Below are 288,358 nucleotides of genomic sequence, written 5' to 3' on the forward strand. Positions count from 1 at the left end.
ATGGTTTGGACATGTGCAGAGGAGGGACATGAATTATATTGGTAGGAGAATGCTGAGGATGGAGCCACCAGGTAGGAGGAAAAGAGGAAGGCCAAGAAGGAGGTTCATGGATGTGGTAAGGGAAGACATGCAGGTAGTTGGTGTAAAAGAGGCAGATGTAGAGGACAGGGTGGTATGGAGACGGATGATCCGCTGTGGCGACCCCTAATGGGAGCAGCCGAAAGAAGAAGAAGAAGAAGAAGAAGAAGATTTTTTTCTCATATCTCCTCTTCTCATATATAGTATGGTGGGCCAAATGAGGGGTCATCTTTGGGAGCCCTTGTTTAGACATCTGTTGTGTACAGTATTTGGATAAGAAGGATGAAGGAAAGTATGTATTAATGCAGTGAAATCACGTGAAATTAAAAAGAATCAACATCAGGGTGTTTCTTTTACTTCGTTTTGAGGTCAGTATTGCTGAGACACAACTGAGCACAAATTAAGAACGGGGAAAAATTAGGGGGAATTTTAGTATTTGCATATGTTTTTATTTGCAGTATTTTAAAAGAAACTGAGGAAAGGATACTATACAGTAAAATCAAGCCATGGAAAAGGAATAAAATAGGTTTTGGGGTGGTGGTGGTGGTGGTGATGGTGGATGCAGTCCGTATAATGTCACGCGCATTAACGTGCGTATTGTATTACTCTTATTGATACTGTATGATTTAACTATTAACTGAATTAAATAGTCAATAAAGTGAACATTAAATAAACATTAAAAAGTTGTTATTCTTTCTGTGTTCTTTCTGTTCTGTGCCTCCCTCTGGTGTAAAAGCTGTGTAGGTGAAACATCCGGGCACTTTTTGACTCCAGGCTGAAGCTCGTGCGTGCAGGCGTGGCGGGCCCTCCAGGTGACGTCACGCTACGTCAGCACGATTCTAACGGGCGGACTTTTCAAAATGGAGGAAAGAAAAATATTTTGGAGCGGAGCGGAGCCACGAGCTTTATATGGATTTCTACACTCTGCAAAAGACAAAAGCACGCGTTCAATGAAATAAAAAAGGATTATCATTTAAAATATCCATCGTGCCTGAAGAATTTTTTCAAATAAGGAGTGTAATGAAGTAAAAATGAGCGTCTCTATCGGCGATAAAATCGAGGTAAGCTGCGGAGCTGCGCGGTCACGTTAGCTAGGCGGGTTCATGTGAGACTATCAAAATACTCAAAATTATGTGTTTTTATTTTTATTTTGTATCTCTAAATTAGTCAAACTGCGTTTTCAGTGCAGTTTAATAGGTGGAGCTACTGCAGCGGGAAACTAGCATTCGCGCTGGTTTGAGGTTAGCTAACTAGCCGCTTAAAGTGATTGACGGGAGGAGAGTCTGAGAGAACCTGAGTGTGTTTTGGGAGGGGGTGGGTTGGGGGTGGGTGGAGGATGTAGATGGATACAGGGGTGATTGAGGGCAAAGCCGCACAACTTCTCACTCGGGATTTTAAGCACCTGTGTTTACGGTTTGTATTTGGAGAATTGGGACGTGTTCTGTTGCTAGGAGACGTGCGATGGCGTCCAGTGGAGGTAAATAAGCGGGAACAGAGCCGGGATCAGTCTGAGTGTCGGTTTAATAAATGTCATTGTCAGATGCAGGTATCCAGGGACGCTATCAGAGCAGGACACACACACACAGAGACAGACACTCAGACAGACGGAGGTGACATCGGCAACACCGCTTACATCTTTTGCGACACAAAATTACATTTTTGAAAAGATGTTTGACGCGATTCGGTCTTTAATGCAGGATTTAACTCTTAGCCCTGCACGTGCGGTAAATAATCAGATCCTCACGTCATCGGAAGATCTGAACATCGAGGTAGAGAAACATACGCGCTGTGTTCTGAAGAGAGAGGAGAAACAGATTTCCTGCTCTTTTGTGTTATTAACCCTTCACACCCTGCAGGTCAGATCTGTGTCTCATTCACGTCTACCTTTGATTTGCAGGACTTCAAAGTTCTCACCTTGCTCGGAAAGGGCTCCTTTGCCTGCGTCTACAGAGCCAAGTCTGTCAACACGGGCTTGGAAGTAGCAATCAAAATGGTAAGACTGTCCCCTCTGCTTTTCCTTTTTGCATCTTTTTGTAAGGGCAGATGGGCGGTTGAGAGGGCGGCATATGCTCTGTGTAATTGTACTTGGTTCCCCTGTGTTACCACAGATTGATAAGAAGGCAATGCACAAAGCTGGCATGGTGCAACGTGTCATTAACGAGGTGGAGATCCAGTGTCGGTTAAAACACCCCTCAATCCTGGAGGTGAGTTACAGTTCCCCCTCAGGGACTCGTTAGTGTGGCGTCAGACTAGTGAGCTGTGATTTACCTGTCCGTACCTGACTGTGTATTTTTGCTTTAGTTATTTAATACATGTCCAAATTAATCTTGTGTGGGCTTTGCAAAATTGTTTGAAACGGTAAACATATAACTGTTGTGCTACTCTGGGTATAATAAAAGCGTTCCCTTGCTAGATTTTGGATAATTTTTTTTGGTAAGCGTCTGTTGACCCCTCCTCCTTTGTTCTCTTTTGTTGAAGCTGTACAATTACTTCGAAGACAGTAATTACGTGTATCTGGTCCTGGAGATGTGTCATAACGGAGAAATGAGCCGTTATCTGAAAGACAAGAAGAAGCCTTTCACAGAAGAAGAAGGTGAATTTTATTTTTGTAACGACAGCGAACCGGTAAAATGCATAATGTTTGGTGGTAATTGATTTTTAATTATTTTAAGCATTAAAATGCGATTTTGACAGAAATGCAACCCTAAGTCATTGTTCTGAATGCTTCTCTTCCAACAGTGAGACACTTCATGCACCAGATTGTGAAGGGCATGCTGTATCTGCACACTCATGGCATTATGCACAGAGACTTGACTCTGTCTAACCTGCTTCTCACCAGCAGCATGAACATTAAAATCGCAGACTTTGGCTTGGCCACACAGCTCAAGCTGCCTAGTGAGAAGCACTTCACCATGTGTGGCACTCCCAACTACATCTCTCCTGAGGTGGCCACCCGGAGTGCACATGGCTTGGAGTCGGACGTCTGGTCACTGGGTTGTATGTTCTATGCTTTTCTGACGGGAAGGCCCCCCTTCGACACAGACACTGTCAAACACACGCTCAGTAAGGTGGTTTTAGGGGAGTACCAGATGCCCACCTATGTGTCAGCTGAAGCTCAGGATCTTATTCGGCTGCTGTTACAGAAGAATCCTGCTCTGAGACCCAGCTTGTCAGCAGTGCTAGACCACCCTTTCATGACTCAGAATGGATCCACTGCAAACAAAGACTCCGGGGGTAGTGACGGAGGCTCCATGGACAGTGGCATAGCGACAATATCTACAGCATCGAATGTTACCAGCAACAGCAGCAGCAGTCGGCTCCAGAGGAAAACCAGACAGGTGATTGGGCAGGCCTTACCCAACCGCATGGTGCCACTGCCCAACCATTCACAGCAATCCACTAGTTCCAGCTTTAAAGGAGATCAGGAGTGGCAGCCACATGCACCAGGCAGTGTGAGGATAGCTGTGGATCCTGTCAGTGGAAGGCCTCATTCTCGCTACCTGAGAAGGGCACACTCCTCTGATCGCTCTGGTGCTGGCTATAGCCATGCTAGGCAGGAGGTGGAGCTTGAGCGATGCCACTCAGAGGAGACACTTCTGGGATCCGGTCGCATTTTCCCATCAACCTCCAATTATGCTGAACATGGACGTCTACCCTCTCCACCTGTCAAACAGCCTGCAAGGTCAGAGACTAGGTCTAGAGTCAGATGGTATTGGATAAACATTTTAATTGATGTTCCTATATATCATCCTTTCAGTATAAAAAAAAAATCTTTGTTGTTTGCTCCTATTGGAAATGCCATTATATGACTGATGTATAAGTATGTTTCTATTATTAAAGAATTACATTTCTATTACATCTCCTTCTACAGCTCTGGGTCCTCCTTTTCTGCTCCAGTACATCCTGTCAGATTACAGACAGCAGAATCCAGCGCACAGCCATGGTTCTGCACAGATGGTATTTTACTTGTTTGATAGGAGATTAAAAGAAAAATCTGCTATAGCTGACAAAGGGACTTCATCTAAATAAAAAAATAAGCAAAACAATAGTGATGAGCATTAAATGTAAGGTTGATCTATTTTTTTTCTGATGATGAACTATGATACATTTTTTTTTTTTTTTTTAAGGTTCTTTTAAGAGACCAGCAGATGTCAGCACTTACAGCAACAGTGGTAGTTTCCATTCTGGGCGAGAGACAGTTGGGGCTCTGCCTTCCTGCCCTGACCGACCAACAGTGAGAGCAACGAGTAGCCATCCTTCTCAGTTATACCACCAAGCCTCTTCTCACAGTGACCCCCTTCCCTGTAGGGAGGATGGGTTTGGAATGAGCCACTTTCCAACACCTCAAGGCTGTGTAGATCCCCAAACTGCTCCTCTGTCCAGGAGCAAAACTAATGAGGGAAAGGAAAGGAAAAGTCCTCTGTTTCCTCCTCTCTGTTCAGCCAGACTGAAGCCCATTCGACAAAAGACCAAAAATGCTGTGGTGAGTGAGATTACTTAAGGGCTGTTAACATATCCTGAAGGTTGTAGTTGTGAATGTGTTCATACACTATTTTTACTGTCTTTTACTGTGCATTGTTTTTTTTTTAGGATTACATGTGCAGAATATGTTTATACATTTTCTTTTTAGGTCAGTATCTTAGACACAGGAGAGGTGTGCATGGAGCTTCTAAAAGGCCAAGGAGCTCAGGAAAGGGTCAAGGAAGTACTGAGGATATCCTCTGATGGCTCCATGGTAAATAAATTACTTATTTGTTCACATCATAAATAGTAGAAGACAACAAAGTGACTAGAGAATTAATTTTTTTGTCTGTACAGGTAACCGTGTACCAACCCAATGACGGGAAAGGTTTTCCTGTGCTGGATCATCCGCCCTCTCCCCCAGAAGACATTTTTATATGCAGCTTTGATGATTTGCCAGGTACTATTTCAAAGAAATAACAGGATTTTTAATTTGTAATTATAGAAGTTCTATTTATTTTTCTTTTTTTGTTAAAGTGCATTTATTCTGCATTGTGGATATGCCTTTATGAACAGGGGACACATTTTTTTGTCATAAATTCAATGTTTTATTATTTAGAGAAGTACTGGAAGAAGTATCAGTATGCCACAAAGTTTGTTCAGTTGGTGAAATCAAAGACCCCAAAAGTAACCTTGTACACCAAGTTTGCCAAGTGCATGTTGATGGAAAACTCTCCCAGTGCAGACCTGGAAATGTGCTTCTATGATGGTGAGTATTACATGTTTGAGCTGTTAGTTAAAATTGTACTTTTTTTATTATACCAGAATTTTTTAATTATTATTATATGTACACATTAATAAATACCTTTATTTCTGACCTTTGCAATGCATGTGTAATATGGCCTTTATTATATTTTGTTGTTAAGAGTCTTCGTGTCCACTCATTATTTGTTCTGCTTTTTAGGTGCAAAAACCCATAAGACAAGCGATCAGGTGCGAGTGGTGGAGAAAAGCGGCAAGTCGTACACACTGAAAGGTGATATAGGTGTAAGCGGCGTAAGCCCTGAGTGCAGGCGCTACATGGAGCTCACAGATGAGGTAATGCTCTGCCCAGTACTTTTATCCTTAACGATCTTTAAGTCATGAAATGTTAATGATGTCTGTGAGTTCTGTGCACTCAGCTATTGTTGTGTCATCAAATTAAGATACTATTTAGCCATATACAACAAGGTAATTTTGTTTGTCCTTGTGTCAGGGGCACAGGATGTGTCTGTCTCTGGAGGCTGCCATCAGTGCTGAGGAACAGCATAGTGCTGGAGCCACTCCGTTCTTCCCCATAACTATTGGCAGGTCAGACTCTTCTTCTGAAATATGCCACTCCTCGGATCCCATTACATGCATTATGATAGTGATTGATTTCTATGTTTAACAGGACAGTGTCCATTCTGTTGTCTCAGCCTCAATCTTGCAATATCAATTACAAATTATGAAAATATTTATTTATAGCACATTGCAACAATGCACACGATAAAATTAATTACAATTTAAACTTAAATGTTTAACTTAAATTTGTTTCATGCGTCTTTACTAGAAGGCCCACTAACTCGGCCTACTCCTGCCCAGTGGCTCAGCCTGCATCTGATCGGGCTCCTACAGCTCCTGTTGAGGTTGCTCAGGTGTGCCTGAGTCCACCTCATCAACCCCACATAACCCCTTCTGTAAGACACACATTTCAAATATGTTTATGATGCATTAGTGTATACTATGTTACAAATGTCAGGTTGTAATATAATTGCCTTTTTTTTTTTATATATAACTAGATGATTTCCTACAGTGGATCTGATTTTACCACAGCCAGTATGGCTAAAGGTAACTCACCACAGTCAGCCAGAGATGGAGGTAGCGCCAGCGCAGGGAAAGTGCTCAAGTCCATCTTTGTACCCAACATCGGCTGGGCCTCTCAGGTAAACTATTCATTGCTCTCGCAACATCTCTTCAGAAAAGAAATAGTTGAATTAAAAAACATATATAAAGGGTACTGCAAAAAATAAACAAAACTTCATTTGAAATAAATTGATCCATAAATTAAAGCAATTAATTCTCAATGAAACGTTGGTGTTTTCATTTATTTGATTTTTTTAGTTAACAAGTGGAGAAGTATGGGTACAGTTTAATGATGGGTCCCAGTTGGTGGTCCAGGCAGGAGTCTCTTGCATCACATTCACCTCTCCTGAAGGACACATCACCCGGTAAAGCACTTTTATCAAAACAAAGGAATTAATGTTTTTTAAATTTCATTGTATAATTAAATAAGCTTTGCCTATTACTGAATTTCTCTTTACATTCTGTGATTAGCTATAAGGAGAATGAGAAGTTACCTGAGCTGGTTAAAGAGAAGCTGCATTGCTTATCATCCATTCTGAGCCTTTTGGCAAGTCCTGCTGCACGACGCTGAGCATTGACACGGTCACAGAAAACACAGAGCCCCATGCTGTGATCACCATGCAGGGTGAAAATCAGTCCAAAGCACTTCCTTTTTCTACTTTAAAAAAGCTTCATCCACTTGTACATTCTCTACATGAAAATGCATTAATTGTCTGTAAATACGTTTTAAACAGTTGTACAGATTGTTACAAAAATTATGAAAAGTATATATTTTTATGTTGTACAGTGTGTTTCTTGAACTCCTCATCTTGTACATTTGCATTTTTTAAATCTTGCAACAGTGAAGATTTAAGCCTCTGGGCTTAAGTGAAAAGTCAGATATACAAACATATCAACAATAAACATCTGTCTGCTGGCTAATGTGACTTTTAATCTCAGTATTTGTTTTATATAAAAAAACCCAACAACAAATAAATCTGCTCTGACCTCATTTAAGCATTTATAGACCATTTCAACGGCCATTCTTTCATATGAGGAAGTGACGTCTTTGGATGTTTCCGGTTAACCAACGCGCACATTCAAAACATTGGCGGGAGACGGCTTATACACAGTGATATTTCGAAAGTTTGTTTATTCTTGCTATTAAAAATGTCTAAAACTAGAACCATGTTGTACATGCTCTCTCAGACTTTTAACTAACTTGCTGTCAGAAGTGAAAGTGTTTAGATGTCACAAAGTGACGCTTGGATTACAGGAGTGAAGTCTGGATACTGACTAACAACTCGAGGATCTACTGTTATCTAAAAAAAATACACGTTAGTTATCATTGTATTACATTCACCTTCTTTATTCGTGACCACACACAGGGTTCAGATATCACATAAGGAGCAAAACGTATGAAATAATACAATTCAAGAGTTCAGTTAGCAATGTGAATCATTATGAGCATAGCCATACAGATTTAAACAGACATGCGCACTAATGACGTCCCAGGTTACCACAGCAACGAGCTAATCATAATCCACATTGTATGACCAAATGTTTTCGATTTTTTCCAAGAAAGACTTCGGATTAGTTTTTAACGATTCTCTCGCATAGCCGCACCCGGTCTCAAAAAGATAATAATACACGTCTGGACACGGTACTTCAGGTAAACGTTTAATACCATGAGTGAAACGTTGTCGCCTATGTTTAAAAGGGTCCGGTAATTCCACGTTATCATCTTTTTTTTCCCTTTCATAAATATCTTAACTATCCTGTTTTAGCTTAACTTAAAAAAAACGTGTTGGTCATTTTGTTTTGACAGCTCTGTGCTTTACAAAAATGGCGCCACCGGAAGTGTCGTGCATGTCTGATCCTGAAGCGTTTCTGCTGGCGCCATTTTTAAAGCACAGAGCTGTCAAAAACAAAATGACTAACACGTTTTTTTTAAGTTCAGCTAAAACAGAACAGGTAAGATATTTATAAAAGCTAAAAATGGATGATAACGTGGAATTACCGGACCGCTTTAATTAAGTTTAATTGGCATCTTTTTTTTTTGCACAGCCAAAACAAAACAAAACAAAACAAAACAACACAGCACTAAAAGAAGCTGCAGTATCAGTCCAAAGCAACTGGAAAAGCATCATAAAACTATCATTTTGATGCAAGGGATATGCAACTAAATATAATACAGGATTATTCAAAAAGAATCAACCGCTTTAAATACGCAATATTTTGTTAAGGAAAAGTATTATACTCACAATCAACATTTTTCCGAATGGTCACTGAAGCAATGCGTCATGATCATGTTCATATCGGTTTATTCTTCTTGAATAACTCTGTATAGCGCTATTTCCATTCATCCACTGAAAGTCTATCTGTTCATATAAACTTCTAACCTGCAAATAAGGTAAACGGCCGTCAAATGGTTCCCTGCTCTATATCTAGATATAAAATATTCATTTCAGACCCAAATGTCTTTAATGTATCACAAAATAATTCTCCAGTTCTGTTCATGTATTTATTTGCTGGATCATCCATAGTTGCAGTATATGTGTGATATTGTAGCCGTATGCGACAAAACTGCTGTCATTTAGAGATTAAAACAAACAATATATTACATCATATTATATCAGCATGCCTATTTCATGCCCCTAAATAATAAAAGTGTACTGAAATTCTAACTGAATTTGTCACACATATAAACATCACACTGTAAAAACACGCACCAAAAGCCTTTAACAACAGCTCTGTTACAAAAATAAAATAAAATCAAAAGGTTGATAAATAAAATAAATGAATAAGGAATACGATATAATTTTATATAATGGAATTGAATAGAAACATATCATAATTAATAGAATATAACAGATCTATAACTGACATATTACATATTAAAGTTATGACTAATATTTAGTACTAAATTCGAAATTTACAACCCCTTTATTTATGTATATTTTTAAAAGCGCTATACACACAACAAAAACGTACATTGAAAAATAATTGAGTTGCTGAATAGAAATTGACCTCTCATTGAGAGTCTGATTTCTGCTGAATCCGATGAAGACGAATCACATGAATGCAACTAGTACAATCGCGCCCCCTAAAGGAAACGCGGAGGTACAAACAGAAGTCAATGTGATGACCAGCTGGAGGCGCTGTGTGCGCACATACATACATACATACATACATATATATATATATATATATATATATATATATATATAGAGAGAGAGAGAGAGAGAGAGAGAGAGAGAGAGAGAAAATTTAAATATACAAATATATATTTATTTAATATTATTTATGTGTTCAAATTTATTTGTGTGTGCGTGAGTGTGTGTGCGCGCGCACGCACGCCTGCACGCACGCACGCACGCAAACGCCCCGGCGGTATGACTAAATGAGGCCGGCCTTACGTCACGAGGGTGTGATCAGTCCAGGGATTCAGTTCGCAATTTTCGCGCGATCAGACTTCATATTTCACTCCGTGCTTCGCCCCGGCGTGCCCCTGAGCTCGACTTTCACCCGGGGGGAGCTCATGGAGAATCACGGACAGCCCTCCAGCTAGCGAAAACCCCGGCAGCTTTATCCGACGGAACGGGAGATGTCCTCGCTAGCTAGCTCGGTAGGTACCTGATCAAGTTTGGCCGATTGATTTCAGTCCCAGAACCAGAGCTATGGCCCTGCACGAACCTGTCACGCCTCCGCGCAGCGATCTCTTCCCCAAACGATCCGATGTCACGCCGGGCGATGAACGGTTCCGGGGATCAACGACGTGCGCGCGCGCGTGTGCTGCTTCTGCTAACTAGCTCCGCTGTTTGTTTCTCGCCTCAAATACATGCAGAAAAACAAAACAAGTATGCAGGCCGACATTAGAGAGAACTCCCCCCGACACGAGACAGGATGTGTGCGGTGTTTAGCGCCTTCATTCGCGTGTCTGTATTTCCTCCTCACAGTCTCCTAGTGTAGCCATTACAGGTTAGCATTGCTGAACCCGGAGCAGCATCACCTTCTACTCAGCACTGTTCGGGGTTCTCTACGGGTGGATCTTTTCTAGACTTCCTTTTTGTAAACAGAACAGAAAAATAGCAGGTAACGCGTGTCTCTCCGCCGTGTATCCGCACAGCCGCCTAATCAGCCCTCATGTCTTGTCTTGTCCTGTCAGGGCTGTGCGTGTGAGTGAACGCTGTCCTGTAGTTTGTTCGTGTCGCGGCCACATCGGGGGACATGCAGACGTTTCTGCGGGGAAAACGCGTGGGCTACTGGCTCAGCGAGAAGAAGATGAAGAAGCTCAATTTCTTGGCTTTCGCCGACATGTGCAGGTAAGAGATGTACATCATTATCATCATTATCATCTTCATCATATCTACATTACATTTAACCCTTTACACACCCTGTTCACACACACGTACACACGAACTTGGTTCTCTATCTCTCTTATACACACACACACACACACACACACACACACACACACACACACGCACACATATGAAGTGCATACCACTGATTATCTCTTCATCATGGCACCTGTTAGTGGGTGAGATATATATATTTTTTTTTAGATACATTTTTTTTGCTCAAAGTTGAAGTGTTAGAAGCAGGAAAAATGGGCAAGCGTAAGGCGAGTTTGACAATTTGTGAAGGCTAGACGACTGGCTCAGAGCATCTCCAAAACTGCAGATTTTGTGGTTTGTTCCCGGTCTGTAGTGTTCAGTATCTATGTGGAAAGTGGTCCAAGGAAGGAACAGTGGTGAACCAGCGACAGGGTCACGAGCGGTCGTGGCTCATTGGTGCACGTGGGGCGCGAAGGCTGGTGCGTGTGGTCCGATCCAACAGATTGCTGAAAAAGTTCATGCTGTTAATGCTCAACAATACAATATTAGTCAGGTGGTCATAATGTTATGCCCGGTCCGCATGCCCACCTCCAGCCCTACAAATAAGGAGACATCTATATCTCAGATGTGCTATTTCAGTAGAATACTGAATTCATAGTGTTTATACCAGGAAATGTGTATATAAAAATAACAGTATCTCACAAAAAGTACTCAAATTTCAGCAAACATTTTAGTATCTTCTCAAGGGACAATACTATAGAAATTAATGCCATTATTGTCTAAATAACTGGCAACAAAAGTACACTCTAAGTAAACATGTCAAAACTGTCCAAAGTGTCTATTTTGTGTGAGCACCATTATTATGTAGCACTGCCTTAATCCTCCAGGGCATGGAATTCACCAGAGCTGCACAGGCTGTTGCTGGGATCCAGTTTCACTGCTCCATAATGACATCACAGAGCTGCTGGATGTTAGACACATGCCACTTCTTCACTTTCTGTTTGAGGTTGCCCCACAGGTGCTCAATAGGATTCAGGTCTGGAGACATACTTGTCCATTCCATCACCATCACCCTCAGCTTTCCCAGCAAGGCAGGTGTCATCTTGGCAGTGTATTTGGGGTTGTTATGATGTTGGAAAACATCCAGTTTCTGAAGAGAGGGCTTCATGTTCTGCTTCAGAATGTCACAGTACATGTTGGAATCCATGTTTCCCTCAATGAACCGCAGCACTCATGCAGCCCCAGACCATGATGCTACCACCACCATGCTTGGCTGTAGGCAAGACACAATTTTCTTGGTTCTCCTCACCAGGGTGTCCTCACACATGCTGGACACCATTTGAGCCAAACAAGTTTACCTTAGTCTCATCAGACCTCAGGACATGTTTCCAGTAATTCACGCTTTTGGACAGCTTGCCTTTAGCAAACTGTTTGTGGGCTTTCTTGTTAGACCAGCTTCGTAACCGGGCCTTCCGCTTCTCCAACCTCTAAATCAATGTTGGCAGCACTCGTGATTGTTGGTTTTTAAAGTCAGCTTCTGCACCTGAGGTACAGCACGAGGACTCAACTTCTTTGATAGACCCTTGCGAGGTCTGTTCAGAATGAAACCCATCTTGGAAAACCTCTATATGACCCTGACCACTGCACTGTAACTTGGTTTCAGGGTGTTACTGATCTTCTTATAGCCTACGCCATCTTTGTAGAGAGCAACAATTCTAATCCTCAAATCCTCAGAGAATCTTTACAATGAGGTGCCATGTTGAACATCCAGTGGTCAGTATAAGAGAATTGTACGCAAAGCACCACATTTGAACTGCTATGATACAAGATACACAAATTTGTAGGGTCTGTCAGGCAGAGTAAAACTGAATAGGACATGTGGCTTTGCATAGTTACATGACCTACAGCTGTTATCACTTAGGGTGTACTCACTTTTGTTGCCAGTTATTTGAACAATAATGGCTGCATATTGAGTTATTTTTAGAGGACAGTAAATCTATACTGCTTTACAATCTGCACTTCGACTACTCTAAAATATATTATATATATTATATAAGTATATAACATTTCAATTTCTGTAGTATTGTCTCTTGAGAGGCTGTACTAAAACGGTTGATGAAATGTGAGGGGTGTACTGATAATTTTTTAGATACTGTATACATGGCTGTCAATTAATAATATATTATATTATTGATATAATATTTAACTCGTGATTAATCGCGACCTAATCGCACATTTCGATCAGTTCTCTACTTTAAATGAATACTTTTCACATATACATTAACATAGGCGCGTACAAATATGAACGCTTAATACAAATGTGTGTTTATTATTAGTGAAAGCAAACTCTTCATAGAGCATGAAGACAAAATATACTTGTAAATGTTTTAAAGTAATTATGTTCTTTTGAATTACGTCAATTATCAGGACACCAAACGGAACCATTACTATGTTTTTCTACACGGACGGTATTAATTACCGGATGTGGGCGTCATTGAATATTTAAGTGCTTGATTTGAGACTTGGCGCAAGTTTAGTAAAACAAATGTGTAGTGATTAAAAAAGATTTTTCGATGTATTATAATTTTTTAAATATCCGAGTAAAGAAAGCACGTTGAAGAAATGTGTGTTGTGTTAAAGGTTTAAATACACATTCTCTGAAACGATGTTAAAGTGTAATAAAGTATTTATTATACACGTAATTAATTAGTTATGCATAAAGTTTTTTGAACAGTGCCACCAGTTAAGAAATGTTGATTATATATACAAATGTGTGCAAAAATTCAGGTACCCCAATGTCAAATTTTATATTTCTGAAACGTAACCAAATTATTGTTGATGATTCATGACTTTATATTTGATGGACATGAATTTAAAAAAGTCATTAAATAAACATACAATAGGCATGTGCAATACTTTTTGACACCCTACATTCAAAAACACAATACCGCTGTTGCAATAAAATGTCTGTAGCCAAGGTTTTCTAGGAGTCTGTAGTAGAGGCTTGTTTTAATAACTAACCAAAACAGACGCAATTCCTAGTTGTAAAATATTTGGACTCTCTGATATTCACAGAATATTTAAAATCTATTTAAAGTGAAATTTAAAGGCCTGCTTTTTTTTTTTTTTTTTTTTTTTTTTTTAAGTAGTACATAGTGGATTTTGAGGTGTATTAGAGTTCATTGACCTTTGGTAACATTTTCGCATTTATTTTTTCAATGACTAATTTGCAGCCAGACTTCACTGATATTTACTGTAATACATTTTTCAGTTCCCTATGAAATGTCTTTTGTACCACTGGCTGCCATACAACCGTAAAACATAATAAAACCACCCCAGGTTTAACAGTTGGCTTAACAGTTCATTTGATCAAAACTTTTTCATTAATTTTCATTTCATCCTTCTTTTCTCCAATTATACCTTTTGGCGTTTGTGTGCCGTAGAGTCCCATTTTTCTTTGACCTCGTCGATCCACGGCACTTGTTTTCAAAATGTCTCTGGCTTATCTAAATATTGTTTTGCATACATCAGATAATTCGCTTTTGCGATGAGGATGCAAGTAGGGTTTTCCTTCTGATGACTCTTTAATGCAGATCAGGTTAGTGCAAGCAATGCTGTAGAATAGAATGGTGCAACCATGACTCCTCCTGTCAGCTAAACCCTCCTGCAGGTACTTCCTGTCGTATGGGGGTTTTACTTTGCGTTTCAGCATGTGTAACAGTTTTATCCAGTCGTTCTTATTTGCCACAACTATCCAGTTTCATAATGACATTTCAGATAAGCTGTAATTGTGAGCTTGGTGCACTTATGAGGCATAAGTTAAATTCATTTTAAGATCCTTAATCTGCTCAGAGGCTCCTGTAGTTCTTAGGTGTTTGTACAAGGTCTGAAGTTTCAGATCTCTTCTCATTTCGAAAAGCAATCAAATGCGTTCTTTTATCAGGGGTGCCAAAACTTTATATATATATATATATATATATATATATATATATATATATATATATATATATATATATATATATATATATATAAATAAAGAAAGAAAGTTCTGCACTAGTAAAGGTTTTCACACTTTAATGGGTTACTGGTTGATGTTTAATAACCTTTGAGCCAAGTACTAAAATTCAACCTAATTACATTATACACCTTTAACAACCACATTCCGAAGCAGACACATTTTTGTTTTTTTTCTGCTAAATCGTCAGAGCAGACATGCAATAATAATAATAATAAATGCTCCTAGATCTGGTGACTAATGAAACGGTGCACTCCGTGTGACCTGCCCTAAAGGGAGACGGATTGCACAATCCAACCTCTAAAACTGTTAACTTCGTCACTTTTCTAAATCTGATTAGACTGTGTAATGCAGCCTTTTCAGCATGCGAGTTACTTATAAAATGACCAAGTCAAAAATGATCTACCTACTATAAAAATGCATAAATAAATCTCTTTTTTTTGTTTTTTTAATGTCATGCGATCTACCCACACTATCTTTGCGATTTCCCCCCATCTTCCTTTTTTCAGCTATGAAAAGTCTCAGCAGTTATCTTTCATCTTCTGTTTGTGTTACACATGATCAAGCTTTTTTCCATTTATGATGAAATGATGAACCTTTCGTTCACATGAATGTAGCCTGTGGGTGTATTAGAAATCTGGGGTGTACATGAGCTTGTGATTCTGCTTTCACATGCTTTTCTTCAGCTGCGATTTGATTTGATTTGATATTTTCTAGGCAAACCATCATCAGTAAGCATGCTTAGGAAAATAAATAATGATGTAAAATTGTAGTGCTGTAGTGCTACATTGTAGCAGACAATTAGGAATACATATTTTTTTTAAACACCATGCTTTGAGAATGTTGGAGAAGTATAGAGAAGGTCAGAAGGAGTTGCAGTGTGTGTTTGTGGATTTAAAGAAAGCGTGCCGAGAGAGGAGTTGTGGTATTGTATGAGAAGGTCAGGTGTGTCAGAGAAGTATGTGAGGGTGGTGCAGGACATGTATGTGGACAGTGTGACAGCAGTGAAGTGTGCAGTAGAAACGACAGACTGGTTCAAGGTGAAGGTGGGACTGCATCAAGGATCGGCTCTGAGCCCTTTCTTGTTTGCAGTGGTGATGGACTTGTTTCGGGGGCAGGAGCTCAGACATTTTTATTTATTTATTAATTAATTTATAATTTATTTTTTTCCTGTCTGGAATTAGTGTATTATATGTTTGTGTCTGGTGTTTGGGTCATTCACTGTAGAGAAGCCGGGTTATTTAGCATTCAGAGGATGAAAGCAAAGGAAACCTGAGTAAGCATAACAAGGCAGGTGAAGAGTAGGCTTTTGTGCTGAGGTGCTGTTTTTTTTTCCTTCTTCTTTTTTTTGTGGCCACTGAAACCTGAGCAAACAGAATTGTTGGCTCGACAAAAGGTCCTGGCTCTGTGTGTGTGTGTGTGTGTGTGTGTGTGTGTGTGTGAGAGAGAGAGAGAGAGAGAGAGAGAGAGAGAGAGAAAAAAAAAGAGCTCCTATAACCCACATTTGGACATTTGTGATAGTGAAACTAACCCTGTTTCACACTGCAAGCTGTATCCCACTGTACCAGTCTCCAACTGAATGAATAGTTATGCAATGGATGGATAGGCCAGACATGCCTCTGATTAACTGAGAAACAAAAAAGGAGCGTGTGAGAGGAAAGAGAGAGCGCGAGAAGGGGAAAACGAAGCGAAGAGATCAGAACAATGTGATCACTGTGAGCGCTGAGCTTTTAGCTGACTGTGTTGATTTGTACATCCATGTATTTACGACTAAATTGAGCACGAGAGTGGCGCTGCGATGGATTTCGAGCTTCGCACAAACCCTGTCGGTGCCCGTGTGTTTATCTCGAACCCATCGCCAGGAAACGTGTTTGCATGTGTTTATTATTTATGAGCATTCATTTGGCTGACGCATTTTTATCAAAGTCTGATCACACAGGTGAGGAGTCGGTGTGCAGTGAAGCCATGAGGAGTTGCAGATGTTGCAGATAACGTTCCTTTCAGCGAATAATTTCTTTTACAAAAATACCATACATACTTTATACATGATACTTAGTGACTGAATGCACTTATGATGCACTGATGCATTAGTTATTGCATTTTTTTGTCTTTCCAATTTTTTGTATTTTAAGTTTTTATGTTCTTTTTTTTTTTTCTTTTTAGAAAAAGTTCAGCGTCTTTGCGCTACTGTAATGTAGCTGATATGTTGGTAAAGGTTGTGTTATGTAGGAAAGCTGCTCTATCCCCCACCCCCTCCACCCTCATTGTCTACATGTGAGAACCAAACCTTAGAGACTGAAATCAAGTAAAAAATATTGCATCGGGGTTTATTTATTAAGTTATTGAGCTCATCCTACAGGTTTCGCCTACATTATTTGTTCTGATCATGCGACTTACTAATGATCCAGCACAACTTGGTCACAAGGCGAATATTTTTACATACCAAATAATTACTTCCTTTTACATCTTGGACATGCTTGGACCAAAGTTGATCCTGTTTTCACACCCTGAGATTGTATAGTGCTCCACAACTCAAGTTTTGCTCTATATGAAGTCTCTGTTCGAACTTTTTGTTCGAGGTTAGCAGGTTTATTGTGCAGGAGTTTGTTGAAAGGAGTATGGGAATCAATTTCCTGTAGTGTTTTTAGTTTTTTTTTTCCAGCGATACTTTATTGTGTCAAAGGCGGGCTTTTGTTTCTATTTAAGCTCTGGCAAGGCCTTTTGTGTTTAAAAGGGTATCTGATGAAGTTGGTGAGAAGGCTATGGTAGACTGACTATGAATGCAGTCTCTCTCTCTCTCTCTCTCTCTCTCTCTCTCTCTCTCTCTCACACACACACACATACATACACAGCACACATACACAACACACATAAGCTTAGCCCAATAGCTGTTTTAGACAGTTTCTTTGTAGCCAGGGCAACAAGGAATGCACGAAAACATTCTGAATGCCTGAGTGTGTTACACTCCTGTCTCACACAGCTGATGGTCGGGAATCCCTGCTGAAACCATAGAAAGCTAAGGCAGCAGTAAAAGTGCCTGTTCAGTAGTATGGACAAAAAGATGGACGTAGGCTTTAATAGAATTAAGGAATTAAATGTCTAACACTGAATTTCCACATTGCTTTGCGATAAAACATGATCATTAAATGGAAACCTTAAATAAAAAAGAGTTTTTGTGGAGTTTGTTATTTTGTGAAACATGCTTTACAGATATTAAGATCATAAATGGAATCTTTACATATATTTTATTTGCCAGCATTTCATAATAGATTGTTTTGCCGCCTACTCATCTTTGATTCATTGATTGATTGATACTTGGCTTCACTGGATTCATGATGAGTGCTGATAGTGTTCCCTAGTCAGACTCGATAAGTGGAATAATTCTGCTGGGGAATTTAGATAAAAAAAGGCTGGGAGTCATTAAACATTAGGTTTAATCAATAACATGGCAGAAAACGAGATCTGACAGCACACATTATCATGTTCAGTTTTTGTTCCTATTGAAAAAAGAAAAGCTATGCAATGAACATTAACGTGTTCTGAATGTCTTTGCGGCGTGGAGCTCTTGATCAGGTTTGCATTAGGAGATGCTACTGTATTAATGTGTGTTGCAATGTTGAGAGTTATTAATATTTATGGCATTTGGCAGATGCTCTTATCCAGAACGACTAACATTTCTCATTCATACAACTGAGCAGCTGGCAACCTTCAGAACCTTCAAGTCCGATGCCTTTAAACCACTAAGCTACCATCTCCTCAGTGGTTAAATCATATCCCGGCTAAACAGTAACATGCCTGGCTACAGGTATAAACTGAAGCCTTTACACAAAATGTAAAGAAATTGTATTTTTATGCACTGCCCATTCCTACTATGTGTGAGCAGACATCTTACGCAGTCACTTATTTTTAAAGAGGAAAAAAAACATCATCCTTGTAAACAAACAGTATGGAGTATTAATATGTATTATGGGATGTATTCTGTTTTTGCATGTTAGGCTCTTTTAATAGTATTTTAGGTCAAAGTATTGTACAGATTAGCGCCTTTGAACAACTGCCATGTAAATAACCTAAATCCCAGCTTGGCCTAGTCCTCTGGGGCAGCGTTAATACTGTGTTCAAGTTTCTGCACGAAACCCAATGTCAGAGTCCAGGCCTTCACCTGCTGTCTTCTCTTTGTTCTTACATTGTTTTCTGCCTCATCACTTGTCACTTTTGGATTTAAGTCCGTCCCATACGAATGCATAGAAGTAGTTTGAGATTAGGCTTATTTACACGGAAGCCCTGGTTTGCCGACTTGTAATGCGCATTAAAAGCGTGTACTGTATATGCAACAAAAAAATGACATACTTCTGAATGTGCAGGAAACGAGTATAGCAAGCTTACATACCCGAGCTTACATACACATTCTTTGGTTCCTCCTTCACGACAAAAGTTTTGATTTATTTGAAATATTTTCTTGAATAATTGAAATATGGCATAGACAATGAGGAACACCTCTGTCCTTCATCATTTTGAAATATCAAATTATTTAAATTTTTTTTTTAATGGAGGGGTACCAACAAATTTAGTCTACATCACTCCTTGCTGCATTTCAGGTTTTCTTCATTCATTATTTTATATAGAATTTATATACAGTATTATTTCATTTATCATTCATTTACACATCTGCGAATTACACCCTTTTGAAATAAGTGTGTCATACTTTGCAGGCCGAATTTGGCGAAGGTTTGGTCAATATTCTCTTAAAAAGTGTTCACATTCCACAAATCTACCAATAATTGGGACACAGTAATTCTACTATTTATGACTGATTATCTCGAGATGGGTCTACTGATTGCTTGTTTTTTTGGATAAAAATCTGAAAATCTGTAATTGGCAGTGCTGTTTGGTTTTAATGGATGGCACTTGTGATTGGTTCAGTCAGGAGCATCTGTGAGCTTATGTATGTGGATAGATAATGCTCTCCTCTGGTTGGTGTCACATGTTGCAGAGGAAACGCATAATAGCCTTCACCCTCTCCAGCTGAAAGACTGTGCCTTGGCTGACCTGCCACTTTATTTGGGATTACGTAATTTTGTAAGTGTAATAATGTCAGTAAAACTGACTTTAGTTTATCATCTCCTCATATAAACCTCTGATGATACCATCCTATGAAATTAATTGAAATAAGCTTGGACACTTGTCAGCTTGTCCTCCATGTATTCTTTCCCATATCCAGTAAGGATTCTTAGTGTTTTGTTTGCTGTTGGGTTACTAGGCGACAAACATTGGACATATTATTTATCTTTATATAAAAAGTAAGCTGTTGAAATATTTCAAGCTCGAATGTAGGACTCGAGTCTGTACGCTTTGATGAATGATACTTGGACAGGAAACTTAGTTTGTGGAATGAAATCTGTGCACTTTCAAAGTGGATTATAAGAAGTGCATCTAACTAGTGTTTCTCAAACAGCTCAAGTTTGAATGGTCCTAGTTGTTTTATTGCTTCATCTGGAATTCTAAACAGATACACTGTGTGGACAAAGTATTAGAATACCTGATATATTTCCGTCTATACAGTATGCGGAGAAACACAAAAGTATGGAATGTCTTTGGATGTGGTAGCATTCAAATTTTCCCTTTACGTGAACTAGAAGAGCCAAACCTGTTTCAGCATGACAATACCTTACAAAGTGATGATACGGTTTGCATGGTTGGAGTGGAAGCTCTTAAGTAGCGTGCTTTAGAGCTCTGACCTCCACCCTACTGAACACTAGGGGTGTGACCGTACACAAAATGCACAGTTCTTTATGTACCACCTTTTCACGGTTCACGGTTCAGTACAATTTCAGTACAGTTTTCAGGAGGGTCTTTTTATTAACTCAGTTTATTATTAATAACATTTGTGAACATCAACAGTTTAAATATTAAAAACGATTTGAAATCAAATGTCTGCTTGGTTTAATCATTTATAAAATAATATTTTATAAAAATAAAGTATCATAAATCAAATTAATGTAATACACTTTATTATTTTGATTACATTGGCACAAATTAAATAGATTTATGTAAAATTTAATTAATAAAAAATTCTACATTACGTTTGTTGGTTAATTCAGATGTGTGTGTGTGTGCGTGTGTTTTCAGCATTCTTTAACTAATGTCTTCATTTCTTCTATATTACATTAATTCACTCCCTCGATATGTGGAATTGTCAGGATTTTCTCCTTTTAAGAGAAATTCTTAAAGCTGTTATTGAGTTTAATAATAATAATAATAATGCTCTCAGACTGCAAGGCGGAGACTAAACAAACTTGCTGTCTGTCCCTTAATACGTTCCTGAGTGATCTCAGATTTTAACAAGGCTGTTCCTGACGTAAAAATAAATACATTTGCTACACGTTTGTACGAAACCGAAAGCCCTGTACTGAAAACGTTTGTTACCGTTACGATAGCATTACACCCCTATTGAACACCTTTGGGAACATCATCTCAGTAAAGTGGATGGAAGAGCAAATGGAACGGACTAAATGTGGAATAGGAATTTCAGAAAGCACATACCATTCTTCTGTCTACAAACCTTTCTCCATGTAGTGTAGATTGTCATAAGTGGGCATTGAATGTTGTTTAAATAGAATAAATGTGTGACCTTTCTGATTGGATATGTTATGTATTTTTGTTGATTATGAGATATAAACAATTGTCTGTGATTCAGGCAACAGTAGTTTTCATATCTCAGTTTCTATTTAAAAAAAGATAAAGTTGTTCTTGAATTTGTGTAAATATCAAGGAATATATTGTAATGTCTACGTTTGTGTTTTTCTCTTTCAGGAAACGAGGCATCGAAGTGGTTCAGGTAAGCACATTTTGTTTTTCAATAGGAAAGCATCATATCGGATCATTCAATCCGTCAATACCATTGTATAGAATCCAAAATTTTCAAACTAAACTTGGTTTGCTTATGGCAACATTTAAAACCTTGAGAATTAAAAGCGAGCAAATGTTAACCCTTGCATGCAGAGAGTTTTCCGGTTTTCCAAAGATAACTTGTTTGCTCAGGTAGTGTATATGTTTATGCGAAACTGGTTTCTAAAAGATCAGACTCCTCACCATGAAAACTTTTCCTGGCCAGATTGAAGGTCAGAGAGGAAAAGAAGAGGCATCATTGACTTCCACAGTGTGCATAATGTGAGCCGCTTTTTCTGAGGACACCTCGCTTGTAAGATTTATAGACTTGTGTGTATTCGAGTGGGGCTCCTTTTGTGCATGTTGATCCTAACAGCTTGTTTCTTCTTTTTTTTTTTTACGGTGAACCCTTCTGATGGTTTCTGCTTCGAAGCTTCAGTCTTCATATAAGAATCGAAAGCGAAAGCAGCTACATCTCTGAAATCTGTGGTCTTTTGGTCTTCACGTCCTCACCGCGCAGCAGGAGATAATCTTGATCATCTCCGAAAATCATGCAGCTGACTGTATTTCCTAAACATCTTTAGTTTATAATCTCCTGTACTGGCTAAAACCCAGACACTGCACAGACACATTCCTTTTCGAAGGTGTGCGCATTTCATCGGGGATTTCTCAGTAGACACTACACAGAGCCTGTCTTAGACAAGAAGCACCAATCATCCAGCCTTGGGTTTGTCTGTGTGCATAGAGATGAGTCAGTACACTTTGGCCACAGAAAGTGCCAGATATGAATAATTATTTTAGTTCAACAAGGACATCTGTATCACAGATCATCTCCGTAACTGTGGCTGTAGTTGTGTAACTAGTGTATGTCCTGCCGTACTGACTGTCTGCACATCTGCTTTGGATGTGCATAGCTGACATTTACTGAACCGGAGAGGTCAGTTTTCTGATGATGTCATTGCTTCAAATTGACCGTTCCCACAAGAAAACCGAGACGGATGCTTATTTTAATGTGGGAACAACAACAGGTATTTCCCATAAGGAATTCATTATCTGTGTTTGGATCGTTTTTTTTTTTTTTTTTTATTTAACCCTTTGAGTTTGTTTCCATTCTTTTTTTTTTTTGTTTTCTTTTTTTTAAGAACGATTACCAAAATAGCAGCAATGTAGTAAGTTCCCTTTAGTGTGAATTGCACCATTCTTCTCTTGGTGTATTTCCTTCCCTTTATCATTCGACTGCCACCTCAGAACAAGTCAGAGTTTTACAAACAGGGTTCTGATTTCATGGTTTATATACAGTGTTTGTGTGTGTGTGGGTGGGATGAGTATTTACTGTATTATATGCTATTTATTATATGAATAGTTAAAACTATTTTCAGTTTCCGTTACTTAGTATTTGGTTCATCCTCTTTTTTGGGTTAATGACACCGTGTTCTACACTGACCTCACAGGTTCATGTAAATCCTCATGATCCATTTTAGATCAAATAAATTCCAGCGTCATCCGAATACATGGTTTCAGTAAAAGATGAGATGTGAGGAAAATCGAACCTGGTGTACAAAACACTTAACATGGTCGATATCACAATTTTGCTTGCATTTATATAGAGACTAAGAAAATGAAACATTACCCATATGAATTATTTCCTTTCTTTGTTTTAAAGATTAAAAAGTTGTACGTTTTGTTTATTTTCTTTTCAAATGGAAAAAATATCACAGATTTTTTTTTTAAGTGGTCTCGGACCTCACTGTACATCTTCCTGGGGTTTTTTTTTTGTTATATTTTTATTATATTTTGAATATTAACATATTTCAATTTATGACTTTGCTGAAACTGGAACTCCACACCCTGCTGTTTGTGGCAGTTTAATTGAATATTGAACGCAGCCTAGAGTAAATAATTTGATCCCTCGCCCTTTTCAGTACGCTGTATCCAATTGTTCAGTCTATCTATCACATGACTGCATATTATTCTTATTTGCTAATATCGGCTCATGAAATATGAGCAGACTCCGTGTCAATATTTTATGAAGGAAAACATTAAAGAGCGGTGACTTTAGCACCGTAGCGCCATATTATTTATTAATTTTTATTTTTATTTTTAACCGCTCCTCCTACATGTTTTCTGTCTCTCTTATTTCGGACGTCAGCACAAACACCACCCTCTCGTGTTAAAACGGAGCGTTTTATTTATTAATTTTTATTTTTATTTTTTAACCCTTTGAGTTTGTTTCCATTCTTTTTTTTTTTGTTTTCTTTTTTAAGAACGATTACCAAAATAGCAGCAATGTAGTAAGTTCCCTTTAGTGTGAATTGCACCATTCTTCTCTTGGTGTATTTCCTTCCCTTTATCATTCGACTGCCACCTCAGAACAAGTCAGAGTTTTACAAACAGGGTTCTGATTTCATGGTTTATATACAGTGTTTGTGTGTGTGTGGGTGGGATGAGTATTTACTGTATTATATGCTATTTATTATATGAATAGTTAAAACTATTTTCAGTTTCCGTTACTTAGTATTTGGTTCATCCTCTTTTTTGGGTTAATGACACCGTGTTCTACACTGACCTCACAGGTTCATGTAAATCCTCATGATCCATTTTAGATCAAATAAATTCCAGCGTCATCCGAATACATGGTTTCAGTAAAAGATGAGACGTGAGGAAAATCGAACCTGGTGTACAAAACACTTAACATGGTCGATATCACAATTTTGCTTGCATTTATATAGAGACTAAGAAAATGAAACATTACCCATATGAATTATTTCCTTTCTTTGTTTTAAAGATTAAAAAGTTATACGTTTTGTTTATTTTCTTTTCAAATGGAAAAAATATCACAGATTTTTTTTTTAAGTGGTCTCAGACCTCACTGTACATCTTCCTGGGGTTTTTTTTTGTTATATTTTTATTATATTTTGAATATTAACATATTTCAATTTATGACTTTGCTGAAACTGGAACTCCACACCCTGCTGTTTGTGGCAGTTTAATTGAATATTGAACGCAGCCTAGAGTAAATAATTTGATCCCTCGCCCTTTTCAGTACGCTGTATCCAATTGTTCAGTCTATCTATCACATGACTGCATATTATTCTTATTTGCTAATATCGGCTCATGAAATATGAACGCAGACTCCGTGTCAATATTTTATGAAGGGAAAACATTAAAGAGCGGTGACTTTAGCACCGTAGCGGCCATATTATTTATTAATTTTTTATTTTTTATTTTTTAACCGCTCCTCCTACATGTTTTCTGTCTCTGTTATTTCGGACGTCAGCACAAACACCACCCTCTCGTGTTAAAACGGAGCGTTTTTATTTATTAATTTTTTTTTTTTTTGAGAAATGTAAGGTGCAAGGTAAAAGCAGTCTTTAATCAGATAGTGGTGCCATTCATAAAAAGTGTACAGTTGTTTAGTTTTTTTTTTTACTCTAAAAATGAAACGATTTGATTTGCATTTTAAGGACCTTAAGGCTGCACCCTGACTGTATTCAGATTTTCATATTTAACCAAAGTGATCTACGTCATCGTTCAGGTTTATTTTTTCCTCTTCAGTTTTCTCATTCGTTTATTATGCGCGCTCGGTGTGGTCAGTGTTTCCTCCACACCCTCTGTCTGAGAGGGCAAATGACTCATCACGTAACATGCACTTGCTCTTCATCTGCTTATAGAATTTCGTTTCTCCATGTGTAGTAATGTTACTGATCATTTCTTTTTTTTTATGGGATATCCCTGAAGAAGGAGAAGAAATGATCATGTAATAAAACAGCCATACTTCTTCCACTCAGATCAGTCAGCTTTCGTATGCCATGCTGGAAAATTGCATGTTGATAGAGAATAGGGTAAAGACCGATACTTAGCCCAGCCTGTGTATGTTCTCCTAATGATTGCGGGAGGACAGAGAATGAGGACAGATCGAGAGACTCGCCAGGTGACAGATATTGCTGTTTTGTGTTGCCTGGTGTGTCAGGTTGCCCTAAGTATCATCTGTTTCACAATTAAATTATCAGCTGTGTCTGCAAGACCTTTGCTGTTGACTTGTCATTACTGCAAACAAATTTAGAAAGATTAAATAGTAAAATTACACGAACGCGGTCAGTTCAAATCCACTTGTTCAGTAAAGACTTTGTGTTGGATATTGCATCGGCAAGGAGCACGGCTTAGATTGTGTGTTCAGATTGAACGTGTTGCGTACCATGCCTTCTTTGCATGGAAACAACTGTCAAAACAGAACTGTGTGTGTGTGGGTGAGTGGGTGGGTTTTTTTTTTATCTGGGCCTGGTCCTTCCGAGTGATGTGAGCAGGAGATTAGGAGAACACAGAGCCCAGTGAACAGCATAATGTCAGCACATCAGCATTAAAGTTGCAACAGTGGAAATGCTGGTGGGTATTTATGTGCTGTAATGGGTTTCGTTTCGTTTGTTAATTATCGTTAATCCTCCAGCAGTGTGTATTCACCTGAGCTCTCGGTGTGTTTTTTTTTTTTTTTTTTTTTTAAGAAAATTTTTTATTGAGTTAAAAAATTATAAATTTTTATTTATTATTATTTATTAGTATTAAAATTGTAAAAATTCTGTTCTTCTCAAATAGTTTGAGTAACTCAAAAAACTTTGAATATTGACTGTTTAAACTGAACGAGTCCCAACTTATCTGCTGTTTTTGGTCAATGAGTGACTAAACTTTATTACAGCAAGCTCAGGGGAATACGACTGCAATCTCACTTTTATACACACGTATTGCATCTCTCGTGTGTGTGTGTGTGTGTGTGTGTGTGTGAGACCCATTTTCCTCAGCAGCTCAGCACTGCCTAATTGACCCAGTGTGCAATACAGTTTTACAGCCCTCTTTGTCTCTGTTTCAGCCGTCCAGCTCCATCTGGACTAGTATTATTTATGTGTACACCTGAGTCAGAATGTTAGCACTTCCAAAATTAGGAAGCTTTCTATAGAAGTCTTTGTCGATAGATAATTTTTTTTTATATTAGTGGCATCCAACCAGAAACTGCAGCATAAGCAGTGGGGTTCATACAGAGCTCATCGTAAAATATCCGCCCACTCGAAAAGGCGTAAATGTCAAGGGATCAGCACACCCAGCTTCAGGCATAGTGCGAAATCCAGAGTTTTTTTTACCATATGAATATGCTGTAAGCTGCTCTCTTTTACTTTGCTATCTTTAGCTCGACCTGAGCCAGCCTCTGGAGGAGCAGGGCCCGTTAGACGTCATCATCCACAAGCTGACAGACCTGATCCTGGAGGCGGACCAGAACGACACGCAGGCTCTCTTACTGGTTCAACGTGTGCAGGTGAGAACTGGCCACGGTGCAACACGGTATAATGCTTCATTGGCTGGCAGCGAGTATTTAACCATATTAAGTGTGTCTGTAAGGAGTAAAAGGAAAGAGAAGGGAAGTTTAGTCTGGCTGGTGTAGGGATTGATATGTTATGTCATTGTGCTAAATGTTTTCCAAAAGACCAGCTAAACATGTGTTTCTCGGGTCAATGCTGTGTCTGTGAAACCGCATGTTAGTCAACACAACACACACATGCACAAGTGTTTTTTTTTTTTTTACTTCCCCACATTTTCCCTGCAGTTTTATCACCTGCTAATTTTCACCAGTCAGCTCTCTCTTATCATACAGCAGCTGAAGCAGTGAAGGGCTAAAGGCCGATTTGTACTTCTGTGTTAATGTGTCTTTGTGTCGTGCTGCACAGAGGGGGGTTGTGGGTAATCATGGCATGCAAAGGCTCCAAGCCGTTCTTTGGTCCTATTGATTGGGTGACAACTGATAGGTTGGCTGCGAGGCGTGTCTGATGACTTTTCGTTAATCAAATTAGAATAATATATTTTTTTTCAATTTAGAGTAATACTTTGAACATGTTCAAAATACAATAAAGCGAGGCTGCAGCTTTCTCCCCAGCACGTTACAGAACAAAATGATGTTCGTGTTGTCTTGTATTTTTTTATTCTACACTGAAGCCTCCTTCGCTGCATAAATGAGTCGATTCTTGTGTTGTTTATGCGATTAAGTTCAATTTACATCCTTTGTAAGAATCGGAATGCGTATCCCCACTTGTTAGAAACATCAGACCACAACACAGCTTCTTTAAAGCCGAAAGAGTTCTGACCTTCTGATCGCTATCTCAAAACGTTAAACATTGAGCTACCACTTCCCTATGAGTGTGATGCTATTGCACCTATTTAGATAGAAGAAGAAATATTTCTCTCTCTGCTCTTAGCCATTGATGTCTGTGGCATGATTGGGATTCGGGCTCAGATGATTTCTGGTGGCGCCATTTGGAATCTACATTGTTTTCACTTCCAGTTCATAAGAAGTGTGTAGTTTATTTTAAAGCCTTATAATCTACACCAATATTTTGATCTATTGAGCAGGCTGCAAAGCGCTGAACTTGTATAGTAACGATATGTATTCAACAAACATTGGAAATGTAGTGTATATGCACAGACGTGTCGCTTATGTCTGGCCTAGTTCTAGGTAACACTTAAGACCCATCTATCATGCATCACCCAACTGCATGGGGCTACATTTCTGAACATATAAGGAAGTTGATTCTTGCCCTGATTCCCCAAGCACTTTCTCAAAGTATAAATCTTTGCTTGAGAGAGTGCTTAAAAAAGAGAGAGAGAAAGAGAGAGACTGCATGGCACTGATCCTAACTGTTAGTGGACAATCAGAGTTTAGATCAGAAAGAGGAAAACTGGCATGAATGATGAATCATAATTAATCCCTATTTTATCCAGACCATGTTTTTTTTTTTTCTTCCCCAAAAGCATTAAGTAAAATTGAACAATCCATATGATATACATGATAAGGCTGTATAATGGTTCTTAATACATGAGTACATGAGCATGTGAGTACATTATAGACCGTTTACATTCCTAATTATCGCAGGCTATGTCATTTGAGGGCTTTTAGTCATATCTACTCGAAAAATGTAGTAAATATAATCACTGCACTGTTCTTCACATGGTTGCAATCGAGATTTCAGGGCTGTGTCCTGAGCTGCATAATTGGCTGATATCCTGTATAGTTTGGGGTGTGGTGTAATCATGGCTTACAGCATTATAGAAGTGGTACATGAAAAAATTAAAAAGCATCAATCCCACATTCACAATGACACAGCAAAAGCATATTTGCATCAATAGTTTGCCTATTAGTTTGTGACCATGTCGACTTGTGTATAACAAACCTGTTGGGGTGTGTGTGTGTGTGTGTGTGTGTGGAGGGGGGCGTTCTGTAATATCACACAATTTGCAAGCCACCAGTATGAAATATAGGAACTTGAGTTTAGCTGCACACCACAGTCTCAGTGCCGCGGCTTTCGTCAAGACCGTGCACATCTCCCGAGAATGTTTGACTAATCTGAAATGTAGAATCTAAATGCACTTTGTTCTCCAAAGGGCTGTATAACCTGCAAGCTTAAACAAAGATCAGATGATAAACGGTGAGCGATATCTAATCATTTCCTCTTGCCCAATTTAACTGAGCTTAAAAATACAAAAAAATACAGTAAAACTCATCAGTTGGGTTGTTTTAGAAACAAGTATGGTAGTATAATAACTACTCTGTAATCCAATGTGTGTGTGTGTGTGTGTGTGTGTGTGTGTGTGTGTGTGTGTGTGTGTGTGTGTGTGTGTTATAGAGAATAGAGACTTGTAAAGAAAATCCAGCATGCTTTTGCTTTAGTGTTTTTCAGACATACACTATATGGAGAAACCTTCATGGACACCTGAATTATAAGATTCGAAGGCACCTTTGGAACAACCCATTTCCACATATATGCTGTTATAATAATCTCCACTCTTCTGGGGAGTTCCATCAAATATTGGAGTGCGCTTGTGGAGATTTTTTGCTTAGTTACAAGGGTGTTAGTAAAATCAGTGTAGTCAGTGTTTCAATTCATACCAAGGGGTTAAGGGTCAGAGCTCTATGGTAGGTCATTTAGGATCTTCCACTCCAACCCATGTAAAGTATATCTTCACAGAGATGGCTTTGTTTGTACATGCTGGAACAGGTTTGGGTCTCGTAGCTCAAGTGAAGGGAAAAATCGAATGCTACGGCATCCAAAAACATCCCACACAATTGTGTGCCTCCAAGTTTGCAGTTACAGTTCGGGGGAAGAACCACATGACTGGAAAAGTCTCCCAATACGTTTGTTTATTTAGTGTACTTGCTTTCGAAATAATGAAAAAAAAGATTAAAGCTGCAATTTGCATTGCTTTTGATGAGAAAATATTAAACTTACCTTCGAGGTGACCTGAATACACAACTTTGTTATGTTGCCCAAGAGGTCAAACTTCCTTCCCCTTTTAGGTGATGACTTCCTGTGTGTGTGTGTGTGTGTGTGTGTGTGTGTGTGTGTGTGTGTGTGTGTGTGTGTGTGTGTGTGTGTGTGTGTGTGTGTGTGTGTGTGTGTGTGTGTGAATAGAGAAGTAACACAGTAGAAGAAGAACAGTGTTTTATAAAGAAGCATGATCCTACTTCGTATTATTTACTACAGGAAATCGAATGTCCCATGTAAAAAATGAATGGCTTCAATTTTACAAAGGAACCAACAAATAAACAAAACAAAACAGTGGATTATTTGTTTCTTTAATGTCAGGCTGTTTGCCTTACATAACACTTTTCTCGCTTCGGATCTGTGCTGGCTCGATCAGTGCTCTGCATTCCTGTGAACATGCTGATGCTCCTGCTGACAGCCGACGTGCATGAACAGCACACGTGCGTGCACGCTCAAAGCTTTTTTGTTAGATGGTGAAAAGAGATACGATTTCCTAAAATAGCAAGAACGAGAGAAAGCGAAGATGTTTTATGATTATTATAATCACCTAAGGTTCCTTTTTTTTTCTCCCTCCAGAGCTCAGGTTCTCTTTTGCAGCAAAAGGGCTTAAATGACTGTGTACTAAAGAAGTGATCAGTCTGAGTGATGTAACAGAGCCCAGGGTGTGTGTGAATGTGTGTATAGGTGTCTGCATTGCCAGGTGGTGCGGTGATGTGTGTTTTGGTGATTGCCATTGACTCCATATTGTGCAGGTGTGCTGTGAATTAATTCAGAAGGAGATAATAAACTGGACAGGCAGCTTGTATTTGTGTGTATTTTCCATTGTAATCTTTGTTCTCTGGATGTGCAGGACTATATTGATGCTCACCCTGAGACCATAGTCCTGGATCCACTCCCAGCCATCAGGACACTGCTTGACCGCTGCAAGTCTTACCAGCTGGTCCACCGAATAGAGGCCCGCATGCAAGGTATAACAAAACAACCCAATTTCTGTTAATTATATATTTCCTAATTTTTTTTAACCTCTTTTACTTTTCATTTCAGTTCATTTTAGTTGTTAGCTGTATATTAGATTCAATTCTCTAAAAGACAACTGAAGCCTTTTGAAAAGAGGTATGGACATGACAGATTTAAAAGGATGTAGATGTACATATGCGCTATAATCTAAATGAAATAAACACGGCTTTCTTATGCTCTGGTGGGGTGGGTTTTGTGAGCGTGATTTGAGTCCATGTGTCCTTTATGAGAGAAAAGTCAGTGTATTTTAGACTAAAGTTGATAGAAGTGGTCCCTCCTAGAATGATTCGTGACTCAGGATCATTCTATCCTTCACATCAGGGCACATAAAAAATATCCCTTACAGACCAATCCACATCTTAGAAGCCTTAATAAAGCTACAATTTGTTATATTATAGACGCCAAAAGACACAGCGCACCGAATACGACAAAGATCATCAAAGGTCATATCCTAATATCTCAACCAATTAAACAGATTTTGGACTGATGCTCTCATCAAAACTTTAACTGAATTTTTTTTGGGGGTTTATCCACTGGTCAGAAACACAGCCACAGAAGTTGCAGTTTAGTATCTCGTGCCGCCTGTGACCCAAAACACACGATGTATTGGATTCACTTCCTGAACTTGATGCGTGTGATTCGGGGTAAAATCTCTTTCCCACAGCAATCAAACTCTACTAGGGTTCGCTTCGAAACAGGTCAAATTCAGTGTGTTTGCTTTGTTCACACCTGCCTGAATGGGGAAAATTCAGTCGACTTTTGATTTATACATAGAAGCACATGTAGAATTTGTGTCATGGTGAACTGAAGTGGTTCTTGGTGGCTCACATCTTACACACTCAACATGCTTCATACAGGTTTTTCCTTTCATTAGTCATCTGTTTGTGTTTGTCTCTATTGTTGGTCTCAACACAAATATTTTCCACAAAACGGAATCCTGAACTGGAACAGACCTGCACACGCATGGTGTGTGTGTGTGTGTGTGTGTGTGTGTGTGTGTGTGTGTGTGTGTGTGTGTGTGTGTGTGTGTGTGTTTGTGTTCGTCTGTGAGCATTCTGTGAGTCCTTTACTTTGCAGTCACACTTGGCAGATGGTTATGTAACTAAATCATCTGTTAGCTTTCCAGTCTGTTTCTGTTGCTCTCCACTCCCACAGTTCATTGTCATGCATGCATTTTCTGCTCTGTAAGTATTTAAGGGGGAAAAGCTGTTCATTATTAGATTAGATTCAACTTTATTGCCATTGTGCAAGGTACATGTACAGATCCAATGAAATGCTGAATATTGTATGACAGTATATACAGGATAAATATGGGTGGAATATACAGTAGTGCAGTGATGTACAAGTTATAGATGGTGCAAAAATGAGAGAGAGCGCGAGAGAGAGAGAGAGAGAGAGATCTTCTTATCCACTCTTTGGATTCCAACACTTTGTGCTACTATTGTCAGTAGCACTTTTACCTTTAAATACAGTATTTGTAGAATCCTGTAACTGTCACTCTCTCAGGGCTTTACTTTATAGGTGATTTTATATATATATATATATATATATATATATATATATATATATATATATATATATATGTGTATAAGGGCCATACACCAGTGCAAACCATATTGATGAATGGTGTGTGTGTGTGTGTGTGTGTGTGTGTATTCGTGCACATGCTCTGTATTATTCCAGCTTTATAACAATATGTGGTCCAACAGTATGATTAGCGACTGTCTACAGAGAAAGTGAGTGACTCTGGACAGACTTTTTCTCCATATGGCTCAGTGCAACCGTGCTCTGCCTAAACATCGTCCACTCCTGTCTTATGTCCGATTTCTGGAGACACGACAGGACAAGAGCATAACTTATACTTTTGAAATCATTTCCCCTGGTTATGTTTATGTGAGCCCTGTTCAGGCCTCCTTTTGTTTGTGCTGATGGCAAAGAGCTTTGCACTTTAAAAGGCCAGACGTCTCCTTTGCACTGTCAAACACCGTCCTTACTTGATGTAGGCACAAAGAGAGTGTAAATATAGTTTACAAAGCAATTTATGGATACCGTTGTTCCTTCTTGTTTTTGCTGATGTTTAAACACACATTTTTTTGTGTTGAGGATCTAAAGAGAAACATGCTCATATTGAGCAGGTTTTTTTGATTTTTTATTATTTTTATAAATATGTAGGACAAAACTACAGATTCTGTTTTCCAGTGTTTCCATTGTTTTCCTTCAGCTCTTGTTATTATTACCGACTGTGTCATTTATTTGGAGATGAAGGACGTGCAGGGCTACAAAACAAGAATTTGCAAACAAGAGTGGAGGTGTTGGATTTATTTATTTATTTATTTTAAACAGAATGTGTTTTAGCGTAATAATTTATGTTGTAAATTCCTTATGTTGAATATCACTCACAGCTAAGGTTACCAAACCATCCTGTATAATCCTGTATTAATTTGGTTTTCTCATATTGTCTCATACGAAACAGGACTTAGAACATCTGTCCCATAAAACAACACTAGACACTAAAACAGAACACGGGCTGTTATCAGGTTTATCTGGCTTTTGTAACACTGTTAGAATTTCCAGACTTGTAAAATAGTTTTATGTTGTAATTTATATACACATTAGCATATTGTTTCCTGATTATAACATTTTTTTGTTGTTTGACACATCATATTATGGAAGAGCCCCTTTGGGTGGTAAAGGGGGTGGAGCTGGGGGTGTTTGGATGCTGTACAAGCATTAACAAGCAATGGAAAAAAGGAAGTCATTGACTGACACATTCCCCTTTAGTGTTTTTTTCTTTCTTTTTTTTTTTATCATTTTCAATATCGTCCATTATTACTGAAAACATATGGTTTATATTTTAGATTGCCCCCCCAAAGTAGCTTCCTTGTGCTTTGATGCAAGCTTTGCACATTTTTGGCATTCTCTCAGTCAGTCTCATGAGGTAGTTTTCCAACAATCTTGAGTTCCCAGAGATGTTGAGTGCTTGTTGGCTGCTTTTCCTTCACTCTTTCATCCAACTCATCCCAAACCATCTTACCTTGATCTGGTAAATGTGAAGGCCAGGTTATATGATGCAGCACTACATCATGTTCTTTCTTAGCTCTTACATAACCTAGAGGTATGTTGGGGGTCAATGTCCTGTTGGAAAATTATGGTCCCGCTGATTGCAAAACAGATGGGATGGAATGCTGCTGTCTTCAATTTTGATTAAATCGTCAACATTGTCACCAGAAAAGCACACCCACACCATCACACCTCCTCTATGGTTTACAGTGGGAACCACACATTCAGAAACTGTCTGGATACTCTCTCTACATTTAAAAAAGCAATAGTAGTTTGGACCAAAATAATCACAAATATGGACTCATCAGACGAAGACTCTTCTGCTTGTTGTTGTTCTTCCAAAATAATGGTTTCTTTGTCGCAATTTGACCATGAAGACCTGACTTACTCAGTCTCCTCTGAACAGTGGATGTTCAAAAATGTCTGCCACTACTCCAAGAAGCATTTGTGTAAATCAGAGGTTTCTGAGGCTACTAATTCTAATAACCTTATCCTTTGCAGCAGAGGTAGCTCTTTATCTTTTTTACTGGGACGGTCCTCATGAAGCCTGTTTTGTCATAGTTTTGGCGAATGCACTTCAGAATACATATTTTTCATGTATTTCAGATTGATTTATAATTTTTTAAAGTTATGATGGACTGTCTTTTCTATTTATTTAACTTGTACTATCATAATATGGATTTGTACAGTAGTTATAGTAGCACTAACTGGGCTATTGACTATGAACTCACCCTTACCTCTGCACAAGACAATTGATTGTATAAAGCAAATTAAGAAGGCAAGAAATGTCACGAATAAACTCTTAAAAAGGCAACCTGTGAAATGAAAAACATCCCAGATGACTACCTCGTGAATCTGAAGAGACAATGTTATGAGTTGTTATCAAAGTTAAGTAGCTCCTTTGGACAATTTGAAATATAAAACATATTCTGGGTTGTTTAACAGTTTTTTGCTTACTTCTTAATCCCATATGTGTTCTTTAATAGTTTGGATGGGTTCAGTATTAATGTACAATATTGGAAATAATACAAATAAAGAAAAATCACTGTAGGAGGAGGTGTGTCCAAACTTTTAACTGGTATTTTTAAGCTTCATATATAACACAGGTAACAACAGTACTGAATGTCTGGTTAAACTTGACTGTGCTTTCTGCCATGACTTAAACGCTGTAAAAAAAAAATGCAAAGAATGTAAGCAGAATGATTCATTGTTCTCAGGCTAAAGACGGATATGTCTAGAATTATCTTCGCCCAAAGGTGAGTCTGTGCATCCTCACACAAAGGGGAATGGAGAAATGTTTACAGTTTGCCTTTGGTATTTTTACAGTCTCATACAGAGTTTGAGGCAAGCTTCTTGACTTTAATGAAGACAGTGAGGAAAAGTGTATACTTCCGGAGTTTGTAACGATGTCAGAAGTTTAAAATGAAAATGTTGCAGAGATAACAGAATAGCTTTTTGAATAGCAAACCTGGTAGGTAAATTGCTCCCTGCACCAAGATCATTTGATTATAAAACTAAAACCCATTCGCCTGTTTGATGAGGACTGTTTCTCACATCTAGAGCTAGTAGTGATTCCTCTGAAAATGTATTTAACAGTGATTAAGGATCAACGCAGTGAAGAGTTCTGTGGGAGTAAGGAAAAATCTGGAGAAAGCCAAAACGGATGACTCAAAATCCCCCATGTTGGAAACTGAAATAAGGAAAGAGAACTTGACCATGTTTCTATGGCCAACATGCTAAAAATGCTCAGAAACATACCACCTCGTCTTTTGACAGTGGGATTCTAAGAGTTCCAGGTTTATTTTATTGTGAGGTCATGGTGGGTTCTAATAGATATAATATATGGACAAATATTTGTGGACACCTGACAGCACGATTTGTATGTGATTTTTACATCCCAGGCCACATTTAGTTCCTATTTGCTGTTAAAATAACTTTCAGACTTTTGGGAAGATGTTCCACTACGTTTTGTGGTGGTAGAGATTAGTGATTATTCAGCCACAAGGGTGTTACTAAAGTCAGGTACCGATTTAGGATCAGGCCTGGGGTGCCGTCAGTGTTCCAATTTTCCACAAACATGTTCAGAGTTGAGGTCAGAGCTCTATACCAGGCCACTTAAGATCTTCCACTTTAACCTATGTAAACCATATCTTCATTGAGCTAGTTTTGTGTACTGGGGCAGTAATCATTTAATTTAATTCAACCACATCCAAAGACATTCAATAGAGTTGTGTGCCTCCGACCTTGTGGTAACAGTTTGGGGAAGAACCGAATCTGGCTGGAAACATCAGAGCCACACTGCCTCACAATTTACTGTCATTGTGACTAAAATCAGCTGATGACAAAGTTCTGGCAGTATTAGAAATGTGCTAAATTTAAATCTGAGAATGTCATCACTGCTACAATCCTCCTCAAAAAGCCACCAGTTATGTCAAAGTCACAAGACAGCTTATTATATACGTTCATCAACATTAAGATTTGTGAAGATACACTAATGCTAATGACCAGAAAAATAAGCTTATTATCTGATGTTCGCACTGAAGAATGGAAAATGGACAACACAGAAATACAGAGTTCAGCTTCAGACAAAATGTCATTGGGATCATGTTATACAGTGTGACATGTAATTATTGTTTTAAAGAAATACATCATTCAAGGCATGGCAAGTTTTACCCAGACTTCATGGAAAGCAGAACATTTGTATGCTTAGTCTAAGACGTTTGTATAAATCTTGGGATATTCTGATTCAGACAGAAAGACTCTTACAGCACTTGCTGAAATTTTTTTAAGCCCTAATTTTAAACAAAAAAGAAATGACCAACTCCTAATTTGGTGCTGGATCATCATGCTGGATATCTTCACCTAGGATTCAGTGGAATGGACCTGATTTATATAAATACCTTTATATATACTGGAAGTCGATGAGATTTTGGCACCAGACAACTTTTTCCTGTCTGTTTTATGTTACACAAATGAGGTGTGTGTATGTATGTGTATGTATGTATGTGTGTATATATAATTTATCTGGAAGTTTGATGTGGAACAGCTTTAAATTGATCTTTCTGTATGTATATAATATAATGTACATGAAATTGTGCAGAATCATAAGTACATCCTTTATCCTATAATATTTTATGGCAATAATTAAATAAGTATATACTGTCAAATATAGTCTGTTTTTTTTTTTTTTTTTTGTTTAGTTTTTTTTTAATAATATTTTCACATAGGAAGCTTTCAGTAGGCTGGAACACCAGCTCAGGCAAGATTTGAGCCTTGGTGCATCTGGCCTTATTTTATTGCCAAAGAGCTTATGATCTGGTGTGTTGAGATTATGTATCATCATTTAATTCTTCTCCATTTTGCAATCAAGTTCTACTCTACGTATATGATCATACGATTGCTGTTTACAATGTAGTGCATTTCAGTTCACACTGCATGCTCAAGAAACTGAGTGTTGGCCAGCCAAGGAATGGAAAGTGTGGGAGTATTTTTTTTTAATGACATCCATTGGGAAGTGAGATACACAATGTTGATTTCAAACACAAAGTTTAGGTCTACTCAGTCACATTAGTCCAGCTCTGGGCCTTCCAGAATCAGGGCAGAACTCCACACATCAGCTTGCCTTCTCGAACATCCGGTAAACATTCTGCAAAGGTCTGCAGAGCCACCTTGGTGTTTAGATAAAGCTGAAGATTGATACTAAACCCTTCCAATCTTAGTTAGACCTTATCACATTAGTTCTCCAGATGTTGCTTTGACCAATTTCTAAAGTGTGTAATGGGGCTATATTTGGCTACAGTTCTGGCAAGTGTAAAATACAGAATTAAAAATTTTGTTTTAGAAATCACCGACTAGCGAAAAGTCACGTATGCTTGGCATGCTGCGTCTACAGAACCTATGTTAAAAAATGTACTATACTCGTTAGTGCATTTTGACACAGCAACACGTCTAGATCTTCACTGTTGATCAGAATAGCATTCCGTCTGTGCTTTTTAACTTTTTTTTTTTATTGCTTTTTTTTTTTTTTTTTTTTTGCTGGCTAGCCTGAAAAGTCTTACATAAGCTTCCTGAAGAGTAGCAGAACAAAAGCTCAAACTCAGTTGGTGGATGCATGTTTGTGCCCTGATAAGAAAACCACAGTGATTTTTCGCTTTCGATCCCTACAGAATTTCACAGAGGACAGTGATATTTATGACAGCACAGCAACTTGCTCAGCCAAACAGGAAGTGGAGTGCTGGCTTGTGTTCGATTGTGACATGCCAGGTTATATGCTGACCTTTGGCATCTTTATTGTTAAAGAGCATTTCTCAATATCGTAATGGAAACAATGTGTACAGTGTGACTTCAACTAGTGACTAATTACCAACACACTTAGCTGCATGGTTTGCTTTTAATATCAACCCAAGACTAATTTAAATTGTTGAGGTCATATTTATTTGGTTTTCACATCCTTTTTGCCTTTTAACTCCAAAGCAAATGTTTATAAATACTATATTAAGAGTAAGACTATATTTGCTTTATAAAACCTTTCCTTTAATTTTTTTTACTTTTTATACATATATTGTTGAATGTGCAGTCATTATAGCTGTTACACAGTCTGTATAGTGCATCATAAAGCCTTTAATGCTCTACAGGCCCATTAGAGTGCATGCTGATCTTATCAGATTGCTGTCATCAGTCTGATAAAGTTGATAGTCATGATTCTATAGTATCAGCACCTCCAAGATGCCCTTATCAGCAAAGATTTGAACACAAGCCCAGCTGTGGGATGGCAAGCGAGTACCTATTTACAAAGGCTGGTACACACTGCCAGGTCATAGTGTTACTTAATCGTGCAGTGCACACAATTATTTTGTTTAAAAAAAAAAGGAATAAATGGTTATTGAGTCAGAGGAGGAAATGAATAGGATGTTCCTGAGAAGCATGACGGGCACGATCGTTATTTACAGTCAGTGGAGTGTCAGAGATGTCAACTTGGAACCGATGGGAATTGTGTACAGATAGATCCTACACCAGCTCAGATATGTCAAACATCATGCCCCAGCTTCAGGCACGAAAGATGCCAGACTGCATGGTGACAAGCAGCCTGTCAGAGAAGAGAAACAATAAAGTGACTCTATTAATATAGTATATGCATTCAGAATTGATAGTTTTATTTATTTATTTATTTATTTTACGTCAGAGAACCACAGAGAGTGGTAGATACACTATACGGTCAAAGTATTGGGACATCCTAGGTCAATCATTACATGTTAAACAAGTGGCAAGAATACTAGAGTATGTATACGAACAACAAATGACATGGCATTCACATAAAAAAATGAAATCTAATACACTCTTAATCTTATTTAAAACAAGACTTGAACAAGTCTTGAACACCAGATGTGGCATCGACACTTGGCCAATTATAGGCCGCCATTCAAGACTTTCACACATTTCTGCCCAAAGGCAAAGAACAATCCCAACCCTATGTATGTTCTGCAAGACCCCCATTTCTATTAAACATATTTAATTGGACTGTCCTGTTTTTTAATATCAGTACATGTCAGAACATGTACTTGTACATGTTAAGCTCATTAAAGGGATTGTTTAGAAAATGTAGATGATTTAAACTACTACTGCTACTACTTTGGTTGTGGTTCTTTCCCAAACTGTTACCACAAAGCTGTAGGCACACAATTGTGTAGAATGTCTTTAGGATGTGGCAGCATTGAATCTTCTCCTCTCTTGAACTAGAAGAGCCAAACCTGTTCCAGCATGACAATTCAAAACCTGCTTCATGAAGATATGGTTTTTGGAGTGGAAGATCTTGAGCTTTGGGATGAATAGGAATGCTGACTGCACCCCAGGCCTCTTCACCCTACATCAGTACCTGCTTATACTGTTATTTCCAGAACAAATTTCCACAACCACTCTCCAAAATATAGTTTTTCCAGAAAATATTATTACATCAAATGGGGACTAAATGTGCAATGGGATGTTCAAAAAGCACAAACGACTTATATGATCAGTTGTCCAAAACACTATTGTATCTAGTGTGGGTTTGATTATCTTGTTCTATATTATAGCCAGCTAGTGATAAATAGTGTTCTGGCTCAATACCATTTGTGTGTAGCATTAGAGCAGTTTGATTATCTTTATCAGCATTATCAAATGCTTACATATTAAATACAGACATGTTCAAGGTTTCTGTAAATATCCATTCACTAGCCACTGAATAAGTGTATGTTATGCTTGTACTGCCATATTTCTTTTTTTTTTTTCCCTCAGTGAAACTGCTGTGTTGAATAAAAACACTCACAGATATTGATCTTTTCCTTTTATTCCCACCACAGTGTTTGCTAGCAAGCTGCAGAACAGTGAGAGTACAGTATTTTCAAACAAAGCCTTGAACTCGTGGCTCATCTTGCACTCGGCCTATTGGCTGACTCCTGTATTATGCAGCGGGAGTCAGGGCTCGGTGCTGTGTGGTCATTGTTCCTCTATCACCAGAGTAAACAGGGAAGAAACTGACCTGATGACTGAGGAGCTTTCAGAAAAGGCTGTTTAGAGTTGTTCCATGAGGGCGATTTAGGGAAACATTTTGCTCCTGACAAAATGCATGTTCATGATGAAGCAGAACATAGAATTAAATTTTTCTTAGATTTCTTTATTATTCTCGAAGAAAGTTATGTACTTTTATTTTTTATTTTTTTCGCCTTCACTAATTTTCTTTGCCATACTAATTGACCTTGTCTCTATATAGATGAGAGAATCTGCTCTCCTCCATTCATGGTGCTGAACAGTGAGTGCGGTCCAGACACACTGGAACAGATCAAACAACATGGTCTTACATTCCCTTTCAGTAAGTCATTAAAAAAAAAGTAACTTACAATTATTTCATTCATACAACTGATTAGGTGATGGTTAAGGGCCTTGCTTAAGGGCTCAGCAGTGGCAGCGGCAGCTTGCTGGGATTTGAACTCGCAACCTTCTGATCAGCTGTCCAACATCTTAACCAATGAGCTACCCTTTTCCCTATTACCCTTGTACTAATCATAAAAAGCAAGCAGCCGAGATGTAACACAAAAACATCTGTTGCATGCTGTCAACATTCACACAGAGCATTTGTGATAGTCATTCTATATAAACAGCTATATAAACGTATTGTCTACATTTTTTTTTTTTCCCCACAGTTTGCAAAACACGAGTAGCACACGGAACCAACTCCCATGAGGTGAGACGCCATCTTTTTCCACTTAACCTCACTAATCGGTAGAAGCCAACCACAGGTTATCAAATATTTACAGACTGAACACACACAATCCTTCATTGTTCAGCTTGGTTCTGCATCAGCACCAATACGGAGGGTTTTTTTTTTTTTTTGTTTCGTATTTTTGGTAACCTAGGTAACAGCCAACTTACCATGTCAGTCTGACTTTTGATTGAGGAAGCTAAAATCAATATGTGCACAATTTGGAGCTTTTCCACTGCATCATATTTCATGCACCATTCTTCCTGTGTCTTGGCAGATGGCCATTATCTTTAGTGATGAGGATCTAAAGGATGTGAAGCCGCCATGTGTTATTCAGAGCTTCATCAACCATAACGCTGTGCTCTATAAGGTGTTCGTGGTGGGCGAGTCTTACACCGTGGTGGAGCGACCCTCCCTGAAGAATTTCCCCTCTGGCCCTGCTGGTGAGTCTCAGCACTGCTTATGTCCCTGTATTATATTAATTTGTGGGTCCTCTGTACTATGACTGGCTTTTCTGTTAGACAGCCAGGCTGCACTGATAATGTAATGCTTAAAATTAATACAGTGGTATGATTCAATGTGTTCCTGAATGCAGCATGTTGTCCTGGCCCTTATACTGCAACTTATAACAAGTGGACTATTTACTTGGTAAATGTTCTGCTTCATGGTCATGCCCTAAGTTTTTCCTCCTTTCACCATATAATCTGCCTGAGTCAACATTTTGCCTGCTGCTCCATTTGCATTCAGTACTGTTCAAGCTAAATGCAAAGTATTCGTGACTTCATTTAAAAAGGCCTGTTAGCTGTATGCAAACATCTGGAAGTCAACCGTCCTCTAGGCAGATCCATATTCCTTCCTGTCTGGCCATGAGTCAGGTTCATTCGGGCTTTTTGCACTCAGCGCCTGGCCTCTGCTGCAGCCTAGTGGCCTGTACAGACACACACACACACACACACACACACACACACACACACACACACACACACACAAATTTTCACTTCAGACACATTTTGAAAAGTGTATTAAACTATCTACTTGTGTTTTTTTTTTTTTTTAGACCGAAAAGCTATTTTCTTCAACAGCCATAATGTGTCCAAGCCAGAGTCATCCTCAGACCTAACATCTGTAAGTCCCACTGAAATGGCTAGGATTTTTCTTAGTTTTTTTTTGTATCTAATGAAAGTTCTTTAAGGCAATTTTTCAGCCTATTTAAAATGTTTCTCTGTAGCGAGAGAATGTAGAAGGGGTGTCCCAGCCACCCAACGATGATGTCATCAGGGAACTGTCCAGATCTCTTCGACAGGCTTTGAGAGTGTCGCTCTTCGGCATCGACGTCATCATCGACAACCAGACAGGCCAACATGCGGTCATCGACATCAATGCTTTCCCCGGTGAGTGTTTCAGCACAGCATTTGGATGTGATGTATTGCAGATGTTGTCTCTGTTGTAGTACATAACGTACGCGTTTTTACGTCATGCATTAGTACAAACCTCCCCTGGGTTTTAGTAGCAGCTTGTCAAGCAGAACCACAGCAGAAATCAAGTGAATAAAATACGCTTTTATTTGTGTGGATTTGCTTATTGTATATCAAATTGGAAAGGTGATGCATATGTTTATGTTGTATGGATTTGATCATACTGGCTCGCCTCACTTCTAGAGCAATATACTTCTATTACTTTTATGGACATTTTGTCTTTTGACTTTTTCAACATTTCAAGCTTCTTAGGTATTCCTAAATGTAACTGTAAACTGTAAACTTTAATTAGACATAGATTGCAATATGTTGCTTTTGTGTCCCAGATTACTTTAGTGATCCGTCTATGACCAGGTCCTAATCTCATGGCAGAGGCAAGAAAGTTTTGAATTGGATCTTTACAAAATTAGTTTTTGACCAATTGGCTTCAACCATTGTATTTTATGGGCTTTTACCTATTTGTGTTTATAGCCAAACATTTTATTTGCTTTATTCTCTGAACACAGTAAAGGTCCTCTGTCCTGATAAACATTTTTTGGCTTTGGCACAAAGCTTGTTTGGCATAAATTCAGCTTTGCTCATCAATCTGAGAACACCATCACCACAGTGATAGGATAATGTTAGAATCATGTAATGGGGATTATAAACTGGTCAGGGTTGTGGGGCAAGATAAATGAATCCTAGAAGAAAACCTGTTCCTCTTTGCGAAAGATTTAAGACTGGAAAAGAGGTTCATCTATCAGCAAGCAAACAACTTTAAGCCTACTGGCAGAGTTTCACTGTGGTGTAGTTCAAAACCAAGAACCTGAATCTCTTCAATCTGCTCGGTCCAGATCTCAGCCCTAGTGAAAATCTATAGCAAGATATTGTCCATATCCAGTGGTGAAAATACCAATATAGTTCAGTAAATTGCAGGTTGTATCACTTCATGTTGTAAAATATTAAGTGAGGGATAAAACCTCTGGTAAATACTACCTGCATGTTTGAGTCCCTGTCTCCGTGTCTTTACAGGGTATGAGGGTGTTCCGGAGTTCTTCACTGACCTCCTCAACCACATCACCAGTGTGCTCCAGTCTTCCAGTGATCATTCTCCTCTGCCACTGGCTTCACCCCCCTCAGCCCCGTTAACAGCTCCGGTCTCAGAAGAGCGGAGCGGCACCCCCTCCCAGGGGTGCAGCAGCCTGTTGGGGCAAGAGTCAGAAAACAACAGCAGCAGCAGCAGCAGCAGCGCATGGATCTTGGAGGGTGACGAAGGACTGAAAAGTCAATGCCAGAGACTGGGCTGCAATTCAGCAGTGTCCCCCAATTTCCAACAGCACTGCGTGGCCACCATCGCCACCAAAGCCTCCTCACAGTGACCACCTTCTCTTCTCTTTGCTGAACAAAACAAGAACAGAGTGAATCACAATAATAATCTAATATAAATAATAAATAACAATTATAAATGATATCAAAGTAGTATCTGTAATCAACCCCCCAGCCCCCCTACACACACACACACACACACACACACACAAATGTAACACTCAGCACTGTAAAGTGAACCCGGTATTGATCAACAGATTTGTTTGTAGTGTTCATGTTTGAAAATGCACTGTGGAGAAAGAGGGAAGAGAAGACATTCTTGCTGTGCATCGTTGCTTTGCGGCACAATGAGGGTTTTTAATACCGATATATTCATTTGCCAGTGGACATGTACGTAGAAGTCAATTCTGTAACTTCGAACAGCTTTCTGCTCCATGTTAAGTGTCAATCGTACGTTGTAACGGACGCTGATGTGTTGGTGTACAAGTCTCCCCGTACAAGTCACCTCCAAACTAAAACAAGCAGATCTGATGAAATATTGGTTCTGTAAAGTAAGAAGATTAGAACACCGGTTTTGCGCTTGTTTTTTTTTTTTTTTTTTTTTTTTTTTTTATATTGTTTTTTTTCTTTCTTCAGACGCTGTATGCAGTTCCTTATCGTGAGGATCCGGTTTTGGGAATTGCAACGTCAGGTGTCATGTGTTTTTATTGTGTTACGAGACGACGCCTGTGTACGTGTGGTTTCTGTGTGCGGTGCGCGCGTGTGTGGGTGCGTGCGTCTGCGTCTGACCGGAAATTCTTGCATTCCAATATTTTGGGTGTGGTCTGGTGTAGTGATTATGAATTGTACATTATTGTAACCACTACCACCCCCAAGTCCCATTAAGTAGTTAATACGAATGGAGAGTTGGTATCTGATGACTGTATATATGGAGGTGTTTAGTGTGTTTAAGTAACACAAACACAAGCTATGTTTTGGGGAAAAATCTCACTTGAAGGAGATGCTTGATCTTGTAACCATTCCTGTGTAGGTGATAAAGAATTTAATTTATAGTCAGTATTTTTTTTTTTTTTTTTTGACTAACTAATGACTAACAAATCCAAATAATTTAGTCCTGGTAAAAAAAAACCTGTGTAATTAACTGAAGCGTGCATTCCGAAGAGCAGATCTGTGAGCTCTGATTCAGGCGAATTATGAGTATTTTTTTTTTTTTGTTTTAGGAAACATTTGCTTGCCTTTATTTAGAAAATGCACATCCAGTGCAGTTAGTTTACCTGGAATAAGGGCATTTCCTATATACGCACTACAGTCTTAAAAGACTTTGTTTTGTAAAAATGCACCAGCTTTAGCTGATGTACATTCACATGAACACATGCTTCATATGCGAATTTAGGTTTGTTTGTTTTTTGTTTGGTATCCATGTTTAGTAGTGCATGTTGCCATATCCGTTCTGTTCAGAGGAAATCGAAATCAGTTGAAATGTTTTTTTAATGCGGACAGTAGTTTCATAACCTGTTCAAATTCAATTTCATTGAACTATTTCACAGGGAAATCTCACAGTTTAGAGTGAAAATGGGCATTTTATGTTATTATTATTATCATTATTATCATTATTATTATTATTATTATTATGCTGTTATCCTAGGGTAATCAGCAACGTTTAATTGCGACAGTTACATGGGGGGTTTGTACGGATGCACATGGGCAAAATAATGACATTAAATTTATGCTTTGCTCAGTTGAACCCTATTCTTGTTTCATGAACTGATTTGGGTCACAGCTGTAAATTTGTCTTGAACAACTTTGGTACTTCCACTGAGCTATTTGGGGGGAAAGTTATTTGTAGTGCTTTGCTTCACCTCTAGAGGTCCATTCTTAAAAGTCAAAGATTTCATTTCTTTTAATCCGTGTGTATACCAAAATGCTAAGCACCTTTGCACAAAAAAAAAAAAAACCAGTTCAAGTGTCAGGCTTCATAGTTTTTTTTACTGGATTGCATTTCCTTTCTGCCAAGTGGAACATTTTAACTGCCTATCTAACCAACATATTGAACTTGGCCAGTTTGAACATGTGTAACCATGACACGAATGCAGTTTTGCTAAACCTGGAGTAAAACCTAGAAATGACTGGAGTTCCTTGCTTTCTAAAAGACCCACTTATTAGCCCTGTGAGACGGAGAGAATATGTAGAATATTTGTACACTGCTCTACTTTGTGTCTCTTAATTGTACACTTGCATTTATTGTGCTTTGACATGGAAAAAATAAACCACCCACACACAGAAAAATCAAGGTACAATTAAAATGTACCTCAGAAGTACATTGTTGTACCCTGCTAGGGTGCAGCTGGAGTGACAAAGCATTTGTACTCCTTTAGGTACATTCCTATACCTTAATTTTTCTGTGTGTACTCAGTACTTCACCTCATCATGTTCTCTTGAAATCCACTTGAATGTTTACTTAGAAATGTTCTATATATATATATATATATATATATATATTATAGGCAATGTATGTATACAGTGCACAAACCCTCCTACACCTGCGTACATACCTACATTCATACAGAACGTCACGTATAACATTGTGTTTTGTAAATTAAAAATCAGATTGACACTTTGTGATTCCTTTTAGATAAAAGATTTAAAAATGAACAGAGTCCTTTGTGGTTTTTGCAAGTTGTGACACTGCTTGTGTGTGTGTGTGTGTGTGTGTGTGTGTGTGTGTGTGTGTGTGTGTGTGTGTTTATATGTGTCAGCATGTTTTTATCTTAATTAGGAAGAAATGTACACACAAGGATTGAGCTTGTTGGGTTCTCCCTATTAATTTATTTCCTCAAAAGCTGCAAAAAAAACAAAAAACCTTAATAATGATTCAATTTGTATGCCGTCATAAGCATAGATAAGCTAAAAGAGATGAGGACAGGTTTATGAGCTCTTTAAAACCATTTGATTTCACATTTCTGCTTATATCCAGCGTCATTCATTGATTGCCAAATGAAATGTTATTTTACAATTTACAAAAAAATACTCCACCATCCACCACACTGATTGCTTCACAATGTACTGAAGGCCTCTGGTTCCTTCATTTAATAAACCGCAGTAAGGAGACTTGTTGACAATAATAATAATAATAATAATAATAAAAAAAAAAAATATATATATATATATATATATATATATATATATATATATATATATATATATATATATATAATTTAAACATTAAATCTGCAGTATATTTCTTGTATCTGTGAACAAACCAGAGGCGAGTCATTGACGCGGCCTTTCCGCTTAACGCTGTTGGTCAATCAGCTGTCACTCAAATTCGCACTGACCATTGCGCAGCACCTGATTGGTTGGCTTGAACATCCATCAGTGTTGTTGCGTGCGATGGGCGGTCCATGTGAAAGGGTATGCTAGAAAAAAAAACGATTATTTTCACAAGGAGAGAGAGAGAGAGAGAGAGAGAGGAAGGAAGGAAGGGAGGGAGGCAGGCAGGTGGGCTGCACACTTTGCCCCTGTGAAGAAGTGCGAGGTTTAATTCAAGCCATTGCAGAAATAAGGCCGCGTCCCGCGACAACATGCCAACCGAGCAAAGTTGAGAAGAGGCGAGGAGTTTGCGTGGTGTGAAGAAAATGTCGTCGGAAGTCTTTTCTCCTCTCAGGCGGACACGGTGCTTCTTCTCTGACAGCGCACTGACCGGAGGGCTGTTCTGAGCAGGACTTGGTGGTCGTGGAGGAAGGTGGTGGTGGTGGGGAGGGAGCGGGTGGAAATCGCATTTTCGGTGAGAAATAAGTGCGAACATGGCTGACAGAACAGCTCCAAACTGCCATCTGCGTCTGGAGTGGGTTTACGGCTACCGGGGCCACCAGTGCCGCAACAACCTGTACTACACCGCCGCCAAGGAGATCGTCTACTTCGTGGCAGGTGTAGGAGTTGTGTACAACACACGGGAACACAAGCAGAAATTTTACATCGGGCACAACGACGACATAATCAGGTAAAAAAAAATGCTGAAAGAAATATACTACTAATAATAAATAATAAGGAGCACACGGTAACCTATAAATTAGAGCCATTAGGAGATAACGGCCCAAATGATGTACCGAGCTTGTGGATGAAGGTCCTACTGGTGGGAAGCTTCAGTGCAACATGACCGTGAAATGTGTTGCCATTAGCGGCTCTGCAGATCGGGATTTCAGCCCCGATAACCTTCAGGAGTTGGTCGTGCTGGACAGCGACAGTGTAACGCGCGCGCGCGCTCTCTCTCTCACACACGCACGCACACACACGCACACACACGCACAGAGGTCCGACTGATACAATAGTGATTTAATCTGCGATGTATACAATTTTTTTTGCATGATGAAAGTATCAACTGTGCACAACTCCAATAATCTACATTCAGGTTGAAAGTCCCAGTGAACTGCGTTCAAGGACATGATGATGACGAGCTCCTTCATCTATTATAAGAACCATTAATCAGTGTCACACTGCAAAAAAAGAACAACACAAAAAATAAACAGTTTGGTCTGGTCACATGGCAGCTATCAGTCCACTGGTCAGTCTGGTGGAGCTGCAAGAGTTTTTGGCATGCTGCTAGTAGACATGGAGGAAAGACAGGAAATCTCAACCATGTATTGATTCGTCGTTCAAGGAATAAGTAAAAATGGTCTTTTAGCTGGACTGGTTGGTAACTATCCATACACAGCTGGCGAGTTTTTCATCCATGCCTACACATAACCTCGCAAAAACGTACAATCTGATGTCATTTCTCATATAAACGTTCACCAGTCTTGTAAAAACCAAATCCAGTTTCTCAAGAGGTGAATGCATTCCTAATGAACCCTGATGAAACCTTATGAACCTGTATTATAGTATTTAAACGTTTAACCTGGAAGACTTTATGGTGCAGGATGCAACCTTAATCTCTAATAGTCTCCACAGAAGACTGCTCCTAAACTTTGAGCTTTCTGACACAACATTTATCCAAGAGTTAATTAGATCCCCGAATTTTTTTAAATAAACCGCCAGCGAGAAGAACGTATTCTAGAAGAACGTATCTAAACCTCTCGTTTTTTTGTCTATGATTTCTAGTATGTCTCCTCCATTAGAGTGACATGGATGCGAATATGTTTTCCTAGCGATTGGGTGGGTGGAGACGTCCCCGCTAGTCAGCTGGCTCAGCCCTCCATTATTAATAAGAAACTGACCTTTTAAACTGTGCGTATGTGAACACACCTTTCTCCACACCCTATGCGCCTATATGTATATGCAAGCAAATACTATTTGTGAATTATTAAAATTCATTTACTATGCTCGCATGATTGCAGCGTTTCAGGCTTTGAATTATTTTGTTTTTTTCTTATTTATTTACTTTTTATTCTGCGCTTCATATAGGCGAGTGAACGTACATGGTGGAGCTCAGACACGTTTTGACTCACGAGTCAGTGTGTGTTACAGGATCCGTGGCGAAATCTACGTGGTGAGAAAGAGAGAGTAAGACAATAAAGCCGGTTGACCTGAAACACAGAACAGGCCTCAGGGACCGATTTATCATTATGGTGAAACATGGCACAAGATTGTGTAAAAGAACAGTGCGCCAAACCTCCGAAAGCAGAATATGGGGACAAATTCAGGTATCACATACGCCCTTTACTACGAAGGCCCGGACAGCCGCTTACTGATTTGCTTTGCATATCAGAAGTGTGTTTGCGTGTCACTTCAGTTGTTCCATAAGTGCTCGTGCTTCTCCGGTTACTCCAGCAGCAGAATGTGGCCTCGTGGTTGACCCACTGAGATAACTGTCATTCACTGTTCATGCATATCAAATGCCTCCGTATGGCACCAGTGTCATGTTAGTTTTCTACTTTGTGTTGTGTGAACCATTATAAAACCCTGTCTCTTTAAAGAGCCTCGTAATAAACATTTATTTAACAGTATGTACCACACTTCACTCGTTTACATCCCATTTGACTGATGGTCTCAGAATCAAGTGTTTCACCCACATCCACACGCTACTGTGACTGCGGACCTGCAAACACCATGTACATAAAGTAAATACATTTTGGGCCACAGTACGCTTTTTTGTATTTTGAGTAAAATATAGTCAGTGTTTAATGTTTTTAAAGGTTATAAGTGACTTTTGTTTGAAACAATGGCGAGTAAACAAGATACTGTTGGCTTGACATTTAATGGTTGAGGGTTTGAAATGTCAGTCACACCGCGTCTTTCTGTGAATGTCGCTGATTATTGGTCACGTTTCGTGACCAAAATGACCAAATTCTCTTGTGAAAGTGTGTGCGTGCATGTGTGTGTGTGTGTGTGTGTGTGTGTCAGTTCAAACACACGTTTTTGTTTTTAGCTCATCAGGGACAAGTTTCTGAGAGTCCAAAAATCCCACAATTTTCAGAACAAGACATATTTTTATAATTATTACACAAAAAACAATCAGGACGGTAACGAACTGATTTCAGGATATGTTCAGACAGGCAGCTCAAATCTAATCTTTGGCATATGTAAGTTTATTTAATAATAAACGTATAAAGTCTAATTTAAACAAGTCAAAATAGAATTTAATATTTGACGTGTAATATTAGGGATTTGCGAAATCGAAAAAAATAAAGATGAAAAAGAATAAAGTGAAGCTGGCTTGTTTATTTTTTCTTCTTTTATTTTTGTTTGAACAGTTTCTGGAGCAATTGTCTAAATATATTCCGATCCACGACCTGAGCTTGGCTTTATATAAGCCATAATCCACTGCAAGTTTTCCGCGTTGATTGCAAGCTAACTAGCCATCTGCTTCTTATTCCTCCTTATATGGTCGACCGTGTCGTTCCTATGACAACTACGTGTGTATATGGAAGCAAACAAAACAAAACAGACTCGCTCGCTTGTTGTTCGCAATGCCAACACTCGGAAACAGCGAGAAAATACGAATTTAAGGAATAAATCCGATTTTTCCAGTGCCGTGTGACAAAGGGTCACATTTGCATGTATATGTCAGTAAAACCCGAGGTTTATACAGTACTGTTCCGAATAAATCTTTCCAACGACCTATTTGATGTAGGCAACATGTGCAGGATGCAGAACCAGCGCATCGGCTGCATGTGGGTGTGTCAGCATGTTGTGCTTTTGTGGCTCTGTTTGTTTTTACGGTCGTTGCCCTGGAGTGAGATGCTCCGTGGGTGGTGGACGTTGGGATCGGCAGATGTTGAATACAGCTCGCTTCACAGCAAAAAGAAAAAAAAAGTCGACAAGCTCTTCCTCAGGCAGGAGTTTGCTGCCTGTCTTTGCCATCGTCACATGAAGAATTGGTCTTTTTGAGTGTGCATCATGCGGCTTGACTGAAAAATGCTCAACTTTCACTCTGGAAACTCACCGATGATTCACATTGTATGATAAAAAAGATAGAAAAACAGGTCTAATAGAGCAGTATAAGGTCTATGAAGTCGAAGGTTTTTTTTTCTCTTTGACATTTCACAGAGGGATGTTTTTTGCAGGTGTGTTTGTTATTCAGAAGTTTCTTTAATAAAATATAAATTTTTACATTGAATATACATTTTGACATTCAGTTTTAAATTATGTGGACCATTGAAAATGGCCATAATGGTTATTCCAGTCTGCAGTATGGAATCCTGCCCCAGCCTGAGCATGCAGACAGATGGCTGCATAGACATGGGATTCCTGTAGCTGATGTAGGTGGTGACATAAATACGGTTGGCAGGTAACCACTAGAACACGCGTCCCTGAGCTTCACTTCTAAATCTGAAATGCTCTCATGGAGACTTAATGTACACAAACCAGGTTCAGTAAAAAAAAATGATTCATGGGTCTCATGTAGAGATTATAACGAAGTCAATGATACTGTAATCCCTGAACACCACTGAGAACTGGTGATGGCGTTCGCTAGTATAATTTATGAGTAAGTGGATTGAAAACTAAACAAATTTGTTCTAACAAATTCAAAATGTGTGTGTTCAGCTAGTCCAGGAATATTTACCTTAAAAGTTCTCGATCCGAGTGAAATCAAATAAGAACGAATATCTGACACTTGCACAGATTCAACTAACACTCAGTGTTGTTTTTATTTTTATGTGTGGAAGCTGTAAATGTCCCATTGGGATGAATAAAGTATCTATCTATCTATCTATCTATCTATCTATCTATCTATCTATCTATCTATCTATCTATCTATCTATCTATCTGTCTGTCTGTCTGTCTGTCTCTGTCTGTCTGTCTGTCTGTCTGTCTGTCTGTCTGTCTGTCTGTCTGTCTGTCTGTCTGTATCTATTTGTCTGTCTGTCTGTTTATCTATCTGTCTATCTCTCTGTCTGTCTGTCTGTATCTATCTGTCTGTCTCTATGTCTATCTATCTATCTATCTATCTATCTATCTATCTATCTATCTATCTATCTATCTATCTAGCTAGCTAGCTAGCTGTCTATCTATCTATCTATCTATCTATCTATCTATCTATCTATCTATCTATCTATCTATCTATCTCTGTCTGTCTGTCTGTCTGTCTGTCTGTCTGTCTGTCTATCTATCTCTCTGTCTGTCTGTCTGTCTGTATCTATTTGTCTGTCTGTCTGTCTGTCTGTCTGTCTCTATCTATCTATCTATCTATCTATCTATCTATCTATCTATCTATCTATCTATCTATCTATCTATCTATCTATCTATCTATCTATCTATTTTTCTAAAGCATCGCAGCATTTATTGTACCAGCGCAGGTTGTTAGTACTGAACCCCTCCCGGATGTGTATTTGTGTTAGGTAAATGTTGATTAAATGGTCCCGGCTGCGTGAGCTCCTGATGTTGAATCGCTCTCACGATCGAATGTCTGTTTGTTTAAAACACTCAGCATGTAGAAAGACATAACCGAGGTTGCAGGGCGAACGAATGAGGCATACTGGATTAAAAAGACTGATTATTTGGCAGCCTGCTCTGCTTAACTGCCTTTTATATTTCTGCAGAGTATTCTGCTTAGAAAAAGTCACAGGCTGTACCAGTGCATCTCAAATTAGTGTGAAAACGCTGGGGAATGTGTTATGCCTGAGAAATAATTAGCATTTTCAAAGAATCCTGTTCAGAACTAACTAAAGATTTGTTGGAGCTCGGGTTAGTTGTGGTGTATGTGTGAAGACTTTACCAGAGACTTTTTTTTTTTAGAAATACTAATTATTTATAGTCATAGACCCGTTTATTTATTTATCAAGTTTCTCCATCCAGCACACAAAATTTCAAAACCAGCTCGCTCTGGACTTCTGCTAACTCACACTACAGTAACCATTACAATAAGAAGAGACTGTAACAGTATTCTGCTACTGTTACAGTGCTTCCTCTGGTGCCATATCTAGCATGTTCTTCATTTTAACATACACAACATATATCTGATGCACAGAAGAACATGGATTTGCTGGTCATGACTAAGCAACTAGCTGTTTGTTTTCTTTTTTGGCGATCCTTCTCACATCCGCTCTGTTATTTCAATGATAAACACTGATCGTGTAGGAAACTATGGAAAAGACATTCTAAAAAAAACAAGAACATTTGATCTATTTGTTGTTGTTTTTTTCATTTTTGTTTGTATCCCTGTTTTTTTTAGACCAGGATTACATCCCTCAAAAAAAACCCAAAAACAAACATACCCATAGTGAAGAAAACCATAAAAAATCTATGTATAGATTGTCATTGAGTGGCGTTGGTATGATGTGAATGTTTGTGTACTCAGGAGGAGGGGGAGGGCTGATTGCTGATCTCACCACGTGACCACCAGCTCAAGCTCTCTGACTCTCATTGTATCTCTCGCCGTGTCCCATTAAGTCATGCACGCAATCATTTCAGCATAATCCGTAATCTGTGTCCCTTCCTGCTGCAAGTGCTGTAATAGTATCAATACGCCAGCGTGGATGCGTTTTGGCAGTGTTTGTAGGGGCGTGCAATCAGGGGGAAAATCAGATCTTAACCTGGGTGTGATGAATGTGAACCCTTGTGGGTGAGACATTTGGAAGTGCTCAGTAGAGAGAGAACCTGCAGCCAAGGTGCTGGTAAATGGCCTGTAGTTCGCGGAGAAGATGTAAAAGAGAACGGTGGTGAACTCATTCAGGGGGTTTTTCATGTCCTTGAAAAAACGCAGCACGACGGAGCTGCAGCCTGCTCGGTTTGCAGTGTGTAAGTGTGTGTGACCGCACTCCCAGAGGCACAATGTCAGTAGACTTAAATGGAAGTTTATACACTACTGTCGAGTGTGTATATCTACCGCGTTACATATTCCAATTCATAGATTCTCTACACATCATTTGTTTTTTAGACATCATTCACAACATAATGTATGTGATTCTTTCAGGTTTATTTCGGCGGATTTACATGAAAATTACGAGAAGAGGACTGGGTGACTGAGGTGTGTGTGTGGGCGTGAGTACAGAACATGTGACCAGGCCCATGGAGCAGAGTGTGTGTGTGCTGATACGATGCACTCATGCATGTGTGAACCCATTACTGTGAGGTTAATGCTAAGAGACAGATCTCTCAGTGTCCTGGTCTATCCCTGCAGAAGGGAATCCTCTCTCTCTCTCTCTCTCTCTCTCTCTCTCTCTCTCTCTCTTTCTCTTTCATTTTTCCTACTCACTCCCCCCTTCCTCTCAGTGTCTCTGTCTTCCTCTCGCACTCCTTTCTCCATCCTCTTTCTGTCCTACTTGGCTGCTCTAGCCCTTAACACCAGTGCATATTGTTGCATCATTCATTTATCCATTGTGATCACAACAGACCCTAATTCCTTCCACCCCCTACGCAATTCATACACACAAACACAAACGCTGACATATAAAAACTCTTTAAGCGGCTGTGCCTGAAAAAGGCAGGAGCAGGCCAGGAGTGTAAGTTAAAGACCATCACTGCGTGGGAAGATTCGACTCTGATGCTGTGTAGGATAGCTGTGTTTCAAACAGAACCACTTTGCTTCTCGGTTTCAGATGTAGTACACTTGGACCAGTTTACATTAAGATTTCAGTAGAATTCAGTGTCTCTTATGAATCAGTGTGTACCCGACATGACATATTAGTTTTCTTGGGAAGAGCCTACACTTTTCAAAATGAAATAAATGAAGCCATTGTGCTGAAAAAATACAATATCCCCTAAATGAATTGGTCATCTAATGAGTCAAAATATAACATAACTGAATATAAATCATTATCATTTGTTGATTTCCCAAAGACACAATTGATGAGAGAAATTAAATATGCATTCCTGTATTTATTGTTGATTGCTTTTCTTTTTTACTTTTTTGGTTCAATTTCTAGCACATTGCAAGTTAAATATTTTCTTTATAGAAAGGAAAAGGTAAAAAAGCGGGTTATATTTGTCGCATGAACTTTACAGTGCAGTGAAAATCTTTTTCCACATATCCCAGAGATGTTAGGAAATTTCCCTTTTATATGGAAGGTGGTACGATCAAGAGGGGGCTTGTCTTATCTACACAGGAAATATCCGATGCACAAGATATGTCTGATTATTGCACTCTAGGAATTGTAATATTATATTATAAAAATAATCAATGTCATTGAGGGTGTAGCCGGATCAGTGTGTTTATCTACGGAAGCTCAGTTTATTACAGACTTTTTGTTGTCTATATATACCACAGAAATCTGTAGCATGCTCTATTAATGCTGTGGGATGACTAGAAATGAGTTCCAGTTTATTTCAAGATCATCATTCATACAAAAATGATAACGCCGGCAAATGGAATAAGTATAGAAGCTATAATATATACCTTTGTGGTGCGTTCTGCGGGATTAGTTACGCAACCCTTTCACGCCGTTTGTGTTTGTTTCCAGTCAAGCCAAATGTGTTCTGAACTGGAATAAATTCACCAGTGCTTGTACAGGTTTCGCAGTCGAGTGCTTTGTTCTAATGCTGTAGGATTACTAAACAGCGATTAATAATGCACTATAATGCTTCAGGCTTTAGGCTCTCTACCAAATCTGTTCAACCCCAAATTTGCACAAATAATTACTGTTCCTGTAGTTAAACTATAAAGCTTGTTGTTGGTAATCCCACAGCAGTAATAGAGCACTATACTGTATAATGATACAGATGTTCAGCATCATGGTACTGAGTTTTACATTTAGGACGGCTGCATAAAAAATTATACAAAGGCTTTGTGCATGCAGAGTGTGAATTAAGTGGGTTGCACTATTATTGAATTCCATAACAGCACATCTGGAGCAGAAATGGTTAAGGTTAAAAGGCCCAACAGTTGCACAGTAGCACACAGTGCTAAACCCCTGATCCCAGAGCTTTAATCATGGAGCTCCTACTTTCTCATTGGTTATGGTGAGATTTAAACTCGTGAACTGAATATCTTAGCAACTGAGTTGGCAGATAGATAGATAGATAGATAGATAGATAGATAGATAGATAGATAGATAGATAGATAGATAGATAGATAGATAGATAGATAGATAGATAGATAGATAGATAGATAGATAGATAGATAGATAGATAGATAGATAGATAGATAGATAGATAGATCAGGACTAAATGCTCTAAAAGCACATACCAAAATTATGACCAGGTGTCTGCAAAATTTTAGAAATAGGGTTTATGATGGATGGATGGATGGATGGATGGATAGAGGGAGGGAGGGAGGAGGGAGGAAGGGACGGACAGATAGATAGGTATAACTTTGATGTCACTGCATAGTACAGGTACTGTGCACAGAAGCAAAATGCAGTTAAGCATCTACCAGAGGGAAAAAATTGTGAAAATAAGATAATAAACAGAGAAATTGGGATGGAAAGATACAGCGTGTTATATTGTGTATTATGGGCTCGAGACTCTTAATTCAAAACCTATTCACACCAAACAATGCATTCAGCAGAGTGGTCTATTCATCCTCAAATACTGCTGATGCCTTTATGCTGTCCATAATCAGTAAACTCCAACTTTAATTAAGGCACCATGTTGTACTGTATTAGAAACATCTTCTAGTGTTGAAAACATTTTTCTTTTCATATCAGATCTTTAGTCTGATATTAAAAATAGATCAATTTCAAAGAAATTTTGTCTAAAATATTTTTTTTTCCTCTGGGTAACTGACTTAGTGTGTTGTTAGAAATATAAATAATGCACTTATTATTGCTAGATTGACCCTGGCAGAGTTAGTATGAAGTATATCTTGCTTAAAACAGATAACTGGTCATTTAAAAAAAAAAAAGCCAAAATATTGATAGGAAAATGTTTTCTTCTCTGTGTTAGGTTCAAGCAGAACTGTGGTATAAAACTGATAGTATGTGTGTGTGAGTCTATATGAGTGAAGACCACTCAGGCTTTCCTCCATCCCATTAGCTAATTGTCCATCAGGCTGACAGCAAACATCGGACACAGTCGCGCAATCCACCACCGCACCGCAATTCATTAGCTAAAAGGAGTGGAAAGAATGGTCTTGCAAAAAATGTGCTTCATTATTTCGCATGTTTCGAGATAGAGATCAAATGTAATACATTCAAGATTAGTTTTATATACAGCTTGCATTTGGTACGTGATTGTCAAAGTACCATCCTTTAAATATCCTTTAATGTAAAATGTTCTTTTATATAATACATTCCATCAATTGAGGGTGTTTTTATTATAGACATTTTTAACTGCCAAAAGCATTGATCTTGAGCTCTGAAGACATAAAGAATAAACCATAAACCCATTGCATTAGAGTCAATACTACTGCCCATGCAACATCACACACACACACACACTTTCAACTAAAGGGCAGTTTTGTTCTTAAGAGCACCATTATATATTCACCATGTTTTTTTTATATTCATTGTGTATCCTTTTTAGTGGCACATAGTTTACAAAGTGCTCCAATACCTTTTAATGTTTTTAATTAGTGGATTCACTGTAATGTTTTGGCACGTGGGATAAATCGCAGCTCACTTGTTTTACACTAGAGCCGATGTAGTTGTACTCCATCGAGATTTGCATTCATTTAAGTGAGTGCATGTGGCCATTACAATGTGCTGAATCTGCCAAATATACACTAAGAGCATAAACTAGGAGGGGGTGGGGCCTTTTTGATTTGCTCTATACAGTATATCACTGTGACTGGACTGAATGCATGCTTTCGGGTTGATCTTCTATCTTTCTCTGAAATCTGCACTGACTCAGAGTCCTTTAGGCTCCCACCATACAGGGATGTGTAGGGTTGCGCAAGCTCGTACTATAAGCGCTCAAAGACAAACTCAGCAACTTCTGCAGTGTACCAGAAGGGCAAAAATGTGAAATTGAAAGCAGCAGCCTTACATTTGTGGTCAATTTTGAATCCAATGAATTTTCATCAAAACCACATGAAAATTCAAAATCCTTACCTCACCTTATTCTTCATATCATTAGCAAATGCTTTTAGTACCGTTTATTACACTTGTATGTAAGACACATAAACAACTGAAGTGATTCTCAGACTTACCATGCATGCCAAAGAAATACCTTCTTATGTTTTAAACAAAAGGTGGCAGGAGAAATAAATGTAAACGGTTGTGCCAGTGCCCCAGAAAGCACAATGCCTTTGCTCTATTTTTAGTTTCACTGGAACTAATATAAAGACTAGAGATTGCCAGGTGATACGCAGGATTATTTGACACGATGGTTCGATGGAATAGTTAAGCTTGTTGCAAAATGTCCGAAGCACAAGCAAGGTGTCAGACTAGAAAATGTAATTTCTGGAGAAGTCTGACCAATTGATTACAGTCCTTCTAATCAACCTAATCAACCTTGTCTAAGACTGCAAGAGCAAGCAGAAGCCTCTAAGGAAACACACTAAAATAGATTGAAATAGAGTGTAACACAGGAAAAAGATCCACACAGTGTTGTTGGAATATTGCAGAGTGTTGCTGTCTGGTTGCAGTGTCATTTTCTAAAGTAAGCTTCAGCTATGTGGTATCTTGTGTCCTATTTCAATATGTAAGTCACTCAAATATGTGTGCTTTATTATCAGTTCCTTATTTTTATTAGTATTATGATGATAATAATAATAATATAATAATAATAATAATACGCCCTCATTCCATCTCTTAAAGTGACGTCTGTGTGGTTGGATTGAGAAAGCGAGCAGCTTTGATATAGACACTACGCTTCCACATTTTAGACCCCTTCAGTGGTATATATGAACAAAAAGAGACATGCGGTTGCATAAAGACTCAGGTAGCCATGGCAACCCGATGGTACTTTTATAATATGACTCAAGAATCTATCAAGAAATGACAGATTAAAAGTAGAATTATGCCACACTTAACTGTTTGCAGTGTGTGACCTTCACCAAGGAAACCCATATAATCTACAGAATCTAGTGGTTTTTGGTGAAAGTGGATGCCTTTACAGAAGACAAATGTCATGTTTTTGAGCTCACAGGCCACTCCTAGATCCAAGCCTGTGCCAGTACCCGATGACCACTAGAGTTTTTAAGCATGCCAGGCACCTCACAAAAAAGACCTGAATTAATAACAGAGTCCAGAAATGCAGGGTTCTTCTCCTCCTTGGCGTTTGAATTTAAAATGAGACCTTTACAACAAATGATGGCAAGTGGTTGCTCCATTAGATGATTATTACGCCAGTTGATGTTTTGGATGTTTAATTTTCTGTGTTTTGAGCTACAAATAGCGCCCGATCAGGAATAATAGAATAGCCTTTATTTGTCACATATACATTACAGCACAGTAAAATTTTGTTCTTCGCATATCCCAGCTTGCTCAGAAACTGGGGTCAGAGCGCAGGGTCAGCTATGATACGGCGCCCCTGGAGTGCGGAGGGTTAAGGGCCTTGTTTAAGGGCCCAATAGTGGCAGCTTAGCGATACCGGGGCTTGAACCCCCGACCTTCCGATCAGTAACCCGGTGCCTTAACCACTGGAGCTACCACGCTCCATAATAACAATATGACTACCTGCCTAATATTGTGTTACTCCCCATTTTACTGCCAAAACATTCCTGACTCTTCGAGCATTAACAGCTTTAACTTCTTCAGCAATTTAATGTTCAGCAGCTCGACCGTTGGATCAGACCACACGGACCAGCCTTTGCTCCCCTTCACTCCTTGACCCAGTCGTCTAGCCGTCACAATTTGGCTCTTGTCAAACTTATGCAAATTCTTACGCTTGGCCATTTTTTCTGCTTCTGAAACATTAACTTTGAGGACAAAATGTTCACTTGCTGTCTAATATATCTCACCCACTAACAGGTGCCATGATGAAGAGATAATCAGTGTTATGCACTTCGCCTGTTATAATCTTATAAGATCATCAGGTTTTTGTACTTATTTTCTGCACACAAACATTTTGTATACAAATAACATGGAGTCGTGTCGTTTTTTTTCTTCTTGTCTCTTGTCTGTGCACAGTTTAGCTTTGCACCCAGAGCATGTGTTAGTGGCCACGGGACAGGTGGGAAAGGAGCCATATATCTGTGTGTGGGACACCTACACCGTCCAGACCGTGTCCATCCTGAAGGACATTCACACTCATGGCATTGCCTGTCTTGCATTTGACCTCGACGGACAGGTAAGCACTAGCACTGTGGATATGTGATGTGAGTGCCAAACCAGAGATCACAGCGTCAATATACTGTCACGACAAAAGGCTTTGCCCCCATTTGCTACTTTAATAACCTTCTGGAAAGATGTTCCACTAGATTTTGGAGTGTTCTTGTTTAGGTTTGTGCTCCTTTAGCCACAAGGCTATTAGTATAGTCAGGTACTGATGTAGGGTGAGGAGGCCTGGGGTGCAGTCAGCATTACAATTCATCCCAAAGATATTTAGTAGGGTGGAGATTAGAGCTCTATAGCACTCTAACCCATGTACACTATATTCTCGGAGATCAGAATGTGTACAGCTACATTGTAATGCTGGAGCAGGTTTGGGTCTCCTACCTTAAGTGAAGAGAAAATGAAATGCTTCCACATCCTATACAAGTGTGTGCTTTTAACTTTGTGCTAAATGTTTTGGAACCACATCTGGCTGGAACACTCAGGTGTTCCGATACTTTTATTTGTCCTATAAAGAACTGAGACATTCATGCGAAAAGGATGTGCACAGTTACGTCACGCTCAATATATCAGTGGGAAACGGCTGTCAGGCTAATCACAGAGCTTTCAAGTGTCACATCTGTGAGCACTTGACTGGTGTGACTCTGACAGGCTGACTGACAGCAAGAGCACGCAAGGGTGAGAGAAGAAGAGAGAGATTGAGGGTGTGATGAAGTTTAGAAATTATGAGTCAGTGTGCTCCGTGCTCTCAGACTCTCAGTCTGATGCAGACAACAGAGCAACTACTTTCCTATCATACAAGCTAAAGGTTAGAGTAATGAGGTGTAAAATGGCTAAATATCAGTGCATGCATACTGTATATTGTTTGTGAAGGAAAAGATGACTTTTTGCTTGAAATGTCTTTGCTTGGTGCTCTTATAGTTTTTATGTCACTGATGGAATAACCATATCTACAGAGCCAAGCTGACAAAAGATAACAAAAAAAATACAAATAGCTCAGATGACTATTATTTACCTCATGAAACACTCCAGCACACACCTCAGGCTGCGTCCCCATCTAATAATAGTGAGAACAATAAATCGCTATTTTTATATCTGCCCCATTGTTCAACAAAACGGAGTTACGAGCTGGATATTCAATGGCGCTAAAGCGTTCTGTTTCACAAAGGCAGCCGAGTGGTGTCGGTGCTTAGCTGACTACAGGGATCCATAAAAGAGCGTATTGTATCCTATTGTAGTTGCCTATGGTTCACAGGAGAAAAATCACATTTATAACATCAATAACATTTTATAAAGAGAATCCTCCTTCCAGCCCCAGGAGGCTGGTCGATGCCAGCAGAGCAATGTTAGCGAGGTAGCATGTGTGGAGAGCAGGAAAAGCAAATTATTCTCACTTTTCTTTTTTTTTGGTCTAGACAGATGGAAGGAAAGTTTCTGTCTGCAAAACTGAAAGTGCCTGTAGCCAATATCGTCTTCATAACCGTATCAAAGGAGAACATGAAATGGTTTATTGAAAACATCATTCTTTTGTACCAATTCGACATAGAGCCGCTCTCAAAAGGCCGAGCTCTTGGCATAATGGTTTATGTAATTATAGCCCTATGTCTGAGTTTGAATATCAGATAAGGATATCAGTGGTGATTGGACAGAGATCTGAAATGACAGAGCGCTAAAATGTTCCTCTGCGAAAAAAAAAAAAAAAGAAAAACACTGCATCTTACAATATAAAAAAAAAATGACATTAGCGTCTGTTCTTCAAGTCACTTGCATGGTCAAGAAATCACAAAGCAGATTTGTCTGCATTTGCCACGGGAAATACGTTTATAGTTTACCGAAACTGTGTTTATTATGCTATTATATGTGACAATATCAAGATATCAAGAATATCAAGAATACACTGACATTCCATCTAGCATTTGGTAGGTTTGCACATGTTTTTGATATATTTCTAAACTTGATTTAGGAATAATATTAATAGAATTTTATTTTTTTTTTAGTCTAGGGCTTGGCTCAGACATTCACAACATCCACTGTGGAAAATGTAGCCACCAATGACTGCTACATTAATGTATGAAATAAAATAATATACGTTAATATACGTACAAAATTGGACAGAAACTTTTAAAATTAGCTGGCGTATCTCTAGCAAATCAACAAATCAAATCAAATCAACCTGCGAGACCTGAAGACATATTTGATATACTGAGTGACTCCACAGGCTTCCACTAGCTGATTTTGATTCATAAGGAGAATATTCTGATACAGCCTCCAAATTTATGGGTAAATCACCTTGCTAGTATTTATACATTTTTAAACAATATTCTTTTTTTTTTTTATGTCCCATTTTGATCAACAGTCTATTTGTTTCTAACATAATTCTAACTAATAATCTATTCATGATTAATGCTATTCAGAAATAATCAATTTAGGGTTGTTGCCAGATTTTAATTGATTGGTGGATCAATTAATGACTTTTAAATCGATAGATCCAAATCATCTGACCGTTGCACCCATGATACATACAGAGCATTATTTCAGATGGGCCAAGACAACTGAATGAGTCTCTCAGCGCTGGTTAAAACTGGATGTCAATACTCATGGTTTAGTTCACGATTGAGTTGTTTGTGAAAGATTCAACAGTAAATAAGTTTTTATGTCATTTGTAGTGCCTGGTGTCTGTTGGTCTTGACTCCAAGAACACAATCTGTATATGGGACTGGAGGAAAGGAAAAGTGTTGGCAGCTGCTCCTGGTCATACAGACAGGGTAAGAACACCAAAACGTACACACACAGTGCATCAGATATGGAAAGTGGACAGAGTAATGTCTCATCCTCTCTTTACATCAATGATTTCTCATGAGTCCCCAAGCAGACAACCATAAATAAATGAACACTGATTAATTCTTTGGGTCCAAAGTGCACTTAGGAAAATTGTTTAGTGATGTCACATTTTAAGTGAAGAACAGAGTGGCTAATTGTATTTCTACTCAGTATTGTGCCCCATTTCCAAAACGTATACACAAAGACACTGGTTCCCGTTTGTCACATTATTCTGTTTCTTCTAATGTGATGATGCAAATGCTCCCCGTTATAATAGGGAGTAAACATATCACTTTCGTTCCTGTAATACTGATCCACCTTCTTGTTTGTTTGTTTGTTTGTTTTTTAAGATATTTGACATATCATGGGACCTGTATCAGCAGAGCAAGTTGGTGAGCTGCGGAGTCAAGCATATTAAGGTACTGATAATTGGCATCAGAAACATTTTTTGTTCACTCACAGTTCTTTAATCAGCCAAAAAAACAACAACTGTGCAGTAAAAAGCTTCTGGTAATGTTTATGTCATGCATCAGAATGAAGACAAAACTTAATCTCTAAGAACTCATGTGGTGACAGTTAACAGCAGACCAGGTGATTTTTTTTTTTTCCTCACCAGTTATGGTGAATTGGTGTCCTTGACAGCCTGAGACTCTTGTTCTTGGCTGACAGGAGTGAAATCCAACGAGGTCTTTTGCTTTTGTAGTTGATCCGCCTCAAGGATTGATGCTTTGTGCATGCTGTTATGCTTGTCTGCTCTCTACACTTGTAACAAGTGATTATTTTATTTGCTATATTCTTCCTGGAAGCTTGAACCACTCTGGCCATTTACCTCTGACCTCTCTTATCAACACCCACGGAATTGTTACTCACTTAAATTTTTTTTTTCTCATTGCAAACTCTAAAGACTGTTTTTGTGAAATTCTCAGGAGATCAGATATTCATAAAATTATTAAAAAATAACCCATCTGGTTATAGGAAGCCACAGTCAAAATCACAGAAATCCCGATGTTTGATGTGAACATTAGCAGAAGATTGTGATCTGTATGTGCATTATTCTATGCACTGTGTTGCTTCCATGTGTTTGGTTGATTTGATCACTGCATGAATGTGCAGTTCTACAGGTTTACCTGGTAAAGTGGATGGTGATTGTAGGCTATCAGGAGGAAATAGTATAAAACTTCAAATTTAGCTTTTTTAGAGTTTAAAATAGATGAATCACATAAGCAGACAGCAAGGAACTAATCAGAAAGTAAATTTTGAGTGTTCCGGTGATGACGGTTTAATAATAAACTTTTTAGAAAATAAGATCGGGGTTATGTGATCATATTTTTTTGACCTTGTAAGAACTCTGGCTGCTGCATTCTGGACTAACTGAAGCTTGTTTATTAATGAAGCAGGACATCCACCTAGTAACGCATTACAGTAGTCTATTCTGGAGGTCATAAACGCATGGATGAGCTTCTCTGCATCGGATATAGACAACATATTTCTTAGCTTAGAAATATTTCTAAGGTGAAAGAAGGCTGTTTTTGTAACTTGATTGATGTGATTTTTGAAAGACAAGTCGCTGTCTAAAATAACACCCAGGTCTTTTACCGTTGAACTAGTGGTTACAGAACATCCGTCTAAATGCAGGTTGAGATGCTGGAGCGTCTGTATACCAGTTTTTGGGCCGATGAGCAAAATCTCAGTCTTATCAGAATTTAAAAGTAGAAAGTTATGGGTCATCCAATCTCTTAGTTCCTTAACACACTCAGTCATCCTCAGTCATAAACTTTTTAGAAAAACTGCAGTATCATTTCCCCCAGTTGTCACAAATCATTTAACTCCTATTTATTTGAAACCCTGCACCCACTGTGGATAAGCACAAAGCTGGAGTTGTGCTTGTGGGTGGATAGACAGGGCTAGAGTCCAACTCAGCATGGTGATTTTCCTGGTATAACACAACCCGATAATTAACTGGTGTGTTGAAGCAGGTGTTTAAAGCACAGAGTAGGAAGTACTACCAGGTTCTGTTTTTGAGTTTTTGTTTTATCGAGTTATTAGACCGCAGCTCTTCAGAACGTCTGTTGTGGGGTTTTTTTTTTACCTGGAGAAGTGCCAGTAAATTATCGGGGGGGGATATAACAAAAATTTTTGAAGTCCTTTGCTGATTCAGCTTTATGCTGGTCTGCTTAATGAAAGTCTCTGAATGCCTTTTTAAAGTTCTTTAAAGCGGCTGAACGATTTGAAATTTCATTCTTTGATTACATTAGTCACATGGTCAAGTAAAACATGTTTTACAGGCATTTCTATGATATGTACTATGTATCACGATGTATACAGTAGGTTCGCTCTCAAACTACAAGCAATAATCATTTTAGAATTGTGTAATCATGTTTTTATTAACTGTTAATATATAAATATTGAACACTGAAACTGAGAGAATGTCATTCCAAATTTGTAGGTTTTACACTGATTAGGTGCATCAGATCAACTGTGTCAAGTCAAGTCAAGTCAAGTCAAGTTTATTTGTATAGCGCTTTTCACAACAGACATTGTCTCAAAGCAGCTTTACACAAATCAACAGTGATGGTGAATGGTGTGCATTTGTCCCTGATGAGCAAGCCGTGGCGACTGTGGCAAGGAAAAACTCCCTTAGATGTTATGAGGAAGAAACCTTGAGAGGAACCAGACTCAAAAGGGGAACCCATCCTCATCTGGGTGACATCAAGAGTTTGATCATAAATCTTTCAACAATACAGAACACTGGAGAGTGAGAACTAACATGATTACTGGAGTATAAGATTATAAGTGATGTTCTTTCTGCAGTCTTATACAGTCTATATGGTTAGTAGCTCCGAGTTTTATAAGCTCAGCATTTGTGATCACCACAGATCCAGCATCAGCTTCTCCATGCCAGAGCCTTTAAACACTCCAGGAGGTCCAATGTCAAAACTCCACACATGTAGCGGGATCCAAATGGCACTGGTACGTCTCTAGATGGTTCAGGATGTTTGTGAGTTCGGCATCTACTTCTTCAAAGGTCCGTAATCATCACGAGGTGGGAGGTGACTGGAGCTGGAGCAACCTCAGGATGCCTCGGGATGGGGAGAGAAAGAGAAGCAGTGGAGAGGAATTAGCGTAGCTGCTGTTCATGATATTAACAGCACAAGTTGATAATGTGCATGTGATCAGATGTTCTGGAGCACAAGGTTATGATGTGATGTGTGTTATGTGTAGGCTTTGCTAAAAGATACGTTTTAATCTACACTTAAATTGGGTGAGTGTGTCTGAGCCCCGAACACCGTCAGGAAGACTATTCCAGAGTTTAGGAGCTAAATGTGAAAATGCTCTACCACCTTTAGTGGACTTTGCTATTCTAGGAACTACTAGAAGCCCAGAGTTTTGAGATCTCAGGAGCGTGGCGGATTGTAGCGTGTTAAAAGACTGGATAGATACAGGAGCCAAACCATTTAGTGCTTTATAAGTGAGAAGTAATAGTTTGTAGTCTATTCGAAACTTAACAGGAAGCCAATGTAGGGACGATAAGATCGGGGTTATGTGATCATATTTTTTTGACCTTGTAAGAACTCTGGCTGCTGCATTCTGGACTAACTGAAGCTTGTTTATTAATGAAGCAGGACATCCACCTAGTAACGCATTACAGTAGTCTATTCTGGAGGTCATAAACGCATGGACGAGCTTCTCTGCATCGGATATAGACAACATATTTCTTAGCTTAGAAATATTTCTAAGGTGAAAGAAGGCTGTTTTGTAACCTGATTGATGTGATTTTTGAAAGACAAGTCGCTGTCTAAAATAACACCCAGGTCTTTTACCGTTGAACTAGTGGTTACAGAACATCCGTCTAAATGCAGGTTGAGATGCTGGAGCGTCTGTATACCAGTTTTTGGGCCGATGAGCAAAATCTCAGTCTTATCAGAATTTAAAAGTAGAAAGTTATGGGTCATCCAATCTCTTAGTTCCTTAACACACTCAGTCATCCGGGTTAATTGAGCTGTATCGCCTGGTTTAGATGAAATATATAGCTGAGTATCATCAGCATAACAATGGAAGCTAATTCCATGCCTTCTAATAATATTTCCTAACGGAAGCATGTATATTGTGAAGAGCAGGGGTCCTAGAACTGAACCTTGCGGCACGCCATAATTTACTTGCATTAGCCTGGATAGCTCTCCATTCAAATCTACGAAATGGTAACGATCGGACAGGTAGGATTTTAACCAGCTTAATGCCTGTCCCTGAAACATTAATAATTTTATTGAAAAAGATATATTGACAGTGTCTGAGGAGAAGTGGGAGCTCAGCTTAGTGTAACAGTTACTGAGTGCTTAGTAAAATAGCAAAGCCTCTTATTTTCAACAAAGGTTTGTCTTTTTCTTTAAGCTCATCCACATGCCCAAGCAGGTATGGCTCTAAGACACTGTCTTTTTCCTTTACATCTCTCTCTCTCTCACACACACACACACACACATACAGACTCATACAGACAGTGCAGTGTAGCAGTTAGTTGCTACGAGCTTTTCCCTTCTGGACCATGTGACATCTGTTTCCAGGCCCACTGCTCTGTCAGCCATTATAACACTCAGTGCATGCACGAGATTTAGCCTGAAGTAATCCCCATCTCACTCTATCTTTCCCACAGCAAGGCAGCCACAGGGAAGCATGGCGGCATTGGGATACAGGATTTTCTACAGTCTTATAATTACTACCAGAGCAACTGAAATCCACACTTGGCATATTCAGTGTATGAAGAGGGCCTTGTTTTCGCTCGCCTTAATTCCTTAAAGGAAGGTGCCCCGTGTGTATGTTTGCACGTGTGAACATTTATGTGTTTGCTCTCTACTCTTAGCTCAGAGGTTTGTTAGGCTTCATTGAGCCTGTAGAGGAGAGCCTGCACAATAACATCCTGGAGTACAGCCTTCTAAAGCTCGATCACATCCTCACCCCATGCTCCCTGTTGTTCTGTAGTACAATTCAGTTATTCAGTAAGTTGAAGAACTGCAAATGTGATTATTATTTGATAAATGCATTTCAACTCGCTCTACATGTTTAAGGTAATCGCTTGAGAGATTTCATTTTGATTTACAGCTTCTTTTTTTCCCCCTCACACACTGTAGTGTTCGTTTTAATTTGCTGACACTTTTACGTTGAGATGAAATTAAGTGGCTAATTTTCTATACGGCAACAAGAAACCTCTTTTGTTTTCTTTGGCTGGATGTTAATATGACGGCTAAACCTGCCACAACACTTAACAGCTTTACTCCACCAAATAGGAAATTTAAATGTATGCCAAAAGGCTGACAAATCATAGAGACCAACGTGCCTTATGCATTAAATCATTCATTCATCTTGAATAGCTTCCTGGATAAGACAGCCCTGTTTTTGAAGAACACAATGTACTCACATGTTCACATTGGAGGACATGTTGGAAACACACAGAAACATGGAGAGAATATATGAAACATTACACAGATCGTAAGCTGAGCTTAGGATTTAGCTGGGGACCCTGGAGCTATCAGATGGCAGTGCTGATTGCTAATCCACTGTCTTCCCTGATCTCCTGTCCACACACACACACACACACACACACACAAGGTTTGCGTTACAGTAAAAACGTCTCCCTGATAGGCCACGATATAAACCAGCGTGACTGCACAATGAGTAGCACCTAAACAAGACACATGACCTGTAGGCTCAGTGTGGAAGTTCAGGATATGCGACGGCGTTAATGTGGTGATGTTTTTGCGTTTGTGGATAGCACTGACTCATTTTGATTACATTAAAAGCTTTTCTCAAGAGCAGCCATGCAAACCTGCACTCTGTGATTAGGCGCTGCTTGTTTCGCTGTGCTAGTATAATGCAATCCGTTTCCGACACACTTTCATCAGCGAGCCAAGCTCTAGCTTTTTCTTCCTCTCCACTTTTCCCTCATCTTCACCTTTTGTACTTTGGAGCTGTTTGGCCTTGAATGGTTTGGTTTTTGCCTCTCAGCATCCTGAATGCACACTGAATAAGACAGGACTACTCAGTGTGGGAAGAAAGCAATACTTAGCCTTGCAGTCTATATGATTTTTTTAAGACCTTTATATCGGAATCCATTAGTATTCCAGTGCAGACTTGCCTGAACTCAGAAGCATCTTGCCATTGAAAACATTGGCATGTATGTGTGTGTGTGTCTTCATGAGCACACCTTATTGAATAAAACATTAAATGCATAGTTTAAAGCGTTATACATTTTGGACCAAATGGTAAAAGTGTATGAGGATGAATATATATTACTGTTCTTGCTGTGATCAGTCACAGGCACCTTTATTTTTCAGGATGAGGTCACACTCAAGTGACCTTGTGGCTTTCATAGTGCTCTCTCAGACAGGTCTGCGTGACAGGAAAACATGGAATTCTGCATTGTTTCTCTCTCACACACACACACACACACACACACACACACACATGAACATAATGATACCTCGTCAGGTCGATGCGTGTCACCTGGTGAAATGGAGCAGCACAGTATGAGATGAAGGTTGTGCCCAGATCATAGCCTGTTTTACAGAAAACAGCTTAAAGTGCATGCGTATGCGCTGTTTAGTATGCAATAGGTGCAGATAATCAGCTAAGAAATAGTTTCCTTTCAAATAGTACCTATTATTTAAGATTTTTCAATGACTGTGTTTTAAAAATATTTAATGACAATATCTTATGATGACAATAACGATACAAAAAAATAAGTTGGGAATGCTGTATGGAACTCCCACCTTGTGAAATGCCTTGCTCTCGCCAGCAGTCTACAGAGTTCAGTTGTCTCGGTTCATAGCGTGAATTTTTTTTCTGTGTTTTTGGTACCTCATATTAGCTCCGTATCCAGGCCAGAGCGTATCCGGCTCCGCCTTCCACTCGCGCTCATGCACATGCCCGCTGCCACATAATATACTATATACTTCAAAGTTTATACATTATAGTAGTGTAAATGTCTCTGTTTTGCTAAATGATGTACTGTAATTTGTTACATTTTTAACAAATTACAGTATACTACCTCATACTGGTCACCATTCTTCAAGATTCCTGGGTAGGTTAGGCCATGCCTTGAATTACGATATTTTTCAAGTAATGCTGGGGTCATCTTCATCGTAAGCCGAGGACTTCCTGTATACTTAATCCATATAATGCATATCTGATATAACAGTTTATCTTTGAATATTTAAAGAATAACGTTTTTTTTTTTTGTTTTTTTCAGTTTTGGAGTTTGTGGGAACGCTCTGACCCCTAAACGTGGTATGTTTGGGAGGACAGGCGAGCTACAGACCATACTCTGTGTGGCATGTGCCAAGGATGAGATCACGTACTCCGGTGCCTTGAACGGGGACATCTATGTCTGGAAGGGAGTCACCTTGATACGAACCATACAGGGGGCACATGGGGTAAGCAGTGTACCAGCTGTGTGAATTTCCTTTCTTTTTACTTTTAAAGCCTATATAACTGAACCATGCTATTGAGGAGGAATAAAAAGTTGTTGTTTTTTACAAATTTACAAATAATTTAATAATATTTTATAATGGCTACAGAGTGACATAATAATGTTTGAAAGATTGACAATAGGATGATCGTATTTCAACCGTAATTCATTACTAGTTCATTACAACTATTCATATAGTTTTTAGATGCAAAGGCAGTTGGTTTGGAATAGAGAAGATTCATGCTAAAAAAGTTTTTTTGTTTGAGGATGTATCAATGATTTAGCTGTGTTTAATCCTCCTTTTTGTATGTGGTTTTGCAGTCAGGGATTTTCAGCATGAATGCATGTGAAGAGGGCTTCGCCACTGGTGGAAGGGATGGCTGCATCCGACTGTGGGACCTGAGCTTCAAGCCTATCACTGTCATCGACCTCAGGGAAACAGACCAGGGATATAAAGGTGATAAACAGTCTATTAGTTCCTTCTACTTGCCAGCTTTATTCTGTACCTTTTGGTACTGGGATTATTACATGTATCTTTAAATGTAATATATGAACCTTTTATCTCCTTACTAGAATAATTATTATGCAGTGTTTAATTGCTAATGGACTCTCTTTCTTTTTTTGCTCTTTCACTCAATTTCCTTTTGACTCAACAGTAGCTAGAGCTGAAAATTCTAGAGGTGGGTTAACTCGACCAGGTTACCATGTTCAAACAACCCCACTTTGAATTCAACCGTGTTATACCTAGTGTCAGCGTCTCTGCAGTTCTTTAGATGTCTACATTCATAAGCAAAGTCCTATAACCCTCCTTGTCTGCTCTCCAAATCTCCTAAGTCATGTCAACATTTGTCATTGTTTGCTGTTTCTCACATTAATTTAAGCTTTTGGCGGTGGGATTTTAAAAAATACCCCATTGCTAATTGTATGGTTTTAGGACTCTCAGTGCGCAGTGTGTGCTGGAGAGGGGACCACATCTTGGTGGGCACTCAGGACAGTGAGATTTTTGAGGTGGTGGTGCATGACCGCACAAAGCCTTTCCTCATCATGCAGGGCCATTGTGAAGGCGAGCTCTGGGCCCTGGCAGTTCACCCTACCAAACCCCTGGCCATGACTGGCAGTGATGACCGATCTGTCCGGTACAATGTTGACTTAGTCTTCAAATAACTGCAGACTCTTTAAAAAGCACTGCATCTTTCACGTGTTTTGACTTTTCCAATATTGTGTAGGATCTGGAGCCTGGTAGACCATGCTTTGATAGCACGTTGCAACATGGAGGAGCCCATCCGCTGTGCAGCGGTGAGCACTGATGGCATCCATTTGGCCTTGGGAATGAAGGACGGTTCCTTCACTGTGCTGAGAGTCAGGTGGGTTACAAGTCATGAGATGTAGATAACTAGACAAGAAGACGTAGAAATATACATTAAACAACAGAAAATGAACATCCCAGGGATCTTGTATTGCTAAGTAATGGGATAGTGTTAATTATTCCGATTTTCCGCCTTTACTAATAACAAATGCATAATACGTTGTAATATTAAATGTAAATGTAAGTGTTTTATGCATGATTGAGTAATAAAAGGGTAGACTAGTAAAATAAAATACAATCATTTTCACAGGGACATGACAGAGGTAGTGCATATCAAAGATCGCAAAGAAGCCATTCATGAGCTAAAGTACTCTCCTGATGGGGCTCACTTGGCTGTGGGCTCCAATGATAACTCGGTAGATATTTACGGCGTGGTGCAGCGCTATAAGAAGGTGGGAGAATGTGTGGGCTCCACCAGCTTCATCACGCACATGGACTGGTCCACTGACAGCAAATACCTGCAGACCAATGATGGCAGTGGCAAAAGGCTATTCTACAGAATGCCCAGTAAGATCATCAAAATTTCTATATATTAGCACTGTTATTTGTTTGTGGGTTATTGGGTTTAATCAGAAATCAGCTAATCATCACTGATTTGTAACATTGAGCTCATAGTAAACGCACACTCCTGTGGTTTTTTCTTTTCTTCGTTTAGCTGGGAAGGAGGTAACAAATCGGGAAGAGCTGAAGCTAGTCCAGTGGTCCTCTTGGACATGTGTTCTTGGTCCAGAAGTGAATGGAATATGGCCCAAATATTCTGACATCAGTGACATCAACTCTGTAGATGCCAACTTCTCAAATCAAATTTTAGCAACGGCTGATGATTACGGATTAGTTAAATTATTGCGCTATCCATGCATTAGGAAAGGTTTGTGTCCTTTAAAGGCTGTTTTTCTATGTGTGTTAGTGACGTTCGGTGTCTTTGTATCTAAATGTGCATTTTGTTGCTTTGTTCTAGGTGCAAAATTCAAAAAATACTTAGGGCACTCTGCACACATAACCAATGTTAGGTGGTCACATGATTATCAGTGGGTGATTACTATCGGTGGAGCTGACCATTCAGTGTTCCAGTGGAAATTTATATCTGAAAGGAAGTCAAAAGATACTCTCCATATTGCCCCACAAGGTACAGTTCAATAATTAAGTAGAAAAAAAGGTGTGGTATAATTAAATTAATATCTAAAGGGTTTGCTTGCCAAATGTAGAATGCTTAACTCATTAGAACCATTTATCATTCTCCTTATCACTTAGAAACATAAATGCTAGAGGGCTACTGCATTGCCCATTTTACATTACAGTATGGTGCATAGTAGTTCATTTTACTAATGGTTCCTTCACAACTCATCCTGGCAGTGCTGTTTCTTAGACATCAGCATTTCTCCCTGTCAGCTTGACGTGTGGGGCTGCTGCAAAGTGGGGCAGTGGAGTACAAATAAATGTATAGGTTATTCTGCATTCTATGCCTTCCGGCTAATTCTTTTGCCAAATTTACCTCACAGAGATGTTGATAGATTCAAATAGCGACGAGTCGGATTCTGACCAATCAGACGTGCCTGAGTTGGACTCGGAGATTGAGCAAGAAACACAGCTTACGTATCGACGACAGGTCTGCGAAGCCATTGTTATTTAAAGGAGTTTCGACATAGAAAGCGAGCTGTTCGCAGCAAATCGTTATTATTATTATATCTCTTTATTTATGTCAATAAGTGTGGAGAGGTTTTATGACCTGAATAACTTGTTACAGGTTTACAAAGAAGATCTACCTCAGCTTAAAGAGCAGTACAAAGTAAAGCATCGAGTGGCAGCTATGAAAAAAAGGGAGCGACCTCCTGCCAGCGGATTAAGATTGCACTTTATACATGGGTAAGCTTCCTCCCATTTATCTTCATACCATTAATGCCTTGTGGCAGACAAATGGTGGGCCCAATTCACCATTAGACACTGTCAGAGTAATGCATCACCACGCGCTAGTTTGTCTCTATATGCTTTATTTGGAGCTGTGGCTCACAGTCTTTTCAACGTGCCATCTGTCGGGCTGCATTTCAGTTACCGAGGCTATGACTGCAGGAGTAACCTGTTCTACACTCAGACCGGGGAGATCGTGTACCATGTCGCTGCAGTGGGGGTGGTGTATAACAGACAGCAGAACACACAACGTTTCTACCTAGGCCATGACGATGACATCCTTTGTCTGGCCATCCACCCCATCAAAGATTATGTAGCCACCGGCCAAGTATGCTCATGCAGCTTCATCTTTTCAAATCACCTAATTAAATCTTGAAATGATGCCACAATAAGATCTCCTGTGTCAAAGCTAATTATTTCTGTTCACATAAACCATCTGAGTTAAATTTTCCAGTTCAGTTTCCTTTTTTTTTTAGCCTTTGAACTTCATTTTCTTTTACATTTTTGAACAGGTGGGAAGAGACTCCTCCATACACATCTGGGAAACAGAGTTTTTGAAGCCTCTGTCTGTCCTCAAAGGATTCCACCAGTTTGGAGTGTGTGCACTTGACTTTTCAGGTACTGCGACAGTGAAGAGTATTAAATTTTAATACGAATCATGATTCAGGAATCATCTATTAATACCAGAGTTGCCTTTTAGGTTCTAATTCATGTACTTGAATACTTCATCCTATTTTGATTTCATTTGAAATATGACTTTTCAAGCTTCAGTGAGCTTTTTCAGCTTAAGGCTGTTACAAAAAAATATCAGACACACCACAGAGACTCTCAGTTGTACTGTTAGACTGTGAATTTTTCTGTCACCTGCCTGTGTGTGTCAGCTAGCTGGAAATAGCAGCAGACTCTGCATGGGAGAAGAACATGGGAGGTGAAGAAAATCTGGGCTGAAAAATGATTTAAGCATTATCTCCCTGCATCATTTTCATTAGTCATGTGCTTCATGCGTAATGCGCTGCACATTTTGATTATGCGTGTGAATAAATACAAAATGATGCAAATTCCCTTATGCCTTTATTTACTTTCATATAATGTATTTGTGGTGACATCTTGTTACGTTCAATACATGATAACGGGGCATAGATTATATAGTGAAATACACTGCTTTGTTACTGTTAGTGTCGCTGTCGATTTTGTATCTGTTTGTTCGTCTGTCTTTAGCGGATGGAAAGCGACTGGCCTCAGTGGGTCTGGATGACAATCACACCATTGTGCTTTGGGACTGGAGGAAAGGAGAGAAGCTCTCAGCTTTTCGGTTAGAGACCTTTCATGCATCTTGTGTGTGTACGTTAGTGCCAACATGTCCTGCAGGTTGCAGTAATTTCAACCCTTTCTTTGTTTGGTAACAGAATTGCATTTAGGCTTTATAATCTGCCTAAAATTTGTGGATTTTTCTTGAACCCTATTCTACTCTATTTCAGAGTAACATGCTATGACAATTTTACATCAGTGTTACATTCTCAGTAACATTTGTTTTAAACATTTGCTGCATAGCCTCTTCTCTCTTATGGCCCCTTCTGTCTCAGACATGCTGGATAGCCTGCTGCTCTATTTTGCATGATGAATGTGAAGAGCTGAGACTCAGTGCTTATTCATGAGCCATTAAACCAGGAAATAACCCTTCTAATCCTCCTGTCATAACACACTCAACAGTCACAGCTTAGTAATTATAGATCACTCAAAAGTATATTTAACTCATCAGGCTCTGCAGTCTTTTTCATCGCTCCTGAAAACAGCACCTATTCCAAGACTACACTTAGAATTGTTTTCAGTCTATTTATAGTAATTGTTTAACTGGGAATTGTATATTTTCCGAATGTGATGCGTGAATGTGATTACATGTACAATGTACTAAATAATGATCTCTTTTACCCCCTCCGCACCAACTCACGGATATTTTTTTCGAGCTCGGTAGGAAAGGAGCTCATGACTTGGCTGCACCACAGGGTTCTGGTAACGGTTGATATGCGGGTGGATTTAAATAGGCTCTGACAGTGTAGCCACTGCTCAGCGGTCTGCCCGCTCTGCGACAGGGTCTAATGTGGGGAATGAGACAGCAGTCTCTATTCTCTTAGCTCCACATGGCTGTCTTGGCGGCTGGGACTCAGGCAGTGAAAATGGCACAGCAGACAGCTCAATTACAGCCAGGCTATGGCTCCTATGAACTTTTACACTTCTCTGTTATGACAGGGAGAACCTTTTTTTTCTGTGACTTTTTTTCAAACTGACAGTTGAAGATATGTCACGAACATAATGAAAATGTCTTTTAGCATTTCTGTTCTCCATGTTTCTGTTTTCCATCTTTGTACAGGGGGAGCAAAGACAAGATATTTGTTGTTAAAATCAATCCACATATGCCTGATAAGCTCATTACTGCCGGGGTGAAGCACATGAAATTCTGGCATAAAGCTGGTAAGACTGAACATTTGCACCAAAGGCAAATGAAAAGTTTTGTTTTATTGCAATATTTACTATATATCAATATGTTATATATTATTATACACAAGATATTCTTAGCCTGCTTTTAAACTAATACAGGGGGAGGTTTGATTGGGAAGAAGGGCAGCATAGGGAAGACCGAGACCATGATGTGTGCCGTATATGGCTGGACAGAGGAGATGGTGTTCTCTGGGACATGCACTGGTGACATCTGCATTTGGAAGGACATGTTCTTAGTGAAGACAGTTAAAGCTCATGATGGACCAGTCTTCAGCATGCATGCTCTAGAAAAGGTACTCTAGAGAGTGTGAGAGAAATGACAGCATGAATGTTGGTAATCACACTTGAAGTGCAAATTTCATAAAGTTTGATTGAAAACAACACAAGCGCTGTCATGTTTTATTACTGGTTTAGCATCGAGTAATGGTTTTCCTTGTCTCTTCACATAGGGGTTTGTAACTGGTGGGAAAGATGGCATAGTTGCTCTCTGGGATGACACATTTGAGAGGTGCCTCAAGACATATGCAATTAAGCGATCTGTGCTTGCCCCAGGGTCCAAAGGTAAGTCTGTGAGATACTGTATGCAGCAACTCTTAGCAGGAATCTGCATATTTAAAATTCTTCTGTATCTGATAAAGAAACCTTTCTGTGTAGGATTATTATTGGAAGACAACCCCTCTATTCGTGCCATATCTCTTGGACATGGACACATACTTGTAGGAACAAAGAATGGAGAGATTCTGGAGGTGGACAAAACTGGGCCTATCACTCTATTAGTCCAGGTACATCTAATAATTTGTGCTAATTGTGCTTTAAAGATTTTTTTTTTATTGGATTTTAATTTTGTTAAATATTATTGAACTGTCAAGAGTATTTTATTTTATAACCATGTAACCTCAATGAATATCGGTGCTTCTGTGTAGATTATTAGTAAATCATTTTTGGAATTAGTACACATTTTCAGGACATCTCAATATATTCATTGTGTCATGCGTATTAGATACGGCCATTAGATAAAGTGATGAATGCGATGAATGCAAGATTTGTTTCAGCTCTACAGTGGAAAATAGTACACATCGAATAGTAAGATGGAACTAAATCAGGATGATAAATTGCATGCGCTGTTAGATCGTAAATGTGTGTCAGGGAACTAAATACTGTAGAGTACTATACATTGAACCAAGCTCATTGCATGCCAATTAAAGATGTATTATTGAATTCAAATTGAGTGTCAAATAGAAAACAGTTCCAGAAATAAAGAATTTTAAATAATTTGTAATTAAATAAAACCGTGTCTATATAAGGATGGCTTAGTTCTGTGGGTAAGCTTAACTTTACTAAATTCTCTATGATAAATTCCCTTTTATGCCAAATACATCCACTGAGTACTTAGAAATGACTTAGGAAGAAGGAATGGTGCAATAAAAAACATCCAGTGACTGGCAGTTCTGGGGATGGAAATGATTAGAAGGATCAGTGGAGAACGACTAGACTGGTTCGAGCTGACAGAAACACTGCAGTAACTAAAACAGGCACTCGGTACTGTTGTGGTGAACATGAAAGCCCTTTAGTATCGACAACATGAACCTTGAGGCAGATGAGTTACAACAGCAGAAGACCATGTTGAACTGAACTCCTGTCAGCCAAGAACAGAAAACTAAGGCTGCATTGGCGGCATATTCACTAAAAACAGTTAAAGACTGGAAAAATATAACCTGCTGGTGAATCTCAATTCTTCAATCTGCATAGGGTCAGAATTTGGTGGAACATCATGAATATCATTGAACAAAATACCCTTTTATCTACAGCCAAGGCTGTTTAAATTGCTGGAATTCCACAGCCTTATTAGTGGTGCTTAAAAAGCATCATTATTATTGAGTATTATTGCTGACCATGTGCATTCCCCAGTTTAACATCTTCTAATCTAATGGCTACTAAAAACTAAAACCGGTCGAAGTAAAAACTACTTTATACTTAAGTACATATAACAGCCCAAACTTCTTTACTTTAAGTGTATTCAGTACTTCAATCTGTGCTGCTACTTGAGTGAAGGATTTGTGTACTTTGCCACCTCTGCTTAGTTGTGTGTTGATACTATAATGTATGTCTAGATATGTTCTAACATTACTTTGGACCTGAATTCCCTAAAAGTGTCGTAAACCCAACTAGCCTAATAGGCTAAAGATTTTGTTATATTAGGACATTAATCATGGTGTGTAATAACTGAACTGAAGTGTGTTACCTGTTTTGGGTGGCCAGGGTCATATGGAGGGAGAAGTGTGGGGGTTGGCCACGCATCCTCACCTGCCACTGTGTGCCACTGTGAGTGATGACAAGACTCTGCGTATATGGGACCTCTCTCCAAGCCACTGCATGCTTGCAGTGCGCAAGCTCAAAAAAGGTAGGCTGGAGTTTCCTTTATTTAAAAAAAAGGTCCTTATGAAAGATGTATCTAACATCATTCATGAATGATAGTAACAACTATCTGTTGTTTGAATGTAACCTAAACTGTAATATGAGTGCATCAGAATATTCTTTTATAAATGCTAATTATTCTTAAACCTACCGTATATTGATTGCTTGAAGGCATAACGTTTCTGTCGCAAAAAGAAAAGTTCCTGAATAGTCAGTGACATTAATTGTATCCTTCACTATAGAGTCCTGCGAAAAAGCAATTTAATTAAATTATTTTGAGATGATAACTATCATCTACATGAATTAGATAAGGCTGAATTTATTTGTCATTTCCCTAACAGTTAATCCAGTCTCTTTACATTCAAAGCTTAGTACATTCAGGATGTTTTATTGTTACTGGCGCTCCAATAGTCTTAAGTAATTGAAAAATCAATTATCATTGTTAGTAGCTGAAGCCAGAAAGCGGTGATTAGAATGTATTGACTGTGTTTAAATTCAGGTGGCCGCTGCTGCTGTTTTTCTCCGGATGGCAAGGCTCTGGCGGTAGGGCTAAATGATGGCAGCTTCCTTATTGTCAATGCAGACACTCTGGAGGACCTAGTGTCATTCCATCATCGTAAAGACATCATCTCCGATATCCGCTTCTCTCCTGGTAAGTCGTCACGCTGGAGCCTACATTAAAGCCAGACACATAATACGGAGTCCCGGGTCTATTCTGAGTCGAGCCACAAATAGTGTCTGTCAGGGCTTGAATTTGAAAATAAAGGCCCTGTCAGACTATAAGACATTCAAAAGTAAGAAAAAGTTCAAAATAAGTCTAGCTCGGGTTTGCAAGGAAACAGGCTGCCTGAGAAAAGAGATATTTGACAGTCAGTTGGGTATTAGATTTTTAATGTGAGGTTGCAGTCGCCCGATCACATATAGCTATATTGCTAATTAGTGGTACAAATTAGCATGGAAATGTAAAATAATTTGAGCTAATAAATGGGTCTACCTGCTGCAGGTGCTGGGAAATATTTGGCAGTTGCCTCAGCTGACACCTTTGTGGATATATACAATGTGATGAGCAGCAAGAGAGTGGGTGTATGCAAAGGCTCCATGAACAACATCACTCACCTGGACTGGGACAAAAGAGGTAAAAAAATACTAGACATAAATACAGATTAGAATAATAAAACAATATACTATATACTGTACAGGTGTTACTGATTATAACAAACAAAGCAGACTATATATGAACTATATATTCCTTGTATGTGTGTATATATGTATATATATATATATATAGTAAAGCAGTACAGATTTACTGTCCTCTAAGATCAAGTCAAAATAACTGGCAACAAAAGTGAGTACACCCTAAGTTATAACAGCTGTATGTTGTGTAAACTTGTCCACGTGTCCTATTCATCATGCTCATATTTTTGTCTGTTTGACAAAACCATAAAAATGTTGTATAATCTTGTATCTTGCTTTGAGTACAGTTCTCTAATGCTGAACACTGGATGTTGACCATGGTACCTCATGGCAAAGACTCTCTGAGGATTTGGGAATTTTATTTGTTGCTCTCCACAAAGATGGCGTAAGCTATAAGAAGATTAGTATCACCTGAAACTGAGTTACAGTACAGTGGCCAGAATCATACAGATGTTTTTACATGACTTGGAAAACAGACCTCGCAAGGGTCGATCAAAGAAGTCGAGTCCTCGTGCTGTGCGTCAGGTGTAGAAGCTGGCTTCAAAAAACAGATGCGTGACATCTGCCAGCATGGTCGTCATCCAAAAAGGAATTCTCTTCTGAAGCTGGATCACAAGGAAGCCTGCAAACAGTTTGCTTAAGGCAACCTGTCCAAGAGCATAAAATACTGGAACCATGTCCTGAGGTCTGATGAGATTAAGATAAACTTGTTTGGCTCAGATGGTGTCCAGCATGTGTGGTGACACCCTGCTGAGGAGAAACAAGAAAATTGTGCCTTGCCTACAATCAAGCATGTTGGTGGTAGTGTCATGGTCTGGGGCTGCATGATTGCTGCTGGTACTGGGGTTCATTGAGGGAAACATGGATTCCAACATGTACTGTGATATTGATGAACATGATGCCCTGCCTTTTGAAACTGGGCTGAACAGCAGTTTTTCAACATTATAACAACCCCAAACACACCGCCTAAATGACAACTGCCTTGCTGAGGAAATTGAAGGTGACGGTGATGGAGTGGACAAGTATGTCTCCAGACCTGAACCTTATTTAGTACCTGTGGGGCATCCTCAAGCAGAAGGTGGAGAAGTGCCATGTGTCTAACATCCAAGCAGCTCTGTGAGGTCATTATGGTGGAGTGGAAGAGGATCCCAGCAATTCCATGCCCAGGAGGATTAAGGCAGTGCTAGATAATAATGGTGCTCACACAAAATATTGACACTTTGGACACAGATTTGAGGTGTTCACTTAGGGTGTATTCACTTTTGTTGCCAGTTATTTTGACAATAATGTATGTTGAGTTATTAGATTTTTTTAGTTTATTAGTTATTATTTTTAGAGAACAGTAAATCTATACTGTTATACAACTCTAAAATATATTCAAGTTTTATTTCTATAGTATCGTCCCTTTAGAAGATATACGAAAATAGTTGCTAAAATGTGAGGGGTATACTTACTTTTGTGAGATTGTATGTGTGATATCTATCTATCTATCTATATATCTATCTATCTATATATATCTATATATATATATATATATATATATATATATATATATATATATATATATATATATATATATTGCATTGCTTATTTTATGTAGGTATTTGTTTCAAGATGATTCTTTTGTGTTGAGTCTTTATACTGTTATCAGGAAAGCTTTTGCAGGTCAACACTGCAACTAAGGAGCAGCTATTTTTTGAAGCCCCTCGTGGGAAGAAGCAAACCATTCCTGCCGTAGAGGTGAGATACACTTAAAGTATTGTTGTGGTGACTGTAATCTTGGGTCTAAATTGAGTAAGGGCACTTATAAGGGCAAGAACATGGCCCACTTTTCTAAATTTGGAGACGAGGAATTGATTGCACTTATGATCACTAGTGTATCACCTTGCTGGCTTGTGATTGCGCAGGTGGACAAGATTGAATGGTGCACATGGACATGTGTGTTGGGGAGTTCCTGTGAGGGAATCTGGTCATTGGTTAGCAAGGTTACCGAGGTAACAACGACATGCCTCAGCAACGACAGGCAGTTGCTGGCAACGGGCGATGACCTTGGATATGTAAAGCTTTTCAGGTATCCGGTGAAGGTAAGAATGATTCATGCTAAATAAAATGCTGTGGATTTTCTAGATTATTTGATTCAACAAAAATTGGATCTGAATCAGATTGTCAAACACCAGTTTTGTTTGTTTTGTTTTGTTTTGTCGCCTTTGTGTTCGATGTTGTCAATCAGGGAAAATATGCGAAGTTCAAGCGATACGTGGCCCACAGTGCCCATGTGACCAGCGTGCGCTGGACACATGATGATGCTCAGCTGGTGACGGTTGGTGGAGCTGACACCTCTCTGATGATTTGGAGTCACAACACTGAGGGATGTCGGGAGGTGCAACAGTGTGACAGTGAGGAATCCGACATCGAGAGCGAGGATGATGGCGGTGAGAGAAAACACACTGAATTGTATATATTATAGTGAGATCTACAGATATATATATATATAAATGTAATTTGGATATTATCTTCTCAATTTGTGTTCAAAAAATATTTAATAGAAAGCTTGCACTGAGATTGAAAAGCTTTTTCAAGCTACTAAATTATTCTCTGATTTAAAGAAAGACTGTCTTTTGCTCTCTGTCTTTTGGCCTCTTGCAGGGTACGATAGTGATGTGACCCGAGAGAATGAGATCAGCTATGTAATCAAGGCCTTATCTACCAATATGAGACCTATGGCAGGGGTCAAACCTCACTTACAGCAAAAAGAACCGTCAGCAGATGAAAGGTATGTCTAAAGAGGCATTTTTAATTTAAGTTTGCTAATGTTAAAGTTCCTAAAAACTTCTGATACAATGGATATACTATTATATCACTAATCAACACCTCCTTGAATGAAGTTTTTCTCTTTACAATACAAATTTTTTATACACTCACTTTAACAACAACACCTGTACCCTTACTGCCTCATGTGACGGCAGTGAAATGTCAGTCTTCCTGTGTCTCGGGCTTTAATTTCTGGCTTCTCAGTTTCAGAAACCAGTGTGGTTGGTCTTTGTGCATTCTAAGATACTTTTCTGTTCACTATGGTTGTAAAGGTTGATTATGCCAATAACTATGGATTGACTGTCAGCTTGAACTAATTTGGCTCTTTTTGGTTTTTACCATTTACAAATGTACTGTTCAGTCTAAATTTAAATCTCATTAATTAAACTTGTAATATTATAACATATTCTTTTCTCTATTCTGATATTTGATATTAACATTCACTGCATTGCAATGACTGATACAGGGCTGGTACAGGGATAAGGATATGTATAGACTACTGATACATGCACCAGTTTAACAAACATTTAGTTTTTTTTGTAGCCCGGTAACACCGACAGCTGTGTAATAAACGCAGTTCTACTACATATTTGTCTCAAGAAAACATGATTTAAATGTGTACAATAATATTTTCCCTTTTTCAATTGATATTTACATCTTTTTCATTTCCAAACTTTCCTCTGACAAAGCACTGTATATTAGTTGAATAAATGTTTGTTGGGATTTAAAGAGATTTCTAACTAATAGCTATAAAAACTCAGTAAAATTATATTTATGGTTTCTGATTATGTCACTGTATCAAATTTGCAAAACTTTGAATGTATTTATTTTTTTTCCAATCACATACCCCACTTTAAAAGAAAAACGCCATAGCAAATCAATGCACCTTTGCATAGAAACCCTTATCCCAATTTTGCATAGGATTTAAATGTTATTCTGAAATAAATTATGTAACATAGGCCCTATATAAAAAAGTGATTGTTATTTATATTTAATCACTTTAAAGTCTTCGAATTTTTTTTTGTGTTGTACATTTAGCTCAAAGTTCACCACTGGTGTGTGTTAGAGAGAATATCCAACCAGCATCGTCAAACCTGACGACAGATTTCATACTGTATCATGATTAATATAATGAATATACAGAAAACCTTCAGTCATTATAGTTACATATTAGGAACTCGGGAGACACTGATTTATTATAAATAGTTTATGATTTCACCAAACAATGATGCTATCAAGTTCTTTACCAGCAGCTCAGTAAATGCTCTTCACTGACAGCAGTAATTCCTGTGGTCATCGTTTGATCTTTGACTAAGAACAGATAGTGTTTCACCTCTTCTCCCTCTTTTACAAAATAAGAAATTAGGGATTTTTGAAAGCTGAAAGTAGAGGCCACAATAAAGTATTGATCAGTCATTTAGTTGGCTAATGTTAATGGATGTTCTGTCATTGAAATTAATTTTAATGTCCAAAAGTAGTGTTTAATGGGGAGCACTTGAGTTATTAGTAATTTCGCATCCTGCTGTCTTTCTCTTCCTCTCATCCTTACTTCTACACCTGTCTCTACTTTGCACTCTTTCCTGTCACCACATGAAGGCAGGGGGTAGTCAGGTAAGAATAACTAAGTGCTGTTGTAAGAATATGTTTCAGTTGTGCTTTGTGAATATTGTTAACATCTGTGAATATATGCAGTTTTTTGGAAACTTTTCATTCTTTTCCGTTTTTTTTTTTTTTTATAAATAAGATGCAGACGTTTAGCTGGTTTTAGTTGCATTAGCATCAAGGGAGTTTAGTCCTATGGTTGAAATGGAAGACTCTGCATTGCTCATTCTTTCTTCTGGTTCTTTTTATACTTTTCACTTTTGATTGTCCCATTAAAAGCTTTGTGTTCTTTGGCCCTAATCCCAGACTTGCTTCACATGCTGCATAATCGTATTAGAAGTATATAAAAATAATTTCATTTGTTTAATTTTGTAGGTGCTTGGGCTCTGTGTTTTGTGTTCTCGGTGTCCCTGTGTTGTGTCCTTTCAATCTGGTGCTCTTACCTGACAGCTGAATAAGAGACAGTGGTTCTAACTTGTTCCTTTTCTCTGTCATTGCTTCCATGAAGGGGCTCAAGGTAAATCTAGATAATCTTTTTCTGCACCTCACATGAGTATTCAATCATTATTTGAAATGAGGAAAATGTCAGATTCTGTCCTCTGGTACATTTATGTTTAATTATTTAGAACTGCTGTCTTCTAGTCCTATATGTGACTCTTGTTTTGTGACAGACCCCCAGTAAGCAGGGCTTTACCAGTACCAGAGAAACTGCAAACCAACAACGTGGGCAAGAAGAAAAGGCCCATTGAGGTAAATAACATGTAAAGCAACATATATTTGCAAAATATACTAAAATGTAGAGGGTGGCTTAAGTATCTGAATATATACAGAGTGCAGAAATCAGTTAGCTGTCTTTTTCAGCTTATTATGCTAATACAGTTTAATATTAGTATAAGTCTTGGCGGTCATAATTCAGCTCTTTTATAGGAAGTCCTCCATTAAAAAGATTTACAGACATGGCTGCCAAAAGATGATGTCTGAGTGGGTGGCCTGTTTGTTGTGAGATGTGGTACCCAGATACACAGCCCTGGGGAAGAGGCGTTAGCTTCACTCATCTTGTTAAGATTTCTTAATTCGATTGTAGTACAGTTATTCTCCGCCTGTCCTCTCCCATCCTGCAAGTGGATTCTTTTAACCTCTCTGCCACGTCCATGGAGATGACCTCTGACTCTAACCGGTATTTGACTCTCAACGCAGGACCTGGTGCTAGAACTGGTATTTGGTTACCGGGGCAACGACTGCCGCAACAACGTGCATTACCTAAACGAGGGGGCGGATATCATCTACCACACGGCTTCAATTGGAATCGTCCTTAACTTAACGACAGGTACGCTCTTTAAAGGGGTCCCGTGTGTAACAAGCTCAGGGATACGAACATGGGATTTTTAGGTTCATGGACTGTGTGTGTGGGATCCGAACATGGGATTTTTAGGTTCATGGACTGTGTGTGTGGGATCCGAACATGGGATTTTTAGGTTCATGTGTTGTGTGTGTTTCCCTCAGCATGCCAGAGTTTTTATGTGGAACACAGTGATGACATTTTGTGCCTCACCATTAATCAGCACCCCAAGTTCCCCAACGTGGTGGCAACTGGCCAAGTAGGTATGTTTGTGAGATTATCCTTTATTTTACTTGGATAACTGACTGTACCATGGAAAGTTTATACATCACTGACACATCGAGCTCTCAGAAACCATTTCAGAATGGTTTTAAAATAACCAAATTGTAAAGACATTTATTTAGGTATCATTTGCTGAGTAGATTTGATTGTTTTAGTAATGCTTCAGTGTTTCTAACTATATTGTCTACAAATCAACAAGCTAGCTGTATTATTTTGTAAAAAAATATGCTTGCCTGTAAGGTTTACATCTGGTGCGGTCTATTACATGTGTAATTTATGCATTTGGAACTTTTGCAGGTGATGCTGGTGATATGTCAGGTAAGAGATTTTTATTCACTGTGGCTTTTTATGCATTGTGACTCTTCAAGCCGCTTGCCACAGCTGCTGTTTTGGTTTGGCACTGCGGAGTGAATCCGCATTATCACCTTCGTAATACTGTTACTGAACTGATAACCAGTAAACATTTCTTATGCTGTCAAATAGAACTTTTAGGGTGATAATAAAATATCAATACCCAATCTCATTGTGTTCACCTATGGAGTTGGATACTTGATATTTGGTGCTGTGATGCATGAATAGCAGATCATTTATCTAGCGCAAGAGTTGGATTGGTACAAGTTTCCGTCAGAGACTCTACTGCCCTCTACTGATCTTAAACAAATGTGCACTTTCACACACTCCAGACAAACTTGCTAGATTCCTGTATATTCATGTTTTTTCAAAATGTGTATTAAATAAATTATTAAAAGTTACATTATAATTAGGCATTATTTCATCACTAGCATATATTTAATGTTTTTAGTCTTATAAGGTTATATTTGACAATTTTCTTGAGTGATATAACCAACAAAATAATAGTAATCACAGCTTTCTGGTGGGTTTATGATTTTCATGTCACGTTTTTCTGTGTAAATCAAAATAATAATCATCATCATCAATTTTTGAAACCTGGGTAACTACAACAGTATCCAGTTGTCATTCAGGAGGAATACACAGCATAGGCAGCCATAGCCAATCAATATCTATGCTTTATTTACACTCTGTCAGAATGCTCTACGGATTTCATTTAAAAGGAAGTGTTCAGGCATATTAAAAAGACATCAGAAAAATCATATTGTAGTAAGTTGCTAATATTGGATTTCTGGTGTTAGGAACAACCCAAATTATTTGCATGTAATTTATTGCTTAAATTAGGATATGTGTTCATTGAAAAACATTCTTTATGTAAATAGATTGTTTGGTAAAAATATGTTATTTACAAACGGCTTTGCTCAAACGATTTTTCACCTAAATCTTATTTTATTAGTTTTTAAAGGACATTCAGTTTTTAAGTCTGTCTTTTGGTGATTATTTAATAGGTTATTCGAAATGTTGTGGTCTAAATGTTTCATAAATGTATAAATCTTAAACCAAATTTTGTACTTGCTCCTCAGCCACATCCCCTTCTATCCATGTGTGGGATGCCATGAACAAGCAGACTCTGTCTGTGCTGCGCAGTTATCACTCCCGGGGCATCTGCTCAGTCAGCTTCAGTGCCACTGGCAAGCTGCTCCTCTCTGTCGGCCTGGACCCTGAGCACACTGTCACCATCTGGAAGTGGCAGGAAGGTATGTGGACTCTGATTCTCTCTGTCCTGCTCGAAACTGTCTTTCTTTACACAGGGCACTCCTTGAATCATTTACTTACTGCATTATCTCTTATTATTGCTCGCAAGGTGCCAAAGTGGCCAGCCACCCTGGCCACACACGTCGGATCTTTGTGGCTGAGTTCCGGCCTGATTCAGACACTCAATTTGTGTCTGTGGGCATAAAGCATGTGCGCTTCTGGATGCTCGCCGGCCGGGCTCTGCTCAGCAAGAAAGGTGTGCTCAGCTCCATTGAGGATGCCCGCATGCAGACCATGCTCTCTGTGGCTTTCGGCGCTGTAAGTATATCTCTTTATACTTACACACATGCAGTACTCACGTCTGCGTACACGGCCGGGTTTGTGTGCCGTTACTGAAAGGAGATGCTTGTGCAGGAACCACACGCTGAAATAATACTTTATATCGTTGTAACCATGGTGTATTTCTGTATTACGACACTAAGATTGGTGTCTCTAACTTGCACTGTTCTCTCTTGCTTAGAGGCCACTAGATTAGTGCAGATTTGTTTTCTTTTCAGAATAACTTGACATTTACAGGTACCATTAGTGGAGATGTGTGTGTATGGAAGGAACACATTCTAGTACGAATTGTGGCCAAGGCACACACTGGTCCTGTCTTCACAATGTACACCACCTTGCGAGACGGCCTCATCGTCACAGGCGGAAAGGAGCGACCGTGAGTCATCTTTCTCTTTCACTTACAGTGCTTGGGCAATATAATATCACCTGTGTTTTTAGGTTTCGAGGCTATTATTATTTGATATCCTGGACATTTTGCGATTTGAAAAAATATGCACTGCCAACTACAGGTCTAAGGAGGGTGGTGCACTGAAATTGTGGGATCAGGAATTGAAGCGCTGCAGGGCTTTCAGACTGGAGACCGGCCAGATCATCGACTGTGTGCGCTCTGTCTGTAGAGGCAAGGTACTGATTTGTAGTAACATTAGAGCTCATTAAGTGCAAGAGCTTTTCCCTTATGATGCATTAATGTAAATCAGATCAGTGCAACCTATAAAGTGACCTGTCAGTGGGTCAAACGTTTTCTGGTCCCAAATTATTTTTAGAGGCTTCAAATATATGTTGGTGTTTTTGTAGGTATTTCTGAATGTTCATTATGAAATTATCATGTAAACACTTGTTGGTTAACTTGTTTAGGGTAAGATCCTTGTTGGCACACGGAATGCAGAGATCATTGAGGTTGGGGAGAAAAATGCAGCGTGCAACATCCTGGTGAATGGCCACATGGACGGCCCCATCTGGGGGCTGGGAGCTCACCCTACAAGAGATGTCTTTCTGTCTGCTGCAGAGGACGGCACAGTACGCCTCTGGGACATCGCTGAGAGGGTAACAGCTTTTCACACTTGCACTCATACACACACACACACACACTCTAAAAGCGTCTCCATAATTCAATGCAGTGCGAGCTCATTTTGTATACAGCACCAGATACTGAGCAGAATTTAGCAAAATTTCATTAACCGCATGTTAAACATCTGATAACACTAATAGTGCTGTACTCTTATGGACCAAAACAGAAAATGCTTAATAAGGTGAACCTGGGCCATCCTGCACGCACTGTCAACTATAGCCCTGAGGGTGATATGGTGGCGATCGGCATGAAGAATGGCGAGTTCATCATCCTCCTTGTAACCTCCCTGAAGATCTGGGGCAAAAAGAGAGATCGCCGCACTGCCATCCAGGATATCAGGTTGGACTTGAGCTCATTTAAGATCGTAGTTATATTATACAGTTCAAATAACATTATGTGAATTGTACGTGTGAGAACAGTGGTTGAAACACAAACTACTCAGAAACACAAACACAGAAATGGTCCAGGTAGATTGAGGTGAACAGATTTTCCTACTTGCCTCTTTCAAAGAAAGTAAAAAATTGTCCACCCCATGTAATACCTCAACAGGTTCAGCCCAGATTCACGATTCCTTGCTGTTGGCTCAAGTGAGAATGCTGTGGATTTCTACGACCTGACCTTAGGACCTCAACTGAACCGGATTAACTGCTGCAGAGACATCCCTAGCTTTGTCATTCAGATGGATTTTTCTGCAGATGGCTTTTATATACAGGTACAGCCTTATGTGTGTGAACTTATCATGTCTGCTATGATACACTATGTCGACAAAAGTATTGAGACACTCAAATTTTTAGCCATTTGTGGTTCTTCCCCGAACTGTTGCCACAAAGTTACACAATTGTATAGGACTTCACTTCTCTTGAACTAGGAGACCCAAACTTGTTCTGTCATAACAATATCTCCGTGCACTCAATGAGCTACATCAGTATCAGTATATAAACCTATGGCTGAATGAGTACAAATCTCCACAAGCACACTCCACAATATAGTAGAACATCTTCCCAGAAGAGTGGAAGTTATGATAACAGAAAATGTGGAATTAGATGTTCAAAATTAGATTAGATTAGATTCAACGTTATTGTCATTGTGCAAGGTACATGTACAGAGCCAATGAAATGCAGTTAGCATCTAACCAGAAGTGCATAAATAGCTTATATACAAGTGGCAGTGTAATAAATAAGGGTATGAGGTTATACAGAAGGTGTAGTAATATGAATCTGATGGTTGGGGTTCCACAAACGTTTGTTCTTATAGAGTGCATGCAGTCTTTTATCATAAACATTTTTCCTTTGGATTTTAATAATTCAATATGCCCAGTGGAACTTACATGACCTTCTATACTAATATATATATATATATATATATATATATATATATATATATATATATATATATATATATATATATATATATATATATATATATATATATATATATATATTTTTTTTTTTTATGTTGCTTTTTGTAGTTGTCCACTGGTGCTTATAAACGACTGGTTTATGAAGTGCCTTCCGGAAAACAGGTCACAGAGCAGACAGCCATAGACAGAATCACCTGGGCCACCTGGACGAGGTATCTCTCAGAGCACTGCACTGCTCTCATTTCAAATTACTGCTACATTATATTCAAAATGTGACCGTGGGCTTTTATTTAAGCTTCACAGTGATCAAGTATTCACACACCTTCTTTTGAGTCGTGTTGCATGCTGGTTGAACAAACATGACACGGTGTTACATCATGTCTCTTGCTTCTCTCTGTAATCCCTTTGAAATGCGTGGACTGGAATTATTATACATTTAAATCAGTTGAGATTTTTATAATATTTCAAATGTTTTAATTAGCAGCAAGTTTTCTATAATACACACAAAAAAAACGCATACACTTTCAGTTCACATCATAAGGATTTTTTTTTTTCTTTGCCTGTCTGTGATCAGTGTTCTGGGGGATGAGGTGGTGGGAATCTGGTCCCGCAACACGGATAAAGCCGATGTAACCTGCGCCTGCGTTTCCCATTCTGGCATCAACGTGGTCACCGGTGATGACTTTGGGATGGTAAAGCTGTTCGACTTTCCATGTCCAGAGAAATTTGTAAGTTTTTCTTCTTAATACATTGTATAACAATTGTCATCGAAGAGTTTAAATGCCTATGAAAATATTGGCCGCTATTTTGATTCGTCGTGTTCAACTGCAGTGTGTATCGATGCTTGATAAGAGTTCTTCACAATTGTTTCACTAAAGCAATAGACAATTGCAATTACATGTCATATAAATTCAGATAAATGAATGAAACAACACTGCAAAATCTACACAACAAGACAAGAATATATATATAAATAAAAATACTTCCCTTATGTTTGTTACTTTTTGTTATTTTGGAAAGTAGAGTATCTCAGATTTTTAATTGCAGCTTGCGTCACCTTTCTCCACACGCTGCACATTTCTGTGATTGTGTAATGGTTTTCCTTAACAGACTCGCCTGTTTTTCCTCAGGCCAAACACAAGCGCTTTCTAGGCCACTCTGCTCACGTGACCAACGTCCGCTTCACCAGTGGGGATCGGTTCGTCATCAGCGCTGGAGGTGACGATAGAAGGTACTTTAGCGACACTGAAATGGATTTCTTGTGGTTTAAGTTTCTGTTATCCACAGACATTTCACTTCTGCCTGTTCGACCAGGAGTCACGTGATGCTCAGGAAACAAAAGTACAAAGACACCCTTTGTTGTAGACGTGAGGTCAGATTAGAAATGATTCACAGATTCCGAACCTGTTTAATAGCCAGAACGACATAGAACGAAATTAAACTAAGCAAATGTGTGCATAATGTTTATTTTCTTGCAGAATGTCAAGATATTTATAGTTATATATGGCTGATTAACACTTCCTGCTGATCTGTACATATTCTACTCACATGAGAAGGTTCCATTTCTAACATGTCCTATATTGTGTTTCCTGCACAGTCTGTTTGTATGGAGGTGTGTCCATGTTCCTCACTGACAAACCCGATACCACTGTAGGCCCGGAGAAACGAGGCCCAGAGGCGGAAGGGTGCGGGACGGATGTTCTCGTCAGCGTTAGTCTGATGTTTCCAAAACCGGGTGCATGTATCTGAACACACCTCCAGTCCAAATTTTAGCCCCTGCCTGAACCACACTGTATTGTCTTTTTAGTCTGACTGATGCTGAAAAGGAGAATTCGGTTCTCTAATCTCATTAAGGCGATGTCTAAATTCTACTGTATGCATCCCCTGCCTTGTGTTTCACACTCGCCCCTGGTTTAAAGAGGATTTTTTTTTTATTTGTGGTACGTCTGCATCGTTGTTCCTTGAGGTGTGTAAGAGTTTCTTCCAATCAAAATGACTAACAAACGTGTAGCAAGCAAAACAGGATTAGCCTTAAAGCAAAGTCTTTTTATGATATGTTGGACCTCTTGGGTTGAACGTTTCCTTTTCACATGATCACACACTTGTCTTTATGTCCCTCATGTCTCTTTAGTCTGAAATGTTTTCATTAACTATCTTGTGGCCTTCTCCCAGAATGTAACACAACTGTTATGTTCTTGGATGTCAGCATGCCAAAGCGTACTATGCACTCTATACTTGACCTGCTCACTGTGGTTCTTCAGTGGTCTTTACCATCGTCCCTGCACATGGTATTCACTCATTAGACCTCAGATCCTCCTTGTACATTTAGGTGGCATTTCTAACCACAGCATCGTTAGCTTGAGCCGTAACCGTGATTTCTGTGTGTGTGTGTGTGTGTGTGTGTGTGTGTGTGTAGGTACGAAATGTAGGCTTTGTGTCTTGTGGCTGAAAACAAACTTATAGAAACAGATGATTCGTATTCAGTCTATAAAAAAAATATAATACAAGGGATGGCAGGATGTGTGTTGATGCTGTGTTGCATCATATAAAATCATTATTCATTGTGCTGCTAAAGCCTTTTAAGGTCTTATATCATGTTAGGAAAGAAGAAATAGTTTCTTTCAGGAACAGGTCGGATATCACTGAACTGGAATGTTCCAACTCGAGAAGAAAAAAAAACGTAAATGGAGAATATATAACATGCAAAAGTTCTTCTGTTGTCATACCGATAAATAGTGCAACGTGTTCAGTGCATATTTGGATTTTTTTTTCCTTCTGATATTTATGTAAATATCAATTGTAAAGGCATTCTTTTGTATATTTTTGTGAAATGTTTTCTTAAAAGTCAAATTTGATTAAAAAATGAGTGTATAATTAATGCGTGATACTGATATTTTGGTATATTCACATTATAATCAATATTTCAATGGATCTATCTGATCACTGGAATACCCGAGGGCTTAATCTTGTTAACGATGAGGTAAACGAAGCACAAGCGTGTTAAAGAGCTGCTGCAACTATGATCTAATCAGAAGGAAGAACGTCGCTCAGAGACCCTCAGTGGGGTTGAGTTCTGGACGTCGTTTACAATCCAAAGAATTTGCTAATGAGAGTAATTAAATCAGGGACGTGTCATCAGATTATAAACACAAACCTGTATATTGATCTCAGCCTACTGTGTCATCAAATGCAGCACACACACACACACACACACACATAACTCATGTACTTTGAGCTGTGTGTGTGTGTGTGTGTGTGCGCAGCATTAGCGATTAGATAGCTGAACACACAAGCATAAATATATTTCCTGTTCCGTGATATAAAAGATGCAAAGATATTATAAAAAACTTTACTTTATAGATTTATTTCATTACATCGTATTTACAACCTGTATGTACAACTTGCAGTGATATTTTCGTGATCTCCAATATCGCAGCCAAACTGACATGCATAGTGAATACTGGCTCAAATCCAAAAGGGACAATTTGTTACGTGTGTGTGTGCGTTATGTTCTACCACACTCGATTTAACTCCTCTTAGTTCCTCTATCACTGGATGTTCATAAACAAAATTGGGGAAGTGGGATTGAAAGCTGAACAACATTTGTGTCTGGTTTTAAACTTTGACGGAGAAAGAGCTGCCACACGAGCAGCCGTGTTCTGCCTGCGGGTTCCTCAGCACCTGGAAGGAGGAGCGAATGAGCTCCTGGCTGAAGTCAAGGGTTGCTCCTTTTACAAACTCCAGACTCTCCTCGTCTACGATCACGGCCACGCCGTTCTGCTCAAAAACCCTGCAGGAGTGCAAAGATGCAGAAGCTCGATTCATTCTTCATCTGGTCAAATGATTTATCCGAAATCAATTACTACCTGACTGATGTGCAGCACAAAACACGTGATCTTAACTGTTTTTTCCCCTAAAAGACATGCACACGTTCCCCAAAACAATTGCACACGTGTTAATTACACAGTGCTTTAATCAACCATAGTTCCTTTCTGAATAACAAAACAAATAAAAGAAGAACTCCAGCATTTCGCTAACTAATCTGTAAACAGTGTGTGTGTGAGAGAAAGATTACAAAAGTTTGCAGTCTTTTCTAAGTTTACTTGAAGCTCAGCTGCAGTTTAACTCTGAATGATTCATGATTTTTGTCATTGACCGTGAAAAATATCTCAAATCATTCAAAATACATTTTCCAACGGGTGAATATTTGAGGGTGATGTGTGTGTTATCGCTGGTCTAAATCTCTAGTCTCAGACAAAACCTAATATAAACCATTTTCGCTATGAGACTTTCACACCTGTTAGAGCTTCAAGTAAACTGGTTTCCTGTTTATTTCTCACTGGTGAGAAGTGTGTAGAAATGTAGTACACAACACCTACACAACAAAAACACACCACACTTTTCCTTTACTTATATCAGCGCACATTCCTGATATAAAACTGTGTTAATCGTCTTAGAGTCTGACAGCCGGCGTAGGATTGTGTTACCTGTCGTCTTCGTTTTTCACCGTGTCCACAGAAAACTTGTACTGGAACCCAGAGCAGCCTCCTCCCTCCACCAGTATCCTCAGATATTCTCCCTTCTGCATGATTTCACTCAGTCTCTGCACACAAAACGAGTTTCATAATAAAGATTCTACATGCGTGTAAATATACAGCATTTTCTCTCATGTCCTGAACCTGAGTCTCTTCCGGGTTATCTCATCATCACACCTATACACTTGAGGGTTAGGAGTCACGCTCAGTGGCCCGGCAGTGGCACCTGATGGGATTTTGAACTCACAACCTTCTGATAAGTTTAACATTTTAAAAAATAAACTACCACATGCAATTTTATCCACTTGGCTATTCATGATCATGACATGGTGTGTTCGTGTCTCCTAAACCTGATACGGTTTCAATCTTATAGACTGAAATTGAGGAATCAAACTGGACTGTTGAGGGAAGGCTCACTAAAATTTGAGATTATTAAACATCGATGTAACTTTGATGACAAAAATCTATTTCATGGCTGCCCTAAAGAGTCAATATTTTCCAGCTTTTCTTGCACAATTCATGTTTTAAATGACTTTAAGACACTTGTACAGCATGCTGTCTTTGACTTAGGCCCTATAAATGTAAAAATCTCACAAATAAATTGAAACCTTGCTGTTACACTTTATATAATGGTGTTGTTGAATGCAGCTAAAAAAAAGGTTCATCCTTACTGCATTTATTTCTGTATCAAATATATAAATAGACAGGAAGTATTTTCAAAAATTTGAGGGGAGAAAAACTGTGATTGTCACCTAAAAAGCTCCAGGATTGATCCTGAGTTTGTGTGACCTTTTGTTCATCCCATGTCTGTTTGGGATTCCTTTGGGTTCTCTGGTTTCCTTCCAAATATATATTAGTGAATGACCCTTGCACCACTCAAGTGTTCCAGATACAGGCTACTTACAGGATACTGAAGACCATTAAACAGTTAAAGACAGACGAGTTTGTCCACATTTAAGAGGGGACAAGCTGACAGTACAAACCTTGACACAAGCATCACTCAGATGTACTTTATGCTCGTTGGGACTCGAGACCTGCTGTTCCTGCGAGGAGCTGCTGCTGTAACACAGTGTGGAGACAAGATTGGACTCGTGACATGTCTTCAGAGGTCTCAGTCCAGTTGGGGACAAACTGCAACAACAAAGAACCAGAAGCTGTTAGTCAACTGTACAGTAATGTACTGAGATTCACTACAGGAGGAACCAGGAGGATCTTACAATGAAGGTTATTAAACACAAACACAAACACACACACACACAAACAACTAACATTAGAGATTATGTATGATATTAGTGAGCTACACCATCCTGTCCGGTTTATTGATACGAACGAACACGTGTCAGTCAGCATCGTATTAGCGACAGCTTTGCCCTTGACTCTGGTGTTGCTAATACATCTAGCATCCAGCAGCATGACTCGGCACATTAATTCAAACGGTAAGCAGTAAATCCTTAGTGCACCACTGCTGTTTAATCTCTATTTATTAATTAATTCCATATCACTGTAATTGAAGTAAAAACCTACTGTATAGCACTCCAGGCTCTGGCTTTAAACGCGCTTAGCAACAGTGCTCTAGCAAGTGACATCTTCCATAACACAACAACACCGGGTTGCCAGGTCTCTTACAAAACCACACTAGTTGGTAGAAAAGCCTTTCCCTTTAATTGTATTTCCCCACGTGAAGGAAATTGACAGTGAACTCATGGTTAATTATCTGTGACGTCAAAGTGCGTAATCTCTATCATCTCAACAGATCTATATCAACCACTGCAGAAAAAAACACACTCACTCACCTACATGCCACCATACTCACAAACATCTATACCTACCTAATAGCCCAAAGACGTGATCCCCATCAATGTAATCAACTAATCAATAATGTTCTATACAATCTGTCCTGTGTTCTGTATTTATTAATCAATAATGTTTATCTGTTTAGATCCCATCAAAACACCTTGATGTATATATAGTCACTAAAGTCATTGAAGTTTCCACCTGTATATTACAATCATTAAGTACTTAGAACAGTATATAAGTTTGTATTATTTTGCTTTTACAGCATTAAAGAACCTTACTTAATGTGCAGTTCTCTGATTCGCATCAGATCGCACTATTGTAAACAGTGTTTCATAGGTTCTAATCTACCGCCCTACGTATAGACACGTTTTAGAGGATCTGGCAACAAGGCGGAATATTTTCTTTCATATTTAGAGATCACATTGGTCGGAGAGTTTGAAAGAGACGCGTGTTATTGGCTGACAGATCTGTCAATCTAATCTCGAGCCAGAACACGTCACGAGCGTGTGGGTTGGGCATAAAAGAGCTCGGTGCAGTCTTGTGATTTAGGGAGTTGGGAGAGAGTGGATGTGTAGGAAGGCGCGTGCTGGTGAGTGACTGGTCTGTAAGAAATCTTTATAGCTATATATATTTGTTGATGTGTTTGTTTATTAGTTTGAGATGAAGAGTATGATTAGTGTTGAGCTGTACACAGCGGTGTGTGTGTGTGCTGGGAGTGTTTTAGGGCGGATTTGTGAAACTCGGTGAAACTTGAATGTAGTTGGATAGATGGGATTCGGCGTGTCAGTACAGTCACGTGACTGAGCGGTTCGGCGGTGTTTACGGAGCGCAGTTTGGGGCAGTTGGAGTTCATGTTGGCGGTTTGTGAAAAGGGGAAAAGTCCTACAGTTCAGGGATTTTGTTTTGTATCTGACAGGTAGTAAAGGACTCACCTGGACAATGGATTTCCGTGTTGTGTGTGTCTTCTGTCTCGCGCTGCTGCTGGGGCTCTCCCACTCTGAACAGGTGAAGTTTGCAGACTGCGGTGAGTAAATGAACTTCCACTTCCTCCTCTGTGTACAAACCTGGTGTACTGGAATCATAATAATAATGATTTATATCTATAATTGTTTTTGTAATGCTTTTATCGTATCATTGGAACAAACTTATATTAACATTGACCAACGATTTCAATAAAAATACACGTATAAACCTGTCATTAGAAAAACGAGTCTTGTGGAATTGTAATAGTTTTAAAAACTAAACATTGCAAAAATTATACTTTTATCATCACAGACCAGTTACCTGTTGATTATTGCTAATCAAACTTTTTTAATTTATTTTGCACAACTTTTTAATAATTCAAGAAGCACAATACCCCACAGTAGCAGTAAACTGTTTCCTTTGTTGCTGTGATATGAACACTTGAACTTTTGATTACATTTAAGACTTTTTTTTTTTTTTGCCTTTTAGTCATTGTGTGACTGTGAGTCACTCGTGCATCACGTCACTGCTGTTTCTTTTCCTCTCTCTGTTTATACTCTCTAGGCTCAACTGTTGGAGCTGTGACGATGGTGGAGGTTACTCCCTGCCCAAATCAGCCATGCCAGCTTCACAAAGGACAGTCCTACGCTGTGAACGTGACCTTCAACAGCTGTAATCAACGTCATTCTGTTTTTTCAAACTTAAGATAAATTGTGTGCAGTTTGTTCAACTTTATTTTTTTTTTTTACTCTAATCGGAAACATTTACTTCAGAAGGAACTGATGTGTCAATTGCACCCAGGTTTAAAAATACAAACCACATAGCCAGTCCTCCTCACACTGTTAGTGGAAGCACTGTAGCGTTAGTTTCCCTTCACTAACTCGACGAGGCGGAAATTTTCATGAAGACTCGGTTTGCTAGAATCTGAATCTGACTTTGTGCTGATTGGAGTGTCATGTAAAAACTGCTTGTATAGCAAAAAAAAAAGTTCAATTGCTAATTTAAATGATACAAAAAGAGCTACATTAAGACTGCCAGTGAATCAAGGGAAAGTTAAATTCTAGACCAGTCTTGATCTGTGCCTCCTTTGCATTTTGAGAGATCCTGGGAGCAGTGCTGGAGGATCAGAGGAAGTGGGGATGATAAATGCGTTAGTGGTTGGTCCGTGTTTGGCTTAGTAGGGAAACAACATTGAAGTTGCCTGTGTGGTGGTAAATGGGCAAATTATTTCTGGTTTTGTAAAGGAGAAATTGATGAGCGTATCAGATTAATTATGTGAGCGTGAAATGAAAGTTGATGTCCACGGTTACCGCGAGCTTGCACGCAGTGAGTGTAGACAAGTTCAGATGTTCCGGAAGGATCAGGAATTCCTTACATGGGGAAGAATCGCCTGGAACGATGAGCTTTTTTTTTAGTTTCTGCCAGCTCAACTTGACGTCAGTGTAGTATCAAAAAAGGGGAAGAGAAATCGAAATGTTCAGCAACACGTATGGGTATGTTTGATTGGGTGTATACACTGTGTGTGTGTGTGTGTGTGTGTGTGTGTAACATTTTGTGCTGGTAGCTGAGAGATGGCTGGACCCTTGGACACGGCTGTAAACTCTTAGTTAAAGCTGTATATCGACTAAATATTTGAATAATTGTACATGTTCACACTACTGGTTCAGTCGTGCATCATTATGGTAAGTTTGTCACTTTTTACAACCACGTGATCCTGTGACTAATTCCTATTTACTCGCGTCTACTTTTGCAGTGGTTGACAGTCAGACAAGCAAAGCAGTGGTCCATGGTGTGATTGCTGGAGTCCCTGTCCCCTTTTCAATCCCCATTGATGACGGCTGCAAGTCTGGAATCCAGTGCCCTATTCAGGCACAAAAATCCTACAGTTATGTCAACCAGCTTCCTGTAAAACCAGAGTATCCATCAGTAAGTTTCACTCTTTCATTTCCTTCTCCTGTGTGTTAAACAGAACCACTAGTTGTATACATCGACTATCAGAGCAGCAGTGTGTGTGATCTGGCTCTACTTTACTTGTATAATTCTTACTAATGTTTTCTTTAAAGATAAGACTGGTTGTGGAGTGGGAACTTCGAGACGACTCCAGTAAAGATTTGTTCTGTATCAAGTTCCCTGTCCAGATTGTCGCCTGATGGTCAACTCCAGCAAAGTAAAACCTCAAGTGGGATATTATGGGGTTTATTTTAAAAAAAGGAACTTTAATTTTAGAAATGAGAATCTTTTTACAATGTTTGTTTTTCCTAATTATTAATTAACTCATTTTAGTAATACTCTATCATCTCAGTAATTGTAAGAATGTTTTAAGTGATTGATGCTGCTCTGGTTACCCAGCGTAATCCCAATTTTCTATCTAAATATGAATTTTTTTAATATTGAACTTTAATCCAATATAAATCTGTCTGAAATAAAGAACTTTTTAAACTAAGCACTGGTTGGCCTTTTTAATTGTTCCTGAAAAATGCAACACATTTTAAATATCATTAATATGAACATTTAATGAGTAGCATTTTTGTAAATGTTGAGAACATCCACCTTCAGATACACTTTTCTTTATGAAAAATCTAATGCAAAAACACAGAAAATCAAAGTAATGTGTGCTTTTATTAAATCATTTCTGCCAGTCCAGTCCTTGGACACATTATTTTTAAGGGAGGTCTTTTGTATTTTATAATAAACTCCCAACATTCCACACTTCATTGTGTTTGAGGTTCTGATTTAGTGCAATCCTGATGGGCCTTATTTCCACAAAGCAGTGACATGAAAGCCTAAATCTACTAAAAACTGGTTTGGATTTCAACATGCTCATACAAACATGAGGAAAATTCTTCGGCTGATGGCCTCGTAGCAACACGGTGCTGTTCCTTCACTCTATGAATGGAAAAACTAAAGAACTGCTCCCTACTTTTAAGTAACCATTCAAATGCCATGTAAAATGACTCCTGCTTCGTTTGCTGTGAATTTCTGCAAAACAGACAGGACATTGTGTTCAACTCACATTCAAGTAGACCTTTTATCTTCAATATGTCTTTTAGCGCTAAAAGACTTTCCTTTAATTAAATAGCACAAAGTAAGATATTCCGTGTTTGCACAAAGCAATACCTTTTCCAATATACCCCAAATGATGGCAAGCAACAAATAAAGCCCAAAGAAAATCCATTGTTTAAAGCGAATACTGCAAAGAGAAAGGAAAACAGACGCACAGGATGAGTCTCGTGTCCAAACTCAAAGTATATTGGAAGCAAGTTGGACAGAACGTTTCAGACCATCACAATAAGGCATCATAGAAATCATTCGGTTTTATAAAAAAAACACAAGCAGCAGGTCCAGTTTCATCAAAATAGTAAAGCTTTAAATGGTAAAACGGCCCCAAAGCTGGCGTTTTTGTTTCTAGTCACATTATTGACTGACCAAGTGATACATTTTGTTATTCGTTGATCATGTGCAAAAGTATTTTTCATTATTTTGTTGACTCTTCCGCCAAACTGTACAGCGCACTCTGTTTTTGCCATTACTATAATACCACAATAAAAACGTTGCCACAAACTGTGAAGCTGACAAGAATCTGAGCGAGAAGTCTTTTTATAAAATCGAGGGCAGAACTAAAAAGAAGCTGGTGAGTATTTTCTGGTTTGGATGTTTGCCACGGATGCTTTATACTGACTCGTTGCACAGAACTTCAGCATAACCACAAGTTTGCGAAGAAGCAACTCCTGGGTCCTGCCTGATCTTGTCACTGTCCGTTTTGTTTGAGCCTCTCGAGTCGCTGGAGCAGGGCGTTTCCGAAGGCTTCTCTGTAACCCGGGCTGAGAGAGTCCAGGAGCGAGTAAACAGTCTCATGATACTGAGTGCTTAGGCCTGCATCCACCTGGTCAAAGGTGTGTCCCACTACCTGCAGGGAGGGCATTGAGAGAGGAATCAGTGAGGTGTTCAAAACATGGCAAAGAAGCCAGGAGTGGTTTTGTACTCACCCTGAGTCCTGCTTCACTGAGCTCTAAGCAGTAGCGCTTCCCTTCTCTGGTCTCCACGTTGATGAAAGCCAGATCCAGGCCGTTGGTGAGAGTTTTGGACACGAACATGTTGCTCACTGCAAAATGGACGTCGCTGACTATGGCTTCAGCCTCCAGCCGCATGTCTTTCACACCGTGCTCAATACTGCGCTCATCATATGAGGACATGGGCAGATCCTCAGGCTGATAGTCCACCTCCATCCCCTAAACACACCAGCGACTGTTACTGTACTGCGAGTCTCTGATCGAATCAAAGGCAACCGGAAACAATGACGTAATAGAGTATGCTAGTTCGCTAATTCACATGAACCAGCGCACCGACAACCTCAATACACCTACTTACAACAGGACATAAGTCAGATGATCGTAGTGACGTAGTGTGCTTGACAAACAGACAAACAAACAAAATTACCCCGACAACCATGCAAACATCATGCAGCTGGCTAATGACTACCAACGGAATTAGCTAACACTGGCTAGCTAGCACTAGTAGAGCTAATCAGTGCGATTAAACGACCACACGTCTCACACTCTGCAATATAATACACACTGCAGGTACAATAATAGAGTTTACGGTAAGGGTTCATGCGACTGAAAATGTGTTTAAAGAGTTACAATGATGTTAGCTACAGACCTCCTCCGGGGGCAGTTCACCTGTGCACTTCCGGCTCATGCCGGCAAATAAGGATGTGTTTAGGACCAACAACTATTGCGTACAATTTTTCCCTGAAGCGTGTTTTCAACACTTAAAAAAAAAGTTTATGTCGAGGTCATGAGGCGATTCAGACGTGATCACGAGAAAACAAGAAAGAAAATATATTATAATTTATATTGGGTATAATATTTACAGGGTGTTTATGTGCACACTAACCCTGTTTCACAGTGTACACTTCTAAACTCAGAGGTAACGCTCTTGTTCTCAAATTTCCAGCAACCAAGAACATATAAATACTAGGTGCAGACCAAATTGTACCATTTTTTCGCGGTTTTTTATGACTGTTTATCATTTCAATTTATTTTCTACCTAAAATGCAGCAGATATTCGTCTATCTGAGCATCTAAGCACAAAATAAAGTGAATTAGGGAGACGGTACATTTTTGCTGCGCAGATTGGTGTAGTGCGAACACACCCGGGCCGTTTGAGTGTGTAGTGAGCGTGCGGTAGTGAAGAGTGCACAGTCACCAGAGTGTTTGTAAACACCATTAGCTTCATCCACACACAAGGTGAGTGAGTAAGTGATGGATGCTGGTGTCTGGCTTTAGACCACTTGTATGGGTGTGTGTGCTCCATGGCCAGGTATCAGGCTAACTCCGGGTGTTTATGTGCACACAGTAACAGTGGAGCAGAGCAGTTTGATCTTTGTGCAGGAGGATTTTAGTTTGTACTGTTAGCTTCTCTAAAGCTGCTAGCCTGGAAGCTCAGATTGGCAAGTGCGCCAACTGTCTTGTGCACTTGGGGGGAAAAACAGACTGGTGGAGATCTGGAAGGTATTAGAGGAAGCATTCGAGTATTTTCTAAATGCTTAATATTTTGTCGGCATGAATAAAAGAAAGGCATGTCTTAGTGTAGCTTAGCCTGTTAGCAGGTCTGCTACCTGTCATGTGCTGGGAAGGTGCGCACACGCCGGTGGCTGCTTCTGGTGTTAAGGACTCTGGACCGGACATTTTTTTTATTGCTATTATTGTATTTAGCTTTTTTTCTTATTTACCGTTTTTTAGGTTAATCATTTCCTCCCAAAGACACCCAAGCAAATGATGAAGAAATTAATAGATATATTTTTGAACGATGTTAGAGATAAAACCTCAAAACACCACTAGGTGGTGTCAAAGTTTCGAGACTAGTTTTGTAGCACACTGACAGCTGCACGCACAGTCACAGGGAGCACCTAACTTCAGAAGTCATTGTGGCAAAAGACATTGTCCTGTGTACATGGGCACTGTGCAACCGGTGCTATTCTGTACACGTGTGGACTGGACTATTTTGAAGGTGATAGTGTTTAAACGTAGATAAATAAAGTACTTTCTTGTAATCAAGAGTTTGTCTCGAAACGTTTTGATACTACCTTTTATCATGAAGACTATGGAACGAGCGAAGAACAAAATCTTGCAATAGCGTTCATTGAAATCTTGGTTTTTCGGACTCCCAACAAGCCTATAAGCACAGTGGCGAGTAAGCTACACTGGAGCAGAGAATCTGAATGTGTTCGACTAAACCCGGTCTGAGCTCAGCCTTGTATAGCGCTGACATATTTAACGCAGCATGTCCGATACATGTTGTTTTGAAATGTGCACTTATTTGTACAGACTGCACTGATGCATGCCTTTAATTTAACAGTTAAGGAGAACGATGTGTATTTATCCCTGATGAGCAGCCACTATGACTGTGGCAAGGAAAAACTCCCTTAGATGTAATGAGGAAGAAACCTTGAGAGGAACCAGACTCAAAAGAGGAACCCATCCTCATTTGGGTGACATCAAGAGTGTGACCATAAATTTTTAAACACTACAGAACACTGGAGAGTGAGAACTAACATGAGCACTGGACTGTAAGATTGAGTAATGTTCTTTCTACAGTCTTTTACAGTCATTTGTGGCTATAAAACTAGGAGCTACTGAGCAACTCATAAAATAGCTCAACATTTGTGATCATCACAGATCCAACACCAGCTTCTCCATGCCAGAGCCTTTAAACAATCAAAGAGGTCCAATGTCCAAACTCCACATAAGGTGGAATCCAAATGGCGCTGGTAGGTCTCTAGATGGTTCGGGATGTTTGTGGGGTCAACATCTACTTCTTTAAAGGTCCATAATCTTTATAAGGTGGGATGTGACTGGGGTTGGAGCAACCTCAGGATGGGTAGAGAAAGAGAAGCAATGGAGTTAATGATATTAACAGTACATGTTGATAATGTGCATGTGATCAGATGTACTGGAGCACAGGGTTATGATGTGATGTGTGTTATGTGTAGGCTTTGCTTAAAAGAAAATTTTTTTATTTGCACTTAAACTGGGAGAGTGTGTCTGAGCCTCGAACACTGTCAGGTAGACTATTTCAAAGTTTAGGAGCTAAATGTGAGAATGATCTACCGCCTTTAGTGGACTTTGCTATCCTAGGAATTACTAGAAGTCTGGAGTTTTGAGATCTGAAGAAGCGAGACAGATTGTAGCGTGTTAGAAGACTGGATAGATACATGGGAGCCAAACCATTTAGTGTTTTGTAAATAAGTAGCAGTAGTTTGTAGTCGATTCGAAACTTTACAGGTAGCCAGTGTAGGGATGATCAGATTGGGGTTATATGGTCATTTTCTCGACCTTGTGAGAACTCCGGCTGCTGCATTGTGGACTAACTGTAGGTTGTTTATTAATGATGCAGAACAACCACCTAGTAATGCATTACAATAGTCCAGTCTGGAGGTCATGAATGTGTGGACGAGCTTCTCTGCATCAGATACAGACATGTTTTTTAGCTTAGAAATATTTAGCTTAGAAACTATTAGTTAAAGTACATCCTTCTAGATCCAGGTTGAAATCCTGGAGCTTCTGTGTACTGGTTTTTTGGCCGATAAGCAAGATCTGTCTTATCAAAATTGAATAACAGAAAGTTATCAGTCATCAAATCTTTTAATTCTTTGACACACTCGGTTATCCAAGCCAATTGAGCTATATCATATAGTTGGGTATCATGAGCATAACAGTGGAAGCTAATCCCATGCCTTCTAATAATATTTCCCAAGGAAAGCATTTATATTGTGAAAAGCCGGGGTTCTAGAACTGAACCTTGTGGCACCCCATAATTTACTTGCACTACCCTGGATAGCTCTCCATTTAAGTCTACAATGCCTGTCCCTGAATGCTGATGTAATTTCGCAAGCGATTTAGGAGATCATGATCTATAGTGTCAAATGCAGAACTTAGATCTAGCAAAACTAACAGAGAGATGTAGCCTCGGTCTGAAGCTAAAAACAGGTCATAAGTGATTTTAACTAGAGCAGTTTTTGTGCTATGATGGGGCCTAAAACCCGACTGAAACTTTTCAAAGATATTGTTCTCTTGTAAGTAGGAACAGAACTAGGCAGACACAATCTTTTCTAAAATCTTAGACATAAATAGGAGATTTGAAATAGGTCTGTAATTTGTTAGTGTGTTTGGATCTAAATTAGGTTTCTTAATGAGAAACCTTAAGACCTTATTATTAACTCCTCACTTCTAAAGATAGTGAGGAGTTAATATTCAGAAGAGCTTCACCAGCTGTATGTAACACTTCTTTCAGTAGTTTAGTTGGAATGAGATCAGACAGTGAATTCAGTGAAGAAAGTCCTCACTACTAAACTGTGATGGAATACGTTTTTCAGATACCTGATTTGTTGTACATTTAGCTACTGTACTGAATAGGAACCTGGGATTGTTTTTGTTGTTTTCTATGAGTTTGCTCAGATCTAGCAGCATTTAGCGCCTGTCTGTAGCTGAGCATACTGTCTTTATACACAATTCGAAATACCTCCAATTTAGTTTTCCTCCATTTTCTTTCCAGATTACGGGCTGTTCTCTTGAGGGCATGAGTATGACTATCATACCATGGTGCAGGTGTTTTCTCTCTAACCTTTTTTTTAAACAGGTGTGGGCAACGATGTCTGATGTGCTAGTGAGGATAGTGTCTATGTTGTTAGACATTTGATCAAGATTGTTAGCATTTAGGGGTTTAGTGAGAAATTGAGATAAATCAGGCAGGTTATTTATGAATCTGTCCTTAGTGGCCTGAACAGAACAATAGTCCTACCAAGTTGATAACGTGGTGAAACACGGCTAATCTGCTCTACCTGTAGTGTGTACAGTATGAGATAATGGTCTGTAAGGTCATCACTCTGAGGTAAAATATCTATATCAGTGACGTCTGCTCCGTGGGATATTATTAGGTCTAGTGTGTGTGATTAAAATGATGAGTCGGTCTGGTGACGTTTTGTTTAACCCCAAAAGAGTTTATTAAGTCCACAAATGATAGTCCTAGGGCATCATTTGCATCATCTACAAGAATATTAAAATGTCCTACAAGCAGCACTTTATCAAAATTGATCAAGAGATCTGAAAGAAAACGAGCAAACTCTTGGAGAAAATCATTGCAGGGCCCTGGGGGTCTGTACACGGTGGCCAGAGGGAGAGAAAGTAGGGGTTTTCTATGTATGTCTGAAAGTACAACTTTAAGAACGAGCACTTCAAATGATTTAAACCTGAATCCTAATATCTGACTAACATTAAGAAGGGCACTATAAATGGTAGCTACACCACCCCCACGACCAGTCTGACGGGGCTCATGTTTATAAGCATATTCTGACAGTGTAGACTCGTTTAGACCCATATAATCATTTGGTTTAATTTTGCGCTGGGCCTGTGCAGGGAAACACGCGGAGTTGAGGTGCTTGGAGCGTTGGGTTCAACCCGAGAATTTACCTGGGACTAGTGAGCGTCCGCCCGGGATGTTTCCAGCGCCGCTTTCCGCTCTCATAGCTGGGCATGCTTTGCATTTAGGTCGCGGATCTGTTTCTCCACAGCCTCCAGCTCAAACTCCACCGAGTCCTCACCTGTGCACAACCGACATAGTGCTTATAATAGCGAATAGAGTTAAGATAAAGTGTGTAATCTACACTAGTGGTAGTCGGTTAACGAGCTACAGGCACAAGTCAGGAAGACAAAAACAATTGTTCGGGATTAATAAAGGAGGAAAAAAAATTAATGTTAAGTTTGAAAACGCCAACGGAAATACAAACACGGAACTCGCGGCAAACAAGTCAAACACCGGAAGCTGTGTCACAGGAGAGAGATCCGAGTAAGTAGAGGGTCAAACACGGTCAACAGCTAATAAACAACATGACAGACAGGATGCAGAATTAAGTTTGGAAATAAAGCAGTAAGTAAAAGCCAGACATTTTTATTCTCAGACACGCACATTTGCCTGAGCAGGACTTTCCTGTCTGTTAGTTTATTAATGTTTGGGATTAGATGCTGTGCTCTAATGGAGTGAAGGTGTGCATCATCTTCAAAACAGAAAAGTTGCTCACATACATGCCAAACATGCAGAGCGTTCGAGCAGCCTGGAGATGGAAATGAGACATTGTCAGCAGTGTCCACAGAGTCAAACTTTCCCCGTTTTAATAGAGATATGATATTATAAGCAGGCATGGGCGTAAATCCCGGGGGGGACGGAGGGGACATGTCCCCCCCCATCCGAGGGTTGCCCCCATAAAAATATTTTAAAAATCGCACTCTATTATATGTATTCTCTAATATATAAAAAAATATATGTATGTATAACTAAAATAATTGTGTAAGTAGAAAAAAAAAACGCAAACATGCATTTAGAAACAGTTGAGTTCCCCCCTCCCCTTCCTCACAGTGGTGGAACCGTGGGCTGGAAGTGACCCCCGGGCTTTGAGTTTGACATGTCAGACATAGACAAAAGCTTTTTGGATAAGAGTGTTGCCCTGTGATATGGTCAGAAAGAGTCTGACTTGTGGCTTTATTTTCAAGAAATATATTTTGAGTTGCGTGCATTGTTCTCCAGCTTATTTTCACTAAACAAAAAACTTTCATTGATTGTCAGTAGGAGGTGTATTTTATTTCCCTCCTGGGGAACTGATTTGTTCACACTTACTCAGTATTTCTGCTTGGTGCTCGGGTTTCTATTGGTTGGCCGAAGGCACCACATTCCTATATATTTATATTTTTGCTGTTCAGTTTTATGTGAATTTTTATGAAATTCTGAAAGCTGAAACGTATTATTTATTTTTTAAACATTTCTTTGTGGTCATTGTCTAGGTGCTGTATTTTTACCCTTTGAATTTTTTCGCCACTAGGGTTGGGACTGTCATGCCACTTCGCCTCATTCTGAAGGACAACGTTAAACCACAAAAGCGATTGGACATTACAGTCTACAGAATGATCACTCACACAGCATTCTTAAAATCAATATCCGTGCGTCTCCTCTATGAAAACACCATCCTAGCATAAGGTTTTCTTAGGCTGTCCTCGGCTGAATTCACAAAGCAGACACAATGCCGTGGCCTTTTTCAGAGTCTATTAAAAAGCGGGCTTGCAGATATCTTCTGCATCGGTACCTGGGCAATTTTCTCCAAGAAAAGCTGAGTTTGGACCAGCTTAGTGTGGACCTCTATCAAGGCAAAGGTTCACTTGCACAAGTGCCACTGGACAAATGGGTAAGTGTGTGTGTGTGTGTGTGTGTGTGATAGGAGGTGTGTATCACCACTAGGTTCTATCATGCTGTAGCTTTTACCAGGAGGTTATATGTGCAGCAGTGTTTATGTGTATGATCACATACAAAATAAACTAGTATGACTCATGACCTTGTGTGGCATTCCTGCAGTCACTGAATGAGATTCTTGAATCTGTGGATGCTCCATTTGAAGTGACTGAGGGCTTCATCCAGGCCATTTCCCTCACTGTACCATGGTCCTCATTGCTCCAAGACAACTGTGCTCTGGTAGTCAAAGGCTTGGAAATGGTGTTCAGGCCAAGACCACGCATTGGTAAGTGACAAATGTACATATATTTTTTTAGGCAGGGTAACGTAAGCTTTGGTGTTTGTTTGTTTCACATTATAATCTTCATTTTTATCTGTGTGTAGCATCTGGAACAGAGCCCATGTACTGGTCTAGCTTTATGACAAGCAGTATGCAGCTGGCGAAGGAATGCCTGAGTCAGAGACTGACTGATGATCTGGGAGAGAGTTTCCAACCTCTAGAAGGTCTCGAAAAGTTTGCTGAGACAATAGAGACAGGTATTGAATTCTGCTACAAAGTATCTAATATATTATGTGTAATATCATGCTTTTATGTTTTGTAGAATGTGTAGATCTGATTATATATTATCTTGCATCACTGAGATTAATGTGTAAATAATAAACAAGATGGCAGGTGGCGCTGCAGCTTTTTAAGTTGCCGGCTGTTGAGTGAGTTAACATGTTAATTTTTGGTTCTTTAGTTTTGAGAAGAGTCAAGGTCACATTTTTGGATACAGTCCTCAAGATTGAACATGTTCCAGAAAATTCCAAAACAGGAATCGCCCTTGAAATCAGAATCAAAAGGTACATTTTTGGTAACAGCATAAAATACACACAATGATATACAGTCCCTGACAAAAGTCTTGTCGCTTATCCATTTTGTAGAAACACCTGCTATTAACCTGACGTTTAATTAATCAATTGGTGTTAGAAATAGCTCATATGAAAAGCTAAAACCCTCCCAAATGATGTTTAATGCACTGTATAAATTAATTGAGTGTCTTTTATTTAAAATATTTGTTAAAATATTGTTAAAATTAGCGTTCATGTACAGTCGGAGCTACTGCCTGGGGCATTCTGTTATAAGAAAATCCACATCTTCTGAACAATCTGATTTGAGCGTTCAAATAAAAAGCTGTGGTTTAATAAGTAATCGATGATCAAGCATGCAAAGTGCCAGGTAGTTTAGCAAACTGCTGTGCAAATTGACAAAGAATACAACTGGTCAGATAATGCTTCAATATTGAAGCTGGGTATTGGGTCACCTGGTCATAAGTATGGTATGGGATTTTTAAGCATTGCATTCCATATTACATACCAATTTGCTCTTAGAATTCCCTCCACTCTTCTGGGAAGAGGTTCTACTAGATTTTGGAGTGTGCCAATGGATATTTGTGTTCATCAGCCACAAGTGTATTATGAAAGGCAGGTACTGATGTAGGTGAGGAAGCCTGGGGTGCAGTCAGCGTTCACATTCATCCTAAAGGTGTTCAGCAGGGATGAGATCAGAGCGCTATAGCAGGCCACTCAAGATCTTACTCTCCAAAGCATGTAAAGCTTACTTTGTGCACAGAGGCATTCCCATGCTGGAACAGGTTTGTGTTTCCAAGTACAAGTGAATGCAAAATATAATTTTAGTGCATCTAAAGATGTCCTGTAAAATTGAGTGCCTCCACCTTTGTGGTAACAGTTTGGAAAAGAACCACATATACCAGGAAAGGCCAGGTGACCCAATACTTTTGGAAATATAGTGCATCAATGTAATTATATCACCTTATTATTTATAGCTACATTGTCCGTCTCTGAGTAGCTTTTAATAATTTCTTTTCTGAAGGTTAGCATGCTTCTTCGTAATATCCATTTAACATTATAACTAACGATAGTTGTATATTAAAAAAAAACCCTTTTGTTTCTTGGTATCCTTAGGATTGTTTACTGTGATGAAACTGCTGAAGAGGGCTCAAGTGTAAACATTCATCAACCCACCACATTTGCACACAAAAACCTGACATTGGAGGGTGCAAATGTTTTTTGGGATGAGTTTTCAGAGATCTCTCGTGCCAGTGTCAAATCGTCCCCCACTCAGTCGGTGAGTTTATTTCAACAGTGATTATACATTTAAACATTTATGAATGTATTAAGGTTTTGGGCTTGTTTATATCTTCATATATCTGCTTTCTTTGTTGGATTTACAGGAAACTGAGCCTAAGTTATCCCCAAGCTGGAATCCAAAAATTATTTGTGAGCCTCACCCACAGTTCACAGAACCTGTATGTGCCAGCACACCTTTTGAACCTGTGCAGGTGGGCTGCCTTAGTGGCAAACTGGAGCTGTCCCTGGTTCTGAAGCAGAATGAAGCCATGCCTGGAGCCAAGGTTTGGAACTGTACAGTAATATTTAACTTTGATTTTATTTGCTCTTTAAAAACATGTCTTGGTCTACCTAAGTACTCGTGTACACCTGTATAGAATATCTTATAGTGCAGACACTCTTCCTTCAGAATAATCTATTATCTGTAATGTGATAGCATCTTTTCAATATGGAATATAAACACTGTATGGACAAAAGTATGTGGACACCTGATGAGCAAACCCAGATTTTCTAAATCTTTCCAAAACTGTTGCCACAAAGTTGTACGCACACTTGTATGCTGTAGTATTAAAATTTCTGAATATAAAGATGGTATAAACCTGTTGTAAAGAGGTACAAACCCAGCATCACAGCCCCTGTTCTTAAAGCATAGTTCAAGTCAAGGTTTGAACTCAAGTGCCTGCACAGAGCTCTGACCTCAGCTGCACCAAACACCTTCGGGATGAACTGGAATGCCGACTAGCAGAATGTGCATCAGCCCTTAAGGCCTAACCTCAGTGATTAAATGAGCAAACCCTCCCCACCGTACTCCAAAATTTATTAAAAGTGTTCAGTAAAGTGGAGACTGTTTTAACAGCAAAGGTAGGACCGATTTCCTGTAAATGCTGATGGTTTGGAACTGAGCACATAGAGATGTGATGTTCATGTGTTCACATGCATTTGACCATATACTGTAGTGTATATGGTGTGACTGTGTAGTTCAGCAAATGTAATGCCATAGAGATTCCGCTTTGTTAATAATTACATTTGCCCTTTTGTCAGCTGGACATTGAAGGACAGATTGATTCATTAATCATGCTTCTGTCACCACGGCAAGTCCACCTGCTACTAGATATGTTTGGAGTATTCTCTTGCTCCGGTATGTCTTCAAGGATTGGGAATTTTATAAATGCACACACACATCGCGTTAGATCAGAATTTCCTACTTTTATTATATATTTTCAATCATTTTGATAGAATGTCTTTTGTGTATGTATTATGTAGCAGCACAGAAATGGTCTGGCTTGGCTAAGGACAGAAAAAGTCGTCCCATGCAGCAGGAAGATGAGTACCGTCTACAAATGGAGCTTAACCGCTGCTTAAAAAAGGAGCCAATGACTGCTGGGATGAACCAAGACTTGTTTGAGAGCCAGACCACCAGAACCATGTCAAGCAGAGGTAAATTCTTGCTTAAACATATCCACTACCTTAAGATTAAATATTGGCATCTTAAATATTATGTATTTTTCTATCATTCAAGCAGAAGATGTATTTTTCTCCATGGCTGACATGGACATGTCACACAGTCTATCATCTCTGCCCCCTCTTGGAGACCCACCCACTGTAGATCTGGATTTGTCTCTCAACAGCAACTACTCCACCTCTCTGGGGGAGTCAACCTCTGGCACTGCAACTGTGAGTCATCCGTTTTAAAAGGCATAACAAAATGATATAGGTATAACAGAAACAGCTGTGTTGAATGTTATGAAATGTCTTATAGACTGTATGGGATCAGTACTTGGATATGCCTAAACAAAGGAAAAACAAAGCCATGAAACACAGATGTTCTCCAGAGACCCTCAGTGCCCATATAACCTGCCAAGACAGACCAGTAAGTCTTTCGGACAGTAAATGTTTGCAGTACCTCTGTTACTTTTTCGTAATATTGTTTTATAAATTACTATGTTTTCCCCAAGAGGTTCAATCTTTAAAAGACTTTTAGCATTTTACCACATATTATCTACTCACCTTAGTTCTTGAACAAATATTTTATGCTATATAGTTTTACTATAGTAAAAGGGGTTATGATAATCACAAATTGAATTATTTGTTTTCCTTGATTCTAGCTTATTCGTCCAAGGGCCACTGCGATGAGTCCAGGCCTGAGCTGGTTTTCAGGCTGACGGTGGGCAATCTATGCTTGTCTGTCCTGCACATTGATCCTCTCCCACCCCCAGACTCAACTCTCAGCCCTCTTGCACCAATGACCTCTAAATTTTTCCACATGATGGCTAATGATCAGCTACATCTAAGAGGGTTCCTCAAAGCACGAGCTGTTTTTGACCAGGCCTGCCCACACGACCACCTTAGGTGGGGTTTATGCGCTTGTCAAACTTTAAAATTTTAAAGTATACAGCATTGTTGGTGAAGAAACAGTTCTACAGGATTGTCAGTGAATTTTCATGTTCGGAAATCCACATGTGAATGTTTGAACACAAGTTCTAACTGTAAACCACTGAACACCAAATGACTTTGATATGGGGTAGGATTAGTTAAAGCTTAAATCAACCTAGAAACTGAAAAAAAGTATGTGTATATTATGTGTAGTAAACAGAATCTCAAATAGTATTATATTAGTCATATACACTCACTGGCCACTTTAATAAGTACACCTTACTAGTACCGGGTTGGACCCCTTTTTGCCTTCAGAACTGCCTTAATCCTTTGTGGCATAGATTCAACAAGGTACTGGAAACATTCCTCAGAGATTTTGGTCCATATTGACATGATAGCATCACGCAGTTGCTGCAGATTTGTTGGCTGCACATCCATGATGCGAATCTCCCGTTCCACCACATCCCAAAGGTGCTCTATTGGATTGAGATCTGGTGACTGTGGAGGCCATTTGAGTACAGTGAACTCATTGTCATGTTCAAGAAACCAGTCTGAGATGATTCACACTTTATGACATGGCGCGTTATCCTGCTGGAAGTAGCCATCAGAAGATGTGGTCATAAAGGGATGGACATGGTCAGCAACAATACTCAGGTAGGCTGTGGCATTGACACGATGCTCAATTGGTACTAATGGGCCCAAAGTGTGCCAAGAAAATATCCCCCACACCATTACACCACCACCACCAGCCTGAACCGTTGATACAAGGCAGGATGGATCCATGCTTTCATGTTGCTGACGCCAAATTCTGACCCTACCATCTGAATGTCGCAGCAGAAATTGAGACTCATCAGACCAGGCAACGTTTTTCCAATCTTCTATTGTCCAATTTTGGTGAGCCTGTGTGAATTGTAGCCTCCGTTTCCTGTTCTTAGCTGTCAGGAGTGGCACCCGGTGTGGTCTTCTGCTGCTGTAGCCCATCCGCCTCAAGGTTCGATGTGTTGTGCGTTCAGAGATGCTCTTCTGCATACCTCGGTTGTAACGAGTGGTTATTTGAGTTACTGTTGCCTTTCTATCAGTTCGAACTAGTCTGGCCATTCTCCTCTGACCTCTGGCATCAACAAGGCATTTGCGCCCACAGAACTGCCGCTCACTGGATATTTTCTCTTTTTCAGACCATTCTCTGTAAACCCTAGAGATGGTTGTGTGTGAAAATCCCAGTAGATCAGCAGTTTCTGAAATACTCAGACCAGCCCATCTGGCACCAACAACCATGCCCCATTCTGACGCTCAGTTTAAACTGCAGCAGATCGTCTTGACCATGTCTACATGCCTAAATGCATTGAGTTGCTGCCATGTGATTGGCTGATTAGAAATTTGTGTTAACGAGCAGTTGGACAGGTGTACCTAATAAAGTGGCCGGTGAGTGTATAATGTACTCTGTTGTTGTGTATATATTCAGTTACTGTAGCATAAAACTATTAGAGTATATATGTGGTAAATAAAATGCCTGTCCGCATAAGAAATGATAATATAAATGCACATGCTAGGAGATTTGTATATCTAAAATTAAGCTGGATAGAGGGGAAGTGGTAGCAGAGCTGCTGTATCATGGCTGACCTTGTGCTCTGACCCCAGCTTTCTAACATTGTTGGTATATGATTGAAGAAAGCATTTCACTGTGCTGTAATGGACATGTGACAAGTACAAAGCACCTTTAACTTTTTATCTTAAAACATTAGCGTTTAAATAATTTTAAAACAGTTTTCTTTACAGTTTGTTCAAATTGGTTTTGATTGTTGTTTTTGTTTATTTGGCTGTAATGCCTGTCTCTCTTTCCCAGATTTATTGGTCAGGGATTAAAGGTAACATATGAGCATTGCCAAGGCTCCAGCTTACGTACTCTCAGCACAGACCTGTCCCTCAGGTGTATGGAGCTGCTGGAATGCCTCTACCCCACAGAGAATCGCAGAAGCACTGTGCAGAGTGGAGTGCATTACACAGAGGTTTCTTTCTTTTCTTTTTCATAAAGTCGAAATCGAAAGCTTGGTCAGTTACTGAATAAGATGTTGTTTTTCTTCTTCTTTGAAACACCAGCTCTTAACATTTGATGTTGATACCAGCTGTGATCCCCCTACACAAACCTGTTTTCATTTGTTCTACAAGTTAACCGAACGCAGAGGTCCGCAGGTAAACAAGCATGTAGTAAAGCAGTTACTGGCAGTCATTAGACATTAAGTGACTAATGAGATCCTGTGACATTATACATAGTGGTGTTTTACTTGTAATGATGTGTGACTTTATAATTTATGCATAAAAACATAATAGATATGTTGTTTTTTAGATTCTCATATTCCTTTCTTCTTCTCTGTGTGCATCACTACTCTAAGGGTGGGCAAGTGCGTCTGAGTGCTATGCCCTGTAAAGCAGAGTTTCAGGTGGAGCTGGGTAAGGCTCGCTCAGAGTGTGACATCAGCATTGTGGATCGTCTCCACTCCCTGCTTCAGCCCCAGAAACTGGCTACCACAGAAACCATGGCCTCTCACATGTACACATCCTATAACAAGCATGTTAGCCTTGTAAGACATCTTTGATCACTCCTTTCTTGCTCCAATAGGTCTGTTTGTATTCATGCTAATTATGCTAATATTTCTGCTAATTATGTGTCATTTTATTTCTGTTTCCCTTCAGCACAAGGCTTTTGCAGAGGTCTTTCTGGAGGATAGCCGCAGTCCTGCGCACTGTTTGTTTGCCGTGTCTGTAAATGCTCCTCAACTAGTGCTAGTGGTACGGTTTCCCATCCCCGACCTGCGCTCAGACCAGGAGAGGGGCCCTTGGTTTAAAAAATCTTTGCAAAAGGAGGTGCTGCGCTTAGAGCTGGAGGACGTCGAGCTCAAAACCGAGTTCAGTGGAAATAGTTCACCGGAGCAGACCAAGATAGAACTTACCTTTAAGGAGCTCAGTGGTACAACCTCAAAAATAAATTTAATACAACCAATCACTTAATAACATCTTATGTAGGTTTCTGTATATTTCTAGATACAAGATATTTTATATATCTAACAAAAACACATCTAGCTCAATTAGATCTGTAGATTGTACAGAAAATGTGTAACTTTAAACTTAACTGTGAATATATATATTATATATATAAATTATTATTGTTTTTTATTTTTATTTCAGGTACATTCCAGAATGACAAAGATCATGATGCATCCAGGTTCTTACGTGTGTCACATACTATGGAGGAAAACATGACCTCTTCTGACAATGGCAAATTTGATTGGCCTAGGTATAGTACTTCAAAAATTTACTGAGCAAAGCACATTAATTTTAGGTCAGTTGTCATGTGCATTTGGTTTCTTAAATTAATTTAGAAATGCTTCTTTGTCTTTCTCTTTGTAGAGTGGTCCTGAAGGTGAACCCCATGGTTGTACACTCCATATTGGAGCGGGTTACGACTGAAGAGGAGGAGGAAGGTGCTGAAGGATGTTCACAGGAGGAAGAGGAGGAAGAGGAAGGAGCTGCCCATTCTTTAAAGGACGTGTGCGATTTTGGTAAACCTGAGCCGTCGCCCTTCTCCTCACGACGTGTCATGTACGAGAATGAAGAAGTAAGTGAAAGCGGAATGTTACAAGATTATATGTACAGATGGTCCCCAAATTACGATGGTTCGACTTACGATTTTCCGATCTTACGATGACGATAGCGATAAAACAAAATTGTAAAAAATGTAACATTTTGTGCAACAGGCAGCTGGGATGAGCGTATATGTGAGATGCCCCACCTTTGCTAGCGGTCAGCAATTTTAGTGATGAAAGCATGTTTTCCAATTGCCCAAGTATTTCTCCTGCTGGTAGTGAAAAAAGAAGAGGAAAGCCATCAGTTTAGAGCAGAAAATGACAATTATAAATCAGCATGAAGCAGTAAAGACTATCACAGTCATAGTACCATCTTCGACTTACGATATTTTTGACTTACGGTGGTGTTTTTCTAAAATAATATTGTTCTAACTTGGGTTTCTTTAGTTACTGTGCATTTGTGTTCTTATCAGATGGTCATTCCAGGAGATGTAGTGGAGATGACTGAATTCCAAGAGAAAACCATGAGCAATTCCCGTTACATTCTTGAACTGTCTTTCCCAAATGTGCAAATATCACTACCTAATAAGGCCTTCTATGAGAAACTACACAACAGGTACTGGAATATAAAAAAAAAAATAACCTTGAGTCATTCTTATTTTTATATTCATTTCAATACCATTTATTCAGCTGGTGTGTTTTTTTAAAAATATAATTTGCTCTGTCAGGATTAACAATGACCTGCTGCTATGGGAGCCTACAGCCCCATCACCAGTGGAGACAGTGGAGAGCATGCCATATGGTGGTGGCCTCTCTGTAGCCAGCCAGCTAATAAGTACCTACAACAAGGATAACTTCAGTCAGTTCAGATCTCTTGGTCCTGAGGGTAAGCGCCACTTCCCTTCTATGGCAGTGTACAATTTAAGTCAAAGAAATGTATATTTGCTTTGATCCGTCCACCACATCTGATGCTACTCTAAGATGTGTACAGTCTATGTTTTGTTAACTTGACTTGTTTCTTAGGGTGAATTTATTTCACTTGTTTGCTGTAAGTTCTCAGATGTTCCTTGTGTTTGTAGAAGATGAAAGTGGTTCAGAAGAGGAGACTCTGCCATACTACACTCCAGCTGAGCTGGGCTATAGGAACATGAAGAAGAGGAAAAATAAGATGCAGTCAAAGAACTCACAGAGCCTGTTCTCTCTTCTGCTATCTGTAAATCACTGTCTTGTAGCAGTACATACAGAGGCTAAGGTAAATGAAACTGACCTTATTAGTAAATCTATTGTAATGTAACCTGGAAAAACTATCTGTATGGATTTCTGTCATTAGCAGATAGTTCCAGGAATCAACTATCTGTGCCAATTAATGAGCACAATCTCAATTAATCCGTTGACCTCTATTATTAATGTGGAATTTGTGTTGTTTTGAGACTCAGTCTGCCATTTATTTTGTGCTTGACTAGCAATCGGATAAAAGTGTGCTGGAAAATAAACATGGGGAGTTCTGGATGGAGTTGAAGAATGGAGTTGTTTTCAGTGTGACACAGTACGAGGGTTATAAAGACCAACACTATGTCTGTTTCCACACCTCAGCAATCTGCCTGTATCATCAAGGTAACCAGGTCCAAGACTGCAAACGGATGTCCGTGTGCTTTTCACCTGTCTATAAATTACTCAGTGGCGTTTAAGGATAACTTCATATTCTCATGCAAGGATAAGAGGCATATTATAAATATTTCTTCACGTTTGTATGTAACATGCGTTGTGTGTGGGATGCTTTTCAGGCACAGTGGAAGGAGATGTTTCTGTGTGGGACGTTAAGCTGCCCTGTAGGACACGCCCTCACTGGTTGGAACCTGTGCTATATGTGTGTGAGTCTGCAGCAGAAAGAGCATCTCCCTCAGAAGGACTAAATATGGAGCCTCACAGTATGCTTTCTCTTGCCCTCAAGATTTCTTCTCAGAGTGCTGAGCGCAATGTGAAGGTAAATGTTTTTCTTTCTCCGTGTAGTTTTTCTTATCCCAAAATGTATTAAATTCATTATTTCGTCGGAATTCTACAAACAAGACCCAATAATGACAACGTCTAAGAAGTTTGTTTGGAATCTTTGCAAATGTATTAAAAATAATAAACGAAATAAATCACATGTACATAAGTTTTCATAGCCTTTGCTCAATTGTTTGTTGAAGCACATTTGGCAACAATTTTCTTTTTAAAGATGATGCTACAAGCTTGGCACACTTATTTTTGGGCAGGTTCACCCATTCTTCTTTGAATCTCTCAAGCTCCATCAGGTTGGATGGGGAGCACAGCACAGCAATTTTCCGATCTCACCAGAGATCTACAATCGGCTTCAAGTCTGGGCTCTGTCTGGACCACTCAAGGACATTCATGGAGTTGCCTGTAGCCACTTATCTTGTCTGTGTGCTTAGAGTCGTTTTCCTGTTGGAAGATGAACCGTGGCCCCAGTTTGAGATTAAAAGCGATGTCTGTACATTGCTGCATTCATCTTTACCTCTATCCTTAACCAGTCTCCCAGCTCCTACCACTAAAAAACATCCCCACAGCATGATGCTGCCACCACCACCATGCTTCACCGTAGGGATGCTATTGGCCAGGTGATGAGTGGTGCCTGGTTTCCTCCAGATATGACACTTGGCATTCAGGCTAGAGTTGAATCTTTGTTTCTCATGGTCTGAGAGTCCTTCTGGTGCATTTTGGCAACTCCAGGTGGGCTGCCATGCGCCTTTTACTGAAAAGTGGCTTTCGTCTGGCCACTCTACCATGCAGGCTTGATTGGGGAGTTCTGCAGAAATGGTTGTTTTTCTGGAAGGTTCCTCTCTCTCCACAAAGAAGTGCTGGAGCTCTTTCAGAGTGACCATTGGGTTCTTGGTCACCTCCCTGACTAAGGCCTTTCTCCCCCGATCCGTCAGTTTGGCCAGGCAGCACGCTCTAGGAAGAGTCCTGGTGGTTCCAAACTTCTTTCATTTAATGATGATGGAGGCCACTGTGCACATTGGGACCTTCAATGCTGCAGAAATGTTTCTGTACCCTTCCACAGATCTGCACCTCAATACAATCCTGTCTTGGAGATCTACAGACAATTCACTGGGCTTCATGGCTTAGTTTATGCTCTGACATGCACTGTTAACTGTGGGACCTTCTATAGACCGATGAGTGTCTTTCCAAATCATGTCCAATCAAATGAATATACCACAGGTGGACTCCAGTCAAGTTGTAGAAACATCTCAAGGGTGATCAGTGGAAACAGGATGCAATTTTGTCATGGCAAAGGCTGTGAATACTTATGTACTTTTTTAAAATATATATACATTTTCATTTTTCAAACAAACTTCTTTCACGTTGTCATTATGGGGTCTTGTTTGTAGAATTGTGAGTGTAGATTCATATCTATGATTGTTTTCAGGAGTTTCTTATTGCTATTGGTGTGAGAGCAGCCACATTTCAGCACAGAGTTGTGCCTTCTACACTGGGTTGGTATGACCAGGTAATAGCTTTATTATTTATAATATTTTCGAATGTTAGGAATTAAATATAGTTAATTGTCGATACAGGGCACATGTTGCATAGTGGAATAGTGATTAAATTGTGATTATTTATTTACTCTTTAGATAGTAGACTTTCTAAATGTGACTGATGAACCTGTGCTTGGCTATACACCTCCATCCTATCTTACAACCCTCCACCTACACCTGTGGAGCTGCTCCCTGGATTACAGGTAAAGTGTGTGATTAAAAATCATTGTAAAACAAGGTGCAATCTTCATAGATTATATATTCTCCATGTATTAGTGTAAAAGTTGACATGTCCTCTCTGGATCTCACCAGACCATTGTATCTGCCTGTGAGGTCTCTGCTCACAGTGGAGACCTTCAGTATTTCCAGCAGTGTCTCTTTGGACCACTCCTCCTCCAGTCTTAGGTAGGCTTACTATGCATTTACTTTATATTCTTGATCTGCTCTGTTTACCACACCTCATACTATTGACTGCTAATGATTTTATTTGGTCTCATAGAATCATTCTTGATGAAGCAGCACTGTTTCTGAGTGACAAAAGTAACGCTGTGTCTGTCAACCTGGCCCGAGGTGAGGAATAGAGTTTAAACTAAGAAAGAGACTGCATATAATGTCTGCACTGATGTGAGTAGTCGTTTATGGTGTCTCGTTAATTAGACTACGTGCAGGTGGTGGATATGGGAACTTTGGAGCTCAGGATTACAGCAGTCAAACCAGGAACAGACGGGGAGAGAGTAAGACATGTCTTGCATAACAGTAACACTTATTGTCTCAGTGAAATGTACTTGAAAAATAATGTTTTTAACACTTAGCTGAAGTTCCAAGAAAAGCTGTGTGTGTGTTTTGCTCAGTTTTATCCTCTTTATCTTTTTCAGTATCCGTTTTTGCAGCTCGCATCTAAAATAAATCTTGCCTCTGACTTTAAATACATGCATGTTTTTACTTCCTGCTATTGGGTTGCCTAATAGTTTTGGTAACACAATGGAGTAAAAATCCTGTGGTCTCACTTTTCTTAACTAATTGCTGTGAGAATGCAAATGCGCCAAGGATAAATTCAAATTGACTGAACGAGCCTTAGTGAACCTAGGGCAGGTTTGTTTGTAGGTGAAAATATTGGAATATGAGAAGATGAAGCTCTTTAAAAATGGGTATAGAATAACAATAGCTCCCTTAAATTGTTAAATTATTAATTTACTAAACTTGTCTGAGATGCTGGATTGATTTCAGGTTAGACTGGACATTACCCAGTCCAATCTGCTGAGATATTTTAGAATGTTAAATGTTGTTGACCACAAGCATCTAGTCACTCCTTTTGCATATTTTGCTAACAGTTATATCAGTAATTATATACAGTCAGCAAGTCTCAAATCAGTATTGGGTATCAGCTAGTATTAAGAAAATAGTAGTATCTTAGTTTGTTCTGTTTTTAGTTTGAACTGTCTAATTTGACTGTCTAAGTATTTCCATACTGCTTAACCGCCCGCTTTTTTCTGTGTGACTTAGACAGAACCGAGGTTTGAGCTGCGCTGCTCGAGCGATGTCATTCACATTCGGACATGCTCGGACTCTTGTGCTGCACTTATGAATCTTATCCAGTACATTGCCAGCTATGGAGACCTGCTGCCTCCAACCAGGCTGGACAGCAAGGGTAGCGGCACCAAGCACAAATCCAAGGTTATTAAAATGTCATAAAATAAACCTTCGTCTTAGGCACAGTCTGAGGTCAAATTTGTCTTAATATTAGCGTTTGTTACATTACGTAAAATAAGTGGTTGTGTGACTTAGTTGCTTTTTCCTCACTGCAGCTGGACTTATTGAACAAGCCGCAGTCCCATGGCCCACTGCTTCCTGATGCTGAGCAGCAGATGCTGCAGGATCTGATGAGTGATGCTATGGAGGAAACCGACTCCCTGCAGAGTCACACCATGCAGTCCAATGGTAAGGAGCTGGTCTGATTTGTAATTTATTAGTTACATAGATACTTATAATGATGATAGTCTGCACTCTCTCATTTTCTGACAAATGTGTGAATGTATTTTGCAAATAAGACCATTGTGCCTTTCTTTGTGTAGGTGTACATGCGACTCAAACAAGTGATCAAGATCCACCACTTTCGGATCTTTTCCTCTTCCCCGATGAGAGTGGCACTGTGGGTCAGGATCCCTTCAAGCCTGCCCCATTCTGCATTCACCCCTAATCTCTCCCCCTGGCCCCAGCACCCACCATGACTCTGATGACTTCTGCATCCTGGACACTCCAGGCTCTAGAGCAGTGGTAAGACAGTCTAATGTGATTGGTAGGATGTGAAAAATTAATAACCTCCCCATCTAATACTTCCATAAGAAAATAATAGTTTTGAGGAATGGAGTATATATAGTACATTTTCCTACTCTAGCAAATAGCATTGAATTTTCAGGGAAAAGTGTATTATTATTATTTTTTGTTTTGTTTTGCTTTGCTTTTTTCTTCACTGTTTTGCCCAGTGTCTCACCCAATAACGAATGCTTGCATATCATAGTTAAGCTACGGGCTGGGGGTTATAGGGTAGAGAGTAATGCCATCTTTGTCTACTAGGAGAGCTTGAACTCTTGTCTACAGATGGTAATAGAGCAGATGGTATTATGTTGCATATTCAAGACATGTACAGTAAGTTCTAATGTACAGCATATTTGAGTGTGTCTGGCTTGTGTTGTACATCAGGGAAGGGATGAAGAGCCAGAGGTAAAGAAGCTGACCTCTGAGCCCATTTTGGTTCTGGACAACCATTTTAGTGAACCTCTAGAGGGCAGCACTTCTAGCAAGGGTCCTCTGAACTTCCCTGTGCCTGAAGTCAGGTACATGGTTAAGGATATTTCTGTGATCTGGCACCTTTATGGAGGAAAAGACTTTGGCAGTGGACTGCTCTCCTCCTCTCCAGCCCGCAGTCGAGGGTAAGGCTTTGGCTTGCACCATCACCATTCTACAATAACAACATTAACTTAGTGGTTTATTCCATTGATGTCTTGTTTGTCATGTTATTTGTATGTAGTGGGGGAAAAAAAAAAGATCACTCAGAAAGTATGCTATGATGTGATTGTGTATGTTTAGGTGTACACCTCACAGCTCGCCCTCTCAAACACCAGTAAGACAGACTCGCAGTGGCTCTCGCTCTGGGGGAGGTTGGAGTAGAAATCCAGATGTGTTGATGGAAATCCAGCTCAGCAAAGTCAGTTGGACCAGCTTTTAACCTGACATGACACATTTAAACCTAAGATGAAAAGACACAATGCTTAAAATTAATTTCATTACCTCTGTTTTTTGTCATTAAAAAAAAAAAAAAAAACAGTTTTAATCAATTATTGTCTTTAAAAGTATTAACAAGTTTACCAGTGAAGTAAAATAACCACTTGATATGTTGTCTCAGGTAAGGTTCCAACATGAAGTCTACCCCATGATGGGCCCAGAGACGAGCACCCTGGCTGAACAGCCGGTATCCAGGCAAATATTCTCAGTGCAGGACCTAGAGATACGAGACAGACTGGCCTCCTCCATGATGAACAAGTTTCTTTACTTGTATTCCAGTAAAGAGATGCCCCGGAAAGCCCACTCCAACATGGTGATTAGGATTTTGAGATAACCATAAATGTACATCATTGAATTTACAAGGATTTGTTTTCTACCTCATAACACGCCTGGGAAATTTTCCTTGCCACAGTCACCACTGGCTTGATGGCAAAAGTACACACGTCCTTCACTCAAATAGAAGTACAGATACTCATGTTCATAAAGACTCTGGTAAAAGTTAAAGTACAGACTATACTTTTTTACTCAAGTTAAAGTAAAGAAGTTTGGGCTCTTACATTAAGTAAAAAGTAGCCTTTACTTCTACTTGTTTTAGTGTCACGCTGGTAACTGGACCTCACATCATATTAATATATTAATACAAAAGAATTACAAATTTTGTTATCTAATGAATGTATGGTGGCTGAACAATCACCATATAGAACACAAGCAGAGAAAAGATGATGATCAGGTGATCAGAAATGTCTCTGTTCTGTCTCTGTTGCCTTCTGCCTGTTCACTGTTAGCATTGTACAGTATGTATGTGGTGTGTAAGAGCCAGGACATGATACACCAGTGGCAGGTTGAATAAGCCGTGCAATGATAAAAAATAGGTTGATGGTCTGAAAACGCAATGAGAGGAAAATATATTGATCATGTCACCAAATAGATTAAAACTAAAGTAACAAACTTGTTTTAAAAATGTAAGAAGTAGGAAGAACAGATATTTGTGTAAAAAAATTAAAAGTAAAAAGTTTTGATTTTTCAATAAATGAATAGTGAAGTAAAGTAAGCTTATAAGGGAGAAACGTATACACTAAACTTATACATTCTTGTTTTATAACCTCTTTATCTCTGTGAAGCTGCTTTGGAATAATGTCCATTGTTAAAAGCGCTATACAAATAAAAGTGAGTTGAATTATACACACAATACATTTTGGGTATAACAATAAAAATTAACCAAATAAAACAACAAATTACAACCAACCTGACTGTAAAATTTAGTCACTCTTACTCAGTTTCCTAGACATTTTTAATTTATTTTATTTTATTGTTATTTTTAAAAAAATGTATTGAATCTTTGAACGTCGGCAGTCCAGAATCAAAAGTGCTGAAACTAATAGAGGAAAAGGCATGGGCATATGTCAGGGTTTTTTTTCTGTGCCTCCTTGAGCGCCGACTGTTTATAATAAGACTAAAGGAACTTTATTTTGAATCCTGCCATGATGTTCAAAGGACATGCAAATTGCAAAGGATACAGATTTTAACTGCAATAAAAGATTACCGTCATAGCTCTTTCCAGTTCCGCTTTAGGACACGTGTTTCTGAACATCAGATTTTCAGAAACCAAACTGCATATTGTATGCATTTGTTCTTTTATTTTCATTTAAAAGACATGATACTTATGAATGTAATATTGTTTCATTGCAGCTAACAGTCAGAGTGTTTCACATGCGTCCCGAGGTGGGTCAGGCTCCACAAGAGTGCTGCTTGCGTGTTTCACTCATGCCACTTCGTCTCAACATTGACCAGGTGCAAACTCATAAAAACTTTTTTCACCCACCGACATTCATCAGTATGAGATTCTGAAGCCTGTTACCGGGTGATGTTTCAGCTGTACACAAATCATTGGTTTATTTTGTAAACACATGATTGGAATTTATGGATGTTATTTTATTTCTGCAGGATGCTCTGTTCTTTCTGAAAGATTTCTTTACATGCCTGGCCACAGAAGTAGAGCTCTTTTCCCCACCAGAACAGGAGGGTAGGCCCCAATATGCATAATATAAATACATTGAACTTTGTATTAGAAATAATCTTTTTGCCACTGATGTTTTTTGTTATCCCCCCTATAGCATTGTGTGTATCCATGAAAAAGCCTTCTGGCCCAGAGGTAGCATGCACATTTGCTAAATCCAGTGGTGGAGCAGGTCAGGGCTCTGCACCAATTATCTCTGTGCCCACCCAAACTGGTGCCAGTCAGAATGGCCTTGAGAATGAGTCTACGAACACATTATATTCTGACCAACCTATTTTCTTTAGGTACGTGTGTGTGCGCATCTGTTGTAAATTATATAATTATACTGTATAATAAAAAGTGCTTATATAACCTGGCAGTCAGTATATATGATGATATGATGGTTAGTTTATGCTTTTCTCTTTCAGAGAGTTCAGGTTCACTTCTGAAGTGCCAATCCGACTAGATTATCATGGGAAACACATGGCCATGGAGCAGGTGTGCTTTTTATGTATTTATCACTTTCGATCACTATCGTTATGAAAGTTCTTTAGATTGGACTACTCAATGCTTTATGATTTTACATATATGTATGTATAGATTGTTTGACTTCAAACCAATAAGTATGTTTTAATAAGATCTATTGTCATAAGCCACCGGAATAGCTTCAGTGCACTTTTTTTTTTATAGTTTCTACAAGTCATTTTTTCATCTATTGACTGCACAGAGCTGTACATTATAAGATTTATATAATTCTATGCTCATCATGCTATTAATTAACTTTGTACTGTTTCGCAGAGATTTGTCCCTCTAAGGGGAAAAAAAGGATGCAAATCATACCTTCAACTGCATTTAAATTAAGTAATGCAATTTTGTTTTTCAGGGAACTTTTGCTGGCATAGTAATTGGACTGACCCAGCTAAACTGCTCTGAGCTCAAACTGCGGAGACTTTGCTACAGACAGGGGTGCGTGGCTTTTAATGTTTTACTGCAGATTTAACTGTATACTATACAGAGGAGACTGAATTGAAACCAGCTTGCTTTCTCCACAGTCTGTTGGGTGTAGATAAGCTCTTTTCTTATACCATTAATGAATGGCTCAATGATATTAAAAAGAACCAGCTGCCCGGACTGCTTGGTGGGGTGGGACCCATACATTCCTTGGTACAACTTGGTAGGTGCATCTTTTTTTGTCCCGCATACATTCATATAATGGCTGACGCTACCCTTTGACGCCAGCTCCCTAAAAAGCGAAGGAAGAATTTTACTGTTGTAATGTATATGTGGCACCTAATAATGGCTCATGTTGTTAAAATATAAAGTGTAAAGTTTTTGCTAGGATTATTTTTTCATTAAGAGAGCAGTTATATCACTCGATTAGGATGAACGCTAGTTGCAGGATTTTTCAGGACCTTTTTTTCTTTTTAATTTTTACTTCAGTCTTTTGATAAATATAATAAACCCTTAGTGCCATGTTCTTTCTGACTGATGTGTAGTCCAGGGCATTCGGGATCTAGTGTGGCTGCCCATAGAGCAGTATCGAAAGGACGGTCGAATAGTGCGGGGCTTTCAGCGAGGCACTGCCTCATTTGGGACCTCCACTGCAATGGCAGCCCTGGAGCTTACCAATCGCATGGTGCGAACCATCCAGGTAAACTTCTTGCTCTGCTTTAATGACTTCTCACTTTATTTTGGTAGCTAAAAAGAAAAAAGTGCCAAGTATATGACCATGAAACGTTCTTTTGTGTGGTATAGGCAGCTGCAGAAACGGCGTATGATATGGTGTCGCCAGTAATAGATGAGAGAGAGTGCAAAAAAATGAAACGCTACTCACATTTTCGACTGGCTCATCAGCCTGTAGACCTCAGGGAAGGTGTGGCTAAAGCGTACTCTGTAGTGAAAGAGGTATGTGGCTGCCCAGCTCTTTACCCATCTTTAACTAGTTCTAGCCAGAACTATTTATTCCAAATCTTAAACATACTCGAAATCAAACAGTGTTCTGTGTACTCCTGTAGGGCATCGCAGATACGGCTTTAACGATTTACGATACAGCTACCCGTGAGCATGAGCAGAGGGGAATGACCGGCGCAGTGGGCGGAGTCTTACGCCAACTTCCTCCTGCTGTTGTTAAACCTCTGATCGTTGCTACAGAAGCCACCTCCAATGTGCTGGGAGGCATGAGGAACCAGATTCACCCAGATGCTCGCCAGGAGGAATCCCAGAAATGGCGTCTGGGAGAAGAGTAATCAAAGTGACTGTGTGATTTTTCTGTCTAAGGCTGATGCTGGTGCCAAACATGGTAATATAGCTAAGCCAACATTGCACTTCACTTTATATAATCAGCTTGGCTGACCGAGCTGTTAGCAACTCGTGTCCACATTTTGCTGCTTACAGTTTAATTAAAGTCCATGGTAATGTCTTACTGATATTCCTGCTTTACAAAGACCATGGCAGCAAAGCCCTAGCTGCACAAGGCTGAGCCTAACTGGATTAACAGGATTTTTCCTAAATATCAGCAGTCCTGGTCCCTTAGATTTAATGACCTGAAAACCGCAGCACTAGAGTAATGAATTGCTGTCTTTGCTGGAAAAGGTTAATTAGTTTTTTTCTGAAAACTTTCCGGTTTTGTATCGGCAAACATCTGTAAACTGGCCTCGTCCATGCTGCATTTTCGGTTCTGATTTGAGCTACACTAATATTTAGTATGGCAATCCAATGTGATAAAACAGCCCTTAGCCTGGAAATTGTGCAGCTTTTAAGTTTGTCCAACTCATCGTGATCCACCATTAAACAAAGTGGCATGTAACACTTGCAGGAAACAAGTAACTATTCCTTCTGCTTAGAAAATCTAGTTCAGGAAGAAAGCAGATAAAGGAAATGGAGAAATTAGAATGTTTTAAGAGGTGAGATTAATCATGTGTAATAAGATCAACTTTCTTTTCTTGTTTGTGATATTCAGGTCATATCTTTTAGCATTTCTATTATGTTAAAGTGCTTTTTTTTTGTAAATGCATGCTCAATTTTTGGAGCATTTGTTTGATAATTCAATCTGGCAAAGATCTTTTGCTTATTTATTTAAAAACTATATTTTGTTCTATTTTGTATCCAAATAAAGGTAACTATGATTTATATCACCTTTTAAATATTCCATTTCTCTTCATCAATGGTGTTAGTCATAAACGCCATTGTTTTGTTCACATGGGTTATTTTGGGCACTTAATCTAGTTAATAATAACTCTAAATGGTCTGAATGTCACCCAAAAGGCATGTAGTGCCTTAATGGATTTAAAATATATGGATATATAAAATTCTAATTAATTTTATTTAACACTGTATTAGGGTAGCTTTTCACTTTAGTTTTTGCCCAACATTAGAATTTTTTTATGGCATTTCCTCATGACTAAGAACAAAAAAGGGAAAAATTAAACAGAATGGACAGTTCCTGAAAGACTACTTGCATTAGGTTTTTTGTTTTTAAATCCTGTTTAGTTAGTTCAATTATATTCCCTAAGTATTTTTTTTTTCTATAAGACAACCTAACTAGTTAAAGATTACTAATAACAGAGTTTAACTACAATGTTTCCACCTGCTGTAAAAAAAAGAAAAAAAAAAAATGTTTTGTGTAAAAATGTGTTAAGCAATTTTAGTTCTGCAAAGAATTTGGTGTTTTTGTTTAACTGCTTAGGATGTGTTTGCTTTGGTGACATTCCCTAGAATCTGTATTAATACACGTCTTATGGATATTACTTTTAAGTCCAGGGCAGAGCCATATTCTCTGGAGCTTTTGCTCATACAAATTGTCATCACTGCAAGCAATTACACAAATATAACACTCATCCTTATGCATATCAAATGTGAATACATGTGTATAGATTGTTTAGTTGTGCATAATACAAATGCTCTTGGGATTTTGCTTTTTTGTGTATGACATTTGGAAACTCACACCTGCACACCTTTTCTTTACAGCTGAGAGAAACTGATATCCAAGCCCCTGGTTTAAATGGTAGTAGCAGATTTGTACATTAATGTAAATTGAATTTGTGCAGTTTACATAAAAGCATGTGTTATCTATAATAAACTGTTTAATGTCCAGTGGTTTCTATTATTTTATGTTGCTGTAATGTAGTAGCTGTTCTAGCAAGGCTGGGCTACAATGAGCTCTGGATTCAACTACAGACTAGATTATTAGTTATGATATACAGTATAGCACAGTTCATTTTAAATAGCTCAGCTAGGTTTAGAGAAGGAGATTGGATCACAAGTATCTGAGGAGCATGCATAGTGTGAGAGAGAGCGAGAAATACACAGGTTATCAGGCATGCTTATTGTCATGTAACAGTCAACAAACTTGAGTGAATGTGTGAATAACACATACCAAAATACTACATAATCGTGAATCTTCCAAATCTGCTCCTTTACCTAGGAAAGCCCTAGTAACAAAAGGCTTGATTAACCAAATATGGTAGTCCTCATTATTCAAGGTACCAACAAATAGCCTGCACCCTTTAATCAAAGTAGGTTTTTATGGTTCATAATGGACCAAAATAGTTTGTTTTTTTAGCCAGTGTAAAGTTAATAAGACTGGTTGATGCAGTCATATGGGTTATTTTGTGCGTTTTAAAGGACAGACTGAAGTAAATAATCACACTAAGGTGTTTGCAGCTGCACATGATGAATCAGAAAAGACCATCCATAGATACTATTTAATTAGAAATTTTACTCTTGTTTACTCTAAAGGCAATTTCATATGTATGAAAGATAAGTTAATAGGAAAGGTAAATAAATGTGTGAAAAGTAAGTTTGTATGTGTAAAAGGTGTGTGTAAAAGTTAGATTCATGCGTGTAAACAGTAAGTGAATGTGTAAAAAAAAAAAAAAAAAGTGTGTGAAATAATAAATTGTGTGGAAATAGGTTTGTGTGCACGAAAGCCAAGTTTGTATGTGTAAAATGTATGCGTGTGCGTATTAAATGTGTAATTATTTTGTGTGTTAAAAGGTGGGTTTGTATGTGTGAAATACTTGTGAAAAATAAGGTCGTGTGTGTGAGAAAGATAAATAGGCCGCTAGGTGGCGCGGAACTTTGGCGCTAAACCGAACACCTCACGATCACTTGAATGAGACCGGATACTTCACTCTCCGCTGTCTGTTCACATTACCGGACCGATCCGGATGTCTAAATGCTCCGTAGCAGCACTGAGGAGGTTACGGCCGGATACAGTTCAGAAACCGGCGCTATCAGTTCATCCGGGAGTGAGCGCAGCTTCAGCGCAGCTCTGCGCAGGCGGCAGGAGGATGGAGCAATGTACCGGTGTCCCCTGTCCCGCTCACACACACCACAAAGCGCTACCTCCTGCTCCGGTCCTGGATCAACCTCCGCCACTGTAGCTGGTGTCCAGACAACTCCGGCTCCAGCAGGTAGCGGCCCTCAGTATAAACCAGCTTTATCTTACACAGCTAACGTTACCACACAATAACCGCCTACGGGAACGTTCTGGGAATGTTTGTTTTAGGTTCCAGCTTGGTTTTCAAATAATTTTTAATTGTATTCCAAGTATGAAGTGTGTGTGTGTGTGTGTGTGTGTGTGTGTGTGCGTCGTTTCCTTATAATGAGTCAGAGGAAATTATAACTCAGCAGGTAAGTTGTGCTGGTACTGATCTTTAAGAATAAGGGAGATGTGCAGATCTGCAGTAACTACAGGGGAATAAAGATTATCAGTCACACCATGAAGTTATGAATCCAGGCTGAGAGAAGAGGTGACCATCTGTGAGCAACAGTATGGTTTCATGCCGAGGAAGAGCACCACAGACACATTATTTGCTTCGAGAATGTTGATGGAGAAGTATAGAGAAGGTCAGAAGGAGTTGCAGCGTGTGTTTGTGGATTTAGAGAAAGCGTACGACAGAGTGCTAAGAGAGGAGTTGTGGTATTGTAAGAGGAAGTAAGGTGTGTCAGAGAAGTATGTAAGGGTGGTGCAGGACATGTATGAGGACAGTGTGATGTTGTATGGTTTAGAGACAGTGGCATTGAGTAAAAGACAGGAGGTGGAGCTGGAGGTAGCAGAGCTGAAGATGTTGAGATTTTCTTGGTGAGTGACACCAATGGACAGGATTAGAAATGAGTTTATTAGAGGGACATCGCATGTAGGACGTTTTGGAGACAGTGTGAGGGAGGCGAGATTGAGATGGTTTGGACATGTGCAGAGGAGGAACATGGGGTATATCGGTAGGAGAATGCTGAGGATGGAGCCACCAGGAAGGAGGAAAAGAGGAAGGCCAAGGAGGAGATTTATGGATGTGGTGGGGGAAGACATGCAGGTAGTTGGGTTGAAAGAGGCAGATATAGAGGACAGGGGGTATGGAGACGGATGAGCCGCTGTGGCGACCCCTAATGGGAGAAGCCGAAAGAAGAAGAAGAAAAAGGTACGTTCTGGAAACCTTTGCATAATTTAAACCTATCGAGAAATCTATACGAAGGAATCATCCCTATACAGCCATACTACTAAACTGAGCTGAAATAATGTTCATACACAAACCTATTTACAATTTTATATATATATATATATATATATATACAGTACAGACCAAAAGTTTGGACACATTTTCTCATTCAAAGAGTTTTCTTTATTTTCATGACTATGAAAATTGTAGATTCACATTGAAGGCATCAAAACTATGAATTAACACATGTGGAATTATATATGGAATTATATACATAACAAAAAAGTGTGAAACAACTGAAAAATGTCATATTCTAGGTTCTTCAAAGTAGCCACCTTTTGCTTTGATTACTGCTTTGCACACTCTTGGCATTCTCTTGATGAGCTTCAAGAGGTAGTCACCTGAAATGGTCTTCCAACAGTCTTGAAGGAGTTCCCCGAGAGATGCTTGGCACTTGTTGGCCCTTTTGCCTTCACTCTGCGGTCCAGCTCACCCCTAAACCATCTCGATTGGGTTCAGGTGACTGTGGAGGCCAGGTCATCTGGCGTAGCACCCCATCACTCTCCTTCTTGGTCAAATAGCCCTTAATGCCTTCAGTGTGACTCTACAATTTTTATAGTCATGAAAATAAAGAAAACTCTTTGAATGAGAAGGTGTGTCCAAACTTTTGGTCTGTACTGTATATATAACATTTTAAATAACCTTTAGACAACTCCAGTATGAGAAAGTTACAGGGACAGGTTTTTAGTTTAAAAAAGTACCTAAGGGGTTTACTTTGCCAAGCATCCTCATTATTTGTTACATAACCATAATAAATCGTTTAAAGTGAGCTATGATTTCGAAATAGCTCTGACTTTGATAACCAGAATGGAATGTTCCCTGAATCTTACGAAATGGTTCCAAAAAACAGGGACATGAACGCTAACTAGTAGAGAAATATCTCCATAAAATGTTATTCTTTAGGCTTCATGGTTGTTCTGATTGCTCCTAAATAGGATTTTGGCCTTCAACACTAAAAAATTGCCTTAAATCAACATGAGATAGATGTGACTTATTAAATCTGCATGCTCTGGAATTAAAAAAACCTCTCAGAGTTGCAACGTCTGTGCCACGCTATGTGTCCACACAGCTGTGCTGAGCAAGCAGAATCTATATGTAACATATGAGGCTTGGCACAGAGCCCATTTCTTTAACTTTTCCGTATTTGCTTGTGTGTTCAGGTGTGAACAGGGTGAACTCGTCCAGCTCGTCATGGACCGGTGGTGGGATCTACAGCTCGTTGTGCAGGAGCTCGAGCACTCCTTGCCTCAGGAAGACACCAGGCTCAGCTTCACGCACCCTGCTGGGACCAGCTGCACAGAGGGAGCTCAACAGTGAGTGAACGAAAAAAGCTGTAGAAATGAAACCAGATTTGATACAGACATGTCACACTGTTTGATTATTTGAATGGTACAGATGAAAGTAGTCGGAAAAATGTCTCGCTGTTTGTTTTGTTACGAGGGTGCAGTTTTGATGAGAAAGAAACACAGCAGGATCTAGTCTACATATGACAATTTGACGTGTATGAATAAAGCACACCTACAGTTAAAGCTGTTGTAAAGACAAAGCAGGCAAGCATCTCCGCCTTACTGCTCCAGAGTTCTGTCACAGAGCTTTGCATGTTCTCTCTGTATCAGTGTAGGGTTCCTCTGGGTCCACCGGTTTCCTCCCACCACTCAAACAAAGTGAGAGTAGACCGCACTCATTTGTAAAGGAATGTGTGTTTTATCTCAGCCAGCATGCATTTCCATTTTATTTTTCCACAGAGATGAGATTCATATTTACCCTGACAAGGTGAATTTACATATGAATGAATGTTTGTGTAAATATAATTAGAATCACCTGTTCTTAGTTCAGAAGACACACTTAGATTTGTCTGATTTTAAAAGCAGTTTCTTAGTGGAGGAAAACACGCCTGCACAGTTTAAAATGTGAACTGAGTAGACCACTTTTATAGTGTAAAAGATGAATTAGTATTGATTGGTATTAACAGGCCCAATGTGTGCCAAGAAAATATTCCTCACACCATTACACCACCTCCACCAGCCTGAACTGTTAACACAAGGCAAGTCGGGTTTGTGGATTCATGGTGTTGGTGCCAAAGGCTGACCTTAAAATCTGTATGGCTCAGCAGAAATCAAGATTCATCAGGCCAGGCTAGATTTTCCCTCAGTTTTGGTGAGCCTGTGCCCACTGCAGTTACAGATTTATTTTTTCTTAGCTGACAGAAGTGAGATTTGATTTGGTCTTCTGGTCTGATTAGAAAAATGTATAAATGATTAGGTATACAGTTGTTCCAGTAAAGTGTTTAGTGTATACATTTTTAGCTTTTTGTGGGGGGAATACAATAGACTGTGGTTGTTTTGCCTCTGTGAGCTGTGATATTCAACATAAACAAAGTATTGTGTTGTTTGGTTTGTGTGGAAAAAGCAACAAGAGAGATGGCACAGGTTTTTCTTGGCTATGACCACGTCTCTGAATAGGTGATGCATGAAAATGAACCTCAAACCTGTTTTGTGTAAATGGTTGTTCGTCTAGTTTTGGTAGGTCAGGATCACCTTGCTCACAAACAGCACCCGGTGAAGGTAATGAAAGCTTGGCTATTTGAGCAGCCTGCATCATGTATTGACGTACAATGTTCTTTTAAATCCAGTGACATCGTCCTCATCTGCATCTGTGTCTCATGCTGCATCTGTGATTGTGGCTGTGGTGGAAGGCCGGGGTTTAGCCAGAGGAGAAATTGGCATGGCCAGCATCAACACAAAGTCCCCTGAGTTGGTACTCTCACAGTTTGCAGATACTGGGACTTATGCCAAGGTGAAACTTCAGTTAGGGCTGTTTTCTTCTTTTTTGACACAAATGACTCTCCAGGTTTCATAATTTAATTTTAGGTCATTGATTTTTGCATATATTTCGCTCAGGGCTTCCGGAACTAGATGTCGAAATGACAAATAGGGTGAAGAGAAATTACAATTAGAAAATCAATGAGAGATTTTGTTTGTACGCAAAGTCAGATGTCGAGTATAAACCCGTTTGATTTGTGTCAAGCTGCATCTCACCACCCTAGTGTTGGCAAAGGACTGCCAAGGCAAGCAAAGAATTTCCAGTCAAGGAATATTCCATTGGTTTTTGGTCACTTTATGTTACACATACATATGTTACTGACATAATAAAATGTTCAAATGTTACATTCTCTATTATACATCTTATATAAAAATGTAGGAAGGTCAAGGCTTTGTTAACCGGATTGTTAAAAAATGATGTCACTGTGGGTTATTTGACCAAAAAGTCTACTCCATACTCCATAGAGTAGCTAATCATTTATTTACACAAATCCTTGACTTATTTGGTTTGCCCATATTTAGTAAACAATTGCAGATTTATCATTAGGCTTTATTTAAACAACGAACCTGTATGTGACGCTGTAGATTCACATGTCGAAAACTCTTTGCAGGTCATTACCAAACTGCATATCTTGATGCCTCTTGAGATTCTGATGCCAGACACTGCAAGTGAGAAAGGCCACGGAACCAAGCTGTTCAATATCATCACGGAGAACTTTCCGGTACTCGTTTATAATTACTGTGCAGGCTTTTAACATCGAAAACTGTTCAGATGTTGCATGTACGAGGTACAAGTCAGCATTGTTTATGTAATGTTAAAAGAAGGTACACAAATTGAGCATGAAGTATGAACACTAACGACCATTTCCGATTAATTGATTTGGTATTATTATGATTTATATATTGTATTCTGCTCCTTACAGTCTGTAGGCTTCACAGCCATTCAGAGGAAGTACTTTAACGAAAAGAAAGGACTGGAGTACATCCAGCAGCTCTGTGCACCCGAGTTCAACACTGTTCTTATGGATGTACAAACTAAGTATGTACTATATTCATTTTGTGATCATTTTAATATCAGAAAAAAAAAATTGTACAACTAGTCCTTGAATGAACAGCATGGGTCAAATTTAATTTCGGTTAATGGTTTCCTTCCTTAATCACAATGTTACCTGATAGAGGCAATAGTGGAATTTTATGCCGTGTCTAATAAAGAAAATGGTGCAGCAGCGCTTTAGTCTGTTCAGATCTCTTACCTTTACATTTGTACACTTTGGGTTTGTTTCCCAACATAGTTTTGTAGTTTCATACTTTTTTTTATTTTTATGGCTTATATGGCCATCATCATCATCATCATCATCATCAGTAGTCGCATTGCATTCTGGAGTTTTGAGTCTAATGTTTAATCATTAAGTTATGGATTAATTTGGGCTGCTCAAGTTACTGGTTAGCGTGACGGTAACATAAAACAGCCGCCTGGCTGAGAAAAATGGCGCGAAATTGAGGCGAGAACAGGGTCAGCCGGCAGCAGGAAAAGGAAACACACTGGTGTGACGAGTGAAGGCGAAACATCAGCACGGTGAGCAAAAACTCATCATGGGAAAATGGTATAGTTTTGTGTAAACTGTTTGTAACTTCTGGACAGTCGCACTGAATCTGTGACTCACGAGCATCAGGTTGCGCAATCAGCTCACTCGTGACATAGTGATGGATTCAATTAACACGGTGCCAAAACGCACACTAAATCTGAAATGCAGCAAATAACAGCAGCAGTAAACGATTACATTTTTAGTCTCTGTTGTGGATTTTAGCCAATAATTATGCATTTGTACACCAATGCATATTTTTTTCTTTCTTTAATCAGGCCTGTTAGCTCGCTGCGTTTCTCCGCTTCGTTCTCTTTTTAGAGCATTTGTCTACCACAACAGTAACTTATCTGTTTTCAAACGTGATTTACTGCGACTTTACTACATACAAATGCTAGTTTTCAATGTTTGAATATTTAATTTATGCATATATGTTTTCATTATACAAAATTTAATTAATTATTTTCTAGATGCTCATATCTTCACAACTAAACAAAACGACTCTGGATGTTTTCTAAGCATGGTTGTCAACTTGCCATTTACAATTCTCATAAAAAAACAAAAAAAACAAATGTTGATTTACACAATTTGTACTTTGCATATTGAAATGCTCTTTTTTTTTACAGAAAGAAACAACCCAGCATGAGTGAATTTGTTCAAAGGAGAAATCCCCCATGCACTCAACAAGCAGCCACTAAGCTTTAAAATGGCAACGTGAAAGATAGTTTAACTCAATATGTTGCTTTTGCATTTTTTTTAAAGTACACTTTTATAAATAAATACCAGGAATTAGGGTTTTATGTAGTTATAATAAGTAAAACAGCTTTTTTCAATTAATCAATTAATGGAATAATAATAATTGTCCGATTATTTGTTTATCAAAAGAATCGTTAGTTGTGGCACTGGTTTAATGTATCTGTTACTGTGGCAGTCAGAGCATGGCCTAGCGTTGTTTTATTGATTTTTTTATTCAGACGAAGCCTGGGGAAGTGAGTGGAAGGATGAAACACCTATGCATAATTTCCATTAATTAATGTTTTTTGTTTCAATGAGCAGCAGAGAGGATGAAAGGGGAAGATACAAGAGCTGAGAGAGAGAGAGAGAGAGAGAGAAGGAAGGAAAATTTAAGTTACCTTGTTTGTGGCAAAAATAAAGGCCTCCTGTTTTCTTTTCCCTGAGCCTATGACCTGAAACCAAGGTACAGGAAATTACACACAGGTGTTTGACACTGACCACTCACTTCCTCTGGCTCCGCCCTCAGTTCACAAACGTGCGCTGCCACAGTCTATTTGACACAAATAAAAAATCAGAATCACTAAGCACATTGTAAATATTTTGGGGTCAGCATTTCAGTCAATAAATATGTTTCAGAGTAGATTAACTTTCATGTAATCTAAAGTCAATAATGCACAAGAATAGTTTGATGTAAATTTGAATTATAACGTTGGCTCTCTGCAGGTACTACTGTCTGGCGGCCGCAGCTGCGCTCCTTAAGTACTTTGAGTTCATTCAGAACTCAGTCTATGCTCCTAAATCTCTAAAAGTTAACTTCACTGGCAGTGAGCAGACTGCCATGATTGATGCAGTATCAGCCAGGAACTTGGAGCTGGTGATTAACAACAGGGACCACAGGTTAGAAAGCATTCTCCCTTCATTCTTTTCTATTATTTATACCGATTCTCTACATCTCATCTCACTGTTCATTTCACATGGTTTAACATCAGGAGTGAACACACTCTTCTTGAGGTCTTAAACTATACCAAGACACCTGGTGGTGAGAGGAGGCTTCGCTCTAACATTCTGGAGCCTCTGCTGGATGTCGACACCATTAACACACGACTGGACGCCATCCAGGTCGAATATCCACACCAAGTAGTTATAGAATAAGAAGTGGCTGTTTGTAGCAATTTATTCACCCAGCATTGTGTTGATCTGGTTATAGGAGCTGCTGCAGGGTGAGGAAATCTTCTTTGGTCTCAAGAGTGGTGAGGTGCTTTTCATTTTTCACATTGTGTTCACTGATGCTCATCTTTTATTCATTGTAACGGTCCTCAGAAGCAGAAGTTGACCGAGTGTAATGAGCATTGCTTTTCTATTTACAGCAATCACACAATTCTTGGATATAGATCAGCTGCTCTCTGCTCTTGTGCAGCTCCCTAAGCAAGAGACGGTACAGTAGATTTATGCATGGGTCAAACTGGGTAGAGATTGTAAAGAAATTGTAATAATTCTATACCATATAGGATCATGTAGCAGGTATGAAAGTTCTCACTGTAACCTATCTGTTGCAGTCCCTCTCTACCTGTCCTTCGATGAAAATGGATCACCCTCACAAATTATATAAATTGTCTAGTTGATTATTAATAGCATTAATAGATTTTTATTCCATATTGTCTGAGATTTTAGAATGATGCCATTTGTCTGTTACCAAAAAATATGTTTAAGAATGCATACGATCGTAATGTAGAGTGTGAGATTTCTATTTAGATACGTCATTCATGTATAGAAAAAAAAAAAGAAATGCGCTACAATTCTCTTCTTCTCTACCATGCAGGTTGAAGTGGCCGAGGCCAAGATAATGCACGTCATTCAGCTGAAACACACGCTAGAATTGATTGAACCACTCAAGGTCAGAACAGGTGTATACAGACATGGGATTACAGAGATGGAAATATATATACTGTATAGTGTGCAATATTTGTATGGTATGGTCAGTCAGCATTTTTCAGTCTTTGACAGATGGTGTTGAAGGACGCTAAGACAGCCTTACTGAAAGCTTATTACACTTCACTAGATGATAGCAGGTAATAAACACTTCGTGCAGCCTTATAAGACCTGTTGTATTTGTGTAGATTTGATTTGAAGCACATGAAGCCTATATTTGATGATTTAGTCTGAAAAAAAATGTACACAGATACAACATTGGTGCAACATTTAAGAGTAAAGTATATAAAAGAACCTTTGCTTTAGCCTTTCACTTGTTTTGATAGGTTTAACAGCATTCTGGACCAAATCAAAACAGTGATCAACAATGACACCAGCTATATGAAGGGCAGTCTGAATATGCGCACACAAAAGTGCTACGCTGTACGCCCCAATGTCAACGAATTGCTAGACATTGCACGTCGAGCCTACACTGAAGTAGTGGATGATGTAGCAGGTGAGCGGCTCATATTTCATATTTTAATGACCGTTATGCATTAAAGACAGTGGTGTTGTTATTATTATCAACATTGTACTCTACAGGTTTAGTAGATCAGCTCGGAGAGAAGTATGGCCTTCCACTGCGCACTAGTTTTAACACTGCTCGAGGTTTTTTCATCCAGATGAGGCTGGAAGGTTTTGGTCTGCCTGATGGACAACTCCCAGGAGAGTTTATCAAAGTGAGGCCTGATCACCTAAACAAATCAGTGCTGTATTTAATCATACACATTCATTTTATTTATTGCTTCTTAACATATTCAAACATTTTTAGTGGACAAATGTAATTTTATTCCCTGCAGGTAACTAGACAAAAAAACAACTACAGCTTTACTACGTTGGACCTGATGAAGATGAATGATCGCTGTGATGAAGCTTTGAAGGAGATATTTCACATGTCTTATATGTGAGCATTCAACACTTATACATATTTTAGACATTGCATTCACAGTACATTCCAGTCGTGTGTTAATGGTGTCGACATCCAGCAGAGGCTCCAGAATGTTAGAGCGAAGCCTCCTCTCACCACCAGGTGTCTTGGTATAGTTTAAGACCTCAAGAAGAGTGTGTTCACTCCTGATGTTCAAACATGTGAACACTAAGGTGCTAATGCTTTTACAGATTTGTTAATAAATATGAGTATATCAAAAATCAGATCAACAGTGAGGTGAGATTTAGAGAATAGGGATAAATAAATAAATAAAAAAACAGCATTCGAGTATGCAACGTGAGGCATTTTGTGTAAATCAAAATTCGTTTGAGTTTTTAATTATAATTGCAGATGGCAAGTTGACAACCATGCTTAAAAATTCAATATAAAATAAATACAAAATTGTTTTTTGACATTTTTTGTTTAAAAACAGGCATTTTGTTCAGTTTTGAAGATATAAGCATCTAGAATATTAGATTTAATGTTGTATAATAAATACAATAAAATAACTGTTGTAGTAGACAAATGCTATAAAAAGAGAATAGAACAGAGAAACGCAGCGAGCAACAGGCCTAATTAAAGAAAGAAAAAAATATACATTAGTGTACACGTGCATAAGCATTCTCATAAAACCACAACAGAGACTAAAAATGTAATCGTTTGCTGCTGCTGCTATTTGCTGCTTTTAGATTTAATGTTTGTTCGCACCGTTTTAATTGAATCCATCACTATGTCGCGAGTGAGCTGATTGCGCAACCTGATGCTCGCGAGTTACGACAGAACAGATCCAGTGCGACTGTCCAGAAGTTACAAACAGTTTACACAAGGGCACTTCATTAAACTAAACCATTTTCACATGATGAGGATTATAGAGTTTTTGCTCACCGTGCTGATGTTTCGCCTTCACCCGTGACACCACTTTGTTTTCTATACCTGTGCTCGTGCATGAATGTGGTATTTCAATGCCACACAAGCTCTGCTTTGCAATACCTTGCAGGTTGCAGTCTTCTTTGTTGCGTTTAATATAAAGTGCTCTAATGCCTTGGATGACTTGGGACGCACACTTGTTCCTGTTGCGGTTGACCCTGTGCACGCTCACATTTCATAAGCGGTCGTGTTATCTTTCCGTCACGCTAACCCGTAACTTGAGCAGCCCAACTATTCGATAAAGGCATTTGTTGACAACGAATCTCGTTATCTATGATTAGCGATTTTACCGATTAGTGGTTTCAGCCCTACTTATTGAAAAATGTTTTGTGTAATTCACATTGAAGCATTTGTTGGCATTCTGTTTAATTGCATTATGGAAATACAGATAATTTGATAAATGTAGTCTTCTGCTGCATCTCCACAGCGTGGTATGCAGGTTACTCAGCGAGGTGTATAAACATATTCACTGCTTGTATAAGCTGTCTGATGCCGTGTCCATGCTGGATATGCTGCTGTCCCTTGCCAATGTTTGCACTATTTCAGAGTACGGTAAGATTAGACTCCAGGTACAGACATATCTTAACATACTACAGTGTTTAATGTCTTATAGCTGCTAACATTTAAGTATTTTACACAGTTATATATTTTACTCTGTGTTTGTGCCCCAGTGCGCCCTGAATTCACCGATACACTGGCAATAAGACAAGGACGCCATCCGATTCTGGAACGCATTGCTGGCCAGCAGCCCATCCCCAACAACAGCCATATCACTGAGGGAAGCAACTTTGTTATAATCACAGGCCCAAACATGAGTGGCAAGTCCACTTACCTCAAACAGGTGGCCCTCAGCCAAATCATGGCTCAGATAGGTACATAGACTTGCAATTTTGAATTAGTCAGTATTTGGTTATGTTGATTTTTGTACTAAAAATATGACAAAGAGATTTAGCCCTTTCACCTGTTTGAACATTATTTGAATTTACAGCCCAATGCATTAATAGTACAAATGTTATTAACAAAGACTTTATTTTTTTCAACAACATAAAAAACTTCTAACAGTAAGGATCTGAGGACTAGGTGGAAATTGCTTTTTCCAAAGTGGTTTCTTATGTGGTCTGGAGCAATATATTAATAATTAATGGTAACTCATCTGCAAATGTGGTCAATTCTCTAAAGATATCTGGCATTGTTATACACCCCGGCCACCATTTACGTTTTCCTCTGTAAAAGTCATGTCTATATAAAAAAAAAAGATGAATTATTAAGAATATAACAATTAACTTGTGGGGGAAAAAAAGGTTTAAACTAGTGCAGGAATTATCACTTTATGTCTCCTATGCACATGTCCTCACTCTATTCGCATGGCTTTCTTTTTGGTGCTCTGATTTCCTGCCACTATCCAAAAACATGCAGGTAGAAGAATTGATTTCACTAATCATGTCCCCAGGTGTGAATTTGTTTGTGAGTGTGTGAGAGCGTGGCACAATGAAAAAGACATTTCATTCCGTATAAATTCTCACATTATGCCCAATGTTTCTAGTCTCTGGATCCCCATGGCTTTAACCAGCAGAAAGCAGTTACTGAAGATTAATAGTGCTGGAATTCAATCCCTGCTCTTAAGACTATAATTAACCTTTTTGGAATAAACAGGTTTCATTTGTTTTGTCAGTATGAGAAAAATTGGTCTTTGTGCACAAATGAAACACACTGTAACATTAATTTAAAGAATGACTATGTACATTATATATGATTCAAATTGAAATTTGTTCAGTTTACAAGTATCTCTGTTTTCCTATTTTTTTTGCCTTAGGATCATATGTGCCTGCCGAATTTGCCTCGTTCCGTGTTGCTGATCAGATATTCACACGGATAGGAGTAGATGATGATTTTGAGACCAACTCCTCAACATTTATGGTTGAGATGAAGGAGGTTAATATAAAGTGAGCATGTGCAGCAAAATTGTAGTGCATATACAATACCTATAATAGTGTTTTACTGCAATACCAGGTCTCCTACATAATACACAATGCGAGTAACAGGTCACTGATTATAATTGATGAGCTGGGACGTGGCACTAGTGCCGAGGAGGGCATCGGAATTTGTCATTCGGTTTGCGAGTTCCTCATCAATCTGAAGGTATAGTGAAATGGTAGTGATAATATTTTTTTTCATGTTGTGAACAGTCTAAAAACCACTAAAGAACAAGAAGCTTCAGCCAGAATGTTATTTCTGGTGTCTTGCAGGCCTTCACTCTGTTTGCCACCCACTTCCTGGAGCTGTGTCAGTTGGAGACTCTTTACCCTAACGTCGAGAATCAACACATGCAGGTCCAGCACATGTGTGGGACTGAGAACAGCACAGAGAGTGTGGTCTACACCTACCTGCTGACTCAAGGCTTTTCTGAGGAAAGCAACTACGGTAATCTTAATCAAACAAAGGGCAGGTCTCATGACATCTGACAACTACTTGATAAATTAGGATTGAAATGTTTCAGTGTTCAGTTTGTTAAACATAAAATGGCAATAATTAACCACTGATTGGACCTTTTTTACCCCCCTGACTTATTTTATCGTTTAAGGCATAAGAGCAGCAGAAAACACATCATTTCCACTATCCATCATCCAGGAGGCTAAGTCTATATCAGCCAAAGTTAGCCAAAAGTTATGGGTGAGGATGTAGTTTAATGTCACAGGGTGTGTGCTTACATTTGCCATGTTTATCAATCTTTTAATAATGTATGTGAATGTTTGTCTAAGCCAAACTGAACTACAGAAGCTTAAGTAAAACAGATTTTCTGATCACGCACCAAGTGCAAATCATGTTCCAGACACAGCTAATTTGCATTTAGTGACCCGCCCCAAAAAAACTACATGAATGTTAAGTGCATATAAAGCTGTGAGCATGAAATAAACATGTAGGGTAAGGGCTATAAAATAGAACTGAACATTATTTTTAACATGAAGGATAAAAGTAAATGCAGAAACTGAACAAACTGTTAAATGTTGATGTAATGTAAATGTAATACAAATTAGCAAATTCGACTCATCTAAATATTCCACATTAATAAATATAGTAATCTGTGCAAATGATATGATTTGAAGTCAGTCAAGTTGAGATGTACATTAGTTAGTCTTCTTATTTGTAAAATGATCACATGAACCTTAGAGGATTTAAACAAATTTCTTGTGAAACACTTGTTTAATTATGATAAAATTATTTGTTTAATTATGATCATAAAATTGGACTATTTCAAATAACTGCACTCCTTTGTCTTGAAGGCTAAGCATCATAGTGACCCAACCACACTGCGACAAGGGATAGTGTTTCGTCTGGCCACAAGATTGTTACAGACAGCCCGAAACTCCAGGCTGGATCCAGACAGTCTCCGTCTTTACCTAAAAGGCCTAAAGAGAAACTATGAAGTTGAGTTAAAGGACAGATTAGGGTCCATGGACACAGAAGAGTGATGCCCACTTCACCTAAACTAACAGAAATAAACTGGATTTTAAGATCTTAGCCACATTGTGTAAATCCAGTATCACAACTGGTGACTGACTTAGTTGTTTTAAAGGGGACCTGTTTAATCAGATTGCCCAGATATTGTTCTGATTTTGTTCTCTGATGCACAAAGACAATTAAAACTGCTTTGTTGGTTTATACTCTACAGCATGTTGAGCAGGAAACATATGTTTGGCTTTCCTATTAAAGAATTAACTAAATAAGATATATTACTTTTTCTTCACTAGGCCATCCACCATATACACACACACACACACACACACACACACACACACACACACACACACATTGTTTATAAGTATTTGAACAGGGACACAGGGGCTCCTCTGCACATGTCCAAACCATCTCATCTCATCCTGCCTCCCTCACCTTGACTTCAAAATGTCCTACATGCGCTGTTCCTCTAATAAACTCATTTCTAATCCTGTCCATCCTCGTCACTCCCAACGAAAACCTCAACATCTTCAGCTCTGCTACCTCCAGCTCCATCTCCTGTCTTTTACTCAATGCCACTGTCTCTAAACCATACAACATCGCAGGTCTCACCACAGTCCTATAAACTTTCCCTTTCACTCTGGTAGATACTCTTCTATCACAAATCACTCCTGCTATCACTCTTCTCCACCCACTCCACCCTGCCTGCACTCTTTTTTTCACTTCTCTAACACTCTTTCCATTACTTTGCACTGCTGACCCCAGGTACTTAAACTCGTCCACCTTCTCCACCTCTTCTCCCTGCAACTGCACCAGTCCACTGCCCTCCCTCTCATTCACACACGTGAACTCTGTCTTACTCCTACTGACTTTCATTCCCCTCCTCTCCAGCGCGTACTTCCACCTCTCCAGGCTCTTCTCTACCTGCTTCCTACTCTCACCACAAATAACAATATCATCCGCAAACATCAAATTCCATGGAGACTCCTGTCTGACCTCATCCGTCAACCTGTCCATCACCATTACAAACAGGAAAGGGCTCAGAGCCGATCCTTGATGCAGTCCCACCTCCACCTTGAACCAGTCTGATGTTCCTACTGCACACTTCACTGCTGTCACACTGTCCTCATACATGTCCTGCACCACCCTCACATACTTCTCTGACACACCTGACTTCCTCATACAATACCACAATTCCTCTCTCAGCACTCTGTCATACGCTTTCTCTAAATCCTCTACATCTAACTCACATCTAAAACCTACATCTAAAACCACTACATCTAACTTACTCTAGAATCGTTGGATGCCCTTCCTAACACAACCCTCCCCATTTATCCGGGCTTGGGGCCTGCACTAAGACTGCACTGGTTTATGCATTTTGATGTTATATGGCCATTAAATACACTATTCTTGCATGCAATTTTAGCAATAACGAATATAAATTTTTTTAAAATTAGACAAAATACTTATTGACAAAATACTTAAATTAATTGTTTTAAGAGACCTGTCATTTTCTTTTGTATATTCAGTATTTCTTCCTGCATTCTTACAGCAGTATGTATGTGTGTGTGTGTGTGTATATATATATATATATATATATATATATATATATATATATATATATATATATATATATATATATATATACACACACACGCACATACCAAAAGTTTGGACACACCTTCTCATTCAAAGAGTTTTCTTTATTTTCATGACTATGAAAATTGTAGATTCACACTGAAGGCATCAAAACTATGAATTAACACATGTGGAATTATATACATAACAAAAAAGTGTGAAACAACTGAAAATATGTCATATTCTAGGTTCTTCAAAGTAGCCACCTTTTGCTTTGATTACTGCTTTGCACACTCTTGGCATTCTCTTGATGAGCTTTAAGAGGTAGTCACCTGAAATGGTCTTCCAACAGTCTTGAAGGAGTTCCCTGAGAGATCCTTGGCACTTGTTGGCCCTTTTGCCTTCACTCTGCGGTCCAGCTCACCCCTAAACCATCTCGATTGGGTTCAGGTCCGGTGACTGTGGAGGCCAGGTCATCTGGCGCAGCACCCCATCACTCTCCTTCTTGGTCAAATAGCCCTTGATGCCTTCAGTGTGACTCTACAATTTTCATAGTCATGAAAATAAAGAAAACTCTTTGAATGAGAAGGTGTGTCCAAACTTTTGGTCTGTACTGTATATGTATATATATATATATATATATATATATATATATATATATATATATATATACAGTGAAGACATTTTTTTTTTTTTTAGATTATGTCTCTCACAGTGGACATGCACCTACGATGACAATTTCAGACCCCTCCATGATTTCTAAGTGGGAGAACTTGCAAAATAGCAGGGTGTTCAAATACTTATTTTCCTCACTGTATATAATACATACTGCTGTAGTGTTGAAAAACCTGCCTGACTTATCGCGAGATCTCCTCGTGTCTCCGCCTTCAACGTGATTAGCTGCGCCCTTTTAAAGCGTACAGCATCGTTTCTTCTTTCCCACGTCTACCACGACAAGCCCCGCCCTTTGCTTCAGGATTGGTGGGAACGAACAGCTCTTTTGTGGTATGATTGATCAATGATTTTTTTCCCGTTTTACATTGTCCAATCGCATGACTTGTTACTACTACAGCCAATCCAAGGTTGGGAGGTGCGGTTAGTCGGAATACGGGCGTTCGTGTCCGCCGTGGTATTGTGCGCAGCAGGGCAGGTGACCCGCCCCCACCCCCGCGCCTCGACACAGAGCAGAATTGCTGCTAACTACCGGCTCGGAGCTGCTCTCAATCGGGCTCTACAACCAGGAACACCAGTTCATTCCAGCCGTTAAAAGCTCTGTCAGAGACACCACAGCAGGTTTGTATGACTTCGCATTGTCACAGCAGTGTATTAGTCCCAGCGGGTGTGGTGGCGTAGGGCAGATTGGAGGGATTTCTCCCCCGGGCCAGGAGCTCAGTTAGCTCCCGTGATCGAGCTGCACGCGGGGCCTGCGCCTGCATCTGATACTCTTTCCTCATCTGCTGTGTCACAATGAGCAGCGACACGCTGATCATCACAACTCACTTTAGGACCCTGCTGGCTTTAAATCGGGCTTTACACCGTGGACAAAAAGTGTGTATCGGCGTAATAAGGCGTTGTAAGATCTGGAGTCGAAACCAAAGTGTCACGTTAAGTCTAGAGACGTGCACTGTGCTCACAGGCGCGAGCTCACTTTCATTATCGTTATCACGCGCCATTGGGCCACCGAGATGGACAGATCTCTAACCATGCTCTGCTTGTAGGTGTGCGTGTTCTGCGCGTGCGTGTCAAATGCAGTCTGATGCACTCTTTACCTCGCGTAGGAAAGGACTAAATGAGGAAGCGGCATCACTGCCCCCTTTTCTTAAGCCTTGGGGAGGTGATTATGTGAGATTACAGCAGCGTTGATCGTGACACTAGATTCGTGTGTGTGTGTGTGTGTGTGTGTGTGTACGCGTCTGTGATTTGCTCCAATGTAAATCAGTCACGTGATCAGCCTTCATCTGACGCTTCTATTTGTCATCTCACTTGGTGTAATAAGCAGGTCGTCGGAAAATCCGATTCTTCAGTCATCTGGTTTGTCGTAGATCAGAACACCTCAAACTTTTTATTTTTCACATCTAGTGATCTTGACTAAAATAAATAAATCTGTAGTGTGTGTGTGTGTGTTTTTTTATTCTGTATTGCGTTATTTTGAAACACAGTGACCCCGTGCATTTGACTTCCTGGATCTCACCATGGTTCTATATGCGTGTCAGGTTTTCTGTTATAAATAACTAACTCACTAACTGGGTGATTGGTGTCTTTTAATAGTGTCTGCATCTTGTGCACTTCTCCCAGTCTACATACTTGGAAAAGTCTCTGGAGTCAACGTCATAGCCATGTCTGTCCAGTTCAACTGAATATCATTTGTGTTTGTGTTGCATTGTGTAAAGGCCTGACCAAAAGGAATATATTACCTCATACCCTCTTCCTGTGTAGGTAAACTCCATCAAAAGGAAGTGTGTGTGTGTGTGTGTGTGTGTGTGTGTGTGTGTGTGTGTGTGTGTGTGTGTGTGTGTGTGTGTGTGTGTGAGTGGAGCTAAGAACTGCCACAAGTCTATGTTCCTGTTTTTTGTTTGCCTTCAGAGAAGTTTTACATGGTCTGCAACTTTGCACACTCTGATAGTAGTACATTTAAAATGTAACCAGCTCAAGCTTTGGTGTGTTTCAGCTCAATCTTGATTCTATCATCTTCTCATATACTGATTCCACTCATCTTAGCAAACCCCTTCTTAATAGGTTATAAAATATTTATTTATTCTCACGAGGCAGACGTATTGATACCCATTCATCGATATGGGAAAAGCTCATAAACCCCAGCACGTCTAAATATGATGCCAACTTGACCCCAATTTTGGGGTCCTGTGTTCTTTTGCCAGCAGTAGGATTCTTTTGCCTTCATACAGTATTTAATTTCAGGTTCTTATAGTAATGGAGTGAAATGGACCACCTCCTGTTCTCCGTCTGTGTTGTTGTAGGTGTTTATGTTTTGCCAGATCAGGCATGCCGTACTAAATTCTGTAATTCAAAGAGTAGTAGTCTGAGAACAGTGTTTTCCTGGCTTCATTTCCCTGCTGCAGGACTCCCTTGCAGTGAGTGTGCATCCTGCTCTCTGAAGCGTCACATGTAAATAAGGATTCAACCAGGTGATTGGCGGTCCAGAGCTCGAGCAGCCACTCATAGTGTTTTCACTACTTAGACCGTGTGCCAGGATTCAGAGTTCAGAGCAGAAAGTGCCACACCTATGCCTGTGGGAGATCACTGTACTTTGGACTGAGGCAGTGTGCTGCTCTCTTTGGTGCTTGAATGAATAAAAATCATACAATGTGCAAGACTGAAATGTCAGTCGAGTAGGTTAGTCAGGTTAATATATTTGTGTAGGCTCAGTATTTTGTACTAAATGTATGCAATATACTTTAAGTGTACACTAATTTACTCATCTTCACAACCTGATTGGTGGGGCTCAGAGAAAAATATCATAAAACAGCTGGTTAGATGCTGCAATAACAAACCCAAAGTAGTTTATCATCCAGGAACATCCTGAAGTGTATTTTCCTCTTTTTATTTTTTTCTTCACACTTTCAGTGTGTACATTTATTTGTACTTTATTGTAGTAGCAGTTTTTTTTTTCTTTCACTCCGTTTCTCTCCAAGTCAATGAGCCAAAATAATAGTTTGTCTTTTTACAACAGAATTAACATGTGCAAAGTCTTCTGTCCTGAAAACTCTCTTAGGGTGGAAAACTTACGGATGGTTACAAACTGCTGACACCTTCTGTAAATTATATTTTTCTCATTATAGAAAGTGTTTATTAAAATACAATTATTTTATTAGTAGTTTTATTAATATTTTATCAAACTTTTTTTTTTATTCGATTATCTGTCATTATTATAAGATCATGTCATATTAGTCGCTGTGATTGGTTAACATAGATAAGATGCCACATTAGCACTTGCACCTTAATATTTACTTGTGATGTACTTGAGAGCCGCTATTGACTGAACTCGGACCAGTCAGATTTAAGAAATTGATCGGGCTTTAATGTAACCTTCTGTATTCTACTTTGTGTTTTCTGGTCTTTAAATAGTTTTATTCGGTTATTGATGCTTGGTGGCTCTGCAGCTATGTGTGGAATTTACTTACATAACAGATAATTGACGTTGGTTTAACACCACACAGTTGAAAAAAGGTGGCGTTTACTCGCAACAAAAAGAGTAGGGGTTAACCAAGGATGTCCAGACTTCAGGTTCTGTAATAGAAAATAATTCCTGTTTCTAATAGGAACATTGTCCAGATTTAATATTTTTATCCAGATTTCCAGCATTGAGTAACTTGTCTGGGCTACACATGATGTACTTTCCCAGCTACACAACTTTGTCACCATACAATTACTAAACCAAAACATTTGTTACGGACATTGTCCTAAAGAATTGTGCTGTAAATGTATGGAGAACTGCAATAGTTATTAAAGATTTTAAAGTATTTTAAATCACTCTATGTACACGCTGAAGTCTTTAGGGCTGAACTCAATATAGTACTGATAAGTTAAACACTGATAAAACAAACACATCTGTTTTCGATTGCTTCTTAGGCGACAGGTCTGAAAGTGTTTGACAGGCCTTAGAGTTGGATTTTAAGTGCTTAAATGGAGCAACCTTTTGGATATTTCCTTTAAAACATTCCATGGTTAAACTGCAGTGTTGGGGGAGAGAACAAGACAAAATCTATGGCCTGTTTTTAGTTTGTTGTTCAGTCAGTGAGGTTTTCAAATAAAACTAATTCAGGAAGCTAAGAATACTTACCTATTCTAAAATGCTGATTTTTTTTTTCATTTGAGTGCTGCTGCTTTTTTTTTTTTTTTGTTTTTTTTTGTTTTTTGTCTCCATTCAGTACGAAATTGTAAATAGGATTTAAGTGAGCAACTTTTGATTGCTTTTCTTTTTTTGATTTATTTATTAACCAGTAAATATTAATAGAGGGTGTTCAAGACAGGTGCAATTATATTTCTCAGTGCTTTGGACTTCTCCATTATTATTCTAAGTATTTATTCGGCTTCTCTAAATCCCATCTGGTTGATTATTGATCAATGTTTACAACCACGTTTTGCCACAGATGCCTGACAAGCTTGCTTTTGCTCTAATGAAGTAGAAGATGACAGTGCAGCATGGGTCGACTAAGCAAATTAACCAGGATTCAGCATTTTTTTTTTTTTTTTTACTATTTTCTTGGCCAGCTGTGCTGTAGCCAGGGCATTCCAATAGAGTCAAAAATAGTGCTGATCACTGATTGTGCAACTGTAGACATTAATAAATCTTGAAATTAACTATTTTCTTTCAATGTTTATTAATCTTTCTCTTTTTAAATGCACTTTTGTACGCCATAGATTATTAATATATTGTACTTCATTTGTATTTTTATTTATTTACCCTCAGTGATGATTTCTTGTTGTTTTTTAACCTGATTTTCCGTTTCTGTGATCAAAGTACAATTTGCTGCCAGGTTGAATCCTGAATGGCTTTCTGTTATTTTCTGATTTGCATAGGTTAAAACATAATAGAAATGTACTCTCATTACTTTGCTGAAATGGGGAGCTCGTCCTCCTATAGTATGTTTGGGGAAACTGACGTGCATACTCTTCCAGGATCCGTGTTTGGATTTGTCTGTGAACTGTACATTTGTATGATTATTGTCTTCCTTCCTTTGCCTGTGCAGAATGGCGATCGACGTGACCGATTCACAGTACCTCCTTATTCTGGCCCCATCTCTGGTCATCATCCTCATGTTCCTCTTCTTCTGGCTGTTCATGAAGGAGACCTCCTACGATGAAGTCCTGGCTCGCCAGAAACGAGATCTGAAGTTGCCACCAGTGAAGACGGATACCCGCAAAAAGAGTGAGAAAAAAAAGAACAAGAAGAAGGAGGTTAGTGGAAGCGGAGGTGGTGGGGGTAAAGGGGGTGAATCTGAGGAAGACCTGCCAGATTTTGATCTGGTTGAGGCTACCAGCTCGACCTTAACTGACGAGCTCCCTGAGGTGGTGCCTGTGCCACAGCCACAGCCACCTTCTGTCCCTGTGCAATCGGAACCACCAACAGGAGTGAGGGAGAGGAAGAAAAAAGAGAAGAAGGCTAAAGCTGCAGCGTCTGCCTCGGTGGCAGCAGCTGCTCCTCCTCCTGCTCCTGTCAGCACCGGGAAACCGGAAATCAATGGCTCAAAGCCTGTTGTTCGTAAGGAGCAGCCCATCCCCCTTACCAAACAGCCCAGCCCACCACAGGCTCAAGCTACACCTCCAGCTCCAGCTGAGACTACTGGCAAGAAGAAATCTAAGAAACAGAAGTGTGAGGCTGGTAAGGACATTTTATTCTGAGTAATGCACAATTATATTCACTTGTTTTAAGAAGATAAAATACAGGCTTTCAGTCTATTATACTAAATAGTTGCATTTTGCACAAGGACATTAAGTACACTGTATAGGTCAACTATATTCAGATATGATGATGCTCAAATTGCATATATTTGATGATTGGATTTACTGTCACTAAATATAAATATCTTGTAGAATCATTGATTCAACTGCTGTTAAGAGATAGTTGAACAAGTGTCACCACCTGTTAATTGTAATAGTGTTCTATTGTAAGTACAGTAATGACAGAGCTTAGCAGTTTATTATTAATATAGTAATATAGTTTATTCAATAATATAGTAGTGGGTGGAGAAGAGTGGCAGGAGTGTTTTGTGATATAAGGGTATCTGCAAGAGTGAAAGGGAAAGTTTATAGGACTGTGGTGAGACCTGTGATGTTGTATGGTTTAGAGACAGTGGCATTGAGTAAAAAACAGGAGGTGGAGCTGGAGGTAGCAGAGCTGAAGATGTTGAGGTTTTTGTTGGGAGTGATAAGGATGGACAGGATTAGAAATGAGTTTATTAGTGGGACAGCGCGTGTAGGACGTTTTGGAGACAAGGTGAGGGAGGCGAGATTGAGATGGTTTGGACATGTGCAGAGGAGGGACATGGGGTATATCGGTAGGAGAATGCTGAGGATGGAGCCACCAGGAAGAAGGAAAAGAGGAAGACCAAGGAGGAGATTTATGGATGTGCTGAGGGAAGACATGCAGGTAGTTGGTTTGAAAGAGGCAGATGTAGAGGACAGGGGGTATGGAGACGGATGATCCGCTGTGGCGACCCCTAATGGGAGAAGCCAAAAAAAGAAGATACACGATGCATTTTTTAATCATCTCAGTAGAAATGGAGCATTTAAAAGCAATATGTCGTCCCACTCTAGGAGAGTTTTGACCTCGAATATACAGTATTACGCTAGTTACATTGATTCAGTATATGATCATCAGTTATCTGTCCTGCAATGCTCGTTACTCTGCTGTTTCATTTGAGAAGCAGTCATTTGGCAACCCCTGAGACTAAAGCAATACCAAAACTATATTGATCTTCCATTGGTACAGTGCATTTTAGCTGTGAGCGATATTTATTATAGATATAGCTGAGGTAGAGGAGTCCATCCGCATGTTTAACTTTTTTATTTAGAAGCTGTGAGAACAGCAAACTGGATCTTTTTTTGATAAACTGTCAGATATCTCATATTGACATTATATTATGGCATTATCACATGTCTATATAGCTTTTGGTCATACAGTATAGCTGTGAGCATGATGTTGGACAGAGCTGTCCTTCAGACTGGGGTTTTTTCTGAAGACTGTTATGGATGAAGTTAATGATTAACCTGTCATTTCATTTTATCGTGTTTTGTTTCATCCTCGTTAGAATTAGTTCTTTCTGTGATTGATTAACGAAGAAACGAAATGCGACATGCAGCTGGTTAGAAAGTCATACTTTTAGAAAGATCATAGATTCAGTGTTGGTGCGTGGCTTGTTCAGACATGTGTCTGGGTTTAGGGTGTGTGCAAAGTATAAGGGCCAAGTTTTTGATCATGTGCTGTTTAGATCTTGAGAATGTTTTCCCTTTTCACACTTTCTTACAGAATCCTTGAAAGTCAAGGTTTGGTTGCAGTGTATTTCAAGCTGCTACCAGTGTAATCATATCACAAAAATACATGACTTTAATTAGTGTCTATGGTCACCCATTCGGCCTCGTCTGCTTAATCAGATCATATCTTTATTTATAGCAGACTGAAGGGACAAGTCTTATCCCCAGACCCCTTATTAGCACAAACTTGCAAGTGCTGTCTTTCCTGATTGTAGCTATTTTTACCAAGCATAGTTTTATCAATTAGTGGCATATAAACACACCGAAAAGTGCTCATGGTTTTTGATATCTGTTAAAATCACTTTTTTTTTTTTTTTCTTCAGCTTGTCAAGTTTTAATAATGTGTAAAGTATAATTAGTGCAGGCCTGTGCCTAATTTAGTATTTGGCTATGGTGTGTAGCAGAAGAGCCTCTGGCTGAGGTGAAGCCTGACCAGTCTCCTGTTGTGGTGAAGAAGGTAGAACCTGTGCAGGCAGAGCTAAAACTGCAGGATGGTGCTGCTCCTGCCGTCGTTCCTTCTGCACCCGCTACATCTTCTGGCAGTGGCAGGAGAAAGAGCAAGAAACAAAAGACCGAGGCTGCTGTCATTGGTAAGACATGGGCCTCATTGACTGTTAATACCTTAGCCGGTCTAACAAACGTATTTTGTGAAAACATGCTCCTGTTTTAAGTGTAAACATTTGGACAAACGGGTGAAATAGAAAACTCCAAGGAAGTCCTTCCTTCACAGATGATTCTGTTAAAGTTTTTATGTATACCGTATTTTCCGGACTATAAGCCGCTACTTTTTTCCCACGCTTTAAGCCCCGCAGCTTAAACAACGAAGCGGCTAATTTATGGATTTTTTCTGGGCTTTTCTCGGTTTCACAAACTTCAAGCCAAAACACTGAGCCCTATAACATTAGACCAATGAAATTGCCGGTTCAGGTGACCAAAGAAATTCTTTATATTAAATCAGATGCGCTCCCACTGAATCGGGCCACATCATAAATATGGATGATGTTCCTCTGACATTTGACCTGCCGCTCACTCGGACTGTCTACAGGAAATGCGAATCATTCGTCACGCTGAAAACAACCGGGCATGAAAAAACGCACTTCACCTGTGTTCTGAGCTGCACGGCATCGGGAGAAAAGATTCATCGATGGCGGTTTTTAAACGCACAACGATGCCAAAAGAAAAACTCTCGAGAGAAATTGTTGTGAAAGGAAGGAGGAAGACAGTGAACAATTACTTTCTTGGTAGGCTACTGTTTAGATACAAGCCGTGTTACAGACACTGTCTTTCATTAAAGCCTGTGTAAAGTTCATTAGTTTCAGTGTAGAGACCTGCGGCTTATAGACAGGTGCAGCTTATTTATGTTCAAAATAAAAATCTGTCAAGTTCATTGGGTGCGGCTTATATTTGGGTGCGCTTAATAGTCCGGGAATTACGGTACATTGCATTGTCTTTAAAATCCAAATAGGCATTTTTTTTTTGTTTTCAATGTGTCATTCATAAGTATGTGTGTTTGTGTTTAGTCAAGGAGGCTCAGGTCCAGTCTTCTTCTCCAGTCAGCCAGACTGATGCTGTCCCTCCAGCAAACCACCAGAGCAGCAAGAAGGATGAGATTGCTGCTCCTTCCCCATCTCGGGCTTCCGCTAAACAGAGCAAGAAGCAGAAAAATGAAACTGACAAAGGTACAATACACTGAAATGATTAGATTGTATGGCTGTCTGCTCAAATTAGACCTAGTTTTATATATTGTTTTCCTCATTGTGCTTTTCATCTCCTTTATTACTAAACATTTTGACCTGGTTCAACTCATTATATTCACAACCGAATGTAAGCGTAATTGCTGACATGAACAGATTTAAGCACAAATCTTGTGACTTTGTGTGTGTACACAGAGAACTCCCGAGTAAAGTTGAAGGAGCTGCTAGCCAGTCTGGGCGGACTGGTGCTATCTGATGCTGATGTGGTTTCTGTGGTCTCTCTTCTTCGTGACAAAAGCCCTAACGTTTTGGATAACTGGTATAAAGTAAGACAAACGTCCATGATTATCAGCATATTTTGTATGCGTTCCATAAAAGATTTATAGTCCTTTTTGCATATTGTTCACGTTCTGTTATCAGTCTGCAGCCAAGTTTGAGCCGTCACCTCAGCAGTTGGCAGAGAAAGAGCGTCTTCTAACAACCCTAAAAGAAGAATCTTCCATCGCCAAGGACAAAGTCAAACAGCTTAGCCAGGTACTGCAATCAAAAATTCATTGCCTCAATTTCTGGAATTAAATCTAAAAGGTCCGTTTCTATTTTTTTCCTCTCATTTTAACGTTTTATCATTGTATTTATTATTTAGTTTAAAAGTAATTTATTATGTATTTTGTTTGTTGTATGTTGCGTGTAGGAGTTGCAGGCCGAGAAGCAGAAGAGCAACCGTGCAGAAGCCATGCTACGGGAGCAGCGGGTTGCCATGGAGAAGGAGGTGAGCGCCATGCAGGCCAAGGCTCAGGCCAGCTTCCAGGAGCTTCAGAGCATGCAGATGAAGGTAAGAAGTAGCAAATCAGTAGTAAAATAGAAAATCTGTAGCGGACAATAATATGACAGTTCTAGCAGGTTGTGGTGGAAGTTCTTGAGGCAGGAGGAGGGTAAGAGAATAGACTACAGTATTTGTCATAAGCAGACAAATGTACTGTTGTAAAAGGGGTGAAGTTCACCAGTGACAACAGTACCACGGTCCTGCATATCCCAATGCCTGAATTGAAACTTGTTTCAAGATCTTGTTGACCTTTACTGTTTCTTTAGTGAAAAAATATAAGCATGGCAGTGGTGAACAGTAACAAAGTAAATGTAATTCATTACTGTATTTAAGTCGCTTTTTCACGTATCTGGTCTTTTTCTAAAGTATTTCCCCAAATGGAAATACTTTAGAAAAAGACCAGATGCGTGAAAAAGTTCCTTTGTATTTATGAGTGGATAATAGAAGGCAGCAAGCCACCAAACAGGGTGAGTTTGAAGTTTGAACTTGAACTTGAGTGGCGCTTGGTGGTATCTATTTAGCACTATTTAACATACAGTTAAGCATCAGTACAACAGCAAGCAAATCATTTTAGGAGTAATAAATGATGGAAGAAACTATGGACTCTAAATTGCCACAACATTCGTGGCATGATTATTTTTAAGTTGTTGTCCCTGGTGGTCTAGTGGTTAGGATGCGGCGCTCTCACCGCTGCGGCCCGGGTTCGATCCCCGGTCAGGGAACCAACCCCAGCCATTAGGGTTGCACAAGCCTTAGTGCCAGTCCCAGGCCCGGATAAATGGCTAGGGTTGCGTTAGGAAGAGCATCCAGCGTAAAAACGTGCCGAATCAAACATGCGGATGATTCGCTATGGCGACCCCTAACGGGAGAAGCCAAAAGTAAGTTTTTATTTAAGTTGTTAAAAAGCTCATGATAATAGAAATAGAAAATATAAAATTATGCAAACTTTAATTTCTAGTATGCACACTTAAATTCTAGTGTGCATACTAGAAAAATTCAGTGCTGACTGATTTGATTCACCTCTCGATCTCAGAGGGGGGCATTATTTTTCTGGAACGTTACCAAGAGCTGTTTCTCAAAGTTTTTGTAATTTATTCTAGCTCTTTTTGGACTGCTACCAGTCAGGCTAGAGTGCACTCTTTTTTTTTTTTTTTTTTTTTTTACTTGTTTCGATTGCCGCTTAAGAGTATTGAATTAGAACCAACGTAAAATTCAGCATCAGTTCAACAGCAAGCAGAATATACAGAGAGTAACAAATGGTGGAAGAAACTCCTGACTCTAGAAACTCATTGCCACAACACCTACTTATTTGCGCCATTTATTTGAAGTTGTTGAAAAGAAGGTTTTGGGCTCATGATCATTTTAATAAATATCAGCGTATGATCATTAATATTCTTTTAATAGGTAAGTGTACTAAGAGTAGCAGAGTCTTTTTACATAAACTGAATTGTGAAGAACATTAAAGCCATAATCAATCAAAGTACATTGGATACTTAAGTACATTTGAAGGCAAATACTTTTGTACTTTTACTCAAGTGAAAGTTTACACTTTTACTTTTACTGGAGTCATATTTTACCCGGTGTATTTTTACTTTGTCATGTACATGGTTTGTGCACTTTGTCCACCACTGAAACATGGTATGTCCATCTGTTAAACCAGTTTGGTTGGGTGTGTTAGTGTGAACACCATAAGCTGTGCCTGGATGAATTGATTGACACGTAATAATCAGGTGATTCGACAGTGAATCATACCTACACCTGGGTATTGTGCAGCTTAGGGACTGGTTAAGATGAAATGTATTTTGTATGTATGTGCTTTATTTGTATTGCTAGAATGAAATTGTACGCATCTGTATCTGTTGCACTGTAAGACACACATTAAAACTGATTCGAAAAATTTGAAAAAAAGCTTTTCTCCATATAGCGTGAGTCAATCCTCATTATATAAATGACAAGTGTGTTTCAAATGACACTTATTAAAGGATAATATCATATTGTTCATTTGAAATATGATTTATGTATAGCATATTCAATACAATTTTCATCTTCAACACTTGCGATTGTCTCCAGTTCCAGAGTGTGAAAGAGCAACTAGAGGGGCAAATCAGCCGACTTCAGAAAGAGAACAACATCTTTCGTGATGCTGTCAGCTCAGCCGCCGCTCCAATAGACAACAAGTAAGTCTTAGAAGCCACATAAATACTGACTGATTCGGTTGCGGCTTTGGATTCCCAGTTTAACCGTTCTGTAGCATTGTTCTTACTTTTTCATATTATGTACACCTTCTGCTGCATGTGCTTTTGTGCTTTGTTTTCAGGCAAAACACCGAGCTGAACAATCTGCGCTCTGAGTGTTCGAGTCTGATGAAAGAGTTGACCGAGACCAAGAACAAACTACAGCAGGAAGAACTCCAGAGAAAGACCTTGGAGGTCAAATACAAGCAAAGCGTATCGCAGCTCGAGGTGCTATTTGAAGCTCACACACATGCTCTGATAAAAAGCAGATCGATATTTATTCATTTTTTTAGTGTCTTTCCCTGAAAATCATGTGTGGCTACTGTCAATCAGGCCCAGTTACAGGATGCTAAGCGGCGTTGGGATGAGCTGCAGAGCTTTTTGCACAGTGTGAACACAGAGAGAGAGAAACTGCAGGCTGCCAAACAAGGTAGATGGTGTTTTGCCGTTATGCAGTACGCTTTACACGTGCATGGCTCTTATCAGTATCCTTCCTTGTCAGAGCTGCAGAGTCAGTTGCTTGCGGTAGAGACCGAGATGAATAATAAAAACAAGGAGATCCAGACCCTTCACAGCAGTTTGACCGACACCATGGTTTCCAAGGAGCAGGTAGAGCAAAAGGTCATGCAGCTCTTGGAGGTTTCGCAGCACAACTTGCAGCCTGACAACTCACTACAGGCCCAAGTGCAGGTATCTTGCGCACCCTTCTTTTAATAATGAACGACATGCAAATGTTGTGGCTGATTTTCCTTTTTTTTCCCTGCAGGATCTTCTTTCTGAGAACAAATCACTCAAAGTTCAAATTGAGGGTCTTCAGCATCAGGTTACCTCTCAGGTAAAAACTGCATGGTTCCTGGACTGAGTAGAACAAGTTTGTGGATCAATGCATACTCATTGTTTTTCTTTTTTAGGCAAATGCAGTATCCCATTTTGAGGAGCTTCAAAAACTGTGAGTTAAAGCTTTAAAATAATTGGACACTGTTTTATTTTCAACCAACCAGTCTTTCATATTTTTCTGTGTGTCTTATGGGTAGTCTGGCTGAGAAGGAGCACCAAAGGAAGAGTCTGGAGGATTCCCTTAATGCAGAAAGAAGCAGTGGTGCCAGTCGGGAGACTAACCTGCAGGTGAACCGCACCTTCTTTAAACCTGTGTGCAAGTAGTCGTGTGAATTGTGGCCTGCAGCCTACTCTAGATAATTTGGGTAGTACCGTATTTTTCGGACTATAAGCCGCTACTTTTTTCCCACGTTTTGAACCCCGCGGCCTAAACAACGAAGCGGCTATTTATGGATTTTTCCTGGGTTTTTCCCGGTTTCACAAACTTAAAGCCAAAAAACTGAACCCCATAACATTAGACCAATGAAATTTCAGAACAGAAACGAAAAAACGCACCTCATCCGTGTTCTGAGCTGCACGTCATCGGGAGAAAAACTTTCACCGGTGTTGATTTTTAAACGCACGACGATGACAAAAGATAAACTCCCGAGAGAAATACTGTAGTTGTGAAAGGAAGGAGGAAGACAGTGAACAATGACTTTCTTGGTCAGCTACTGTTTAGATACAAGCCGTTGTAGAGTGTTGAGTCTGGGTGAAGGAAGAGCTCACTAACTCCAGTTGCAAATGAAATCATATAAGCACAGACAGGTTTTCAAAACTCGTGCTTTTTTATTTTTTTTGACAACAGCGTTACGGGTTAGTCAAAGAAACTTAGAAATGAGCATCAGATAATAATGAGCACATAATCCTCAGTCTCACACGCACACACGCAGTAATACCGGCAGAATGCAGTGACATGCTGTTCCCAAAATGTCGCTCTGCTCTTAAAGGAGCCACAAAATATTTCACCCGATACACTGTGTAACAGACACTCTCTTTCGGTAAAGCCTGTGTAAAGTTCATTAGTTTTAGTGTAGACACGGCTTATACACAGGTGCGGCTTTTTTATGTTACAAATAAAAATATTTGTAAAATTCACAAGGGTGCGCTTTATAGTCCGGAAATTACGGTATTTTTATTTTTTATTTAGTAGTTTGTACTTTTGTATACAGAAAAAGTTTTATTTCAGTGAAAGTCAGTGTGGGAGGTGCCTCACATTTCAAAGGTTAAAATAAACAAGTTCTAAATGCACTTGGATGATCTTTTATAGAGCAAAAAAGATTCTGCAATTATTTATAGCTGTCGATGAGAAGCTTATAATTTGGTTTGTAACAATTCATGAAAACCAATGATAAATGTGAGTGCAACATAAGATTGAAGCCAGGTGTTATTACTGCACTTATAAACTGAATGAATGTTTTCCCTACAAGAGGTACAATTCTGTTGCACTGTTGATGGTGATGTTCAACTGCATATTAAAGAAAACAGCAGGAAACCTTAAGTACATCTCATGTATTTTGAATTGGTGGTTAAAATGAAAGTGTGACTATTCAGTTTGAGGCAGGTCTTCAGTAACACTTGAATAACCTGCCTAATGCTAATTGATTTTAAACACTTATTCCTAGTTATGCAGCTTTTTTTGAGATTTTTAGTGTATGGTATGTCCAGCCATTGCCACTAATGGATTTAAGTTACAAATAAAATACAATAGCAAACAGAAACATGGTTTAGAACAGTTTGTAGATAGGCCATTTCTCATTTATTAAACATTAATTCATATTTGATATTGAAAATTGGATTGTTTTTAGCGCCCAATGTCTGAAAAACTACTTTACCTGTAAAGTACAAGTTACAAGTTTTTTCAACAGACCTATTTTTCAGCTCTTGGTGTGTTATGTATACAACAGCACTGACAAGAGATTGGAATTGTGAGGTACTTAGAGTCCTTTGTCTTTCATTTATAGGCCTTTCACAGTGAAAACGTATGCCTGACAGCAGAGGTCCATTGTCTAAAAAATCAGATTTCTGAGCAGGTCAGTCACAAATTAAAGTTTTATATCTTGCTTTTTTTCTTTTTTTTCTTTTTCATCTATTTTATCATCTAATACTTTTTTCCTCAGACCTCCTCCCTGTTGGCAATGGATCAACTAAAGCTGAGGTGTGTGAATATACAAGTGTTTAATTAGCTCTACTTCTGAGGTTCAAAAACACCTTCCAATATGTCACAACACATTAAATATTTTCTTCATGGAACACAATCCAGTCTTAATCCACTCTTATGTAACAGAACCTATAGAAGATCTATGTATTGGGAAGAAACGGGACCACAGCCAAAATATTCACGCTCCATCTTGTTATAACAGTATACTGATTCCAACACTGCAAACGCTTATATTTGATTAGTATCAGGGTGGGTTCTGCTATTATTTAGTTTGTGTAGAAATATACAAATGACTAAACAGTTTGTTCGTTTTGACAGCCTTCAAGAAAAGGAGGAGAAGATTAAGACTGTGGAGGTGCTGCTGGAGACTGCACTTATTCAGGTGGCCAATAAGGAAGAGGAACTTAAGGTGAGCATTGCACAAGCAACTAAACAACGTATACTGTTCACATGATGAATATTGGCTAAAATGCCCCATTCAGATTAATTAGAAAATCAGGATTAAATTTTACACTATTGTCCTTTTTGGAATCACGGTAAAGATATATTTAATTATTTATGTGCCCTATTTTTTTTCAACCGCTTCCAGTGTGAATTTACAAATGTGGATTTTCTTATGCTACTTATTTTGCATAACGTAGTGCTGTACACAACATTTTCCAGGTGACGGAAATGCCACAACTATTAACAGAGAAAATTTTTAAAACCCAAATATCATTTGCAGTGTATAGATTTCATGGACAGGTAAAAGGAGCAGTCAGACCAAATGCAGAAAAGGTTTTCACGAATGTGAATAAGAGAAAACATGCTTCCTTCTTTCCACATGCGTCTGTGGCACCCTGGAATAAATCGCATATTGCAGGCTAAACTGAAGGGGACAACATGCTGGCGGCAACTAGAACTAGAAAAAAGGCAATAGTGAAAACGCAGGTTTTCATAGCAGCAAGCTTTAAAAGCAAAAGCATTAGAAAACTCCTGTTTAGTAAGTAAATCTTCAAAGGTTGATGCTCAGCCATATTTTTTTTTTTTTTCCAGCAATTTTTTTATTTTATATATTTATTTTTGTCTTTGAGTTGGTGACTGTAGCTGGTGTAATATCTTCAATTAATTGGCTGCTTCCTTCATCTTCAGTAGTCTTTTAAATTTCCTAAATACAGTAGATGTACATCAGATGTATCTTTGTTTTTTCCCCTGCAGACTGTAAGAGAAGAGAAGGACCATGTGAAGCGGCACATTGACGCCCTGCAGCAGCAGACAGCGGAGCAGGTAGATCAATCATCTTTTACTTAATGGAGCTCTACTGCTCTCATGTTCAACAAAGTGTAGCTGTTGGATCTCGTTCTTATTTTGTTCTGTTTGCTCTTTCAGAAGCAATCTGACACAACACTGCTGGAGGAGCTGCAGAGACAGTATGTTTATTTATTCATTTTATTCTTAAGATTGCTAAAGAATTTTTCTCTTCCTGCATTAACTTGTATAATTCTTTCAGACTGTTTTGTAGCTGTTAGATAAGTGTGTTTCAGTTTGTGAGAATTAACAACTGGTGTCCTTTTTTGTTCCATCAGGATTCAGGAGAAGGATGAAAAGATCAGGTCAATTGAAGAGAGTTTACAGTCAGCACTGAAAAAGGAATCGATCAGAGTGAACGCTATTGAGGTGTGTCTTTGCGCCTTTGCATTGATGGGTTTACATGGTCATGTGGGCCGTAAATCTTTTTTAAATTAATGTAATGCTTCAATTTGTGATTGCTTCTCATGTCTTCCAAAAAACACTAGGTGTATTCTTGCATATGCCCAGTATCCCCAGGGATAAAGTGGGCACAGGAAAAAGTACTAACAGACCTGGTTGTTATATAAACAAATATAAATTGTAGAAAACAGTAGGGTTGCATTTGGATTGAGTGTCTCATGGTGTAATAAACATTCAAATATGTGCCAGTCTGCTTAAGCATGTAGCTGTCACTATAGCTGAATGAAGCAAATGAAGAAAATAAAAAGGGTAATAAAAATGTAAACATACAAATATTGTAGCTGAAAAATGTGGAAATGTTTAATTTAATTCATAATCTTGTATTGAATTTTTGGCAAAGATCAGGTTGGACAAGGATTCAAGAAGTGGTAGCTCACTAGTTAAGATGTTTGACTTCCGATCAGAAGGTTGAGTTCAAATCCCACCACCTTAAACCTGCCCCCACTGAGCCCTTAAACAAGGCCCTTACCTTTAACTGCTCAGTTGTATGAATGAGATAATTGTAAGTTGCTCCAGATACGTTGGTCTCCCAAATGCTGTAAATGTAAAGGCAAACAACAGATATCAGAAAATGCAGTATTTTTCCTTAAAGTGTCTCAACCCTTGCTAGTTAGGTATTCACCTGGTGAATTTCAGGGTGTGATGAAGGGTGTGTGTGTGTGTGTGTGTGTGTGTGTGTGTGTGTGTGTGTGTGTGTGTGTGTGTGTGTGTGTGTGTGAAACATACCCAAGACTAAATAGTTCTATTCTTAACCAGATATTGACTGTCTATTAGTCTATTGTTGTTAGAAATGGGAAGCTTTTGCAGAAGAACGGAAGTTCTGAGTTTGAAAACGTGACTTTGAGAATTTCTATTCGTTCCGCATTCTTGGTATTTTATTGAACATGAAACAGAAATGCATTTCAATTCAAGAAAAAAAAATCATGTGAAGGGTTTTTCCAGGCTGCCACCAAATTCTTTGTCCTCTGCACCATCAAAAAGAAATATCGATTAGTTTTGCCATACTTTTATTTATTTTTTTTAACTGTTAAGATCGGTTTAAGTTTGACTGTTTATTAATCTTAATTCATGCAAATAAATATGTCCACACGTATTTTAGGAAATGGTTTAAATGAAGCATGCACCTGAGGTTGGATAACATCACCACCCAAATTCATACTTCATCAAATCATTGCATGAATTGAATATTTATCTTGACAGTAACACCATTTGAATTAACAGGATCTGGAGAAGCAGTTGGAGAATGTGGCAGCCAAACTGGAAAAAGTGCAGAGCAGAGGAGCTCTGGAGAACACTGAAATGAAAGCTCAGATTCTGGAGCTCCAATCTCGGTATATTTCCATTGCTGGACTCGATCGGGGTTAACAAAACTGACCTCAGCACTGTTCCTTTACTCATCCTTGCTATATTGTGTTGTAGGTTAACTATTAAAGACCAAGAGATCCAGAGACTAGAGAAACAGTATGAAGAGAAAGCCAGAGAAGTGAAGGACAAGATGTTATCCAGTGCTCAGCTTGTAGAATTTCAGACTCAGTATGTTATTTCTGTATTTATTTGTGCAGTATTTGAGACGCATTTCACTGATGCAAAGTTATAAATGATATCATTATAGCATTGCTCACTCTTCATGTGATGAATTATAGGTTGGCTACAAAGGAGCAGGAGCTTCAGATACTACAGAAGGAGATTGAGGAGAAGACCAGACAAACGGAACAGAGGATGGAACAGCAGCAACAGGTGACCTCATCTCATGTCCTGAAGACCAATCAGCATGATTTTAGTTTTATTATTTAGAGCCTCAGAAATAGACACAACACATTGTCTTCATGCATATTATATGGTCATGAGAATAATTATGATGCTCAGCATATAGATTGGCATCCCTATGGAGCGATGTATAATTTATGGACTGTAGTTTCTATCTAAATTATAATGTCAACTTAAACATTTTACAATTGATAATCTTGTTGTTTTCATCCCCCAAAAACAACAGATGGCATCAGCAATTCCCAATAAGGAATTTCTGACTGCGTGAGTTCTCTTTTTATTGCGTTTCTTTACTTCCAGTGGATGTTTTTCTTTTGTAAGAAATAAGCTTGCTGATTGGTGCATTTGTCTTTTTCAGAATCACAGAAAAGGACAGGCAGCTTTCTGATGTTCAGGTTGAGCTGCATGAGCTAAGGGAGAAAGTGGAGCATTACAGGAAGAAGAATAATGTGAGGATAAGCCTTTTATTTGAATAATTCCTCATCATCTTGTGGTCTACCCTTCCATCCGTTCATGCGTTTTGTTTTTTTTGTTTTTTTTTAAAAAAAGGTTGTTTAAATACGCCATATTGTACAGTTTGAAATAAGAATTGCATCCATCATATTTGGTAAAGTGAAGGAGCACTGTTTGTGCATGAGTTGTCATGATGCCGATGACCCACTACACATGCTGGATTAACTGACACCTGCCAGGCTGGCTAAGTGTACAGTGGCATGTTCAGTGAATGTACGTGAACGTCTGCGTCATTTCTGATGCATGCTCTGCTTCCATTGGTTAGATTTTGAACTGATGATGATGGATGAAAAAAATTCTGTACTGTACACATCACAATTTGGCTGCAGCATTGTAGACCAGTTTTAACATTGTACATTAAGATGCAGAAGTCTGCATACCCTTAAGATAAAAATAATAAGAATTTGACATATAGCATGTTGGCTTGTGCTGATGTCACAACAGGGTATTAATATGGTCGTGTGTGTATATGTATATGTGTGTGTGTGTGTGTGTGTGTGTATGTGTGTATATGTATGTATGTGTATATATATATATATATATATTACACACACTAATTTTACCTCATCACTGACTTCAGTCTCATCGGTGATAATTGTCACCTATAGATTTCACTGTACTAGATCTCATACGGTGTCTTTATCAGGTCAGAAAACTCAGAGGGTCAAGATTTATTTATTTTTATTTTTTGTAGGACAAGATCACATTTGTCCCCTTTTTGAATACATTTTCTTTAGTACCGCAATTATGAAAAACGCATGCATCTTCATTTTTTTATCACCATTTAAAAACCATAGGGTTTCATAAAGTTTAGCTCTTAATAGTATTTGTTAGGTCTTTGTTTACACTCTGTTGTTGTCTCTAATTATTAGTTCTTTTTAAATGCTGAATGATTGCAGGCATTTTCTGGGGTTTGGAATGTAATTACGAGTTAACCATTGATTCAAAGAAATCTTGGAGGGTCCTTTTTGTAATACAGAGCTGCATATGAATGAAAAAACCTAGAGAGGGTTCTGTGGGGTCTTTATAAATCAGGGATTTTATTCAGCATATCAGCGACATGCTGATTAGCATTAGTTCAGTGCAAACATTCGGAACGTCTTTTTCTTTTTTTTCTTTCTCAAATCAAACTGCAAAACATGGCCATTGCTCAGTGGATTTATGCTTATATAATTATACCTGAGTCATAGTCATTTCAAAATAATGTCGCACCTTTAAGCACAAGTTTATTCTTGATTGATTGCCTGTAATATTATGAGCTATTGGTGTTTTAAAAGTAGAGGGGGGGGGGTTCAGTTTGCGGCAGGTTTATGGGCTGAACTGAAAGTGGTGTTTCTTTAAAACTGACCAGGAGCTTCGGGAGAAAAACTGGTGCGCTATGGAGGCGCTGTCAGCCACCGAGACCATGCTTCAGGGAAAACTCAGCAAGACCGTCAAGGTTCGCATCGCAATACCAGTCTGCTTCATTTTTTTTTATAACCAAATCAGAGCACTGCTAATAATTGAGCAGAGGGATTGCTAGTATTTTTATTAACTGGCATGGAAAGCTGCATACTCATTTTAATTTGTAATAACAGCTACATGGCAGAAGTGCATGTAACTAACACAATGTAAAAGAAAAAAAGGCTGAAGAAACAAAAGCTCTTCAGGAATCTTAAGCATCATAGTAAGTGCATCAATGCTTTGCATTATAGTTTCCTCATATCAAAACATCATTGTAGTTAAAATTGAATTGTTTTTTTTTTTTTTTATTAAGAAAAATGAAATGAGTGTGCAGCTCAAATCTGTCTTAGGTGATGATTTAGTTTAGGAATCATTTTCTACCATGTTCATTCATATCTTTCCATATAACGCCCCTGAAATTTCTTTACCTCACTACCTCTGTCTTGATATAATAATGGTGAAAGCACACCAGCACTGGTGATTATCATTTTGTGTGGGGGGAAAAAAATATATAAAGCCTTAATCATTGCTGATCTTAATAATATGTGTCTGACAGCATCAACGTTACAACAGTAAGAGGTTAAAAAATTATTGGCCACTGCTTTGCAACAATGTTCATGTTCTCATCGGTGAGGTCTGAGAATGTCGGCAATTCTGTCCTCTAACGCAGCGGTCCCCAACCTTTTTTGCGCCACAGATCGGTTTAATGTCAGACAATATTTTCACGGACCGGCCTTTAAGGTGTGGCAGAAAAATACAGCAAAATAAAATACGACCGGCATAAAAATTTAGCAGTAATGTATTATGTGTTAGCGACCGGAGCAGCCCCTTTAAGAAGGGAGCGGATGGAGGATGTGACCGAGGGAAGCATCATGACATGCATTAAGAGTGAGTCATAGACAGATGTGGCGGAGAGAATCCGGTAATTTTCCAAAATAAAACATCATTCAGAATCAGATAATAAATTAAAACGGAAATAATGTAAGTTATGTATTCTTTCTGTGCGGCCCGGTACCAATTGACTTAGGGACCGGTGCCAGTCCACTCCCGGGGGTTAGGGACCACTGCTCTAATGTGTGCTTCCCGTCCTGGGGATCTGCAGAGGTGTTAATGCAGGGAAGGCATATGCTTTAGTTATAAACAGACACATGGCTGGAGTTCTGCTTACACATGCATTGTGTGTATTTTTCCAGCTATTTTATATTAGAGTAATGAAGCAGCATATTTTTTTCATCAGCTTTTCCTCCTGCTCTACAGAACAGTATCAAATTTAGACCTGGACTCGAATAAATATGCGTTATATGACATTATTCGTTTTTTGCTGATGCTGAAATCAGAAAGATTTTAAATAAAATTGCCATGTTTATCCTTTATCCTTGGATCACACTAGCAAGTGATGAATTGCTTTATTGTAGTTATGTGTATGACATGGGGATTTTCTCAGTTCTCAGCAAATTAGGTGTGTGTGGTAAAGCAGTTGGCTACAAGATTTCCTGACTAATCATATCTTAAAACCTATAATCATGTTTTGATGTTTTTTAAATGTGTATACAGACTTTCAAAGGGAAGATAGAACTGTGTAGGAAGGCAGGAAAGGAGTGTTGGTGCCTTTACTGAGTGTGTAAAGCTAGTAAAGTTAGATTGCTTTGCTGACCACTGCTCTTTTGCAAGCGACAGCAGTAGTGGTCACTACACATCAAACAAAAAAATGTGAGCGTCAATAGACAACACAATTTTTTTTTTTGATGACCGTTAACTCACCAAATGCAGCTTATCTATAGAGAAAATCAGTGCCAGATAATAAAATGCAACATAGAAAGGTGTTCGGTTCTTTTGTGACTGTGAGGCACGAAATGCAGTTGATTTTGAACCCTGAACAAATATAAATAGGAAGCTGCTTTAATAAATGAAGAAAAAAAACAGAACAATGACTGCCGAAAAGTGGAAAACTGTTTGGTTGATATTACTGCTCGAAACAAGATTGTTTGAATCACCAATAGTCTGCATGAGCCGATTAGTAATTGAGTAGGAAGGCCAGACAGATTTTTAACAGTATTTAATTACATTATGCTTCACTTGGCAGTGAATATCATAACATAAATAGTATTACAGTTCATTTCTAAAGCTGAGCGTTGCTAGTAGCATTAAGCACTATGGGTATTTTTTGTTTGTTTGTTTTTGAAAGAGGCAGCTGTAGAGCACAGGGGGGTGTAGAGACGGATGATCCGCTGTGGCGACCCCTAATGGGAGAAGCCAGAAGAATTTTTATTATCTTTAAGTTGACATGGTTCTGGTGAAGTTTGCAAATATTTATTCAAGCATTAAAGTGTAACCTTTCATCTATTGTGCTGTGCCATGCCACGATTCTTTAATAGCAGCCGGTGCAACCACTCGGTGAAAAGGGAATTTCATTTTACACTGGGGGGGTTTTTAAGCAGGATAATTTGCCATTTTTAGATAGTGTGTCTAGTGGTTAAGATGCAGCGCTCTCACCGCTGCGACCCGGGTTCGATTCCCGGTCAGGGAACCATCCCCAGCCACTCTCAGTGCCGGTCCCAAGCCCGAATAAATTGGGGAGGGTTGCGTTAGGAAGGGCATCCAGCGTAAAACATGTGTCAAATCAAAACGTGCGGAGGATCCGCTGTGGCGACCCCTAACGGGAGAAGCCGAAAGAAAGTTTAGATAGTGTGTTTACAATCACTTTGAAATTCTGTGGGTGAGTCACTGATCACTTTTTGGGTGTCTAGATATAAAAAATTAGGATTGGATGCGTTTTGTTTGTAGGTATTCACAATAAAAAATTATTTAAAAAAATTTTTTTCTTTAATAAACAGCTGCTTCGGACAAAGCATGGGGAAAATAACTTAAATGTTTACTCATTTCCGTTTTTTCTTCCCCATCTGTTTCTCCCTGCAGGAGAGTCAGCTCTCACTCGAGGCGGCTGAGGCTGAATGTCGAGCAGTTCTCCACAGACTTCTCCCACATGTGTCTCTGCCAACTGATCAGGTGATCAGAACGCAAACAATCGCATGTTGTGTGAAGTCTAAAAAAAATAAAATCAGGTTCTAATCGCTCTTCTTTTGATTGTTTAGAGTCATAAAGCGTGGCTGCAGAACTTTGAGAGCGCCATGATGAAGGCGTCGACTGGAGATTCCGCTCCATCCGTTCAGGCACTACGCATACATTTAGTACCGTTTATAGTGGAAATATGTATTTATTTATTTTTTTTTTTTTTTTTTTGTGTGTGTGTTTTTATATCTGTTCTGTTGATATTTCCTGCAGGATTTGACAGAAAAGTTAAAGGAGGCTAAAGAAGCCCAGACAGTTTTACAGAAGGATTGTGACACGTACAAGAAAGTTTTAGCAGATACGGTGAGAGACATTTATGCGCTATTGCTGGATGGATAAATAATGTTTTATCTTTTTTTTTATTTTGTAAGCATCTAAACCTGTCCTTGTGCTCTTTACATACTTTACAAAGAACACCACTGAGTTGAGTTTTAGTTTGGACTGGTGAATGGATCTCTCATGTTCTGATTTTACCGTTTTGTTAGGAGGGTATTTTGCAGCGGCTACAGAGCAGTGTGGAGCAGGAGGAGAGCCACTGGAGGGAGAAACTGGAGCTGGCTCAGATCGAGCTCAGAGAGGTGAGCTGAACACTGAAATCATTCTAATGACTAGCACTGAAAATGATTACTAGTTGGGGGCATTAAAGTTATTCAGTTCAGAAATTGATGTGAATGTTTAGGTTTAGTTATGTTGCAACTGTTGTGATTGGATTTTTTTCATTTTCTATTTAAAATGTACTAAATGAGTCCTAAATACATATTTTCATTGGCTTTAGAGCCAAGCTTTCCACAAAGTATATGTAAAATGTAAGATACATACTGAATTTATTGCATGCGTGTGTACACAGCTGTACACAATGGACATTGATAAATCCCTCTCATTTTAAATTATTCTACTCGCTCACAGCGACACTCATTTCCCTCATGAAACGCCCCCAAACTGTATCATTTTGAAACTGCTTATTATGGATGACATGCAGCATTTATTTGGCATGTTTACAGATGATTACAAAACCAGTGATTGCATGAAAATCCCTGATTATTCTTTTTATTACTATTTGTCTTTTCCACTACCATTTTTGGTAACGTAATACACTGCCACTTGAGCGCTCTACATGTGCGTAAAAGACGAGTCATTATTTGGCTTCTAGTTACATTGGAAATGCCTGAGTCTCTAATTTGTCTTAAAAATGTGTGTGTAGCGCTAAAACTTCTTGAAAGGATATCAACCAAACCGGCGCTATGCAAACCAAACGGACTGATGAGCCGCTTATTACTCAGCAATCAATCTTTGGACTTTCCTGAACAAAATCAATAATTACGCTGTCATTTTTGTGAGTGACGATACATGCGGTGCAGGTCCTCATTATCATTTTACCCATGATTATAGTTTTCCACCGTAAGTGCTTCCTGCATACTTGTGGTCAGTTCTCGTGTTCTCAAGCGACTCTGTTTAGTATTTCAATGAAGTATGTTTAGTACACATTTATTTATTTGTAGTGTGAAGGCATTTCCATAAATGTGGTGTGAAATGAAATTCATATACAGAGATTTTGATGCATACAAATTGATTTGTGAACCAGACTATGCTAAATAACCAGTGTGTGTGTTTTACATTTTTGATACGAGTACCAAATAACTTTACCTCATAATAACCGATAATGATTTAAAGATTTCTTGCTTTATAAATGATCATCGTTCTTTTTTTTATCCCTAGATGACTTTGAAAGTGACCGTGTTGGAACAGGAAGTGGACAGACTAAGTGCAGATGGAGAACTGGATAGTGTAAGTTTGCGATTGTGAGAAATATAAAGGAAAGGGAGGGGTAGAGGTATTTACTAAGGTTGTTTTTTCCCTCCACTGATTTCTCAAATACTAGTTTTGGAATTGTGCCAGCAGTGTTTAGAGGACCTCAGTGTGCTCATTTTTACATTGTACCACTTATACCGTTTGTATAAATACTTGTCTGAAGTCAGCATGTGTGTGTTTGCATGAAATGTATGTTTCATTATACTTCAGCTAAGACGAGAGAAGCATCACCTGGAATCTGAACTCGAGAGAGCGGAGCGTGAAAGTGCAACTTATGTGTCGGAGGTCAGAGAGGTAAAACCCTGACTTATACATGTGATCTGCATTGTGTTTAACATTCATTTTGGAGACTAAACCTTAGCCTTGCTGTTACCCATAGAGTTGTGGTCATTCTGAAGTTTAGAACTACTCGAATCTTAGTCCCAATAATATCTATATTGGTTGCTGAAAAATATAATTTATGACATAATCTGAATATGATCGGCTCATTATACAAGTCAAATTCAGTACTGAATTTAGTACTGAGTTACATGAAAACCGAGTTTTTAGGTCCCTCTTATTAAATGTTGTGTCTTTTGCCCAAGTCTGGTGCTTATAACTAAAAATCTGCTACCAATTTACTTTATTTATCTATTGTATGCTGTAGAGGAGTGTGAGAATACTGTTACATGACATTATCTGCAGTGATCATAAGACTGTGTGGGGAAAGTTTCCCCTTCTAAGAATTTCATGCATCTTCTTTTCTCAGCGTTTCAAATTTATTTTTAAAGGAACTTCCTTTTTTTTTTCTTTCAGGGAACTGAAATCTGATCTTAAGTAATCTAGCTAATGAGAAGAGCAAAAAAGTCATTAGATAAAATTACGAGGCAAGAGTGTACCCACATTGTGCAGGAACCTCATGCAGGATCTTTAGTAATATACCATGGTGTGTTTTCAAACATTTCTATTGCAGGCTGGCAGATACAGCGCACAGATAGCATTCAGTTCTCTTTACTTGAGCTCATAGGTCCTAAAAAGATTCAGTTTGACATTCTTGCTTCGAGTCTGCTTTAAAACACCCTCGCCCCTATACCCCGATACTCATCCCAGTGAATTGTCAAACTTCATTTCAGCTAAAAGATCTCTTGACCGAGTTACAAAGTAAGCTCGATGGCTCCTATACAGAGGCCGTCAGGCAAAATGAAGAGCTGAATTTGGTAAGCGCATGTCCCCATGCAGTTATATCTCTGCTCTTCTTCGCCTCAGCTAGCACAGGGTCATGGGACCTAAACAACTTCTTCTAGATTAACTGCTTATTCGACGGGGGCAGGAACTACACAGCTTGCTTTTTCTCTAACTCTTTCTTTAAAGCATATCTTGAGATACTCATAGATTTCTGGCCAGCCTGCTTTTCTTTCCAGCTCACTCACAGCATTAACATATTTCGCTTTACTGCCTCATTGTACTACCTCTCGAAATGTTTCGTTGTTTTTGTCCTTTATTCTACCCCCTATCATTTATATATGTTTGAATCTTTTGAACATTATTCAGTATCCTTCATTAATGAATTCACGTGTAATATTTCATGTCATTATGAAAGCGTTGCGAAACTACACACTTCAGTACTTGTCTGAAAGAATTCCAAATGTAACATTACACAGATGTGATCTTTTATAATAAATAACAGTAGAAGCCAAAATTTGTGAAGTCGGGTTAAAGAATCTGGTGAAACGGACGACAAATTGAACATATGGTTGATTGGGGCTTTTTGGTTTTAGCTGAAGACCCAGCTGACTGAAACTCTCGGGAAGCTGGAGATGGAGGAGAGCGAGCGACTGAAAGTAGCTGGAGATCTCTACAAGGTATATAGTTTAGTATGATTTGCTTGGTCATGTATGTTAGCTTTTACATTATACTGACTTATCATTTGTATATCCTGACAGGCCCAGCTGTCTCTAGAGCTGATCCAGGAGGAGATCTTAAAGGAATCAGGGCAAAGCAACCAGATCCAGAACAGTACTCTAACCACTGAGGTGATGTGGGGACTTCTGCCTGAATTTCTAAACTCAACATTTAATCTTTCATAATTATAGATGATAAAAGATAATTATTTCATTATTATTTCATATCTGATATAATTATTAACCTAATAAAGGCACTTATGGTCAGAGCAGTTTGCCATCCTGGATTTTATTATTTTTTGTATGTGACCTGTGTAAAAAACAATGGCATTCTGAAAACATTTAGTAAATTTGCTACTATTTCTTATTCAGGAAGAGATCGAGCACAAGGAGAAGATGGCAGCAGGGTTGAACCAGACAGTGCAAGAACTACAGGAATTACTACAGGCTGTCAAACAACAACTTACCAAGGGACAAGAGAGGGTGAGGCCTTAATTCCAGGGGTGAAGAATTTTTGAATCCATTAGCTGGCCTACTAGTCGAGTAGAACGTTTTGAATTGCTTGACGACGTGACCCACACACCCATATAGGTTTTTTGATGATCTGAATGAAACCCCCACACTTTGCTATTATATTAACTTCCATTTCTTTGTGATTGGTTCCACTACATTTTGGAAAATGTCTAGAGGGGGATTGTTTACTATTGTTTGGTGGATATGTGTAAAATATATCAGAATCTGGATGGTGTATTTATTTTCTCTCTGTTTAAAGAGATGGTGACTAAGCAGGTCTATTATCAGGATACTGTGTAATGATGCTGTGTAATAGTTTAGTATTGCATGGTTTGTTCAGTGTTTCTACATACATGCATGTTCCTGATTTGTGGTTGGGAAAAAAAAAAAGAAAATCTTTTTTTTTTTTGTTTGTTTTTGTTTTGTTTGTTTGTTTGTTTGTTTGTTTTTATTATTATTATAAAGTAAAGGTTGTTCAACCATCAGCCAAATCAGCTGCACCTGTCCCGCCTTGTTTTACTCACACAAATTCCACACATACACATGAAAACCTGCAGAAGAAATGAATACAAAATATTTCAGCCTCTCAATAAAGTAATGATTGATTTTGTGGTTTTTTTTTCTGTTTCTTCTTTTTAGTGTGATGGAGACAAGTAGCTGAGAAAGTAGTGACAGTCTCTCTCTTTTGAAGGCCAGTTCTGTTCCACCCCCATTCAACTCTGGATCTCCTGTTTTCCTTTACACCTGATCTGATGTGTGCTCTCCTCCTCCACACCACTGACTCCTTCTAGTCCCATCCAAGAAGAGCAGGGATTGGCCAAAGCATGGCCACATACACTCCATTCTTCAACCCATCTGAATCTTTTTTTTTTTTTCCAGACTATGTTTCTCTACAGTGGAATTCTTTATTGTCAGTAAAGCTGTCAGAGCTAAGCCATCCGAATAGACACAACGGTTAGACTGGTTTATGTTTTGATTAACTTTTAAATTCCTTTTTGGTTGAACCGCTTTGAATACGATATCTTTGTTAGCGTTCTTTGACAGAAGGGTTTTTATCCTTTTCGTAAAAATGAAAGTTGAGGCTATGCGTGTTTTAAAGACTCTGAGATAACTGTGTACTGACACTTCACTACATTTGTTCTGCAATCTAAAACTTGTGTAATCATATACAACATACACATGAACCAAATACACCACGTGTTGAGTTTTCTGAATGTTATTTTTGCTTTTCAGGGTACCTATTTTAAACATGTCTGTTGATGTAAAAAAAAAAAGAAAAAGGGAGCCATGTGTGGGTTTTGTGCTATACTTTTAATGCCACTGCACCAATCTGGCAGATGAAAGTCAGATGCACCATTCAGCAGTAACAGATTTCTAGTATAATGGTGAGGGGAAATAGGCATTGCATCAACTATTCAATACACTCATGTATTTCATTAACCAGGAATATTTCGGGGGTTTTTTTGTTAAGCAGGTGAGTGTTATTAAAAGGGATGCTTGATAAATACACTGTGTCTCATTATGGTTTTATAATAAATTCACTGAAGGTTGTAGATTCAGAAGTTAAAGATTTCAAGGAATAATGAATGCTTTAGAACACTAAGATGGATATTGTCAAGAAAAATTTTCGAATCCAACTTATATGAATTTTAACACCATAAGGCCCAACCTTTAATTTTTGTGTTACAGTATAACCACTTTATAAGTGATTAATAGAATTAACTGCATGGAATTGTACCAATTGGAAATCAGCATGTTTCGCTATATAGACAATGTATTGGGACACCTGACTTTTCCAGCGATGTGGTTCTTCTCCAAATAGATAGCACAACAAGCCAAGCATGATCCAGCATGGCAATGCACCTGTGACCAAAGCTCGCTTCATGAATAGATTTACTTGGTTTGGAGAGGTTCCCTGGTGGTCTAGTGGTTAGGATGCGGCACTCTCGCCGCTGTGGCCCGGGTTTGATCCCCGGTCAGGGAACCAACCCCAGCCATTAGGGTTGCACAAGCCTTAGTGCCAGTCCCAAGCCCGGATAAATGGGGAGGGTTGCGTTAGGAAGGGCATCCAGCGTAAAAACGTGCCGAATCAAACAATCAGTCAAACTTGGTTTGGAGTGGAAGATCATGAATGATCTGCTGTAGAGCTCTGACCTCAATCCTACAAAAGACTGTGGGATGAATTGGAATTTCAACTGCATCCCAGGCCTCCTTACCTTCATCTGTACCTGACTTTACTAACAGCCATGAATGATCACAAACACACTCCATAATCTAGTGAAGCATCTTCCCAGAAGAGTGGAGGTTATTATAACAGCAAAAGAGGACTAAATGCGAAATAGGATTGTATAGAATATGGTCAGGTGTATGTGCATTAAAACAAAGGATAAACTATTATATAATGGATTATGGATCATGGATAATGGATTACTTGCACTGTGTCATGTTGAACAGTAGGGGCAGTCATCCTCCAGCTCCAAATAGAACAAGCCTGTTTATTTGAGTGTCATATTTTGCTCCTGAAATCAATGCTTTACCTTTTATGACCCTGCCTAATTGCAGCCGTTTACATGTCATAACATGTTAGTCTAGATGTTAAAGATGCTGTTTCATCACGGAATCCTGCAGATACATATCGAGAGCTTCAGTTCATTTTCACATCAGAAAGGGAAAATATCTTGAGGATCATGGCATGGTTGTTGCTGCACGCTGATTTAAAAAAAATCCTTGGATTTCTTAATATCCGAGTTCAAAATAATAATTTTAAAAAATGACCGTATGAGCAGCAATACTACAGGTGGAAATGCCTTGTTGATTGGTACGGTCAGAGAACAATGGCCAGGCCACAACCTACATGAGCATAAAAGCAACTTATTATGCAGCAATCAAAACCTAGAGGGACGACAATAGCAGAAAACTATGTTGGGTTCCACACCTATCAGCCAGGGTGACAGGAAATGACTTATTTTTATAAAATCGTGACAACAGTATCCTTATACCAATAATATATGAGAAAACTAACAATAAAACATTGGAGAATGTGAGTTCTCATCAATGTTAATTTTTCAGTCATGATATAACAAACTTGTAGAGAATGCAGATTACAGAGAAAAAAAAACTTTTCTCTGAGCACTTGTTGACTCAGGCAGGATGTGCAAACAGTATAATCTAAACAAAAAAAAGGAACAACTTGAGCATATCCTTAATAGGGAAAGATGATGGTTCATGTAATCTAAATGTGCAGTTCTTGCTGACACTATTATTTATAACATGGGGGTTATTCATATGGTTCAGTGAATCAGTGAATGTTTTATCTTTGATGGTTCTCACACCCAAGGTTTTTATCATGCTGTGTTAAACATGGCATTTTTGTGTGGCATTTATTTGAGCAAACTGTAAGCGTGTACCACTTCAGCACATTCCAGCGATTCTACTTGCATGCCACAGTGCAGTCAGCTGATCCCACCCTTACCTGGTGGCTGTGACCTCATCAGCATGGAAACTACATTCAGGCTTCACCACACAGTTTGTCTAGCATAAATAACAAACCAGGTCAAAGACACACCCATTCCTTTGAATAATACAAAGCACAAAGGGGCACATATTTTATTGATTTATTTCTTTACTAAGGGCTTATAATAAGCCGGTTTGATTAGGATTATTTCATGGGATATGGTTATAAAATGCAATTTCTATGTTGCAAAAATATTATGCAATTAACACAAAATTCAATTAACTGTTCAATTCAGCTCAGAAAAATAGGTCAAGAAACCTGACAGTTATTTAACATGTCTGAAAAAGATGAAAGCAAAATCATATTAATGTTATAAAAGTATTAATACTGCAAATAATAAATTGAAGAAAATCTACAGTAAACATAAAGGTTCGTCGCTATAAATGACAGCAGTGCATTAGAGCAGTAGACATAAAAAAACAATTACAAAAAAAACGTAAAGTCCCCTTTGAACTCTTCTATTTGCGCATTTACATCCCTCTCAGTAAAACCAAACAAAATCTGATTAAAATAAAACCAAATAAGAAGTGAATGCAACTCAATGTGTTTTAAATAAAGAACCTGGCTTTAGTGGGTGCAAATGATAGAAGACGTCATAAAAATGTAGTTTATATCTCAAATAAGCTACATATAAATGCAGAAATCCTAAAAAAAAAATGTCAGAAATGTCATGCAGTTATGAGTGCTATATATTTGAATAAAGGGAAGGGATCATTGTTTTTTTGGCCATAGATTTAGCTTATATATATATATATATATATATATATATATATATATATATATATATATATATATATATATATATAAATAATTATTTTTTTTAAGTACTGAGCAAATGCTTTTTTCCATACTATGTGACTTCCTCTGTATAATCCTAATAACATATGAGGACAAGTGCAGGAAAAAGCATTTGGCAGTGTTCCTAAAACACGTCATCATGTAGCCCGCATGATGTTTGCGTCACTGTTGCGCACTTCTCTCTCTGTGGATGTGTCATGCACTCTGTCTTCCTGACAGTTGTTCTTATTGTGTGCGCACACACACAAACACCACATTGATTCAATTCGGCCAAAAGATCTTAAACATAGTACATTTACAGCATTTGACAGATACCCTTATGCGGAGTGACGTACAATTCATTTATACAACTGAGCAGTTGAGGGTTAAGGATCTTAATAAAGGGCCCAACAGTGGCAGCTTGGTAGTGTTGGGATTTGAACTCATGACCTTCTGCTAAGATGTCCAACTTCTTAACCACTGAGCTACCACTTCCCAAAGTCACCTTGTACGTTACCTATCAAAATGGCATTTAAATTCTGACTTTGACACTTTGTCTGTATGTGTCAGCTTTTAAGGCTGGAACAATATATTAAATATTTACATTGAAATAATATACCTGTAAACTTCAGGGGTGCTCCAAAGCTTCACCGGGTGTGATATTAGATATTAGTTTACTATATTAGATATACTACAATAGATATTAGTGTACTATAATTTCTTTAAAGAGCTTTTTAAAATTGTCATTTTGGTACTTTGTTTTCCATCGGAACACCCTGAATACTGACTTCTATTTATTTAACCTTATTTATAAACAGGTGACAAATTAGTGGGTAAACCTAGTGGGTATACATGCATCAATACAATATATAAGAAGGAAAAAAAGTTCAAATGACTAAGAATATCACTGTAGGATATGAGCAAACTGTCAGATAAGAAGGGATATTGTAATAAGGTTTGCATGGTTCGAATCCACTTGTCTTCTCATTGTGAATTTATAATTTATAATCATTTATAATCTTTTGATTAACATTTTGCCCTGATATATTTCATCTCATTAGATAAATTATATACTCTCTTAAATATGTATACTTTTTGCTTCAAGTCAACCCAACTGAACATGTACACCATGTACACAAATTAGATGAAAAAGATTTGTGGACCATTAGTTTTTTATGTGCTATTTGAACATTCCACTCCACATTTAGTCCCTGTTTGCTATTATCATTACATTCCTAGTCTTCCACTAGATTTTGGAGTGTCCTTGTGGAGATTTGTGCTCATTCAGTCACAAGAGCATTAGTAGGGTCAGGTACTGATACAGGGTGAGGAGTCCTGGGGTGAGCATTACAATGTATTCCAAAGGTGTTCAGTAGAGCTCTAAAGCAGGCCACTTAAGATCTTCTACTCCAACCCTTGTAAATGGAACTCATTCTGGGCAAAGGGGCACTGCCATCTTGGAACATGGTTGGGTCTCCTAGTTTAAGTGAAGAGAATATATAATGCTACTGCATCCAAATATGTCTAAAACTGCTTCCAAGTTTTTCCTGGTGTCACAATACTTTTATTCATATAGTGTAAAGTCTTTTTCTTCTTCTTTTTCTTCTTTTGGCTGCTCCCATTAGGGGTCGCCACAGAGGGTCATCCATCTCCATCCTACTCTGTCCTCTACATCTGCCTCTTTCACACCAACTACCTGTATGTCTTCCCTCACCACATCCATAAACCTCCTCCTTGGTCTTCTTTCTTTTTTCCTTCTTCCTGGTGGCTCCATTCTCAGCATTCTCCTACTGATATACCCCATGTAGGGACATGCACATGTCCAAACCATCTTAATCTCGCCTCCATCACCTTGTCTATCAAAACGTCCTACATGCGCTGTCACTCTAATAAACTCATTTCTTATCCTATCCATTCTCGCCACTCCCAACGAAAATCTCAACATCTTCAGCTCTGCTACCTCCAGCTCCATCTCCTGTCTTTTACTCAAGGCCACTGTCTCTAAACCATACAACATCGCAGGTCTCACCACAGTCCTATAAACTTTCCCTTTCACTCTTGCAGATACTCCTCTATCACAAATCACTCCTGCTATCACTCTTCTCCACCCATTCCACCCTGCCTGCACTTTTTCTTTACTTCTCTAACACACTTTCCATTACTTTGCACTGTTAACCCCAGGTACCTGAACTCCACCACCTTCTCCACCTCTTCTCCCTGCACCACTCCACTGCCCTCCCTCTCATTCACACACATGTACTCTGTCTTACTACTACTACTGACTTTCATTCCTCTTCTCTCCAGCACGTACCTTCACCTGCTCCCTGCTCTCACCACAAATCATAATATCATCCGCAAATAACCTTCTCTATACTTCTCCATCAACAATCTCAAAGCAAATAATGCATCTGTGGTTCTCTTTCTCGACATGAAACTATACTGTTGCTCACAGATGGTCACCTCTTCTCTCAGCCTGGCTTCCACTACTCTTTCTCATAACTTCATGGTGTGACTGATCAACTATATTCCCCTGTAGTTACTGCAGGTCTGCACATCTCCCTTATTCTTAAAGATTAGTACAAGCACACTCCCTTTCCATTCCTCAGGCATCCTCTCACCTTCCTAAATCTTGTTAAACAATCTGGTTAAAAACTCCACTGCCATCTTTCTAAACATCTTCATGCTTCTACCAATATGTCATCTGGTCCAACTGACTTTGCACTCTTCATCCTCTTAATCGCTGCTCTCACTTCCTCCTTACTAAAACGTTCTACTTCCTGCTTTATCATCCATCGTATCGTATCAGCTACCTCTCTCCATTTACCAGTCATAGTACCAACATTTAAAGTGCCAACCCAAACCTCTACTCTCCTACACTTCTCCTTTTCCTGTTGTCTCTGTAGACGTCTTCCTCCTCTCCTTTTCCTCCTTCTGCCAACAGTAGCCCAATTTCCCTCGGTACCCTGTTGGCTAACAATACCTGTGGCGGTCATTGGTAACCCAAATCTCGACTGATCCGGTATGAAATTCTGGTTTGTGATTTGATTTGGCACATGTTTTTATGCTCCCCATTTATCCAGGCTTGGGACCGGCAGTGAGAGTGCACTGGCTTGTGCAACCCTAATGGCTGGGTTTCTCATATAGTGTAAAGTACACGGTATGATATATAGCATACTATTCTATAAGATAGTGTAGCACACTGTAATTATATCATTGAAGAAAAACGTTTTTATCCATACAGCTAATGACTCAATAATTAACAGTTTTTGTGATGACCAAGCATTTCCATCTGAAGCCCATGTATTTATGTTGGTTTTCACATAAAAGTCAGAGGAAGAAAGGGTGAACGCAAGACAACCTAAAAGAAAAAGCAACAATAGGTCACATCGGAGGTGACACATTCATCAGGGATGTGTGAACGACTGCAGTAAAAACAACAGACATGGAGCAGTGGGACAACAGAGTGACCAGTCGCAAATTTAAGTGAAATTACCCCTATGGAAAAGTTACAAATTTTGCTGTTATTGTTGCAACAGCTGTTTTTCTTGTTAATTAGTATTAGCAAAATCACTTCCATTAGATCCAGTGCTGGTAGTATCATTAATCTTAATTTATATTTCATGTCACTACTATAAATGTTACTACTGTTATTATGCAAATGGTTTGCTGAGTTTGATTTAAATGTTATAATTTATAGGCTAATTTAGTTATGTACGTTTTACAGGCATCAATAGATAAGGTTTCTGTTGCTTTTCTGAAATTATTATTATTTTTTTACATTTTTTTAGAATAGTGGTTCTTGATAAAGCAAGGTTTGAGAAGCACTTCTCAATGGTCTTTTAGTTGTAAACTAAAACAGCTTGGAAAGTGTGTAAACAAACAGACATCCCAGAGCAAATGGCTCATTCATGTGCAATTGTGCTGGAGCAGCAAAAGGAGCAGCAATTGTGACAATACAGCTGAGCACCAACACCACAGAACTGTGTAATGTATGATATATATATATATATATATATATATCAGTATTAAGTTTTATAGTTAAAATTGCACAAGGTTTTATATTACTTACAGTACATGAACAAAAGTATTGGGACAGCTATCTTTTCCAGTGATATATGGCTCTTTCCCAAACCTTTACCACAAAGTTTAAGGCACGCAATTGTATAGGTGTCTTTGTATGTGGTTGCATTACATTTCCTTCACTTAAAATAGGAAACTCAAACCTCTTCCAGCATGACAATGCCCCTGTGCACAAAGCAAACCCCATGAAGATATTGAACTATTGAACCTATTGAATATCTTTGGGATGAATTGTAATGCTGCCTACACCCCAGGCTTCCTACACCCTGACTTTTCTAAAAAGCCCCCTGATCGAACGAGCACAAATCTCTACAAGAACACACCAAAATCTAGTAGTACATCTTCCCAGAACAGTGGAGTTTATTATAACTGCAAATAGGACTAATTGTGGAATGGGATGTTTAAAAAGGATATAGGAATCTTATGGTCAGGTGTACATAAACATTTGTTTATCTACTGTATTTTAAGCAAATCTACCCTAATCCTGGCAACCTGCATAAGTTCAGTAAAAAAACAAAAACAAACAAAATCTGATTAAATCATTTCTCAATATATGGAACCTGGTATTTACAACTGAGCAAAACTAGAGAAAAGAATTTCGCTTACTACATCTGGTGTGCATATCCCTTTAAATATGTCCAAATTTTACTCTTTGTTTACATAATTGAAGGTGCCGCCTCAGACCGTGGCGCACTTGGACTGTGCCATTGGAGGGAGAACCTCTTAATCGGCTAGATTAATTTTCATTATATAGTAACATTCTTAACAGCTAATATAAGTTAGGGCGTATTTATATGCCTTTTTGTCTGATCACGCAATCTATGTCAAGAGTAGGAAGGCATATAGAACTATTTCTTTCGGTTTCTCCCCCGTCGCTCCCCCCACTTAAAGTAGGCGAGAGTGAGTGGTACAGTCCACCCCCCACCGTGTAGTCTAATGTTTTTCCACTTGGCAGAAAGCGCTCAGAACACCAAGTTTACTGGCTTTATTTTTGATAACGGGAAATGTTTTGTGAAACATTAGAAGTGTCCGGACCGTTTCTGATATATACGCTTACAGAGTACATTTCGTAAAGGCGAGAAACTTGAGAGGGAGCCGAAAAATGGCCGTTAGCCGCGTCCTTTGAAGTATTTTTTTTTTTGTTGCTGTGATCTTTTCCCCCCTCTAAGGATTGGAGCCATTAGATGCAGAACGAGGAGCAGCCGCTTATTCAGGTGAACAGCCTGATGTTTTCTCCGAGTCAGGAGGAGACCTGTGCACCCACCAAAGATCCGGTAAAGTACGGGGAACTCGTTGTTCTCGGGTGAGTTGTATTCCAGTTTCTCCCCCCTCCAAAATCTACTCCAGGAGGAACTTCAAGTTATCTAACCGGCGTTACCTGATCCGACACGGTGGAGATTTTCAGTAACCAGTTCCTATTCTAACGTGAACAGCACAAGATGGCTCACTTTGGCCAAAAAAAAAAAAAATAATCATATCCTTACTGAAATTACGAAAAATCGGTTTCGTCGTGAAATTCACGCGCTCACGTTATTCACGAAGCGAAACACGTGCTTTTTCCTTTCCCCCTCTTTTCCCGAGCCTGCATCAGGAATACCGCGCGCGCATCCAGCTTCCTTCTTGCATCTGCCATGATGGAAAGGAGATTTCTTTATTTCGATCTCATCGACCGACACACAAACACACACCAGCGCTCCAACCAAAACCAAACCCTCCTGCTTGAGTTTTATTTCTGCTTTTGCAGCTGTTGTTAATTTACTGTGTTGCATTACTTGGCCACGGCGGAGTCTCTTTTCCGTCACTCAGGAAGTCCCACTGAGATTCAGAGCTTCGGAGGAATTCGGAAGTCGTTTTATTCCATCAGACTTCTCTTTCCCATTTTCTCCCCTGTCATCCGCCTTAGTGTTTGTCTTTGCTTTTTCTACAACATTTCTTCATTTACAACCTCCTTTTTCAAGTTAAAGTTCCTGCATATTTTTATTATCTCGAGATCTTTACCAAATTCTTGCTTTCTATTGTGTGATCCTCAAGGATCTGGTGAATCGGGAATGTATTCACTCTCCCATGTCATAATGTTTTAATATAGAACTTATTTTGATTGCTCTGTTTCAGGCTTAACATCAGTACCAGGCTTGTTCTTGTTCTGCACACTTCTTTATTTCTGGCTAAATGTGCCTGGCACGGGACCCTGGCACACTTTGGGGAGAGGGAACGAGGCTGAAAGAGTGTATTATTGATCTGGGCACAGGAACTGTGTCTCCTCAGTCCTGCAGTCTCTGTTCATTGTCCTCGCTGGCCTGACTGGCCTTATTGATAGGGTTTTTTGTGACCCGACTAGGCTTTTTTTTTCTCTCTCGAAGCAACACCTCTGGCTGGGCTTTTTTGTTCTCATTGACTGATCTCTGCGGGTGGAACGGAGGAAAAGGGATCTCTGAGACTTTGACTCCTCCAGTGTGTGGTATTCAGTGTCCTGTGTCACGCTTGTTTCTGAAATGGTTCTAATCGCTGCCACTTGAGAAGGCTCGATTGAGTTCCACCAGTGTGAAGCGGTGACTCACGTACTACGTCTTTTTGCATTTTGAACCAAAGGTTTCACAGAACACAGTTTTAAGCAAGATTGTTTACTTCATTTTCAGCTCATCTTCTAACACATCTAAGGTGCCGATTCATTACACTAAGATAGTTCATGTGCAGGAAAAGTGTACATTTCTTTCCGGTTGTGTTTAGACTGCTTTATGTCAGACAGAAATTCCTACCGGGTTCAGATACAGTAATCTCTCTGGATTATTTAAACAACCAGAGAGATTTGTTGCCTTGTGATTTGTGGTGACAAGTGACACTGGCCCTGTGGGAATGACCCCTGACTGCAGGACAGGTGTGGCTGATCATTCCCACAGAGGGTCAGAAGTGAAAGGGTTACCATCAGCTACATAGACCTGAGCAAGCTCTCTTACTGTATATCTTCAGCCCCAGTTCAAATACAGTTGAAAACATAGAAAATGTTTAGAGTAAGAAAATTTATCATTTTAAGAAAACAAAAAGGTAATTATGAAATTGTGGGCAGCAGCATGTCTCCAAAAAGTTGGGACAGGCCCATTTTTACTACTGTGTTGCTGCATCCCCTCTTTTTTTAACAGCAGTCTGTATGTGTGGGAACAGAGGAGACCAGTTGCTGGAGTTTTGGGAGAGGAATGTTGTCCCATTCTTGCCTGATATAGGAGTCTAACTGCTCAACAGTTTTGGGTCTTCATTGGCGTATTTTTCGTTTCAAAATGCGCTTAATATTGGGGTTGTTGAAAGAACTTCAACTGGAGAAGTCTATCAGATTGAGTAACATATGCTGAGATGTGTGTAAATATGTATGTGTTTGTATGTTTGTTGTGATCTCCCCAGCCTGGCTCATGACATCGCTTGTATATGGTTATTTATGCATGTACAAATCCTTGATCAGGCAGTTTTCTTGTCTATCTTTTTATATTTTTTATATCATTACTTTGACTTTAGCAACATATTTTTGTGTTTTTATATTTATTTTTAGAGCCGTGCCCATATAAGTGGTGCAGTACAAGCTTTTATTGTCATTTCAACACAGTTTGTAGTACACAGTGAAATGAAACAACGTTCCTCCAGAACCCTGATGCTACATAAAACAACAATCACAGAAACAGAAAACACAGGGCTAAGGACTAGTAAGTGTCTTCGCCACATAAAGTGCATGTGTTCAACCTGGTGCAAGACAGTGCAAAGACAATGCAAGACAAATACACAAAACACAAAATAGCTCCGCCAGTAAACCTGTCGTAATGAGATAAAGTGAACAGTAGCAAAAATGTAAACAAAATGTGTTTATCAGTCTGCTACACGACACCCATCAGCCAATGTAGCGTACAGACAGACTTCTCAAAATCAGTAACATGCAGCGACGTGGAAAAACTCACATTTCAAGCAGAAGGAAGTGCAGCCTAAAGTCTTAACACAACACACACCTCATCAAGTAAAATTTTTATCTGCTTTTGTCCATTTGAAGACGGCAGTTATATATGCTTTTATTTCCTTTTAGGTTTTATTCTTGCCCTTAGCTAGCTGTATGTTGGTACACTATAGTTTTTTGTTTGTTTTATACTTCTACCTCTTACGATGCATTTGCCTCAACTCTGAAAGGGGAAGTCATCATAATCTATGTAAATCTTTTGTGTTTGAGCTACAAACAGGTGGGTGGTTATGGAAGGCCAAAGCTGCTTCCATGTTTGTTTTATGAATATAAAAGCCTTGCCAGATAATTGTGATGAGTGTTTTATATCTTCCTCTTTAGAACACTGACTAGTCAGTGATGTATATTTATTAAGCAAATATACCTGCATGTTGATTCATCTAAAGCAAATACTGGTGCATATACAGTGCACTGGCTTACATTTAAGAAGTGCCACTTTATTGCTTCTGTTGTCTGCCATGTTGATTTGAAGGTGTTTATTTTTTTTACTGTTTATGATTATCAGGGTTATTTTTTTAATTGGTAACGTGATCAAACTGTTCTTACTCCTGATTCTATTTTCTATTCGAAATCACCAGTAACGTGCTTAACCCGCATGACGTGGGGAATTGATTGATATGCGAAATGATCGTGTTAACTCACTGCAAAGTGTTTTGGGGGAAAATGGTTTAATAACTAAATAAACTGTGGTTTCCTGACTTTGTTCAGTCGCTATATCGTTTTCCAAAAAGCGTAGTGTTCTGAAATGTGTTGCTCTGCTGGAAACCTACACAAGATTCTGAAGGTTGTGGCCAGTGGAAATCATATCTTATGCTCTGTATTACGTGGGCAGAGCAAAAGAGGCTGTTCTCAACTCTGTTTTCCACATATGCTGACTGCTAGTTTACTCTTTTTCAATCATACAAAACTACAGTATGACTGTTTCACAGTAAGGACCTGATTAATGTAATACCCTGACTTGCTGCTAGTTTACAGGCGCGTCAGGTATTTTCAGATTGTCTCCAAGTCATTAGACTTTGCCGTTGCATAGACTAGTTTAGTATTTCTATCTAATGGTTGCCACTTTGGGGAGATGCTGACTAGTTGGATGGTGGAAAAATCAGCAACCTTGATGGGAAAGGAATGCGAGCTGATCCCAAAGAAAGCATGCGACTCTGCTAGTTTAAAAATATTCCAGTTTAGACAATCCCAGTTTTACAGTCAGCTGGACTTGTGCAGGCAAAGTGGGCTATTTCATTTATATTTACTTTGTCACTTTAATGATCTAGAGATGTGAGCAGGAATGTTTTTGAATCTGCCCGAAGTCCCATTTAGCCTCTTAGGGAGATTCAGACATTCGGTTCTCCCGCTTAGAGCTTTAAAAGGTTTCTCACGCCCGCGTGCTCTTGAAGATTTACAAAGGGCAGTGTTGACCAACAAAAGTTTAATGACTTGCATTGTGTTAAATATATTTTTTTTTGTCTTACATTATCACCACCTTCCCACTGTTTTTCATCTGTAAATACCATTGCTATTTACTGATACAATATTTAGTGCAGCGTAGTTATTCCATTTTAGTGTGAATATTATCATCTTTAATTATACCCCCTAACTATTACAATTATTAGAATATGGTGTGTATTTAAAAAAAAAAAAAAAAAAAAAGATCTGTGTCCTGGATAGCAGAGGCAGAAAGAGATTACACGATCAGGAGGCAGTTTTTAGGTCTTTTTTCTTTTGTGTTTATTTCAGGTCAACAAAGCAGCTGTTATCACAAAAATGTAACACTTGTAGTAGCAAAGTAACTTTATATACAGTGCATTCGGCTTCAATCTCGCTTTAAATGACCTAATTTGACCAGACACATCTTATTACATCTTATGAAGCCAAAATCTGAGATCTCTCTCATTCTTACACAGGTACAATGGATCCCTCCCGAACGGAGACCGCGGAAGGAGGAGGAGCCGTTTCGCCCTCTACAAAAGAGTCAAGGCCAACGGCGTTAAACCGAGCACCGTACACATCCTCAACAACCCGCAGGCCAGCAAGGTACCTTGCAATATGGAATATACCTTCTTGTTTTGGTTTTACTTCTTGGTACAGAATGAGTAGGCTGACTGACTAAGGTTTCTCTGGTCAAAAAACTTAATCATTGGTGCATCTGTTGTAAATATGCTTTCTTGAGTGAGCGTAAGCATGTTTATAACAGTTGTATGGAGGTGGTGGGAAAAATGTACTTTGACAATGAACTGATTTGGAGCAGATATTTGTGGTCAAGCGTTTTTTTGTTTTTTTTTTCTTTCCCGGCTGCACCTCTTTCTAATGAAGAAAATAAGCCAGAAATGAATAATACACAGTAACTTTTTTGGTCGTTATCTTCACATTGTGAGTGTGAAACATTTAATCTCTGCATTTTGTATGCATATTTCAGTCAATTTTTTTTTGTTTTGTTTTGCATTTGTTTGTTGATACAATCCTTCGTTTTCCACATCACTGCTATCAATCGGGGACACTGGTGACTGTCACTTGTGTCCTCCTAACTGAATGTAGCACTCTTGTTGATGTGACATGGTTTGGAATTGTAGTTTTCAGAAGCACTATATAGATAATTAGACAGACTAAGCGATTGATTGATTGATCACAAAACTTGGGCTTGTGTGTGATTGCAGGATTCCTTTTTTTTTTTTTTTTATAATAATAGACTAGCCAGAATATCAGCACTGCACAATGCTACATAACATGGTTATCTTTTAAACTACTATTAACCTGTTCAAAGGAGCAAAATAGGATTCGGACAGCTGTTTCATGTAGACCTTATTGCTGTGAAATTCCCAGCAGTGATCTCTCAATCTGTTTATTTTAACCAATAGGATTTGAAACTAGACTGTACTGGCTGCCAGAAGTAGAGGTTTGGAGTTTTTCATTCTTCTCATGTAGCTGTGGGTGTGCCAGAATGGAATGCTGTAAAAACCTGCTTTTGTGGCTTTTGGCTGGATGCCTCGGTGAAGAGGCTTTAAATAGCATCAATATGCTAATAAGGCAGTGTTGGGTAATGATGTCAGACATGGTCACCAGCCACTGTTCTCATCCAGGCCATGGTGACTCTTTTTGTTGTTGTTGTTGTTTTTTTTACTGTGTTTGGTTTGGTTCAGATATCTCTTTGTAAGCATCTGGTTACCTTATATTTGCATTAAATATAACCTTTCGATTACAAGGTGACCATTGTGACCAATACATGTCTTCATGTAGTGAATGAAAACCCATTTAAAAGGCCAGAGGGAATAACTTCTGACAACTGAAATTGTGCCGAATTATTTTTTAAATGCACTGGTTTGTTTGTTTGTTTGTTTGTTTTTCTTTTGTTTTGTTTTTCAAAGAGCACTTTTGGGAAAAGCTACACCGGTTCCCTGGAGTCTGAAGTTCTCCTGGAAGTGCTTGATTGTTTTTTTGTGTGGCACATGTCCAAAAGACCAGAACCCTCTCTTGTCATGTGGGGTTATGGGCTTAGAATAGCCATGGAATTCTGCTACTTAATTTTCACACGTAGGCATTGGTGGACCTTTTGAACCTTTCACCTTAATCTTGAATGCATCATTTTAGCGATGTCGTCTTTGCACTGAGGTCTGGCATTTTAGGCAAAATTGCTAATCGCATATTCCTGCAAGTTATTAGAATAATGTTTGAATATGCAAAGCGTGTGTGGATGCACAAGGTGACACTTTAAGCTTCCCGCAGCTGGCATGTGTTGTCCGGTTCCCCATTAGAATTATATTTCCTTGTGCACCCTCCTTATGATGCTTTGAGCTACTTACAGCATGTTTAACTATCTCGGCTGTCTCCTTAGTGTTCTGCCGCACAATTATTAGGCTTTATAATGCCTTTGTTTTTTTATTCTTAAACCGAGATGCAAAACTAAACCCAACATCTTTAAAGCTGGGAAAAGAATTTCACTGTAAAGTGTATACAGTATTTAAGACAAATTAAGGGTTGTTTTTTTTTTCCCCCGTAAACTATAGATTTAGCAGGCAGAATATTTGAATTCACATTTTTAAAATTTTTTAGCACATTACTTCTATTTGTTCATTTTTTAGCCATTATGAAATCTTTAGTGCTCAGTAAAGTTTGGTCCCAATATCTGTACATGCATTGTGAACCGTAAGGCTGTAAGGGTCTTTTTTTTTAATCTTGCCTCTTTCCACTCAATAGCCTTCTCCTATTTGACATTGTGAAACAAAAAATAACATCTCTATAGCCCTGGCACCCTCTTCAGCTGTATTATTCTAATGGTAAAGTGTTACAAAGAATAGCCATTCTTTAAACTGTTAAAAGTTGCTCAGAACTGGGCTTGCATTCAGCCAGAAGGCAACAAACTGCCACTAAAGCTCTTCATAGAACAATGTGTGTTTCTTTGGAGGTCTTTCAGTTGTGTTTTCTTTGTCAGAGTTGCATTGTGAGCTCTGCAGTAATTGATGGCTGTTGGGGCAGCTGTAAAACTACAGCTTTCTGTGACCCAAAACAGCGTCTCCTTACACTTTCCTCACAACGCATAATTGTTCAGAGATACAGTAAAGCTCAGTGCCCATGGAGCCCAGGACTTATTGTCCCTGCTCTTTTGTGTACTCCCTAGTGTACATTAGGGATGGGGATGGTGGATGGTGGACCCCCTGTGAAGCTCGAAGTGAAAGAGAACCGCCACATCCCTGCCAGTTTTCATGACTGAACCTGCATGCTAGGCTGCGTTCACAAGAATATTTTGGCATCCATCATACAATGCTGGGTTATGTGTTGCTGGTTTGTTGTAGGTGGTGATAATCATATCCCAAACAGGCTGACTTTCTGGAAGTTTGTTCTAAAAAAAAAAAAAATCGCTACGGGAATAAACAAGACATGTCCTAATGATTCAATCACCTTCAGTATTTGCTTGATCCTGGTCATTGCTGCGGTGCATATTAAGGGAACACTGGAAACATTGGTTGTGGAGTTTAGAATACACCCGTGGATGGGGCACTATGCATGCACTTTCATGTTCTCATTTACCCCTAAAGGCATTTTAGCCAGTCACCCTACTTTTAATTATGGGAAGTGGAACGAAACCGGAGAAACTGACCGTAGCAGAACATGTGAAACTCCACACACACACACAGTAACCCAAGCTCAGCACCGACTCAGGGATTCTGTAAACTGTGTAGCTAAAGCTACCCTCGGCAACACCGTCCTGCTCCTGGAAAAATCCCAAAACAAACATCCTGATTTATATTGTACTACGTCTATTCTTTTGGCTTTAAATTGCAGTGGTGAATAAAAACCTTTACAGAAACCAACCCTAAGGAACCCTGTATAAATACCACAGAGCTACCAAGATTTGCTTTGAAAATGAAGGGCTGCCACCTTTCATATCGGGCAGACTAGAAGTGGGCATATACGAGTAGAGATATATTTGAGGAGATGTTGATTTTCATCTAACCTGTAAAATTGTCTTTTATGCAGCAGCATTTCTTATTTTATTTGATTTATTTCTTCATTCTATTCATGGCCAGCTATCGTGCTGTTACCAGCACATCCTCCTCATTTGGCTTGTGGTTCACAGTGTATAGAATTGTATATCGGATAGAGGATATATGATAACTGCTAATTAGTTTTTCACCGAGCCTGTTCAGCATCTTCCGGTAACCTTCACGTGGTTAAGACGCACTGCATCTCTGCTGAACGTTTTACAAATGCAACAGCTATTAATTTCAGTGCATCGATTTGCATTGCTGATTATTTTTCAGTGTCGTACTGATGAGCATTTTGGGGTTTTTTTTACTGTGCAGATTTGTTTTGCTGCTCTTGAACACATTAAGTTGTTGATATTTTCAGTTAGAAGTCTGAGTTCTGCAGTAAAGCAGCAGTTTTGTGTAGCACTACAAAACATAACAGTGCTTATACTTTTGGGCAAATAGCACAAGCTAAGGTTGTTTGTTGGTTTAAACGGAAATAACAGCTGTAGGATTGAAGGAGTTTCTGCGAGACTGAGCAGGATTGGTCAGTATTAAGGGGATGTGGTAGCTCAGTAGGTTAAGGCGCTCTACTTCTGATTAGTGTGCAAGTTTATATTCCAGCACCACTAAGCTGCCACTGTTCGGCCTTCGGATGCGACCTTTAACCCTCAACTGCTCGGTTGTATCAATGTGAATGAATTACTGTTGGAGCAGGAGGGATTGGTCAGAAATTCTGAGAAGTTAGTCAGAAAAGTATTTACAGTAGAAAACCTGAGGAAAGTTACTTAATTCAAATACTTTTAGTTCCATGTTATTGAATTAAGTAACATTTTAACAGTTTTCTTGATCATGCAACAGCCAGGTTACTGCTGCAGTATTCCATTTTGCAGGCCTCCTACAGTAACACTGATGTTAAAGTTCCTGTCAGTAACATCCTTGTGAGGCCTCACACAATAGTACTCTATACTATTAATGCTTTTATTTAAACCTACCTAATCTGTTCTCATAAATCTGGCTGATCAGATATTCCCCATTGTTAGTGTAGTAGAGGAGTTAGTCAGATTTACTGTGGGAGCAGGAGAAATTAGTCAGATATTCTGGTCAGGACTGGTGGGAGTGGGCAGGAGTGGGATTATGGCTAAGACGCTCACTATGTATTGTGTAACAGCTTGCTCTATTGGATAGACAGTCAGCATTGTACCAAAAGTTGTTACAATGCTGTTCTTGTATTTTGTTTGACTCTGGAGAGGTGATTACACGAGGAATGCAATCATTCCACTACCCGTGGCCATCAGTAGACCATCACCAGTTGTTTTGCTAGATACCAAAATGTTATCGGTCTCAAAGTCGTCCCTGCTTTCAAGAGTGGAGTATGTGAGCATACAGGCATAAAATGCCTCGAAGTGTACTACATATGACTCCATATTTACTATACACGCTGCTGTGGCCAGACTCCTACCAACCTGTTTTTTTCTCTCTCTAACTGTTCTTTCCTCTGGTGTAGTGCACATGACCTCGATTCCACTCCCCTTGTGATGTGGAGATTTGGAAATCGCAGATTATTGAGAGAACGAGGGTGAGGAGGGAAAGGTGGCTACACTGTGATAAAAATCCCTTTCTGTTCTGTGGAAAATGCACTCTGGTATGGCTACATTTAATGAGCTCATTTGTCCTTGCCCTGGTTGATGTTAGTCAGAAAGCATTTTGTACACTGTGCTGTAGGTTACATGTCTCTTTGCTGAGTATTTGCCCCTCATTTTAATTAAATGTATAACTTGGAAATTACTGATAGTGTTTGTAAAAAAACAAACAAACAAACAAAAAAAAACCCTTCTGATGACTGTGTAAAAATGCTATGTGCATTCTTTATCTACAAATCAGTGCACTTTTACATAGTGTTCCATAGTGGCTGCTTGGAACAGTCACAGAGGGCTCCTGAATGTTATGAAAGTGTTAAATACTTTTACATAATCAAGTGACCTTATTTTATGTTCCTGGCAAATGGAATGGACGATCATGGTCAAAATAATACCAGGGAGTCCAGGAGAAATGAACGGCTTTGTGTCGGCTGTACAGAAGGCCTAAAACAATACTCTTTCACATCTGTCATTCTAGGCTTTCTTGATCGATATCTCAACTCTTGTTCACCCTGTATGGTTGCGACTGCAGTTGGAGACTAACATTGTTGCTCTTATTTTGTAGGCTGTAAACTGTAAGGGCCAGCACAGTATCTCCTACACTCTGTCCAGAAACCAGACTGTGGTTGTAGAGTACAGCCATGACAAAGACACGGACATGTTCCAGGTACAGTAAAGCACACACAGCGATGATGCAACTATATAAGAGCTAACTAACTATATTTAGAGCGTTTATACATATATATTTTTTTAATGTTCAATAAGATGATTTTTGTAGGTTTGTGGAATGTGACCTGGTGTGAAAGAGTAACCCTAGTGATCATTTTGTATACATTTTCATTTAGTATAAATGATCATGCTCACTGTTCTATTTCTATTGTGCCACAGCAATTTTCTAGTGATCGCAGTTTTTATTTTATTAATAAACAACAGCTTTTCAAACTGTTGTTTAAAAAAACCAACTGTGAAATTTTTAGACTGTGAAATGTCTGAAAGAGAAGTGGATATTTCCTGTTAACATTAAAAAAAAGAAAAAAAAAGATTACCCGTTTCTGTATAATAACTTTGTTACAGTAAACAATCAGAACATGAATTCTTTCTTTCAGTCAGGCCCACTGAAGCTCATATCACAAAGGATATAAATCCCTGATAGAACACAGCCACTGTAGCTCTGTTTTGACAAACCATTTATTGTTTTACGAACGTCCTCAGGCGATGGGGAAGTGTGTATGTTTGTGCGTGTGTGTGTGTGTCTGTGTGTCTGTGTGTGGGAGTCTAACCATGTACAAACAAAACAGACCAAAGACAAATGACCAGAAATGGAAAGTTTAAATGGGAACCAACCGGAACCCACAAAATGAGGAGAAAGAGTGCTCATAAACAGGAACTGAAGTTGGAGACTTTTTTAATTTAAGTGTTTTATTTTATTTATTTTTTTCTTACACATTTACTGAAATTTTTGGTGATGTTTCATCCCAAAATGATATACTATAATTCTTAGTATCTTTGGTCCATTCTTTAAATTCTGGTAAGATTGTCACTGTGTCTGTATACAAAATGCAGCACAAGTTGTGTTCAAAACATGTTTTTAGAGAAGAAAGAGAAGAAGTGCAGACAGTGACACACACGTGTCCTCATATCGTTTCCCCACAGTGCATTTGAATAGACTTTTTTTTATGGCTCTCATTTGTTTCGAAAGTACAAAAGAAAAGATTCTATAATAATAAAAAGTTTTATATTTGGTTTGACTGTTCTCGCTGATTGAAACGGAATCACAGCCTTCTTTTGAAATGTGTGTGTTTTTGCAGCAGTCACCACATTTTAACACACTTAGCATTTTTTCTGCTGTGAATTTAGATTGGGCGCTCAACAGAGAGCCCCATTGACTTTGTGGTGACCGACACAGTATCTGGGGGCACAGACGGCGAGGACTCTCCCATCACGCAGAGCACCATCTCGCGCTTCGCCTGCCGGGTGGTGTGCGAACGCAACCCTCCATACACTGCACGTATCTACGCTGCAGGCTTCGACTCTTCCAAGAACATCTTCCTAGGGGTAAGAGTGCACTTCCACATGACCATACACTTACATTGTCCACAAGAGAGCCTCCTGGCTACTTTTATCACTGGTATTTGAGAAAGCGTCTATCTATATATACATAAATGTCCTGGCTTGCGAAGTGTCTTCTTCTGCTGATCCAGTGGAACCTTCCAGAATAACCCGTTAAATATAGATATAAACAGAATCGGTCACGGGAATCACGGATGTCGTTGTGTCGCGTGTCTGTTTGTTTACCATGTTCGTGTATCCACAGGAGAAAGCAGCCAAATGGAAGAATCCAGATGGCCAGATGGACGGACTGACGACCAATGGTGTGTTGGTGATGCATCCGCGTGGTGGCTTCACAGAAGAGTCCAAGCCTGGTGTGTGGCGAGAGATATCCGTGTGCGGAGATGTATATACACTCAGAGAGACTCGCTCTGCCCAGACACGAGGCAAATTGGTTAGTGCTGTGAAATGTTCCATACGTTACATCACAGAAGTCTTGGTCAACTACAATGTTGTTTTTGATTTGTCTTTAGCGTATAGAGATCTAATCAAATCTCTAATATTTTGCCATTTTTTTGGCCAGATGTACAGAGAAAAAAAAAAAAAGATATATGTGACTCCTCAAGGCATATATGAGCTTCAGTAAATTAAAAAATTAAAAAAAAAACCTAAAGTGAGGTGGTAAATGTTTTTCTCTTGCCTCATTTTGATATGATTAAGAAGTGCTTCTTGAATAAATTGTAGTTCAGATTTTATTTATTTATTTATTTATTTATTTATTTATTTTTACAGAGAGTAAGAGAGAGAACTTTTTTACCCAAACCCTTGTGATTATTATTAGGTTACACTGTTTTGGTAAAAGCCAAAGGAAATTTGATAAAATGTATGATTTTGGATCTTATCAACAGAAAAATAATTTCCTGCTGAATTCACTTTTGGGTTACAAACATTAAAAAAAAAACATTCCAGTATTGGGTTTGGCTGTACAGCACAGAGTGAGTCCCCTGAATCATACTGCATTGAATTTTGCTCATGACATGATGTCTGCTCAGAGACTTCTGATTAAATTAAGTATTTCAGTGATATTTTTTTTATTTAATAAGTGCAGTGTTCATTGTGGCTGATGTGCTGGACCTCTGCATTTGATCCAGTCACTAAATTAAAATAATTGACAGTTTGAACATAAAAAGACTTTTGCAAATCAAACTAAATTGGTTTATGAAGGTGGCTCCAAGAGCTGGAGCTTTATTTTCCATAAAGCTCCAGATGTTGGACCCACCATCATAAACCGATTTGGTTTATATTTAAATGTCAACCTTTAAATAGTTGGATTACAACTAGAGAAGTCCAGAAAAAGGGCTTTTTAGGCTCTCTACCGCCCTCTGCAGGTGAAGTGTTTTTTTTATACAGTTTGCAGATGCTAGTTTCATACAGCGTTCTAACTGTTTTAATTCTACAATACAGTGGAACCCTGCTTATCGATTTTAATCTGTTCCTTAAAACCGGTCGAAATGCGAAAAGGTCGAAGAGCGAATGTAATTATCCCATAAGAAATAATGGAAAACCAATTAATCCGTTCCCGACCTCTGGGAAGATCCTTTCCCTCGCTCCACGTGGGTCGGGGTAAAAAAAGGTCGGTAAGCGGGCAATTGGGCGCAAATTTCGGTCTAAAAACTGTTTGCTAAGCGAAAAGGTCGATGTCCGAGCCGGTTGATAAGCGGGGTACCACTGTATTTTGTCAATAATAGGCTTTTTTAATATTTGAGCCCTTTGGCTTATTTAACTGAAACACAACAGAATTAGTGGCTTTATTGGCCCTTCATATTCCGTTTGCAACTGTACAGTGGATATTTGTTTTCCCATTCGGTCTCTTTTCATTAAATATATAAATGATGATATTTATCTTTAGATACCACTTAACCACAGAAATCGTTAACAATATAAAATCAACATATAAGGGAAAAGACACATGTTCTTCTAATGCTTGTAATGTGGTGAAGTTGTGCATAATGTTTCATGTATATCAATATCTTAACATTTTTTTTTTTCCTGTTCAGGTGGATAGTGAGAGTAATGTGCTGCAGGACGGTTCTCTGGTGGACCTGTGTGGTGCCACACTACTGTGGCGCACAGCTGAAGGGCTCTTTCACGCACCCACACAGAAACACCTGGAGGCACTTCGTCAGGAGTTAAATGCTGCACGGCCCCAGTGTCCAGTGGGGCTGAACACCTTGGCTTTTCCCAGTATGCATCGCTCCAGCCGGGCACTGCCCAGTATCGCCCAGCAGCAGGACAAGCAGCCCTGGGTTTACCTGGCATGTGGGCACGTGCATGGCTACCATGAGTGGGGCCACAGCTCCGAGCGTGAACCTAATGGCAAACGCGAGTGCCCCATGTGCAGGACTGTGGGGCCCTACGTGCCTCTGTGGCTTGGCTGTGAACCAGCCTTCTATGTGGACTCGGAAGCACCTACGCATGCCTTCGTGCCTTGTGGTCATGTCTGCTCAGAGAAGTCGGCCCGCTACTGGTCTGAAATTCCCTTACCGCATGGTACCCATGCTTTCCACGCTGCGTGCCCATTCTGTGCCACGCAGCTCAGTTTAACACAGGGATGTGCTAAGCTCATCTTCCAGGGCCCTGTAGACTGAGTGAGGAAGCTGAGGATGCTGGTGCTGATGCATGAGGATTGGTTTGATTTAGATGGAGCAGGGATACGAGCTGTAAAAGGAAAAAAAACAGAACACAGCAAAGAACTGTTGAACACCACAAACCATGAAGATATGCTCATATACTCAAATTCTACTTCTACTGGAAACTTTAATCTCCATCACTGTAATATCAGAGTTACCTTGGAGGTGGCAGGACTACTGGCCTTGAATATGAAGCAGACTTGTTTTTTTATTATAAGCTGTTGAATGTGTTGGCCCACAGGTATTGTATCCCAGCAGCCCTGTGAGAACACTTTCAGATGCCCTTTTGAACATTTCCTTGATACACTGATTTTTTTTAACTTTATAATGAAAGAAGCTGCTGGTGAGTGTAGTAGCCACCAAGTTATAATAATAATTCAGATTTCAGTTTTTTGGGGGATTATTTTTCCATTAATCAACAGTCTAATACAGTATTACAATTGACAGAATTTAATGATTGACAAACATTTGTTTTGTACCAAAATTTAGTTTTCCAAAGAAAATAAAATGGCTGCTAAACCTGGACTATTAAAATAAACCCTTGATGGACCCTGGGCAAAAAATGGGTCACTCCCAGGCATTTCTTGATCATGAGCAAATTCTCAAAATCGATCGAAGGGGCGTCTCATTTCTAGACAGTTAATGTCTCTGACCTGTAAGAGTTTCCTCTGATGTCTTTCCAGTCCAGGAATTTTATTGTACTGTAACTCGTGAATTATTTTTGTTGTTAGGTGAAGGAACAGTATGCAGGTCGAGTTGGTTGGGAATATTTACATCCCTGCAAGTCACATCCATACTGTAAAAGTTGCTTTAAACCAAAACCTATAAACTTGGTGATTTTGGAAATGTATCAGCTGTGAAACGAACAGGCTGCCGGCCAGTGATCAGCCGGTTTCCCACTTCTTTTCGATTCCAGGTTTCTCACCAGTGAACATTCACATACTAATAGGATGTGATCATGTTTATAATGTTGTTTTAAAATTAAAGAAACTGGTCTTCTATTTTCTTAACCTTTGTACATAGAAAGATTTTAGTTCTGGCAATTGGGGGATTTTTTTTTTTTTTAAACAGTGGTTTAAATGAGATATTTTAATCAGAAATGGGGTTATTGCATTAAAAAAAACATTATAAAAGATTTAATTCAAAACTTTCCTGTTTTTTGATGTTTTATTTTTACTTACAGATGCATTTTACTACCAGTTTACTAACAGAAGAGATCATTTATCTTGTTAACCCGATTCCAGTACTGTTACGCATTGTTTTGGTGGCAATAACAAATCATCTGGCCACAATTTAAGCGAGCAGAGAGTTTTAATTACTTTACATCTGCAGTATTCCTCAGGTTTCTCTTGTTTATTACCATTTATGACCACAGTATGGCGCTGCTGCCCAGGCAATCTGTAACACAGCTTTAAAAACTTTCTGGAGAGAAATGTCTCTGAGTGGGTCACAGGAAAATTTAAACAAATGGAGTAAACAATGGATAAAATGCTATTTTAAAGAAGTAATCTTCTCTGCTATTTATTTTCAGAAAAATGCTGTTATTTTTTACTGGGAAACAGGCTTTAAACAACCCTCCTAGACTGTGTTCTTACAGCTTCCCTCTCCCAGGCTCAGGCTATGGAACTATCTGTTTTAAATGGTTTCATGAGGCATGTATTTAAAAGCACACAAAAATGGTTTTATTTAGACCTGGTCCACATTAAGCCAAAACTGACCATTAATGGAGGTGTGTTATCCATTATATAGTCATTACCCTATTTGTCCTTTTCACATAGTTGCTCCCTACAAATAAAGGCATACTGTTTATTTGAATGACAGTGGATGCTCTAAATGTGACCTCTGGCTTCTTCTGGGAATCTGGACTTGACTTGCTTTCACCAACAACTTTTGATTAAAATGAACACTGTTTGCATTTCTGAGGGAGAAACGGCATAAATTCACTTAACTTTGCTCTGGAAATTGAATTTCTATTGTGATAAAGGAATGACAATGTATGAACGTAAGTATAATATGCCAACAGTAACAACAAAAAAAGTGCATCTTTTGCTGTATTTAAATGCGCATCATTAGTTTATATTGTAGATATGTTGACGTTATATCAGCCGATCAAACAGGATTGCATTGTTGTTTCCAAACCAAATATACCTACTAATTTAGACTTAATATGAAGAGCTCTATAGCACTCAGACTCTTTCTCTCTCTCACGTGTTCACACACACAAAGCTAGAAAGGCACAAGTGAAGACAATGTCTTGTATCCAATCCCTCCTGGCTGACACCACATGATGCCTGCCAGCTCACGAACCAAGTACATCGGAGGGATCAACACGTATGGGAAAATGATCTGCAAGCTTGCATCAGCAAACCTGACTGATATGCCAAGTTGTGACGTCGAATCTAATACGGCAATTTTTTCAGTCTGTTCCTGTATCTTTGCTTATGCATCAGTAAAGTCAGTCACATAGCTCCTGGTTTGATCCAGTCTGTGTGTAAAAGTTAACTTAGTTTTTTTTTCCTGGGTAGAGAGCACTGATCAGGAATCGATTATAAAGGCAATGGATGTAAAACAAATGATTTGAATGGACAACTCACCCTCTAATTTGGCCTACATTAATTGGTACAGTGCATCTAAGAGAGTATTCAGAGCTTCACTTTTTTCCACAATTTATGTTATGTTACAGTGTGATCCCAAAATGTATTCAATTCATAATTTTCCTTAAAATTCTACAAACTATACCCCATAATGACATGGAAGAAGTGTGTTTGAAATCTTTGCAAATTTATATTTTTAAAAAAATGGAAAAAAAACCCCACGTACATATGTTTTCGCAGCCTTTGCTCAATACTTTGTTGAAGCACATTTGGCACCAATTACAGCCTCAAGTCTTTTTGAGGATGATGCTACAAGCTTGGCACACATTTTTGGGCAGTTTCTTTCATTCTTCATTGCAGAACCTCTCGAGCTCCATCTGGTTGGATGGGGAGTGTCGGTGCACAGCCATTTTCAGATCTCTCCAGGGATGTACAATCGGCTTCAAGTATGATCTCTGACTGGGAAACTCAAGGACACTCACAGTCGTCCCATAGCCACGCCTTTGTTATCTTGACTGTGTGTTTAGGGTCATAGTCCTGCTGGAAGATAAACCGTCGCCCCAGTCTGAGGTCCAGACTGCTCTGGAGCAGGTTTTCATTAAGGATGTCTCTGTACTTTGCTGCATTCATCTTTCCCTTAATCCTAACAAGTCTCTCAGTTCCTGAAGCTGAAAAACATCCCCACACCATGATGCTGCCACCACCTGGAGGCCTATACTAGAAGCCAAACCTATAGGCTTGATTGGTTGAGTGCTGCAGAAATGGTTGTTCTTCTGGAAGGTTTTTCTCTCTCCACAGAGAAATGCTGGAGCTCTTTCAGAGTGATCATCAGGTTCTTGGTCACCTCCCTGACTAAGGCCCTTCTCCCCGATCGCTCAGTTTGGCCGGGCAGCACGCTCTAGGAAGAGTCCTGGTGGTTCTAAACTTCTTCCATTTAATAATGATAATGGAGGCCACTGTGCACATTGGGACCTTCAATGCTACAGAAATTCTTCTGTACATTTCCCAGATCTGTGTCTTAATGCAATCCTGTCTTTGAGATCCACAGACAATTCCTTGGACTTTATGGCTTAGTTTATGCTGTATGACCTTCAATAGACCGGTGAGTGTCTTTCTAAATCATGAGCAATCAACTGAATTTACCACAGGTGGACTCCATTCAAGTTGTCGAAACATCTCAAGGATGATCAGTGAAAACAGGATGCACCTGAGCTCAATTTTGAGTGTTTAAGTTCAAGTTTATTTCCATAGTGCTTTTCATAATAGATATTGTCTCAAAGCAGCTTAACAGAACATAAGAATTAAAATAAATTGTGTGTGTTTATCCCCGATGAGCAGCCTGGGGCTACTGGGGCAAGGAAAAACTTCCTAGATAAATGAGGAAGAAACCGTGTCGAGCATCTCAAATATGTCAGTTCTTGGGTGGACTGGTTGTTCGATTGTTAATATCTACAAAAATGGTCCAAGAATGGACAACTTATGAATCAGCAAATGGGCATGGGTGCCAAAGTCTCATTGATGCTCTTCTCTGATCACAAAAATAGTGTCAGTGCACACACGTTACATGATATCATATTAAATAGCATATTGTAAAATATCATTAATACATACGCTATATTAAATAATAAAATATAAAATAGTATGTTGGACTAGGTTGGTCCGTGTTGACATGATTTCATTATTAAATTACTGCAGATTCTTTAGTTCTACTTTCATCTCTGGTCTAGCAGATCCCAAAGGTGTTTTATTGGATTCAGATCCACTCTTTGGGAAAGCTACTTAAGAACACTGAACTGAATGTCATGTCATGAAACCAGCTGAGATGGGTTTTTGCTTCATGGCATGGTGCATGATCATGAAGGATGTAGCTATTAGAAGATGAAGGTATGCACAGGGTCAGATACAGTAATAAGACAAGGTGGGATATTAAGGCGATGATTACTATTAATGACTGACTGCTATTAACAGGCCTGAAGAATGCCATGAAAACATTCCCCACATTATTATGCCACTTCCATCACCCAGTCTGTTGACACTAGGTAGTTTGGGTCCATTGATTCATGCTGTTAATGCCAAATTATTTGTGCATCAAATTTTTTTTATTTATCCGACCAGGCTATGCTTTTCCAGGCTTCAACTAGTTTCAGTGAGCCTGTGTCCACTGCAGCCTCGGATTTCTGTTCTTTGCATTTCCAATTATCTAATTTATGAGACACACTTATCTGGATCATTTATAGAGCCACTTTGTTTTAATGAATTGAGCAAATAATGGTTAAGGATCTTGCTCAATGGTGCAACAGTGGCAACAGGACATTGTTGGAATTCTTGGCTGAAAGAACTGGAATCCGACCGAGTTTTCTCCTTTTGTAGCCTTTCTGCCTCAGGATTTTACACGTACGTTTTGAGATGCTTATCACAATTTTTCAGTGTGTTTTCTGAGGTTAGTGCAGTCTTTCTGTCAGTTTGAACCAGTCTCACCATTCTCTGGTGACCTCTTTCAATAACATTTTTAGAACAGAGTTTTACTGTAAAAGAGAGAGGTAGTGCTGCTTTAAAAGCATAATATATTGCCATATAGTAGCATCATTTAAAACTTTAATTATGTAAATGTAATTATATGGCAAGATTGGTAGGCGATTAATGACATTTATTTTAGCCTGCCTGAACTAAAATTAATTCTTGGAGATGTTTAATAGAGGTCTCTGAAGAGATTTATGAGACCTGTAGTTTCTAGCTGATCAGGGAAGAAATGCACAGTTCACATGTTTTGGCACGTACAGTTTTTGGTTTAATGCAGGAAACACAAACATATACTCTGGACAAAAACTGAGCTACAATTATCCCTTATTTGGTAATAAGACATAGAAAAACAGAGACGTGTGAGCCAAGACAAGAATGTCACGTATACCTAATACTTTCATCGTAAAGATCCTACAGACACTATAGGAATGTGTGTTAAGAGAAACAAGTTTGAGGCTCTCTTAATACTAATAAATAACATTCTAAATACAACCACATTCCAACTACTGCCTGGCATCCTCCAAACTACTTAATCATTTATTAGCTGTTAGGGTGTGGATTGTGATCACACCTGGCAACCACCGCTAGAAATCTTTTTATTTTGTCCTGAGGGATCCACACCTGTTGATAAACTTCTTGGCAAGCTTTCTTAAAGGAAAAAGAAGAACTTCACCTAATGTTTGTAATGTTTGATCAATCTTAATAATGGTTTTAGATTTATATTATATTCAGTTATGTCCCTCTATAAATATTAGTGATTTTAAGGATATCTTTGACTTTACACACTTTATGCTGGGGAATTAGGCGATGAGCTTTTCCTCTGTTTTCCCTTTTGCAGCTGCACCTCCCCAAGTCTCTAAAGATAAACAAGATGGTGCTGGAAGACACGGATACGGCATATATGCATATCTTTTCAAAGGCGTTAAACTTTGTTGTGTGTCTTTTGAAAGAGTTTGACCTTTATTTAACTTTGTTGACAATACTTTTGAGTTATGCCAAAAAAATTACTGCACCATGCATTGCTAAAACACGTTCCTTGCTTACGCACCTCTATGTATGAGGAATCTAGAGAAAAAGCTTGCAGTTTGATAATTACATTTTTTTATTTTTTATTTTTATTTACCATTTTAAACTGTGGAATATTACCTAAAGCAATTTGTTTGAAAGTTTTCTTTTATATTTATACACTGTACTGTATATATTTGTACTATGTCTCTGCTTTTTACTTGCACATTTTTCTTTGCTTTTGTAACATAGAAATTTCTCCACTGTGGGAAGAAAAGTCTTCTCATTTGACACAATTCTGCTTTTTTGCTGCATTAATTATTAATATTTTTTATATGCTTGCTGTGAACGCCTGCCAGAGCAAGAAGTATATTGTTATCATTTACATACAGCACAACTGATTTATAGATATACTAAGATCTTATACTAAGATCTCTCTATAATTAATTAATAATCAAATAATCAAACAGTATATGCATTATTGTACTAATATATTGCATATGTTGCATGTGTGAGTAAGAGAAACCAAAAATACACCAGCAATGCATGTGAAATGTGGTAGCTCCGTGGCTAAGGCTTTGGATTACTAATTGGGAGATCAAGGATTCAAGCCCTACTATCACCAAGCTGCCACTCTTGGGGTCCTTGAGCAAGGCTCTTAAACCCTCTGTGTTCCAGGGGTGCTGTAACATGGCCTTGCACTCTGACCCCAGGTTCCTAACATCGCTGGGATATGCTAAGAAATAATTCCACTGTGCTGTAAAGTACATATGACAAGTATAAAGCACCTTTCTTTCTTTACTTAGTAAATAATATCACCACAGACACAGTTAAACAAAGGCAAGTCTCAAACCGCTTGATAAATGGGTAGAGTGTAAGCTCGAAAGTAGCGTACAGTGCAATTGATTTGTGATAGCATTTAGAATTTTTTTATTTGTTTAAGTATGTGTTATCAATGCCCAAAATCTACAGTACCAGCTTATGCTTCCATATTTTCATACTAATACAGTAAGTGTCAAAAATGGCATAGCTCTTATTGTCTTTGCGTCCCTGTGTCCTCTGGTGCAAGTTGTTGCATTACAGGTGATGAGAAGCTGCGAGCCAAATGGAGCTCGCGCTGTTTACCTCCTTCACCCGGCATGAGAGCAGGAACACGATAACGCAGATGATCGCCTGTGAATGGGAGATAGTAAAACTCCCTTCTGCCGACACACCACACGCACACACACACACACAGATGCAGTCTTTGCTTTCCTCCCTCGCTCTTCATTTAGTAAACTTGGCAGTCGTCTTTAATCTCGTGGCAAATTGGAGCAGTGGGGGAGTGTAGAGAGTGCTGTATGCATGTCATTAATTCCTCACTATTTCTGTCTGGCGCAATTAGTCACTGTTTGCTGCTGAAAATGCGCCATTAATTATGTGCGCCTTCAGTGCTGAGGTTCAGATCACAGCGACACAGTGAACCCACTGTTCCACACTGCACTCACCTGCGTAAAGGACGATTCAGCTCTCTGTTGAAACACATAGAAATACTGTTCACGCCCATGTGTTGCTGATTTATTGTACAACAGCATTAGAATGAAGAAAAGGCACAAAACTTGTTAACAGAGTAGGAAGTACTGAGCATGAAACACGTGAAAAAGGGAGCATGAGATCTGTGAGCACAATCCACTTACTTAAACTGATATACCAATGAATTGAACTGCATTTACTCTCTAATGCAATGGAATTGTCTGTTTGTATGCATTTAATTTGCTTTTACATGACACTGAGCTGTTGGATAGTCCGTTCTCTCCTAAAAGATTACTGGATTTATTTAGATAGATGATAGACAGATAGACAGTTTCTCCACATAATTTCATTGCATTTCTCATTGGTGTAGTTAAATCAATCCCTTAAATGCAGTATCCAGGAAGGTGCAATATCTAGAATGAAAGACATATGATTTCTTCTCCGTTTCATGTTGCTTCTCAAAATGGCATAACAAACGTGATGGAGCGCCAACTAGAGAACACATTATCATTAGGTTCCTGTTGTGTTGGCCAAATCGAATCCTCTTATTTTAATTGGCCTCCATTAGGTTTTCTGCTCAAGGCAATTCCAGCTGGGCCTTGTTTTTATTGCTGCATGTACACCAAAGAAAAGCTCCAAAAATATTGATCACAATCATCTTAATCTTTAATGGTTTTAATTGCAGCTTGCTGTTCAAACCACAAAGAGGTAAACAGGCCTCAAAGTTTGACCAACATGTATCTCTTTATCTATGTTAATTTATGTATCAGGTCCAGTTTGTATTCTTCTGTTCTAGCACCATGCGGATAAAGATGAGGATGACTTTATAGTTCTTGTGATGATCTTGTTTGAGCCTGTGCTGATCTGAGTTTAAAACAGGGGCACATGATGATACGGCTTTTGGAAAAGGTCTTCATATTCCAAGAGTGACTCTCCTTTGTGTTAAAATAATGAGCCTGTTTTTCATAATTTAAACACTAAGCAACATATAAATAGTCTGAATGAGACACTTGTTAGGGGCTGTTTATTGGAGAAAAAAGAATGAAAGTCAGTGGGAGTAAGACAGAGTACATGTGTGTGTATGAAAGGGAGGGCAGTATTGTGGTGTGGTTGTAGGTAGAGGAGGGGGAGAAGGTGGAGGAGTTCAGGTACCTGGGGTCAACAGTGCAAAGTAATGGAGAGTGTGTTAGAAAAGTGCAGAAAAGAGTGCAGGCAGGGTGGAATGGGTGGAGAAGAGTGATAGCAGGAGTGTTTTGTGATAGAAGAGTATCTGCGAGAGTGAAAGGGAAAGTTTATAGGACTGTGGTGAGACCTGCGATGTTGTATGGTTTAGTGACAGTGGCATTGAGTAAAAGACAGGAGGTGGAGCTGGAGGTAGCAGAGCTGAAGATGTTGAGGTTGAGGGAGTGACGAGGATGGACGAGGATTGGAAATGAGTTTATTAGTGGGACAGCGCATGTAGGACGTTTTGGAGACAAGGTGAGGGAGGAGAGATTGAGATGGGTTGGACATGTGCAGAGGAGGGACATGGGGTATATCGGTATGAGAATGCTGAGGATGGAGCCACCAGGAAGGAGGAAACGAGGAGGGCCATGGCAGAGGTTTATGGATATGGTAAGGAAAGACATGCAGGTAGTTGGGTTGAAAGCGGCAGATGTAGAGGACAGGGGGGTATGGAGACAGATGATCCGCTGTGGTGACCCATAATGGGAGAAGCCGAAAGAAAAAAAAGAGGAATAGCAGGTAACATTGTGGTCCAGTTATTAACATGTAATATAGCTTTTACAGTGCATTAATTAAAAAATACAAAAAAACACTTAAGTAGTTGTAAATCAGAATGCTCACAGGTCAGACATGAACAAACTTATCAAAGGGGCTGATAACCCAGTAATAATAGTGCTTTATACCATAATATTATCGTCACATATCTTACAACACAATAAAAACCCATCAGAATGTTGAACCTATAAAAATAGATGAAAATTTAAACATGAAACAAGAAACAAAACAGCTCTGCAATTAGCAGCAAACTAAAGATGCTGCTTTGCAGAACACACACTGACACAAGCACGTGTTTAAACACAAACATTTCAAAGGGTAAAATCAAAACTGCTGTAAAGATATATAAGGAAAAGACAAATCAAGAGACATAAAGTAAATTAAAACAAAGATGCACATAGCAGATGTAAATACTGAAATCCGGAAGTCTTTAACAATGCAAGCCAGCACACACTTAGTAGTTCTGTAAACAAAGCAAAGCGGGAATCTCAGACTACACCAAAATTTTAATTCTGAATTTTTTTATTAAAATCAATTTGATGCATTTGTTACACAGTCTTTTTGGTCAACAGAATGTTTTTCAAGGACAGCAATTTTGGTCTAAGTTTTACTTCACCTAATTGTAACATCACGTTCTACACTAAGTGAAATGGGTTCCTCTAGCCTGCAGGTTGGTCTATGTGCAGTGTGTACATGAGCCCAAACAGAAGATATAGTGCCTTTCGGTAACTTTTAAACTTATTAAGCACAATATCTCCTTTAAGATTATTGCAGTGGACATCGGCTGGGGGTGCAACTTGGTTGTTCCAGCATGTCTCCTGGTATATCTATTCAAATTCAAGTCCTCAGATATGTTAATATCCCACATGTAAACAACATAGTGAGGAGTTTTTTGAATAATTTTCTGCACCTCACTACCTTTAAAATGATCACCTACACAGAATAATAGAATAAAACCTTATTTAAACACTTTAGATTAGACATGTATAAATCATTGAGGTGCTCATAACTCAAAAATAACATATCTTATAACATAACTAGACATCTCAAAACTAGACACATATTAGATTATAACAGAGTGACGATCAAAATGCTTATAACATATTAATGGATCACAGTGCTCATAAAATGGTAATAGAATATCAAAATGCTCATTAGACAGTTATTAATTCCACGTGCCCCCAATACACAAACACAATAATACACAAAAAGTTTATAATAGAGACATCGCACATTAAAGTCGTTACTACACAGTAATCAGAATCAGAATCAGGTTTATTGGCCAAGTGTGGTTGACACACACAAATAATTTGGTTCCAGCTGTTGGTGACTCTCAAAAGTACAGACATAAATAACAACACAATAATTTAACTTAGACTATACAAAACAATACTGATTACAGGAGACGATACAGATTAAATAAGAACACAATATACAGAGAATATGACAGATCAGTAATGTAACACAGCAAATTGCTTATATCAGATCATACATTATAGCACAGGAAAAAACATCTTGTTTATGTTCATAAGTTACACATGAAGTGCATGTTGTCTTGTGCTTTAACATGTAACTGAAGTGTGACTGCAGAAATATGAGGCGTTTATTTTGATCTGCCTTCCACAGTGCAGTGTTTAAACAGCCAAGCACACGTGTACACTTCATTAAATGTTGGATTTCCGCATAAAATGTAGAAAATATATTAGTTTTCTTTGCATGTATACGTCGAGAAAAATAACAGATTTGTCGAATGTTAATTTTTTATGGTGAGTGTCAAACATGTGGGCAGGTTGGGAATTTGTATTCTACGATGGAGCAATAAATCAATGCATACTGTATTGTTTAGAAACAGGATGTAATTGCAGGTAAGTAACGTGAAACGTTGTTTTTTGAACAGGAAATGACGCTATAAACACGAGCATGTCGGCAGCAGCTCAGTGCAGCTATAGGAGTAGACGTCATGACTAGCCGCGCATGCGCACTGACGAAGAAACTGAATTCTCCGGAACCGGTAGGAACTCTGAAGTCTAGAGAATAAGATTTTCCCCAAAAATGTCCCAACCAGGCCGTTAAATCCATACACCGAAATGTAATCGAGGAGCTTTCGTTCAGGGGGTGTGAAATGCGTGCGATCGGGAAGTGTTGGACTTTAACAGGAGCGACGGCAGCGTGCGTCCTCGCGCTGTACCTGCCCCGTGTCCCGCGCGCTGTCAGCGGTGGAGACTCAGGTAATCTGCCGCGCGTGCTTTTGTTTAGATCACACGCAGCCAATCAGCTCCTATTTTCTACAGGTGTGCGCATGCATGCATATATGGATGTGTGTGTGTGTGTGTGTGTGTGTGTGTGTGTGTGTGTGTGTGTGTGTGTGTGTGTGTATGTGTATGTGTATGTATATGCTCTTAACGTGATCAAATGATAATGCACAGGTTCCCAGTCCTGCTTTTGGAGAACCCTATGACATTATAGCCATTTTATCATATTTCAACTGACTTTCTTCACACAATTCTGCTTTTTCTTTTCTCGCAATTGCGACTTTGTTCCTTGTAAAGATCCAACATTTCTGGTGCATCCACCGGTAACCATGTTGTAGGTTTGAAGTTTGAATCTGTTATTGTATGGACGAGGTCACCTCTGCTTTATCTGTCTTCTTCCATCTCCTCCAGAGATGATTGTTAGATAGAGCTCTCTCCAGAGCTCTCTCTTTATTCGAATTACTCGAGTTACTCGAAGAATCATTTCAGCCCTGATCCAGTCATTATTGTATCACTAATATACCACTTTTTCTTTATTAATATCTATTCTAATATCTGACCCCAAGCCAGATTGCAGCTTGTAGTTAAATGGCTAGCAAATCTTAGGCTCATTTTCTTGCATGTATTTCCTTATCAAACAGAGCTTGTATTTCAGTTACTAGCTGCTGATTAGGTCTTGCTGTGACTGATCAAACAGCAGTGCCATGGCTGTTACTAAACAGCACATAACCTACAGAATGGTCACTTTATGTTAGCTAGTGTGCTTATATTTTACGACTTTCATTTACTGCATCCAAAAGCCCATAAATGTTTTCAAAGCATGTTTTCATGTTGTACAAAGCAAGATCCGAGGCTGATGTGGAACATAATGAGTAGCCTGAACAGAGCACTGACTGACTTCAAGCCCACTGGGATGGTTGGGAGCATGAATGGTGCACTAGGGTTTTTCACTAAACATCACAGACTGATGCTACTAAAGCTCTTGTGGCTATATCTACACAGGCACATTTCAAAATCGTAGCCTTCACAGAGGAGTGGAGGTGATTATAACGGCAAAAGGGGACTAAATCTGTAAAGGTTAAATGTTTAAAATCCACATTAAAATGTGATTGGTCCTCACATTATGATGGTTTGATTTAAGATTTTTCGATATTATGATGATTGCAATATGACAAAATTGTAAAAAATATTTTAAGTTTCGTGCTGCAGTGTGTGCTCCACTCGCCGTTCACGTTCCCGCTTCCATATACATATACTGTATATTATATAGTTTATGCAGTACGTTACAGTAAATTGCTCTGGGTTTTTTTTATTATGTCCTGTAATTTGTTATACTATTAACAAATTACAGTATAAAACCCCATACTGATCACCATTTATTAAGACTCCTGGATATGCTAGGCCATGCCTTGACTTACAATATTTTTTAATTACGATGGGGTCATGGGAAACGCATCTCCAATGCAAGTCGGGGATTACCTGCATTTAGTTTATTTGCATTGCTATTTGTTTCTCAAAATCATGTGTAATCTGGCAAATATGGTGTTAATACAGAAATATGTCTAAAATAACTATAACAATTTCTGCCTGAAAACAGTGGGGTAATGGCATTGCTGTGGCCATCTTCTGTTTTGTTAACTACTTCTCTGCTTCCTATCCAGTGCTTTTTGAAGGTAGAAAACACAGACTGGTATAAAATCAGTGCCAGCTGAACGCTCGGCAGAATATTTCCAGGTCTCCGTCTTGCACCCCTAATCCCTTTAGGTGTGCAGCGCCCCAGAGAGGCTAATCGAGTTCCCCACGGGACTACTGTTGTCTAGGAATTTGAGTGTGGAAATGATTGAGATTAAGGGGAGAAAGACTGCCCGGTGCTCTGCTATCACAAAGACACTTGGCTCCTTCTTCTGCTTCTCCACTCTCATTGTATTTCTCCCACCTTCCTCTTTACTCTAGCTGGTGTAGCCTTTTGCTCTAAAACATTATTCAGATGAATAAAAAGAGAGAGCGAGAGAGAGCGAGAGAGAGCGAGAGAGAGAGAGAGAGAGAGAGAGAGAGAGAGACAGTTATATCTGCCTTTGTATATGACTTAATGAAATTTGATTAAAGAGGAAGTTATGTCCTTGCAGACATGGCTCTCATCATGACCTTACCATGTGTGATGTGGTCTGTTCATGGGTGTGCTAATTCAAACAGTGAAAGCAGAGAAAATTCCAGCACTGAAGAGTCAGGAGCCTGCACTCCCAGATAGAGAAGTTTCAACATGACGGCACAAACATCCGTGCTTCACTGAAATGTCGGAACTGCCAATTTCGGAATTTCAGCAATTCACTGAACATTTAGGGTTGCATCAGCAAGCACAGTTTATAGGATTTTCCACTGGTTAGTGTTGCATCAGACAGCATTTCTCAGATTTTTTTCCCTATATTTTGAATTCCCTCTATTTGCAAACAGCCATGGTGTCCTTGGTTCCGTAAAAATTCTTTTTTTTGTCTGATATGAAATAAAAGCCCTTCATTTAAAATTAGACATACATATACATTTATTTAGAGCTGTTGTATTTATGATCTATTAACATACTTTTCTTTTGTTTGCATAATGTTTTTTAAATACTTGACACGTCAGATGCAATGAGTTTATTAGAGGGACAGCGCATGTAGGACTTTTTGGAGACAAGGTGAGGGAGGCGAGAGAGATGGTTTGGACATGTGCAGAGGAGGAACATGGGGTATATCGGTTGGAGAATGCTGAGGATGGAGCCACCAGGAAGGAGGAAACAAGGAGGGCCATGGCGGAGGTTTATAGATGTGGTGAGGGAAGACATGCAGGTAGTTGGGTTGAAAGAGGCAGATGTAGAGGACAGGGGGGTATGGAGACCGGATGAACATCAGATGCAATGAAACAACCTCATTTGCACAAGGCAGGACAGTGTGTGAAATTTAGAATAGTGTTAGCACACATTGATGTGCTGATTCAGGAAATTCACTTTAATATTTCTGGAAATAATTTTTTTTTTTTGTGATTGGTATGGATTTTTAGTATAAGTATGAAGAGTTTTTACATGTTTTATTATGTAGAATATAATAAAATATAAATGTGGTCTAAAATTACATTGCAATTGAAATGTGTCTTGAGACTTATCTAATACTAACAATTTGATTGGTCACTGCACCTCAGCATCAGTGTTTTAGTTTTTACATTGTACATTTGTCCTGTTTGAGACTTCAGTGGCAGGTGGTCAGGGCCAGCAAAGCCTTCTCTGCTGGCCTAAACACTATCAGCACTGACTTACATTTACAACCTAAATTCTAATATTTGTTCTATGAAATTGTATTCATTTGTTTCAAACAATTTATTCTCTTCATTTAGTAGCGTTTCTTTTGGCAGCACTGCTTCCAGTACGTGTATGTAGATTTTTTTTTTTTTGTCCAGTCAGATTTCAGCCTCTATGTGCTACCATGTCAATCTAATCTGCCCAGGGCCTGCAAAGTCAGTACTGCTGGCATTTCTACCCTGGTCTCTATTAGAAATAAATCTGTTTCTTTTAACCAATCAAATTTCATATTCGCCTCACAGGGCAGCTAGCGGGCCCAGAATAGCGTCAGCATTTTTCCGTCTTCTGATTAGTTGGTCAGAGGGAAACTGTACAGCCAAGTTCATTAATACATCTGAGTTAGACTTTTCTATGGAAGAGAAATTGATTTGGTCTCAGACATACTTAAAAATACATTTTCAAGAAAAGCTAGACGGCTAGGAGAGGTTGGCCAACCCTGAAGCTAGCTAGCTTGTCTCAGCCAGGAAAAGGGTTTGTTCACCACTTCCAGACCAGTGAATATGAGTGGTACCACTGGCTTACAGCCTCTGAGGAGTGCAAATTATGAGTATGCATCTCTGGTAAATAATAATGTTATGTTATTAGACAAATATTGATTCTGAACTGCTCCAGATGATGTAGGTGCACATTTGCGGTGGTAGTGTAGAGGTTTGGAGTTGTCTTAAGTGGCTTTAGTAAAAAGTAAAATGCATCGATCTCTGTAATGCCATGTGCTGTTATATTGCGTTTTTGTATCACAAAACTTGCATTTTTCCCCACAAAAGGCCCAGGTATTAAATACACAGCCCGCCACTGTGAGACTCTGACACTTGCCTGCATGTGAATGTCTTTTTTAGAGAACCAGCAAAAAGAGAAAGGACATTACAATTAGGCAGAGGGTTGAGGATGATAAATGCTTTGTTGTGTTGTGTGTTTAGTGTATGTGGCATTACATTTGGACCAGTAGGAGGGATTGGGATGATGTATGCAGTTTTGGATAATTTATAAGACTTGTCATAGGGAGAGTGTATGAGAGTATCTGAATATAAGTACGTTCTGTCTACAAATGGGACTCTGGAGAGACTGAATGAAGATTCAGTCTCTTCTGTGTGTGTGTGTGTGTGTGTGTGTGTGTGTGTGTGCCTGCCTGGGGATCAAGAGAGCGTCAAACGATAGAAGAGAATGAGCGTGTCGCTTATGAAATGTCACACTGGGAAGATTTGCAGGTTTTGATCCAGGCAAATTAATGCAAAACCCCAGTGCAAGTATTTGATTTGGGAAAACTTTCGGGAGCTGACTTGTCTCTTAATAATAATTATTGGGTTTACATTAATTTCCCTCTCTGTTATTTCTATCACAGGAGAGTTGATCACCGCTGCTTGTGAGCTGGGGGTAAGCATTAACTGTTATTGTTTAATCAATTCACTCATTAACTCTTAGAAGCATTAAGGAAGTTTAATTAAGTATGTGGGGAGAAAAAAACGGTTGATTCATTTATTTTGCAGGCTACAGGTTTTTTCATCCTTTCATCCCTTTTTATGTACCTCTTTCACTAACTTAGGAGTAGAGAATGCTATAATTTGCAACCCTGTTCTTCAAATCCAATTATACTGAATGGTAAAGCAATGGCTTTTGGAGGCTTTGCCTTACGTATAGTACAAGGCTCATTATTCTCAACCCCTTTTGCTTTTTGTGCATGCATGTGTGTGCTTGTGTAAGCCGCGAAGAATGAACCAAATCGGGTTAACAGTTATAATAAGTTTTATTATTTAATAAAGTTTATTACGCTGCCGTGATCCTTTTAGGGAGGCTGTGGCAGTGTCAGTGCCAGTAATCCCTCGCTCCCTCTGTCCGTGTGGCCTCGGGCTGCAGCGATCTCTCCGGGCAGCAGGCCGCTGGCTCTACCCTACTGATTCTCCCTCGAGCACTGGATCTACTCCTTTAAGCTCCCTGAGGCATGCCCGCTTCACTCCATCCCAGCTCTCGACCTGTGTGTTCTACACTTCTGTAGTGTACCACACATGCTCAGGCACAATTCCACCTCGACTTCTTCACCGAACACTCTGCTAACACACAGGCCTGAATGATATCATGACTGACACACACACACACACACACACACACACACACACACACACACACACACACACACCTCTATTTCCATCTCATGATCACCTTGTTGGCTCTGCAGGGTGCCCTTCCTGACCCTACCATCTGTTTGCCATACTGTCTCTGTTTCTTCTGTCCTCTCTGTGCCCTCTGTTTCCCGCACACTTTCTCTTGATCTCTGCTTTCATCCATCCCACAGTGTTTCAAATATTTCTTTTTTCTTCCTGTCTCTTGTCACAGTATATCATGTTTCATGATCTCAAGATCTCTGTATGCATATTCTAGAAGGTAACAAAAATGCAAATAAGCCTGCTAACAGAGCACATTTGTTAATCGTATTAATGTCATGGGCATACTGAAAATAAAATGTTTTAAACTGAGACACATTACAACTTCACCACCATGCTGTAATACATATACAGACGCTCCCCACCTTACGAACGAGTTACGTTCCGAACGACCGCTCGTACCATGAATTTGTTCGTTAGTTGTTACTGTGTTCGTTATTAACTACGTATATCTCCTAATGATGTATGAGCTATAAATACTATCAAATAAACAATAAAATATATTAAAACAAATCAAAATAATCAAAATACTGTATACAATATTATGTATAAAGTAATAAAAAAATAATAAAAAAGTATTTTTAAAATATTCACTTGAAAGAAATGTTTTCGCCGCAGTCCAGTGTGCATCATGTAGACTCGTGGTCATGGTGGACGACTAGTTTGCAGAGGGTCTCCTCCGTTTAAAATTTCAACAAACAAATTTCGCTTCAAATTTCATTCACAGCGTCTGTACAGCTGAACTTTTCAAGTTTAGGACCAGCACCGGTCCCTGGGTCAATTGGAACCGGGCCACACAGAAAGAATACATTATCTGATTCTGAACTATGTTTTATTTTGGAAAAATTACCAGATTCTCTCCGCCACATCTGTTTGACTCATGATACTTGCCTCGGTCACATGTCTTACTTACATCCACTACCTTCTTAAAGGTCCGGCCGGTAACACAACACATTAAAATTCCATTAAAATTGAAATCCCCAAGCTAGCAAAATGAACAAAAAATAACACAGTGGATGCACATCTGCCACACCTTAAAGGCCAGTCCGTGAAAATATTGTCTGACATTAAACCGGTCCGTGGTGCAAAAAAGGTTGGGGACCGCTGCTATACGGCAATATAAAGACTGTATGTTCTTGTGTCTAATACTGTGTTTGCTTAAGCATCTATCAATTTTCTATCATTTGTATCTGCCCTTAGCTGCTATCACACATCATATTAGTCAATGCTCTCCCATACAGAGCATCTCTCTTCAAACAGAGCTCTTGCTCTCTCTTTTTATTCTCATCTCTCAGACATCCCCTTACAGTAGAGTGTGCTGTGTGTCTCTGCCATGTGTGTGTTATCAGGCCAGTAGGAGAGCGGCAGCCTTTAATAGCTCAGCCCTTATCGCTCCTGAGGGGACTTAGTGCCTAATTGCTGGGAATGCAACGAGACAGGAGATCAGGGCTTTCGAGGGTTATCAGGAGGAGATGTGGATGTGTGTATGAGTGATTGAAGCACAGAAGCTGTAACTAATGAAACAGAGGCTGTCCTTGAGTAGAGAGCAGGAAGAGGGTGGGTGTGTGGCGGGGTGGTGGTTAGATCAGGTCACTTTCATCTTACAATGTTTTCTTTGTTGCAGTGTGTCAGTTTTCTGATTGTTGTCCTCTCTCAGGTGGCCCATCCCCCTGGATATCCTCTCTTCACCATCCTGGCCTCACTGGCCCTTCTTCTGCTTCCTGCTGCTACTCCTGCACATGCTGTCAATGTGCTTTGTGCTGTGTTGGGGGCCTTAGCTAGTGGCGCGCTCTGCTACACAGTCTGCAGGTAGGAACCTCTCACCTGACCATGGAGGTGACTGGAATTATTGTAATAAAACTTCCTGTCTGATAAAGCTATGAAAAAAGGGAAAAGGATGAACCCACAGGAATGCTTCTGAATACAATTTTGGGCATCAGTAAATTTTTGAGTGTGAACACAATTACTCATCAAAACTAATCACACAAAAAGAGTAACCTAATTAGTATTTGTACATCAGTGACAATATACATGATATCAATACAAAGTGCATGCAGGTGGATTTATGCTCTCACTGTAGGCTAGGACCAGTTTTAGGATAAATTATTGAAACTGGTGAGTTTAGTTTCACACTGCAAAAGCTCTTCTGTACAGCTGTTAAGCGACATTTGTACATTTCCACTCATCCAGCGTTAAATGTAGACATTAGTTTTTGCCATCCAGTTAATGTAGAGTTACAGTTTAAGGTGTAAAAGTTAATGTTGCTTGTATAGTAGCATGATGCTGTGTTATCTCCTTTTGATATTGCACAGTTTTCACACCATTCATTTGAAAATATATCGCAATTGAGTATTAATTGATATCCATATTGTTTTTTTGGGGTTTTCTTTTTTGTTAACTGCAAAACTTAACCAAATGTAACCAAAATGTGCTTACATCTATAGATATTAATACATTACATTGCTGTGCAGGACTTCCTTAATGATGTTAATATTGCATGACTTGCTTGAGGTCAAGGGAGCCACTTCAGTAAAGATTGTGAACCTAGCTGACCAAAGATTTGCCCTGAGGCCACATGTAAAATGCAACTCCTACTCTTAATCCAGACAGGATTTAGATCCAATTTTGGATTAAGAGACTAAAAAGTCATTACCCATATCCTGGGCTTCCACCTCCGTTTATCCCTGCAGCTGATGGGGGATACACAAGCACACACACACACACACACACACACACACACACACACACACACACACATATATATGGGCACACTCACACACACAAAGATGCAGAACAGATTACATTGGTGCCACACATTCCAGTGCAAAAGTCCTTATGTGTCAGTGTATAATCTATATTTTCAGCTGAGCGTATAACAGGTTTTAATGGTGTGTGGTTTTGGCCTCATGCTCATCTACTGGGCTGAGAGCTGTAGCTGGCAAGTGTGAGATGCCAGGGCTGGGAGGGGGAGACATTTTGGGGCTTCAGAGCTTCCGGCACTGTCTGGGATGCCCTTCTGGATTGGCATTGGGGTCTTCAGGTGTATGCTCTAAGCCTGGTGGGAGAGCTGAAATGGCATACCACACCCAGCAGGAGCACTACCGGGCAGGCCTCTCCCCAGACTGCCACCCTGGCACCTTACGCTACTTTATTCCACAGTGCCTTTGTGCACTTTATCACAAGTTTGGGCTTTGCATATAAAATATGTGTCATTTAAATAACGCATGAGTCAGTAATATTTTCTGAAACATTTTGAACTGTACAAAACCGTGAGCACTGTAACAGTACAATTGAGCAAAAGTTTATTTAAACTTTTAAGCAATAAATTAGGGAAAGCATTGCATTGAAGTTTATATTGACACTCTAGCTGAGTGTAAGTTTTCCTATAGTTTGGAGTAACTAGCAAATGCTATGTGAGCCAAGTTTTTTCCTTATTATTTAAATTTCCAAATGAACTGGAAGATCCTCAGAAAAATGAGTCTTTGATGTTCTAAGTCAAACGAGGTGGATGTCTGTGTGTACTGATTGGTTTGGAAGCCATTTCCTTTCAAAAACTGAGTTACTCGCTTCACGAACCCATCACTTGGCCTCCCTTTGATTTGTCAATTACTGAAACACTTTTCGAACCCACATGGTTGATAGCAAAATTGAATGTCTTATTATGTTTTCACACTCGTCCTTGATGAGCGTTTGGGGAAGGTCGGCCTCAATAATAACAGTAATTATTAAATGTTGCTTTCAAACCTGTAGGGAATATATAGCTATTTGAGATCGTAGTTTTTGAGAACAATTTTTTTTACTCATCAAAATAAAATATATGATTATTATGTAGGTATTAGGTTTGTGCTTTAGAAATTTTTTAGCACAAGTATTCTCTAGATATTTTTCTTTAAAGCAAACTTTCAAGTCAAATTTCTGATAAATAAATAAAACAATTTACCTCCTAATGTATAGTAACCCTCATTTGTGTAATTTACTTTTATTGCTAAGAAAGCCATACTATACCTGTGCTGAAGTTAGTTGTCCTGTACCATGTGAGCTGAACTGGGATGTATGGGTAAAACATAGTGCAGGTTGTTGACTGACCAAACACAATCACACAGACGTCCTGATTAATTTCTCTGCCTGGAAATGCTTCTCTGCTGGAATGAAAAATTTCAGTAGTAGGTTAGTGCCAAGTCTCTTACCACAGATATATTACTGATTAATTACCATTTCTGTTACCTTTTTAGCAGAACAACCAAATCAAAGCCACGCCCCCTCTTGTTTTTGGTTGTCTCATGTATCTCAGTTTTTTTTTTTCCAGTGGCAATGCAACATGCACTCTCAGTCAAGATGCTGATAACCTACTATACTATACTATACTATACTATACTATACTATACTATACTGATTTACTCAAAATACTAATAGTGCTCATTTGCTGCTGGTGAACCGTGCTGTTTGATGGAGAAGTTAGATGTTTTGTAGTTCATTTTGAAGACACAAACTGTTTACCATACACGACATTGGAGAACTTCATTTAATAGTAACGGCTTCATAATCACCTAATTCTGATTCAAATCAAAGCAATAAACAACCAACACTCAGCATTTTTCACACCTTCCTGAGAACTTCATTACATAACACAATCAGCCATGCGGTCTAAACGGGACTCCACCCATCCTCCCTGCTGCTTTTCACCTAGGCCTATCTCTTTCACATATGCAATGGTACACACCTGCCAAGATCAGACTGGTCCAGGCCTGAGTACAGCAGCTGATTTCACAGCTGGCTGCGCTCCAGAGCCCACCTGTCTCACTGTGTTTTTTGTTTTTCGAGGGGTCTTCACCATATGGCTGTAACTCTGCTCTCTTCCTCATTGATGCCACGTTCATCCAGTCCTGCATGGTTATCTATTGTTTATTTTTCCAATCAGGCCATGTTAATGTTGTATGTAAGTGTGATTTCGAGCAATTCATAAGATACATTATTGCTAAAATACATTATTCTGTGTTTTTTGCAGGAAGGCTTGATTTTATAGCACATAACAAATGTTAAACAGAAGAATCCATTTTTGTTAAATGTCTGCCTTATCCAAACTGTATCATAAGCCGTGCTCGAAGTTACCACACAGTAAGACACTGCTGATAAATGGCCACCCCCAGCATGACCAATGCTTCATTTGACATACATGCATTAATACTCCTTAACAGATATTTAATAAAGAAGACTTTCTCTCCGATTATTCGCTTCAGAATAGAGGGGAAATACAGTTCATTTACAGTATTATACAATTACTCTAATTTCTCTTTGCCTGGAGGCCCAAGATTGTGTCTGCTACACTGGAAGTCAGTATTATATCCATATTACTTTTTTCCATCTCCACAGGCACCTCCTAATGGCAGTCGCCAAGCAAGGAGAGGATCAGCATTTGCCTATTACCATATGTTCAAAATTAATACAGTCTATACAACTGTGCATAATTCAGAACCACAGATGTCTAATGACTTTGCTGCAATAATGATGGTGGAAGAAATTGCCGAATAACATACACACTTAGAGTCTGTTTTTCCACATGGTGCGGGTAGTTAGAGGATTATAGATGGCTTGCTGCTGGAAATTGTTTTAGTGTCCTTATTGTTTGGGGAACGATTAATTTCTAGCACGCACTGCACAGACTGTTCTATAATGTCCTGTTTCAGCCTTTCCTCCAACCTTTAAACCTGTAAATACCTCGTGGCTGTTCTCATCGAAACCATTTAAATTGAAAGGTTTATTGTTCTGTATTAGATATAGAATGAATATCTGCTAGAATCAGTGGTAAAATGATTGTTGATTGGCCTTATGCTGTATAATTTATACTCAATACTGTATTTCCTGATGCATGTTTTGTAATTTGTGGAGTTACATTTCAAAATAAACAGTTAAACCCATCATAACAAACTAAACTTTAGATAAACAGTGCATTGAATTAATGGATAATTATAATTATAATATTAGCTTCTATAGAGCTGATTTGGGGTAAAGCAGTACAGTCCTTATTTCTATCCTTTCATTAATTGATTGTAGCTACGGATACAACTTTCTTTTCCGATTCTGTAAAAAAGTCAGTGTTGTACAGGTAGTCGTCGACTTACGACCACAATTGGGACCAACATACTGATCGTAAGTAGAGTAGGCTATATGTACAGTACTGTGAAATGATGCCGGAAGCTGGTACGCGCTGTCGTAGGCCACAGCTAGCGGCGTACGACAGTCGTAACACGATTTGGTCATAAGTAGAGTAGGCTATATGTACAGTACTGTGAAAATATGCCGGAAGCTGGTACGCGCTGTCGTGCGTCGCGGCTAGCGATTGTGGTCGTAAAGTCGAATGGTCGTAAGAGAGTCGACGACTACCTGTAATTGATTGGTCACTTGCATAAGTTGTTTTTGTTTTTCCTTTCATTCTCTTAGTATCTGCGTGTATTTTAAATTTTTAGGACATTCAAGTTAGGGTTTTTCAATAGTATTATGCACTTTTGAATGCCAAACACTAGCCTATAAGTCTTAAATAATTAGTAATAGAAAGTGCAAACCTTAGAAGGAAATAGTGTGCTTTTCTTTGCTGTCAAATGTAATGCAATGTAGCATAAAAGCAAGAGCTCATTAAAAAAAAACCCATACAATATAATTGTGTGAATGAGAAAATAGTATTGAAATTGACATCTTAGTTATTGCAGCTAATATATATATATATATATATATATATATATATATATATATATATATATATATATATATATATATATATATATATATATATATATTGCAGCCGGAGTAGGCCTAATTATAACTATTATGCTGTAAATGCAAATGGGATTTAAATGGGCAAATTCTTTCACCTTCATTATTCAGCAGCTTACAATATCACTTGATCCAGCAAACCTTTTTACTTTGTGTTTTATGTTTTTAAATTGCACACTGACAGTTCATTGTGAGCACAGGTGAGGTCATACATTTCCATAGTGAATGTAGTATGTTGGCTTTTTTATTACAATTTTAATGAGCTATTTTGTGGTATTAAAGAAACAAATGTTATGAAATACAAGCTGACCTGAAGTGTTCACCTGCTTATGTTTTGAATATGTGCTTTAAAATCACAATGAAAAATGTTGTATATGTTTAAGAAGTTAAATCGACATGCAAAATGATAATAATATAAACTAAATGTTAATTTGGGAAGGTAAAGATAATACATTTATAAGATTTTGCCATTATTTTCCAATTTTTCATTGTTTTTTTGAAGGCCTGTTAAATCTTTTAGAGGATCTGGATGAGAAGTTGTGTTCGAGCATATGATATATATGTATAACTTCCTTTACATTAGTGAGTGTTTTTTTTTTTTGTTGAACAGGTGCAAAATTTAGTTGCAGAAAAGCACACAGCAGCATCTCAGACAGCACACTGAGATTAAAGCAAGTATGCCTGTGATGCTGCACTGGAGTGTCACTCATTCTCTCTTATCACAGAGCTGAGAGAGAGAGAAGCAGAAGAGACGGAGGGGGGAGTAAGATAGACCCGGGTGGTCCTGCAAGTGCAGAAATGAGAGACGTGTAACATGAAGCTCATCAAACACCTTCCCTTAGACTAACTGACACTCGTAAATAGAGAGATGTCAAGCGTCATTAGAGGGATGGAGATTTAAAGAGGGGAGTGAATGCAGCTGAGCACTTCTGTCAACCTGAGCTGCTGACGTTTAGGGGGAGGTTTAAAAGCAGACTGGATGTGATGTTTCACACTGAGGACCTCTGCTACTGGATAGAATTCCTACTGTAGCCCCCTGCTTTCAAAGTGTGCTGGGGTTAATTGACACACAGGGGGGTAGATTTGAAGGTGTGTGGGGGGTCTTCACCTTAACCAAAGTGCTTGCGGTTACTCCTCATTTTTCTGTCTGTGTGAGTACTAAGTAGCTAATATTTCTGCTGCCACTCTGACACCCCATTAGCCTGAGTGCGCTTATATTCACATTCCCAAACATGCTCCATATTGTTTGAAACGGAAAAAAAATAAAAGGACTGTGAAAATAAGGTTGGGAAAGAGGAGGAAGGCGAACAGTCAAAGAGTTCCACTCCCCCCATTTTCCTCTTTTTTTCCCATCCTTACCCTTCTCTTCTGTCTCTTTTTTCCAGACTTACTTTGCTTTCCCTGCAAAAGCTCCATTGTTCCCCTTCGCCTAAGTCTCATCAGGCTCTTTTGTGGCCGACTATCACAGCGGCAGGCAAAACGGCACTGGAAACGTCTAAATGGTATCATGGCTTGCGATTAAGCGTGCGCGCTGCAGCAGTGCTGCCGCTGCTTATGAGTCAGGTCTGATAAGGCGGGGGCCCTGCTCTCTACTCAATTTCAGATACCGTTAATGGAATCTGTCTTGTGCGATTGTAATGTGAGAGCGCCTAATTTGCCATGGAGCTTGAAGCTGTCAGCGGCGAGGGATTGCAGGGTCAGGAGGGACCTGGCAGCCGCTTGGCCCGCGGCGTGTATCTGTGCTGCTGAATAGAGCAGCTCTCTGCCTGTCACTTAGCTGATAGGCTGATGAGGACTCTAAGCCACTCGCTACAATGAGGAGAGGGCCATACCGCCTGACTACCCCCCCAACTTTAATTGTCAAGCTCGCTAAAATTCTCCAAACCAATGTGCTAGACAGAGTTGAGTTCCCCCCCCCCTCTCCCCAGCTCTCTTCCATGCATCATTCTCAACTTTTTCTCCCGCATTTCTATCCAGTCTGATTCTTCTGGCTTCCTTACCCCTACACACATTCTGATTCTCCTTCCTCGGTGTGTCTTTGCTCTCTCTCTACCAGTTTGTCTTAGTAATAAGCACTGGGTCTTAAGGCAAATAGTCTTTTACTACTGTTAAAGAGATGTGAATAGTAGTGTTATTATTTTATGTTTAGACCTTGGAAAGTAACTTTAATTGAGGCGAATATTCTGATAAATCTGAATACAGTTCTTTAGAAAGGTCTGAATAAGCAACAAGATTAAAAGGGTGATAACAATTACCTAATACTGCTTAACTCCTAGTGATTATTAGTTGACAATTCAAAGTGCTTATGTATCGACTTATAGTGGCACTTCAGCTTACCCAATTTAACTAGTGCCATAGATTAGTTATTTTAAATTTGGAACAAAGAGTACATAATTCTGACAATTTTCGGTTGACCATGTTGTTGGTTCAGTTAACAGGGTTCAGCAGACAGGGTTAAAAAAAAAGAAATTATTAAAAAAAAAAAAAAAAATGTGTATATATATATATATATATATATATATATATATATATATATATATATATATATATATATATATATATATATATATATATATATTTTTTTTTTACTGTATTAGGGCTGTAGCAATCGAATATTCTACCGACTATTCCATCAATTAATCGAGTAATCGGATAATAAATATATTTTTTTTTTATTAAAGGGCAATATTTAATATATATGAGAGATGGTCTCTTAAAATAAAGAATAATTTTTTTAGAAAAACAAACATTTTATTGCTGAAATTGCCTACAAGAATATCGGTAAAAACTAAACCCATTTAGTCAATTTAAATGGCATATCAAATCAGAGTGCAAATACAAATATATAAAGAAAAATAAAATCACAAATAAAAAAAAAAAAAATTCAGATTACACATTTAAATTATTATTTTTTTTTGTATATAATACATATTTAAGTAAACACGCTGTACAATGTTTTAGTTTGAGATGATCCCAAACTTTGGACTTTCATTTTCTTTGGCCTGAATCTAAGGAAGCCTTTTTTCCGTCACATTAAACAAAAAAGTTTTTGCAATACCGACTTTTTTTCTCGCAATTGTGACTTTGTTCCTCGTTAACATCTAACATTTCTGGTGAATTCACCGGTAACCATGTTGTCGGTTTGAAGTTTGAATCTTTAGTGTATGGACGAGGCCTCATCCGCTTCATCTTTCTTGTTCCGTCTCCTCCAGAGCTGATTGTTAGACAATACTCTCCAAGAGTTCTCTCCAGGGATCGGAGGCTTAGTTTGACACCATGTGATTCTATTGATTGTATCCCATTTCATACAATGTGTAAAGCTTTCTGGCACTACAGAAGGAGTGACTCTGAACGATTGGCTGGAAAAAAAAAAAGTCAAAGTTGTGAAAAAAAACTACGGAATTTGCGAGTGGTGGTGGAAACAGACTTTCATATAAATCTTCTCTTCGCTCCTTGCTGTTCTCTCGCTGTTCGTCCATTTATCATTCTGCAGCGTGTTTTTAACTGTCCAGAGAGCTCTAGAGTTTAGCGGGTGTTGCGTCAATAATAATGTTCCGTGGGGAAACACGCCGTGTGTAGTTAAATGGACTAAATGAAGCATCAAGGCAAATCATTTGCTCGAGTTACTTGAGGAATCGTTTCACCCCTTTACTGTATATATCATTAAAAAATCTTTTCTTTTTAAGCTAGGGCCTTAGAGCATGTAGCTCTTCTAGTCTATGGTCTGATGAGCTTTTTTGTTAGCATACTAATGCATGTGATTGGATAAGCTGATTAATAAAACAACCAAACTAGAAACAGTTGGTAAACTATGGCCTTTTTAAATTATTTGTTGGGGCGTGTTTACAGTATGTTCAGGTAATAAATCAATATTATATATTTGTTAAATATATATATATATATATATATATAATTTTTTTTTTTTTTTTTTGCAAATATTATATATTCAGCTTTTACTAGTATTGAATGCATTCATTAAATGTGCATTTTGCACCTAATGTACTATATGAAGAAAAAAAATTTTCATTACAGAACAGTGCAGAGCTATTCAATTTCAGCTAATTTAGGGCTTTTTGGTGAGGGTCAAACCCCCAGCGTGACCACCAGCTGCCACACCAGGCTGTCCAGTACCATATGGCTGCTGGTTACTGCATATACACTCAAATTTAACAAGTATGTGCCAAAGTGCCAGACTCTAATGAAATATAAGGCTTGCTTTTTTTTCGTTGTTTATTTGCTCTGTGGTCTTATTTTGATATTTTCCAAAGGGATTGATGGTTTATTTCTGCTTATGCCAATAAAAGTGACAGCAGTGTAACCTCACTCCATTACTGTCATGTAGTGAAAAGTCAGACTGTAATCCACACCAAGTTGGGGATTAAGGATGTGTAGCTTTGTTTATTAGCTGCAGTAAAACTGAAGCTTAGGGTAATCCTAGAGAGAAAGTTGTCTGTGTGTAGTGACTGAATGTGTGTTTCTTCTCTCAGAATAGCTGGGCCTGGACCAGGAGCTGTGCTGGCAGGTGGAAGCTTTGCTCTATCCAAACTCGTGTGGAGTGGTCAATAGTGGCTGAAGTCTTCTCACTTAATAATCTATTTGTGGGTTTCCTTTTCTCCCTTTTGGCCTGCTTCCATAATGCAGAGGTTGTGGACGAAAAGAAAAAGGTAACGATATTTCCCATTTACATCTTACAACAGCATGTTTGCAATTTGTATGACTTGTCATTATTGTTTGTTGTTTCCCAGTTTGCTCTGTTGGGGGCGCTGTGCTGTGGATTGAGTCTGTGCAACCAGCACACTCTGGTTGTATATGTGCTCATCATCATTCCCTGGGCTTTACTCCAGCTTTACATTTACAAAGTGAGTAAAAAGTACACAGTATATTAACACTAATGTATATTATATATATATATTTAAAATTGAATATATTGTACAATACGCTCTGAAAGTATTTTTCATTTAGAAAAATTAGAGGGCCTCATAATTAACTCCTGTGCTCTGCCTTCAAAGTTAATTGCTTTGCAAACCAGTTAAGCAGGGTCTTGGATTGAAATAGCTCATACTCTGCAAACAGTGTTTAGAAGCTGGCAAGCTGCTCTCTAAATTATGGGACATTCTGCCAATCTGTTGTGTTTTAAAGCAATTAATTCAATGGAACACATTCAGCAAAGAGAGCTCTTTTAGTAGTTGCATCTATAAAATGTGCTAATAAATTCTAAAGTGCATTGCATATTTAAAAGTGGGAATTATTTTCAGTGTTGAAACAGCTGGTTATTTCTTCTTTCAGGGGCTGTGTTTTTCAGCAATAGTATCTCTAAGTGTGTGTTTCCTCACTGGATTCTTGCCCTATCTCTACCTGCCCATTTCCTCGTACCTAAACAAAGCTCGATGGAGTTGGGGAGACCAGACGACCCTCAATGGCCTGCTTACACACCTGCTTAGGGCTGAGTACGGCACCTTCAGCCTGGTACACACTCCTATTTAAGTACAGTAAACACAGTAGATACATATGTTAAGCGAACTGGCATGATATTAGCTAGCCCTTGACTGTGAGGAATATTTACTCTTTCACTTTGATTTTTTTTGCTTTGTTCAGGCCAAATCTGAGGGTAAAGTTAATCTGGTGAAGATGCTACAGTGAGTATATCTGCTCCATACTGAGCTCAATATTGTCATGCATACTCTACAGAGTTAAATTAATGTTTTTATTTCTCTGCTTTCAAAAACTTTCATTTGATCTTTTGGTTTCAACACATCATTTTATGACAAATCTTTTCACTTAATTACCTTTACGATTACATTTATGACTTGTTTAGTTGAATTAAACTCCAAAAAAACCCCAAATGTTTATAAATGCAAATAGTGACCCAAGACTATTAGTAACGAAAAAAAGTAGTATTTAGTAGTTACAGTTTGAAGAAGGAAGAGAATCCTCTAGATACACCTTCTTTGTTTACTTTTCAGTGACCTTATTTCATTAGTAAAGCAGCAGTGCTTAGTAAGTTCAATCTGGCAGCTGTGCTTTGCTGCATGATCGCTGGCATTGACCGTGTATTACAGATTATTCTGATGGCAGCTAGAGCAATATTCTTATTTGGACATTTTTTCTGTGGCAGAGCTCCATCATTTCTTCACCAAACCCCTCCCCAGCAGAGAGTAAGAGCTTATTTTAAGACACTCTACTACCCGTCACTTAACCTCCCACATTTCCCATAACCCCCTATGCGGCGCTCTTACTGCTGTGGCCCGGGTTCGATCCCCGGTCAGGGAACCAACCCCAGCCACTCTTGGTGCCAGTCCCAAGATAAATGATAAATGGGGAGGGTTGCGTTAGGAAGGGCATCCAGCATAAAAACGTGCCAAATTAAATATGCGGATGATCAGCTGTGGCGACCCCTAATGGGAGAAGCCGAGAGAAAGTTTAGGTTCCCTGGTGGTCTAGTGGTTAGGATGCTGCGCTCTCACCGCTGCGGCCCGGGTTTGATACCCGGTCAAGGAAACAACCCTAGCTGTTAGGGTTGCACAAGCCTTAGTGCCGGTCCCAGGCCTGGATAAATGGGGAGGGTTGCGTTAGGAAGGGCACCCACCGTAAAAACGTGCGAAATCAAACATGCAGATGGTCCGCTGTGGCGACCCCTAATGGGAGAAGCCGAAAGAAAGTTTTAAACTAAATGATTAAATATATCAGTACCGCGTCTAGTGATTTTGGGGTACATGGAGGAGCAGCAGATATTATTTCTTCCCAGGTTCCGTCCTGAGCTCAGTTTATTGTATATATGCTCATCATGTTCTTATGTGTCCTCTGGTTTTCTTTGACCTTCCTAAAACATCAGGTGACTTGTCTACTCTAACATTCCCCCAGTTTTGTGTGTGTGTGTGTGTGTGTTGTAAAAGGTGCATTGTCATTTTACAGCAGCAGGATTAAATAGTTACGGAAGATCCTTGAATGATTGCATACATTTTTAGGAATAGGTCCAGATTTACATTGACAGTAAACAAAAAAAAAAAAAAACAGTTGCAGAGATAAACATAAATAAAGTGCATTAATCACTGATGTGTTTTCTTTCAGAGTTCAGTGTAATCACTGTGTGGTTGACCTCTCTGTTCCTGTGCTCATATTATCTCTCTTGGCTCTGCTGCATGCTTTATTTAATAGGTAAGTCTCAGCTGACAAATCTGCATGTGAACATTTCAATTTGCTGCTTTCAGTTAGTTCGATTAAAAGATTTTGTCATGTATGTACAAGTGATTGCAATAAATGGCTTAATTGAAAAGTGAGGCCTTGTGCTTTTCAGTAATGCATCAGCATTGCAGCCAGCCAAGAATTGGTGCTGCATGAAAACCTGTATATTGCAGAATAACAATTGTCTATTTTCACCCCAGGAGATGCCGTGCTCTCGTGTGCCTGATTGCTGTTATGGTGAGTGTCTATTCCGTGTTCTTTGCCTGGAGAGCCAACTTGGACATTGAAAATCCACTGCTGCTTGGAGTTGTGAGTGTCAAGTGTGTCTGTAACAAACAGATGATTAGTTTCAGTAATGCATGGACGGAATGTACCTGTGATATCAGCACTGCATGAAATATTCACATACTGATCCTCTGAGTAATTATTATTTTTTGTTTGCTCAGCACTAAAAGACTTCTAATATTGAATGGAAGCTCTGTGTGTGTATGTGGGTAGGTGGAGCGGTTTTGGCTACAGGCTGATGCTGGTGTGTGTGTTCTGGCTGGTGTGGGGTTGAACTTGACAGTGTGTATGTTGGAGAGATGGCTGGGACTGAGATCTGTGTGGAACGTTGGAGGCTGGCTCATCACTGCAGGACTTCTTTCACACACGATTCACCTAAACCAAAGGTGACCATGCATGCATGAGAATGAACTCGGTAAACAAAGCCACATGCTGTTAATTCCACAACATTATCCTGGTCAGGGTCATATATTTAGTAGGTAAGAGGAGAAACCAGAGAGCCCTGGAGAAAACCTGCACTGTCATAGAGAGAACATGAAAATCTTCACCCTGGCAGTATGAATATATTCTCAACCTTGTTAGACATTAAATAAATAATATCAAAAAAGGGTGTTGATAACTTTGAAAAGTGTTGTCAAAAACTACACAGTAAAAAAAAAAAGCTATATTCACTCATTGCACACTTTTTTTTCTTCTCATTATCATGAAGGGAGTCAATAAGTCAGAAAGTGACTGTAGGTGTTAACAGCCTGCGGATATATTAGTGGTGTTATCAGGTATAAGAGGTGTGACTTAGAGTTAAAGGGCTGCACAATGTTTCAAATGAATGTTTGATGATTTTTTTTTCATGCTGTATTTGTTATTCCTCTCCCTTCAAATGTTTTTACCGGGGTCGTAGGTTTTCGCTGTGACTCGGACATGGTAGTCACTCACCTAATTATTCGTCACGTCCATGCTTCATCAAACATCAAAAGCTCCCGAGCTTATAACATTCTGCCTCTTTTCACTCTCTGCTTGATTTGCTGTCCTGGCCACGCTAGTCATGCAGATTAAAGCGCCGGCGCTCTGTGGTTGATTAGGCGTACTGGCCACAGCAGTCGCAAAGATTACAGCCATGTGGTTCGGTGCCTCTCACCGTGCCACTTTGATCAGCCTGCTTGGAAGGATGTACTTGTTGGCGCTCATCACACCTGTCAGAGGCTGATTACAGAGGCAAGGCGCTCAGCTGCCTCATCTGAGAAAGTTTAGCATCGTTCGTTCACTCTCCCACTGCCTCTGTGTGGGAGAGGAGCTGACAGCAGACCAGCTGGAGGTGTGATAGTGTCATGGATCTCCTGTACACGTCAACGCGTAGAGAGTTATCTGTACTGTGTACCTCATTTCTGTAATCATGAATAAATTCTCATACCTTCAGCTTTATAAGTTACTGGTTGTTCTTGAACACTGGTTTGTTTAAGTCGAACAGCTTTTGCCTACTTTCTGACTGTTGTATCAAATTTGTCTACTTCCAGAGAGTGTGATCAGAGTAGGAACGATGTTGTGGAGAGATTTGCCCGTGAGCTCATTTTCTCATTCCCAGAGAGCTCTTTGGTCTTGACCAAGGGTGATCTACCCGGTAACACACTACGCTACCTGCATTATTGCCAGGGGCTGCGGCCAGATCTAAGCCTGATCGACCAAGAGGTTTAACAGCAAAGCACTTTTTTGTAAAATACCCTTCTGTATTATACATTTAATGTTCATTTTGATAGTGTTTTGATGCCACATTCCTGTTCATTCTCAGATGATGACTTATAGCTGGTATGTGCCTAAGCTGCAACAACATCTTCCTGGAGTAAAGTTCCTGGGCGAGTTTGGGATCCAGTTAACACCGAAGAGAAGAATAGCTTCAACATTGAACAGTTTATTCAGCACAATATACAGTGAGTTTAAAAGGCACACACACTTTTGTAATGGCGTTCCTCCAAATCACTACAGCTATTTATTATTGTCACTTAAATTACTCTTGAAAATCATCATACCTCTGATTAATTTTATTATACCATAATGGATCACACAAAGCCCAGAAAGGGAGGAAAATAAGGATTTGGGTTGTTTACCCCCTCCCTCCACCAGACGGCAGCATTTCCTTGCCAGAGGCCTGGAGCCTGGGGCTTCAGGCACTGGTGGTTGTACCCTGGGGTCTTTTTCAGTGCATTACAATGGGAAAGGCAAAAAAAAAAAAAAAAAAAAAGGAAAAATACATGACAGATGCTTGAATAGGATCAATGCTTAGTCCTAGACTACAAAAAAAGTGTGAATTGTTCAAGCTATAATTTGTTTCCAGAAGATCAGTTAGTAGCATAGGAAATTGTTATTCAGATGGCTTTTTATTTATTTATTTATTTATTTTTTTTTTTGCTGGAAGAACTATATCTCAGGCACATACAAACAAAAAGCCTAAATTGGTAGTAGGGCTGGTCAAGAGGATCAGCTGGAACAAGCTGTAGGATTTATAAAACAGTGTATGTACATTATATTATCTGAATTGGCTGACATTTAATGGAAAAGAGAAGAAAATAACGAATAGGAAATTGTTTATATTTTTGTCATTGGCACACCCAGCCAACAAATTGTCAAGAATCTAAAGAACAAAATCTTTGCCTTAAAGTCATGTGCCTCTTTTTTCTCACCTGTTGTGTGTGTCTCTGTATGTATTTGCATGCAGCCGGCCTCTATTTGTGTGCATTGGCTTGACGGAAGGAGACCCAAGTTGGGAGAAGTCCTTCTCTCTGTGGCCGTGGGGTGTCTGTGAGCAGCTGATGCCCCTTACAAGCCGCTTGCATCCTGTGGAGTGGGTTCAGCGCACACAGAATCTGTACAACTGGAGTGAGCCTCATAACAGGTACACTACATACTTCATTTACATATTATACATATGCTGTTTATTTCACCAGCTAATGTTTTTCGAAGACATTTTATGTTCAGCTCACACCAATCTATCAAATACATATTTTTAAGTTTCTGAAAAAGTGATTCATGTTCAAATTGAGATCTATAGAGCACAATGCAGCATTGAGTGCCATGCTATTTTTCCTGCCGCATCTCTCTCTTCATTCTCCACTGAAGTCCACTTAACCAATGCATTTGGGTCCTGCTGGGAAGGCAGCCATCGTCTCCTGCTTCAAAGTCGTTATTAGTCTGTTGACCCCACCCTAATGACTTTCTAAACTGCAGCGTGCCGATACGTGCGTATAAAGTGAAATTAGTTCTAGTCTTCAGCGCCGAGGGTCTGCGTGCCTGCCTGGCATTCAGTGAGCTAATCAGGGTTGAATGGTGTGACATTACTCTCCTCTCGGCCGCTACAAGCGTGTCTGTCCCTGCCTGGCAGCCAAATATTAGCCGGGAAGTCACATGCTAAAATATTCCTTTGAAGGAGCGGCCGCATGGTTATGCGCAATGAAATGGAACGAAAGAAGTGCAGAAATATGTGGGTCATTTAGCACATGGGAGCACTTTTAAAGATTGCAGGCATGAAATATCAGCTGTCACATGTTTTATTACAAGGATCTACTGGATTGCTTGTTTCTGCTAACAGAAACTTGGACAGAAGAACCTGATACCATTGGCATGCTCAGTGCAGTTTAAAATGTATTCATTCTCCAAACTTAATATAAAATATAATATAATAAATATAATAATAACAAATAAATTACACTTGTCTCTGATATTTTTTATTATTTTTTTTATTTTTTTAGGGTCCAATAATGTGGAAGAAAACATGGAGTAAAGAGAGTGTTGTATAGTTATAAGGATATGCAAGATAGTAGAATGAAATGAAAAAGAATTATACTTTCATATATTATTGTATTACTGATTTTTTTTTTTTTATCGTCTATTGTAGCTTTCCTCCTGGTTCATGGGAACGAGTGGCCAATGAGGAAATGTGGCAGTCCAGGTAATGCTTTCTATTATCACTGTTATCGTAATGTCCATCAAGGTCTAAACAATACATTTCATTTCATTATTGTCCATTCTAATTTCTAGAATATGATTTTTTTTTTTTTTTTTTTAGGATGAAAATGGCCTTCTTCCTCTTTGACCTTGCAGAGAGGATGGAGGGAGGGGCTCAGACTCACCTCTATGAGCTTTCTTACAACGTGTGTATGACACTGTTAAAGAATTAATATTATTGTCCTATTATTTATTTTTACATTCATTTTACATTAATTATTATTTACAGGTATACTTTCCTCATATTGTGCCTAAATGCTTTTAAGTTACGCACAAGTTATTTAAAACTACGACTTCCCAACACTATTTATATTTAAATCAGTCTATTACTAATACATTTGAATATCACATAATCACATAATTAGGCTCCTTTGCCTTTTTTGACCATAACATCTCTGACTTCTACTTAAAAACTCTTTTTAACCCTTTAAACATTTACAGATATATCATCAAATTGTGGATGCCCAGAAGGACTATCCTGCTAACTGGGATAAAAATCTAGCTTTGGCTGCTGAGCGCTTGCTGCGTTCAGGAGGAGGACAACACCGGCTAGAGACTCTTATAAACCAGAGTATCCATCACTTCAGCCGGTATATTGAGAGAGAACCTACGGACACTCAGAACAGTGCCATCCGTTCTGCCATCACACACCTCAGCAAGGAGAGGGACAGACTCAGATTTGCACAGAAAAACACAACATAAGGCCACTACATGAAACTTTGGAAAATCTGAACACTACCATATGTTGCTGTGCTTGTTTGAGGGACTTGAATGCTAGTAAAGCATTCCTGATGCATAGGCAGGTAAAACATTGATAAGAAAAAGAAGCAAAGAGATTAATGTCTCAAGTCAAGCAATTTCAGTGAGAATCATGTAGATGAGTGGGAAAGCTGTCGCAGCATTTATTTGACTATGTGATGATACCATCACTTAGTTAATGATGAACACGATCCTCATAAAACGCTGTATGTACAGATTGTGTCAATAAATGAACGATCTTATTTGACGTTGTAAATACACAGTGTGTGTTGTAATAACCTTTGAAAAAGGTTAGACAATTTTTTTTTTAATACAGCATTGTTGTCATTGCTGAGTGCGAAGCTGGGAGTTTTTTTTTTTTTCTTTTTTAAATGAATTGCGATACTATTAAGTAGACCAGGTGGAGGATCTTTTTTAAAAAATGTTTCTTCAGTTTGAATTTACTCAGGATGTTTTTATTTTTGTACCAAAAATAAATGTATATTATTCCAGTGTTTATTTATTAATGAATCATCTCTCTGCCTTGTTCACTTTCTCTCTTCCTTTCACTTACTTATAATTATCTTTTTCCCTCCTGTTGTCATGTGTCTCTGGCTTCCACATTATGAGCACAGCAGTCTGGGATTGAGATTAGAAGGCAACCCAATTTGGGAGCAGCCAAAAGAGATTAAGAAGGGCCCACTAATCTGGGGACAACCTCTTGAAATGGCCCATCTTTTTCTTTACTGCACAGTCTACTTGCAACTCCTTTAAACTTCACATGCCAATGAATTTGATGAGTCTGTTTATTTTCTATTCGGAAAATTATGTTTTGGCTTGTAATCCTTGATAGTGTGATCTGAGAATGCAGAATGTAATGCAGCCTTCCTGCAAATTATGCATACACACCTTCAGCCTGAATAATACATACCTGAATTTTTTGGCCCATGTATCAGAGTGCGGCTTCTTTGCAAATAGTGTCTATAAAAAAAAAAAAACAGCATAATTTTGGCTAGATTTCCGTCTTCATAACTTGTCTTTCTTTGCATCCCTCGCGCTTTCTCTTTCTTCTCATCGTATTCCATTGTTGCTATGTTTCTCCCTCTCTCATCTCAGGGATTGTGGTAACCCATGGAATCGCCGTGACCGTGGATGCAGGCAGGGCGCCACAGCAACACTGGAATGTGGGCCGCCTGAGCAGATAAGAGTGGAGAGCCCAGCCAGCAGGATATGGGGGGGTTCTGGGATGAAGAGAGAAAGTAAGAGACATTGAATAAAGAGAGTAGTACAGGGCTGGAGTCAAGAGCATGATAGGATGAGAGTAAACAAACTGGTCAGTGGGGCTATGAACAGAAAGAAATTGCATAAATTGCAACAAGGACGTATATCCAAAAGAACACAGCGAGAATGTGGCACCACAATGCAAGCCAGAGCCAAAAGAGAGAGTTGCAGTGGAACAGACACATTACACAGTGGCAATGGAAAGCCAGCCTTATTGCTCTTTGCATTTCATTTACATCCCTGGCTGTATCGACCAATCGGATTGGGAGCACAGCCTGGGGCTTAGGAGGAGAATAAAAAGAGAAAAATGCCTTAGCTGTACTCATCCCTCCCTGATAATACCCCTTCTGTTTTTCTTTTTTCCCCTCGCTCCCGGAGAGGAGTTGATACTGTCCGAAATGCCACAGCAGAAGCGACACCTCCGCTTGCTGTGCCTTGCTGATAGACTGTGCCAGCGGCGTGCTAAAAGAGGGCTTTAGCTGCAGGGCCTATCTCCTTCCACCGACTTGGGGAAATGGGAGGGAGGGAAGGAACAATGAGGAAGGAAAGAGACTATTCACAGCTAACCAGTGTTATGGAGTTGAGATGGAACTTTGGCCACTTATGCAGGTGTGTGTGTATGTGTGGAAATGTGCTTTCTTAAAATTCTATTTATTATTATTATTTTTTTTTTAGGATGAACAAAATACTCAACAATGAATCCGTTAATACAGTCCTCTAAACATTGTCGTTGATACTGTATAGCTTGACAGAAAAGAATTATCAAATGTTGTGTATATGTTTATATAATTTTTTATCTGTAATTATACTAATTTATTATATGTATTATGTCCATTAATTACAAATTATATCTATGCAAAAAAACAATTGTCAATTCATTAAACCCTTATTGTACATCCCTCTTATAGGACCCCAGATCTATTAGTTCCCTGATATAATAATAAAGAAGAAATCAGTAATAACTATCGCTCATACCAGTTAACATGTAGGTCCCACAAGGCTCAGTACTTGGTTCCCTCCTTTTCTCCCTCTATTCCCACTTTCTTGGTGAATAATATCCTCACATAGGTTTTCTTACTTCTTCTATGGTGGTGACACTCTCACTCACATCTCTTCTTTTCCTCCCTCAGATACCACAGCTTCTGCTCGGATCTCGGCATGCTTGGCGGACATATCTTCATGGATGAGTGCTCATCAAACAAAACTCAACCCCAGCAAAACCAAACTGTTGGTCATCCCAGGTGATTCATCTCCAGGTCAGGACCTCAGAATAACTCTTCGTAACTCTGTGTTCTCCCCTTCAGCTACTGCTTACAACCTTGGGGTAACTATGGACAATCAACTGTCCTTCTCCTCACATGTTGCTAATTTGGCTCATTGTTGTCGATTTCTTCTCTGCAACATCAGTCCGAACAGGCTGCCCAGGTGCTTGTCAGTCTCTTTCTATTTTGATACTGGACAACTGCAACTCTCTGCTGGCAGGTCTTCCACTGAATGCTATTTGTCCACTGCAAATGATCCAAAACGCAGCTGCGTGACTTGTGTTCAACCTGCCCAAGTTCTCCCACACCACCCCACTGCTGTGCTCCCTCCACTGGCTTCCAGTAGCTGCACGTATCAGATTCAAAACACTGATGCTTACCTTTAAAGCCAAAACTGGACCAGCACCCTCTTACCTCAGAAACCTCATCACTCCCTGCACTGCACCACGCTGCCTGAGATCCTCCAGCATTTCTCGACTGGTACCACCTTTTCTCAGGGGAAGAGGTACATTTTACTTCAAGGCTCTTCTCTGTTCTGGCACCGAGGTGATGGAATTAACTACCCCTAGATGGCCGAACAGCGGAGTCCCTGGCTATCTTCAAGCAAGGGGTGAAGACCTACCTCTTCCTGAACACTTAAACTAACACTTTACTTTAAAGTTTTCTTTGTTTAAAATAAAAACCCCAAACATCTCAACAGAGTTGCAGATGCAGGCTGACTTTTCTTAAGTTTGTAATGTAGCATACCAGTGTAGATTTCAAAGCACTTTTGTATGTTGCACTGAATAAGGGCGTATGCTAAATGCTATGTAAATGTAGCCAAGATTAAGATCTTGTGCTCAAATCTAATGTGAGCGTGAATTTTTGGCCTCCATGACACCCACTTTCATTTAACTTTTATCTTCATTCATTGCTTGCTATAATAAACCATAAACCTGTTAAACAATAGATATAAGTGTACTGTGCTTTAAGAAGTGACAGGAATTGTTGAATTCCTGGCCCTGGATATAGTAATAATGGTCAGGATGAAGTGGGAATGTGAAGGAGGGAGAAGGTTTCAGGCTCTCAGTCTTGTTTCTTTGGACACACCCTATAGGAGTGAGGCCTCACCACAGCACTGCAGGACACAGGAAGAAATGTGGCTGAATGACATGCATTCACTGCCCAAATGCCTCCGATTCAAATGCCCCCTTTTGATTAACATTTTGCAGGTGTGTGTGTGTGTGTGTGTGTGTGTGTGTGTGTGTGTGTGTGTTTGTGTGTGTATCAATACACCAGTGAATGTGTTTGCATGTTTAAGCGAATGAAACATGACAAATATAAATGTTTTGATGTGCACAATTTGAAACAGATGTTTGCATCATGTCTCACTGTGATAATACCACTATGACATTTATTGGAATATCAAACGTAACCAAAGACATTTTGGGTAAACAAATGAGATCCCTTTAGGAGAAACGTTTTTGTCTCTTGAAGAGACAGAGTGCCCTCATTATGTGATCCCTGTAAAGGGCTTTTTAAATAATTGAGGGTAAACTCACACATTAGACACCTTTATGAATGCCTACGGCTCGCAGCAGAGGTGCCTTATAGATGAGAGTGCACCGTTGGTGGGTAAGAGATGATATCACAGCTTTCATGCAATGAATTACTCTGTGTGTGTATGAGAGTGTGTGAGTGTGTGTAGGCCCAGAGCAGTTTTTCCAATTAAACGGGCTGCTCTCTCTCACCCCTCAGGTTCTAATTTTGTGCCACATTAAGGAAGTGTGGTGCCATTGAGGACACAGAGACACATTTTCATAATTTGCTTCCTCAGTGTGCGTCGGTCCTGCGGAGCTGTGGCCGTGTCTGAATGCCAGCCTGGGGAGGAACAGCAGCCTGCTTTTTCACTGCGAAATGAGTGAGAGACTGTAAACAAGAGAGCCTGTAAACTTGAGAGAAAAAGAGAACCATAATCAGGACAAACTCTTCACTGTCAACTCTGGGTAATAGTGCAATATTAATACTGACTTGTACCTCTGCAATCTTATGTTAAAAAAACTGAAAAGTTATTACCATACATTATTTATTGATAAAACATGTTTGTTCCAAGTCAGAGGGCATACACTCTTTCAGCATTATCTTCAGCCTGAGCAATACAAAGTGGTCATATCACTGCCACCTCCCTCCTAGCTTGAGTGAAGCAAATGATACATGCATCATTGATAAAGATTAACGAGGTTGGTTGACATTGCCTAGTTTTAGTAGTTTATTATTCATAATGATGATTAACATTAAAACAGGGATTGCTTTGTTGGCAGCTTTTTTTTTTTTTTTTTACATTTCTTATGAAAAATATATGTGAAAGGTTTCAAGGGATGATTCACATTTTGAAAAGTTTACATTTCTAGCCTGACAGACAGGAGCTAAATGTGTCGTTGGGGGAACGTTTACAGAATGTGCCGTAATGGCCGACACCAGCTAATCTAAAAAGCTTCCCATTTACAAATGGAAATCCCAGGATCCAATTGGGCTAATGAAGAGAGTTGAGCGGTATAATAAGATGTGCTGTAATGCTGTGTAACAGGCCTGTAATGCTGTGTTGGTGGTGGTGTCTGTGTGGTGAGTTGTGTGTGACAGACTGAAGATACTTCCAGAAGCCTTGAGGCCTGGCCAATGTGCTCCGCTCATCTCTAAGAGTCGCCTGGGTACTGCTGCTGGCCTGCTTATTGCTGAGGCTCGGGAGCTCAAACTATCACCTCCCAGTGTAATCTCAAGGTCTAAATGTACTAGAAGAAATAATTATTATTTAACCTTACATTTTTGGAAATTCTACTTAATATATTGCACATACATCCTATGCTTTAAACTTTAAATCATTGTATATCAGATATAGTACTTTAGAAATATAGTAACATGTACGTCCCTAACAGTGGATGTAAACAGCAATATAAGATTTGAGTCATGGATATCTAACACTGGTTTTAAAATAAACTAAATAATCTATAGGAGTAGCTCCCCCAGCAGAACTCCTTTCAGCATTCTATGTCCTTAGGTCTTTTTTATGTTCTCCTTGTGTTTTTTGGGGTTACTCTGGGTTCTCAACCCAAGTCCTCAAACTTTCCAAAAGCGTTATATTTCCTACATTCTCTCACGTAACTCCATTGTTACGATCCCTTCTCTGGTTTCCTTTATCTGCCCACATTAGATTTTCAATATTGATTATTGTCCACAAAGACAAAAAACAACTCTTCTACTTCACCGCAATTATTTCATCACACACTGAACCACACTGCATCTGATTCTCAGTGCTTCTGAGAGAGAGACTCACTCTGTATAAGGTGTCTTCCAAATTACATAAATATAAATGTAAAAATTCTGGTATATATGTTGGCTAATCAAAATTCCCAACAGGCACAAATGAGTCTGTGACAGTGCATTGTGCCCTGTGATGTGCTGATGATGTCCCATCCAGGGTAAATTCACCCACCATGCACCCAGTGTTGCTCTGATCAGCTCGAGATTATGCATGCTTATGCACAGTTTTAGATCTATTAATCACTTGTATATCTTAACACATTTATAACATCATTCATTTATTTATTATTGGTTATTCTCATGAGAATAGATGTCTAAAGGATTTTGATAAGTGTGTGGTTTCACGAGAGATTTTTCAATTATATTTTTAGTAGATAGACATTTGAGAAGTTTTTATTTTTATTTTTTATTGCAAAGTATTGAAGTATGTTCACATGATTGAGTGTTGTGAATTCATGAATGAAAACAGAACAAAGGCAACATACATAAGTTGCATTGCATCTGTTTCCTGATCTTTTGGCCATATTACTTTCTATACGTTTTTTAGTTTGCTTCTTTGTTCTCGTTCTCTCTCTCTCTCTCTCTCTCTCTCTCTCTCTCTCTCTCTTGTTTCTCACCTGTACCATCTTTCTTTTGGAACCGACCCTCCGCCTCTTACAGAGTGCTGCTTCTGCAGATGTGCACAAACAAGAGGAGATTAAAGCAAAACGAATCTAAACACACAAATGGAATTAGACTAACGGGTGCTGGTAGCCTGCACACTGTGATAAACACACTGACTCTGCGTTTGTGTGTGTGAGAGTTTGCATGAGTATGTATTTGTGTGTGTGCTTTCCAGTGTCTAGGGGATTAACAGTGGTAAGGTGTGTATGTCAGGATGATTGCTTTTGGGTACTGTGCCGTGTTTGTATACTGTATTGCGTTTTTTTTTTGGTAATTATGTTTTCTCTTAATTTTTCCCTGACACCTCTCTGAACCTGTGTGTACGTGTATGTGTGGAGTTCACACAAACTGTCACTTTCGCTTCACACTGGTATTGTCACAAACATTTCTATTCTGTTGAAATTTCATGTGTTTCCTTGTTAGACCATACAAACATTTTTCATATTCCAAATTCTTGAATATATAACTTCTGTATCATGCACTTCTCTGGCACGGTTATTTCGCTAAAGTCTGTTAAGGTTTTTAATGACTTGGTCAGTATATGATTATAAAATGCATACTATAAAGGCCTATGGATTATTATAATCAGACTGTCAGCTCATCAGCTGAATGTTTCTCAGTGAGGGACTAGTTGTGGTCTAGCATACTGTAGTTTTAATGTGTGCAAGTCTTTCACTCTCAACCGCTTGTAACATTTGCCATCAAAAAGTATGAATTATTTGGTATGCCAGGCCATGCCAAAATAGCTGATTATTTTACTTTAATTGCACTCCTTATTATGCTTTTTTTCTTGTCTACCACAGTGATTTACATTTACTTATTGTTTATTTATTATTCATTCATTAATAAAAAATAGATATTTTTTATTTATTACTGAATGTTAAATTAAATGCCTTACATTTCATTCTACGGAACATCTGTAAGAAGTTGGATACTGTTTCTCACTCATGTTGTAGCAGCTATAAGATAGATAAACACCAGTTAGATACTTTATTGTCATTGCACAGTATACAGTGAACAAAACACGGTTTGGCATCTAACAGAGGCCAAATAGTATCATTGTGCAAATTGATAAAATGCAGTTAAATATGCAAATATATTAGCAAATATATAAGCTGTGGGCACTGGAAATTTGCAAATAACACAATCCTAAATTACATTGCTGAAACTGAACAAGTGTGTGTAAAAGTATATATAGCTATCTATTTATACAATTTTGTGCAGGATATACAGTATCTCCCATATCTCCCAAATGTAAGTACACCAATCACATTCCAGCAACCATTTTATTATATGTTTTCAAGGGACAATACTATGCAAATTTAAATTTGATATATTTTAGTCAATGTACAGCTTGTATAGCAGTACAGATTTACTGTCCTATGAAAATAACTCAACATACAGCCATTATTGTCAAAATAACTGGCAACAAACTGTGATTATGGTGGAGTGGAAGAGGATTCCAGTAACCACCATGTGTCTAACATTCAGCAGTTTTCTGATGTCATTATGGAGGAGTGGAAGAGCAACAACCTTAAGGATTAAGACAAGACACTTTGATAAGAATATTGGTAAAATTAGGTTAAAGTGAACATGTCAAAATTGTGTCCAAAGTGTCAATATTGTGTGTGAGCACCATTGTTATCTAGAACTGTCTTAATCCTCCCGGACATGGAATTCACCAGAGCTGCACAGGTTGTTGCTGGGATCCTCTTCCACTCCTTCATAATGACATCAGAAAACTGCTGGATGTTAGACACATGGCGGTTCTCCACCTTCTGTTTGAGGTTGCCCCACAGGTACTCAATAGGGTTCAGGTCTGGAGACATACTTGGCCACTCCATCACCTTCACCTTCAGCTTCCTCAGCAAGGCAGGTGTCATCTTGGCAGTGTGTTTGGGTTCATTATTAAGTTGGAAAACTGCCATTTGGCTCAGTTTCTAAAGGGAGGGCTTCATGTTCTGCTTCAGAATGTCACAGTACATGTTGGACTCCATGTTTTCTAAATGAACAGCAGCTGCCCAGTACCAGCAGCACTCATGCAGCCCCAGACTATGATGCTACCACCACCATGCTTGACTGTAGGCAAGACACAATTTTATTGGTTCTCCTCACAAGGGGCATCACCACACACGCTGGATACCACCTGAGCCAAACAAGTTTATCTTAGTCTCATTAGACCTCAGGACGTGGTTCCAGTAATTCATGCTATTGGACGGGTTGTCTTTAACAAACTGTTTGTGGCCTTTTTTGTGAGCCAGCTCCAGAAGAGGCTTCCTTCTGGGAAGACGGTCATGCAAACTGACTTGTTGCAGTGTGCGACGTCAGATCTGAGCACTGACAAGCGGACCTTCTGCAACCTCTGAATCAATGCTGGCAGCACTCATGCATCTGTTTTTTTAAGCCAGGTTCTGCACCTGACTCGCAGCACGAGGGCTCAACTTCTTTGATCGACCCTTGCGATGTCTGTTTTCCGAGTGGAACCCATTTTGGAAAATCTCTGTATGACCCTGCACTGTAACTCAGTTTCAGGGTGTTACTGATCTCATAGCCTACGCCAACTTTGTGGAGAGCAACAATTCTAATTCTCAAATACTCAGAGTTCTTTGCCATGAGGTGCCATGTTGAACATCCAGTGGTCAGTATGAGAGAATTGTACTCAAAGCATCAAACTTTAACTGCTCTAATACAAGACACAAATTTGAATGGACATGTCAAGCAGAAAAAGCATGAACATGATGAATTGGACATGTGGCTTTGCATGGTTACATGACATACAGCTGTTATCACTTAGGGTGTACGCACTTTTGTTGCCAGCTATTTGAACAATAATGGCTGTATTTTTAGTTATTTTTAGAGGACAGTAAATCTATACTGCTTTACAATCTGCACTTCATTTCTATAGTATTGTTCCTTGAGAAGATATACTGAAATGGTTGCTGAAATGCGAGCGGTATACTCACTTTTGTGAGATAATGTACGTAAGGTACAATATATGTAAAATATGTGAGATATACAGTATGTACATATATACAGTATATACAACAGTAACCAAGATAATGCATAGTGTATATACAGATATATAAAGATATGCTGGGATATTGCTGTAAGTCTTAAATTGTTAATAATTATATAGAAATAATACAAAATATACAGCATGCAGCATAACTGAGTACTGATTAGATATAGTAAAGACATCTGTAAAACACGTGACAAAAATGTAGTGTAGAGTTCATTAGAGTTTTGTGGGAAACTCTAATGTGAATAAACAGTAGTTCTCTCAGTCTCAGTGACTCTCTCATGGTGGAAAACCTTTTACAAAGATAACAGTTACAAAGTCCTGACAGTTATAGAGACCTTTTCCTATAAATGATTATATGATATTCTTTGTTGAATAACAATACATAAAAATGTTGTGTGTAGCATCCAGGATACAAGTCCCTGTGCATGATAACATATTTAAAAAAATATTAAAAATAGAAAACCTTTTATTTTTCCTGCAGCCAGTACCATTGTCAGAGCTGTCGACTAGTTGGCATTGTGGTATAAGACAATACTCTTTTGTTTTTTGCACATGCTATATTAACAGTGTAATGACGTTGCTGGAGAAGAGGCGGAAGGTGCCACCTGTTAACACAGTTTCCCTTACACACTCTAAAAAAAATCTCCTCCCCACACCAGAAAGCTGATTAGACTGTAAAAGTGTGCCAACAAAAGATTTCAGTGCCCTTTAAAACATCTTCCCAAGCACAATTATTTCATTCTCTTCCTAACCTAAACATGTCCTGCGTTTATCTTTGTTCAGCCTGTTGTCCTGCTCTATATGAAGGCAAGCCGGTGATTTAAGGTGCAACATGTGCAGCGAAAGTATTAAATGCACTGTTCAATGCCAGTGCCATGTGTGTTCAACTGGTATTAGTTAGGCTTTGGAGTTCAACTGACTATAGGGGTTTAGAGATGGATTTAAAGAGGAGAATAGAGAGAGAAGAAAGAGAGAGAGAACCTCTTCGTTGTTCTTGAAAAGCTGTGTTTATCCAGGATTAGAGACACCCACATGTTAATAATTGTTTCTCAGAGAACTGCGAAGAAGCACTTCCCCTGTAATCCCCTAATCAGACATTACACCTCTGAGCATACCCGCTACAGTGACACACAGACTGCGCATGCTCCTCGTACACGCAGGAACACGCTCACCATCCAGCAAACAGAAGTGTGGAAACACCTAGTTGGAGGAAAGACACTCATAATATATTCTTGGAGCACTCAAGTATGACAAGAATGATTTATTGTACACTTCCAAACATGAGATATTAAAACATTTTAGAAATATGACATTTCTGAAACAATCTCAGTGAGCATCATACGCTCACTGTCAATCATTGTAATGAAGTGAATAAGCTCTTCTCACTGCCGTCATTTTGTAGAGGTCAGTAAATTGCTGATTTTCTAAGGCCATTCCATTGGGGCTGAGGTTTAACAGTTGGAGCTGTGTGTATGAGCGTTGCAAGTTGCAAGAATGACATGGTGGTGGTCTCTCTCCGCAACCAGTGTGCCTCCTATGATGGTGGTTGGAGGTTACCCATTTTGATTAGAACTTTCTGATGTGGTTTTGCTTACCTTTAAAATTCAAAAAGAGGTATTCTTAGGTTCTAATGCCAGTCTATTACACCCTGCACACACACACACACACACACACACACACACACACACACACACACACACACACATACGTACCCAAATATTCATTCAATCATTTACCTTATTAATCTTTTATTCATAGTTTAATGATCAGTGGCAAAACATTAATCACTGTGATTGTCAATAATTTACTGTATGTTAAAAGGATAAATCTGTGCTTTTTATATTGATAATCCAGATAAATGTCTAGTCAGCATCAAAGGAGCTATTTTCTTAGTTGAAATAATGATGCATAAATGTTTGAGTTTTAAGTGCATGGCACTAATGTTTATTAAATGCAATACAATTCTATTTTTGATATTTCACAGGATAAAAAACACAAAGATCTTTAGAAAATATATGCTGAAAATGGCATAATCAAGATTTAAGAACAAAAAAGCAAGCACACGCATCTTGTTATTCATTACTCAGATTTCCTTATCTCATTAATTATTTAACACAACTGGGTAACAAGATAAATCAATCAGTCATTAAAAAGATAATAAATTCTTTGTACCATGTTGGACTTTCTCATTCCACAAAAAAATGTGATATGTGAATAGTACCCAGAAAAATCTGAATGGCTAAGACAATATTTTTGTTTTAGGTATCCACTTAAGATAAAATATGAGGTTTCGGTCAGACTTGCCATTCTTATGATTTGTTATTTTAGATGTTTTGAACAAGTTTTTGATTGAACCCACCCAGTTTTGTGTTGCCCAAGTGTGCCCTTTTAGACTGAGCAACTGATTTCACGCATTAATAACTGCATTTTTGTTAAAACTATAATCCAACAAGAAAATCAGAGAGCTCTCAATTGAAGAAAAAATAAATAAAAGCATGCCTTTTTGAAGCTGAGAAATAAGGGGAAATCAATCAGAGGCAGTGATGAGAATGTTGCACTGGTATGTTAAAACCCAGACATTAAAAAATGTTGATGTTTTGTACATGATGAGATGCTTTTCTGATCAGCACAGCTGAAAAATCAGTGAAAATCCTCAGACCAGCCAATCACAGCAGTGACACTTTTTTCTATTTTGATGTTTGGTTCAGAATCAGAATCGTATTAATATACATACATCAATTTTTATCTATACACTATACTGAGAAACATTGTTTTATATTGCCATAAAGAACTAGTCATTATTATTATTATTATTATTATTATTATTATTATTATTATTATTATTATTGTTGTTGCTATTATTAATATTATTATTTATGAAGGGTTAATAAAGGGTTGGTAAAGATTATCAGATTTAACATTAAACTTTGTTGTGTGTAGTACGAGTTCATTCTTATGTTAATTCTGCAATTATAAACATATAATTTGCTTGTTAAAATGCCCTCATGTTAACAAGCATGTCCTCATAACATAAATCCAGCCCAAGCATCCATTGTTTATTGCCTCATGCCTGTTGTTTACTAATTGTTTTTTTTATACATATAACTACTATAAAAAAAAATGAAATGCCATTGTTAATGGCGAATGTTGATTGTTTGTCTTTGCCCCTCCCTTTCTCCCTCCTCAAGCGTGTATGGGATAAAGAGTGAGTGTAGGGGACACAGAGGGATTAACCTGGCAGAATTTAATTAGTAGAGCTGTTGTCTCTACCCATGAACAACCAATTCCCAGTCCATCTCAGCCTGCCCTCTGATGGACAGGCGCTGTGGAAGGAGTGTGCAGGAGTGCGTGTATGCTTGTGTTTCTGTAAATGTACATTGTCTTAAATGTGTCTATAAATGATAAAATGCTTTCTGTATTTCAACAAAATAAAAATCCTAAATGTCAATTCAGAGAATTTATTATACGGTTGTATGGAAAAAGTTGCTACAAAAACATTTGATTCATTGGCTTGTAAATATTGATAGCATTTACTCATATTGCAAAAAAGTTTGATAAAAACTATTCTCGATATTTTGTGCACATATATCATTATTCTTAAATGTGGAGAATAAAAGCAAATATCATATGTTCACATTGTAGAACTTTTTTATTTTGCACAGACCTGAGAATTCTGCATTAACTGGGCCAATAATTGGATTAACTGATGTATACACACACACACACACACACACACACACACAAACACACACCGAGTGGCAGATTGTTCTGTATGATTCACGGATGTACAGATTGCGGGGTTACTGGAAGCACGTTACTGGTTGTCAACCCTCCCTTTCCCCCCAGGGTCAGCATGAATGTGAGGTCCCGCTTATGGGCTTGGGGTCAGTCGCTGCCAAATTTGATACTAACACTGTTTCATTGTAATCATATAACTAAGCTTCCTATTAACCCATCTGGATCCCTTGTAACCCATATGACCTCACCAGTGCATGTGCATTGCACACACAAACATGAGGTGGACCACAAACACACTGTGTTGTGATGTGATGCCCATGTGCAGTAAGAATGTCTACACACACTGGCACCTGCTGAGAATTAAGAGAACATTGTGTGATAAAAGAAAAAAATTAAACCAACTGGAATTGAAATACAGTACATATAAATATAATATATATAAATTGTGACATTTATATTGTTTTTGTATCATGGTATTAGTAAAACAGTGTTAGAATTTATCTAATGCATCATGACATCAAGCCACCATGTCTTAATAATTATTTAAAAAAAACTCCAGAGTGCTTCTTGTCATCCCACTAGTTATTAAAATGAGCCAGTCTGATAACACGGGACTCTTCTCTGACAAAATGATGTGAAAATTATCAATTTCTCATCCTGTTATGAACCAAACTCTTCCATATTTCTGTCCCTAACTGTGATCTGTATAAAGAAATCTAAAGGATTGTATATGATTTTAATTTTATTTGCACTTTGAAAGTCTTATCACAATCATGAATTAGCAAATAAACTACTTTCAATTTCTTGGGTATTTTAAGATATAGTTATTGTTAATGATGCATTGTTTGGGTGTTTTTCCAGCATTTCATAAAGTATTGTCTCTATTAACATAATAATGGCAGGTTGAAGTATATGAAGAGAGAAAAACTAGGTTGACCAACAAATGCATAACAAAAGGGTATTTTTGGGTCACCATCATGACACAGTCTTGACAAAGGGAGCAATAAACATGAGCATATTAATTTAATGCAGTCCAGAATCCTCACTGAATTTTAAATATACATGCAATTATTTTGCATAAATATGATGTGTTTGTCTTAAATGCATGTGCAATTAGAACAATTCTATAGAAATGTATATAACTATATAATATATAAAACCTTTATCAACCAGTCAATGCAGACTTTAACAGGTGCTGATGCTTTTTTACACATGCGCCCAGAATGTTCAGGTGCCATTTGCAGTGTGATGTAGCTTGAGACAGCTTTAAGTCATTTTAAAGGGGAATGAGAGGTTAAAGCCGTCACTCCCCATAGAGACTCTGGTATGACCTCTGCTGATTCTCTGGACTCCCTCTGGGACTGAGAAGTCAATGAAACTGCACAGTGACCGCAGAGGAAACAAAAAAGAGAGATCAACTCTATTTGGCTATATTTACACTAGACCAGTGCTTCCCCATCCCTACAGTGTCAAACAAAATCTCTAAGCCCTAAACAAAAGAACCCAAATGTCTATCTGCCCAGACAAGAAGCCTGTGGCTGCATACAAAAATGCTAGCGGTTCTGAGGGTTATTTGACCTTGACCAATGGGGTCAATGACATTTGCACAATATACACCATGACACTGAGTACTGAGTTAAATAAGGCATTTTCATGCAAGCTGTGCATTAATAGATAGTCATACAATGTTGTGAATTCTGAACATTATTTTCCAGAACTGTTACTGGATTTTAAATAAGTATAGTTAAAACTAGCTTAAATATGAAAATGTATATGCTTTAATTATTTACATAACTAGTATGACAATAGGCATTATAACCATAGTCTCACTGATATCTATCCCCAACATCATTGTCACTGATTAAGAAAAGTAAATCCCATGCTTCAAGAAATGGGTTCTACTCTATTTGAAATTAGTTGGTTGCATATAATTATAAATTTGAGAGCTGTTTTGTTATAACGAGAATATTAGATGTAATTTATGCTATTAAGCCACGGGATTGGAGCAAGCCAGTGAAAAGAGTGAGTAAGTGAAGTTTATTTCTATAGTGCTTTTCACAACAGACATTGTCTCATAGCAGCTTTACAGAAATCAACAGTCAAGGTGAACGGTGTATATTTATCCCTGATGAGCAAGCCATGGTGACTGTGGCAAGGAAAAACTCCCTTAGATGTAATGAGGAAGAAACCTTGAGAGGAACCAGACTCAAAAGGGGAACCCATCCTCATTTTGTCTGAAAAACAAAATAATAATGAATGGCATGACTTATTTTTTCATTTGAGTTCTAATCACAAAAACCCTCATTTGCAACTTCTACAATAAGGAAACATTAATAACATGGTAGAAAGTTTAAATATCATAATGCAATGTGCAACACTCATCTGGTGCCAGTTTACTATACTATACTCTGCCAGAGTTGCTCCATAATGCCCCCACCTGCTCCCAACCTACATTCACTGCATACCCTGGGGCTGTGCAACTTTCAGTAAATAGCCCTTTTGTCTGGGTGACATAATAACAAGTGGCCAAACGGCTGGTGTGGCACACGCTGTCCCAACGCCAGTCTACAATTAACATGTGGGCCAGGAGATGGGCCAAATTTACTCAAATGAATCAGGGTCTCTAGATACTTGTTTTGTCTCTAATGTGACTCCTTTTAAATAAGCACATGATGGAAAATGTGAGTAAATGAAGTTGATTTGACAGAAATATAATGTACTGCTGATAAGAAATAGTTTTATCTATCAAATAATATACATAGAACAATGCTGACTTCTTGGAAGTTGCCCAGCTTGTAAACACAGTGATTAGCTTATTGTGCTTGGCTCCATTCATTGTGGATTCTTCGGGTCAACAAACAAAAAATGCACATTAATAAATTCATTGATACATTAAATCAATGCTAGTAGTATATTTCATATTTTAACCTAATTGTTAAATGAACACTGGTAAATACAGCTATTATTGTCTCATTTTGTGATTATAAAAATAATTTGGATAAATAATGCAGATTATATATAATTATTTAGATTTAGAACAATTAGTAATACCTAAGGCAGACCAGAGTGACTCTGAGCTCAGTAATAGTTACACAGCTCTCACCTACATGATCAAGTGCTCAGATGTCTTTGATTAGGATTAACTTTTCCCTTGAGCAGGTCATTGCTTTATCCCCAAACAATTAGGAGCCTGTGGACTAATTACACTGTCAGGATGGAACCTGAGATGTGAGGACAGGGAATATAATGTGGATTTGTGGGGATATGGAATATAATTTTACATTTTACAATGTGATCAATGGTTGTTCACTCATCTTCAGTAAACGCTGTGTGCTGGTCAGAGTTGCATTGAATGTACAGCCTGTAAAGTACCAGGATTTTTCTAATGCAAATAAGTGCCACAAAAACATATGTATTTTTTTCCCATAATCTCTAATTCTATTTGTATTTAATTTTTGTTAGTACCATACATGATATGACAAACAAATTACATTTTAGTGCATTTGTAAAAATCAATGACAGTGACAGTAAAAAAATGATGAAATCAGTGAAAAGATCGAAAAAGCGAATTGTAATAGTAAAAAAACGAATTTGTATGAGTACATATTTCTACTGTAAGGTAATTAAATAGCCTACATGACCCAAATAAAGCCTATTACATCTTCCTCTCATTTTTCCTAAAACATCATCCCATTATTCCCCTGAAGAGCTTAGAAAATTACATACTCATTACTTAGATCAAATTTGTAATTTTAATATAATGCTCACTTTTCCTTTTGCGTGACTTTTTGTTTGCTTGTTATCATGCCCTGGCTGTGGCAATCATAAAATATGATTTCCCTCACTAAGCAACATAAACATTGATTTGTTATTTTTTACAGCACCTATAAACAAAAAAATGCTTAGGTGTGCTTATAAGCTCGTCTATAAAGTAGATGTGGGCTAGACTGAATTGGGATCTGTCAAATGCTAGATTTTATGTGAGAAATCGGGGGAAGTAACAAACATATTGTTATAAGTCAAAAATCAGATGCCAAAAAGACAAATCTCTATTAATTTAAACTAATATTCAGGTTTATAAACCTACAGGTTAAATCTCAAAGCCATACACCAGGGCCATGTTTTTACCTAATTATTTTCCAGTCTCTGTTACATTTTCTCACAAGTGCATTATTTGCAGGAGATTAAGAGTGTGAGAGAGGTTGTTAGACAGGTAAATGATGGGTAAGGCCTCCTCTTGGGCACCTTCCTAATTGGGCTGATGACAAGTCCCTGAAGTACCCAGAGTGGAAAAGCTGCAACATCTACTCAGACTCAATGCTGAAAATACATATAACATTACTTGAGGAAAATCTTACAGGAGGTAACCTTTTGGTTATAAAAAAAAGTGAGGAGCCAACGTTCATTTACTAAAATTTAAAGTGTATTGTACTGTCATCTCGTTTGTTTTCAGGTAGGCACATGAAAAATCCATACCTGGAAGAACATTTATTTCTTTATGTGGATATTCCTCTGATGTTCTTTTGAAGAAAATTGTTGCTGTTAGTTGTGTAACTGTTTAATGGACTTCATGAAGCATTGGGTGGATGCTTACTGCAGTTGATCAGAAATATAGATAAATATATATATTTTTGTTTTTATATTTTTAAAAATGTACCTGTACATTTGTATTACTTTACAAAATATACTGGTTCCACCAGCTGCAAGCAGGAATTGGTTAAAACTACTCAAGACTCATGAGTGTAGTATTTTAATATTGAAACATAATAATAATAATAATAATAATAATAATAATAATAATAATAATAATAATAATAGTAATAATAATAATATTCTGCTTTTTTTTCCATATACAGTCCATATATGGTACATATAAGGTAAAGGGTAAGTCCATATAGGGTACTGTTTTAATAACCATCTGCCCAAACAAACGATGCATTTTTTAATTATTAGTATTTAACAAAAACTGTGGGCAATGTTTTTTTTTTTAATTCCTGTTGTGATATTTCTACCTTAGAACGATAGGACGGCTTGGAAATTGGCAATATCACAAAAATAATAAGCATGCATTCTATAAAGCCTGATGTCCTATACATTTAAGTCTATATTCTCTGTGTGTGTAATGTATGTGTGGACTGGTGAGCGTTCAAGCTGATACCTCCAATAACTCATAATGTCCCTTCTACTGTAGGCAGTCGGTACCACGTGACTAGTCCAAAGTGCGTTTCATACACGTGCGTTGTCGCTTGCTAGGACTTGGCCAAAAAGTTGGCTGATCGGTGAGTGCTGAAAGAACAGAGGGCCGTTGTTTAGTCCAACACAGTAACCAACGTGGGGTGCGGATTAGAGCAGAGCCCCACATGTTCCTCTAGGGCCGCGTTGTCCTTAATTAAAAAAGAAAGACGCTCTCTGCGGGACCGGAGGCCCCTAGGTTTGGGCCGTGTCTGATCCATGGGTGACTTCTGCACTCTTAAAACAGCAACAATTTCAAAGTTAAAACCCCTGGACTCACTGTATTGTGTATGGCAGTAAATGAGTATTCCTATATGTCACGCTGAAAGACGTTCTTGTTCTCAAGTTCAAAAATCACATCCACACAATCGGATTAATAGAAACTGAATTTTTGTGTTCATTAAAATTTCTTTCAATCAGTAGACTGTAAGTCGCAGAGTATGACATCAAGGGCACGGAACTCTATAACTCGATACACACAAAAAAACGACTTGTATTAATAACACATTACCTCCTTTATTGTGTTGGTGTGTTTTCAGTTAACTGTCCCATAGAAATGAATTAACAGTTGCTACAACTGACACACGTCTGTCACTTATATACAACAGCAGCAACTGTCACAACTGACCTACATACAGAATAATGAGCTTAAAAAGAAGAATTATAACGAGATATCCACCACCTAGTTACTCATGCACACCAGATTCGTTCTCTTTAGCAATATAATTGTTATATCACATTACTGAATTAGATTTAAAAAATAACTGGATCACTACAAATATTAAGAATATTTTAGAGAAAGTAAATGAGAATATATTTCATTGAATAAATTTGCCGGGATTTAATAAAGATCTTGATTTACATATCATTTTTGGTTTTACAGTAATTATAATTTTAGTGCGAATGTGTAGGCTTTCTTTATATAAGGTGTAAATGAGAAATATTTCCTCTGAAAAAATCTAATTTGTGTGCACGTCATTTGGAGCTGCAGGTGTTAGTAGATTGTGATTATAATAATTTTAATGGTATATAAATGTTTTCAAAATAAAAATGTTTTGAGAAAATGGGAAAAAAAAATGTTTTTTGCTAAAATCAAACGCAATTTATTTGTAATTTTAATAGTGAGGTTAGTTCTTTATCCTTATGTACAAAAAGAAATCCCTTTTTATTATCAGTACAGAACTCAAATGATTTGTCCCACATGGATGAACCTGAGGGGGTTTATTAATTAATATGCGCATTTTGGGCTTGTCATTGTTCTCGTATGCATTATTTAATTTTCCTTCTTAAACGTCCGCAGTACATTTTGCAATCCAACTTTCTTTCTTTCTTGTGGAATCACTTTCAGGGTATGAAGGACATTTACAATTTCCCTTGGGTAGGTGATCTGTGAGTTCATGGTCGTTTGGAGAATATGGACTTGCCTATTTTGACGTAAAGCAAATACATTTGAACTTCGTGGATTTAAGAGAACTCCATTTCTCGTTACTGGAATATTCACTAATGGACATCCATTCCCTTTTCCATTCTTTCAGAGAAATGGGAAAAATAACGATTCGCTTTGGGCAACATCTTAACGTTTGGATTATTCCAAGTCATGCTTTTTAATGACCGTGTCTATAGTAAAGACTTAAATGAAAGGGAGATTATTGGCAATGTCAAGCAGGCTAATTGAATGTTCAGCTGCTCACATTTATTGGCGCAGAGCACGTCGCAGTCATTTCACTGCCCCTCTCACTTTGCTTTCCAGTCTAGTTTAGAAAGCATTCGACCACTGGTCTTTTCTATTCTCTATAGTACTCCATAGCTCTCTTCAACCATTCTGCTTCTGACCCTTTCCTATTGAGCAGCTCAGTACTCCGGGGAGTCTTTGTTCCAGCACCTCTCTGCAAATCGCGTTTTGATTAAAACAAAAGAAAAAGATGAAATAAGGGAATGGGAGGAAATAAAAGGAAATGCATAGGTTATAATAAATAATAGTAAGATATACGAATAAATATGCTATAAAACGACATGAGGATAACCAATGTAAATTCATTTTAAAAAATTACATTAACATTAAATGCACATTTTTTATGACATTACTGTTAATTTTTTTACATCTCAATCTGTGTCATACATCTCAACTATATTTTAGTATAACCCTTCAGTGATCAAATTAAAAGGGTAAATTACACGGCACATTTGGAAATTACAAAAAATAAATAAATAAATGTGTAGAATTAGTTCGTCTGTAAACTCGACTGTTGCAGGTCTGAGTGTACCCGCTGTGCCCTCTGCCCTGCAGAAAACCCGGCGCAGAAATAGCGGGATTAGCGGCTCTTTGAGGCACGGATTAGAGCCACTTTCCCAAGACGCCCATTCCCGGAGCCACGGCTCTTAAAGCGGAAGGACCGGAAACCAGACGGCTTCACAATGCAAAACAATTCAAGTATGAGTACACTTGGCTAGTGGAGAGATACGTTTAATTGAAAAACCCCATTAGAAGCCCATTACACCATGAATGGTATAAGAAGGTCTGTATGGTTGTAATAATGTTTATAAATCGATAACTATTTATTAAAATTGTTTACACCTATCATTTAAAAACGATTACAAGACTAGTCATTCGTTTTTAATTATTTAAATTAATTATAATAATATGGTTATGAGGATAGGCGAGGTTAACAAATGAACGCAAAAAAAAAAAAATGCCACAAGCTGACCTTTTTCCAGGACGAAATAAAGAGTTATTTTTTACGAACAGCTGAATAAATACATTTTGTAATTAATAATTTGATTTATTTAAGCCTAAAGGGACTGATTAAAACTAGGTTATTGCGACGTTTGTTTTTTTTTTTTAATGTAGAAATAAACAAGAAATAAACAATTATTAATGTTTCCATAATCAAAATTTGTCTACAGTGTATTGTGTGGACATTGCATAAAAAGAATGGTAACTTTCCCTTCTAATCACACCCAACACACATCCACACACACATCCACACGCACACACGCACGCACACACACACACACACACACACACACACGCACGCGCGCGCACTTTTACTCATTTATTTTACACACTCTTCAACCTTCAAATAAAATGACTTTTCATATCGAGTCAAATGTGAAATCGTTTATTAATGTTCTCAGCAAGGGTGGAACCACATTACTACTCCAGACAGGTTTAAGATCCGCGTTGGAAATCCTCGACGGTGGGTCACTAAAGACCAAAAAAAAAATGAGTGGAAGGGAATACTCACTTTTGGGCGTTCAACAAATTTAGCAGATTTGTCATCTTTAATGGTTAGCTCAAATTAAATTCATATGTGACTAATATAATTTCTCTTTTTTTTACCTTTAAAGGAAGATGAAGAATCTATTAAAATCACAGCCGAGATTTTTTTGCGGTTGCGAGGGAGCTCACAAATTGCATACAGTTACAACAGATCACAGTTTCGAAGGCTAGCACAGATTAAAAAAAAAACACATGTACCATTTATATAAGACACACATTGATTGTCTCTTAAAAACTACATATTGATTCCTTATAAACACTTTTTCTTAAATAAAGTAGTGCATCCAGGTCGCCCTGGGGGCGTTCAGCGCACACACACACACACACACACACACACACACACACACACGCAAACACTCGTTCTCTCTCCTGCTCACATTGTCCTAAAGGAAGTGTCTCTCGTTTTGCCAACATGGACAGAAGTCAGCGTGCTGTAAGAGGTTTTGGATGGAGAAGCCTGGCCATTCCAGATCAACATTTCAACATGTAGTGTATTTCATCTCCTCTTTACATGGGTTAGGATTTGTTCCATGGCTGTGATCTAGCTTCTTATAAGTTCACTTGGATTCTTTTTTTCCTTAAATTACAGCTTGTGGTCTTATATCTCGTGTACCATTCAGCAACCATTCATATAATTGACCTTGTTACACAGAAACAGGAGTGGCTAACTGGAGGCAGGTACAGCGCAACTCATCCACCTCTCCAAAAGTATTTGTTAGATTTTTGAAAGATGGCAGATATGCAGTGTGTCTTGTCTAGTCTTTCAGGGGTTTACTTTTTATTTTTTTCAAGAAACTCGCTTGCTTCACTCTCTCTCTCTCTCTCTCTCTCACAACACCTGAAACTTCCAGGAGGAAGTCTGATCTTTGTAATCCAAGCAGTCAGCGTTGAAGTTGAGCTTCCAAGAGGATGTTTGATCTTTGTAGTCCAGGCAGTCCGCCGCGGTGGAGTTGAAGCTGAGGCCCGAGGCGCCGTAGCCCTGAGCGGACGGTTGGTTCAGGTGGCTGGTGACGGCGCTGGTGCTCATGGGACTGAGAGCCGAGGCTGCAGGCGCCGACAGCTGGTGGTGCATGGGCGCCAGATAGGAACCGCACTCCATACCGCCGAAGTAGGACGCTGAGCCCGCGTAGCCTTGACCGTAACCGGACGCCTGTGTGTAGGTCATCGGGTACGAGCGCTGCATGCAAGACGACGACGACGAGGTGGAGAGCACTTCCGACAGCGGCGAGATCGACGCCGGGCTCCAAATGGAGACGGGCGCCGCCGTGCTGGATATAGCCGGCACTGAGGTACTAGAGGGCGGCGTGAACTGGCCGCTAGCGCCGCTCTCGGAGCTCGCCTCCCGCGCCGGGGAGCTCTTCTTCTTGGCCGGACGCACTTTGTTCTGTCCTCCATTCTGCTGCTGCTGTTGCTGCTGTCGGCATTTGGCGCGCCGATTTTTGAACCAAACCTGTCAAAAATGCACAAATCACCATTAGAAACATAGACAGCTTCCATAATGGCAACAAATACATTTATTTATTTTTTAAATGTACATTAACACACTGCAAATATTGGCTATATTATTTACGTTTTAAAACACAAAAAATCTTCATAAAATATATTTTGCATATATATTTACACAGATTAAAACCAGGAAACACTAAAGAATATAATGATTTAATGGTGCGCTTTAATCAATTTATTTGCTTGAACATATTTAAATGTAATATAAAACACGATCAATATTTTTGTATTGATAAACACTTTACTGACTTGTACACGGGACTCGGGCAGGTTGATTTTCAGGGCCACCTCCTCCCGCATGAAGATGTCCGGGTAGCGCGTCTTAGCGAACAGCGCCTCGAGCACGTCGAGCTGAGCCCGTGTGAACGTCGTTCTCTCCCGACGCTGCTTTCGAGGAGTAGCTGTTTCCAATAAAACACAAAATGTCCGCAATGTTGAAATCACGCCAACAAACACTTTTTGCCAGCAACAAAGCAGGCCTAGAGTTGTAGCTTATAGATCATACAAAACATGCACTTTCTACCAAGTTTTCACGAGGTTTTACTGACTTAATTAAGCAGCGGGTAATTGAATTTTGATCCAGTATATCCATAATATTTTTCATTTTATATCAATTTAGCCATATATATCACACACTGTGATATGTGTGTGTGTACTTAAAATAATTGCATTATTAACTTTGCCAGCTAAACCTCTTAGATCTCATTCAATTTTCTTATTTTTAATATTTAATATTTTTTTAGTCATTCTCATAAAATGTAATTGATCTTCATAACGAAAAAATGTTTAGATTTGCAATTTACACACGCTTTTTAATTGGTCAGCTAAAGTAGGCCTTTACGATATCGTCCAATCTAATAAGCTTTTTAAAAACTAAACTCTCTACGTTAATTATAAGGATGTTGTAGAAAGCGGCCCATATAACTCAGTAAATTGTATAATGTAGCCTATAATGAAATAAAAACTTGACAGTGTATGAGGTAGAAACACAGTATTTAGTCCTGCAATCAGGCAAATAAACTTTTGGGCAGTTAGACAAGCAGTGAGATTTTTGTGTGACATGGCAAAGGCAGTAACACTGTGTGACTAACCTGGATATCCCACAGAAGGATGCAGCAGATCCATACCGGAGGTGGTTAAACTGAGCCCGTTAACCGGGTAAGGCGGTTGCTTGAGATAAGACATCATGCTAAAGTTGGTCGCGTAGGTCAGTTTGGAGCAAATAATGGAGAACGCTTCTTCTCTCGCACCTCTTTCAGTCCGAAGCTCCAGTGGAGGTGTTTGCCAAACCTTGATCCAAAATCACAGAAAGGGATAGACTGTGATCACACACAGATACAGCGCCGGTATGCCGATTGGAGTTTAGTGGATGAACTCTGCGCTTCGACTGCAGTCAGAGAATAACAGAATAAAGCGCGCAAACGCCGCAGCTGCGCTCTTAAAGCCGCTGCAGAGCTCCAGCTGTCCTCGTGAAGTGAGCAAGGCTCATCTACCAAACCCCCAGCCCCCACACACACACACACACACGTCCCAACCCACCCCACCATCCCTGCCCCCTTACCTAGCCTCTCCCCGACTATCCCCCCCATACTAACATCTAATTGCAACAAGTCCCCGCAATGCACAAATCATAGTCTTGCTAATGTACATGCGGCAAGAATGTCGATTTGCATAGGAACCAGGTTAATTGTCTTCTGCATAAGGGAATTGATTGGAGACCATTTGTGGCAACAAAGGCCGCTGTTGGTCCGATAAATAAGGCCGATAACAAAAGCCCTACTGGCGAGAAACACAAGTAACAATGAGGAGAACCTCATCGTTCCAGGCTCAGCCATTAAATTAGTGAATGCATTCATAATGAGGTGTTTTAATGCTCCCAATACTCTTCCTGCAAAGAGAAATACGACTATTTACACTATAGAGTTAGGCAACAGTAGGTAATGAATCGGTTGTAGAATTCATGCACAACCAACACCCAGTTCAATGCCTCTCTAATTGGATTCAAGGTTTGAGATTATTTGGAGTGCTTTGGGGTTAGAAGGTGAAGAAGCCAGACATCTTGCTATTATAAGCAATAAAGGACATCAAAGGGTGTAAAACTAGGCGTAGAAATCAGATGTTCTCAAGAATGCTCTAAAAGACAAATGTTTATTAATTTTAATAGAGCACTTAAGGAATGAGTTGTTTCAGATAGACTCATTCACGAAAAACCAAAGCTCTGAAATGATTTTCCTTTTTCCCTACTTTACTTTACGAATTTCTGCAGTACAACATGTCAATCTATGTGTAAAAATGTGTCAAATGAGCAACTGCAATTCTGGCAAATGTAAACTGGGGCCCCGTGTCTACAGAGCTTTCTAACTTATCGAGGAGTTTGAGTTTTTTTTTTTAATCCAACGGTTTTCTTGCTCAATCTGTCACTCGCCTCGTCTACCAGTTGCACAGTCGCTCGATAGTAATTACCTCATAGAAAAAAAAATCATTATGATAAATGTTTTGTGTTGATAAATTAACGAGATAATCCGGACGGCACGCGCTCTCTATAATTACTGGACGCTGAATCTTCGAACCTGCAGCTGAACATTTGGCCCCATTGATTTAGTGCACGACGACAAATCTCTCTCTCTCTCTCTCTCTCTCTCTCTCTCTCTCTCTCTCTCCCATACAAACACAAACGCACAAAACAGCGTTATTCCATATTTCATGCATAACCAATATTCGACCACATAAATAATTAATTTAAAAAGTCAGCTACTTAATTCATATTATTTACACATGATACTTTTTCAGAACAGCACCTGGATTTCACGGATTTTAGGATAGGCCTGTCCTGGCAGTAAGTAAGACTCCTGCACTGTAGTCTATGCGACACAAAAATGAAAACACTTTATATAACGGGGATGAATAAGAGCTGTGAAGGGAGCAGAGCGCGGAAAGTTCCCGTCGTGATCCAAACCGTGAGCATGGAAAGCGGTTCGCTTTGACGCAGCTCCGCGTCTTTCACGCCTGTGTAATTCTTGCCCTTTGTCTTCATGTCGCCTGTGTTCACCCTGAGCCTTAAGCAGCCAAGAGAACGCATTTATACACGTGGACTGGACCTAACGTGGAAACCCGTTCTGATAGCAAAGTATGACAGGCGATCTGAAGCCCAGCGATTAAAAATGAAGATAGGCTTCTGATAAAAAAAAAACCCAACAACAATCGGACCCCTGAAGTTTTCAGAGCCGGCTCAAACCATTGGCAAATAAACAGGGTTGTAGGAAAAACACGCACAACAACAACAGCAATAATAATAATAATAATAATAATAATAATAATAATAATAATAATAATAATATGAAGAAGAAGAAGAAGAAGTAGAAGAGGAAAAAGAACAGCCTCGAAATCTTGGCAATGCATAACTAATATAAAAAACTGAAATAAAAAAGATCTGCTACTTACTGCAAGCTTTCTTGCTGCTTGATGTTATCTGCAAAGTGTAAAATAGGTCCAAAAAAAACCTGCAGGCTACATCCGACTGTTACCTTAATATGTATGGTGAAATAGTTGCATTCGAACCCAACGCGTAAAGTATAAAAGTAGAAGCATGGGAAGTTAAAAGCTTCAGCTGCTCCACTTAAACGGACAGCAGACGAAATCGTTTAGGGAGATTAAAGTGCGTACGGTTATAATTGGCCGGGCTTCAGGCGGACTTGCTCGTGTGTGATTTGTACAGCGCGCTGGCCAATGGAGACGCGGCTCCGGGACTCGCGGGCTGGACGCGGTTCCCCTCACCGGGCCTTTGGCAGCGAAACAAACGGCGCAGGCTCCTTTTTTTTGACGCGCAAACTCCTCAGCCAATCAAAGCGCATCCTAACCGGACCGCATTCGAGAGTCCAAATTTGCGCAGCTTTCCCTCTTAACAGCCCATATCCAACCTTTCCCGACTTCCCAAGTTTCATGTGCCTGCCATGTACTTGGAAGATTCCTCGTTTATATGAGACGCATGACGTGCGTTTTATGTGTATATGTGTTCATTACATGTCAGTGTCAGTGTTTGAATTTGCGCTGAATCTTGCGGGAATCTCGCTCACGGGCGTAGCAAAAGGTGACGACTAAGCGTGTACTCTTAATCTCAGGGATAATTATCAATCCTGAGAGAAAGAGAGTGGGAGAGAGAGAGAGAGAGAGAGAGAGGGAGAGAGGGAGAGAGGGATGTAGCAGACTCAGCCCCTTATTATCCCCGAGAGCGTCTAAAGACGTTGTGGTACGTTGAAAGGGAGAAAAAGGCAAACAGACGCTTATGAGCACTTCTTCTGCATTGTGTAGCTCAGCCAGAGGAATTTAAGGAGGTTTAATTGCCTAAAACGATCCTCTCGTCCCAGTGCAAGCGCTCGTTTTGATACATCGAAATGTAACAGCAGATGACTGGAGATGGACTGCTACTGGACTGAGGCCATGCTGGATAAGCCTTAAAGCAGTAGGCAGGGATGCACAACAGGGGTATATGTAACACTTTTCTAAAGTAAGAAAAAAAGCGCAGTGAGCTTTCGAGGAGATCTTTTTGGAAGGCAGAAAATAAATAGATTATTGATACAGTAAGGGAAATTATTGAAAGAACTGTTAGAAACAGTTAGCTTGTATATTTGAAAGAAGTACTAAAAAAACAGAGGATCTGACCAAGGATCATCTGCACACAGGTGAGGCTTCACTGAGCTCAAGAGTTTCTATTTCAGGAGTGTTCTTTATTTATTGTCATGAGGCTGTAATAAACTGAAATATTACTTGTGTGTGTGTATTGCTCCTTTATTGGTATACCAATTATGGTAATTATAATAAAGGGGTATAAGATTGAATAATGCAAATTTCTCTGTAAATTCATACTGTAAATAATTGTATTATCAATAATGATAATAAAGAACTTACCAATTACAAAATATATATTTGTGTATTTGTTATTATAGTTTTTCTTTTTATTAATGTCAAGTTCTAAAATTATTATTATTATTATTATTATTATTATTATTATTATTATTATTATTATTATTATATGTTTAATTTAACACCTGCACTTTTAGATATTGCTTTCATATTTCACATATTCGCATTTCACGCGCACAGAAAGCACTGCAGAAAGCATCGCTCTGAACGGAAACACGCCTAGCGATGATGTACATCTGAGAATAACCATGCACATGCTGATTAATAGGATTATCTTTCTCTTGCTTTTTATTTCCTCAGCAGATGTAGTTGGAGTGAAACTTTTTGAGAAAAAGTTTTGAGTGATTTTTTGACGAGCGGACGGACCAATTCACTGCACCTGCTGGCCAATGCATAGAAGAGAAATGATCATGATTTCAGAGCTTCAGACTGTCATCCAAAGAACCTTCTGATATTTAATCCGAAAATCTTAACAGGAAAAGGACATCCGAAAATCTTCGGAAAGTGAGAAAAACCTTTTCCCGACGTTCTTCTTCTCTCTCTCTCTCTCTCTCTCTCTCTCTCTCTCTCTCTCTCTCTCTCTCATTGTGGAAGTATTCAGGAAAGGCTGTGCTTTTTATATCTGTGGTTTTATTATTATGCTGGCGTATTTCTAAAGCTTCAGACAAACTCACATCTAATAATAAAACGAACTGCATAATATATATTATTATACTCCAATTATTATGCAAGGAATAAATATAAAACATTGAAAACACAGTTTACCAAAATAAGATGCATAATATAATAGACTAATAATAAAAAAAAATGTTTATGTTTTGTAATATTACTTAGTGCAGGTCTTTTGTGTGTGACTGATTCCAGTAGAGAAACCAGTCGCCAGCGTCGCTCTTTAAAACCGTTCAATTATTTATCAAGCGCTCAAACGCCCGCAGTCCGGAGGGGATTTTTGGATCCTTGAAGGATTTATTTAAGTAAAAAAGAGAAACTGCTACGAGCGACATAAATAATACAGAACTTACTTTCTTTTTTATGATCACTTTGGGTTTTGATGAACATTTTAGTGAATTTAATTATTTTTATTTACACAATTATTTTTGGGGTTTGTTAAAAGCCTAAATAAATAGTAATACTAATACTATATATACAGTACTACTACTACTACTACTCATTTTATTTTGACTGTGATTCTAATCAAACTCATTATTATTATTATTATTATTATTATTATTATTATTATTATTATTATTATTATTATTATTATTTTATTATAGTAATAATATTAATAATAATAACTATTATTATTATAGTAATTATTATTATTATTATCATTATAATTATAATTATAATTATTATTATTATTATTATTATTATTATTATTATTATCTGCAATTTATAGGACAAACTCACAATTTTAATCGATCTGTGTATTGCCTCCTATTGAAATTGAAATATTTCAATAAAATTTCACAAAGAGAGAGAGAGAGAGAGAGAGAGAGAGAGAGAGAGAGAAAGAGAACCCCCTGGGTTGTCCTAAACACGCCCATCTATTAATCCATGCGGAATTGTATGATAGTAGGGTACCAATCTGAGATCATTAGAGACACTGACACCTCTAAAGCTTTTAATCTCTCTCTCTCTCTCTCTCTCTCTCTCTCTCTCTCTCTCTCTCTCTCTCTCTCAAACACACACACACACACACACACACACACACACACACACACACACACACATATACAGAGTGCAGGTGCAAAAGTTTGAAAAAGAGTCCCCCCCAAATGCCTATTTTCTGTATTAATGAGGAGGACTATACAGGTCTATTGAGTTTACATGTTTGTTGTACGTTACATAGTCTTATAGACTATATAACAATCTGAGCAAGGAATATTCAGAGAAAGAGCTGAACGGAGCAGGAGGCCTGTAATGGAAGCTTTTGATATACCCGACTTTACTCCTAGCTAGTTTGAGATGTTCTGCACTGAAATAAAAGGTGATTATTAGGCTATATTATGAATATATTATACCTTCAGTATAAAATTCTTTAGGAGACAAAAAATAATCACCAATTAATTGGTCATAATATAGGCTGATATAGGCGTTTTATGAAGGCAGAATATGATGTGCTCTCCAGCAGTGGATTTAGTGTAGCTGCTAATAGAGACAGCTGTTGACAACTAAAAGACTAAAAGAAAAAACAAAGACAAAGTGATGGAATCAAGTTTGATTCCTGATTGATCGGAATTTAAACACTGGCTTCTGGTTTCTTTTCACATCACTGTAACCTTCAGAAGGCTAGTCTGCTTGCTAAAACATTAACACCTACACAGTTACATGAAATGTTGTAAAAATAATGAGCTCTGGGACAATAATATTGAATTTTCCAGACACTAATTACACTGCTGTAATAGAGTCGAAGACTACTCTGGTGATGTGTTTCCCTGAATGTAACGCTGATGTTTCATTATTGTGACAAGTTCATATGACACAGAAGAGAGAGAGAGACTGCATTAATGAGCAAAGCACTTGAACGTGAAGGTGTATTTGCACTGAGTAATTAGTGTGAATAAAAGAGCCTGTTTGATCCTTATTGACATTCCTAATTTCCCCTGTGCCACGTGTACCCAGTGTTGAACAACTTAAAATGGAGTTAAATGAGATGCTCCACGGTCTGAGAAAATCAGTGATGGAAGATCGGAGGTTGACGGAGCAAAATGTAGAAAGAGATCATTCACACTGGCTAAGGTATTTGAAGAGAGAGAGAGAGAGAGAGAGAGAGAGAGAGAGAGAGAGAGAGAGAGAGAGAGAGAGAGAGAGAGAGAGAGAGAGAGAGAGAGAGAGAGAGAGAGATAGAGAGATAGATAGATTTTTTTTTAGCTCTTTTCTCATGTATATATTTGCTGTAAATGTTAGGATATAAGTTTAATAGCTATTCAAAAGAAAGCATTTAGTTAAAAAATGTACTGTTATACTAATGGCTTAAAATGTAATTATTTTTTATTTGATTTGTTCCTTAGTGAATTGATAATATCTGGGTATAATTGTAAATCTGTAGCACTGGAAATATTTACTTATTTATTCATGTATTTTTTTGAAAGATTATCTTTATATTTTAAAGCAACATCAAAGATAATCTATGTGATCATGTCGATTAACTCCGCAGATCTGCATCATATTAAGACCTAACAAAGACCCAATTATAAAATTGGATAACTATTTGAAATTTGTTTAATCTTCAGGTTAAATATAATAAATTGAAGATAAATTAAAGTGCATAATTGTGTTTAATGACAATATTTATAAAACCTACATTTTTGACCCACAGACAAAAAAAAAGAAACACTTAACATTAAAATTCTGAACATGGCCTCTATAATATACAATTTCGCTAGTTCACATTTTGTTCAATACAATACAAAAGGTGTGAGTAAAGTAATTGTAATGAGGGTTGTGGAAGCTGCATTTTCTCCCTGTCGTTCATATGCAGCAGTTATTAATAACAACAACAGACTAATTGTTTGTCTGTTATTTGTATAGGAGCCAAGTGACAAAAAAATGGATCCAATTAAAACACACTTTCACACTTTATTTCAGCAGTCTGAGGAAATAAAGTACAGATACACAGGTAATAATAATAATAATTATATATATATATATATATATATATATATATATATATATATATATATATATATATATATATATATGTGTGTGTGTGTGTGTGTGTGTGTGTGTGTAATTAAATATAAATATTTGAAATTATTAATAATAATAATGTTTACTGTTGAACATTCTCTCTGCTTTGGTGTGTATGTGTTCTCAAACCTGCCCTGCAGTGTGGAGCTCACCCTTCTCCTGAAGTTCAAAGGCACAGGAGCTCAGAGGGCTGGATTTGTTCAGGCATATTTGGTAAACCCCTGGATTTGAATTGTAGTGTGCAAGACCAGAATATCACGTTTAATGTTACATTGTGAAATTTTGTGTGAAATCCCCATAATAAATTCACCAAATGTGCACCAGAAATGGCTATTCATGTTTGTGGTCCTTAGTTTCTTTTCTTGTATTCTGATTTGCCCTTAGATGTAGAGGTGTCTGGATACAATATATGTGACTTTTTACAAGTGCAAAAATCAGCATGTTATAAATATTGTTGCACCAAAATAGATTTTTTTAATAAAAGAAAATAAAAATAACGTTTTTATATATATATATATATATATATATATATATATATATATATATATATATATATATATATTTTTTTTTTTAAACCTTTGCATGGTTATTCTTTTGACTTTTGACTAGCGGAGTCATGAATTTCTTATTTTACTTAAATTTTCTTTTCTTCCGGATCATGTGACAAATTACTAGAATAAGCTTTCTATTTAGAAATTTATTTATATTATCACTGCTCAAAACACTATTAGTAAGACTAATAATAGGTCATAAAGCTGTATATTTCTAAAGTATATGTAAGCTATTTATGTATTTAAACACTGTTTAAAGATGTAGCCAGTTAACAAGATAAATTTTCATCTATTAACGGAGTACATTTTGAACTCTCTGACACACACACACAAACACACACAAACACACAGACACAGACACACACACACACACACACACACACACACACACACACACACACACACACACACACACACAAACCCCACATGTACACCAACCAACACAGCTACACCATCATGCTTTAATTATGTGATATAATTAACCCTCCATACAGTTTGAAAAGCATGCGAGCTGAGGACGAGCCCCCATGTGGGTTGAGCATTCCTTGTTTGTGCCCAGTCCAAACCCCACGTTGTTTTGAGTGACACTCTGGCACTCTCACTCAAAAACCCTCGATTAGTCTCCAAAATATACCCCCACTTACAACTACATAGTGCCTGTTTACACGTGTGAGAACAAACACACAAGCAAACACACCCATCTCACGTACATCAACACCCTACCCCTACCCTTTTACTCTCACATCTGCACTGATTCCATCATTGCCACTTTTTCTTTATTATCTCTTTCAGCCTGGTGGATGCTGTCTGTCAGGACTTGTGACAGTTGGATATTTCCATTACGTTCCCACCGTGTTCGTGCCATGTTCGCTATGTTCCCAGCCTACAGTCCAGCACTTTCCCAGCCTCAGGCTGCCAGCCGTTCTTAGCAGTTGGGACTCTCTGAGAGCTTGTCCGTCAACTGGAACCCTCCCCTCCAATTAGGACTGTAAACACAAGACAATCTGTGGTGTGTGTCTCTGTGTGCATGTGTGCATGTGTGTGTGTGTGTGTGTGTGTGTGTGTGTGTGTGTGTGTGTTCGTAAGGAGGCGTCAAACTGGCTCCTGAAGCTTGGTGAGCTGTCCAGCTATGATAAAAATGACACCCAGGTTCTCATCAGTGTGATCTCTCCATCTCTTTCTCTCCTCTGGAGGGGAATGGGCCAAGATAAGCAGACACTGTGGAGTCTACACACACACACACACACACACACACACACACACACACATACACACACACACACACACACACACACAAACATTTACACAAACACACACACACAGAGTATTGTTTGCCAACAGGGAGTCCGAGACTGAGTATTTGCAGGTTAATGACAGAGGAGAGATGAGAATGTTTAAACAAGTTATCTTATTTACCTGAAATAATTCTGTCAAACTTAATTGTCAATAAACATTATTTTAAATTTAAATTAACATCCACAACACTTTATAATAAAATAAATAGTTTTGAAGTCTTTACAAAACTTTTCTATATGCAGTTGGTTTCTCAAATTGCACCAAAACTTTTAAATGCATTAAAAAAACATTGAAAATTTTGCCTTTATCTCAGTGTTTCCTAAACCTAAAACTGGAATACAATTGAATCAGACTTTTTTATTTATCCAAACACATCTTTTCTATTTAGGAAATGTTTATGTCTATTTCTAAATTGTAAAATAGACATTTAAAAATGTTTTTACTAACTAAAAAATATATATATATATATATATATATATATATATATATATATATATATATATATATATATATATATATATACGTACATTAATATATGACTAAAAGTCTATATATTTTGAATGGTCAAATTGTACAGTTATAATACATAAAAAATAAAATAAAAAACAACAACCTTTTTTTTTTATAATTGACATCACTGCTTTTATATACTGACCAACATCACTGATAACCACATTATTATTCCCCTGGTTACCTAGAGAAGCCAAGCACAACTGAAAGGAATGCTAAACCTGATGGAGTTGCAGACTAAGATGGGGCTGTGTGTGTGTGTGTGTGTGTGTGTGTGTGTGTGTGTGTGTGCCTGTGTGTGTGTGTGTGTGTGTGTGTGTGTGTGTGCCTGTGTGTGTGCGTATGTGTGTTTATGTTGGGGGTGGGAAGACTGCAAGTCCTGAGTGTCCAGCGCCTCACGGCTGGCGATGGGGATGCAGGAATTTGAGCAGACCAACTGCCAGGAAAATGTCAGGCGGAAAACGAGGAAAAGATGGGGGAGTTACTCTATGTTAATAGCTGATGGTGAGAGTGGAAGATATGTGGTTCAGGAGCTGACAGTGTTTGGATAGAGTAGTCAAATATTTCAATGCTTTACTTTTACCTGAGTGCAATTTGCAAATTGGAGAAAATTAATTTGAATATATATGATACTACGGCATATATTATTTGTTTATTTATATAAAATTCCAGATGGAAAACTATATAGGATACTATACACGTTGTATAATATTATAAAATCCCTCTATTCATGTTTGTGTTTGGTTAATGTAAGAACTGTGTTATCTATGGTGCTTTTTTAATTGATGGTAAATGTTGGTACCATGGTAAGGTAGACAGATAAATAGATAAAATAGATAGATAGATAGATAGATAGATAGATAGATAGATAGATAGATAGATAGATAGATAGATAGATAGATAGATAGATAGATAGATAGATCAGCAGAAATGGTGTAATGAAACACTGTATTTGTTATGCTTTTGAGAATGTGTCAAATGTTATCAGATCCTAAATAAATGTTGCAATGTTCAAATAGCTCCTTATCTAGCTCAGTGCACTCTGGTATGTTAACATGTACATTGTGTATTATAAAAGGAAATAAATTTGAAACTGCTGAGAGAAGAAGTGTGGCTCAGTCACATTGGGGGCATTATGGTTCTAGCTGTAGAGCTTATGGGGCCCAGTTCAATAAAGCAGCAGCATAATGGGCTGCACCACAGTGGAGCCCATCGAGTCATGGTGCAACATCATGCTCCGCAGCAGGGGAAGACATCGGGCAGATGGGTCCAGTGTAGCGCTACAACTCCCTCCCCTCTATACTCTATTTTTCACTTTGTGTCTCACCCTCCCGCTCTTGATCTCTCACGCCACAGTGGGTTTGATCAGAGTCTAAGTCTGATGAATTGGGCAAAAAGGGTGACAGTGCATAGGAGAAGATGAGCAAGGTGCAACATGGAGTGACAATATGGAATGTGTGTAACATGCCTGACTGATGGCAGACAAGGAATGCGTTGATAATAAATTAAAGAATGTATAGCAAATAAAGAGAATGTGAATGAATCAGTCAGAGAGTGTAAGTTAGGACAAATGTGCGACTGAAAGTGAGAGGCCAGGCATATTCCTTTGAAATGCCCACTCAGGGGTAAAAGCCTAGAGGGACAGGCTGGACAGACAGGCAGTCACCACTCTGGGCGCAAGTCCAGCAACCCTCCGTCATTCCCACCAGATCCCCCCCTCCTCATCAAGGCCAGACTGGCCGTGTCCACTCCTCTCCCCATCATTCAGCCAGCCCCCAATGGACCAACTGGAGCCTCGTAATGTATGCTTGCCAAGCAATGGCTCAGACCCAAACGGCAGGAAAAAAGCTTTCCCTAATCGATCTGCCCCACCACAACAACCTCTGCAGTGTGAGTGAGTGATTACTTTGGGATGTCACATTTCATTAAATGTTAACCGTGTGACAGTTATGGTTGTCACTATGATATCATCAAAACGGTACCTACCCTTGCCTCAAAGAATTTGTCTGGGAAAAACCACAACATTTTCGCTTTTGTAAGACCCCCTTTGTAAGACCCCCCTTTTTGGTTTATGTTCATTCTTTATTTTGAAATAAAAACTGCAAATGCAATTGTTTTTTCTATTGAATCAACTACACATACTTCAACTGATCCACTTCCTAATCTTCGAATCCTATGCTGTGTATTTTCTCCAAGGATCTGGACTAGCATTCCATATCCCCATAGCAACAGTAGCAGGCCCTCATGATTCGGTATTATGTGAGCAGGAGTTTTGCCAAAGCTTGAGAGTTTGGGTGGGAATATCATAGGGGGTCACATGAAGAGCATATGAGGGCCTCTGTTCAATGCTATAACAAAAAGGCAATGAACAATTAGATTTACTGCCATCAAGTGCCGAAAAATATCTTGTAAAACCATCAGATTTTGCACTGGTGAGGTTAAAGATGGAGTTTAATTGCTTTAATGGAAGATTTACAAAGGTTATTGAAATGTACATCACATGTGAGTGCGGTTAAAATGATCATGTGTAAGTCCAAAAGAGGAGTTAATTAGGTCTTGTCTTTTCCAATGTTAACTAAAGATAACTAAACATAAGAGTATTCTTTCTCACTGTCTCTGTGTTTATACTAGGACAGCAATATTACCAACTATGGTTTGTGGATACATGGATCGAGTCTTAGGTATTTAATATTTTTCAACAAAATCTATCAAAGTACATTAGCATTTTTGGTATTTTTATTTCCTTCAATCATACGTTACAAATTCTCACCTGTTTCCACACAAAGACAAAGGAGTTTAAATGAATACTACATAATGTGTGGTGGCTACAGATAAAGAATACAGAGGTGGCGTGTGTCATGTTTTTTACAGGCACATCGTTAACCTCCTGTGTCTGTTATAGAATCAGCGCTGTTCTGAATGCTTATAGCATGGGGGCATTTGTTTGTGAGACCCCCTGGGTGGGGGGTGTGAGGGGGTGGCAGACCCCATGCCTGGGGATGGACTTCCAAACAGCAGTGTGTTGACGAGAGGGGAGGGAATAAAGGAGGAGAAGAGGGATTTAAACAAAAACACCCTGGGGACTTAGTACTCATGGGCACAGAAACACTACTAAAGTCTTTTGCCAGAGTAAGCCAAAGGTGCTGAGTAAGTAAGTTTACTTGGAGTAAGTTTTTAGTTACAAGCTACTAATGCTTTTCCACATCTACAGACTTAAACAAGCACTGACTTTATGTCTGATAGAGAACAGCAAAGTTCTGTTGATAGCAACTCATCCATTCAAACACTGCATGCCAATATCTTCTGTCCAGGAGAGGTCTGCTGATTTAATTACTTAAATTCCATGGTAGAAATGGAGAAAAAGTGTTGGTGTTTAAGTAGAACTTCAATTTTTAATTTAAAATTTGTACATACATACATTGCTCTTTTTTGGATGTGTACAATCCACACAATCAATAGAACAAAAGCAACACACCACCGTGCATTGTATCTACCATATGCCCTATACTGCTGAGCTGGTAAATACTCTTACAAGCAACGCATTTCTAACCAACCTCTCACCCCCTGTCTCTTTCTCACCCACCCAACAGTGCAGCTCTATTTTCCTACTTCTTTATCCCTTTTAATTAGAAGGCAAATTCTGTAGGGCTGGAGAGACCTAATCCTTAGCTGCCCAACAATGCACAAGAGTTTGCTTTGAACAGCCGACCTGCAGGCCTCTGTGTCCCAGCCCCCAGTTCTTAAAGCAAATCTCTACACATTGCATGCATAGCATAAAACTATGCAAAGTTGAAGATTCTGAGCTGAACTCAGATTATCTGAAACCATTAGATTAAGAAACAACATCTAATTAGTTGAAGACATGACCTTTATTGTCTGACCAAAAATGGCTTGCACACTTACACTGGATATTTCATGAATGTAATGAACGAGTGACCCATGCCCTTTTATGCCATACTTCTATGGAAGTAAAGTTAATGGATGATAAAAATTAAGAGATTTTTTTGTTATATGGTTTTTATACTTTTAGAAATCTTAAACAAATGTTTGCATTTAGGTTCATATTTTAGGGTAGAATAGGGCATCAGTGGGTACATAGAGCAAGAGCAAGAGACAGAGAGATAGACAGAGAGACAGAGAGAGAGAGAGAGAGAGAGAGAGAGAACAGAAAGCAAGGGGTGAAAAAGAGAGAGGAGCATCGCAATATAGCAGTGACAGTTTGTTTCCACTAATTTACATATATATTAATGTTGCTCATTGTAAAGAAAGGATCTCATTAGTTTGTGTGATTTTCTCTCAAGATGCAGTTTGTGGATATTCATAAAACTCATCATTATGTTCACACGAGTGTGTGTGTGTGTGTGTGTGTGTGTGTGTGTGAATGTGTGCCTTTTAACACTGATGTTTTGGGAAAACAAAGATAAGGTCTTATAAAATTTAACCCTAACAAGAAAATCATTTTCAATTTCCAGCCATTTTCTTCGCTCCCAAAAATCTAAATGTTGCCATTGTACAATTCTCTTTTGCTTTCAAAGTATTTCCATTACGATTTTGAAATGTTATCATTTTTTCCTATTACACTGGCCAAACATGATTATTTGTAAATTATAAAATTGACATATTGTTCATTCTTGCCAAGCCCCTCTTTCAATTAGGAGGGAGGAGTATGATATGAGCCTAAATATAGTATGTGTTCTTCAATGTAATATAAAGTAGATAGTAGATTGTACTCATTTAAAAAGTGAACATAATTTGAAATTCCATCATTTACTAACACCTTATATATTGTTTAATTAGAGTAAGTAAGAGCTTTATTAGTTAGTTAGTTGGTTAGATAGTCCATTGCTTAGAGCATAAGTTGATATTTAGACAGAAAACTGTTTAGAGCTGCAATGGATACTTTATTAAAAGGCAAGGTTAGGCTGTAGTAAATGCTCCAATCAAATATGCTCGTCTCATTCCTCTTTCAAAACATATGTGTGCAGTGACAAGTAGCGATAACTGGCTGGCTGACATTACATTTGGGGATGTTTTTTCAACATTTGTGACAAGACAGGTAACATAAGCACACAAGATGTTTACTCACATCAATGTTCCAACCATTTCAAACCAAGGTAATAGCAGCTAAGTGTGGAAACTGAAATGTTAACTTACAGCTAGTTAGGTAATGGTAAAGCCTACCTTTAAAAAAATAACAGCAACATGTAATTAATCATGAGTAACATGTGGGATGTATTAACAGAAGTTTTGATTGTTTACAGGACCTTTATCATGTAAGTATAGTTTGAGATAGTGACTAGAGCACACTTTGTGTACATATTTAGCCTTTTGGAAATTAATGTATTAAAATAATTGCCTCCATTTAGGAATAACTAAGATAAAGTTATTTAATGTTATTTTAAATTACTTACCTAAGTGGTATGTATGGATTGAATATTATGTCAAAACAACACAATCATCCAGTCATACAATTTGCATCCCCTCTTTCTGCCACTTCCTTACCTCCTTCTTTTATTCAAACATTGACATCTAGACAAACTCTTTTTGTCAAGGCAATGTGGTCATAAAAGAGATCAAACATAGTTAATATTTACATAATAAGCAATCATTTAAAAGACACTGATTACACTTGGTAACTTTGTTTAACTTCCAAATGAATTTCAGCTAATCACTGCTGATAGAGGATCCTAAAGCGGGAGCAAACGGTGTGTGGAATGGAAATGAAATTAACGTTTACATATACTGCCTTAATTATCCACTCAAACTGTTACTCTGCTGTTTAACCTTATGACTGAGACAGTGGAGATACACACATGATCAGAGAACACTGGGTCTGATAAGAGAGACATAAATCTTCAATTATATATTAGAGGCATGGATGGGTTTGTTTTCAGGAAACTCGAGTGGCAGTGATTTCTGCTCAAGGCTCTTATTATATTATTACTGTCACACTGCTGTTTAACTGATTGGTTAGCTGATTTAAGTGAAGTGGCTGACAAAATAATAACCAGTAATCAAGTCAATGCCTGGAAGGAGGTCCATGTTCATTCCCCACATTACTGATCATCTTTAGACTTTTTGGAAAATTAAACAATTTATTTTAACTCACTTTTGTGTCTGTGATTTATATTAAATAAATGTATTAATGTGGCATTTCGTTTTGCTGTTGTGAGATTTAAGTACAGGCGTTAAACACTTACTACTAATTTCGCCACTGGCAGTTTAAAATGGTCTATTAATTATTTATTCACTCACTCTTGTAGCAACAATTAATAAATTATCCGCTACTGACTGGTAACGGTTGTGTTATATCTTGCCATAACATGATAATTCTTTGAGGTAATGTTAATATACTGCTGATCATAAGTCTGAGTCTCAGGAGAGCATCCTGGGAATATAGGTGGTAATTCCCCAAGTACTTTGCAGATGGGGGGCCATCATGGAGGTCAGTGTGGGGGCCTCAAGGGACTTGTGCGAATGATTGCTGTATTACGATGGCTCCCCTTGTACAGTTTTGTAGTCTAAATGTTTTGCTGACTTAATTGGCATCCCCAAGGGAGGCCCGGCAGCTGGCTGCCTGATGGCGTGGATGTTTAATTAGCAGGCAGACACGGCGGGGCAGACAGCTGAGCTGCTGGAAGAGGAGGCAGCGAAGCAGTAAGGCAGTTACGGCACAGTGCAGTCAAAACCTCTTCTCTCGCAACATGTGTGAAGTTATTTGTTTTAGAAAAGACACAGGTTTGATTTCCCCTTTCTGGAGATAGAACAGATGTGAGGCATTTCTGAAAAGTGGGAGAAAGTATGACTTTGCTACAGCCAGCAGAGCCAATTCCCATTGCACACAATGCAAAACAGTAGCCATACATAATAGGAGATTTCTGCAAGTAGAAGTTCTTCTCAAAGCTTTCTAGCTGTTTTTAGCTTGTCAAATACAATTATAGATGAGAGTGGCAGTGGAAATGATCATAATTATATTATATGATCGTGTCAATTAGTTCAGGTGAATGTAAATTCAAACAAAAACAAACAAAACCTCTTTTTTATTGAGACAATATAACATATATATGATATGTTGACTGGATAATCTGAAATGAATAAAAAATGTGCAATGACTGGTTTTATGTGTCGAGGAAGAAGCACATGCAGATGTTGTACTGTGGTCATAGAAAGATCTATCTAGTGGAATGAAACTGGCAAATGATTAAACTCAGATAATAGAGGTAGAAATATGCATAAAACACAAATACATAAGCGCCCAAAAAAAAAATAGGAGTTAGTTTCCAGTATGTCCAACGAAAGTAACAGACACAAGTGAAAGCATAAGCAGTAGGCTTGTTAAATAATTTTTGAAAAGGGTGCATCTTTTCTCAAATGATTTAAAAAAAATGATGGAATCAAAGAACATCAGTAATGGATTAGATAAAGCCGATTTCTGATTCACCTTTGTTGTATCATGTAGCACGACAGCCCTCTTAAGGCTGAAAATCTTTGTTTTTTTTTTATGGACAAAAGTGTATATGTGCATTCTATGAACAATCTATTTCACAATCAGTCCACATTTTCCACACTTATAATAACCTCCACTCTTCTAGTAAGATGTTTTACTAGATTTTGTAGTATGTTTGTGGAGTTTTTTGCTCATTCAGCTACAAGGGTGTTAACACTCAGGTACTGATGAATAGAGAGGAAGCCTGGGGTGCAGTCAGCATTTCAATTCATTTCAAAGATGTTCAGTAGGGTTGAGGTCATAGCCCTATAGCAGTCCAGTCAAGATATTCTACTCTAAACCATGTAAACCACAGCTTCACCATTGTGCACAAGAGCATTGTCACAAGTTTGGGTCTCCTAATTGAAGGGAAAGTGAAGGGAAATGCAATGGTACTGTATCCAAAGACACCTAAACAATTGTGTGTCTCCAACTTTTTGGTAACAACTTGGGGAAGAATCACATAAGGCTGAAAAAGTCAGGTATCCCAATACTTTTGTCCATATGGTGTATTTTGATGAATACATAAAATAGCAGTTAAACGATCATTATTTTGTTGCATGAACAGACAAATGTTTAATTCTAGCATAATCATAAATCATTAAATGTTCTTTAAAAGCTGGCTTGAGGAGTGAAAGAGAGCATGATCGTGACATCTCAGCATAGCAGATTATAAATGGCTGGCTTCTTGTGATTGCAAGTCATTCTGGCAATACCTTTTTTCTATTCAACTAGGTGTACTATGTTTTTAATGCTTTCTATCAAGGTTATGCTTATACACACTGTATGTTGAGACTTTGTGAAATTGTGAAATTAATTTTTGTCAGATGCTCAAAACTTTTATGAGCGGTTAAAGGTGTTGTCTTCAGAAATGGCCAGTTGAGTAAAAATAAACAAATTTAAATTTGATATGTCTGTAGAAATGCGATGATGGTATTGAATAGTAGATCACTGAGTAATAGCTTCACTTTAGCAATCAGCTGTTTCATCTGTCTTTATCTAACTAAATCTTCTCTGTTTAATAAATATATACATGAATTGTAAAACTATATACATTAATATAATTTATATATATACTGGGAATGTAAAATGCAAGGATGGGGTGACTTCCTGTAGATATACATAAAATCATATATGTATGTCTGGATGTGTGTGTCTTCTAGGCCATGCTTAGAGGTGTCTCTCTGCAGGAAACAGGGGAATGGAAGTGTCAGCTTGAAGCAGTCAGCCAAGCTTGGGCAGTAGGACATGTTGACTCTGTGCATCTCATTATTGGTCCATGTGTCTGCATAGTCATGTCGGATAATGGAGCTCATGATCGGTGTATGGCACAAGGAAATATAAAAGTAACTCGCAGTGCTACAGATTTCAAGGGTAAACAGCTTTGACAAGATGGAGATAGCTAGACAATTTATAAACATTAGTAAGTGTACAAGGGTCATTTTTTTTCCAGTTAAAAAAAAAGCAAAAATGTACAAAGTATGGACTTCCCTAGTAACCATATATCCTTAAGTCACTCCCAATACATTCATATATGTTTCATTTTATATGCCACAGAGAGGCCTTCTTCTCAAAGACTTAATATACAAGCTGTCTTCTAGGTGATGGTAATGTTAACTTTTGGGTAAACCTTTTTTTAAACCTCATGTTGTTTACCTTTTCCTCACCATGTGCATTTTTTTTTATTAAATTCCAAATAATTTAAAATGATGTGACAATAATAATGTTTTTTTCTTTTTATCACTCTCAACATTTTTTCCCAGGGTATTCACATTGTTCAAACTTCAGTGTGTCGGTATATGTGTGTGTGTGTGTGTGTGTGTGTGTGTGTGTGTGTGTGTGTGAGAGAGAGAGAGAGAGAGAGAGAGAGTGAGAAAAAGAAAGAGAGAGAGAGAGAGGAAAAGAGAAGATGAAAAAGAGCGAGAGAACTGACAGGTTCATTTGGTCCAAGAAGAGAAGTGCTTAGGGTAGATGAAAGACTTTGTGTCTTCACTTCAGCAGGTCAAGCTGGGCAGCGCTCATCCGTAACAAGTTGCTTTTCTCTTTCCCTCACTTTTTTCTTGGCTTTTCAGCAGCACTCTGACTTGTTCGCCTTTCATTCTCTCTTTCCCACCTGATTGTTTCATCTGCTTGAACTTTGGATTAATCACAGTGTTGTGAGCTGGCTAATCTTCTACTGCAAAAACCCGTCCTGAAGGTTGCACAATTGTAATAAAATTAAGAAACATAAAACCAAGCTAATTATTTCACAGACACAGTGAACAGTGTTTAAAACTATAATAAATTAAACAATCAAATTGAATAATACATTTCACATTTTGGAATAAAGCAAAAACTGAAGAATGAGTGGGCATTTTACCTGTTGTTACACAGCACCACCTTTGGGTTTGGAGGTCTCCCAGATGCTCAGGCTGAAGTGAAAACACAGAAAACAATCTGCATGCCAAAATACATGGAATAAACAAAGCAAAACAAGAACATCATAAAGGGTGATGTTTGTTCCACAAAACAAAAGGACCTGCTATCAAACTCCCATTAGATACGGGGAATTGAGTGAGCAGCTTGCTCTGTGCTCCAAATGCTGAGGTGATAACACTTAGCAAAGGCAGGCCAGCTGACTAATTGCATGCTGAATATTTATAGTCCAGACAATTAGTTTCTACCTTTTATATGCAAACAAACAGCCAAAGCAAGGAAATAGCAAGAGAGAGAGAGAGAGAGAGAGAGAGAGAGAGGGAGAGAGAGCAGACAAGAAGAAGTAATTAAGATGCTGAAAACAGGACACAGACAGGCTGTCTGTTGTACAGTGATTTGTGCAAACAAACACAATAATTAGCCTGTCATTTTAGGATAATGAAATTGGCGGCATTTTTCTCTTATTGCTAAGTGCCATTCGGCACGAAGACATTTTACTTACTCCTCATCCATATGGCATGTACCGAGAGTGATAGGCTTTGTCGTTGACAGTTCAAAGGTCACCATGTGTGGGGTGGCTCCTGGGAGAGGTTATGGAGTTTGGTGCACTGGAATGATTGAGTGGTAACATGGGGTCAGGGAGAGTAGTGAGGCTAAAGGAGTGCTCATGAATACGTGAATGCTTGCTTAATTGATTGTGCACACACACACACACACACACACACACAAAAAACTTACATGCTTACTTCTATTTACCCTTGTCTGTCTTGCTTGCCTGCTTCTTTAATGTAATTATTATATAAGCAAATTTACATATACAGTCGCATTGTTTATTTCAGTCTCTAATACTGTACTCAACCTGAAACTTCTTTAGCATATTCCCTCAAATGGCATTAAAAAATATGGTAGTGTTTTACGAACTGATGAAGTCCATAGCATAGGATCTACATTATTGTATTTCCATTTTTCTCAGTCTATTCTATGGGCACAAGAATAATGACAATATAAGAATGTGCACTGACTACTGAATACTCAACACACCTAAAAACACATCTGATCAACAAAACTGACCAACACAGTGAAAGGTCCTAGATCTGACAATTGATTATTATTGGATGGCACTGTAGTAAAGGAGGGTGCTGGGTTTGATCTTGAACGTGGGCTAATGTGTGTGGATTCTAATTATCTTCTCTGCATCTTTTTTCTCTGGATTCTCTGGTTTCCTCGTATCTCTCAAATTGGATTGGCCACACCCCTACGTGTGAGTGAGTATGTACATATGTGCATGATGTCCTGTGATGGATTAGTGTCCCATTTGGGGTGTGTCCCAGATTTGCATTCAGTGTTCCTGGGGATAGGTTTTGGATCCACTCCCACCCTAAAGCAATTCAAGAAAAAAGAAATTAATGAATGATGAAATTAATGAATGATTGGACATCTAACTTTTGCTCTTTTGCGATGGCACACTCATTTACAAGACATAATTAAAGAGAAATGTAAGACTATTTTTTTACAGAATGAATAGTTTAAGATGTTAAGGATTTGTGCACAGTAATTTATAACACAGATTACTTAGATCGTAGAAATACAGTATTTCTGCATTGCATGATAGCAGGGGGTTTATATGTTACTTAATGAGTTTATTGACTTATACACTTGAAATACACAATACACTATGGAACAATTCATTTAAGCAAAGAAACACAACGTATGGACATTGTAACTTAAACAATATATTAAGAGTAAATTGTGTTTAAAATTAAATACCATTTACCTCTAATACCAAGCATAGTAATTGGGGGCTACAAATAAAACGAAACATTATTAAGGGAATTATAATAATGTAAATAACATTAACACAAATAGTTTTGATGATTCTGATGATTTCTAGATGTAATATACATTGTGCTATATACATTGTACTAAGATGCATGCACTTTGCATAATTTAGTGATATTTACACCCCTCTGGCAATCTATAATCTTATAATATATTATATTTGATATCAGTTTAAATAATTAGATTTTTTTCCATTTGCTTTTTGCAAGACACAGGTGGGAGGATTTGTTTTGCTTTGTGGTGTCATTACCACATACACACTTAGAGCACATTTCTTCCAGGAGACCAAAGAAAAGGGATACATGTCACTCTTTGTGTTTAAAAGATAGTGTCTTATCAGCGGCACACGTGTGTGTCTGTTATTAAGTGCTGCTTTATCGACACACTTGTCTTGCATGCAAGTGTGTGAGTGTGAGGGCGCAGGTTCAGCAGGCCACCTTCTCTGTGGGCAGGATCATTCAGAGGCAGCTGATTTGATATATGACTCTGATAGTGGTTGTAGAAGGGCCTTTGTTGCCTGCTATTGTTGCTGTGCTTAAGCCCAAACCTTCTTCATCTTTCTGACTAGCTGGGTTAATAACGTTGATAAAGCATGGCTTTTGATAGAATCATCTTTGTTCATTTGCCTCTATCTGTCTGTCTGTCTGTCTCTCTCCCTCTCTCTTTTTCTTCCCTGTCTCGTCACTTGCAAATCCTGTCATTTGTCACTGTAATAAGTTTTTCGACTGATTCTCTCATCTACTGTCTCAGTGTCTAATACCTGTCAGTCAAGAACAAAGAGTCTAATGAATGCCTCAGTGATTATTATTTACATGGTGCCTTTACTCCTGGCTGAATCAAAACAGCAAATGTATCATTTACATCTTTGTAGCTTGAAACACAATAAACAAGGGTTTATGGATCTCATGGGAACATTTACTAGACAGTCTACTGATACTACTACTGATGTAAAGCAATCACGATCTGCTTATTAAACCTTTGTTTTTTCATTTCATTAATCAACAGTTAAAACTCAGTATTACCTAAGTATTGTAGTGACTAAAATTAATATTAAACATAATAAATAAGCAGCAAATTTTACCTGTTGAAAAAAATATATATAAAAAATACGACACAACAAAAATTAATAGCATTGTTCTAAAGAATTTTTCCTTTTATCATACTTATGAATCAAAACAGCCCCTTTCCAAATAATAAATGGTATTTTGTTAGCAAATGCCAAATTGTTTAATTTCTAAATGTCTTTAACAATGAAATGTAGCTGATTTCCTTATTTATATAAAAATGAATTGCATTTTTAAATGCAAATTAATTGAAACTGTAGTATATTTTGCACAAAATTGAAAAATGATCTGAATAGTTAAAATTGACATATATGCAGGATGAAATTAGGATAGTTTATATTCATTCTTCATAAAAAAAATAAATAAAAAAAAACTGAAAAATAATGGTTTTGGACAGTACTTCTCCAGTACATATACAAATCCTACACATAAAATATAAAAAATTATATGTAGTAGGACAGCTAGTATTTTATTAGGCTTTATTGTAGATTTCTAATACATTCTGAAAACCAGTGCACTCCATTCATACATTTCGGTTTTATTCTGAATGAAGAGAGAAAAGTGTGCGTGAAATAACATTTGTGAGCACGAGTGGACTGATCAATCAAACACACACAGACTTACTTAGAATCACAGTTATCATTGTCTGTATACAGTATGCATACACCCTCCCTCTCTCACTAATCTCTGCAGGTATTTCTTTCCTCTGCGTTATTAGAATGCAGCCAATGTTCTCTATTGATGCATGTCAGAGGCTCATTCTTTCATCTCCAACATTTAATTTACCGTCCTGTTGTGTAGCTAATCCCGTGTCGTGCCATTTCCTCCGCTCCTCAGATTGCTCTCTCAAAGCCCCTTCTTTGGTCAGATAAAGGGGAAGGTAATCGCCATTGTCAGCCACAGATACACCGCCGAGCTCCCCCCCACTTTAGGCCCAAATGAAAGGGGCTGTACTGGCCTTCCGCCCCACTAATCACTGGCCTGCTTCTCAGCAAGAGTGGACCCAGTGGCTAGCACACTTTCATCCTGAGAGAGAAAAAGAGACAGAAAGAGAGAGGAAGTGGGTTTGGATTTCGATAAAACCTTAAGAAATTGAGGCTGCACAGTACATATGCTATACTGGTAGATATTGCTTTAATTCTTGGAATATATTAAATGCCCATTTGTAAATTATAAATGCAATGTAAAAATTCTGCCTCTCCTTTGATTAAAAATTATTTGCATTTATTGGCTCCTAATTTGTGCAGTGATTCATTTTGGCATCTAGAGAAACCCATATAGAACTTACATAATTGGTAACGGTGATCATAGAACACTAATAGATTACTAGCAGGTTTATCGTACATTTAATATTTTTGTTAATTAGATTAGGTTTAAAGATTTCAAGAAGATTTAATTTGATATTAGGTTAGTGGTGGTGTGAAGTTTTTGTGCATATTCTCCCTGAACTTGTGTGGGTTTCCTAAGGTCCCTCGAGTGTTCCTGGGATACGATTGGGATCCATCACATCCATGACTAAGATAAAGCAGTACGTGAGGTATAAGTAATCAATGTTTATAGATATTATTTTCATGTGGTTGCTATGTACACTGTATTCAGTAAAAATTAAAAAAGTAAATTCAAACAATATAAAATATCAGACATTATACATTTTGGACAATTTATACACAGAAATTTTATAGATGTGGAAAATTATTAAATATTGTTCCTATTGTTTGCTAAAAGCCAAAATCTTTGATTCCCACTCAGTATTTTTTCAATAGTCCAATCTGGCAACCCCATCAATTGTTCAGCTAACTTCTTCTCTCTGAAAGTGTACATAAAGCAAGCATTGGTCAGTGTGACTCATTCTGTAGGTGCTCCAATAAACAATTGTAAATAACAAAGAATTATTTAATTCAGCAAAATTTTATCATAAAAAATAAGCCACTTTTTGCAGATATAACAGCCTAACACATTTGTGGCATTTCTTCTACGATGAAAATCAAATATTGTTTGGAAAGTTCTTCCCAACACTGTTGCAGAAGTTTCCACCAATGTGTTGCACTTGTTGCTTGGTTTGCTTTCAGCCTTTGTCCAGTTCATCCCAAGCCAGCTTAATTAGTTTTAAGTCTGGAGTCTGTGCTGTCCATTCCATGATTTGATGCATATCATCATGTACTTTTCTTCTTCTGACACAGCTGTAGGTATGTTTTGGGACAAATCCTGGTGTAAGACTAACCCTTGACTAACTAGGCATATACCAGAGGATTCTGAATAGTGCTGCAAAATGCTGTGGTAGTAGTTTTGGTTCAGGATGCCACTCACTATGTTTAAGTTACCTACTCTGGATCCAGCAAAAGAGCCACAGACCATCATGCTTCCTTCTGTATGTTTGACAGTTGGTGTCATAAGGAACCTGTAGCTCAATGACTTCTATTGACAGTTAGATACAATTGTGCTTACTAAGAGCAGTGTTAAGCTGAGTTGAAGCTGTTTACTTTTGAACCACCCATCATGCTAGCTGTTGATTCTCAGAATCTTCTGATTATGTTGTGGCTTTGGCTCTGCCAGACCTCTTCCTGTCAGAGTTTCCAACAGTTTTCAAGTGCCTTGTGTGGAAAACTATGCTCACTGACACCTTGGATTTCTTTAGAGTTTTTCTAAAGTATAGGGCTACACATTTAAAAGGCATAATTTTCCCTTTAAGGAACTTGAGCTGCATCAACAACTCTCTGAGAATGCTTCTGCGTGTCCATGCTCTGAAAGACGTGTGCAATCTGTCCAACAGAAAAGCACAACGTCTCTGGCTGGGTAATGTCATGACCAGGAAGCTATAAAAAACAGATGCAGTGGAGACGGTGCTAGTTTCTGTTTGTTCAGGAAGCGCTCTGTGTGTGTCTGTTCTTCAGGTAGGTATTGGTAAGCGGTAAATAAAAAAAATAAAAAGAAAGAAAATTGTGAAGCAAACATTGGTACCGCACTGTGTTTCTCTTGCCCCCACTTTATTACAGAGGAGTTACAGACAGTATGTGTATTACTTGCCTGGGGGCGGAGTATGCTCAGTTGGCTTTTGAGGATGCAGATGTCTATGCGGACACTCCGTTCCGCAGAGCACTCTTCAAAAGGTGCTCCTGCTCCTCGTGCTTCTGGCTGCGACTCATGTCATGGGGTTTGCAGTTCGATCTGGCCGAGGGTTTGGGGAGGGGCTTGTCCCTTTTTTCTGCCGCAGCTGCGAGATCCAACGCTTTCTTACAGGGCTCAGAAGCACGGCTTTCTGTGGTTTCTTTCCCCTGTGAAGAGAGCGCTGTGCTCCACCTCTTTCCTCTGAGGAGGGGAATAGATGCCAGCAAACCCACAGACACTTCCTTACAGCCAGTCCTGTTCAAGGAGCTCTTGGAGGTAGTGACTCGTGCTGTTGCCAAGCTGGAGATCACTTGATGTGGAGATCACCACATCACCACATCACCACATCAAGACACAGCTTCCACCCTCCCTGGACCCAATGCAGTTTGCGTATCGTCCAAACCGTTCCACGGACGATGCCATCTCCACAACCCTTCATCTGGCCCTCACCCACCTGGATAACAAGGACTCATATGTACGAATGCTGTTCATTGATTTCAGCTCAGCATTCAACACAATCATTCCTCAGCACCTGATCGAGAAGCTGAACCTTCTGGGCCTGAACACCTCTCTGCAACTGGATCCTGGATTTCCTGACTGGGAGACCTCAGGCAGTCCGGATCGGGAACAGCATCTCCAGCACCACCACACTGAGCACTGGAGCCCCTCAAGGCTGTGTGCTCAGTCCACTGCTGTTCACTCTGCTGACTCACGACTGTGCACCAACGCACAGCTCAAATCATATCATCAAGTTCGCTGATGACACGACCGTGGTGGGTCTAATCAGCAGGAACGATGAGTCAGCATATAGAGAAGAGGTGCAACGGTTAACTGCCTGGTGTGGAGCAAACAACCTGTCTCTGAACGTGGACAAAACGAAAGAGATGGTTGTGGACTTCAGGAGAGCTCAGAGCGACCAATCTCCACTGATTATCGATGGATCCTCTGTGGAGATCGTCAAGAGCACCAAATTCCTTGGTGTTCATCTGGCGGACAACCTCACCTGGTCACTTAACACCAGCTCCATCACCAAGAAAGCCCAGCAGCGTCTATACTTTCTGAGAAGGCTGAGGAAAGCCCACCTCCCTCCCCATCCTGTCCATGTTCTACAGAGGGACCATTGAGAGCATCCTGAGCAGCTGCATCAACAACTCTCTGAGAATGCTTCCATGCTCTGAAAGACGTGTGCAATCTGTCCAACAGAAAAGCACAACGTCTCTGGCTGGGTAATGTCATGACCAGGAAGCTATAAAAAACAGATGCAGTGGAGACGGTGCTAGTTTCTGTTTGTTCAGGAAGCGCTCTGTGTGTGTCTGTTCTTCAGGTAGGTATTGGTAAGCGGTAAATAAAAAAAAAAAAAAAAGAAAGAAAGAAAACTGTGAAGCAAACATTGGTACCGCACTGTGTTTCTCTTGCCCCCACTTTATTACAGAGGAGTTACAGACAGTATGTGTATTACTTGCCTGGGGGCGGAGTATGCTCAGTTGGCTTTTGAGTGATGCAGATGTCTATGCGGACACTCCGTTCCCGCAGAGCACTCTTCAAAAAGGTGCTCCTGCTCCTCGTGCTTCTGGCTGCGACTCATGTCATGGGGTTTGCAGTTCGATCTGGCCGAGGGTTTGGGAAGGGCTTGTCCCTTTTTTCTGCCGCAGCTGCGAGATCCAATGCTTTCTTACAGGGCTCAGAAGCACGGCTTTCTGTGGTTTCTTTCCCCTGTGAAGAGAGCGCTGTGCTCCACCTCTTTCCTCTGAGGAGGGGAATAGATGCCAGCAAACCCACAGACACTTCCTTACAGCCAGTCCTGTTCAAGGAGCTCTTGGAGGTAGTGACTCGTGCTGTTGCCAAGCTTTAGATCACTTGGAGATTGCTACACTAAGGTGTCCAGGTTCTGGAGCAGCCCATATTCGACCGACCTCTTCAGTCCAAATGTCTCCCTCTATGCTAATGTAGTAGGGCTGAAAGAGTGTGGTTATGGGATGATGCCCCGGGTTGAAGAGACTCTAGCTGGCTATTTCTACCTGGGTGCTTCATCGTCCCTTTATGCCCCGGCACTGCTCACCAAGCCCCTTCGAACTTCCTCGGCTTGGTGGGCAAGGCTTACACGGCAGCAGGTCAAGCCGCCGGCTGTGGGAGCTACTACGGTCACTGACGATGTCTGAGAGCTGCGTCGTGCTACAGACCTGGCTCTCATGGCCACAAAAGAGACCGCTAGGGCCATTGTCCGGTCTATGTCTGCCCTGGTGGATGCACCTATGGCTCACCTTGTCAGATTGGACAAGGACGGACCATTGCTGCTGGACACCCTCATAGTTCCCACTGGCCTATTCGAATATGGTTGTCGGCAGGCTTGAGGAAGCGTAAAGGCACTACTTCCCTCTCCGCTCCCATTGTGGCTGCTCTGCGGGTGCAGCCCCAGCCCAGCACAAGTGGGCACCAAGAAGCCCAGAGACAGTAAATTTCCACCCATACTCCCCTCCTAGGGACCCTGGGCAGCTCTCTAGGCCAAAGCCCAAGAAGTTGACAGATCTGAGGAGGATTAGCTCATTACCCCTGCCACATATGGTGTTTCAGGGCACAGCAATCTCCAGCGAGTGTAGTGGATGGGGGTTTGCTGTAGGTCCCTAGAGCAGTCTCAGGGCACTGCCCAAGCCACTCTAGGCATAGCAGAGATCAGTCTCTTTCCTTTAAAAGACTATCTGGCAGCCTGTAAATGCCTGTCAGATGTGTCTTAATGAGTCCTGCACACTGTAGAGAGAGGCTACATGATTCAGT

The 288,358-nt window shown here is 38.8% G+C and overlaps 12 protein-coding genes and 1 long non-coding RNA gene across 31 annotated transcripts; 10 read left to right on the forward strand and 3 right to left on the reverse strand.

Annotated features, from left to right (window-relative positions):
* The first annotated feature begins 862 nt into the window (after window positions 1–862).
* On the forward strand, window positions 863–7,349 carry plk4 (polo-like kinase 4 (Drosophila)). 2 transcript variants are annotated; one of them, XM_046855378.1, is made up of 16 exons: window positions 863–1,139; window positions 1,976–2,071; window positions 2,187–2,282; window positions 2,557–2,671; window positions 2,818–3,760; window positions 3,950–4,035; window positions 4,206–4,561; window positions 4,709–4,813; window positions 4,897–4,999; window positions 5,159–5,308; window positions 5,504–5,637; window positions 5,795–5,889; window positions 6,131–6,257; window positions 6,360–6,503; window positions 6,682–6,788; window positions 6,895–7,349. In XM_046855378.1, the coding sequence occupies exons 1-16, from the start codon at window positions 1,110–1,112 to the stop codon at window positions 6,992–6,994; spliced, it is 2,787 nt and encodes a 928-aa protein (XP_046711334.1). In that variant the 5' UTR covers window positions 863–1,109; the 3' UTR covers window positions 6,995–7,349. The 2 variants fall into 2 exon arrangements, with proteins under 2 accessions (XP_046711334.1, XP_046711333.1); XM_046855377.1 differs by lacking the exon at window positions 863–1,139 and adding an exon at window positions 1,607–1,847.
* Window positions 7,350–9,722: 2,373 nt separating this feature from the next.
* Window positions 9,723–46,685, forward strand: itpk1b (inositol-tetrakisphosphate 1-kinase b). Of its 2 annotated transcripts, none has more exons than XM_046855379.1 (11): window positions 9,723–10,030; window positions 10,571–10,727; window positions 21,568–21,592; window positions 26,819–26,944; window positions 30,793–30,910; window positions 40,765–40,863; window positions 41,195–41,235; window positions 41,531–41,696; window positions 42,311–42,378; window positions 42,482–42,644; window positions 43,740–46,685. In XM_046855379.1, the coding sequence occupies exons 2-11, from the start codon at window positions 10,633–10,635 to the stop codon at window positions 44,084–44,086; spliced, it is 1,248 nt and encodes a 415-aa protein (XP_046711335.1). In that variant the 5' UTR covers window positions 9,723–10,030; window positions 10,571–10,632; the 3' UTR covers window positions 44,087–46,685. The 2 variants fall into 2 exon arrangements, with proteins under 2 accessions (XP_046711335.1, XP_046711336.1); XM_046855380.1 differs by lacking the exon at window positions 9,723–10,030 and adding an exon at window positions 10,049–10,497.
* A 631-nt stretch (window positions 46,686–47,316) lies between these two features.
* eml5 (EMAP like 5) lies at window positions 47,317–93,296 on the forward strand. Of its 5 annotated transcripts, XM_046855321.1 has the most exons (45): window positions 47,318–48,033; window positions 60,422–60,581; window positions 63,232–63,330; window positions 63,736–63,804; window positions 65,194–65,195; window positions 70,626–70,809; window positions 71,166–71,301; window positions 71,779–71,980; window positions 72,071–72,208; window positions 72,461–72,717; window positions 72,866–73,078; window positions 73,169–73,336; window positions 73,710–73,816; window positions 73,955–74,073; window positions 74,257–74,443; window positions 74,628–74,733; window positions 75,334–75,427; window positions 76,484–76,584; window positions 76,711–76,904; window positions 77,061–77,172; window positions 77,266–77,393; window positions 78,871–79,012; window positions 79,526–79,678; window positions 80,030–80,161; window positions 81,872–81,960; window positions 82,128–82,304; window positions 82,451–82,652; window positions 82,867–82,993; window positions 84,628–84,642; window positions 85,142–85,150; window positions 85,305–85,383; window positions 85,831–85,960; window positions 86,137–86,235; window positions 86,552–86,572; window positions 87,688–87,861; window positions 87,969–88,177; window positions 88,417–88,574; window positions 88,708–88,822; window positions 89,054–89,242; window positions 89,434–89,606; window positions 89,817–89,979; window positions 90,736–90,839; window positions 91,202–91,355; window positions 91,758–91,858; window positions 92,225–93,296. In XM_046855321.1, exons 1-45 carry the CDS (start codon window positions 47,837–47,839, stop codon window positions 92,259–92,261), a joined length of 5,925 nt encoding a protein of 1,974 aa, XP_046711277.1. In that variant the 5' UTR covers window positions 47,318–47,836; the 3' UTR covers window positions 92,262–93,296. The 5 variants fall into 5 exon arrangements, with proteins under 5 accessions (XP_046711278.1, XP_046711277.1, XP_046711274.1 ...); XM_046855322.1 differs by lacking the exon at window positions 84,628–84,642 and having other exon boundaries at window positions 47,317–48,033; XM_046855318.1 differs by lacking the exons at window positions 47,318–48,033; window positions 60,422–60,581; window positions 65,194–65,195 and adding an exon at window positions 71,501–71,524 and having other exon boundaries at window positions 63,263–63,330.
* Window positions 93,297–93,975: 679 nt separating this feature from the next.
* isca2 (iron-sulfur cluster assembly 2) lies at window positions 93,976–96,840 on the reverse strand. The gene is made up of 4 exons (XM_046855323.1): window positions 96,687–96,840; window positions 96,146–96,293; window positions 95,115–95,230; window positions 93,976–94,417 (listed from the first exon to the last, which is right to left on the reverse strand). The coding sequence occupies exons 1-4, from the start codon at window positions 96,746–96,748 to the stop codon at window positions 94,243–94,245; spliced, it is 501 nt and encodes a 166-aa protein (XP_046711279.1). The 5' UTR covers window positions 96,749–96,840; the 3' UTR covers window positions 93,976–94,242.
* A 569-nt stretch (window positions 96,841–97,409) lies between these two features.
* Window positions 97,410–100,365, forward strand: LOC124389815 (NPC intracellular cholesterol transporter 2-like). Of its 2 annotated transcripts, none has more exons than XM_046855325.1 (5): window positions 97,410–97,548; window positions 97,876–97,983; window positions 98,487–98,594; window positions 99,676–99,848; window positions 99,986–100,365. In XM_046855325.1, exons 1-5 carry the CDS (start codon window positions 97,527–97,529, stop codon window positions 100,070–100,072), a joined length of 498 nt encoding a protein of 165 aa, XP_046711281.1. In that variant the 5' UTR covers window positions 97,410–97,526; the 3' UTR covers window positions 100,073–100,365. The 2 variants fall into 2 exon arrangements, with proteins under 2 accessions (XP_046711281.1, XP_046711282.1); XM_046855326.1 differs by having other exon boundaries at window positions 97,500–97,559.
* Window positions 100,366–100,522: 157 nt separating this feature from the next.
* Window positions 100,523–107,726, reverse strand: LOC124389703 (gsk3b interacting protein). Of its 3 annotated transcripts, none has more exons than XM_046855143.1 (3): window positions 107,393–107,726; window positions 101,909–102,151; window positions 100,523–101,829 (listed from the first exon to the last, which is right to left on the reverse strand). In XM_046855143.1, the coding sequence occupies exons 2-3, from the start codon at window positions 102,146–102,148 to the stop codon at window positions 101,671–101,673; spliced, it is 399 nt and encodes a 132-aa protein (XP_046711099.1). In that variant the 5' UTR covers window positions 102,149–102,151; window positions 107,393–107,726; the 3' UTR covers window positions 100,523–101,670. The 3 variants fall into 3 exon arrangements, with proteins under 3 accessions (XP_046711099.1, XP_046711098.1, XP_046711097.1); XM_046855142.1 differs by lacking the exon at window positions 107,393–107,726 and adding an exon at window positions 102,582–102,722; XM_046855141.1 differs by lacking the exon at window positions 107,393–107,726 and adding an exon at window positions 102,291–102,570.
* atg2b (autophagy related 2B) lies at window positions 103,053–130,189 on the forward strand. The gene is given in 45 exon segments (XM_046855137.1): window positions 103,053–103,171; window positions 108,796–109,155; window positions 109,323–109,485; window positions 109,584–109,736; window positions 109,940–110,042; window positions 111,165–111,327; window positions 111,434–111,613; window positions 112,371–112,467; window positions 112,593–112,766; window positions 112,852–113,003; window positions 113,089–113,122; window positions 113,125–113,199; window positions 113,435–113,678; window positions 115,546–115,708; window positions 115,800–115,892; window positions 116,093–116,281; window positions 116,394–116,667; window positions 116,886–116,994; window positions 117,108–117,315; window positions 117,757–117,899; window positions 118,012–118,169; window positions 118,363–118,535; window positions 118,747–118,897; window positions 119,068–119,267; window positions 120,711–120,791; window positions 120,916–121,022; window positions 121,132–121,224; window positions 121,319–121,389; window positions 121,477–121,553; window positions 122,323–122,493; window positions 122,625–122,757; window positions 122,892–122,990; window positions 122,993–123,093; window positions 123,520–123,749; window positions 123,907–124,024; window positions 124,223–124,414; window positions 125,791–125,892; window positions 126,046–126,124; window positions 126,216–126,402; window positions 126,526–126,595; window positions 126,981–127,063; window positions 127,150–127,271; window positions 127,594–127,748; window positions 127,853–128,002; window positions 128,113–130,189. Coding segments are annotated over 44 exon segments (6,213 nt in total). The 5' UTR covers window positions 103,053–103,171; window positions 108,796–108,993; the 3' UTR covers window positions 128,344–130,189.
* Window positions 130,190–131,122: 933 nt separating this feature from the next.
* Window positions 131,123–145,318, forward strand: msh4 (mutS homolog 4). 3 transcript variants are annotated; one of them, XM_046855138.1, is made up of 21 exons: window positions 131,123–131,511; window positions 133,755–133,907; window positions 135,227–135,390; window positions 136,028–136,138; window positions 136,340–136,455; window positions 138,458–138,631; window positions 138,724–138,853; window positions 138,942–138,984; window positions 139,102–139,169; window positions 139,554–139,628; window positions 139,739–139,803; window positions 139,990–140,159; window positions 140,246–140,382; window positions 140,503–140,606; window positions 141,985–142,109; window positions 142,229–142,429; window positions 143,371–143,489; window positions 143,568–143,696; window positions 143,804–143,978; window positions 144,139–144,227; window positions 144,839–145,318. In XM_046855138.1, exons 1-21 carry the CDS (start codon window positions 131,274–131,276, stop codon window positions 145,025–145,027), a joined length of 2,775 nt encoding a protein of 924 aa, XP_046711094.1. In that variant the 5' UTR covers window positions 131,123–131,273; the 3' UTR covers window positions 145,028–145,318. The 3 variants fall into 3 exon arrangements, with proteins under 3 accessions (XP_046711094.1, XP_046711095.1, XP_046711096.1); XM_046855140.1 differs by lacking the exon at window positions 131,123–131,511 and adding an exon at window positions 132,466–132,516; XM_046855139.1 differs by lacking the exon at window positions 144,139–144,227 and having other exon boundaries at window positions 131,125–131,511; window positions 144,839–144,975.
* Window positions 145,319–147,691: 2,373 nt separating this feature from the next.
* Window positions 147,692–176,621, forward strand: ktn1 (kinectin 1). Of its 6 annotated transcripts, none has more exons than XM_046855509.1 (37): window positions 147,692–147,884; window positions 152,300–152,931; window positions 154,985–155,173; window positions 156,104–156,262; window positions 156,473–156,603; window positions 156,698–156,811; window positions 156,969–157,109; window positions 159,171–159,277; window positions 159,418–159,562; window positions 159,668–159,764; window positions 159,837–160,024; window positions 160,101–160,169; window positions 160,246–160,283; window positions 160,369–160,459; window positions 162,175–162,243; window positions 162,331–162,368; window positions 162,690–162,780; window positions 163,569–163,637; window positions 163,740–163,780; window positions 163,937–164,027; window positions 165,342–165,451; window positions 165,540–165,653; window positions 165,764–165,857; window positions 166,114–166,151; window positions 166,246–166,336; window positions 167,752–167,838; window positions 170,760–170,849; window positions 170,936–171,013; window positions 171,126–171,215; window positions 171,398–171,490; window positions 172,629–172,697; window positions 172,932–173,015; window positions 173,834–173,917; window positions 174,479–174,562; window positions 174,644–174,733; window positions 174,974–175,084; window positions 175,754–176,621. In XM_046855509.1, exons 2-37 carry the CDS (start codon window positions 152,301–152,303, stop codon window positions 175,769–175,771), a joined length of 3,924 nt encoding a protein of 1,307 aa, XP_046711465.1. In that variant the 5' UTR covers window positions 147,692–147,884; window position 152,300; the 3' UTR covers window positions 175,772–176,621. The 6 variants fall into 6 exon arrangements, with proteins under 6 accessions (XP_046711465.1, XP_046711466.1, XP_046711467.1 ...); XM_046855510.1 differs by having other exon boundaries at window positions 147,694–147,884; window positions 163,743–163,780; XM_046855511.1 differs by having other exon boundaries at window positions 147,695–147,884; window positions 154,988–155,173.
* Window positions 176,622–184,408: 7,787 nt separating this feature from the next.
* On the forward strand, window positions 184,409–200,461 carry peli2 (pellino E3 ubiquitin protein ligase family member 2). Its single transcript, XM_046855690.1, has 6 exons — window positions 184,409–184,788; window positions 189,375–189,504; window positions 195,138–195,239; window positions 196,430–196,627; window positions 196,887–197,075; window positions 198,679–200,461. The coding sequence occupies exons 1-6, from the start codon at window positions 184,670–184,672 to the stop codon at window positions 199,267–199,269; spliced, it is 1,329 nt and encodes a 442-aa protein (XP_046711646.1). The 5' UTR covers window positions 184,409–184,669; the 3' UTR covers window positions 199,270–200,461.
* Window positions 200,462–210,694: 10,233 nt separating this feature from the next.
* Window positions 210,695–235,694, forward strand: tmem260 (transmembrane protein 260). Its single transcript, XM_046856346.1, is given in 18 exon segments — window positions 210,695–210,949; window positions 215,644–215,675; window positions 218,118–218,269; window positions 227,716–227,780; window positions 227,783–227,892; window positions 227,974–228,087; window positions 228,515–228,694; window positions 228,824–228,864; window positions 230,297–230,383; window positions 230,611–230,647; window positions 230,909–231,081; window positions 232,207–232,378; window positions 232,479–232,545; window positions 232,548–232,617; window positions 233,403–233,579; window positions 234,579–234,632; window positions 234,750–234,834; window positions 235,130–235,694. Coding segments are annotated over 18 exon segments (1,983 nt in total). The 5' UTR covers window positions 210,695–210,843; the 3' UTR covers window positions 235,391–235,694.
* A 21,330-nt stretch (window positions 235,695–257,024) lies between these two features.
* On the reverse strand, window positions 257,025–262,373 carry otx2b (orthodenticle homeobox 2b). Its single transcript, XM_046855040.1, has 4 exons — window positions 262,149–262,373; window positions 259,799–259,997; window positions 258,957–259,108; window positions 257,025–258,651 (listed from the first exon to the last, which is right to left on the reverse strand). Exons 2-4 carry the CDS (start codon window positions 259,893–259,895, stop codon window positions 258,031–258,033), a joined length of 870 nt encoding a protein of 289 aa, XP_046710996.1. The 5' UTR covers window positions 259,896–259,997; window positions 262,149–262,373; the 3' UTR covers window positions 257,025–258,030.
* A 240-nt stretch (window positions 262,374–262,613) lies between these two features.
* On the forward strand, window positions 262,614–269,550 carry LOC124390322. Of its 3 annotated transcripts, XR_006926721.1 has the most exons (5): window positions 262,614–263,386; window positions 263,928–264,131; window positions 267,162–267,249; window positions 267,461–267,533; window positions 268,664–269,550. It is a non-coding gene; the product is annotated as an uncharacterized LOC124390322 (long non-coding RNA). The 3 variants fall into 3 exon arrangements; XR_006926719.1 differs by lacking the exon at window positions 268,664–269,550 and having other exon boundaries at window positions 267,461–267,641; XR_006926720.1 differs by lacking the exon at window positions 268,664–269,550 and having other exon boundaries at window positions 263,931–264,131; window positions 267,461–267,641.
* The last annotated feature ends 18,808 nt before the right edge of the window (window positions 269,551–288,358 follow it).

The sequence above is a fragment of the Silurus meridionalis genome, chromosome 8 (assembly GCF_014805685.1).
Source record: "Silurus meridionalis isolate SWU-2019-XX chromosome 8, ASM1480568v1, whole genome shotgun sequence".
Lineage (NCBI taxonomy): Eukaryota > Metazoa > Chordata > Actinopteri > Siluriformes > Siluridae > Silurus > Silurus meridionalis.

Excerpts from the sequence above, each read along its gene's own strand:
- plk4 (XM_046855377.1), top strand. The coding sequence starts at position 1,746 with ATGTTTGACGCGATTCGGTCTTTAATGCAGGATTTAACTCTTAGCCCT. Across the intron at positions 5,890-6,130 it reads TTCCCCATAACTATTGGCAG|AAGGCCCACTAACTCGGCCT; the intron begins GTCAGACTCTTC and ends CGTCTTTACTAG. Across the intron at positions 6,504-6,681 it reads ACATCGGCTGGGCCTCTCAG|TTAACAAGTGGAGAAGTATG; the intron begins GTAAACTATTCA and ends TGATTTTTTTAG.
- itpk1b (XM_046855379.1), top strand. The coding sequence starts at position 10,633 with ATGCAGACGTTTCTGCGGGGAAAACGCGTGGGCTACTGGCTCAGCGAG. Across the intron at positions 40,864-41,194 it reads TGGTCTTACATTCCCTTTCA|TTTGCAAAACACGAGTAGCA; the intron begins GTAAGTCATTAA and ends TTTTCCCCACAG. Across the intron at positions 41,697-42,310 it reads TTTCCCCTCTGGCCCTGCTG|ACCGAAAAGCTATTTTCTTC; the intron begins GTGAGTCTCAGC and ends TTTTTTTTTTAG.
- eml5 (XM_046855321.1), top strand. The coding sequence starts at position 47,837 with ATGGCTGACAGAACAGCTCCAAACTGCCATCTGCGTCTGGAGTGGGTT. Across the intron at positions 80,162-81,871 it reads CCTGGACTGGGACAAAAGAG|GAAAGCTTTTGCAGGTCAAC; the intron begins GTAAAAAAATAC and ends TACTGTTATCAG. Across the intron at positions 89,980-90,735 it reads CAGATGGCTTTTATATACAG|TTGTCCACTGGTGCTTATAA; the intron begins GTACAGCCTTAT and ends TGCTTTTTGTAG.
- isca2 (XM_046855323.1), bottom strand. The coding sequence starts at position 96,748 with ATGTCACTTGCTAGAGCACTGTTGCTAAGCGCGTTTAAAGCCAGAGCC. Across the intron at positions 95,231-96,145 it reads TGAGTGATGCTTGTGTCAAG|AGACTGAGTGAAATCATGCA; the intron begins GTTTGTACTGTC and ends TTTTGTGTGCAG. Across the intron at positions 94,418-95,114 it reads GTGAAAAACGAAGACGACAG|GGTTTTTGAGCAGAACGGCG; the intron begins GTAACACAATCC and ends GCACTCCTGCAG.
- LOC124389815 (XM_046855325.1), top strand. The coding sequence starts at position 97,527 with ATGTGTAGGAAGGCGCGTGCTG. Across the intron at positions 97,984-98,486 it reads GGTGAAGTTTGCAGACTGCG|GCTCAACTGTTGGAGCTGTG; the intron begins GTGAGTAAATGA and ends TATACTCTCTAG. Across the intron at positions 98,595-99,675 it reads GAACGTGACCTTCAACAGCT|TGGTTGACAGTCAGACAAGC; the intron begins GTAATCAACGTC and ends CTACTTTTGCAG.
- LOC124389703 (XM_046855141.1), bottom strand. The coding sequence starts at position 102,371 with ATGGTTGTCGGGGTAATTTTGTTTGTTTGTCTGTTTGTCAAGCACACT. Across the intron at positions 102,152-102,290 it reads CATCTGACTTATGTCCTGTT|GGGATGGAGGTGGACTATCA; the intron begins GTAAGTAGGTGT and ends TGGTGTGTTTAG. Across the intron at positions 101,830-101,908 it reads TCAGTGAAGCAGGACTCAGG|GTAGTGGGACACACCTTTGA; the intron begins GTGAGTACAAAA and ends CCCTCCCTGCAG.
- msh4 (XM_046855138.1), top strand. The coding sequence starts at position 131,274 with ATGCTCCGTAGCAGCACTGAGGAGGTTACGGCCGGATACAGTTCAGAA. Across the intron at positions 143,979-144,138 it reads TTCTGAGGAAAGCAACTACG|GCATAAGAGCAGCAGAAAAC; the intron begins GTAATCTTAATC and ends TTATCGTTTAAG. Across the intron at positions 144,228-144,838 it reads AAGTTAGCCAAAAGTTATGG|GCTAAGCATCATAGTGACCC; the intron begins GTGAGGATGTAG and ends TTTGTCTTGAAG.
- ktn1 (XM_046855509.1), top strand. The coding sequence starts at position 152,301 with ATGGCGATCGACGTGACCGATTCACAGTACCTCCTTATTCTGGCCCCA. Across the intron at positions 171,014-171,125 it reads ATTCCGCTCCATCCGTTCAG|GATTTGACAGAAAAGTTAAA; the intron begins GCACTACGCATA and ends TATTTCCTGCAG. Across the intron at positions 174,563-174,643 it reads TAGCTGGAGATCTCTACAAG|GCCCAGCTGTCTCTAGAGCT; the intron begins GTATATAGTTTA and ends ATATCCTGACAG.
- peli2 (XM_046855690.1), top strand. The coding sequence starts at position 184,670 with ATGCAGAACGAGGAGCAGCCGCTTATTCAGGTGAACAGCCTGATGTTT. Across the intron at positions 189,505-195,137 it reads ACAACCCGCAGGCCAGCAAG|GCTGTAAACTGTAAGGGCCA; the intron begins GTACCTTGCAAT and ends CTTATTTTGTAG. Across the intron at positions 197,076-198,678 it reads CCCAGACACGAGGCAAATTG|GTGGATAGTGAGAGTAATGT; the intron begins GTTAGTGCTGTG and ends TTTCCTGTTCAG.
- otx2b (XM_046855040.1), bottom strand. The coding sequence starts at position 259,895 with ATGATGTCTTATCTCAAGCAACCGCCTTACCCGGTTAACGGGCTCAGT. Across the intron at positions 259,109-259,798 it reads TCCTTCTGTGGGATATCCAG|CTACTCCTCGAAAGCAGCGT; the intron begins GTTAGTCACACA and ends TATTGGAAACAG. Across the intron at positions 258,652-258,956 it reads TGCCCGAGTCCCGTGTACAA|GTTTGGTTCAAAAATCGGCG; the intron begins GTCAGTAAAGTG and ends CATTTTTGACAG.